Below are 219,233 nucleotides of genomic sequence, written 5' to 3' on the forward strand. Positions count from 1 at the left end.
AGTGGACATGTAGAACAACTAATCACAGTCCTCTTTATAACAGTCCTTAACATATCTGAAGACTGTTCAGCTCATTCAGACACGAAAAGTTATTGGGAAAAAAAAGCCACTCCCCTGTGGACTATGCACGTCACTGCTGTTGAGTCAGAAGCTGGCCATAATGGCACCAGCACACATTTAAAACAACCTGCCAAAACTGTGCACTTTTGAGTGTGCCACAGCCCTAAAACAGATACCCCTAAACTGCCCTTGTTTATGATTTTGAAAATATGGTGAAATGGCACACAAACGTGTTAGGATTTCCGGGTGCTGTATCTTTTGGGGGTGGAGGTAGGGAAGGAAATGACACTACAAGGCTCTGGCTCCCCAGTGCCACGCCCCTTAAAACATACTGCTCAAGCAATGTGGTTACAAGAATAAACATGCATCTTAATGCATAACACTTCCCATCAGGCGACCAGGAAGTCTTGAGTTAAATTGTGTGTATGCTGCTTGCCTTCACACGAAAAGGTGGCTGAGTTACCACTAACTTTAAAAGCAGCCTGGAGAACTGATTGCAGCGAAGACCGTGAGGTGGGACAACTTTGTAGTTAAAATGTAAGTACCAAGTATCTCAGGAACTGGCTTTAGGACGGTTGGTATCCTTTCAAAGGTGACTCATGCTGCCTGTGAATATACAGCTGTCATTTTAGTAAGGTACCTCTTTCTCAGATTGCTCACAAGCAATTTTGTTCTAGCCTAAAAAGCCACACATTGCCAGCTATTTCTGAAATGGTATTTGTACTTTTTATTAATCTTAGGGTAATATTTTTATTAATATTTTAAGCTAAATCATGAGGTCTTTCTCCCAGTTCTCACTAACTCTGGTGAATACTCATTAACATCAGTGGGAGTGTGCGTGAATAAGGACTGGACTGATTGCCTGTGTTTCAAGGAACAAAGGACAACTGTATAAAAATAGGGGCAGAATTTATTTTTAAGGGACAGCAGCATATAATATTCTGCTTGTAGTGCAAAGATCTGAAATACAGAAATTTTACATGTGTAGCAGCAATCTGCTTGGTACTGTACAGACACACAGGATGCCGTACAAACTAAAAATCATCTATTTGTTTATATCCTGCAAAGTATTACTATTATCATTTATTATTTGTGTTACCATGGCCCCTAGGATCCCCTGGTGCTAGCTGCTGTACAATTACAGAAAGAAAAGCTGATCCCTGTCCTAAAGAGCTCACAATCTAATCTTTTTTGGCAACACAGAAGCTTCTATAGTGATATGGGAAATAAGACACTAGGCATCAAATAAGGGGATGTTCCTTTAAGATAGGGAGCAGATGGTTTCATCAGTAAGGAGTACGACTCTGACTCAGCAAAGCATTTAAGCCATGTGCTTAACTTTAAGTACATGCTTAAATCCACCCCCAGGACTAACTAAGGAGTTTGATATTTGCCATATGGGGTCTAATCCATTTTACTGCAGAAGAAAGACATTCATCAAAAGTTGATGATAAGCACTAGGTACAGTTGGGGTTCTCAAACTGGGGGTTGGGACCTCTCAGGAGGGTCACAAGGTTTTTACATGGGGGGGGTCCACAAGCTGTCAGCCTCCACCCCAAACTTTGCTTTGCCTCCAGCATTTATAATGGTGTTAAATATATTTAAAAGTATTTTTAATTTATAAGGGGCGAGGGCCACTCAGAGGCTTGTTATGTGAAACGGGTCTACAGTACAAAAGTTTGAGAGTGACTGGGATACAGCTTGCTGTAAACTGACCTGATATGCAACTCCATTTTAAGCGTGTTCTTCAGTGAAAAAATGCTTCATTGTTGTTGATTGTCTCAAGGTGAAAAGACATACTTGGCTTCTTTATGGGGGGCGGCCTGAAAACCTTGGGCAGTTAAATCCTCCCCACCCCCTTTGTTGTTTTAAATGAGAAATTCAGATATTTTTTAACCCTGTAACTCCGGAAGCGTGGAGGATTATTGAGTTTATAGTCGCTCTTAAATGCAAATGCCCGAGAAACACTTGCTACGTCTTTGTTAATGCTCCAATACTTTTTTTATTGAGGAGGGGAAGAAAAAAAAATCACACTACACATTTGCTCAGTGGTTAATTTGTAATGAAAGAGGTGCTGGGGCTCAAGCTATGAACTACCAAGCCTAGAGGTGAACGGCCAGGCCCAGCGATGCCGGGGCTCAGCCCTGGCACAAATTAAGCTCTGCAGCGGAGCCACCGGCCCCAGCCAGGCGGGAACTCCGCATTCCCCCTACTGCCAAGCGTAGCAGACCGCCCACGGCAGCCCGGGGCAGGGGGTGTGCGGCCAGCTGAACCCCGCGCCTCCTTTCAGGCCGCTCCCACCGCCCCGCCAGTGCTTCACGTGGGCCCGGGGGCTGAGCCCAGTCACGTCTTTCTCTGCCAACCAAGCCCTGCCCCCCTGCAATGGGCTGGGCTTGGGGTCAAAGGCAGGGCCGCTTCCCTTTTATTTATTTATTTATTTTTGGGCCTGCCGAGGCCCGGCTGGCAGAACGCCCCCATTTTGCCTGGCGGCGCCGCCGGCATGAACGTGTGGGGCGGGTGAGGTGCTGAACCCGCTGCTGGGGGGGGGATTTTTAGGCGGCCGAGGGCGCCGTGGCGGCGTCTCCGCCGGGGGCGGTTGGCGGGGGGGGCCGGCTGGAGCGCGCGCGGGCTGCGCCCCCGCCTGGGCCTGCAGCGGGACAGCGCCCCCCTTGCTCGGGCGGGCCGGGCGCGCGGCTTCCGGGCCCCGCGGGCGGCGCTCCCGGGGCGGGGTATCGTTGTCTGGCGGCCTGGCGAGAGGCTCTTCCAGCTCAGCGCGGCCTAGTGCCCGGAGCCCTGTAGCGGGGGGCGCAGGCTGGTGACCCTGGCGCTGCTGCCGGCCTCTGGGGCAAGGCCCCGTGTCGCCCCGTGCCTCAGTGTCCCCCGCTGTACAATGGGGATAATGGATCACCCCCCCCCCCGTGAAGGGCTTTAGAGGCGCCCCAGTGGAAGTGCTGCCTAAGGGCCAGGGCCAGGGCCCAGGGCTCATGCTGTCAGGGGACCGGGTGGGGGGGTGCACCTCTTTCAGATTACACCCAGAGGTGGTGTTTCCTGGCCCTCCCCTGCCTTGTCCCCAAAGGGCTGGGGTCAGCAGTAAGGGAGTGAAATAGTGCGGGCCGCACCCGCTGGCCAACTTTCTAATGGCCAAAACCCAACCCCCTTGCCCCCCTGCCATTCCAACCCCCCCCCCCCCCACACACACCCCTGCTCTTCCCCACCCTCTCGCATTTTCACTCACTGGGGTTGGGGTTGGAGTGCAAGGGGGGGGTGAGGGGCCCCAGAGTGGGGCTGAGGCGTTTGGGGTGCAGGAGGGGCTCAGGGCTGGGGCCCAGCATGCAGGAGGGGGCTCAGGGCTGGGGTTGGGAGTGTAGGGGGGGGGTCAGGATCTGCAAGGGCATTTGGGGGGGGGTCCAACCTGCGGCTGGGGGTTGGGGTGCAGGAGAAGGTTTGGCCTGCATGCTCTGACTGGGTAGCGCTTACCACTGGCAGCTCCCAGTCGGCGGCATAGCTGGGCTAAGGCAGGTTCCCTCTGCCTACCCTGGCTCTGCGCTGCTCCCAGAAGTGGCCAGCATGTCCGGATCCTAGGCGGAGGCATGGACAGGTGGCTCTGCGCAGTGCCCATGCCCGCCGATGCTGTCCCCGCAGTTCCTGGCCAGTGGGAGCTGTGGAGTCAGCACTGGGGGTGGGGGCAGCATGTGGAGCGTCCCTGATCACCCCTGCATCTAGGGGCTGCAGAGACATGCCAGCCGCTTCTGGGAGCTGTGCAGAAGTCAATTGAGATTTATCACTGACTTCAGTGGGTATAGAATGTCAAGCCCTTGAGGGTCCATTTTCTCCAGCAGCCCAAGTATTGGCCATTGCCAGATGCAGGTACTCAACTAAGGTAGATGACCCACTGGTATGCAATCCTAATGCTAGAATGAATAAAGGCATGGCAGATCCAAGGGACAAATTAAAAAAAATATCAATAGGTACAAAGTTTACTATGAGACTGTTTGCAAATTGCTGCCATACCAGATCCATGCAGTTGTTTTCTTCTTCACAGTCTAAACAGAGGCCACTTAGGACCCTTCTTTCCTTTTATCTACGACTGAAATAAACTTTTGTCAGCTGTCTGAAGAAGATGGACTTCCACAAGCTCCTCTACACTATCAGTGAGGCTCTGGCCACAGAAGACCTGGTGGCTCTGAAGTTTCTAAGCCTTGAACACATCCCACTGCGGAAGCAGGAAGGCATCCGTGATCCTGAGGCCTTATTCCTAGCACTCGAGGAAAAGGGCATGATGGAGGAAGACAATCTGTCCTTCTTAAAGGAGCTGCTGTTCAGGATAAACCGCATAGACCTCCTAACTGATAAACTGAGCTCCAGCAGAGAGGAGATGGAGAGGGAGCTTCAAATTCCAGGGAGGGCCAAGGTATCTCAGTTCAGGTGGGTAGCTCTGTATTGTATTGGTGGGGGATCTAATGCCTTATGAAAAATTAAGTATAAATTATGTTAATGATTTGCACGTGATTTGTACCTGTGGTTTGTCTATAAGTGCTCTCTGAGGGCCTCAGCCTCCTCCCAACGAAATCAATGGAAGTTTTGCAATTGATTTTAATGGGAGCCACATTAAGTCTGCAAAACAGTTAAGCAAAGTCCCTTTCCATAATGTGTATAAATAAATTGTACTGTTAACGTACAGTAAATGTATGTGAGTCTGACACTGATGTAACTTAAACAACTTGCAAATAATAAATGAAAGAGTAAATTGCGCATTCCTTTAAATAGTAGATGGGAAACAGTAATTCATCCCAGGGGAGGGGTGAGATTCTCAGACCCATTAAGTCTGCATTTGCATTGTTCTAGCAGGGCAAAGCAGATTTACATGTGGCATAAGTGACCATCTGAGGATTCTCCTAGAATGGGGGGAAATCCCTGGATGAGCTTGACTTGCATGCCCTTGTGTCCAGATGCTAGAATGACTGTTGGTGACAGTCAGAATATAGAGCAGCCTTGAGGCTGCCCTACTTTATATTAGGGGTCAGGCCGTCACAAATTGGCACTAGGACCAAGAGCTGCAAAAGCGGTAAAAATCTTTGCACTATTGCCTTCTCAGCTCTGCCATGTTTTACTCAGGATCTGGCTGCAGCTGTTTATTTAAGTTGGAGGATTACATAGTATTAGTGCTCAGACTAGAGAGCATCCTATTTTCAGAAAACCAAACTCCTGGTCTGGATAAGTGACATTAAACACTTTAGGGCCCAGTTCTGTACAATGTTTCAATTAGAGTTGTGGGTGTGTCCGGCCTGAGCCTGAAAATGAAAACCAGCATCTTTGTTTCCTAATTAAACAAATTCCTCTTCTCATTCTTTAAACTGGAATTTAAGGGGAGTGCACTTGGCTGATATAAATGGCTCTCCTTGATGTGGAGCATGGGGAGTAACTGCTGTAAGGTCGGATTTACAAGGAAACTGAGGCAGGAGGCCTGTATTCATTGTCTGTTTAGTTAGGACAGTTCAGTACACCCCTGATTCAAGAGCCGGTTGGGTTAGATTAGCTGCTTGCTCCTAAGAGAAGGGTATCATGCGCAGAATATACAGCAGCTGTCTGCCTCCCATACTGATATTAGACTGCATTTCAGACTACCTTTTCAGACAGTGAAAAGCACCATTCCTTAAAGGCCCCCACGTGACTTCTGCCCAGCTCTGGTTTTGAGTTTGCCATCCATCCTTATTGCTCATTGACTGAGTGGAGACTGCTGTACAGTAGTCCCTGGGTGCGGTCTGAGATAACCTGCACACAATGCAAATCCATCCTTCCTTCCATTCCCTTCCCTCTCACCAATGTGTGTGCTTCTGTCCTGAGGCTTCAGTAAAGGCGGATGCCCTTCTCTACCAGCATCTGCCTTTAACGTTGCCTGTCAGTAGTTCAGTGGCATCCTGTAAAGCTGTTTAACGATCCCAGATGTTTAGAGATCCATACTTGCTTTTGGTGCATCTGCAAGTTACATTGTCTCTGCAGTGCTGCAGGACAAACTTTGGATTTTGTTCTATGAATTTGATTAAAATACATGCATACACACACCTCACAGCTCAAATGTGAATGGTCCCAGTTTGAGGTTTTTCAGCCCCATTGAGGGTCTTGATGCTGACTGTAAGATAGACCTGGAACAAAGCATCTCTGGGGGCTTTCACCTGCCAGTATAAATATGACTGCAGTGTAAACTGATCCGCTATGTCTCAGTGTATTTATCATAGACTGTAGCAGGTTAGGAACTTGGGGAGTTACTGGTAAGTGATGAAAACTGAGAAAAAGCATTGACTAATAACTGAACTGTAAAAGCCATCAGCCCATATTGGGTTTTAGTTGGGCAGCTCAACTTAGTTTTTAAAAACTAACTCATTTTGGCTGCATAAAAAGAACCATGTTTGAATTCTATGTTGTCCTGGGACCAAGTGAAGTTAAAAAAAATCAATTTCCTTTGTGTTAACATTTGTGTCTGTGGAAAAAATACATTTTGTGTGTGTGTATATCATACAATTTTTGCATTTTGTGCCATGTATGCTTTCTAGTGAGCTCTCAGTAGTTTGCCAGCACAATATTAAATTAAGCTAGGATACCAACTCGTTCATACTGAGCGAAGCAACTCCCTGTTTTCCCACTAGGTACCTGCTCTTCCAGCTCTCAGAAAACATAACAACAGATGAGTTGAAATCTTTGAAGTTTCTTCTGATGAAAGAGCTTCCAAAGTGCAAGCTGGACAATGAGATGGTAAGAATTGTTTCATTGCTTTTAGCGGATCCAGAAGTTGTTTAAGGTGTAGTGGGAGAACAGGACTTCTTTGGGAATGGCCATCCTATGTTTCCACATCTTAACACCACTTCCCTTACCCCCACCTCCAGTAAGAAATATTTCTAGCTAGGGACTAGATAGCTTATTTGCTTCATTATTATTAATCATGTTTATTACTGCAGTGTCCAGACTGCGGCCCTATTGTGCTAGATACTGTATAAACAAAGTAAGTAGTAGACAGTTCTCTGCCCTGAGGAGCTTATAATCTAAATAGATAAGATAGAGATAGTAGAATGCAGAATGTGGAGGGAAAGTAAATTCTGTCTCTAACAGGAAATTGACTTTCTAATTGCCCAGATGCTGATCAGTGTTTTCATTGAGATGGAGAAGAAGGGACTACTGGCAGAAGAAAACCTAGAAACCCTCAAGACTATTTGTGAGAAAATTGACAAAAGCCTTCTGAAGAAAATTGAAGAGTATGAATCAGAGCGAAATGGTAAAAATGGCCTTTTCCACATCAATTACTTTTGAATTGACACATCAGTTTAATGTGCTAAGCATCTATAGCTAAACAATGGATTTCTTTCGTATGCAGTGGAAATGTACATCACAGAAGGACATGGAGGCCAAACAGGAGTCTCTGAAGGTAACTGACACAGATTAGCTTCCAAAGAGATGCCATTTAGAACTTTCTTAATGCATTTTCACCACTTTTTCCCACATCCATCACATTCCTTTTAATCCATCTACTTGTCTTGTCTCACCTTTATATATAGTGAGCTCTATTTACACCTCTACTCCAATATAACATGACCCGATATAACACGAATTCGGATATAACGCGGTAAAGCAGCGCTCGGGGGGGGGGGGGGCGGGGCGGGGCTGCGCGCTCTGGTGGATCAAAGCAATTTCAATATAATGCAGTTTCACCTATAACGCAGTAAGAATTTTTTTGCTCCTGAGGACAGTGTTATATCAGGGTAGAGGTGTATTTGACCATGTCTAACCAAACACACGGTTTTAAAGCCCCTTATTTTTCATAGTTACTCTAGTGAGATTTTTTTTTTTAAAAAAAAAAAGCTCTTTATTGCAATGAATAGGCAAGGAGTATCAGAGATGCCTACTGTCTCTAGCAGGTATTTTATTTTACGTGCAGGCTGTAGTCCTGCCTCAGGCCCAATGAACATAGATCCATGTGCTGTCTCATTGACTTCACTAAGATGCTGCACAGATGCAGGGACTGTATATGATCAGATACTGATGCAGGCTCTGGGCCCCAAGGAGTGCAAGGAAAGAAATGATCTATTTAATACCAGTGTATCTAGTTAAGGACTCTAAGAAGTCTTTACCTCCCCAGCCAACTATGTGGCCTAGTGGATAGAGCACTGTACTGGGACTTGAGTGATCTCTGTTCTAATACCCGCTCTGCCTGTGGCCTGCTGTGTGACCTTGGGCAACTCTGTAAAGTGGGGGATAATGATAATGATCTCCTTTTAAAAAAGTATTTTGTGATCTATAGCTGAAGAACACTAGCTGCCAGGGAGATATTATTTTTCACTCTAGACATTTTTTTGGTGGTGGCACACTGAAACTTCCAAAATCCATTCCTGGAGGCAGGGAGATTTTAATATTTCATACACCAACAAACTTGAGCAAGTGGGCTGATATCATAGAGGTAAACTGGTGTTTGCCAGAAAGGGAGGGAGTACTATGGATACAGTAGTCAGGGTCTGTGCAGAAAGGCCATGTGATTTTAAAGCTACTCACTTACAAGCACTTTAAAAGTGCTTTCACCATTATGCACCAAAATAGGAAAGGACTCGGGAGCCATTCTTGAGGCATGGTGAAAGCACTTACAAGTTTAAAGCCACTCACTGACAAGTTTGTAAGTGCTTTCAGCCATTCTTGAGGCATAGAAAATTCATGCTTTACCTGTACAGTATTTGGCTTTTGTCAGTACAGTAGATAGGGCAGTTGAAATTCCTATTGGATAAATAGCTTTACCAGTTCAGTATTTGGCTTGTCAGCACAGTTGTGAGAGTGGATGAAAAACCAATTAGATAAAAAGCTATTATCCTAGCAGCTTACCTTGATACACAAGAAGCAAAGCGTTAGGGGCCTGCTCCTGCTCCCAGTGAATTCATTGAGCAGTTTTGTATTTTTTTTTCCCCCCAGTTGGCACAGGATCGATTCCTGTGTCATTTTACTCCAGTTCAGCTACTCTGAAACACAACACTTTTTGCAACCCCCACACACCTTACTGAAGCCAGGGGATAGCATTTACTCATTGTACTTGCATTGCTGCTAACAGCCATTACACACGTGTCTCAAGAGCAGACTCGTGGACCTTTTAAAGTAACAATTTCCCAGCTTTCCCAGATGATAAAATATTATGCTTTACCTAGTTCTATGCCTCATTGTCTCTTTCTGGATTATTTTAGTCCAGGACAGCCTTTGGCCATCTCAGACTGCATCGGATTCTCCAGGCATCGATGAAGAAATCCAGCAGGTAAATCAGGATTAAAAGTTACTTTATGGGATCTGGCTGTATGTGGGATATTGTTGTGTTGGGCAGATGGTGGGCAGTGAGAGTATCAAGCAGCAGACAGATCTGTCTGTTTATGAAAACAAAACCCTACAAGCTTGTGGCAACAGAGGGTAGCCTTTCAATGATTGGCATGAGCTGGAAATTTTGATGTGAGTTTTGTTTGGTCTGTGCAGAGAGGCTGTCTATGAGGTGGAAACATGTCACTTATGGGATATTTGTTCTTCTTAAGCCATGTCAGTTGGGGCACAGGCAGAATGTGGCACAGCTATTAAGCTTCAGCAATCTGTTATTAGAAAGTCTTTTGTTTCACGGGGTAGCTAGAAGGGGCCCATTTCTTGAACAGAGGATAGGGCAGAGTGAGTTAACACTGATAAGCAGTGCCAGAGAGCTGAGTGGCTCTGTGCTAGGGTTGGATGGTTGGGTTTTTCTTTTAAACAAAGATGAATATTTTGATCTGCAGCTATCCTGCTAGATGCTAAATATCTCATCCTGACCCCCAGCCCATTTGATGCTTCCAAATATTGCCATTCATTATAAGAACAGAATGCTAGAGTTTTACAGTGATCGCAGCTCTATAAGGCCCTGTTTCTCTACTTCACTATCAGCCTCTCCAGGCACCATACAGGAGCTGCTGTTGCACTGGTCTCTCTCCTCATTTGTTACTCACGGGTGACCTTGCCTGTGGAGGTGGTGCATTGTTGTTGCTGGAGGCTCCAGGACTGGTCTCCGTCCTTCAGCTCAGGGCACCAGTCTCAGGTGGAACATGGTGGTGGATCAGTTTCTCCTGTCAATTTTATTTTATTTAAAAAAATTTGTTTTCATTTTTGTGCAGTTGTGACTTCTAATCTTCCTCCTCCTCTGCCCCTGGATCTAGTGAACGGCAGTGTGGTGGTTTCAGCCACCTTGCCTCCCTCCTGGAGTCCTCTGCCCCTGCTCTGGCAGGGCAAAGCTGTCCTGTAAACACCCAGTTTTAAATCTAAGCAGTGGTCCTCTCTCTGAAAAAGCATTTGCAGGCTCTACAGCGGGGGGGGGTATGCCCTGCCTGGTCCCACCCATCTGACCCTTGCGCTGCTAGGGCCCAGGCCCTACCCTGCCCTCAGGAGGCACAACTCCAATGCAGAAATGTTCGGTGAGGCGCTTCTGAGGGAGAGTATAAGGACAAGGAGGAAGCTATTGGGCCGGTGCCAGGGGTAATCCCTGCAACAGAGCTGGGCTGGAAGGGGAAAAAACCCTGAGAGGATCCAGTCCCTGCCAGGTGTGGGGGCTCCTACACAGCTCCCCTTCCTCTGGCTGTGAATTGGGGGATTCTCAACCTTAATCGTATCATGGGTATTTTTAGTAAAAGTCAGGGACAAGTTGCAGGCAATAAAAAATTCACAGAAGCCCAGGACCTGTCCCTGACGCTTACCAGAAATACCCTGAGGAGGTGGGGAGGCAAAGAGCTTTGCTGGGGCTTGCAATGGGGTGTCCAAAGCTGAAGGGTGGCACCTCAGCCTAGCCCTGGAGCCTCCAGAAATAACACTGAATCACCCCCGAATGCCATAGGGAGGGGCATGAGCTTTGAGTAATGAATGAGGAGAGAAGCTGCTAACAGAGAAAAAAATTCAGGTAATAAAATTTCTCCTTTAGCTGTAAACCCTGCAGTTCCACTTCTGGACAGCAGAGGGCACTAACACTCCCTTCTGCTCTTGGCCCCCTGCTGTGGGTCCCTGGCCGAGGCAGGAAGGTTTAGGAGTACTGGGGGAAAGGGAGAGCATAGGTGTGAGAGTGAAGATCACGAGACACAGCCATGTGAGGGGAGCAGGAAGGGGTTGGGCTGCATGTAGAACAGGCGGTGAACATTGTCAGGAGGTGGCCATGGAAGGTGCTGGAGGCAGAGGGGGATGTAATGCAGTAGAGTGGGGAAGGGCCTGGATGCTGGAGCAGAAGGGAGCTGTGTGATGGGGGAAAGTCAGGGGCATGCAGGATATGATTGAGGAGAAGGAGTATCGGGAGTGGCTCTAATAGGGGAAGATACTAAGGGATGGTGGGGAGAGATCCAAAGGTGAGATCTCACAGGAGGTGGGGAGAGAATCTAGGAGAATGTGGATGGCAGGAGACTGAACTGGACAGAGAGAGTGGGAGCGAGGAGCAGGGTGGGGGAGAGATTTATAGGGTGGAAAAAATTAAATGTAAAGTGGAGAAGAGCAGAGTCAGTGAAAGGCTGAGGGGAAGGAAATGGGCAGGTACAAGCAAAAGCGATCAGACTGAAAAACAAGGGAGACAACGGTCAGGATGAAGAATGGGTGTGAAGTGAGCAGTGAGGGAATGTTTGGAGGAGTAACTGAGGGGGATGGTGAGGCCTGTACATCAGACAGCGGGGAAGGAGCGGTTTGTGTGAGGATAAGGATAGGTGAGATGGAGCAAGAACGTGAGGAGAGAAGGTGGTGGTTGAGGTTGGCGGAAGAGAGACCCCGCAATGCCCCTAAGTTATGACACTTGCAGCCATGGTGACTAAGTAGCTGATGGAGCATCCTGGCCTCAGCACACCCCCTACACCAAGGAGGGAAGCAGGTGGCACAGAGCCTGCAACAAGAGACGTTGGTGTAGGGAGAATCGTTGGCTCCCCATTAGTGCAGCTCTTCAGCTGCTGTGCACTGGAACTGGGCATTAGGCTGAACCCATTGAACGTGCAGCAGGAGTATATGAAATGTGAATGACTGGTCGCTGCAGTGCAGGTTGTGGGTTGTTGTTCATCTGTTTTCCCAAACAGCCTGACATGTACAAAATGAGCAGCCAGCCCCGTGGAATCTGCCTGATCCTGAACAATCATGACTTTACAAAAGCAAGATCAGAGGTGCCTAAACTTCAAAACATAAAAGACCGGAACGGAACAGATGCCGATGCAGGTACAGCAAGGACTAGAAAAATTCAGATACAGTTTGCATATCTATAAACTCCAGGGAAATTGGAGTAATATGAGAGAGGGGAAGAGGTCTGGCCTACTGTATGAAATTTATTTAACTAGTTATCACAGCGTTCACTGTCAAACTGAGATGGGATATATCAGGTGGGGTTCCACAGTGGTCTGTCCTGGATCTAGTACTATTTAATATTTTCATTAACAAGTTGGATGATGGAATAGAGAGTACTATTGTAAAATCTGTGGCTGACACCAAGCTAGGAGGGGTTGCCAGCACTTTGGAGGACAGGATTAGAATTCACAAAGATCTTGATAAAATGTAAAATTGTTTTGGAATCAGTAAGATGAAATTCAATAATGACAAGTGCACTTATGAAGGCAAAATCCAATGCCTAAATACAAAATGGGGAATAATTGGCTAGGCAGCCGTAATATAGAAGGAGATCTGGGGATTATACTGCATCACAAATTTAATGAGTCAACAATGTGATGCTATTGGGGAAAAAAAGCAAATGTCATTCTGGGATGTATTAGCAGGAAGGTTGTAGATAAGACATAGGAGGTGATCTGTTCTGGTAGGGTTTCAGCTGGAGCACTGTGTCCAGTTCTGGGCACCACACTTCAAGAAAGATGTTATTTGCAAATTTTGTAAGTATGCTCTCTCCTGTATCATGCAAGTTGTTAATGAAAATATTGACAATATTAGATCACTGCTGTTCAGGCCCTTAGATCCTTCTTTTCCTCTCTCCTGCTCATTGCTGTGGTAGCTGAGATAAATTCCCAGTCTGAAAACATAAGTAATGGGGGTGGGGAGGTGGAATTAAATGTATAAGAGTGGGGGAAAAAAGCATGAGCCTAATTCTCTTTAGTGACTGATTAATTTATTTAGTAAAAGTTACAAAATGTCCGTCCCCCCCATTGCCCCTTCTGTTTACTTTCCAGCGGCTTTGAAAAAGGTCTTTACCAAACTTCACTTTGAGATAGCAGAGCACAAAGACCTCACTGCACAGGAAATCCGTCACACAGTGCACTTGTACAGGAGCATGGACCACCAGGACCGGGACTGCTTTGTTTGCTGCATCCTCTCCCATGGTGATAAAGGCATCGTATTTGGTACTGATGGGCAGGAAACATCGATCCAGGAACTAACCACTTCTTTTACTGGCATGAACTGCCCCTCACTTGCTGGAAAACCAAAAGTGTTCTTCATTCAGGCCTGCCAAGGGGACACATTCCAGAAAGGGGTACATATAGAAACAGATTCTACAGAGCTGGATTCTTCTGTAGAGGCAGATGCAAGATTTCAGCTGGAGTGCATTCCAGATGAGGCAGACTTCCTGCTTGGAATGGCCACCATGAAGGATTTTGTGTCCTACAGAAGCACAACCCAGGGCACTTGGTATATACAATCACTGTGCGAGCACTTGGAGAAGAGCTGTCCACGGTTAGTACAACTTATTTCAATCTCCTATAGCTACAGCTATCTTATTCATAAAAGCTTTAACACTGATTTGTGTATGTACATACATTTTGTCACCTCTTCATTCTTAGCTTTACACCTTGTCTGTACAAAATTGCACTGTTGAATTTAAGCTGTGATTTAGTTAAATAGGTGCAAATAGCTCTGCAGATACCCTTACCTACATCAGTTTTTAAACTGACAAGTTAAACCAGTGCTAGCTTCATACAAGTGGTGCCATTAGTGGGGTGCTTGGGTGTTCTCTGCACACATCTGCCTTACCTGGAGTGATTGTAGGCAGAGTACCCCACAACCCTCATTGATACAGGTGTTGTGTAAATCTGAGGATGAAGCAGTGACACACATGTAGAATATAAAATCCTATTACAACTGTTCTGTAATTACGGTCTCCTATATAAGGGAGTTGCATCCCATTCAGGTATCTGTGAATATCTGTATGGAGGTGGGGATGGGAGCATGTTCCTACACACCCATGTATTTGTACACACAGAGACAGGTCTCGCTCTGTATAAAATAATAGAGAGAATCTCACGCACACACTGCTCCTACATACATACAAAGAGAAAGACCTGAATAGGGTCCAACTCACTTTTTTAGAAGACAGCAATTACAGATCAGGCACTGTAAGTTGTTCAGTGTAGCATAATAAAGGTAAATCCATTATTTGGTCGCTACACAGAGCGAGCACTGCTGGCTTTGATATGGGATAATGTAGTAGCATCTTTAAGCAATCAAAAGGTGTTAGTGGACAGCAGGTTAGGTGAACCCCTTTGCTGTTGCTAATGCTGAGATTCTCATTTTTTGGCAGAGGAGAGGATATTCTCTCGATCCTGACAGCCGTGAACCGGGAGGTGAGCAGGAAGAATGACAGGCTGAACCAAGGGAAGCAGATGCCACAGCCCAGTTTCACACTCAGGAAAAAACTCATCTTCCCCATCAATTGAACAGGGAACTGTAGTCACCCCAACTTGAAATCTGCTATGGGAAAGTCTGCGTCAATTCTGGGCTTTTGTTTGTTACAAAATTACAGCTTTCAGTATGTGCTCTCAGGGTGGGAACAAACATACCTTTTTTTGAAATGTAGCTTTCCAGAGAGCAGGCTATTTCATTAGAAGTGTTCACTTTTTGTAGTCTGCCAGAATTGTGAGTACAGCCAGGTTGCTGGACAGCTCAATGCTCTCACCAATGCCTGTAGATCAGTGTTTCTCAGTGACCGGTCTGTGGACCAGCACCAGTCCCTGATATCTCCCTGACACAGTTTAGGAAGGGAGGAAGCCAGTCCCTGGTATCAGAAAGGTTGAGAAACACTGCTGTAGATGATAGCAGGTATTAATATAGAGGCACTTTTTCAAATGATGTATTTTTCAGGGAGAACTATCTACCAAATTTGGAAAACAAGATACTGACTAACTTAGAATCAAGTTTAGGGTTGTGCACACATGTAGTTTATGATCAGCTTGTACAAAAGTAAAAAGTAAGTTTCAGAAAATTTTCTCTCCCTGAAAATAATTATACAAATTTTAGTCCAACAGGATAGATTGAAGAAAAAAATCGAAAGTATATGGCAAGGGCTTACACCAGAAGTGCCTTTTCAAAGCACTGATGGTGAGGCAGGTTAATAGTAACTTCTTTTCTTAATAAAGTGTCCATTAGACTTATTCAGCTTCTGTTCTCAATAAATCTAACTCTCCGCTTCCACACACTGCTCTCCAGTAGAGCCAGTCAGACAGTGGCAGCAAGAGCCTCTGTTATCCATCTTTCAGAGCGTCTGCTTTTAGCAGCTTAAGAATTAAGTCAGTTGTGAAGGTGCAACCCTATGGAAGCCTGAAGTGGTTGGGCAGCCAGGGGACAAAAATTTACTTACCTCACTGGTTTTCAAATCCTACTTCTAGTACCAGAGCACAGAAGAATGCCAAATAGACACAGTCACCACACTCACTTCTTGCAACACCTCCCTTGGTAGACGGGACTCCAAGCGCTGCTGGGCTTATGAGCTTTGATGCTATTACAAGGTAAAGACTGGTTGCCAGTGATATAAAATAAAGGTAAGCAACAGCAAAGTTAGCTGTCCATTCCATACAGCCTCAGCCAAGTGTAGGAAGGACTCTGACTAGAAGTCTGACTGCCTGGGAGGAGCAGCATCTCCATTTATAGTAGCATATAACTATTGTAGTAATGATTAGCAAGAGGGATAAAAACATTAGCCTCTGAACACCCATTCATCTACACCACACCAGCCTGTCCTGGTAAGAGCGAGCTTGAGGAGAGATAGGAGTCAGCTGAGCATCATAGTGCAGCACACATACTTGGGGCCAGCATCCATCGCTCTCTCTGGAAACAAAGCAAAATGGAAATGACAGGACAAAAATAGGACACCTTGAATATGACTGATTGATTTGGAAGAGTGAGGGACTGCAGATTTGGCATTGCCTACAGAAATGGAAAATAAACTTGAACATATTGCTACATTTGGATTTACCATCATCAGCAAGTTTCCCTTAGTAACAAGGTCACATTCCCATTAGAGCAATACTGATAACTGACTCTTTCGACGGACTCTTTCATTATATGACTCTTCACTCTTTGTGATCAGTTTGCGTCTGTGGGAATAGGAAGGGGAAGTGTTACAAAAGGGATAGTAGAGTATCTACTCACATCTGCCTCTGTTACGTAGCCTTTTATTTTACTGAAAGTGAATTTTTTAATGTGGTGTTACACCACCATGGGTTCTGCTCTGGTGGCTAGAGCTTCAAGCTTAACAGAGTGAAAATCAGCTCTGCTGCTTGCTTCAGATTTAGAGTCTCTAGGAACACAAAGACCAAGGGTAGTGACCACATAAATTCACAAGTACACAGTCTAGTCTGTGTTACCAGTTTTATTAAAGTTACAGTTAAAGTTATGATTACTCAAGCATATAGAAATTCTGTATAGACATACACAAGTTATAAATATAATTTTACTCACATCCTTAACAATAGTGTTAGGATCGGATTGATCATCAGTAAAGGGATGGTTCCCGCTGGAGTTTCCCATAGCGAGCTCAATTTTCCCACTCTGGGCACCCTCTTTTATAATGTGATTCTGTCTATAACTCATTAGCATTTACGCACATTGTGCACCCTCTAGTTAGGGCATGTGTTAGAAAAATGTAACTACTGACTATCTTGTAAGCAAAAAATTACTCTATTAATTTTTTGCAGTATCATCCATTGGTACATCTTTTCCCATAATCTTATGGCATCAGGTTATTCTTTGGTCACTTATATTAGCATTTCTTAACTCTGTTGCCTAGTATGGCTAAGCTAAAAATTTACAGGCCTCAGCCTGTAGGCCTTGGGTTTCAGCCCTACTTAGATAGCGAATACACGATTATCCTTTCCACATACTGATGAGTCTCATACTTCTATAATCATACATTTTAACTCTGTTTAGCTTACAGTGATTAAATAGGACACACGTTAATCATAACATCAATGAATAAACTAAAGCATTGGCTACAGTTACTACACAGGCTATAGAATTTAAAGCCTGCTAGATAAGCAGGTGCAACTCCATGGACTTCAGCAGACTTATAGTTATGATCAGTTTACTGATAGATCTGGGGACAAACACTCACACAATAGGAAGCATGCTCAGCTCCCACACAGCCTCCACATGTGGTTTTCCTTTCCGAGACACAAGCGGAAGCTCTATTTCCATTGTAACTTAAGTCCTGATCTTTAGCAAACAATACATTAACATGCTTAAATCTTGGCCCAGCGGCACATTCATCTTGGTTATTGTGGAACTTGAGTGCCATGTTCCACAGTAAGTAATGAGAATGATCATTGATGAGTTAAAATGAAGCCACCAAACTGAACAGTGGAAGGCCAGCAATTCACAGCATCCTCTCCCTTTATCAATTCCAGTAAACTGGGACAGTGGTAGCGTCAAGAAGGGAACGGAGATTTAATGACCAAGAATGGGAAACAATTCCTCCCCTCCTTCCAAAAGAGAGACATTTTTTTCCTGTGTTAAAACCATCTTATCTATTAGAACGAGAAAATGTGTTTTAAATGCTCTAACCTTGTCATCTCCATTTGTTTTTTCTTTACACTTCACTCACCTTAGTGAAACCAGACTGGTTAGTTTCACTTCCTGCGCCTCCTATGCTGTAGGTGATCATTATTTTAAAGGACTGGGATACTTCTGATAGGGTTTGCATAATGGTGTCACATGAAAAAAGTGCACTCTTAAAAATGTGGCTGGCATGTGCCAGCCTCTGCCTCACTGATGTGCATATTGCTTGGAGGGGAGGATTTTTCCAGTAACACTGTGTCAGAATGGGTTTATTATGAAACACCGAACAAGTATAATTAACATTCTCTCTGTTGAGAGCTCAGATATGTAGAAACTGTTCTTTTGCTCAAACACATTACCAAGAACAGACTGCCCTGTGGAAACCGAGCACATTCTGCTCCATAATCTTGTGTCTTCAACATTTTGTTGTTATAAACAAACCAAATATTTGATTGATTAAATAAAAACTGGGACATTTTCAGGTGTCCTGAATGAAGTTCCTGTGACAACATTATGTAAAAAAATATTTGAGCTAGTCCTCGTGAAACTGGGACAGTCAGTCACCTCCTTTAGGCTGCTACAAGGCTACAGGGTTGCAGATGTAATGCTGCACAGAGACAGGACAATGTGGACTAAATTGTCACTCACTGTCCTCACAGAATGGGCTGTCTATCCGTATGGCTCAGCTACTGAGCTGGCCTGCCTTGAAGGTCCTAGAGACCCATGAGGGGGAAATAAAGGCAGCCCTACTCACTAAAATGAAGAAGACAGAAGCTGAACTGCATGCAGCTGCACTGATTGCAAAGCCCATGTTCTGGAAGCTGACAGGCTGTCTAAGCTTCTTGTGGGGCTTTTCTAAGGCACCAAAGTTTGAGCAGGGGGAATGCATATACCATCTGGGCAGCGCAGCTCTGTTGAAACTGCTTGGCAGATGGCACTTGCATGAGAATGTTTGGATATAAAATCAGCTGTTACTGCGAATGAAAGAACTGACGAAGCCTCATAGTGTAAGAAAGAATGATTAAAAAGAGTGAACTAGTAAATGCTCACATAGGTGGGTGCTGCTAGTTGAAGCTATCTGGGCTGAAGTACGTAGAATTCGTTCCTACCTCAGAACGGCATTTTCCTCCGTCAAGGAAGTGATATTGAGCTGGTGTTTTAATTCAACTGCCGAGATTTTCTGTTGAATGTTTTTCTCCAGTTCCATCAGGTTGCTTTTCTGGGGGGAAAAGGAGCACCAGATAGTAATTCACTTGCTGTACCCAGGCAGGATCAGTTGTTTTACACAATGGCAGGACACAAGACAGCAGGGATGACTGAGAAACACAGAAATCAGTCTGGACCAGTCTAAGCAGGCAAAGACCTTCCACTCCACGCTTCCTCAAAATCAATTGTTCTGCTATAGGAACAGCCCAAGCTCGATGTTAGAATGGTCAAATGCTCCCAGGTTTGAAGTAGCCCAAGGTCTATCCTGGGTTAGACAGCACAAACAAGTATGAAAGGTGGGCCATGGTGGTGCAGCATCAGAGCGCAATAGAAAGACTCATTACTAACAGGGAGTGGGATCCCAGGTAGCCAGTCATAAAAGGCTGACATGCCAACACGGTATATTCAGTCACACTTGGTTTTAATTTCCCATTTGCTTCTATAGTGAGCACCACAGTAATCTCTCTACAAACAGAATGCCACTGGTTAATGTTCTTGTAGCAGGATGTACCCTACTTATAACTAACCAGAGAGCAATAATCAGAGCATCCCTACAGTTAAAAGTCTGTTAGCATATCCTTGGTACAGCTACTCTGCACTGGTTATACAGAAAATCCATCACAAACACAGAGCGGGGAAGGGAATCCCCTCATCTTTCTCAGACATATAACTGAACGGGTCATGCAGCCAACTGGCATTTGTATTGTAACAAATCCTTGGTCCTCTAGTAATTTCATTGGCAATGTGCTGAATGCTATGGTGTCTAGAAACTTCTTGGCAACTGTGATGGTAGAACTCACCTCCTCTTGCATCAAAAGCATAGGCTCCTACCAGGTGAGCTACAGAAGTAGTCAGCCAGCTATTACTTGTGTGTAGGACCTACAGCATACAGCAGAACAGTTCCCCCAGTAATTTGTTATAATATTATTAGTGCAAATTCTGTTCTGTGCACTGAGAGGACAACCCCCCGCTCCAAAGTCTGAATCCAGCAGCAGATATTAATAATGTCAAAGAAATGCACAGAAACAATCCAGCAGAAAATTGCCTTTAGAAGCCCACCTCTTCCACTTCCACATGGCCACTAATTCTGGATGTCTCGATTTGTGAGGGGTCAAAGTGAGATTCTAGAAGTTGCACCCAACACACACATCCCCCTTCCTCCTCAGCACAGGGGAAAATCTTGCACACTGGGTGACAGGCCTCATTTTGCCGTGGAATTCCCAACCAGTGTCAAAAAGGATTCCTTCAGAACAGAGAAACTCCAGGGCCTGGGGCTCACTGGCCTATACCCTCCTGCCTCTGCACGCAGCCTGCAAATATCCTGATGACACTCATTAACTCCCCAAACAGGTTCCCCTCCCATAACACCTCCTGCTGGATCCCCTATAGCAGGCTCCTAATTCGTGACTCTCCACATGGATCCTACCGAAAGTCTGTCTCAACACCATCCTGTGCCTCACCCAACACCCTCCTTAACTCCTGCCCCCAACCAAGCATCCCCTTGTCCTCCAGACCCCAACACTATTCCCCTTAGCGCTTATTGAGAAAAAAGGAAATTGGCCGACAACAAGGTTTGGATGGTAACAGTTGAAGTATGTAAGTGCTTGTCTAAAAGCTATGGATCAGTACACACTTCAATGACCTCACCCCAATCACTGTAAGGCGTGGATCTTCCCACCAAAGGTTAACTGTACAGTTCTGACCCCAACCTTAACACACCACTCATGAGCACATAGCCATGTGCTGGAATGCTGTTTGTGCAACACCTAAACAACCTGACATTTGCTCCTCCTCCAATAAACCAAAATTCAGAGACAACCTTATCCAGACTCAAGAAACTGCTTCTAGCACAACAAAGTGCAATTCTGCTCTGAAAAGTGAATGGAGATGATAAGCGAGGGAAGCAAGGGCATTGTTACAATAATTCCCAGACCAAAGGTGCTAATTTTAAAAGGTAAAATACAGCACGTATAACAGCGTCAAAAGTAACTAAAAGTGACCCATGAGCCTAAATCCCCTTTTCAAAAGAGATGTAGGCACTTGGGAGCCCAAGTCTCATTGAAACTCAGTGATGTTTAGGCTCCTTAGTACCTAAACTGGTTTGGCAAATGGTACCCATGTTTTAACTGCCAGCCCTGCAAACACCCCCTTGACCAGAGAGACTGCTTTCAAGTCAAATCAGGGCCCCCGTGACACCTAAGCAAAGTGACGGCCATCAGTCTATGCTCTCAGCGACACCTGACTAACCCTATTGCCGTCAAGGGGACTGCACAGCTGCTAATATTTAAAAGGAGTTAAGAAGTCTGAAGGGAACCCAGCTCTCTCCCTCAGAGCCGTGTTGGTTCTACAGTATTAACAGGATGAAAAAGCAGCAACGCTATTACTAAAGTCAGCAGATCTGACTGAGCAGCAGGAAGCAGATCTAGGGAGGAGGAAGGTGTCATTGTTACATGGGTTCTTTTCAAAGCAAAACTGCATTTTAAGGGCTTGATTTAAATGCATACAGTCAAAGGAATTCAGGGTAAGTCTGAAAACCTGTTTCTTCACCCTGCCCTTTGTATGCCAATATTTCAGATGTCTGCAAACCTCAACTGATCTTTAGATATTGTCTGTGCTACAATACACATGAGCCATGTGGTTCTATCTTCACTTGGACTGTCCTGGTACTTAGGTCAGAGCTGTATCAGGATTTCAGTGGGCTAAGTACAGAATCATCCTGTTCTCCCTACAGGGGAGCAAGATGCTCTAGTTACAGAGCCATCCAGCTCAGCACAGAGACAGAAAACCCTGCAGCGAGACTTGCCATAGCATTGCTCACCACAGCATGTGCCCCTCTTACTCCTTAGCCATCTGTTTTTGTCCTCTTTTAATTCTGGAAGCTAACCGTCACCTCCAAGCGTAGATTGACTGTATTCCAAGAACAGACAGCATGCTACAAGCAGAGATCACAGCCAACCCCTCATCCCCACCTATCCGCACCAGTGCAGGCATATTCCCAACCTCACACACACCCCTCTCCGGGTGACCAACTGCCATCAAGACACTAGCTGCTGGCACATGGTCCAGGTCAGGAGCAAATTCCCAGGTCAGGATACTGGCATTGTTCAGTAGATGGAACTGTACAGTGAAGTGTTAGATGCACTGTCAATAATCTCCCTTTCTTAGCAGCCAAAGTACAGCCTGCCTTTGGAGGGACGGGAAGGGAAGAAAAAAGATATTTTATGCTACATGTCAACCGCATTTGGAAGCCGGAGAACAGCCGCAGCACTTGGTATCCAAGGAGCCCCATGTGCCATAAAGAAGGGAATGTAGCTGTTCAAGAGAGCCCACAGGAATGAACAGGAGACCCGTTTTCCGTACTCATAAATAAGGCTACGATTTAGTCACAGAGGTCGCGAAATCCGTAACTTCCAGTGACCTCCATGACTTCAGTCTGCAGTGGTCAGGGGCTGCAGGGTCCCCCGCCTTCAGCAGGGGCAGGCAGCTGCGGGGTACCCTGAGCACCTCTGGCAGCCCTGGAGCTCCCAGCTGCCATGGGCGCCTCTGGCAGCCCCCAAACCCCCGCCGGCAGAGGACCCCTGAGTCTCTGGCCACTGGTGGCAGCGGAGGACTCCCAAGTTCCCGGTGGCATGGAACCCCTGCAGCTCCCAGCCTGCCGCCAACGGGGGTACCCCGCAGCTCCTGGCCAACATGGGAAGCTGGGGTACCCCGCGGCTCCCGGCCTCCATGGGCAGTAGGGGATCCCCAGAGCTGCAGGTGCCAGGGGTACCCTACAGCCCCCAGTTGCTGCAGGCAGCTCCTAGCCCCCACGCAGCTGGTGTGTGGACCTTCAGATCCCCATTTTGTCAGGCATATTTTTAGTAAAAGTCACAGACAGGTCACAGCTTCCGTGAATTTTTCTTTTTTGCCCGCAACCTGTCAGTGACTTTTACTAAAAATATCCATGACAAAATCTTAGCCTTACCCATAATGACCTCACACACGCTCTCCCACCTCTTTCTGAAGCTCCCCGCGAGTGTTCTGCATTGTTGCGGTGAGAGCCTGGAGAATTTGGTCCTTCTCCCTCAGATCGGCTTCCAGAGACTTGATTGGATAAAACACAGACACATTCACTTGGATAAAATGGGCTCCTCTCTCTCTAGCCCAATGTACTCTTCAGCCCCCATCAGCCTTTCCCAGTCATTGCTATCCCTCCCCAATACCTGTGAAACTGTCTGCACCACATGTGGGAGAGGCTTGGCCTGAACAGAAGCACGGATGTGCCATTGCCCTGGTTTTCACGATGCTTTTATAAGCTGGATTTATTCCTATTGGTAGGGGCCAACTAGTTACCTACGCTGTCCTTGTACTTAATTGGGATAGATGAGAGATAAGCATAAACTCTCCACATATGGATTTGGTTTACCTAGAGGCCTCTCAAAATAATCTGCCACCTTAGGCAAAACTTCAGCGTTCCACACCCCTCCTACTCCTGAGAACTTTCTCATGGTTAGGTGGTTATGGGAGAAGGGCAGAGGCCAGCACCAGCTCGCAGTGCCACTCACTCAGGCTTAGCCTAACCACCCCTCCATCATGGGGGGGAGGGGAAAAGGGAGTGCAGCTGGGCCAAATGTGAGTGAGTGGCACTGCAATCAAGCAGCTGGGGTTGTTACACTGCTCAGGTTTGGCCAGGCCACCCCTGTTGCCCTAGGCAGAATCTGCGGGCCTAGGGAGCTGTCCAGTTTGCCCGCAGCTAGAGCAGTCCCTAGATTTACCCCTTCACACACAATGGTGCAAGGGCTACAAGTTATAGAGCAGCCGTGTGTGAAGTGCGAGCCGCTCCTAGAGGAGAGCAGACATAACCACTCCCCCCTTGAGGGGAGGTGTCTACACTTGGAGTGGTGGGTGTGATTCGAGGAGTTATACTCACACGAGATCAATCGGAGCTAGCACACTAAAACATAGTGTAGCTGTGTGGGGATGGGCTAACCACCCTGAGAATGTGCCTAGGATCTTGGATGGATTCATATTCAGGGCAGCTGGCCCCGCCCACTGCCAGAGGCACACTATTTTTGGCATGCTAGCGCAATGAGCGCTAGCCTGGGTAGGTCTCTTCGTGAGCTGGGACTCACCGTCCAGCTCCAAGTGTAGACGTTTCCCTGAGGAAGCCCAGAGCTCTGTTACAGTCAGAGATCGAGAGTGCACAGCCAGCAGAGGCCGCACTAACCCATTACAGCCTTCAGACACCCAGGCCCTGTGGTTCACTGGCCAGCCAGGCCAGTCTGCCCTTATTTGGGAAGTTTTTTATTTCAGGTGTTATAAAAGCACCAGGATTACATCAAGAACCCAGAATCAAGCTTCGTTTTCCAATGGAAATGACAATTAAATTCCCGGAGTGGCTCCTTCTCCTGTTACAGGACAGTGCACAAGAGGGGAGCTGGTCAGTTTGCACTATACCCTCCATAAGTTTCAATACCTCAGCTAAGTCCCATCCAGTTGACGGGGTGAGAGTGAACTGCTCAGAAAGCTAGACCGTTCCAAGTGACAGAGTTGCTCCAGTTACACTGCATTTCTTTTTTTGCCCTACTTGCCTCCTTGATGTTTTGCAACTCTTCTATTTTCTCCACATCTTTCTGGTGCTGTTCAATATGCTCCTGAAAAGGGGACACAGTTTGTGCATAGTTCATGGCACGTCTGGAACATTCCCAGGCTCGTCAGTGAGCAGCTGATTCCAACCCCTCACAATCCAACAGGCAAAACCGAAAGCACGCCCTTCCAGACAATAACTGCTAGGCAGAAATACAAGTGACTGGTGATTTGGAAGGTGTCTGACATGTCCCACGCTACTTAGGATCCCTGGGGTTTAACGGAATTATCCTGTGATTATAGTTCGTATCAAACCTGGCCCCATCTCTCCCTTTACTCAGAGCACTCAGGCCCTTGAGCCTTTGAGCAATAGGAGCCTTATAAATAGACATAAGAACGGCCATACTGGGTCAGACCAAAGATCCACCTAGCCCAGTACCCTGTCTTCCGACAGTGGCCAACCACCAGGTGCCCCAGAGGGAATGAATAGACCAGGTAATCATCAAGTGATCCATCCCGTTGCCCATTCCCAGCTTCTGGCAAACAGAGGCTTAGGGACACCATAGAAGCATGGATTTATAACAAACCTGCTACTATTTTACTGGCAATAAGAGTTCATGGGAACTGCTGCACCTCAACGTATAGCTTTATGCTTCCCCTCAGACTAGCTACCTCTCTTTCCTGCTGGTAGAGTTTATTCATCATGGAGTTCCCACCCTGAGATGATTTCTTTAGCTGCTCTCTCTCCATCTCAAATGTCTTCATCAATTCCTGTTCTGTGGAGAAAAAGACAGAGGTCTGAGGGCTTTTCCTAACCATCCATTTTAATTCTGTGTAAGAGGCACACAAATGTATGTGGCAACATGCATACGAGGTGTTTGACTCATTTCAGCTGCATTCAATATTTCTACCTACCAAGCACTATGGTATCTAAGCTAACAAATGACAGCATTGGGTGTGCCCCGAAGGAGAACGTTCACCTAGTCTCATCCCATTCCCGGGTTCTGAGACCACATACATACACATGCCCACACACTGGATCACTTTTCCAATCATCGTCTTTCTCCCTTCTCCTCCTCTTGCAGACTCTCTTCTTTGTGTGGTAACTTCGTAGCTGTCACTGCTGTGATGTAGCACAATGTACAACCAATGTACAGCCAGAACTATGTCCTTACCCCGGGGCACACTGCCTACAGAATGGGCTAGCAGGGACGAGATAAGTACATTGCTGAAGTGACAATATGGAGGAAGTGGCTCTGCTATTCTAAGCCCTTATTTATAGTCATTTATAAAAGGTTCTTTTGTTGCTGTTTGTTTAAAATCCCAGGAAGAGTTATCCTTGGTCAGAAGTGATTTTTTTGTAACCAGGGGTGGGACCAAAGGCCTCGAACATATAAAATCTTCAGGAACACTCATTGCTATCACAGATAAGCTACAATAACCAGAGCAGAAGGTATTCCTGGGTTCTTCTGCATCCACTGCATAATGGAGAGCAACCACTAACTCTATTGCAGTCAAACCTAGAAGAGTCAATAAAACGGACTGGGATAATCTGGGGAAAGTATTTACATCCTAGCAGTCAAAAAAGCAGATATCAAACAATTAAATGACTCAGAGGCAAATGTTGTACCTAAAACTACTTCCAACTCATTGATTTTAATTCACCACATTCAAAGCTGATGGTGTCCCTCTGAACAGAATGGATTGCCTAAGCTCGGGGGCAGACCCTCAGCTGGCATGAGTGGTCACAGCTCTATTTTGGAGCTATTACCATGTAATCAGCTGCAGCTCTGCCACCATCGATGTAAACCCAAGCGTCCTTTTTTACTCACTTTGCTTTAACAGTGCCTTCTCCCGCTCAGTCCTCTCACTCTTCTTCCATTCAGCCTGCCTTCTCAGCCACTTCTCCTCCATTTCATCAGAAACACTGTCCTACACACACACACAGAGACGGACAAACACGCATTTTCAGAAAATCTTCCAAAAACCCTGACGGCTCCTGAATCTCCCACATTGCCTCCAATTATGCTGTAAAAAGATAGTTAGCAACAATATAGCCATTTCCATCCACAGATCCCAAAGTCCTTTACCAGGGAGCTTTCACCCAGGCTAAAGGAGAAGAAGGAGGGAGATCTGATGAGGTTCAACAAGGACAAATGCAGAGTCCTGCACTTAGGATGGAAGAATCCAATGCACCACTACAGATTAGGGACTGAATGGCTAGGCAGTAGTTCTGTAGAAAAGGACCTAGGGGTTACAGTGGATGAGAAGCTGGATATGAGTTAACAGTGTGCCCTTGTTGCCAAGAAGGCCAATGGTATTTTAGGATGTATAAGTAGGGGCATTGCCAGCAGATCGAGGGACGTGATCGTTCCCCTCTATTCAACATTGGTGAGGCCTCTTCTGGAGTACTGTGTCCAGTTTTGGGCCCCACACTACAAGAAGGATGTGAAAAATTGGAAAGTGTCCAGTGGAGGGCAACAAAAATGATTAGGGGACTGGAACACATGACTTATGAGAAGAGGTTGAGGGAACTGGGATTGTTTAGTCTGCGGAAGAGAAGAATGAGGGGGGATTTGATAGCTGCTTTCAACTACCTGAAAGGGGGTTCCAAAGAGGATGGATCTAGACTGTTCTCAGTGGTAGCAGATGAAAGAACAAGGAGTAATGGTCTCAAGTTGCAGTGTGGGAGGTTTAGGTTGGATATTAGGAAAAACTTTTTCTCTAGGAAGGTGGTGAAACACTGGAATGCGTTACCTAGGGAGGTGGTGGAATCTCCTTCCTTTGAGGTTTTTAAGGTCAGGCTTGACAAAGGCCTGGCTGGGATGATTTAGGTGGGGATTGGTCCTGCTTTGAGCAGGGGGTTGGACTAGATGACCTCCTGAGGTCCCTTCCAACCCTGATATTCTATGATTCTATGATCCTTTGGGGGAACAGCCTCTGTGGCCACTGCACACCACTCTTCCTCCACAGGGGTGAGGGAGACACCTCCAGCTGCATCCAGCTGCTCCTGCTAGCAGTCACTCAAGTTATGCTGTGTGGTGCACAGGGTATGTCCCCCCCGGGTTTCTGATATCCTGCCCTCCTTACCCACAGTGGAACTGCAGTGAATCCAGCACATCAGGGACTCTGGGGGGATGAGGGGTGTGTGTGAATCTGGTGAGTGCACTCACTGCAGTCCCTTCCTATGAAACTAAGGGCTAGTCTACACTACAGCACTACATCGGTGCAGCTGCACCAATGCAACTGTGCCACTGTAGCGTGTCTGGTGAAGACGGGCTATGCCGACAGAAGAGCATCTCCCACCGACGGAGCACTGGTGTGGTCAGCGCTTAGGTCGACGTAACTTACGTTACGTCTGGAGGTGGCTTTTTCAGAGCCATGAGTGACGTCAACTTAAGCAGTAGTGTAGCCAAGACCTTAGCATTAGACTAACAGGACCTGATCCACTTTTGGAGATCACTTTCGTTGCTGAAATCTCACCTGGTACATTCGGAATGCATTCTTCAGATACCTGTATTCCTTCTGCATCACCTCTGAGCAACAAGAGAAGGACAAGATGTGTAGTTAATACAGCAATTTTAACACAATACAAGCCATGGGGAATTGCACTAAAATCCTGAATAGGTAACATGAAAGTGGGCTAGGCATCTCAGTCCAGACCCCACAAGACACATCTATGTCACAGTTTCTACCACATAGTATGGGACTAAGAATTAAGAAATTAATTTTTTTTTTTTTTTTTTTTTAAAGGAGGCTCAGAATTAGAAGGGGATTGAGGCTGTGTTGGGGCAGGTTGCATGGAATATCTGCTGGCCCTGCAGCTGGCCTGAAGACAACTCTGTCAGTGACTTTTCTGAGCACCAAAAGGCACCCAAAATTAAATAAATAAATAGCTGGGCTACACTCATTGATTTGAAAGATTTTTTTCATTTCTGTTTACAAAAAGTACCCAGCAAACCGCGGAACGTCTGGCTGGCCAACCAAGAAGTTTTCTGGGCAGCCTCCCCTGAAATCAATATCTGTTTGGAAACCTGAGCATTATTCAAGGCAATAGAAATCTGATGAGCTCAGGTGATCTCCAATTCCCTCCTGCTATTTTGGACTGAACTCTCTCAAGAACTGCATGAGACTTTGGCATAACAATCTCAACCACAGCTTTGATTCGGCCTCAGAACACAGACTCCAGTCTAAACCTAATCCAGATCCGAACTTGACTGCTGACTACCATTTATAATTCCAGCACAACACTAGCATTTAAAGGAATGGCACACTACCAGCCCCAAGCCAACTTCCTTCACAACTGTTCCTCTTCCCCAATTAGTACTGACAATCATGGCTCAGTACTAAAACATGGAGAGGCAAGGGAAGCTTCCAAAGGGAGTCTGTTGCTGTGAATATGCTAGAGAGGGAAAGAACCCAACAGGAGTTTCCAGCTCAGAGTAACCATGAAAACAACAGGGTTCCGATTTCCCAGAAAGCCTGTCCATACCCATTTTCTCTTGTGCAGAGGCCCTCTCAGTCCGCAGATCTTTCTTGCACTGCACTTGCAAGGCCTGGAGCTCTGCACAGTGAGCTTCTTGGAGTTCTCTGCGTGACCAACACACAAGCACATCAATGCAGATATCCACAGAGCACACTTTCCTTTTGTCCACCCACATGATCGTTTACAGTGATGGAATAATTACAGAAGGTGAATGGCCAGGTGAATGTAACTGTGTACATTATTTTCTTTTCTGTGTACTGCACATTTAAATTTCTAGGAATCTGTAAGAGGCAGCTAACATTTTGTGGTCAGTTCAGATGCAAAGTGCCAGAGGGGAGAGAGGCTGTGCTCACCCTGGAGACTTTACTTTTGTTCTTTCTTGTTTTGTTGTTTTCATGTGTTTTAAAATAAAGGTCAGCCAGGCTGAAAGTATATGGTTGCTCTTTGTGTGTGGAGAAAATATAACTTGGGGTGTAATTTCATAAGTGGAGGGGCCACAGATGTGTCATGCAGATCTTCCTAAACAAGTAGCCATTAGAAGCTTTAATGGCATCTCACACCATCATGTATTTTGTTTGTGCTGGGCATATCCCAGCTAGTCATTTATCTTATTTTATTTGCTCTGGGTCCTAGTTTTCGTCTTTCATTCTGCATTTCTCTCTCTTTAAAGTGCATTAGTTTCTAATGAGGTGATTGATATGAGCAGAATTTAGTGATGTTGTACAAGGGGCATCTAAAGTCAGTTTAGATATTAGTTTCAAATGTATATTTTCTGGTTTGTGAAGTAAGAGTTGACTGCACGTGGGGTTGCTGGAGGAAGTCAGGTGTTGCTAGACTTAGCCCATCACCCCACCTTCTCAATAACCTTTCCCAAGCTGACGAGTTCATTGCGGATCATTGTTACTACAGTAAGGAGGAACCTTATAAAAACGTAGATTGATGGTTTCCCACTCAGACTTCATAGTTGGGTATAGTAGGGAGATAGTACTGGGCCAAAAGGTTCTGTTAGCCATCTGAGAGTCCAGCGGGGGTGGAGGGGGAGCACAAAATTGTGCCACATTGGCTCTATTCTTTCTTCTTCAAGAGCACGCTGATGGGTCCTGGGTGACAGTTAGCCGTAGAGAGCGGCACAGCTCAGATTTGTCACCACTCATTGAACAAGTATGCAAGACCCCTCCAGAAAGGTACATCGTGCTGTGAGCTTGGATGCCAACAATGTGCGGATGGCACCTAGCACCTCATCAGCTGAAGACAGCATGGTGCCCTAAGCTCTGGACAAAGTAGGGACATGAAAGAAATGTTGATGTCCCCAACACAAAGTGAAGTCAAGATTAGGCTGGTCAGCAAAGGAAAACACTGAGACACTGGCAGACACACTGCCATGCCCTCCCATTACTCCAAGAAAGTGCCCAGCTTCAGATCTCACAAGAACAGCTGTTCATGTCACATTTTCGCCTATGGATGATGGAAATAGCATGAGAGAATAAAATCTCACAATATCTTCACCAGCCATGGTACAAAATCTAAGTACTAATGGCCTCATGATACCGTTGCTCCCATGGTATCCAGGATTGGAAAGTGAGTCTAATTCTAGCCTGGACTCAAAGCCACTGGATCTGGATGCCCCAAATCAGACTCCCCAAAATTTAAATGTCAGCATTTTTTCCCATTCCCAATAATAATTATGGTATAGAGATCATAGTGAGTCAATCCCAAACTTGGCTCATTTTGTAGAAGACATACTGCCATGTTGTCTCTTATTCTGAACATCCAAAACCACACAAGATGTAAAATCTTGTAGAGACAACTGTGGTATCCAGCGTTCAGTTCACATATGTGCTTTCTCCTTGCATAGCGCAGCAGTCGTACCTGATCTTATTTTCATGCTCCTGTTGCATTTCATTGCATTTTTCTTCCATATCCTTCTCCAACTTGAAAGGAAAGGAGACAAGTTTTTAATAAGGTGCAAATGTACTTACCCTGCCATTTGTTTGAGGGAAAACATCTGCTAATGACATAACTCCAGTCAGGTTACTACAAATCCTGTCCACAGCAGGCTCAGAACTGTGATAGCTACAATTCCGATCCCAGTACAGAAAAGGTGTTATTTTTGTTCATTTTCCCCTTGACAAACATGCTGTTTAACTGTTTTCCATCCTAGGCTGGTTATGCAGAGATCTCTTCATTACCCAAGCCATGGCTCTTTTTCCAGTCACCAATCGCAATCAGAGCAAATGTTTCTAAATCTCAAACCGCAGGGAAGTCGTTCCAGGTGGGCGTTTCAAAAGCGCTGAACTCACGTGGGAGCATAAGTCTCAGTGACTTTCAAGTGACTTAGGTGGTTTTAAAAATGCTGCCCTCCATGAAGCTACTGTTTGGCTGTAAAGGAATGCACATTTATGGCACATAAATAATTAGCCAAGTGCCCCGCCTGCCCGTTCTCTGCACTAACCGCTAGACAACACTGCCTCCTGCAGGCACGTGGACACCCAGCAATCTGGGTGCACTTTAGCCAGTCAGGTTTCAGAGTAACAGCCGTGTTAGTCTGTATTCGCAAAAAGAAAAGGAGTACTTGTGGCACCTTAGAGACTAACCAATTTATTTGAGCATGAGCTTTCGTGAGCTACAGCTCACTTCATCGGATGCATACCGTGGAAACTGCAGCAGACTTTATATACACACAGAGAATTCTCTGTGTGTATATAAAGTCTGCTGCAGTTTCCACGGTATGCATGCTCAAATAAATTGGTTAGTCTCTAAGGTGCCACAAGTACTCCTTTTCTTTTAGCCAGTCAGTCACTAATAATGGCACTGAAAGGATCCAGGCAATGCTGTGTGGTCTAGTCAGTCCTTTCCCTGTAGCCTCTTTCAGACAGTGTGACTTCATGGAGCACTTTCTGAGAAGAAGGGAGAGATGACAACCGGGTGGACTCACCAGTTTGCGGGAGGCCTGATGATCTCTGCGCAGTTGCTCCATCATGTCTGTCAGCTCAGCAATCTGTTCCTCTAAGTCAGTAATAATATCCTCCCTACAATGATACACCATCTCTCTGTCATGCCCTGGGCCCATTGCTGGGACAATCTTGTTGTTCGAATAGGAGCAGTGGTGGAAATAGAAATAATATCACTACTGGAATTCATCATCTGGGGCCGGTGTCAGCCCCTTCACTGCTTCTCCCACTCGAGCCGGCAGGGCGGCAGAATGGGTGTGTAATCTCCCCGCAGCCTGTTTTACCACTGGGGCTGAGGAAATGTTTATCAGTGGTTTACCCACTCATTAGGGACGCCGCCCCCTTCCCTTTGGGGTCTTTTGGCCCAGCAACCTACTTTCCAGTGCAGCTCCTTTTCCTGCTCCCTTCAGCAGCAACAAGGCCACCAGAGGAAAATAAGGTCACAGAATAAAACAAGCTTTGACATCCTGCCCACATGGAGGCACCTCACCCCATCTGGCACAATGAGAAGGGAGGGAGTCTAGCTGCACAGAGGGAAGGAGGAGGAGAGGGTCAGCGGCTGCAAACAGAGACTGACCATCACTGGTCAGAATGTGGGACATCTTTGTGGAGAGTTGGTGCATTTGGGTCTCTGATTTATTCCAGCGGTGTGTTCTGGCGAATTTTACAATCCCAACTCTGAAAGTGACCACCCCAGACACTGAAAGGTTGGTTAACAGCAATCAAAGCACCCTTTGTATCATTCCCTGTCTCTAAGGTTGCCAATACGGATTGGACATATTCCTGGAGGTTTCATCACATGACAATCTTTCATTAAAGATTCATCTTTAATTCCTGGAGACTTCAGGTCAATCCTGGAGTGATGGCAACCCTACCTGTCTCCTAAGTATTACAGCTCTCATCAGCAGAAAGAAAGGGGATTTCTCAACATGGTAGCATGAGATTTAAAATTGAATGGATGGTATTTCCTCTCCAAAAGGCAGGTCAACCTAATTGCCTTCTATGACAAGATAACTGGCTCTGTGGATGAGGGGAAAGCAGTGGATGTGTTATTCTTTGACTTTAGCAAAGCTTTCGACACTGTCTCCCACAGTATTCTTGCCAGCAAGTTAAAGAAGTATTGGCTGGATGAATGGACTATAAGGTGGATAGAAAACTGGCTAGATCATCAGGCTCAACGGGTAATGATCAATGGCTCTATGTCTAGTTGGCAGCCGGTATCAAGTGAAGTGCCCCAAGGGTCAGTCCTGGGGCCGGTTTTGTTCAATATCTTTATTAATGATCTGGAGGATGGCGTGGATTGCATCCTCAGCAAGTTTGCAGATGGCACTAAACTGGGATGAGTGGTAGATATGCTGGAAGGTAGGGATAGGATACAGAGTGACCTAGACAAATTAGAGGATTGGGCCAAAAGAAATCTGATGTGGTTCAACAAACAGAGTTAGGTCAATGTAAACTGCCTTATGTTGACCCAACTCTGTAATGTAGACCAGGGCTCAGTCAACCTAGCTACATTGCTTGGGGTATGAAAAAATTCACACCTGAAAGACATAGTTAAGTTAACCTGAGCCACAGTATAGACAGCACTAGATCTACGAAAGAACTCTTCCATTATCTTAGCTACTGCCTCTCCAAGACAAGTGCAGAGTCCTGCACTTAGGATGGAAGCATCCCATGCACCGCTACAGACTAGGGACCAAGCAGCTAGGCAGCAGTTCTGCAGAAAAGGACCTAGGGGTTACAGTGGACGAGAAGTTGGATATGAGTCAACAGTGTGCCCTTGTTGCCAAGAAAGATAACGGCATTTTGGGATGTATAAGTAGGAGCATTGCCAGCAGATCGAGGGACATGATCATTCCCCTCTATTCAGCATTGGTGAGGCCTCACCTGGAGCATTGTGTCCAGTTTTGGGCCCCACACTACCAGAAGGATGTGAAAAAATTGGAAAATGTCCAGCAGAGGGCAACAAAAATGATTAGGGGACTGGAACACATGACTTATGAGGAGAAGCTGAGGGAACTGGGATTGTTTAGTCTGCGGAAGAGAAGAATGAGGAAGGAAGAATGATAGCTGCTTTCAGCTACCGGAAAGGGGGTTCCAAGGAGGATGGATCTAGACTGTTCTCAGTGGTACCAGATGACAGAACAAGGAGTAATGGTCTCAAGTTGCAGTGGGGGAAGTTTAGGTTGGATATTAGGAAAAACTTTTTCACGGGGTGGGTGGTGAAACACTGGAATGCATTACCTAGGGAGGTGGTGGAATCTCCTTCCTTAGGAGTTTTTAAGGTCAGGCTTGACAAAGTCCTGGCTGGGATGATTTAGCTGGGGATTGGACCTGCTTTGAGCAAGGGGTTGGACTAGATGACCTCCTGAGGTCCCTTCCAACCCTGATATTCTCTGATTCTTGTAGTGAGAGTCTTTGAATCTTCTTACTGGTGCTCAGGACTTCTAGATAAATTTCACTTTCATTGGGGCAACTTTTTCCATCCACTACTGAAGCTTCCCTGTGACCCTATTTGGTCATCCTCTCTCTTTTACAGCATCCTGAAGGCTTCATGCCTTAACTACCGCCTTTCTGTCCAAAGGGGACCAAGCAGGACTCCCCCTGGAGACCATCAATGCTGCTGCGTAATCAGCTGGAAGGACCATTGTTGAGCAACACGTGATGTGCTCCTCCCAAGGGACTAAACATGCTGCCTCTTAGCCTGTTAGAGCTAAAAGAATGAAAACTGGGTCCCAGACCACAGATGGGCTTTTACTGAACACTTCACTTTGCTTCGCTCTAGTATCTTCCCAATGGCAGCTAGATACCAGATTCAAGGTCACAAGAGCACTCCAAACAGAGAAAGCAAACAGAGGGACGAGCACATTTAAAGAAAAAGATCAAACTTAATGACCAAATTATGTTAAACATTAAAACAGAATAATTTGAAATGTTAATGGGCTGCAACATTTGCACAAGTACTAGCATCTGATAGGCCCAGAACACAACATTCAAATCCAAATCACAAAAAGTTAAGGGGTATTTGGCTCCAGATTTTGGGTATCCCCATCTTCTCATCAGAGTGTATTTCATGTCCCAGTAGTTTCCAAACCGTATTCAGTCACTATAAATGTCTACTGACTGAACAAGATCTGAATATACATACTATTTTCTTACTTTAATATCTGCTTTCCTTACAGGAGATCTACATTTAGACTCAGTTTCCAGCCCTCAACACAAAACAAGCAATGGGACAACAGTGTTCCATCTCCAGGGTGGAAGGAGGTGAAGCAGACACTTTGTATATAACAGCACATCTTGCTGTCACCAGTTAACCAAGAAACAGCATTCAGGGTAATGAATGAAACCAGATTCCTGCGGGTGGTGAGGAGGAGGAGGTTAAAAATGTACAGAAAGTTCAGTTTTTGATTTTGACCCAAAAACCCCACAAAACAAGCCATACTCACGTCTCAAGTTTCACTGGGCTTCTGCAAAGAGAGTGAAAGATTAAATGCACATCAAACTTCTGCAGGTTGAGTTAGAGCAGATGACATGAGTTTGTTGCAAAGCAAAAAACATGACTGCATCTAAGAGGCGGCTCATTATTGAGTGTTCTCTGAAGTTTGTTCCTTAGCAACTCCTCCCATAATGCAGGATACTATACAGCATCCAAAAACCTATAATGGTTTTACATTGACTTTTCAGCCTCAACACCCATACATGGCCCCCTTGGTCGTAGGTGCTAAAAAACAGACAGTGAAGTGGATGGGAGTGCTTGGTGAGAAGGCCAGATACAGGCATTTCAAGGCAAGTCAGAAACAAAGCATTTATTTGTCTTATATTTTGCCTGAAATCAGAAAGCTATGAACACATTCTGTGCAGATGCACCAAAGTTACACTTTCTTCAGCTAGCACTGTGGTATAGAAATTGCCTCTTCTAAAAGTTGAGATCTGATCTCTTACTAGTTCTTCAGTTTGGACCTGAATGATCCTCTCACACCAACCTGGGGCTCTCCCATTTTCTTACTGTTCTGTGTGCCTTAGAAACACTCCATCATTAAAAAAATGTTATTTTTGTTACAGAAATAAAACTCCCCTCATTAAAATAAATGCTATTTTAGTAGCATCCCTCACTTTGGCTCCTTATCCCCCATTTAGGCCTTTGGAAGGCAGAGCACTATGGCTGAGACTGTACAACTGATTCTAAAATTGCAGTAACACTATCAGATTACAGAGCACACCTCTCTCTTCTACCTTTGTGACAACCCTGGGAGTGCCATGTGCAGAACAATGAACAGAACCCAAAACTCTCGCAAACCAGAAACCCAGAGAGAAGCTTGATTCTGCTCTCACATCTATGAAGTCAGTGGAATCGCTCCCAAGTTACTTAAATTAGAGAAGAATCAGACTCTTCATCTCTCTCTTAACGCACACCAGGTGTTTACCTTGGGGCAGATTCTAATCTCACATCAGCTTTACACTCAGTTGGGCTAGACAAATGCCCCTTGTCTATGCAGTATGCGCTCATGAGGGTCATGTCCCCTCTTGCAAGCTCTCACAGGTTCCTCACACACTATTATTTTGGTGGGGGGAACAAGACTATTTTAAGATTCAACCACTTTTCTTCCCATTTAACAGATTTTCTAAGATTACCTGGGAACAAAGGGAGGGGCCGGTTCTTCAGTAGTTCTTTTTCTTTCAAAAAATTCCTCCCCTAGTGTGACGGAGAGATGTTCTTTACTCCGAGTCAAGGTATAACCAGGTGAGATTTCTATGAACTCCCCTGAAGTCTGGGGCCAAAAGAGAAGATATTCAGCTCAGGAAACCCAGTGTCTGGAACCCTAAACCCATTAAAGGGCTCTCTCTCTCTCACTCTGAAACTGTCAGGAGTGTTTTCTACAGTATTCCCCGTATAAGCAGAAAGGAAAAATGGGATTCCCCACCCAAGGACCCTTCCCCAAAATCAATCAGATCTGCGCCATTATAGAATCAGATCTGTGCCATGATATGGCTTTTGTGTTTTATGGTTGGCCCATGGGTAAAGAGCAGCCCATACATTTCTGCAACAGGGCCTCCAGCTGCCTTCATAGCACCAGAGCAAGACAGAATATCACATCCTGGGTCCAGCATTCGCCACGCACAGCATCTCTGCACCCAAGATCCAGGCAGCTACAATTTGCTTAATTTTGTTGCTGACCTGGTGTCCACAGCAGGCTCCCAGAGTTGAGGGCAGGAAGTGAAGAATACCTTATCCAGATTAACTGCAGGGGGAAGTCGAGCAGAATTCTAATGAGCCAAGTTGAAGTATGTTCAGGATTAGAGGGCTTGACACCCCAGCTCTTGCAAATGCCACGGGATCTTTAAGAGCTACAGGCAGTGAAGGTCTGTTTCCCCCTGAACATTGGCAAAGCATGCCCTAACACCATGCATGGTGGGGAAACACCTGCCAGATCACAAACATGAATGCAGGACATTATCCAAGATGAAATTCTTAGCGAAGAGACCAGGGAGACCCTTCATTCTGTCTGCTAAGGCCATGAATAGTTGGGTTAACGAACAAAACCATTCAGTCCTGTTTATGTACAAGGCCAATGCTCTCTAACATCTATGGAGTTCAGATATTGTTTCTCTTTATTAGCATGTGGTTTTGGGTAACACACAGGTAAGTAAATTGAATGGTTATTATGAAAATCAGATACCACTTTAGAAATAAATCTCCGATGAGGGTGCAAGTACCCCTTATCCTTAAGAAAGATTGCATTAGGTGGTTTGGATGTCAGAGCATGCAGTTCAGCCACCCGCTTGACCACAGTGATAGCTACCAGGAAAGCCACCATTAGGAACAGGTGCAGCAAGAAGCATGTTGTTAGAGGCTCAAACAGTGGGTCCATGGATCGATGTTACTAAAGGCTCAAACAGTGGGTCAACAAAACTGGGTTCAAGTCCCTGGGGAGACAGGGTCCCTTATTTGATGGGACAACCTTCACAAACCTGATTCTCATATCATTAGGAAACATAGCACAGTTACCCATATAGGGATGGAAAATGGATCTTGCTGCCAGGTGGACCTTGATACAAGAAATTGCTAACCCCTGATGTTTTAGGTGCAATAGATGGTCCAGGACATGCAGGATAGAGGACTATATTGGCAAGACCCCAGCCTGAAGAGTCCAGACAGAAAAACACCTCAATTTTGACAGGTAAGCAGTTCTGGTAGAGGGCTTTCTATTATTTAACAAGACATGGCACATTTACTTCAAGCAAGACTCTTTTCTAGCATTTAGCCATGAATCCTCGTGGCTGTTAAATGAAGGGCCCACAGGTTTGGGTAGAGCAGCTGTCCATGATCTTGGGAGATCAAGTGTGGGTTCAACAGGAGTGAAACTGGAGCTGCCACTGACAGATCCACTAGAGAGTGGAGAACCAGTGCCATCGAGGCCATGCTGAGGCTATTAATATAGGCTGGGTCTGGTACCACTCGATCTTTAGCATCATTCTGTGTAGGAGTGGGATTGGGGGAAAAACGTAATAGCCTGTTTTTCCAGGGCAGCAGGAAAGCGTCTGTGATGGAAGCAGGACTGCAGCCTTGTCGGGAGCAAAAGCACTTCCTGTTCCAAAAATGTCTATTTGTGGTGACTCTTAAATGATCTGCTTAGGTGGGCCACCAGCTCATTCTGCACCCCTGGAGGGTAAGAGGCTTCGAGTTTGATTGACTTGGCAATGCAAAAGTACCATAGGTGAACTGCTTCCTGACAAAACAGGGAAGAGTGAGCGCCCCGACTGCTAAAGTAAAACATCGCTGCATGTTGTCTGTGAAAACAAAGAGGCTCTTCCCCTTGACATGTGGTAGAGGAAGGCCTGACAGGTGATGTGGACAGTCCTTGGTTCTCTGGCTTTGATATGAAGAGAGATTCCTTGAGGGACACAAACTGAGTTCAGAGGGGGCCCAAATGAGCTGCCCACCCCAGGGCAGACAGGTCTGTCACCAGTCAGTGAAGGCTGAGGGCAGACAAAGGGAACACCGCCAGAAACACTGAGTGGGTCCGTCCACCAATCTAGCAAAGTTAGTACCCAAGAGGGCACAGAGTTCAGATGGTGGCGACTTAGTGAATAAACAGAGGCCAGCCATCTTTGAAGAGACCAAATACGAGCCTCCCCTAAACATTTCAAGAAGCGGCAGTTTGGGTTGCTCCTGGGCATCTGCCTAAGGCAAGAGATGCAGGGCTTAAAGCCCAATGACCAAGGCATCCTTCAGTACCAAGTAACAGGGGAAAAAAACAAAACAACTGGGGCCAAAAATGAAAACTCACACTAAGTACTAACACTAAGTCTAGAAAGCTATCTACAAATAATTTATAATGAACACACCAAGAGCACTTTCAAAGACAAGACAAACAATTCCAACGATCCTCACAGGTGCTAAGAAGGAACTGAGGGAACTCAGGGGTGGCTGGGCCCTTTATATCGGTGCAAGTGGTGCGAGGCAGCAGAGGGTGCTTGAGTTGCCCTGATGGGTAGCGCTGAGGGAAAAATTTCCGATGACTGTGCGAGGGGCCTGGGCACACCAAAAGTGGAAGGCACATGTGCAATCACTCGAAGAAGAAATTCTTGTTAGCATTCTACAGCAAATGATTCCACCTGTTCTACTCACATCAGGTAGTTCTCTGCTTCGCAGTCGATATCCATATTTTCTGTTGGGCAATATCCGTCTGCAAATGAAAAGCACCTCGTCAGAGAGTTTCAGATGAGTAGAGTTGCTTAGTGACTAAATTGCTCCACTTCAAACATCAGAGCCAGGCGCACTCAGTTAAACCCAGTTTTCGTGGGCTGCCAGGGTGGTGAGAACAAAGAAGTGCCCCTTTTTGTAGTGACGTGTGAGTAGAGCAATACTGAGCTTGCCAACCAGTTTCCCTGGGAGCTGCTTGTGATCTCTGTATGTTATTACTTACCTGCGGGACTCAGATTTTGTTGGTCACATACTGTATATGTATGTACAATAACACCAGCCACATTCACTGAGGTACTCTGTACTAGGCAGTTACCACCACTCAGCTCGGGTTGCCACCAGTCCAGTTTTCACCCAGACAGTCTGGTTTTTGGCTTATGTGTCTGGTAGGGTTGCCACCCATCCGGTTTTCACCTGGACAGTCTGGTTTTCAGCTTGTGTGTCCGGGTGCCATTTGACAAACCCTGATGTCAGTTTTTTTTTTCTAAATTGGTGACAACTCTAAGCAGAAGGAAGGAGGCAGTGCAGAAGAGTGGTGTCTGTAACATGCATTTGCTGGTGAGACTCCACACCACTGAGGCTTTAGTGCATCATGTGTAAATTACCATAACATCAATACCATTTAGTGATGTGAAGTCTTGGGACTGCTGCTAATAGGAGTTATCTGTTTTCTTCTGAACAGAGCAGCTCGTAAGGGAGAGTTAGCACCTGTACACACTGGAAAGCCATTTCATGTCACATACCACTCTTGAGCCCCCCACTCTTCTTCACAAAAAAGACAAATACTTACTTGGATGTGCTGGGAGGTTTTATAGCAAACAGGAAACTATTTTGGTTTTTCAAGATCATGCCTAGTGAGGACCACCTGGTTTAAAAATATAAATGGTATTCAGACATATTTATGGAACAGGAACAAACCAGATTTATAGAATCATGGCAATTCAGCCTTCTGAGAGCAGAAAACGATTATACCTCCTGGAAGCAGCAGCCTGTTAGCCAGCTTCTTTCAGATTGGGGACAGACTATATCCTTGCCACACCCCAGCACAAGGACAATGCCTTCACAATAAGATTGAATTGGTGTAATTTTGGGCAGACTTTGGCCCTGAATCTATACTCAGATGTTACAGCAAGTCTCCAGTTATTTGGTTTGGGTTATGGCCTCTTGGAATTCTGCTAAGATAAGCTGTAGTGGATCTAAACAGTAGCCTCTCAGTAATGCCCTCCCCTAGTCCCATCTCTTCCCTCTAGGCTTGAGGGAAGCATGACAGAAATGACATATACACAGCACCTGACACCAGCACTAAACTCATTACAATATAACTTGTGTAATATGCATTTGGAAAGGCATACATAACATAAAAGTGTAATACATTACTTGTATAAAAATCAGCATACACATGAGTTACCTGTAACTTTAAACACATCTCTTTATATGTATATATAACTTACAACACGCCCCGCCACTATTAATAGGGCCCAAATAAAAGATAAATGCAAGAAACTGGTGTTAAGCATTAGAAAAAATGGAATTCCCTCTTCCTCCAATGGCTTCTGCTTACCTGGCTTTCTGATTCGGTACGCCTGGCATGGTCTTAATTAGCCTTTTACCCTGCACGTTCCAAGGGTCCCAACAGGCACAGTACAAAAAGGGGGAATGAGACATGTCTGTATAGCAGGAACCCTGGCTGGGCAAAAGGCTGGAGATGAAACAAAGATATGAGGAGTCAGAAGCGTTTACTAGTCTTGGAATTTTTTTGTAAGTCAGAGAAAATATCACCTTCTTCTTATGGGAGACCAACACAGCCACAGTACACAGAAAGCCAGATTCAGCCCTTGGATGCATACATGGAACTCCCATTGAGTTCTGTAAGTTACACACATGTATCTGAGCACAGAATTCACTCTCACACATTAAGGGTTCCAAGTCTGATCTTTATCTTATACTCATATGCAAGCACAGGTATCTTTCCATTTCATGTACACCAACTATCTAACTCAGACAGTGATCCGCCCCAGACACACTGTGGACAGGGGAGGAATTTTGGAGATTTCACAAACAGCTGGCTACTTTCAAATGGTCATGGAGATTCATACTTTCATTTACAAGTAGGGCTGGGACAAATCCATCCTTTGGGGATCCAAAGAAAGATCAATGCAATTTTGGCCTGCATGGAGAGCTGTAACATCACTGACAAGGCAGGCAATCAACCTGCTGTATATGCCTGTGGTCCGACCACACCAGGATAACTGATCGCTAGTGTAACCATAGGTACCAAGGCTCTGGGTTGTCATGGTACCCAACCTAGTCTGACACAGTTCCTAGTAGCATGCCAGGTGCATCATGAGTAAGGCTCTAAAGACCCTAGCAACTGATGGGTTCCAGTTTGCACTCTCCATTTGCCTTCAACTCTGTGCTCTTCCCAAGCCCTCGGCATCCTGTCCCACTCTTCAAAACTGCCATGAAATTTTCTCTTCCTGGCCACCTACCATGCTCCACAGAACATGGGAAAAAACAGTAACAAATTTACCATAATACCCTCTGCTGACACCATCACTACTCAGCAGTGGAATCATCACACTAGAAAGAATTTAGAGGCACTTTAGAGAAGAACAATAATTAGGGGGGAATACAGGAAAGATTAAAGTAGCCTAGATTGAGCTAGGAGAGGGCTAAGGGGGGTGGATCATGGTAATAGCCTACAAGTATTGGAAGGGTGTAACCAGCAAGGGATTATTGTGTGTGCTAACAAGGGAGGTAGAACTAAGAGTAATGAGATCACATTTAGAAATGGAAAAAATTAAGTCAACTATTCAGGCAAAACTTCCTGTTTCCAAGGTGTATAAAGCTGAGAGATTGTCCCCGTCCCCCACTAATCTGCTGAAAAACCCTTAGAAAACCCAAAGCTGAACAGAGCCCACAACAAAGATAAATAAATTAGATCTCTTGAGTCCACAGTTCCAGGTGAAGTCAAATCAGGCCTGCTCTACTTATATATATAAAAAAAAAAAAAAAGGGTTATTTCTGGCAGGACATAACTTGAAATCTCTTTGGGGCCTCCAGGGAGCCCAGCCCTCAAGAAATTCATCTGAATGATCTATTGGATTTAACAGCTTTTTAAAAACATTTCTGGGTCTTAGCAGCAGTTTCAAGTTCTTTAGTTTCTACAACACAAAACCCGAGAGCAATGGAGTGTGTCCCCTTTGCAGATCTGAATCGCAAACAAAACAAGGGGAAAAAAACTTTACATTTTGTGTTACTCTCATACAGCAGCTGGCTTTATTCTTTGGGTCCAGACGTTTCCAGAGACTGGAACCCGCGGAAGTTTATCAGAAAAAAGCAGCCCTTGTAGGTCCTGTTTCTTATCAGGATCTTTGCTTCTCCCAAGACAAGGGTAGTTTCCCTTGTCACCATGGAAACAGGAGAGTGCCACTTCATTGGCTACTAATATTCTTTCTATCTTAAAGAGAGAGTGCACAAAACCCTTTTGCCCAGGGAGTCCGTCTGAAATGATTTAAGCGTGCACAAGAAACTTGTGTGAGAAAAATAGGTGTACAGAGTGTAAGAAGCCCATTATTCCCAAGGAGGAAATCATGTTTTAAGGAGGAAAAAACTGGAGGAAGAACTGAAAGATGCTGGCTGATTTTCCATAAATATAGGGGAGGTTGTGCCATTCTTTCCCTCTTGGCTTCCTGCTAGAGTCATCCTAATGCTAAGAGTCCTTAATAGCCGTTGTGGGATTAAAGAAAAAGTATGCACAAGAGTTAATTATTGCATGTAATCTGACAAGGAGACATTCACATCTGGATATTCTTTTTTTAAAGGCAGATGTGAAATTCTTCGTTCTCAACAAAAAGGTTTTTCAAACAGCAAAGAAGATATACAATAAACACTTATCTAGATTTAACCATCACTAAATATAGATCTACTGTATTTTAGCAACATTTCATTTTTTTAAAAGCCAAATCTCCTTTTATAAGAGTACCCACCACCACCATACTCATATTTTTATATCTATCTATATCTATATCCACATGCATGGAACAAACCACAGTGCCACAAGTGTCATGTAAAACAGCACGTTTCTACATGTTTATTATCAAATTTACATTCCACTATGAAAAATTAAGTGCAAAAAGCAGATGAACAAAAAAAGTTCCCAGTTTCTCAAAAAATGTGCAACTATCCTATGCAGTGGCTAAATGGGTCTCAAACCCAAACCTTTGCTCCTTCCTATGCTGTTTGCTTTGCTGAAGTAGATTTTCTTCTGCTTAAAAAAACATATTCCATCTCACTGCCCATGTCTGCTTTTAGTGCATTGGTTTTGTATGCGTTTCACATCAAAGAAGTTCAGTTAGTGAAACTATAGTCCTGTGGTTCTAAAGGTAGAAAATTAAATGGGTACTTTGCTTACTTGCCAAAAATATGCTCAAAACATGAATAAGAGAGACACTGAGGTTGGCAGACTGACATCGCAGGAAGCTCTCTCTCTTTCTGGGTCTTTCCTAAAAGGGATGGCTAAATTCCTTTCGGTCTTCTCTGGTGTTTGTTCCATGCTGCAGGTTTGTGGACACAGGACCTGTTTCAACTGCAGTTATTTGTTGCTGTTGCCACTAGCTCCACCCAGCTGACTAAGCCATCTTGAAATATATCAAGAGATCCTTTGTAGAATCTTAGATAGACATTAATGTAAATGCTTCTCTCTACTGTGAGGCAGGAGACGCTAATCAATTCTTCCAACTCCACAGGAACTAAATATGCTACCAACATCATCATAAAGGCCTATTGCAAAATGTTGTCTTCTAGGTTAGGCTACACTGCTAAATCACTGCTACATCCTTCAGATCTAATTTTCCTTGACCCTGGAATTTAGGCACAAGTATACAAAATACACACGGCGTATCCATCGATGTAAATACAAGATAAAAAAATCTTCAGCTTCAACTGAAAGGATAAATATATAGCCACAATAGTGCACAAGTTCTGCTTTTATCACCTTCCTGGTTTGGACAGGTAGTTGATGAGACACTGTTCTATGGAAACTTTATTACACATTAGGCTGGGACAACTTGGTATCATTCAAATCAAAACATGTTTTTAAAAGGCTTCATTCCATATTTACATGCATTTAATTATTGTGCTTTTAAATGAACTTAAACAGCAACCTGGTCTGAAAAAAAGTCTAATAAATCAGTTGTTTTGATTCTTCTGTTAATATATAGCTATAGCAATCATGACAAAGCTAGTTAAAATACACATATATTAATTCTAAATTATTTAATACATATAAAAGTCTAGCTGTAGTTTACAAGTATTTATATAATAAATGTACCTAAATTGGACATCAATTTGACACAAATGCTGTTCTCTGTATACATCAGACTGTCTAATTTTCTATTGCTTTGTCACCTGATATTTCCCTGGGAACTGCAAAATACACATATGATATACCAAATGCTCAGTTCACTGGAGAACAAATACTCACCTTACCAAGCGAGGTAAGACCCTGTGCATGGTTAAGGAAGTACAACCCAAATACTTTAAAATAAAAATTAGGATCATTTTTTGTCATTTAAAACAGAATTAACCCTTATGCATTATTTTAAATTAATAGATTAATCTTTTACAACTATGTGAGCTATCTAAGCGAACTCCCAAAGGCCAACCAATGGAGCTACTGAATGCTTATGTGTACTACTGACAGACAATGGCGGCTGAGAAACCTTGTGAAGCAGTTAGTGCTTGGAGTGGTTACTACATTTCTTTTTTAGAAACAAGCTTTATATCAAAAAGCATCATCAAGACACCAAAGGGAGTGTAATCGTAGGAAACGTCAGGTTATAAAGGACATAACAACCCATTTATAAAGCTATCAGATTTTCTAATCTGTCCCATTTAAAGTTTTTACAGTGCTGGCAACGCTGCAGTGTTTGGAGGGCAGATTAGGATGGTTGTGCCTCTTGACAGCTATAACCAGTCATATGACTGCTTCACTCCATGTCACCTAGAGCCCCAACTACACAGGTCTTACAACCGAGTTTAGACAATCTAGTTAAGCATGGCTGTTAAAACATGGTTGTGGCCAAATCTGACCCTATCATTGTGTGACTGGTCAAAATGAATGGGCCTAAAGAGTATTAAAATCTCTGTAAAAATTGTTCCAGTGCGGGTAAAGACCATCCAGCCGAAACATATATCGCTTTGAACTCTGGTTTGATTTTCCATCATGATTTGATCACTTACATTACTCACGCTAGCCTGGTCCCATTAGGTCTACCACAACTATATTTAACAACTAGGATAAAGTATAATTGTTAATTCACTTGTAAAGAAATGGAGATTTAAAATCATAATAATGAAAGTTCCTTGTAGCTAAAATTAGGTTACAAATAAACTATTCTATTTCACAGAGATTAAGGACTTGTTCACAACAGAATCACTTGCAGAGATCTAGCACTGATCAGTTTGGACAGGTTTTTTTTCCTTGTAGCCCCTTTATAAACCATGATATAGATTATTCAAAGGAACAACTTTTTATGCTTAGTTATAGCTAAAATGCTTCTGAATCCACTGGTGATGGGCTCAAAGCGTCCTGCTATTTAGCACCCAAAGACACCAATAGATTCTTTTCAAGGGACTTGATTTCTGTCCATTCAATTTTCCAATGCACTGAGTTCTGCCTCTTAAGATCTTTATTACTTTCACTCAGAACAGTAAGTCTTTGAACTGCTCTCCATTAACAAAGAAGAAGCAGATTATCTTCTGACAATGACAAAACTCATTTCTATTTGATACAGTGGCCACAAAAACCACTCATCGCTGCCTTATTTGTTGCTTCAGTGCCAGAGTCTGGAACGTTCGGTTATGTACTAACCAAAGTTCCAGAACAACTTTCATGGACTGTTTCCTCAGTGAAATCTGTGTAACAGAATCCTGCCTAGAATCAGAAAGTATCTTAAATATCAAATCCATTAGGTTTATATTCCATTAAAAAGCTCTCTTAAATGTAGGGACTATCTAGTAGCCAAAAGTAGAGTCAGTCACAAAACTTCTAACATTCTGTCATCTTCTGTTAAAAATATGCTCCCCATTTAGATAAATAAAAACAAACCTAGAATCAAGCATTTATGTTTTACTCCCTTTTATAACCTTAAAATGTGCCTGAGATTGTGTGTGTGTGCAAGCAAACCTCCTTTTATTAAAAATATATGCATAGCATGCTTTGGAAACGTTTTGTGGCTCGAAATAAACAATTTTCCCCTAGAATATAAAATCTTCTTCTGCTTAACTCCTACTGATTGCACTTTCCTCAACGTGCTTTCAACAGATTTCAGAGAGTTCAGAGAGGAATGTCATTCTGTTGATATTCCACTAGCACCGCTGCACTCATCCAAAATAAAAATCCTACCCCAACTCTTATTTGTACATGCAATGAGAAGTATAAAACTTAACATACAAAATATTTTTTTAAAAGAAGAGGTTCAGTTTAATTTCTAAATTGGAAATGCAAAAAACAAAGGAATCCGAGTTGTTCCTGTGCTTGTTCTTCACTACAGAGATGGATTTGGACCAATTATTCTGGTGCAGTAAAGAACAGATTCCTTGTTCCTTTTACTAATACCTTCAGTGGTACAATATGACCGCTAACATTTGGCAAAATAATATGATCATGGTGGAGAGGGGGAGACAGAGCATTCTACAAGACATTTACTGCCCCAGACACATACATTTGAAAGCAGAAGATACTAACAAGCATTTATTATTGTCTTTTTATTTAAGCCAGGAAGTCAGATGTGTAAAGGGTCTCAAGATTTAGCTTTGGTTTCTTCTCTCCTTGTGATCTCTTCCCAATTCTTTCTTCTTCCTTCCTCAACTCCATGCAATTTCTCTCTCTCTCTCTCTCTCTCACCCCATCTCCCTTTCTTTTTCCACTTTAACGTGCACATTCCTTCTGCAACTCTCCATTCCACACCAGTATCACATGTTCAGCCTTAACCTATTATTTGTTCTGCTAGAAGTCTGTTACTTAGAAACCACTCAGTCTTCCTTTAAGATACCCATTTTTGATGAGGATGTGCAAAATGGAGCTCCAAGTGCCCCAATCATGACTGGAAGACTCTGGTTTCTTCTCAGTCCACCCATCAGGTTGCTACCTGCACTTAAAAACACAGCCGAGTCTGGTCTCCGCAGCCCAATTTCTGGCCTTTGATTTTTAACATGGTCCCCTGCCTCCGGGGGTTTGATTGCTCTGGCAATACCCAACCTCTTCAGCCTGTCCACCAGGTTCATCTTCAGCTGGTCTAGGTTAGGAGGGTTATGGGATGGTTTCAGGCCACACCGCTCCTGCAAGAATGTTTCAGCTGGTCGTGATGCCAGAAAGTTTTCAGAGAGATGCGCTCGAGTATCAAAAGGCAGAGGGGAAGAACAAGGTGAGTGTGAGGGAGAATTTCGGGGAGTGGAGGGAACGGGAAGGGTTCGTAGGGGCTGTAGAATAGGCAGCTTTCCTGGCATACGGTTATCACAAACTTTGGCAGAGATGCCTTGTTCATGCAAGAGTTTAGCCAGACTGGTGGTGGTGCTCAAGGTGGTGGAAGAGTCTCTTCCGTTGGCGAGGAATTCTCCAAGACTAAGCCTACAGGACATGGCTGGAGAGCTCACCGTTGTATTGCCAGAACTGTTGCCACTACTTCCAAATGACAATGGAGTGTACATGGAGCTGAAAAAAAAACAAACAAAAACACACACACTGGATATTATTATTACTGTACTTTGCTCTCAGTCTGGAAACTTTCATATAACACAGGGCAAGGTAACAACAATCATTTTAAAAATAAGGCTTGTGCTCAAATTAAAAAAAGTAGATTAAAAATTCTGTATCTGCATATAACAAGATTCATTACAACTTTCACAACTTCAGCCTTTATAATATTTAGAAATACAAAACATTGCTTTGCAAATCCCACACTGCAGGACACAAAACATTAGAAAAAAAAAGTTAAGCCGGTGCCATATTGATATATGTTGATGGGAAACGTTTTTATAGAAAACGCAGCAAATTTTACAGGATCCTACACAACCAAATTACAGGAATAATTACAGTCCAGCACTTTTATGTGCATTAGAATAATCATGGAAGAAGAACTACTTTAAAATTTTAAGAGTATATTTAAGTATGGGGTTGATTGCAAAGGTCATGGTATATGTTAAACTCATTTCTTTGTCAAGTCTTAACTTGGAAGAGTTTACCTTTTAAATGCCTTTGGCGCTGAAACTAGAGATTAACACCATAAACTAGAGCTTTCCAAAGCCAATTACTATTTAGGAGTATCTGGATACATTTGATAGAAACGTAATTACAAAAGCATACAAAACATTTGCTCTGCTGCAAAACACACACATTGGTGGAGGGAGGCTAAAGGTCTAAGCATTTGCAAACCTGATTCTCCACAGCTGCAGACTGCAGGATCTTGTAGAGCTCCTGCTTCAACTGACAGGATTCATTTCACAAAGCCGAGGATTAACATGTCCAGTACAAGTTTTTTTCTCTCTCCCACATATTCTCTCCTATTCTCTCCTTATCTTCCTTCCCCAATGCACAAACATTGTCATCATTACCTCTCACCTCTCTCTGCTACTACACTAACTCGGTGCTTCAGGAAGCAGCATCTAGTTTTAATTGGGAAGGTGGATGCTGGTTTCTGATGCACCCGTTTATTGGAAAGAATAGGGAGAAAGCTTCAGACCAGACTTAGAGTGCCTTCCGGGTAAGAGGTCAATGACATTCTAAAATCTCAGAATACTGAGCTCCCGTAGGATTTGACACCAGATCAGACCACTGATCCATCTAAACTCCTACACCCTACCCCTCAGGAGAAAACCACCAACCAACACAAGATCCAACACAAAACCAACTAATAATGCTCCTGGCAAATTATGTAAGGTCATACATGAACCCAGATGGCACAGAGGGTCATCTTACATCATCTATCCTGAAGTATAAAATGTGACCACCTTCACTATATTAGTTTGGATAACTACATAGGTACTATGTAGCTGGATAACTACATGAAATGAGTTAGTTCTTTTTAAAAACCCAGTCACAGAATAGATCTCAAATATGTCCTGCAAGAGAGAATCCCATCAGTAGATTATATGCTGCATAAAGTTATATTTCCATTTACTGGCCTAAAGTTATTTCCACAATAGAAACCAATGTGTGGTGAAATTAAAGGGGTCAGGGATATATGTATGCGAGAGAGAGAGAGAAAGAGAGAGAGAGAAATCGATCCATTCTTGCAATGCCTTTTATAATTAAAATGACTAGTAAGAACATCAATCCTGAATGCTCCTCTCGGGCCAGATACATCTTTCATTCTTTTCTAGACCTGGTCCATACCTCAGGAGCAACTGATTCTGTGCAATAACTCTGAATGTTAACAACCATCTTACCTGGGGGTAACCTGAGTGACATCAGAGGGGTGCAGGATCCTACAGGTAGTGAAGGTGAATGTGGAGTTTGTGGAGGAGAGACACTTTCCTGGGTTTGAGGCTGCAATGCAGACAAAACACAGCCAATGAGGACAGAGAGCGAGAGAAAAGGACTAATTAAGGTAAGTACCATTATTCCAGGATTTTTTTGTGGGGTTTAAATAAAGACTAAAGAAGGGGAATCCCCCAAAGATAAATATGTTCAATTGAAAAAAAGAGAGTTTTATTTTAAGAGACTTTCCATTCCTCACTTTAATTTTTTTCAGTGTAAGATGAAGTGAAATTGAGACTTCTCAGTATTAGAGTTTCTGCTTCTTTAGAGTGTATATCTTGGACATTAGCAAGAGTGTTATATCTAGTGTTTTCAGCGCAGGACTGATCCTGGACTCTAGATTCATTCCACACAATGATGCAGACTCCTCCCATGACACAGCGCACATCAAGTCTCTCTGTGTCTTAGTTTTCTCCTGAGTAAAATAGGGGAGAGAAATACTTCTATACCTCACTGGTGTGGCAAGAACTAGTTGTTGTTTGTCAAGTGCTCTGAAGATGGAGAGCACAAGAAATGATTATCTCCTTTTTACTGAAGTGTGCTTCAGTTAACATTGTGTGACTGCTGTCTTCTGGTACTTGGATGAAAAGACTCCCAACAGGTTACCTCCCCAATTAAGTATAGAATGGAGCTCTGCAAAGAAGTTTGCCTTTAAATTTCCCAGAGACAAATCCAGACTTCTTAATTCAGAAATCTCATATTTCTTAGTCTACCAGCAAGCTATTGTACAGAAATCACTGACCGAGGACACACCTGCTGCAGGCAAATGTATCTCCTCATACCAACATTGAGGGAGAAATCAGAAGTTTTATTCCTTTACCACAACCTTATTTCTCAATGAATCATTATTTTGAAACATAACTAAATTCAGTCTTCAAAAATACAGTACTTTCCTCAACCAAGTTTAGTGAAGTTTAAATTTCTTCCTGTCTGAATTTCTCTTTCACGTCTTCTAGCAGGAAATGGAAGTTGCCATGGAATGTTTTAATTTTTTTATCAGTATTTTTGTTACTTTAAATAAGAAAATGTCAATTGTTTTTGATACAAGAACATAGGAGTTTTCCTTTGACGAACGTACTTGGTTAAGAATTCAGTTTTTGGTCACATCCAAAACCAGCTTTTCCAGCAGCAGTATGCTCCAGAACAGCACGCGCTTAGAGGGAGAATGCCACCTTCTGAATCCTGCAAAACCTTGATGTTCCTGGAGATCCCCCATCCAAGAACTGACCTGACATACCTCTCCTTAGCTTTAAAATCTGACAGGGGTAACGCACAACCTTATACAGCAATGAAAAAAGCAGCATCATAAGGAAACACCAAGAGTGACATATAAACCACACAGTAATAAATATATGAAAAGTGAAACCATAAACGTCCATGATTCTTACCAGCGAGTGGCACTGTTGCTGAAGTAAGAGGTGGCAGGAAGATCCCTGCCTCTGGCTTTGGCACTGCACGTGTCCCTTCCTCCAGAAAGGCTTGTTGCACTTGAAATGTTATACCTCCTTCCCCTTCTTCCTCATCTTCCTCCAAGTCAGAGATGTGGTAGATGGCATCCTCAGGTAATGGGGTAAAGCCTTTTGTGACAACACCTGGCCGTGGATCGAGGATGGTACCTAAGTTGGGTTGAGCAAGCTGCTGCCAGTGGAACAGAGTCTGAGATCCTGATGAGGCAAAAAAAGGTGGAAGGGGATCTTTCTGTTCCATTCTACTGAATCATAAAGAGTGGCCAGAACACAATACCAAAACAACCTGACCACCTGGGACTGTCATCATGGTACATGAGAAGAATTTAGACCAAGAGATTCAGAGAGTTAAACAGGAAAGCCTAGTACTGAAACAAGTTTGCTCCTACATTTGGGTCTCTTACTCTGAAGTACACTGTGTTACCACCAAGCTAGCAGATAATTGGCTTTAAAAAAAAAAAAAAGTCTCTTTCTCCAAGGGCTTCTGATTCTTGAATACCAACCCATTCCCAAGGAAACACTGATTTAATTATCAAATACACTGATTCCATCATAAGCAAAGCATGACATTTCCTTCTGCTAGAGAGAGAAGGCAGATTACTCTCTTACCTTCGAGAGGTTTAACAATTTGTAATTTCTCTGGCAGGAGCAAACGGAGGCAGGGAGAGCCCCCAGAGAAGTCAGTGAATTCTGAGTTTCCACACACGGACAGACAACTCCCTACTGGTGTGCAACAGCCACCAGCCTCTTCTTTCTGGTCAGCCAGCAAATGCATTTTACGCTCCCATTCCTCCTCAAAGAACCGCTTTTCACTCAGGTAGTTTTGCTGACGGAGATGAAGTGTGTGCAGAGCTGTAGCTAAATCATTGTCTCCAGGGGTTCCAGGCTGGCCCAGCTTTTGGTTGTCCCTTGGGGGAACATGAAATCAGAATGGGGAATTAAAACTAAAAGTTTAAAGACTAAACATTACTTTAGTAAACAGGGGCCCAGATTGGATTTAGTTTTGGGATGAGGAAAAAAAGATGAAGTTGTTTTAAAGACTTCTATTTAATTGGTGTAGTCAGTATCACAATATCTGGCAAGGTTTCAGACTAAAAATCTGCAGACAAATTTGTCTGGAGGCAGCATCTCACAGCTTCATTATTTAGGAACAAAGACAACCAGTGTATAAGATATCCTGTTTGCTTGCTTTTTCTCTGCAGTCACTGAATTTACTACATAAGGATGTTTATAATTCTTTGTATTATTTGCTTGCTAACATTCATCCTCTTCTGCCTTATATGCGCCATGTAATCTCTCCCCCTTCAACCTTGATGCACAATGTCACAGACATATATGACTTGTCAGCACAATAGGTGTGGATAGCATGAGCAGGTTTAGTATTAAATCATGTCATCAGTGGGGGAAGCCTGGGTTCACAATATCCCATGGGGTGACATTGGGAAGTTAGAACATTTAGCAGTTAAGAGAATAAGGGAAATAGTCTCAATCACACTGCAAAGGTGAAAAAGCTGAGCCCTAACTTGCCATGGCAGCTGGTGAGAGAGAGCTATCTCCTCGAGTTTTGATGAGAGCAACAAGATTATAGTTCGACACCGAGAATGATAATTCGTATGCATGCATACAGACCACCTACCATTAATACAAGTAACCTAAAACCACACTAATATGCTGAGTCTCCTACTTTGAGATTTCCTTGGAGCTGCTCCTCTGGTTCAGATGTGCCTTGCTCTCCACTTGTTGTAGGCCAGACTGAAAGGGCTTTGCGGTCATGATAACACTTGAACGATTAGATCCAGGGATTAGTAGTTGGGCAGGAAATGAAGAAGAGCGACCACGTGTAACATTAGCAACCTTGACAGTATCAAACACCCGTTTCTGCAGAACCCTGAGAAAGGGAGAGAGAATAAATATACACAATCCCTTTTTCATCCTTATAGCAAGGAACTGACCAATGACCAATGTTCTGAAAGTGTTTTGGGTAGGATACAGAAAAAAAGTTTCAGGCGATCACAAGACTTCTACAATTAATCTGCAACTAGGGTTTTTGATTTCAAAAGGGCTAACTTTCAAAAATCAAGGAAATTAGTTAGGGAAGTGAATTGGACTGAAGAATTTATGGATCTAAAGGCAGAAGAGGCTTGGGATTACTTTAAATCAAAGCTACAGAAGCTATCGGAAGCCTGCATCCCAAGAAAGGGGAAAAAAATTCATAGGCAGGAGTTGTAGACCAAGCTGGATGAGCAAGCATCTCAGAGAGGTGATTAAGAAAAAGCAGAAAGCATACAGGGAGTGGAAGATGGGAGGGATCAGCAAGGAAAGCTACCTTATTGAGGTCAGAACATGTGGGGATAAAGTGGGACAGGCTAAAAGTCAAGTACAGCTGGACCTTGCAAAGGGAATTAAAACCAACAGTAAAAGGTTCTACAGCCATATAAATAAGAAGAAAACAAAGAAAGAAGTTGGACCGCTAAACCCTGAGGATGGAGTGGAGGTCAAGGATAATCTAGGCATGGCCCAATATCTAAACAAATACTTTGCCTCAGTCTTTAATAAGGCTAATGAGGATTTTAGGGATAATTGGTAGCATGACAAATGGGAATAAGGATATGGAGGTAGATATTACCATATCTGAGGTAGAAGCGAAACTCAAACAGATTAATGGGACTAAATCGGGGGGCTCAGATAATCTTCATCCAAGAATATTAAAGGAATTGGCAAATGAAATTGCAAGCCCATTAGCAAGAATTTTTAATGAATCTGTAAACTCAGGGGTTGTTTCGAGAATTGCTAACATAGCTCCTATTTTTAAGAAATGGAAAAAAAAAAAAAGTGATCTGGGTAACTACAGGCCTGTTAGTTTGACATCTGAAGTATGCAAGGTCTTGGAAAAAATTTTGAAGGAGAAAGTAGTTAAGGACATTGAAGTCAATGGTAAATGGGACAAAATACAACATGGTTTTACAAAAGGTAGATCGTGCCAAACCAACCTGATCTCCTTCTTTGAGAAAGTAACAGATTTTTTAGACAAAGGAAACGCAGTGGATCGAATTTACCTTGATTTCAGGAAGGAGTTTGATACCGTGCCACATGAGGAATTATTAGTTAAATTGGAAAAGATGGGGATCAATATGAAAACTGAAAGGTGGATAAGGAAATGGTTAACAGGGAGACTACAGCGGGTCCTATTGAAAGGTGAACTGTCAGGTTGGAGGGAGGTTATCAGTGGAGTTCCTCAGGGATCAGTTTTGGGACCAATCTTATTTAATCTTTTTATTACTGACCTCAGCAAAAAAAGTGGGAGTGTGCTAATAAGGTTTGTAGATGATACAAAGATGGGAGGTATTGCCTATTTAGAGAGAGACTGGGATATCATACAGGAGGATATGGATGACCTTGTAAACTGGAGTAATAGTAATAGGATGAAATTGAATAGTGAGAAGTGTAAGGTTATGCATTTAGGAATTAATAACAAGAATTTTAGTTATAAGCTGGGGATGCATCAATTAGAAGTAACGGAGGAGAAGGACCTTGGAGTATTGGTTGATCATAGGATGACTATGAGCCGCCAATGTGACATGGCCGTGAAAAAAGCTAATGCGGTCTTGGGATGCATCAGGTGAGGTATTTCCAGTAGAGATAAGGAGGTTTTAGTACCGTTATACAAGGCACTGGTGAGACCTCATCTGGAATACTGTGTGCAGTTCTGGTCTCCCATGTTTAAGAAGGATGAATTCAAACTGGAACAGGTACAGAGAAGGGCTACTAGGATGATCCAAGGAATGGAAAACTTGTCTTATGAAAGGAGCTTAGCTTGTTTAGCCTAACTAAAAGACGGCTAAAGGGAGATATGATTGCTCTCTATAAATATATCAGAGGGATAAATACCGGAGAGGGAGAGGAATTATTTAAGCTCAGTACCAACGTGGACACAAGAACAAATGGATATAAACTGGCCATCGGGAAGTTTAGACTTGAAATTAGATGAAGATTTCTAACCATCAGAGGAGGAAGTTTTGGAATAGCCTTCCGAGGGAAGCAGTGTGGGCAAAAGACCTTTCTGGCTTTAAGATTAAACTCGATAAGTTTATGGAGGAGATGGTATGATGGGATAACATGGTTTTGGTAATTAAATATTCATGGTAAATAGGCCCAATGGCCTGTGTTGGGATGTTAGATGGGGTGGGATCTGAGTTACTACAGATAATTCTTTCCTGGGTATCCGGTTGGTGAATCTTGCCCACATGCTCAGGGTTTAGCTGATCGCCATATTTGGGGTCGGGAAGGAATTTTCCTCCAGGGCAGATTGGAAGAGGCCCTGGAGGTTTTTCACCTTCCTCTGTAGCATGGGGCATGGGTCACTTGCTGGAGGATTCTCTGTTCCTTGAAGTCTTTAAACCACGATTTGAGGACTTCAATAGCTCAGATATAGGTGAGAGGTTTTTTGTAGGAGTGGGTGGGTGAGAGAGATTCTGTGGCCTGCATTGTGCAGAAGGTCAGACTAGATGATCATAATGGTCCCTTCTGACCTTAATACCTATGAATCAAACACCCTTTTCTGTTGAACCCTGGGAAAGAGAGAGAATAAATATACACAATCCCTTTTTCACCCTTATAGCAAGGAACTGACCAATGACCAATAACATTCTTGAAAGTATTTTGGGTAGGATACAGAAAAAAAGTTTCAGGCGATCACACGACTTCTACTAGGCTATACAAGTCTAGTAAACAGTAAGGAATCCGAGCCCGGAAAGAATGGAAATTGTCTGAGTGATGAAGTTGCTGAGGGGCATGCTCTCTCCTGCTGGAACAACCACCCTGTATGGGCTTAAAAGAACAAGAGGAGGTGGCATTAATACCACACAGGAACTTTCAAGGTCAATAAAATGTTTTAGGATCAGACCCTGCAGCCCTTACTCCTGAATAAAAGCTCCACGAAAAGGCCTTCAAGATACTGGGAACTGATATAATTTCTCTTCAGTTCTAGTTTCCCTTATAGAAAATTGCCACAGAATTTAATAGGGATGAAACCAATGTAGTAATACAGAAATTAGTTTAAAAACCTACAGAATTCAGGAATAATATCCTTTGAGTAGATTTTTTTTTTAACCATCCCAGAGAACTCAATAGGAGGAGTATACATACTGTACTAAATTCCCTAAGATTATTGACAAACTCAACACTAGAAGGGTGATTTTTTTTATTGAACTACACTGAACCTTTCCATAAGGCACAGAATATCTAGATTCACCCGCTCCCAGCAATTACTCAATCCTCATTGACATTAGTCTTAGCCCTGGCATTGGCACGTCTAGCAAAAGTTAAGAGAGGATGCGTGTGGGAAGGTGAAAGCTGAACTTACTTTTGTTTACCGGGAGCAGCTTCTTCATCCTGAATCAGCTCCATTCGCATTGTCCCCTCAATCTCTGCTGCAAGGGAATTCTGTAGGGAACAAATCAATCAAATAAAATAAAACTGACATTCAAATGCTTTCCTCCGCAAGTTTGGCAATAGACACCCAGTAAAAAACTCATGTTCTGCTCCATTATTATTATTATTTAGTGTCACTACATAGCGACCTAAAGGACACAGATAAAGGTCAGGCGCACACTAGAAAACGTTTGCTGGCATAGCTATACAAGCATACTCTCCTAGGGGATATGTGGTTTATACTAGCATAAAAGTGCTTTTGCACGCATACTTTACATTGGTTCCCCAAGCAAAATAAGCTGTAATGGAAAAAAACAGTTTTACGCAGTATAACTGCATCTATACCAGGGCTTTCGCCAGTATAAAAGTGTCACCAGAGAAATATTAAATCACCTACCTAACTGATATTACTATACTGACACAAGTTTCTAATGCAGACCTGGCCAAAGACACAGGTCCCCAAAAAGATTAATCTAAAAGAAACCAACATTTGCAATCTAAGTTTTCCACTGGTCATTTACAACCATGTCAAGGCAATGCATTTCTATTGGTGTTCAGCACCAGTTTCATTACAAGGAGATTGCAGGGAAGTATATAATGAAGATAAAATCACAGCAACGCAGTGCATTATAAAAGGGTGATTACTTTCAGGAACGGGTTTTTTTTTTTTTTTTTTTTTTAAAAAGAGAAGCTGTCAAGCTACTAAGGCCTTGGGGAAATTTACCAGCTGAACTTATTTCTTGAATTTCCCACACGAAAACTACTGAAATCTGCCATGCTGTTTGTAGCAGAACAGCCATTTAAAAGTTCAATCCATACCACGTTTCTTTGGGACTTCCACTGACAGAACATGCTAGCAGTCTAATCTCTAAACTATTTAGGTGTGGAGAGACTGAGTTCATAAGATACAGGTTGAAAAATTAAAAACCTTGAAAGGCATTTGGATTTTATAGTGATCAGCATGACATAAAACTGGGATCAACTTCTGAGAAGAAAGAAAGAAAGGTGACGTGTTTGTGATAGGTGGTAAGGAAAGGGAAGTGTAGAACAAACATGCAGAGTACATATTAAAAATCTCTTTATAGTGAATAAACGGCCCAAATGTGGAGAGGTTAAAAGATCACTTCTGATCTTAGAAATCAGAAATAGAAAAGATTAGCTCATCTAATCCATCCCTCTGACAGCTCTAGGATTGTTTTCTTTGGCATTCTACTCATAAGAACAAGCAACTCTGGTTTTGCCCTTGTAATTCCATGTTACTAAAGACTGTTGATAGTATTACAGCCCTACAGTGTAACAGTATGGATACACCATGCTAAGATAAAGCTCAAGATTCATTACCAAAGGAAATGCCCCACATGACTGGGGGCGGCAGAGATGTGCAGCAGGGCTGGCTCTGCTGCGCAGCTCCTTCACTTCTTCTTGTAATTCATGCAACAACCCTAGACATTCTGCATTCCGATCCTGTAACTCATGCAGCTGCAATAAAAAACAGTGGTCATTAATGCAGCCAGCAGTCCGCAACAGAAGCAAAGACAGTACTACAATAACCAATGGAATTTACACCAGGATAAATCCATACAGATGAATATTGTTGCAATGCAGTAATTATCTGTACAAAGAACAGAACAAAGAGCATTTCCCTAAAAATTAGCAAGCTGCAACCCAGCCTAGAACTGTGCACATTCACTTGATATAGTCCTCATAACCAGTGATGAGCTGCCAAAAGCTGAAGAACCGGTTCCTTCATTCACTCCGGGTCTTCGGCGGCACTGAAAGACCTGCTGCCGAAGTGCCGCCGAAGACCCGGAGCGCCGCCAGATCAGTAAAAATTGCCTAAAGTTAACCATGTGCTTAAGTGTTTTCTTGTTACAGCATTCAAAAGCTTTCTAGTTGCTTCACAGCACACTATCTGGTTCCTTGTATTCTTTAACAACCGGTTCTAAACTGGATTCAAAATTTAAAAACTGGTTTGCGCGAACCGGCTCCAGCTCACCACTGCTCAGAACTTTCTGGAGCAGTAAGATTTCTCTCCATATATACCTTACTTGCCTTGAGACTCACGTGGATTGTAAACACAGTCAGGATGAATTATTAGAAATACTCTGTTCTTTTCCTTCACCCTCTACCCACCAGGAAGTTAACAAAAAAAAAAAAAAATCCTTGTTCCCCTTTCCCTCCACCTGGCTCCTTTTTTCCTCACCCTATTTCAAATGGATAAATAGAAGCCCACAATACCTCTCCTGTCAGCTGTCTCTGGGCATCTTTGGAAGCTTGTAGGTGAAGTTTCAGCTCCTCTTTTTCAATCACATGCTGTAGGTACAAAAAGCAAAGCAAATAGCGTGTTCAGATTATTTCTTCCTTTTTTACCAAACAGAAAGTTGTTCCTCTCCAGAGCATCCTCTGAACCAACCACACTCTGAAAACAGCAGCCTGTCCCTCAGCCTCCCCTTGCCCTACTGCATGCACATACCTCTTTGAGTTTATGCTGAAGATCAACAATCTGAGACAAGAGGGTTGAGATCTCTTCCTGATAGTGAGTCAGCTCTTCACTCTTTCCTGATAACTCTTCTGTCATTCTGGCAATTTGAGCATGTGTTTCCCCTAAAAACAGAGTAAAATATACATTCAGCACACAGCATTCCCTGACACACCCTTGGCAAAGGTGAACACTGTAGTCGTCAAAGGACAGTGAAATTCCTAAAGAATCCATTCAGGATGTACAACAGTAGGAGCTCTGAATTGTCAATATGGTGAAAAGCACACAAGAGCCCTGAATGTCTTTGGTTAATCTCATGCCATCTCACCCAGTTTACCTTGCAGTAAAACCAAAGTGCCTTGTCTCCATTATATTTTTACAGCGGAACAGCTAACGCATATTAGTTATGCCAAAGGTAAAACACACCTTTTTTATCACTGTAGATAAAGTTCATAAAGATGAAGTTCATAGTTCATAACTTCTACCAACTCCTTCATTAAAGGGCATAGCTCACACCCTTTAAACTCTCAAATGGGTCTTTAAAAAGGTGCAATAACCAGTGAATGAGAAACCCAACCCTGCTCAGCCCATGTGAGCTTGAAATAAAACATGGGGGTGATCTTTAATAACCAGAAACCAGAAAGGGGACAGAGATGCAGTTAGCCTTGTAACAGGGACATGAGGCAAGATACATTTAATTGTATGGTTCCATTCTATGTATCTGATGAAGTGAGCTGTAGCTCACGAAAGCGTATGCTCTAATAAATTTGTTAGTCTCTAAGGTGCCACAAGTACTCCTTTTATCTAATTGTATATAAGGATTTCTACACCTCGGTTACATGATTCATTTTTATGGCAAATTACAACAGATAAGGGGATAACAGTAAATCTATGCTGTTTGGAGATAAGTTTATGTTTAAAATTAGAGGTAAAAATAATATACTAGAAAGAGTTGAAAAGATGCAAAATAGGAAAAACTTTGTAGTGTGTTTCCCCCCCTTTTTTTTCTGTGTGTCATCTACGTAGACTACAAACTCTTTGGGCGCAAGATCCATTTTATAGGTTTCTGAAGTGGCTAACACACCTTTGGATTCTATAAAGTTAAACAAGAGTTACATCCCTCTTACTGGTGGTACAGTGAAGTGGTATGTAAGACAGAATCAACAACCTCCACTGGCTGAGGTTACACAGTTTCTAGGAGGATACAATAAAGCAATTAAGACAATCAGATGGGCATTAATCCAGAACACTTGACTGCTATCCAAAATAAAAGCTGGCAACAAGGCAGAGTTCTTTATAGGGATTATGCAAAATAAGAGTCTCACAAGATAAGCCCATCTTTCTAGTGAATATGGGAAGAAGCATAGATCAAATAAATACAGATAACAGTTTAAACTGCCATATTACCCAATTACCAAAGAAAGTTAATATCACTCCCAACTGCATCAGAGTGTTTATCTGCATTGTACAAGGGTACTTGCATATCTGCAAGTAAGTGCAAAGGAATGCAAGCATTTTTGTAGAGATTTTACTGCAAATGCAGCTGATTTTAGTACTCTATTATGCATTTATATCAGAGGGAGTTCATGTGTGTTCATGGAGCTATGAACATTTAGAATGGGTATATCCAAAAGCCTGTATATTGATCAGTTTAATACTCCCAAGAACAGGTGTCATTTACTATTCAGAATCACAGATGTGTCCTGTACATTGATATCTAGGGAGACTGAAAATCTGTCTGGCAGCTCTCATGAGCACTAAGCTTAGTTTTCTTTTTTAAGAGCTCAAGTCTGCAAGAGGCATTCAATTTTTAGCAAATATCTATTTTTATCTTTTGCACAGCTATACTTTGGTCTCCAAACCAAAGCTCAGTGCCATAGTGAAGCTGAAAGAAATAAGTGCTTGTACACAGAATCATCATTCTGAACTGGTCAAGTAGCTAGACTCGAAAAACTGTTCATGGAGATTTCTGAAACTCATATCTGAACCTGGAGATAGCCAAAATATTCTAAGCACCAGGTAATCAAATACCTTTTCCCTGCTTCTACTATGAGATACAAACTTGATACTCACGGAGCTCTTTGACACAGTCACTGACCAGCTCCTGCTCTTTCACTTCATATGTAATGGTTTCTGTCTTTAGATGACAAGCCTTCAAGAAAATTAGAGACACAACATCAACTTAAAAATTATACTTCCATCAGAAAACATTTTACCCACAGAAATTACAAGTAATTTCTATTTCAGAGAAAGGGAACTGCAGATAAAAGCACTTCCACATAACATAATCACATGAACTATAAATAGATCTTGGCATTTCTCATGAAATCAGGCCAACTAACAAGGAGCTCAATATGCCTGAGGATATTTACAATAGACAAAGGTGAAATTACATAAGAATAAAACTATAGAAAAGCCTCAGTTAAAAGGGCCCAGGCAAAATGGCAGGGCAAAAATTTAACCTCTCTTTTAAGTGCCATATTTTTATTATAGGCTGGGTTCATTGCACCATTTATTACTATAGTTGCCTGACACTTCCCCCATTATAAGAACATTTCCATTTGCTTATAACTTGGCCAAATTTCAACTGTTTGGGCTGAAAATTTCAGTGCCAGGTGTCTGCCTCAAGCTGTTTATTTATTTAATAGAAAAATTTAGCAAAAATAGTCCAGCCATTTCCGAGAAGGAGGTTAGGGAAAATACATTGTTTTGTTCCAGTTAAAAATAATTTTCGGGATCTTTTCTTTGAGAAGCTTTAGTGCCCTCATGCTTAGGACTAGGGGCTTGAAATGTAGCAGTGGGTGGTGGTGGCCTTTTGCCATCCCTGTGAAAGTCAGATCATATTTGACCAAGATACAAACCTTTGAAAAAAATCACAGTTCACACACTCTTAGCTGTGACTTGCTAGAGCAGCGGTGGCCAACCTGTGGATCCAGAGCTGCACGCGGCTCTTCAGAAGTTAATGTGCGGCTCCTCGTATAGACACCAACTCCGGGGCTGGAGCTACAGGCTCCAACTTTCCAACTTGCCGGGGGTGGGGGGGTGCTCATTGCTCAACTCCTAACTCTATCACAGGCCCTGCCCCTACTACTACCCCTTCCCGCAAGACCCCCCGCTCCTTCCTGCACCCTTCCCTGAGCCTGCCATGCCCTGGCTCCTTCCCCTCCCCCAAGAGACATGGGGAAAGAGGGGGAGGTGCTGATCAGCAGGGCTGCTGGCAGGTGCAGGGGAGCTGCTGGCGTATTACTGTGGCTCTTGGCAATGTACATTGGTAAATTCTGGCTCCTTCTCAGGTGCAGGTTAACCACCCCTGTGCTAGAGCATCGCAGCTAGGGTTACCACATTTCAAGTTGCCAAACAGAGGACACTGTCAGGGATGGGGGTGGGGGAACTGGAGGGGGAGGCATGTACTGAGAGGGAGTATTTGGGGGGTGCTGGAAGGGTGTGTGTACCGGGATGGGGTATTTGGGGGGGGTGTTGGAAGGAGTACCTGTGGCCTCGCACTCGAGGTCATGGGCAATGTTGCACTACCTGTCATGGTGGCAGGTGCAGGCCAGGGATGCAGTGTCAGCCAGCGCCTCCCTGAAGGCCTCTTCCCCTCCCCAGGGCAGGGAGCCAGGGTCTGGCCTTGTCACCCCTCCCAGCAGGGCTCTGAGACCTCATGGAGGGGCAGGCAGAGAGGCACTTAGTGGCTCTACTTACCTGGTGGGCCGGGCTGGGCGGGATCCAGCAGCTGTGGATGCAGGGCGCAGAGACTGTTTTCCCAGACATTTCCTCTGATTTGAAAAATCTGCCCAGACAGAGGGCTTGTCTATACTTCAGTGGTAAGTCGACCTAAGTTACGCTACTCCAGTTACGTGAATAACGTAACTGGAGTTGACGTAGCTTAGGTCGACTTGCCATGGTGTCTACACCACGCTGCATCGATGGGAGATGCTCTGCCGTCAACCTCCCTTACTCTTCTTGGAGCAGTGGATTACCAGAGTTGACTGGAGAGTGCTTTAAAATTGATTTAGCGGGTCGACACCCCCTGCATTGATTACAGCTGCACCGATCTACTGTTAAGTGCAGACCGGGTCGGAGGATAAAAAAAGAGGTCATGTCCAGGAAAACCTGGAGGTATTGTAACCCTAATCATAGCTAAAATCCCAGATGTTTCTGTCTTCACTAGGCATGCTTCCACATAGACAAGAGCAGGACTTTTACTTGCAACTGCAGCTTCCCCCAGCCTAGGGCTGTGACTCTCTCATCAATCTACCCATGTCTGCTAGAATGGAACAGGGCTTGGGAATGTACCAAAACCCTACTCTTAAAAAAAGAGAAATGTGGCAGATTCCAACACACAGTTGGCTCACAGCTCTGGCACACCCAGCAGGCCTGAGGGGCAGGGTGAGAGGAGAGGACAGCATGACCAACAAGTCTGCAAACTGAATACGGCTTCCAGAGGACGACACCTGGAAGGCCAAACCTGCTGACCCATGAGAAGAAAGCTCCCCACAAGTCAAGCTGGAAAACCCTATGCCCTCGGATTTTTACTGGTGATGTGGGCACCACTGTCTGGGCTGCTGCAACACACTGAGGTGCACACCTTGGAAATGGCAAGCTACCCATAACACTTATACTGCAGGGAGCAGAGCGACAATCAGAAAGAGAATGCCCTAGCAGTGCGGGTGGAATACAAATCGCTCTCTCACAAACAACAAAGGGCTCTTCTTCTGTTTCCTCCAATTGTTAGTCAAGCAAAGTAGTCTGGGAAAAGGAGGTAGCAAGAGGCAGGGGACAAGGTGGCTAGAGGAAAGAAGACTTTTCTCCCCTCTTTCCTCCATCATGGTGCTTACAGCACAGGACCAAGATTTCAGTTCCAAAATACATGCAACTTCAGCCCCGTACTGACACAGGACTTCTTAAAAGGATTTAATATTTTAAATGGAGGGGTTGGGTCAACTTGGAATTTTAAAAATCATGTTATGTACTGCCAAAGATATAATGTTGGTTTAAATCCTGTAAATGTTCTTTGACTCCCTAAGCTATTCAAAGAATCACAGGGACTCCATCTGCCAAAGTCCAGTAGTTTGACAGGGACTTTTAAAATTTGAGACATTCCACAGGAAGGGAATCCCAGACAGCAGAAGAGACTGCTTTAAAGGAGGTGGGATTGAGTTAATTTTGGTTTCATGATTCAGCATTTCTAATGCGACTAATTTACGGGAGAGCAATAGGTTTCTATGGCACAGAGCTAATTTTAAATCTGAAATTAATGACAACTTTCATAATGAGTTGAGAGGTTTGTAGATAATATTGGTGATTGTCAAGGGCTTAAGTACATGAAGGGGAAGTCATATAAAGGAGAAAAATAAGGCCTGCAAGAAGACCCAGTTCCCACATGCCCCAGGCCTTAAATTCTGTGACCTGACTAGGTTTTCGGGTGCAAAAGCCCAAGCCTGTTGGGAACTACAGCCCTAGGGGTAAAACAAGATCCTTTGCTCACACCAGTGATAATGGAGCACACCAAAACAAAAGTATATAACCCTTAACTGAGCATCACAAACCTAAGCAATTCCATGATCCTATTCCTGAACGCCCATCCTCTAGTTCTACTAACCCCAAGTTCATTATATTTTTTCTTAAAAATTGGGCTTTGATCCTGCAAAAATTGTATACATGTGCAAAAAATTAAGGATAAGAGTATTCCCATTTAAGTGAATGGGATCACTCATGTGCATAAAGTGAAACACATGCACAAATCTGTGCATTACTGGGGCTTCAAACTGTAATTTCCTGATCTAGAATACAGACTGACAAACAGTAACTACATAGTCAGATGTCAGCTCAATGGTATTACCAGAAGAACAAACCATCACACAATATTGGATCATACAAATCAGCAAGTCCTGCAGGCCAATGTCATTTGGGTGGGTAGTTAAAGGTGAACCTGTATTATATCACATACCACAGGGAATTTGGGAACAGTTGGATGTAGCAACCTTGCACACTGGCAGAGATGACCTGTGCCTGCCAATAGTGGGGGGAGGGCGGGAAGAAGAGTGAGGGCATCTGGCTTCTGCCGTGTTACTGAGCATTGTCTCTGCACACTGTATATTACAGAACTTTAAAGACAACTAAGAGTAAAGTGCCAAGTGTGAAGAATGCAGACCTGGGGTGGGATGGTGTATTTACAGTCCTCAGGTACAGAAATCACTCCAGTGAGCATGGAAGCTGGATTTTTATAACACTGTCCTGCAATTTTACATGGCACATACTAAAAATGAAGTGTACCTTTGATCGGAGAGCCAGGTTTTCCTCCTCCAGTTCCCTGAGTTTGTCCTGCAAGACATCCAGCTGCAAAAGACCATGTGACAGGTTGAAGGAGTCATTGAACCGAAGTGGTGTAGAGCAGCTGGAGTCTGTCTCACTTTCCTCAGAAGCAACTGAAACAATACGAAGCAACTCATCTTTCTTCGACAGTTCATGCTGCAGCTGGTTAACCTATGTTTAAAAAGATAATTTGTTTACAAAAAATATACCTAATTTTGTAAAGTATTTTATATTATGTAGCTTCTGAATTCTTGGTACAAAACTTGGTCCAGTTTAAACTGAGGTAAAAAACAACCCCAAATATTATGACAAGATTTTTATTTATTTTTATGCTCGAAATTCAGGTTTTGTCTAGCTTTGAAGACTATGCTGCTATAGAGATAGTGAAATTATGATGTCATAAGAGACTGGAACTAAGAATTTATGTACGAAAAGCCAGGGGAACATAACTATAATGAACTCCAATATGATGAAAGCCAGAAGCTGGAGCCTTGCTGGGGAGCCCGAGATGGGTTCCAGCTTCTGGCCTGGCCTGTGGGGCCTCAGGGTGAAGAGGAGAGATAGGAGACCAGGCCCGTCCACTTTCAAAAAAAGTGGGAGGGCCATGGCCCTTTGGCCCCCCGGCCTCCCCTGTTCCACCGCCCCTCGGTCATATCTTTGAAGTTAGGTGTGTGCAACCTCGCACTTCCAAGTTTGGGTACAAATACCTGATGTGAATACACAAACTAAGTCTTTGAACATACATATGGTCAGTTGTGAGCACATATTTGGTATCTGTATGCTGATCTGTGCTTGCAGTTGTGCCCATTTCACTGAAAAATCTGGCCCTGGGATGCACTGGTCACATCAACAAGGGGAAAATGTTTTTGATACAGTTTATAATCCTTTGCATGACCCAACAACCTCTTAGTGCCAACTATCAGTGGACACAGGGGGTGCACAGGATTTTACAGAGATCCCATGGGTGAGGTATATGCATAATAGCTCATCAAAAGATGGCAAGTGAGATCTCTACGGAGACCCAGTAGTCCATCGGTCATCATAATCATTAAAATACATATATGAATAGATAATATTTAAGGAGTTATGTATCTATACTGAAAATTATGTTCTTAAGGTTTCAGAGTTAAGGCAGGTTACCAGGAGGTGACACAGTTTGGACATGTTCCTTTCAGGTTGGAGCTTACAGACACTTATCTACCTGTCTGGTCACATATGCCTCACAATGCAGGTCTATTTTTATACTGAGCCACAGGCAGGAGAAAAGATTGCAAAATCTTTGAGAGGAAATTCACAGGAGAAAACAAAACAGCAAGGGGTGTCCTGTTTATGACTAAAGACAGGAAATTGTTAGGGTTGAATCTGCGGGTATGAAGAAACACACAGAATCCATCACCAAGGATGCAAGCTAACAGCGTCTTTGTCTTATGAAAGGATGGTCACAGTCAGCCTGTCTATAAATGCTGCAAGGATTCTGGGTGAGCAATATTCCACAAGATATGGGAGTATCTTGTTAATTAAGTCGAGGCTCTAGAATGTGAGTAACTATTTTGTTTTATAAGTGGGCTTGGCGGGATCAATTTTTATTTGTAACTTAAGCGTTGACTGATGATTTCAGCGCACCCAGATGAACCAAGAAAAATATTTCCCATTGATGATGATCAAAAGGTACAGACAGGCAAAGAAAGAAAATGCTGCTTCAGAACTTATTAGGGTTTGATTTAAGGCTATTTGCCTTGTATATTTTGACATATACTATCGAACGATGAACTGTAGAGCAGCACGGGGGCCTGCCAGGCCTAGATGCAAGTGCCGGTGCTGCCGATGGCCAGTGGAGTTGGGGAGCTGGCCGCAGGGAGGCACAAACAAGGCCTCTTCACACTAAGGGCTGGTGGCAGCAAGGTGCCTCACAGCCCTGGGTATCCCTGGTAAGTGTCATACTTTGGTAACAATTTCATCCTTCATTAGTTCCTCTGTTGAGATGGCAGCAAGTGAGACGGATTTGAGCAACAGTGGAAAAAAAAGGTAACATGAGACTGAATAAACAAGGAAAGAAAGATGTGCTTGTGTTTAAAGCATAAGATGGAGGCAGAATCTGGAAGAGATTCCAGGTCTCATGCTACAGACTTCTTCTGCGATCCTGAGCAAGTCACTTCATCTCTTTGACTGTTTCGTCATCTGTAAAATGGGAATAATACCTCCTACTTCACAAGGGTGTAGGAAACTGAACTCATTGTTTATAAACATACACTGAGTTTCTTCGATTCAGAAATAATAAGGTCAGAGGGGACCATTATGATCAGCTCAACTTCCTTGAAAACTATTCTAAGTGTGATGTATTATATTTACAAAACCAACATATCACATTCCCCTTAATGACCACTGTACTGAATTTTCATAGTTGGATATTGGAATGATGCACTTGACTGGAATACTTCAGTTTAGGTAAATACGTTTTTTGTTTGTTTTTTTAAGGATCCCCCTATGGCTGTAGAGTAAATGCAAATACCTGCCTCTACACAGTAAAAAAACAAAAACAAAGACAAAAACCCTTTACCCTACATATCCCTCATCTCTCTGTTTTAAAAATCACTCACTTGGTCAAAGGCTTGTCCTAGTTGTTCTTCTAGCACTTCATTTTGTTCTGTCAGGGCATGGTTCCGCTTCAGAAGGGCTTGTCCAATCCGAGCTGCTAGCTCCAGGTCCCGATCCCGCTGCTCACAAATACCAGGAAAAAAATCTTTATTTTTGATCAGGCTATATTTAAATTCAACCTAAATTTAAATTCAGCCTAATTAATTTAATATGCTTCTGCCTCATTCACAAAGGCCAAATAATATAGGGTGTGCCCCCAACTCTTTTCAAACTGCACTGACAGTGAACTACTGCAGCAATACATGCCAGTACAGTGTTTCTCAAACTTTAACCATTTGGGATCTAGAATACACTCTGGTTTCTTGACATGACTCATCTATTCCCACAATCCTTTGCAACATCAGAGAACTGGGGCACAGTAAAAAAAAAAATTAATTTTGGGTGCTGGAATTTTTTATTGTGGTCCTGGGTAGTTTGATGTGGGGACTTTACAGTCAGTCACTATTGAGGCATCATTTTAAAGAGCTGTAAGCACCAGCTCCACAGTCTTTGAAGCACAGCTTCCCTTAGAGTAGAGCATACTTCTGGGAATGGGAGAGGTATGAAGGGGACAGAGTAGAGGTAGCAGAAAGAAGAGAAGGGAAGGAGCAAGTTGCTACCTTCCTCCTCCTCATCGGCTCCCACTAGATTTGCACGATTTTGCTAAGTTATTTTGTTTCTCAGCTGGTGCAGTTCACTGGGCGCTCTCATGCCCCATGCCCCGCTGTTTGACGTGTCCTGTGCTATTGTGTCTAACAGCTGAAAGGCAAGAGGCATTTCCTTTTCTCCCTCTAAGTGACAACGGATGCTCATTGGAGAAACAATGCAGACAGGTGGGTGAAGGAAAGCTTGTATCCAAATGTACGGTTAGTTCACTACAAATTAATACAACAGTAAGTGGAGATAACTGTACCTCAGCTAACAGATGTGTGACCATGTCAATGTCATTGTAGGTTTTCGTCATCTGCTCCACTCTGTCTGTGCCGAGAACTGAAAACCAAACCCAGAAACATTCACTGCAGTAGTTTATATACAAGAAGAATACAAGTGGGGGTAGATCTAAAACTTGCATAGATTACCTAACCAGTATGTAACACAGGGATCTTTGAGAGGATTAACAAGCAGGCTAAGAATATTTAGCTTAGGAAGCACTGGAAAGTTTGAGGAAACCCATTTGAGGCAACACATATGAAGCTTGATCCAGGGAGGTGCAATTCCCAGTTAAGTCAGCTGGAGTTGAGGGAGTTCTGCCAGAACCTCTCAGAATTTGGTCCTTACTGAGGTAAGTGGGGGAAAGTCAATTTTCTGGATGAAACCAAATTATTGAATTATCTGGTTTGTACTGCAGTTGATTGTGGGAGGGGGCAGTCTTGCACACCCCATATGGCTGAGAATGTCTGTGGGCTTTACCCTTGAAACACAAAGAAATCAAGGTGACTGTGTGGTAGTTACAAGCAGGAAGACAGACAAGCCTTAGGGCACGAAGATTGCTGGGACTAATTCATGCAAGTCCCATAATGCATGTGTTTACAGGATCAAGCCCTAAGGTTACATGGGATAAGAGGAAAACACGCATCATTTGCACCTCCAGATTGTCTACTAGTGCAAACTCATTGGAACGGTAACCATTTCTTCTTTGGAAAGCTAATGTCTTAATGAGCTTTTAGATGTTGTTGAAAACTATTACAAATAATAAGTATTACTGAGAAGTGAAACTGCACTTTCAAAATACTTTAAGCACAGGGTTGAGTCAGGAAGAACTTCTAAAGACTAAGGAGGAATCAATGATAACGAGGATCAAAACAGAACATCAAAAACATGAAGTACCAGCATCTGCTCTCTCCTGTCCTTACAAGAAAAATATGAAAATGGAAAAGAAACCTGAATTACCTTGTGCAAATTTCTGAGATCCAGCCAAAGAGGAGGGGGGAAGTTCACCAAGAGCTAGGATAGCAGAAAATGAAAGACAGAAAAAAGGGCAAGAGAGAGGAAGAGAGCAAAAGAATTAGAATTTAAGAAAACAAATGAGTGTGAATTTGTTTTTCAGTTACTATTGTTAATGCATGCATTTTATATATAAAATCATAACTTCACACTTCTAAAAACCTTCCAAAGGATCCTACAATTCTTTACAAACAGTAATGAATTATGTTTTTAAAGTATCAGCTTATGTGATACAACCACCAACAGGGGAACTATGCCCTGCACTTGGAGGGGTTGGGTATAGGTGGTGGCTTCAACTCACCAGAGCTTTTCCATTTATAGCTTTCATGATCCGAAGTCATGAAGTCACAAAACAATTAAAGTAGCAATAAAAGTTTAATAGAGCCATGAAACTTTTCCATCAGACATATGTTTCTGTGAACCTGTGCTGAAACTACTCCTTGCAAATGGTATTTTTTTTTTCTATTAGCAGTCATATCCCCTTTCCTCAAGGAAGTTGGCCATTGCTTGATTTGATTATGTAAGGGGCTTTAAACTAATATTTTTTTAATAAATCAAAATATACACATATAGAATATAGACTATGTCCATTCTGGGCCTCATACTTAATTGTGACACAGGGTTGGAGTAAAGCAGATCTGGTATTCAGTCTGGATGGAGTAATTATGCAGTGAGTTGCAAAAGAGAGGAGAAAAGGAAAGAATAGCAAAGAGAAGAACAAAGTTGCACTGAATTGTTTTCTAAAACGCTTTCCTAAAAAGTGAAACAAACCAACCCCGTAAATCAAACATTTTTCACCCAAGTAGCTCAGCAGGCATTTACCCCCGGCCCCTACTGCTCTTTCAGTTTCTATTACATGTATATGCTTGTGTGTGTGTGTTCATTCTAGTCTTAGTTCTCTCAATACTGGATATATAGCGTATGTATCTTCCTGTGATCTTATTATGTGCTTTATTCCTCCTTGCTTGTCTCCTTATACCTCCACGACTTCTAGTTCAAATATAACTAGGCTTCCACAAGCATGTCAGCTAGCATGAGTTATGTTTTCGAAGTTATACATTTCTTTATTTATGTACAGAGTTATTTACATACTGTGACAGGGTTGGGCCAGATGGCTACAGGAGAGTAATAGAAGGCAGATATATTAGCCCCAGGTGAAGTAGGTCCCTTTTCCCTGGGTCAGATAACAGGGAAGGTTCCAGAACAATCAGGAACCTTCTGGAAACAATTAAGACAGGTTGATTAGAACACCTGCAGCCAATCAAGAAGCTGCTAGAATCAATTAAGGCAGGCTAATCAGGGCACCTGGGTTAAAAAGGAGCTCACTTCAGTTTTTGGTGCGCGTGTGAGGAGTTGGGAGCAAGAGGCACTAGGAGCTGAGAGTGAGAATGCGGACTGTTGGAGGACTGAGGTGTACAAGCATTATCAGACACCAGGAGGAAGCTCCTATGGTGAGGATAAAGAAGGTGTTGGGAGGAGGCCATGGGGAAGCAGCCCAGGGAGTTGTAGCTGTCGCATAGCTGTTCCAGGAGGCACTCTAAACAGCAGCATTCCACAGGGCCCTGGGCTGGAACCCTGAGTAGAGGGCGGTCCCGGGTTCCTCCCAAATCCTCCCAACTCCTAGTCAGACACAGGAGGAGTCAACCAGGACTGTGTCTTCAGAAAAACGGCCAAGCTAAGGGCTGCCGTGAAGCTCCAAGGCGAGCAAGTCCGCCAGTAAGTGCAAGACCCACCAAGGTAGAGCAGGAACTTTGTCACAATACATACTTATGGATTGAACAATGCATATATCATTGTTTCCAATGATCCTATGATCATATGAAATACACAAGTGCTCCTATGCCTCCGATGTATGTACACACACAAAAAAAACATCTAGTCTGCAACCCACCATGTACATTACACACGACAAATCACTAGGAATCATTAAGATACAATAATGTCTGTAGCACATCCCTGTACAAGGGACCCCCCACAAAAAACAACCCCCAACAGGAAAACAGGGAAAAGACAATTTGCAGCCCAAAGACATTTTTCTTTTCCCTGACACACTATACCTGCTTAGGACACATCATACCAGGCATATTTTCAAAGGCAAGTTCAGAGAAAAGCAGAGCTCTCATTTAACCTCTCTTGTTTAAAAGCCTTTAAAGTACCTTTGACAAAAATATTAGCTAATTATTCACTTCCTGACAGAAATTATTAATAATTTGCTGCAGTCAGTACTTTTATTCTGTTTTGTATTGGTTTTTTGGGAACTCTGAACTTATTGCTATGTAAATTACAAATTGTGTTTCTGAGCAAGACAGAATCAGAAAAGCTTCCTTATCAAATGACAAATATTCACCATCTTCTCAGCAAGATATGCATTCAAACAGGTGGGATTTGCTCTACCACTTTAACAAGAGTTGCTCGTATTTACCGAAAGGAGAAGAGACTCCAAAGCAGGGGTAACTAAATAGGCAGACTGCGGGCCAAATCCAGACCGCCAGATGCTTTTGAACGGACCACAAAAATCTTTTTATTTACTTATTATTATTATTTTCTCTGGAGTCTGGACCTTGACTATATCTTGACCAAGAAATTTGGACCTTGCCAAAAAATAACTGACGACCCCTGCTCCAAAGCCTCATTTTGCTCACTAGTCTCGATGATTCATGTGCCCACCCACACACAAGCTTCAGCCATTGCAGGTGAAAGAGCATAAGCAGCTCTGTTTTGGTAGATGTTCCTACTATACTTAATTTTAATCAGATCTGGTCAGTGTCCTAATCAGTACTCACCCTTCTTAGTGAAGGTTTACATTCAGTACATGGTTGCTATATCCAGGCCATTTTGGGATTTTCATCCTGCCCACAAATATAGATTACCCTGGTAACTGATAATTTATGGAGAGAGAATGGCTTTGGTGCTTTGCTCCACATTCTCAATATTTCCAGACAGTTTAGGACCATGATCACATACTTTCCACTCTCTCTCACACACTCACCTTGCATAGCGAATGCTGTAAGCAACTCTTCATTTTGATTAGTGTCCTTGTAATCGAGTGCCATATTGCTGTCTCCATTCACATATACAAAGTAGATGTGAAAAAAGATGCTTTGTAGCAGAGGATTACTAAACTGGCATCTCCTGTTGCAGCACAGAGTCCTCTTGCAGCTCACTGAAAAGCACTCCTCAGTATGTACTCAGTGGTTTATTAGAGAAACATGCTTTCAGGCAGCAGGGGCCATAAAAAGGAGGAGCTTAACAGCAATAATCTAGGGTTTTCCCTAGATTAAGGTGTAACTCTATACAGACATTGGGAATTGGCCTGCATTATGTGCTTCAGAAGCTTTATCAATCACATTTTCTTTCCTACAAGCACAAGACAAAAGCTTTAACCGCAAACTTATCAGAAATGAGCTGGTATAGAATTATGGAAATCAAACATAGCAAATGCTTAGCTATTATGTAGCAGGGCGCTCTACAACTAGATTACACTTCAAAGATGTACTCATACTTTGCTTTCATAATATACATGCAACAAAACACCCCTCAAGGATAGGATGATTGTAATCTCTCTCTCGTCCTCAGTCTGCTCTAACATACAGAAGAGACAAGGTGGGTGAGGTAATATCTTTTATTGGACCAACATACAGAAAGCAATATATGTTTGCATTTCAGTGTGCTTGATTCTTTCCCACTGATATGTGATTAGACAAGGTATAGTTGGCTTCTACTAGGAATCACTTTGCACTGGATGAGTTGATTAAACTAGATGGAATAATCCAAAGGGATATGTTCAATGTAAAGACCATCATTCCTCCTTTAATCTCCTCCTTCAGACTCATCTCTTCTGATTTATGTCCAGACACAGATATTTATGTCCTGATGGTAATCAGTCTGAGCTCCAGTATTCCCCGATGCATTAAGTTTTAGAATTCTGCCCAGTATACAATACCTTGTCTCAGACTTATCTGTGATGTTCACAGTGGACAAGGTATTACATTTACATATGGCTTGTCTGCACTGTAATGAGTTCTACAAGGGTATGATTTCTAATGCACAATAACGTGTTGTGATTCAGGGAGGAGTTCCTCGGCCGGGGAAGAAGGCGATTTAGTAGGATCTGGGCAAGGATCTTCCCAGTGATGGAGAGGAGGGCAATACCTCTGTAGTTCCTGCACAAAGATTTGTACCCTTTCTTGAATATTGAAACAATGTTGGCGTTCTTAAAGTCAGGTGGAATTTCTTCACAGGTCCAGATTTTGTCAAGGAGTTGGCAAAGTTTATGCTGGAGCCTTGTTCCACCAACTTTAAAAACCTCAGCTGGGATGCCATCTGGGCCTGGTGCCTTGTGATTTTTTTGTCTGGGTGATGGCATGCTGACTTCCTCAGAAGATGGGGGATCAGCAAGGTGTTCCATTGTCGAGTGTTGTGGAATAGACTCTATGGTGTCTTCAGAGATCGTGGATTCGCTGTTTAGTAGGCTCTCAAAGCATTGTTTAATGGCCGCATTATCCTTGAGAAGGATGGAGCCGTTCTGGGAACGTAAAGGGGTTGAGTGTTTGGCCCATATACAGCTTCTCATGTCATCCTAGTCTACGAAACCCTGAATCTCAGCGGCCTTCTTTTGCCACCACTCAGTTTGGATGTCACTTAGCCTCCTTTGACTTTGAGCAGGTTAGAGGAATCATTGGTTAGAGGAATCATTTTGCCAGTCACAGAATGCAGTTCTTTTCTATTGAATTAATGCTAGGATTTCCTTGTTGTTTTCGCCAAACCAGTCTTGGTGCAAATGGGTGGAATATCTTATAGTTTCAGCACATGCACTGTGAATGGTGTTTTTAAGTTGATCCCAGTGCTTTTGAACGTCAGTGACATCATCAGGCAAGTTAGAGAGTTTCTCAGACAGGTGTTGCTGGAACATTTCGCAGCTGGCTTGGTCCTGAAGTGCTTTCACATTGTACTGCTTTCACTTAGTTTGTGGTGTGGTGGAGCGAGCTGCAGGTACATGACTAACCTTACTAATCGATGGTTTGTTCAACAGTGATCTGTACCTCTCGTGGCTCGTGTTATATAGACATCAGCGTAATCTTGAGCTCTGACTATAACCTAGTCAAGGAGATGCCAGTGTTTGGACCAAGGATATTTCCAGGTGGTCTTAAATTTGTTACTCTGCCTAAAGATGGTATTTGTGATGAACAGATCATGCTCCACAGATTTGGTGAGGAAGAGAATACCATTGGGGTTTACATTTCCTACTCCTTTGCGTATTGTGCTGCTCCAGAGTTGGGAGTCCTGTCCAACTCTGGCATTGAAATCTCCCATGAGGATGAGTTTGTCTGCCTTACATGTGGCTGTGAGGACCATATCAAGAGTGCTATAAACCTGCTCCTTGTCGTCTTCCTCATCAAATGTTGGGGTGTATGCACTGATGATCGTGGCATATTGGTTATTGCTGAGCTTGAGCCAAAGAGTCATGAGATGCTCGTTGATCCCCATGGGAATCTCCAAAAGCTGAATGGCAATCTCATTTTTGATGGCAAAGCCAATCCTGTGAATGCATCTCTCTTCAGGTGGCTTTCCTTTCCAAAAGAACGTGTAGCCACCTCCATTCTCTTTTAGTTGGCCCTCAGGCATTGTCTCACTAAGAGCTGCAATGTCAATGTTGAGTCTTGCCAATTCTGTGGCAAATATGGCAGTTCTTCTTTCTGGGCATTCAATGTGCTGAGAGTCCATAAGGGTGCAGACATTCTAGGTGGCTAAATTCATTGTCTTATATCTTTTGTTTTGGCTACGGAGTTGAGTGATCCCACTGGATGCGACCATCCAGTTGGAAGAGTGTTAGCCTATGTTTGGGGTACCTTTTCTATCCCCCTTCCCATTTGGGGTGAGCAGAAGGGATCTTAAAAAAGGTCCGCTCATTCATAGCTACTGCTACCGAAAGGCACTTGTGTCTCATCCAAGCACAAGATGACCGTCACACGGCTGCCGCCTGCGTACAGATTTGTGATTAAAGACTCCCAGAGATCACTGCTCCTGTTGTCAGGGCTTTGTGTGGGTGAGAGGCCTTTGGCAGAGGCCTGCACATGAAATCTTTTAACCGGGAAACCGGTGCACAGACGGTGTGTGACCACACGAGACTTGGCAGGAGGAAAATCCTGGCCCAGTGGCAAGGAGATCCAAGACAACCAGGGGCCTCCCTCCTGCTGCAGCCCTCATCTGCCTTTTAGCTGCAGAGTATTAAAAGGTCTTCTATATGTGCCTGATCCACCGTTGGGGGTCTTGTGAAGTTTGGACGATTAGCCAGGAGCCTGGCCTGAGACCTTCCTGCCAAGGGGGATCCCACTAGGAGTACGAAAGCTCCGGACTATGCTGCTCTGAGTGTCTTAAGCCAGTGTGGCTTCAGGCCATCCTGATGCACAACTGATATGATCTTCGTGGGCACAACAGATTCAGGAGAAGTACAGGGAGCAACACCAGGAACTGTTCATGGCATTCATCAAGCTAACCAAGGCCTCTGACTCTATCAATAGTGATGCCCTATGAAAGGTGTTGTGTATGTTTGCCTGCACACAGAAATACATTTCCATCATCAGACTACTCAATGATGAGTTGACTGCCATTATTCTGTGCAACGGCTCAGAGACCGAACCATTCATCATTCGCACTGGTGTCAAGCAGGGCTGTCATTGCTCCAACACTCTGTTAGGGGGCTTATTCCTTCACCCACTTACTTCCCTGGTCCTTCTTGCATGAGCAGAAAGCAACAATACTCGAAGTCCAAAGGTGCAAACAATTCGATGTTTATTGGGGTGAACTTCCAGCAAGCATGATTCCAGTTTCCTTCCTTAGTGTCCCCCTTCCCAGCTCTGACACCACAGAGGCTTACCTGTGTCCCTGTTCCCATTTCCCCACCCCCATTCCCTGTTCCCATTTCCCCACCCTCACCCCCATTCCCTGTTCCCATTTCCCCCACACCTCCACCCACTTCCTGATTGACTGCAGACTATATAGTAAAACTTGAGTTCTGCTTAGCTATATCTTAACCAATCATTTTCCTGAAATTTAACTAACCAATCCTAACATATTGTAACATGATTATGTAACCAATTATATCCCACCACCTTAATTAGTTTACACCCAGCAAAATTAATTATACAGCAGACCGAAACAATCACAGAACCAGACAGAGATTATACAGACAAACAATAGCAAAGTGGGAACTATAATGACAAAACAATACAGAAGTGAGGATTTCACATCCCAGCTATTGATAAGTGAGTTCTTGCCAGACAAGATGCTATCAAACTAAGCTTCCTTTTACATTTTCTAGGCACTTCCCTTTCTCTGGAGGCGACAGGCACTATCAGGACAGGATTGTATTCCTAACAGCCCAATAGCACCTTATTTCAATGTGACTAGTTTGGAATGTGAGGAGGTGACCGGTCGCTTCCCAGCTTATGGCTGCCTCTGTTGCTTAGCTAAAGATCTTAGCCTAAGCACAGGGCCTCAGACCGTCACAGTAAGAGAAGGACCTTACGCTGGCAGACAGTGATTTTGATTCTTTCTTTTATACCTCTAACTAGCCAAGTGATAAGAATATACCTAAATTCTTAGAGTGTAGGCTTTTACAGACAGGCCTGAATATCTATATCCTAACACACTCTTCTCCATTTACCTTGCTGTGATCCCGATTCTCACCCATGAGTGCCTTTCTGATGGAATTGGGATTGAGCATCATATAGACCGTCAACTCCTCAATCTCCGACATTTCCAAACAAAAATCTAAGATCATGAGAATTGGAATCACTGACCTTCAGTATGCAGATGACTGCGTCATTCTCTCTGTCACACACACACACACACACACACACACACACACACACACACAGGGTGACCTAAATCTTTTTGCAGATGCCTATCGCAGCCTGGGTCTCTCTCTCAACATCGGAAAACCAAGGTACTCTACCAGCCTTCACCTGCACAAACTACTCTTTGTACTCCACTAATTACCATCAGCAGGACCATTTTCCATACCTTGGCAGCCACTTCTCCCAAACAGCCAGCATTGACACAGAAATTGAATACAGGATCCACTGCGCCAGCACATCCTTTGGAAGACTACTTAGCTGAGTCTTCAACAACAGAGATCTGCAAACAGGCACGAAGATCCTGGCTTACAAGGCAGTGGTTATCCTCACCCTTCTCTATGGGTGAGAGACCTGGGTAACCTACAGATGACATCTCAAGTAGCTGGAGTGGTTCCAGCAGCGCTGCCTCAGGAGGATTCTCAGGATCAGCAGGGAAGACCGACGCACTAACATCAGCGTTCTCTCTGCAGCCAACATGAGCAGTATAGAGGCACAGGTCATGAAACACCAACTCTGCTGGACTGGCCACTATGTACAGTGGTGCCACACCATACACCAAGCCACAGCTCACTTTGAAGAGAACAGATGTACTCATGGGACAGAGAAGCTACAAAGGAGCTGTCCCACCTGTCACTTCTGTGGGAAAATCTGCAGGGCATATATTGGGCTCCTCAGCCACTTAAAAACCTGCCAATGAACCTCCATGGCAGACATCATCCTTGCATCGAGGGATAGCTGAAGAAGAACGTGTTGCACATTAATTTGTCCTGTAGACCCAGCTGGTGCACACAAAAGATTCCTTAGTGTGCTCTAAGATAGTTTATAGCATTAACATGTAGTTAGTATGCATCAGCTGTGTCTACACAGACTAATTCAAGTGCAACACATTAGTGTGCTTTAGACAACACATCCTTGTGAAACTCATTACCCCAATATGTAGACATGCCCATAGCGTTAAATGTCCAGTGTTTAAATCGGTATTTATACAATGATACTAGGCTCTAAACTACTGTTAGTGTTTAGGGCCCAATATACTTTAGAACTGTTATTTTTACAGGAACAAAAGTAATACTGACTTGAAGATGGTCTCAGAAGAACCATCTCAGCTAGCATACAGAAGCTCTTTTGAGGAGGTCTAGAAAAAGCTGAAAGCATATTGCAAAGATTGGCTTGTACTTTTTACTACACTGAGTAGGTCAGATTCTGCTCCCCGTACACTGATATAAATCTGGAATAATTTCATTAAGGTCAATTCAGTTACTCAGGATTTACACAAGTATAACAGATTACAATATAAGAAAAGGAGTACTTGTGGCACCTTAGAGACTAACCAATTTATCTGAGCATAAGCTTTCGTGAGCTACAGCTCACTTCATCGGATGCATACTGTGGAAAGTACAGAAGATCTTTTTATACACACAAACCATGAAAAAATGGGTGTTTACCACTACAAAAGGTTTTCTCTCCCCCCACCCCACTCTCCTGCTGGTAATAGCTTATCTAAAGTGATCACTCTCCTTACAATGTGTATGATAACCAAGGTGGGCCATTTCCAGCACAAATCCCGGGTTTAACAAGAACATCCGGGGTGTGTGTGTGGGGGGGGGGGATAGGAAAAAACAAGGGGAAATAGCTTACCTTGCATAATGACTTAGGCTTGACTAGAGACTGTGAGTGGCTAAGTTAATTGTATCCAATTTGCAAATGAATTCCAATTCAACAGTCTCTCGCTGGAGTCTGGATTTGAAGTTTTTCTGTTGTAATATCGCAACTTTCATGTCTGTAATCGCGTGACCAGAGAGATTGAAGGGTTCTCCGACTGGTTTATGAATGTTATAATTCTTGACATCTGATTTGTGTCCATTTATTCTTTTACGTAGAGACTGTCCAGTTTGACCAATGTACATGGCGGAGGGGCATTGCTGGCACATGATGCCATATATCACATTGGTGGATGTGCAGGTGAACGAGCCTCTGATAGTGTGGCTGATGTTATTAGGCCCTGTGATGGTGTCCCCTGAATAGATATTTAGGCACAGTTGGCAACGGGCTTTGTTGCAAGGATAAGTTCCTGGGTTAGTGGTTCTGTTGTGTGGTATGTGGTTGCTGGTGAGTATTTGCTTCAGGTTGGGGGGCTGTCTGTAGGCAAGGACTGACTGTCTCCCAAGATTTGTGAAAGTGTTGGGTCATCCTTCAGGATAGGTTGTAGATCCTTAATAATGCGTTGGAGGGGTTTTAGTAGGGGGCTGAAGGTGACGGCTAGTGGCGTTCTGTTATTTTCTTTGTTAGGCCTGTCCTGTAGTAGGTGACTTCTGGGTACTCTTCTGGCTCTATTAATCTGTTTCTTCAGTTCCGCAGGTGGGTACTGTAGTTGTAAGAATGTTTGATAGAGATCTTGTAGGTGTTTGTCTCTGTCTGAGGGGTTGGAGCAAATGCAGTTGTATTGCAGAGCTTCGCAGTAGACAATGGATCGTGTGGTGTGGTCAGGGTGAAAGCTGGAGGCATGTAGGTAGGAATAGTGGTCAGTAGGTTTCCAGTATAGGGTGGCAAAGACACACCCCTGGAACCTCGACCTGGGATATTCTATCTACTACCCAAGATCCATAAACCTGGAAATTCTGGGCGCCCCATCATCTCAGGCATTGGCACCCTGATAGCAGGATTGTCTGGCTATGTAGACTGCCTCCTCAGGCCCTACGCTACCAGCACTCCCAGCTACCTTCGAGACACCACTGACTTCCTGAGGAAACTACAGTCCATCAGTGATCTTCCTGATAACACCATCCTGGCCACTATGGATGTGGAAGCCCTCTACACCAACATTCCACACCAAGATGGACCACTATCCCCGATAATGTCATGGCTAACCTGGTGGCTGAACTTTGTGACTTTGTCCTTACCCATAACTACTTTACATTTGGGGACAATGTATACCTTCAAATCAGCAGCACTGCTATGGGTACCCGCATGGCCGCACAGTATGCCAACATTTTTATGGCTGACTTAGAACAACGCTTCCTCAGCTCTCGTCCCCTAATGCCCCTACTCTACTTGCGCTATATTCATGACATCTTCATCATCTGGACCCATGGAAAAGAAGCCCTTGAGGAACTCCACCATGATTTCAACAATTTCCATCCCACCATCAACCTCAGCCTGGTCCAGTCCACACAAGAGATCCACTTCCTGGACACTACGGTGCTAATAAACGATGGTCACATAAACACCACCCTATACCAGAAACCTACTGACCGCTATTCCTACCTACATGCCTCCAGCTTTCACCCTGACCACACCACACGATCCATTGTCTACAGCCAAGCTCTGCAATACAACCGCATTTGCTCCAACCCCTCAGACAGAGACAAACACCTACAAGATCTCTATCAAACATTCTTACAACTACAGTACCCACCTGCCTGTTACTCTGAGCCAGTCTCTGCATCAAGAAAATGATAAAGTAAATAAATACAATTTGCAACTCTCCTTGAAAGTGTCCAGAGTTCAACAGGTGTGCCAGTCATTAATGACAGGATTACTTATTGTGTGTAATGGTTTTCTTTTTAATTCCTGTAGGGTGCCTAGTGACCACTGTAGGGACAAATCCTAACAATAAAAATATACAAAAACATCCAGACTACATGGAACTCTAAATCCTAAAATGGAGTAGCTCTTCTTAATAACAATAATTCATCTTCCTTGGATGGAGTTTCACTGTATTTATTAAGGAATGCATTATTTTGAAAACTACAAGAGTATTTCTACAGTAACTCCAAAAATCTCTCTCCTGATCAGATTACATTTTTCCTTCTAGAAGGGATATTTTTCTTTGAATTTCCTTTTTTTAAGATTTCAGTAAAAATAGTACCCACTCTATTGCCTCGATTACAATCAGTTAATAGAACTATTAACTTTCTGAGGGGTTTTTGTTTTGTTTTAAAAGCCTTGCATCTTACTCTGAAGGCTACGAATTCAGTCTCTGATGGACTGCTCAAAGGGCCTCGTGTGTGAGAACACTTTGATACTGAAAAACTGCACTTTCAGACACTGAAAACAAAAGTACCTCAGTAAAGATTGTAAAGTTGTTTTCAAATCTAAGTGAACTGTGTGGCCTCAATTTTTTCTGGGCTCAGAGGCAAGAACACACCCTATTGATATACAGCAGTGTGCTTTAAGGTGATAGTAAAGCTTTCACTTTACTTGTTTTTTAAATTTGCTTATCCGAAAACTAGGGCAATAAAACCGTCTAGTCAATATTTAAACATCTGACACATTTAGACAGAATTCTGAACTGAACCGTTGAGTCAGAGAACAAAATTCTGTTTAGATTGTGGGACATCATCTCAAGCCAAATTCAGATAATTCCCTTTTATTACTGTACTCCCTAGGAGGAAACCCACAGACTAATGACAAAATCTTCTTAGTGCAGGCATGTACAAGGAAAATTTGTTTCACAGTGAATATTATATTATGTCCAAACACAATATTAACCCCTACTAAAAGCTACTTTCTTCCAGTTGCTGTATGAGAAGTCATTTGATTTCCCTATTTTCCTGGGGAAAATATGTACCTTGTGCCCCTACCAATTCATCAAAATACTCAAAAGATTCTCCCACCCCCACATTCAATCCTTTTGGCAGCCTACTATGCCATTTCATTTTAAAAAATTCAAATTCAAACTCTTCAAGAATGCTCTATGACTGGGCCATTTTCTCCCTGAAAAATTGCCAGCTTTACTATCAGGATTGATGGGAACTAGGGCTGTCGATTAATTGCACTTAACTCATGTGATTAGCGCAAAAAGTTAATCACGATAAAAATATTAATCGCACTGTTAAACAATAGAATACCAATTGAAATTTATTAAATATTTTTGGATGTTTTTCTACATTTTCAAATATATTGATTTCTATTACAACACAGAATACAAAGTGTACAGTGCTCACTTTATATTATTTTTTATTACAAATATTTGCACTGTAAAATAAAATACTATTTTTCAATTCACCTCATGCAAGTACTGTAGCACAATCTCTTTATTGTGAAAGTGTAACTTACAAATGTAGATTTTTTTTTTATTTACATAACTGCACTCAAAAACAAAACAATGCAAAACTTTGGAGCCAACAAGTCCACTCAGTCCTAATTCTTGTTCAGCCAATCACTAAGACAAACAAGTTTGCTTACATTTATGGAAGATAATGCTGCCTGCTTCTTATTTATAATGTCACCTAAAAGCGAGAACAGACATTCGCCTTTTATAGCAGGCATTGCAAAGTATTTACTTGCCACATATGCTAAATGTTCATGTGTCCCTTCATGCTTCAGCCACCATTCCAGAGGATGCGCTTCCATGCTGATGATGCTCATTTTAAAAAAAAAGAAAAAGCATTCATTAAATTTGTGACTGAACTCCTTGGGGGGAACTTGTATGTCTCCTGCTCTGTTTTACCTGCATTCTGCCATATATTTCATTTTATAGCATTCTTGGATGATGACCCAGCGGATGTTCGTTTTAAGAACACTTTCACAGCAGATTTGACAAAACGCAAAGAAGGCACCAATGTGAGATTTCTAAAAATAGCTACAGCACTTGACTCAAGGTTTAAGAATCTACAGTGTTGCCCAAAATCTGAGAGGGACGAGGTGTGGAGCATGCTTTCAGAAATCTTAAAAGAGCAACACTCCAATGCGGGAACTACAGTACCTGAACCAACAAAAAAGAAAATCAACCTTCTGCTGGTGGCATCTGACTCAGATGATGAAAATGAATATGCGTCAGTCCACTCAGCTTTGGATTGTTATCGAGAACCCGTCATCAGCACAGGTGCATGTCCTCTGGAATGGTGGTTGAAGCTTGAAGGGACATATGAATCTTTAGCACATCTGGCATGTAAATATCTTGCGACGCCAGCTACAACACTGCCATGCGAATGTCTTTTTTCACTTTCAGGTGACATGGTAAACAAGAAGAGGGCAGCATTATCTCCTGCACATTGTAACCAAACTTGTCTGAATGATTGGCTGAAGTAGGACTGAGTGGCTGTGAAGGCTCTAAAGCAGGGGTGGGCAAACTTTTTGGCCCGAGGGCCACATCTGGGTCTGGAAATTGTATGGCGGGCCATGAATGCTCACAAAATCGGGGTTAGGGTGCAGGTGGGGGTGAGGGCTCTGGCTGGGGATGAGAGGTTTGGGTTGTAAGAGGGTGCTCCAGACTGGGACCGAGGGGTTCGGAGTGTGGGAGGGGGCTGGGGAAGGAGATCGGGGCACGGGAGGAGCTCAGGGGTGCAGGCTCCAGGCGGCACTTAACTCAAGCAGCTCCCAGAAGCAGACACTTGTCTCCCCTCCGGCTTCTAGGTGGAGCCGCAGCCAGGCAGCTCTGCACGTGGACCCGTCCGCAGGTGCCGCCCATGCAGCTCCCATTGGCTGCAGTTCCTGGCCAATGGGAGCTGCAGGGGCGACACTTGGGGCGGGGGCAGCGTGCAGAACCCCCTGGCTGCTCCTATGGGTAGGAGCAGTAGGGGGATGTGACGCTGCTTCCGGGAGGTGTGCGGAGCTGCGGCATGTGCGCATGGAGCAGCTCCTGACCCCACTCCCTGGCTGGAGCACGGGAGCAGGGCAAGCCCCAGACCCCACTCCCCAGAGGGAGCTCGAGGTCAGATTAAATCGGCTGGTGGACCGGATGTGGCCCGCGGGCCATAGTTTGCCCACCCTTGCTCTAATGTTTTAGATTGTTTTGTTTTTGAATGCAGTTATTTTTTGTACATAATTCTACATTTGTAAGTTCAACTTTCATGATAAAGAGATTGCACTACAGTACTTGTATTAGGTGAATTGAAAAATACTATTTCTTTTGTTTTTTACAGTAAAAATATTTGTAATCAAAATAAATATAAATTGAGCACTGTACACTTTGTATTCTGTGTTGTAATTGAAATCAATGTATTTGAAAATGTAGAAAATATCCAAAATATTTAATAAATGGTATTCTATTATTGTTTACTCGTGCGATTAATCACGATTAATTTTACAGCCTTAATGAGAACATAACCAATTGATAGTCACTGAATTTGTCTGCCTTTCCAGCATGTGAAATGATCAATGCTGATCGGATTCTTACTGCAGTTAAAAAATATTTGCCATTTGCAGGGAATCTTTTACAACAAAGAATCCCAAAGCACTTCACATGTGAGTCCAGTCCTGCAAGATACTAAGCACCCTTATTTCTGAACAACAAATAGGAAAAGAGGTTGTTCAGTATCTCATATCATCAGGCCCTACACAAACAAAGCAGCAGTGAAATGCAGCCACCTCTGAGGTGGAGGGTGGCAATGAACTGGCATTCAATAAACTACTACACAGCATGCTAAGAATGGACATTTTTGCAGAAGGCATTGGGGCACACCCTTACTCTTACAAAAATGGCCACAGGATCATTAAGGTTCACATAGAGTAGATAGCAACTTTGTTTTCATTTGAAAGACTTTAACCCCTGGAACTCCCTGGTAGCCAGTTTTTCTATTTCAGAGGTGTAAAGCTCCAGGACAACGCTGTGATTTACACCTGTGGGTCTAGGGAGTCTATGCCTACCTACACTGCTTAGACACTGTTACCCTGCAGAAGAAATATCAGTTTTTTCAATTCTAGCTGAGGTGGAGGGGAAATGATACACAGCAGTATAACTTTACCCAAAGCATGAACTATCATTCTCATGGCTTCAGCATTTTGGAATCTCATTAAGAATATTTCAGGTTAATACCTTCATGAACTGACTGCTGAGGATTTGTGACTTGAAAGATTCAATAAAACCTCAGTTTCTCTCTCTATAATAACCTCGAGTTATGGGGTAGCAGCCACGATCAACAGTGAATTTAATTTTTATGTTCCAACTACTTTGCTGCTTACTTGAAAGCCTATCAAGTCTAAATGTATAAAGTGCTTCCATTTCAGTTCATCTAGTAATTTATTTGTAAAAGATGGTATTATGATATCAAACCTTGACTTTTAAATGTTCTCAATTAAGGTTATATTGTTAAAGCTAAGAATGCACTCAACCGAAGTTAGTTTTCAGGTGCAAGCCTCTAGGTAGATTAGAGACAATTTAACTTAGTAGAGGACACTTTGAATGATAGAACCAAACTTTATTTAAGGGAAAAATGATTAATTAAGCAAAACAGGCATACAATTAACCATTTACACTGATGCAACAATTATACTCACATTCAAAGATGGAATGGTACATCATTGGGTGATCAGACCATTGACAACAGAATGAAGTATAGCCTTATAATCCTGTAACCTAATGGTACCTTTTGGTGTTAATTTGCACTCTCCACAATTTAGCAAGGCTACTCCCGTTATATTCCATTTTAATACTAATTAACACTAAACCTAACTATTATAATACCTATATTTAGTGCACTACCAAATTCACAGTCCATTTTGGTCAATTTCACAGTCTGAGGATTTTTAAAATAATAAATTTCATGATTTCAGCTATTAAAATCTGAAATTTTATGGTGTTGTAATTGTAAGGGTCTTGACCCACAAAGGATTTGTGTGGGTGGTGAGGTGTTGCCAGGTTATTGTAGGGGGGTTGTGGTACTGCTACCTTTACTTCTGTGCTGCTGCTGGCGGCAGCACTGCCCTCAGTGCTGGGTGCCCAAACAACAGCCGCCACTCTCAGGCCTCCCAACTCTGAAGGCAGTGCAGAAGTAAGGGTAGCAATATCGTGACACCCCCCTAAAATAACCTTGTGACCCCCCCCCCTGCAACTCCCTTTTGGGTCGGGACCCCCGTTTGAGATACGCTGGTCTTCCCCCGTGAAATCTGTATAGTATAGGGTAAAAGCACATAAAAGACCAGATTTCATGGGGGGAGACCAGATTTCATGGTCCTTGATGTGTTTTTCATGGTCGTGAATTTGGGAAGGCCCTAACAATATTCTAATTTCCACCACCTTTTCATTGGCTCTTTACATTACACATAATTTAAATTAACATCTGCACCAATATCCTTCCATGCTATCAGTACAGATAGCATTTTAATAAAATATTCAAAATTCTCTAAACGCTCATTAAAAACTCTGCTAGAACCAGTTATAATCAGAAACACAGCCACAACGTAAGCCTGGGTCGTTTCCTTGCTAAATTAAATTTTCCTATCTTACTGTCTCCAACTTATCGCTAACTTTTACTTAAACTAACAAACTCAGTTTCCCATACTCCTCTATATAGTACATAGCCTAACTTAACCAATGCCATGTTCTACTTATTTCTCAACCTAACACATCCTATAGGATACAAATGTTTTATGTAATAAAAGTTCTCTAAAAACGTTTTTCCTGACAGTGAACATGACAATATATTTATACGGTGAACATTAAAGTATACATTAATTTAAAAAGGACACCACACCAAGATGATTTAGGCTAAAAATTAGCTTTGGTAAAAACAAGGTTTTACCAGACTAAAGCAGAAATATTATAACTATACTTTTGTTTCAAATTTCAATGGAAACAGTGATGTGGATTTAAATGTCGCCTTATAGTGATTGCAATCCAAAATATCTCAGGTCAGAGCTATTACACAAGAATCAAAGTCAAACTGCCTACATACAAAAGTAAAACTGACTAATCTGTTTTCATTAGCCAATCTGACAGAAATGCTCAGAGCAATACCAAGCATTAGTGTTTTTGGGCTTTTTAATAAAATTAGGTTTCCCTAATCTTAAAATGTTAATGATCACAGGTAAAGATTTTTTTTAAATATGAGTTTTAATTTGACAGCATCTCTTTAGTTATATTGGCTGATCCAATTGCTTTATAACAATAACAGTTCACTTTTTTTTAAAAAAAGTAAAACTTCTTTATTAAGAAAAGGTGGGTTTTAGGTTGTTCTTATCTCGTCTCTTCACATTTGTGTTTACATAGTGTGACAGGTCGGGCCAGATGGCTATAGGAGAGTAATAGAAGGCAGATATATTAGCCCCAGGTTAAGTAGGTCCCTTTTCCCTGGGTAAGGTAACAGGGAAGGTTCCAGAACAATCAGGAACCTTCTGGAAACAATTAAGACAGACAGGTTGATTAGAACACCTGCAGCCAATCAAGCTGCTGCTAGAATCAATTAAGGCAGGCTAATCAGGGCACCTGGGTTTAAAAAGGAGCTCTCTTCAGTTTTTGGTGCGCGTGTGAGGAGCTGGGAGCAAGAGGCACTAGGAGCTGAGAGTGAGAACATGTACTGTTGGAGGACTGAGGATGACAAGCATTATCAGACACCAGGAGGACGGTCCTATGGTGAGGATAAAGAAGGTGTTGGGAGGAGGCCATGGGGAAGCAGCCAGGGAGTTGTAGCTGTCGCATTCCAGGAGGCACTCTAGACAGCTGCATTCCACAGGGCCCAGGGCTGGGACCCGGAGTAGAGGGCGGGCCTGGGTTCCCCCCAAACCTCCCAACTCCTGGTCCGACACAGGAGGAGTTGACCTGGACTGTGGGTTCATGAAAATGGCCAAACTGAGGGCTGCCGTGAATCTCCGAGATGAGCAAGTCCACCAATAAGCGCAAGACCCACCAAGGTAGAGGAGGAACTTTGTCACAATAGCCATATATTTTAAAACAAAAATGATTAGAAAACAAGTTATAACTGGGACAAATTATGCATGACACTGAGCAATATCTGGTATATTCCAGGTTTCCAATCATCATACGTAGGGAACCACATGCACTAACACTGTTTCTGCTCCCAATTTCTCCATGAAGCCCAAAGGACTTCAACTGCAATAAAACAGGACTATACCTATGACCCACAGAGCATTACAGCAAGACCCTTTACTGCTTGCGCACAGACTCTAGCTGCTTGGAACAGTAAATTAGAAACATTTCCCGGTGAACAGAGCTTTTTGCTTTGCCTGTGTTCACAATGCTTTGAATCTTTCAGTAATAGAGTACTTTTTAGTCACTTTAATGACTTCATTTCACATGATGCAAAGATCTCCATGATGACCAGAAATACTCACTCATATAACGGAAGGTCTCCTCAGCAAGGACAGGAGAGATGGTTTGGGGGACATGGCTATAGCAGGATGGGGCCTGGAGCCCGTCTTGGTTGTCATATGGATACAGAGTGTCCACTCGTAGCTTATACTGTGGTAGCTGTTCTTCCAACATGTTCACCAATTCTACTTCAGGAAAGTCCTCACTGGAGCAGCCATCTGAAGATGAACATGTGCCATGAAACCAAAGCACGCACATTACTATTAAATCTGCTATTTTAAAAACCCACGGGTTTGAAAAGAATTGTTCTACATAGGAGGGATTACACAAGGATATTTCACTTTGACCAGCAAATGAATTTGCACTAGTAGTGTGATTTTTTTAATATTAGTATTTGCAAAATCCTTATTCTCCTTAATTGATCCCTTTACTTCTAGTGACTCTAGCAGACTCTCTCATTCTCATAGGCTTCCTGGCTCTGACACACTGAAGTGTTATTTGTTTTTAAGTCTCGCTACTAGCTCTCAAAGGCCATCACAGCTCTCCTAACTTCCAGGTTACATATTACTTGCTTTAGGCTGTACTACCTTCTGTAGGCTTTACTCTGCTTGCATTTCACGTTTCTGAAGGAAATCGGTTTGTCTTGAATATCCTCTTGCGCCTTTCAATTCAACCACACTTTTTTCTTGCCTTTTGGTTTCTCTCTCAGTTTAGTGACGCACATCCCTTCTGTGACACCCTAATGGTAGAATACATTTCATCTATTTAAAAAAAAAAAAAAGGCTAAGTTTTTGAACCATGAAAAATGTTATGGATTGGAGTGAACACGTGGAGTGACTCCTCCTCACCCCCCAAAATGGAGGGCAGTTTCTAATTCTACCGTTGTATTCTACCAATAGCAAAATGAAAGGAAAACACCTAGTAGTATATTACATTTAGATACGATCATTTAAAGCACTAGTACACCTAGTTCAGAGTGCCAGATGTATTTCAGCCTGAGTGCCAAATGTATTTCAAAAGGGACACAATCAACACATAGGGACAGATTGTCTGGTCCCTTTGCACTGTTCAAGAGAGGGGAAATGCCAGAAGCCTGCTGAGGATTCTCCCTGCCCAGGAGAGCAGGTGTCAGCTTAATTGGGTCTGACCTCTGGGCAGGGAGAATCCTCAGCAGACTTTTAGCATTTCCCCTCTCTGTCTATCTCTAACTGGTGTAAGGTCCTTTGGGGACCATACCCAGCTAATGCAGAGAATCAAGGAGCTGTAACTGGTTGCTGTTTTTTAGTTTTTCTTTTTCAACTCTCCCGGGTTGTCCTGTGTGGGGGAGGACAGCCATCTTTTGCCAGGCACTAGCTTGAACTGAGGCACAGCCAATCAAGTTCCTGTCCTGCTCCTCCTAGGGTTCTCACAGCCCAGCAGGGAAGCAGGCAATGGAGCAGCTTTTGCTACACTCTCCTCCCATCCCTCCAAGCAGCAGGTGGCCAGCAGCAGCAGGCAAGAGACAACAGCAGCACAGAGTACTCCCAGGTCTTAACAGGACTTCTCCTGGAGTTACAGTGGAGGCACTGGGAGGCAGTGCCCCTGAACTCCCTCCTCCATGGTGGCAGGCCTGATTCAAACGTGTCAGTTTATAAGTCACAGGGCATACATAACTGAGGGTACACATTTTCAATTCATAATCAAATACAAGTTTTCTTCTCAGGGACAGTCTGCCTTAAGGGCCACATATTGGACACCCCTCCACAGGCTGTCCACTGAAGGGCTGTATTTATACCCCACCGTGCATTTTTTATAAACCTCAAAGTTATATCCGTGAACTCTGGCATTTCTGAGGCACAAGCTCCTTTGGGTTACACATATGAAAAAAAGGCACAGAATTCGGGGGAGTCTGAATAAGTTACAGCAAAGAGATCCAAGAGGAAGGAAGGAACTTGGCTTCAATTCTCCACTCACCATGAATGGGAAGGGAGAGGCAGCAGTGGCCTGGATTATGGTCAGGCTTTTTACCTGAAAATATAAAGTATTTTTACAGCTTCAACTATCACATTTGAAGCCACATCTTTCTTTTTCTGTCAATTCCCATCAGTCCTTTAAAAATCACTTGGGGTCTCCAACACTCATTCATTCCATCCCTGATAAGAACAAACATTTATCTACTGGAGAAAAGTTTTATGTGGTGAGAAAAATATAATAATGGATGGTTTGGAGGGGTGGGGAATGAATTAATTTAGTTTATGAAGGATCTACTATTCTTGTTCATGTGCACCACTGGATAAGCGCTGCACACAATTTGAAGCTGAGATCAGGGTCTTCAGGCTAGCTGCACTGAAAATACTCCATGAATTTGTGGTTCAGACTCGAGCTGCCCTTCCAACTTACCAGTGATGCTCTCCGGATCGCTGTGGTCGATATTCATGAGGGTTTCTTCACTCTTCAGTTATTTAGGAATGGCATTCTGTGTTCAGGTTGTGCATGGTCCCTTTCTTGCTTTGGTTGAAGGATGACTTTGGTTTGAAGTGAGAGCCATCAAGCTACCTGGGCATTAATTACTCTGATTTTCTTAACTCACTTCTACAGGCTGGGTTATATTCTTGGTCTCCTATTGCCTCGTCTGACACTTGATATTTCATCTGAGGTACAGATCACTAAAATTTTTATATGATATACTGTGCAAGCTTCATGTGATGGTTTCTCTTAGATCAGCCATCATCTAGAAATCAAAGACATGGAATATGTTGGATTGTAATTTATATATTACATGCAAAGAGCAGCATGAAATGAAACAAAACCAAACCAAAATTCTCTACAAAAATAGTAAATCTCAGTTTTAGTAACTCACAATTCTCATCTATTGCTGTCTACTCATTCCCCTTCCACCAATACAATATTTAATGCATGACAGGGTTGTTCACTGCTGTAGGACAGTCTCCTTTGCCCTAAACCATGGCTGCTTCAGCTAAGTAGATTTCCTGCAGCCTCATAGACAAAGGGGTTTAAATTATTTTTCAAGTACAGTAATGGTTTCTAACGGGCAGGACTTAGTCATCTCGTTAGAGAAATCAAAACAACACTAACAAACACAAAGCTGTATGACTCTGCTCTCTAGTAAAATTATTTTAAAGGGAAAAAAATCAAGTGTGTGCCTAACAGGAAAATCACATAATGGTTTACCATAAAAATCTCACACAACTGGTTGTGCCTGCTCAGCAGCCCAGGACTAAAATAGAAGTGATGTTAGTTTAAGATTGAAGTGAAATGCTAGAACAGTTTAAGGAAGCCAAGCTTTTGCTGTCCTCTAGCCAGGACTGCTAATTTAACATGCAAAATTACAAAAATAGTGATAGATGATAGAGTCTAACTCAAAAAGCGGGGGATAAAAAGGTCTCTGCATCTAAGATCTTTTGCTAACTTCAGCAACCTGAAATTTTATTGAAGTTGTAGATAAGTTTCAAGAATGAGGAAATCTAAAAAGCAAAAAGAAAAGGAGTACTTGTGGCACCTTATAACAAATAAATAAATTTGTTAGTCTCTAAGGTGCCACAAGTACTCCTTTTCTTTCTGCAAATACAGACTAACACAGCTGCTACTCTGAAACCTAAAAAGCAAAGTCTCCCATTTTCTACCACAGATTTGACTTGTTCTCACAGTATCATCTCCTTTGGCAGGATCAGAACAGACAATGCAGAAACTTCCTAAAGGGAGTATGCCATTTCCTCCATCTGTAGAATTTGGCTGCGGACCAAGAAAGGACCTTCATCCATTGAGGTTGATTCAGACTTGTCAGCTTATGCTCTAATAAATGTGTTAGTCTCTAAGATGCCACAAGTACTCCTGTTTTTTTGCTGATACATGCCTTGTGATCTCTCCTGTTTTTAGGAAAAGAGACACAGGTATTAGCTGCTTTAAAATATAATAATAATAATAATAATATAATCTCAGTTATTATCTATTACTGCAGATATTTACTTAATAAAATCATCATCAGTTAATTTTCTAGGTAGATTTCAGAAGTGCCTATCACTTTTCAGTATTTCCATAGCTGGGATTAGTGCTGGTGTCTTATTTCATGGAGGCTGTCATTTAAATAGGTTGCAGAAGGAAGCCTAGTATCATATATAAAATACGATTTATAGAACATTCTGCAATACCAGGAGATGGACTAGACCAGTGGTTCTCAAACTGTGGGTCCGGACCCCAAAGTGGGTTGTGACCCCATTTTAATGGGTCTCCAGGGCTGACTTAGACTTGCTGGGGCCCAGGGCCAAAGCCTGAGCTCCACTACCCAAGGCCAAAGCCCAAGCCCAAGAGCTTCTACCCTAGGTGGTGGGGCTTGAGTTACAGGCCCCCTGCCTGGGGCTGAAGTCCTTGGGCTTAGTCTTTGGCCCCCCATCCAGGCCACTGGAGCTCAGGCTTTGGCTTTGACCCCCGCCCACACCTGGGGCGGCAGAGCTTAGGGTGGACTCAGGCTTCAGTCCCCCCTCCTGGGGTCATGTCATAATTTTTGTTGTCAGAAGGGGGTCGCAGTGCAATTAAGTTTGAGAACCCCTGGACTAGACGATATCCATAATAGGTCTTTTGCAGCACTGATTTGATTGCTTAGCGAGCTGACTGCATTAAGGGTGCGAGACTTTAAAATGTTTTGAAAAGGTATATTTTTAAAAACATGGCTGTTACATTAACTCAACAGAAATGCCACTTAAAAACCACTGAAAGTCTCAGATTTCCTGTGTACTCAACTCATGAGGCAATTCCTTCATTTATTTCACATTAGACCATCAAGATGGCCATTTCTGAAGGACGACCCACCACTCTCACAAATCTTGGGAGACAGGCCAGTCCTTGCCTACAGACAGCCCCCCAACCTGAAGCAAATACTCACCAGCAACCACATACCACACAACAGAACCACTAACCCAGGAACCTATCCTTGCAACAAAGCCTGTTGCCAACTGTGCCCACATATCTATTCAGGGGACATCATCATAGGGCCTAATAACATCAGCCACACTATCAGAGGCTCGTTCACCTGCACATCTACCAATGTGATATATGCCATCATGTGCCAGCAATGCCCCTCTGCCATGTACATTGGTCAAACTGGACAGTCTCTACATAAAAGAATAAATGGACACAAATCAGATGTCAAGAATTATAACATTCATAAACCAGTCGGAGAACACTTCAATCTCTCTGGTCACTCGATTTCAGACCTAAAGGTCGCAATATGACAACAAAAAACTTAAAAAACAGACTCCAACGAGAGACTGCTGAATTGGAATTAATTTGCAAACTGGATACAATTAACTTAGGCTTGAATAGAGACTGGGAGTGGATGTGTCATTACACAAAGTAAAACTATTTCCCCATGTTTATCCCCACCCCCACTGCTCCTCGGAAGTTCCTATTAACTGCTGGAAATGGCCCACCTTGATTATCACTACAAAAGGTTTTCTCCCCCCGCTCTCCTGCTGGTAATAGCTCATCTTAAGTGATCACTCTCCTTACAGTGTGTATGATAACACCCATTTTTTCATGTTCTGTGTGTATATAAATCTCCTCACTGTATTTTCCATTGAATGCATCCGATGAAGTGAGCTGTAGCTCACGAAAGCTTATGCTCAAATAAATTGGTTAGTCTCTAAGGTGCCACTAGTACTCCTTTTCTTTTTGCGAATACAGACTAACACGGCTGCTACTCTGAAACATTTCTTGCCTGATTGCTAATTTTTTAAATTACATTTGAGACTAAACTTTTGACCTATTTGCATTATAAATAGATGTATTTTATATTACAATCAGTTTTGCTTGAGGCATCTTTTTGCTCTACTGTATAATAGCAATTGATAGCTGTTATGGTCTCTAGAGTACAGCTTTTTTAAGAGACCTCGACTCTTAGCTCATTTGCAAAGTGATATCCCAAGGCTTGCTCGATTCCTGCAGTTTGATCCTCCTTACTTTACTTGTTTCCATAAATCATCATCATGAATTCTGTTGGCCCGTCCCATCTCAAAAAAGGTATATTGGAACTGGAAAAGGTTCAAAAAGGGGAAAAAAAATGATTCAGGGTATGGAACAGCTTCTGTATGAGGAGAGATTAATAAGATTGGAACTTTTCAGTTTGGTAAAGAGATGACTAAGCGGGGGGGAAGAACATGATTGAGGTCTATAAAATCATGACTGGTGTGGAGAAAGGAAATAAGGAAGTGTGTTTTACTTCTCATAACACAAAAATTAGGAGTCACCAAATGAAATTTTCGACAGCAGGTTTAACACAAATAAAAGGAAGTACTTCTTCACACAACCCACAGTCAACCTGTGGAACTCTTTTCCAGAGGATGTTGTGAACTGAGAATAGGCTCAACACTGCTAGAAGTGTCACCTGCATGTTCAGTACCACAAAAAGCCAAGCTGAACTCCTACAATATGTATAACCTACTTGAAGAGACTAAGATAAAATGTTTTTTTCACTAACTGAGCAACATTATTCATCAAATGCTTCAAAACGGTCCACTACATTTTCTCTGCTGCATGAAGTTTGGCCTTTTTGATTTAAAACAAACACACCAACTTCAAACTCGCCATGGATCCTAACTCAGCTATTAGCCTGAAATACCCAAATATACAGATTTTGCAGCAAGTAGTTTACCTGCCCCTAAAAAATTCCCCAAACTTTGACCAGATCTTGTAACATTCACTTATGAGTAGTCTCATTCAACTCATTGGCACTACTCACATCACCAAGGTCTGCAAGACTGGGCCTTATGTGTAGTTGTCAGCAGAGTGATCCTGCTCTAAGAGAAACTGCCAACACATCTCCCTTTGGCCCCAACTATCAACTCCCAAGCAGTGCTCATAGGTTCAAGATAATTAATAGAGACCTAAACACTGTTAGAGTTAATTTGTTCTTGCCATGAATTACTTTGTGTCCAATTAAAAGTCTGTATTTTGACTTTGAAACAAAATTATAGTAGGCTGAACACATATTGGTTACTACAACAATTTGTGACACTTTTCAAAAAGCACTGATTTTTAGCAGAAAATTATTGATAGCTCTTTCAAAACTGCTGCCACGGTTAAAGCAGTGACTTCAGCTTTGGATAACAAAGCATTAACTACCTTGGCTTGTCACATGCAAGTTTATTGGAACATTAGGGGCCTGCTTTGCTCCTATTGGGTAGAGGTGCCTGGGGTGAAACAGGGAGCAAACTTATTTATTTAAGCTTGCACCTGATGCTAATCAGAACTGCTTTAACGAGAAGAGGGAGTTGCTGGAGAGAACTGTCCAAGTTGTTATGAGTGTGGCTTCTGCTCTCCAGCTTCTTGGAATGTACTTGTATGTTTAATAAAAAAATAAAGCATTTGTTGAAGGTAAATTGCAAAGAAAGGGAAGGGAGAAGGGATTTGTGCCCATTTATGGCTTCTTTATTATTTAAGCCAGCCTGAAAGATTTTCCCCTCACAAGATTTTCCATTTTAGGACTATCAAGTCGTCTTCCCTGTGTAGGAGTTCTTTTGAATGACTCAGATGTGTAGTATCAAATCTTAAATAAAAGGGTGTTTTGAATCCTTAAAGATTCCCCTCCCTCCCCTCATCAAATAGATAAATAGGTGTTAAGAAAAGAAACAATGAATATAACAATCAAAATATAAAGCCATTTCAGTTTTCAATTAATCAAATCTCACATGCTTGGTATCAGTAATACTAATTTTTATTCCCCCATCAGGCTACACAAGATCTAATTGTTCCAACTTAAAAAATAATAAAAAGGAGAAAACCTTTCAAGCCTTCTTTATATAAACCAAATGTAGAAATAGTAATGAGGACATAAATCTGTTTTCCCCATTTACAAGTCACTTACAGAAAATCCACAGGGTTTGAATTAGTTTTAGTCTCAGTACACTGTGACAATTTGTATTTAAATCTAAATACTTGATTTCTCCATTTTTTTGCCACCACTTTTTAGTGTTTGTTTTCCCCAATCCTACATAGCCACCATCTGCCACTACCTCCTGTAAAACAATTCCACCCTACGGCCTTTCTAGTTATGGAGAATACAGACACATCAAGAAATATAGGCAGCAAGAGCACCCAGGCCGCACTTACGCTTTCACAATGCGTACATATCCCTTTCATATACACTACTCTGCCCTCCTCCAGGGTAATATAGATCACTACAGTACAGACCCGTTTACGCGTGAATCCGCTTAACGCACGGTAGCGCCATGCCCCCCAGTGCTACCTATTTAACATGCGAGACTTGTTAACACGCGGTACAGGAACTTGCTACGTAGTGCTACAGATTTGCTCAATAACTCACTGACGTAGAAATTGACAGGAAGTATGGAGCAGAAATGTGTTGTATGTCTTTACCGATATTGGTAAAGACGTATCGTGCACGCTTAGTCATTGTCACGCTAGAGAGATATATAATACAGTATATAGTAGTTATATAGTAATATATATACACTACATTAGAAAATTTTAACCGTAGGCCTAATATAATATATACGCTAACAGCAAAAATGCTTGGATGACGAGACACATTTTCGACGACTAGTTCCATAACAGCTGTGTTCCAGCTGTTCGTAAGCGTCTGCGGTCGAAGAAACTCGAAGCAAAAGCACTTTTGCTACTTGACAATTGTCCAGCCCATCCTCCAGCCGAACAACTGGTATCGAGCAATGGAAAAATTCAAGTGCTATACCTACCATTCAACACCACATCAAAAATTCAATCTTTAGACCAGGGCATTATTCAGAATTTTAAAAACAATTATTGACTGGAGCGGATTTCGGTGATTGTGTCATGCACGTCTTCAGGCATTTCCAAATTCCTGAAACAGTTAAACATGAAGGAAATTATTTATTTAGTTAAAAAAGCTTGGGACAGAGTAAAACAAAAGTCCATTGAAAACTGCTGGATGAAGGCTCTCAGTGATGCCTTTTCTGCCAAAGACGGCTCAGACTCGGAAAACTCCAGCAGTGGCACTGATTCAGAGCCAGACTTTGAAGGATTTTTGGAAGACGACGTCCTACAAACACGCACACAGACAAAAGAGGATAAGGGTAAACTTCTCTTTCAAATGATAAAAGATTTTAGTTTGGATACGTCACCAGAAATCATTACCTAGCAGCTAGAGATGGATGAAGATTGCCCGACTTCAGAATTTCTGTCCGAGGAAGAAATATTAATGGGCTATGAGGCTACGTCGGACCACAAAAGTGATGGCGATGATGTCGTTGAAAAGGTCAAAATTTCGCCCACAGAAGCCCTTCGTGCTGTAGAAACTGTTATAAGATTTATGGAGGAGAAAAATGCGGAAAATATCGAAATCATTCATCTGCGGTGAATGACAGACTTCATAAAGAAAAAGGGGTGAGAGCCAGAAAAAGCAGAAAATAATGGTGTTTTTTTCTAAGTGAATCGTAGACATTTTTTCAGCATGGTCCTCTTAACCCGTGGTCTGTTAACACGAGGTTGTGATGGTTTGATTCCCAACATCCGCATGTAAACAGGTCTGTACTGCACAAGCACCGTCTAGCCAGCTGGGCTGAACGCAGCTTCTTTACTGCCATATTATGTGTAAATATACATCTAAATGCTTTGAAATCTCTAAGCAGAGTTTCCTTCCACCAAAGAGTTAGTAAAAGAGGGAAGACTTCAAACTGCAGAAACTTTTAAAAGCCAAGCAAACAACACCGCTTTCATTGGCTGTCAGAGTTCTGACCCATGACCCCTTCCCAGTCATGCCCCAATCGCTTCAGAAATGCTGCTAAAGGAACAAATTTAGTCTTATACCAGCCATGGTTAGTTCTAAGAACAGACCAATACAACTGCTAGTTCTGAATTCTGATAAACCCTGAAGCTAGTAACAAATCCATTTAGAATTACAAGCTCATTCATAAAGTATAGAATCATAGAATCATAGAATATCAGGGTTGGAAGGGACCCCAGAAGGTCATCTAGTCCAACCCCCTGCTCGAAGCAGGACCAATTCCCAGTTAAATCATCCCAGCCAGGGCTTTGTCAAGCCTGACCTTAAAAACCTCTAAGGAAGGAGATTATTCCACCTCCCTAGGTAACGCATTCCAGTGTTTCACCACCCTCCTACTGAAAAAGTTTTTCCTAATATCCAATCTAAACCTCCCCCACTGCAACTTGAGACCATTACTCCTCATTCTGTAATCTGCTACCATTGAGAACAGTCTAGAGCCATCCTCTTTGGAACCCCCTTTCAGGTAGTTGAAAGCAGCTATCAAATCCCCCCTCATTCTTCTCTTCTGCAGGCTAAACAATCCCAGCTCCCTCAGCCTCTCCTCATAAGTCATGTGTTCTAGACCCCTAATCATTTTTATTGCCCTTCGCTGGACTCTCTCCAATTTATCCACATCCTTCTTGAAGTGTGGGGCCCAAAACTGGACACAGTACTCCAGATGAGGCCTCACCAATGTCGAATAGAGGGGAACGATCACGTCCCTCGATCTGCTCGCTATGCCCCTACTTATACATCCCAAAATGCCATTGGCCTTCTTGGCAACAAGGGCACACTGCTGACTCATATCCAGCTTCTCGTCCACTGTCACCCCTAGGTCCTTTTCCGCAGAACTGCTGCCTAGCCATTCGGTCCCTAGTCTGTAGCTGTGCATTGGGTTCTTTCGTCCTAAGTGCAGGACCCTACACTTATCCTTATTGAACCTCATCAGATTTCTTTTGGCCCAATCCTCCAATTTGTCTAGGTCCTTCTGTATCCTATCCCTCCCCTCCAGCGTATCCACCACTCCTCCCAGTTTAGTATCATCCGCAAATTTGCTGAGAGTGCAATCCACACCATCCTCCATATCATTTATGAAGATATTGAACAAAACCGGCCCCAGGACCGACCCCTGGGGCACTCCACTTGACACCGGCTGCCAACTAGACATGGAGCCATTGATCACTACCCGTTGAGCCCGACAATCTAGCCAGCTTTCTACCCACCTTATAGTGCAGTAACCCTGACATGTGACTGCATAAACCAAAGTCTGTACTCCTAGCGCCTCTCCACAGTAATCCTGCATACTGTATGCTGTCTATAACACTGCAATAATGCGACAAGTTAATACGAGCATAAACAAGTGACTGTCAGATTGTTCCCCACAAAGTATCCCCCAGGAAGGAAAAAGCACAGAAAACTGATTTGTATATGGAAGCAAATGAGCCACTGTTTTTAATACTCATTTTTGTGAGAACAGCTTATAAAAAAAAGATTGTTATGCTTTTGTTTTTAGTCTTGATTACATATGCAGCTGTCATTTAGAGCTAGCATTAGGTAAATGTATGTGACAGTGCCATCTAGAGGTCGTCACTGTGTCTCATTTTTCCTAAATGAATGAGCTCCAACCTTTGGAAACAGTCTTTGAAACCAAGCATTTATGATGTCCCTTTATGAATATCTACAATATGTGAGCTTTTTAAGGACCTTCATATTGTTTGTGAGAATCTATTTCTTACAAAAGTCGCACTGAGTACAAAATAGGCTCTGAAAAGTATTATGGAGAGATGCTAGTTATAACATTTGAAACAAACTTCAATAATTGTTTCCACATTCCCACATGTCCTCAAGAAAATCTTGTTCATAGATCAAATTCCACATGTGAACTGTGGTGTGAGGAGATTTTTTTGGTCAAAATTTGAGGGGAATCTGGGAAGTTGTTTCAGCTATGGACTTTAAAAAAAAAGAAAAGAAAAAGAAACAATTCACTTTTTGAAAAAAGTTTACTTGGAAATTACAACATATTTCAAAAGCATTTTAACCTAGAAAGGTACAGAATGTTGCATTGAAGAGCCCTTGATCAGTTTAATACTGATATCTGTCAAAATTATAAAAAAAAAAATTGCAGTCACTTTTTACTGCTGAAATCATAGAATCACAGGGTTGGAAGGGACCTCAGGAGGTCATCTAGTCCAACCCCCTGCTCAAAGCAGGACCGATCCCCGACTAAATCATCCCAGCCAGGGCTTTGTCAAGCCTGACCTTAAAAATATCTAAGGAAGGAGATTCTACCACCTCCCTAGGTAACGCATTCCAGTGTTTCACCACCCCCATCATGAAAAAGCTTTTCCTAATATTCAACCTAAATCTCCCCCACTGCAACTTGAGACCATTACTCCTTGTTCTGTCATCTGCTACCACTGAGAACAGTCTAGAGCCATCCTCTTTGGAACCCCCTTTCAGGTAGTTGAAAGCAGCTATCAAATCCCCCCTCATTCTTCTCTTCAGAAGACTAAACATCCCCAGTTCCCTCAGCCTCTCCTCATAAGTCATGTGTTCTAGTCCCCTAATCATTTTTGTTGTCCTCCGCTGGACTCTTTCCAATTTTTCCACATCCTTCTTGTAGCGTAGGGCCCAAAACTGGACACAGTACTCCAGATGAGGCCTCACCAATGTTGAATAGAGGGGAACGATCACGTCCCTCGATCTGCTGGCAATGCCCCTACTTATACATCCCAAAATGCCATTGGTCTTCTTGGCAACAAGGACACACTATTGACTCATATCCAACTTCTCGTCCACTGTAACCCCTAGGTCCTTTTCTGCAGAACTGCTGCCGAGCCATTCGGTCCCTACTCTGTAGCGGTGCATTGGATTCTTCCGTCCTAATTGCAGGACTCTGCACTTGTCCTTGTTGAACCTCATCAGATTTCTTTTGGCCCAATCCTCCAATTTGTCTAGGTCCCTCTGTATCCTATCCCTACCTGCCACCGTATCTACCACTCCTCCCAGTTTAGTGTCATCTGCAAACTTGCTGAGGGTGCAATCCACACCATCCTCCAGATCATTTATGAAGATATTGAACAAAACCAGCCCCAGAACCGACCCCTGGGGCACTCCACTTGATACCGGCTGCCAACTAGACATGGAGCTATTGATCACTACCCGTTGAGCCCGACAATCTAGCCAGCTTTCTATCCACCTTATAGTCCATTCATCCAGCTCATACTTCTTTAACTTGCTGGCAAGAATACTGTGGGAGACCGTGTCAAAAGCTTTGCTAAAGTCAAGGAACAACACGTCCATCACTTTCTCCTTCATCCACAGAACCAGTTATCTCGTCATAGAAGGCAATTAGATTAGTCAGGCATGACTTGCCCTTGGTGAATCCATGCTGACTGTTCCTGATCACTTTCCTCTCCTCTAAGTGCTTCAGAATTGATTCCTTGAGGACCTGCTCCATGATTTTTCCAGGGACTGAGGTGAGGCTGACTGGCCTGTAGTTCCCAGGATCCTCCTCCTTCCCTTTTTTAAAAATGGGCACTACATTAGTCTTTTTCCACTCATCTGGGATCTCCCCTGATCGCCATGAGTTTTCAAAGATAATGGCCAATGGCTCTGCAATCACATCTGACAACTCCTTTAGCACACTCGGATGCAATGCATCCGGCCCCATGGACTTGTACTCGTCCAGCTTTTCTAAATAGTCCCGAATCACTTCTTTCTCCACAGAGGGCTGGTCACCTTCTCCCCATGCTGTGCTGCCCAGTGCAGTAGTCTGGGAGCTGACCTTGTTCGTGAAGATAGAGGCAAAAAAAGCATGGAGTACATTAGCTTTTTCCACATCCTCTGTCACTAGGTTGCCTCCCTCATTCAGTAAGGGGCCCACACTTTCCTTGACTTTCTTCTTGTTGCTAACATACCTGAAGAAACCCTTCTTGTTACTCTTAATATCTCTTGCTAGCTGCAACTCCGGGTGTGATTTGGCCTTCCTGATTTCACTCCTGCAAGCCTGAGCAATATTTTTATACTCATCCCTGGTCATTTGTCCAATCTTCCACTTCTTGTAAGCTTCTTTTTTGTATTTAAGAGCAGCAAGGATTTCACTGTTAAGCCAAGCTGGTCGCCTGCCATATTTACTATTCTTTCTACACATCGAGATGGTTTGTCCCTCTAACCTCAATAAGGATTCTTTAAAATACAGCCAGCTCTCCTGGACTCCCTTCCCCCTCATGTTATTCTCCCAGGGGATCTTGCCCATCAGTTCCCTGAGGGAGTCAAAGTCTGCTTTTCTGAAGTCCAGGTCTGTATTCTGCTGCTCTCCTTTCTTCCTTGTGTTAGGATCCTGAACTCGACCATTTCATGGTCACTGCCTCCCAGGTTCCCATCCACTTTTGCTTCCCCTACTAATTCTTCCCGGTTTGTGAGCAGCAGGTCAAGAAGAGCTCTGCCCCTACTTGGTTCCTCCAGCACTTGCACCAGGAAATTGTCCCCTACATTTTCCAAAAACTTCCTGGATTGCCTGTGCACCGCTGTATTGCTCTCCCAGCAGATATCAGGGTGATTGAAGTCTCCCATGAGAACCAGGGCCTGCGATCTAGTAACTTCTGCGAGTTGCCGGAAGAAAGCCTCATCCACCTCATCCCCTTGGTCTGGTGGTCTACAGTAGACTCCCACCACGACATCACCCTGGTTGCTCACACTTCTAAACTTAATCCAGAGACTCTCAGGTTTTTCTGCAGTTTCATACTTGAGCTCTGAGCAGTCATACTGCTCTCTTACATACAGTGCAACTCCCCCACCTTTTCTGCCCTGCCTGTCCTTCCTGAACAGCTTATATCCATCCATGACAGTACTCCAGTCATGTGAGTTAACCCACCAAGTCTCTGTTATTCCAATCACATCATAATTCCTTGACTGTGCCAGGACTTCCAGTTCTCCCTGCTTGTTTCCCAGGCTTCGTGCATTTGCATATAGGCACTTGAGGTAACCTGCTGATTGCCCCTCTTTCTCTGTATGAGGCAGGAGCCCTCCCCTCTCATGCACTCCTGCTCGTGACTCCTCCCGGGATCCCACTTCCCCACTTACCTCAGGGCTTTGGTCTCCTTCCCCCGGTGAACCTAGTTTAAAGCCCTCCTCACTAGGTTAGCCAGCCTGCTTGCGAAGATGCTCTTCCCTCTGTTCGTTTCCAGTCTAGAAATACGTCACTAGTAAACACTGTTTAAAATAAGCATGTCATTTAACTGAGGTCGCACGATTTTACACCCCCCCACACTCTCACTTGTTTTTATAGTATTTCTTCCACTATCTGTTAAAAATCCATCCTGTACTCTCCTGCTCACCGGCTAAAACCGGGTCATGACTTGCATCTACCATTGTAACTTTCTTCTCCAGCCTTATTATTATTATTGTTAGTAGTATTAGGGTAACACCTATGAGAACTAGTCATGGACCAGGACCCCACTTTCTGAGGTGCTTTCCTACAGCTTGCCCCTACTTCCTCCAGCTTATAAACACTGCTGCTAAATTAATCACCATTCACTGCTCTAGCCATATCATCCCTCCAATTTTTCAAGTCCCTTCACTAGCTTCCTCTTTTTCTGAATCAAAGTTCTAACTCTTGTCCTCACCTTCAAACCTCCACACAGCTCTGCCCCACCCTACATTTCTACTTTCACTTCCTTTTAATACTGGCCTCACTCCTCTAACTATTACCTTTTGAGTTTGTGTTGTGGTTTGTTCCTGCTTCCCCGCCAACCTCTCCTTACAATGTGACAATTAATTGTCCTCTCAAATCCATTTCTTCTGTGAAGTCTATGAGGGAGAATCTTTTTACTGACTAGGTCTTCTTGACTCTGGTGTAACCAATATCTAAGGTGAAGATTTAGTCATGGGTATTTTTAGTAAAAGTTATGGACAGGTCACGGGCAATAAACAAAAATTCACAGCCTGTGACTTGTACATGACTTGTACTATAAATACCCGTGACTAAATCTTAGCTACTCTGGGAGGGGGTGGTGGTGCCAGGGCACAGCTGCTGCTCTGGGGGGTGGGACCACAAGGTGCCGCTGGGGGGGGGGTGTGTGTGTGTGTGGCCTCCACTGCTCCGGGAGAGGGCAGCCCGGGACTCCACTGCTGCTCCAGGGCTGCACCTGGAACCACTGCTGCACTGGCGGCCCCTGGGGCTAGCTGCCCAGGGCTTCCTGAGCAGCAGCTGGTGTGGCTGGCCCTGGGCTCAGGCAGCCCTGGGGTCAGCCTCACCTGCTGCTGCAGAAGTCATAGAGATCCCAGAAAAGTCATAGAATCTGTGACAGACTCGCAGCCTTACCAATATCCTAGGCATCTTATTTTTCTGAGTTAGATTGAGATCCTTGGGTAAGCATCCTGTCCATTGTAAAGCACTGTGTGTACTCAGTGTGTTATACTTCAGTGGAATACATACATTTGAGACACAAATGTGAAACTTTATTAAAATAAACTATTCCCAGAGGGAAAAAAAGCTGCAGTTATCATTTGTAGCACCTAAGCAATGTTATGACTTAAGTGGTAGGCTGAAATTACAACTGAAAAGCCTAATAAGGTCTTCAGGAAAGGACTTACGAGAGTCTCTGGAGGAGGATAAATAGGGAAAAGAACAGTAGCAGTCTTATAATGTGGGGAGGGAGGGTCTATTATAGACGACCAAATCAGGAAAAGGAAGTGGATAAGTCATTCTACAAGTAAGTAACAAGATTAGCTAACACACGAGCTAGTAATAATGGAGGATATTAACTTCTTTGTTATTTGTTGGAAGACTATCGCAGAAAAACATAGTATGTCCTGCAAATTCTCAGCATGTGTAGGGGACAGCTTTCTGATTCAGAAAGTTGAGAAAACAACTAGAGGGTCATCCCATTTTGGATCTTGTTTTGACCAACAGGGATGAATTAGTTGTGAACATGAAGGTGGCTGGGAACATGTGAAGAAGTAATCATGATCTTACAAAATTCAAGATCCTACAGAAAGGAGGACATGAGAACAGTAAAACAAGAACACTGGACTTAAGAAACGTGGATTTCAACCGACTCAGAGAAATAGTAGGCAAGGTCCCATGGAAACACCCCTTAGAAGGAAAAGGGGTCAAAAGAGGCTGTTTTTTCCTAAAAGATGTAACACTAGAGACTCAAGCTATTCCAAAGCAGAGAAAAGATAAGAACAGCCAAAGGAGACCACTGTGGCTGCACAAGGAGCTTTTTAGCTATCTAAAAACCAAAAGGGATACATACAGGAAATGGAAGGAGGGCATGTCACCAAGGAAGTATACATGGTGTGACAAGGCACCTCCTTCGTCTTACCAGACTTAGCACTCCCCGCTGGCGGTGATGGGCCTAGGGTAAATCAGCCCCACTCTGGGCAGTATTAGCCTTCCCCCTTCTGTGTTCCTTTGGCCATATTTTCAGGGTAGGGCTTGGGGTTGGCCTAAGGGTTGATCCTCCAAACAAAAAGGAAACAGTCTCACAAACTCAAAACCAAAGGGGTATAACTTTCCCTGCCTCCTCGCTGGGCTAGGGTATTGTCCTGTTTGCCCTATGGTGTCAGTCCTTCCTCTAGCAGACACTCAGGTTTGGTTGTTTCCCCTATGGGAAGGAGCACAGCCTCTCATCCTGGAGAAGTTTATTTCCCCGCTGCCACTAGTCTGACAGCAGTTTCTCTCTAACCCCAGAGGATAGGGTTTTAAAGGTCTCAGGCAGCCCTTAACTATATTCAGGTGTCCCTAACTGACCTGAGGTAACCCCTTCTCAGCTTGTAGGAAAAAGGGCCTTTAACATTTTAGGACTAAAATATTGGCCTTCCAGGACCCTTTTTGGCTCGGTCTTCACAAACAAGGTCAGCTTCCAGACTACTGCACTGGGCAGCACAGTATAGGGAGGAGCGGAGCAGCCCTCAATGGTGAAAAAACTGGTTAAGGACTATTTAGAAAAGCAGTACATGCACAAGTCCATAGGGCTGGATGCAATGCATCCGAGGGTCCTGAGGGCGTTGGCTGATATGATTGCAGAGCCATTAGCCATTATCTTTGAAAACTTGTAGTGATCGGGGGGAGGTCCCGTACGATTGGAAAAAGGCAAATATAGTGCTCATTTTTAAAAAAAGGGAAGAAGGAGAATCCAGGGAACTACAGAGTGGTCAGCCTCACCTCAGTCCCTGCAAAATCATGGAGCAGGTCCTCAAGAAATCCATTTTGAAGCAGTTAGAAGAGAGGAAGGTGATCAGGAACAGTCAACACGGATTCACCAAGAGCAAGTCATGCCTGACCAACCTGATTGCCTTCTACGATGAGATAACTGGCTCTGTGGATATGGGGAAAGCGATGGACATAATATACTTTGACTTTAGCAAAGCTTTGGATATGGTCTCCCACAGTATTCTTGACAGCAAGTTAAGAAAAGTATGGATTCGATGAATGGAGTATTAGGTGGATAGAAAGCTGGCTAAATTGTCGGGTTCAACAGGTACTGATCAATGGCTCGATGTCTAGTTGGCAGCCGGTATCAAGTGAAGTGCCCCTGGGGATGGTCCTGGGGCCGGTTTTGTTCAACATCTTCATTAATGATCTGGATGATGGGATGGATTGCACCCTCAGCAAGTTTGTGGACAACACTAAGCTGGAGGGAGAGGTAGATACACTATAAGGTAGGGATAGGGTCCAGAGTGACCTAGACAAATTGGAGGATTAGGCCAAAAGAAACCTGATGAGGTTCAGCAAGCACAAGTGAAGAGTCCCGCACTAAGGTTAGAAGAATCCCATGCACTGCTACATGTTGGGGACTGACTGGCTAAGCGGCAGTTCTGCAGAAACAGACCTGAGTATTACAGTGGAAGAGAAATTGGATATGAGTCAGCAGTATGCTCCTGTTGCCAAGGATGCTATCGGCATATTGGGCTGCATTAGTAGAATCATTGCCAGCAGATCGAGGGAAGTGATTTTTCCCCTCTGTTCAGCACTGGTGAGGCCAAATCTGGAGCACTGCATCCAGTTTTGGGCCTCCCACTACAGAAAAGACGTGGACAAATTGGAGAGAGACCAGCAGAGGGCAACGAAAATGATTAGGGCCTGGGGCACATGACTTATGAGGAAAGGCTGAAGGAACTGGGTTTATTTAGTCTGCAGAAGAGAGGAGTGAGGGGGGATTTGATAGCAATCTTCAACTACCTGAAGGGGTCCCAGAGAGGATAGAGTGAGGCTGTTCTCAGTGGTGGCAGATGACAGAAGAAGGAGCAATGGTCTCAAGTTGCAGTGGGGGAGGTCTAGGTTGGATATTATGAAAAACTATTTCACTACGAGGGTGGTGAAGCACTGGAATGGGTTACCTAGGGAGGTGATGGAATCTCCTTTCTTATAGGTTTTTAAGGCCCAGCTTTACAAAGCCCTGGCTGGGATGATTTAGTTGGGGTTGGTCCTGCTTTGAGCAGGGGGTTGGACTAGATGACCTCGAGGTCCCTTCCAACCCTGATATTCTATGATTCTATCCTCTTGTAGCATCCAGCCTGACTTTGCCACAATGGGAATAATGCGAGCGTGTAGGGACATGGGGCTGAAGGTGACGGCTAGTGGCGTTCTGTTATTTTCTTTGTTAGAAGAGTTCCCAGAAGTCTCCTACTACAGGACAGGCCTAACAAAGAAAATAACAGAACGCCACTAGCCGTCACCTTCAGCCCCCAACTAAACCCCTCCAACGCATTATTAAGGATCTACAACCTATCCTGAAGGATGACCCAACACTCTCACAAATCTTGGGAGACAGGCTAGTCCTTGCCTACAGACAGCCCCCCAACCTGAAGCAAATACTCACCAGCAACCACATACCACACAACACAACCACTAACCCAGGAACCTATCCTTGCAACAAAGCCCGTTGCCAACTGTGCCCACATATCTATTCAGGGGACACCATCACAGGGCCTAATAACATCAGCCACACTATCAGAGGCTCGTTCACCTGCACATCCACCAATGTGATATATGCCATCATGTGCCAGCAATGCCCCTCTGCCATGTACATTGGTCAAACTGGACAGTCTCTACGTAAAAGAATAAATGGACACAAATCAGATGTCAAGAATTATAACATTCATAAACCAGTCGGAGAACCCTTCAATCTCTCTGGTCACGCGATTACAGACATGAAAGTTGCGATATTACAACAAAAAAAACTTCAAATCCAGACTCCAGCGAGAAACTGTTGAATTGGAATTCATTTGCAAATTTGATACAATTAACTTAGGCTTGAATAGAGACTGGGAGTGGCTAAGTCATTATGCAAGGTAACCTATTTCCCCTTGTTTTTTCCTATCCCCCCCCAGACGTTCTTGTTAAACACTGGATTTGTGCTGGAAATGGCCCACCTTGATTATCATACACATTGTAAGGAGAGTGGTCACTTTACATAAGCTATTACCAGCAGGAGAGTGGGGTGGGAGGAGGTATTTTTTCATGCTTTGTGTGTATATAAAAAGATCTTCTACACTTTCCACAGTATGCATCCGAAGAAGTGAGCTGTAGCTCACGAAAGCTCATGCTCAAATAAATTGGTTAGTCTCTAAGGTGCCACAAGTACTCCTTTTCTTTTTGCGAATACAGACTAACACGGCTGTTGACTCTAAAACCCAGGTTTCAGAGTCAACTGTAAAACCCACACTATTTTTCTTTATACATAAGAAACAAAATCTTCAGTCTCTCTGCTGCTAATGAAACAACATATGTGCTGAAGGAGAGATAAGCTATTAAAATGTGAGGTGTCTATGTTCTTCCTTGTTTTTTTGATGTATACAGGTGGTCTTAAGGGCTTTTCTCCTTATTGCTGATTTTTTCACTGTAGAAAAATCAAATGTCAAATCCAGTTTCAATGGAAGATTCTGATGTCTCAGATATGGATTGTAAGCTCTTGCTCGCTTGCTCTCTCTGTGCTTAAAAGGGTACCATCAGTTTAACAAGTCCACGCACAACCAAAATTGTTGGAAAATTTTTTAACTACTATTGTTACCACATAAAGTGACCATAACTAAAAGATATTGAAGAAAAAGTTTCTATATGTCCAATTTATTTTGTCCATTTAACATAACTTTGTGTCTAGTCAGTTGCATTGTTTCCCCTTTATAGCCATTTTCTCTCATTTATGTAGGTCTTTCACATAAATAGGTTTGTTTTTGATTTATTAATAACATTTCTTTCTGGGAATATATGAGAAGACCTTAGATGAAGTATTTCCTAATATTTGAGTTTGGGGTTTTGAAGTTTCATGTCTCAGAGGAGTAGAAGGAACGGAAGGCACAATTAGGCAGCAGTAACCTTAAATCCTTCTTAAAAGTTTTTAGTAAGAAAATGTTTTAAAAAGTAAAATGTGATTATAAAACAATCAAAATTAGCAGGGGGTGTCTGGAGAAGGTTTTGTGTGTGAAACTATTTTTGACTTGTTTTTGTTTTTTAATATTGACATATGCCTGTAATTGAAGGACTAGAGATTCTGACTCTATAAACAAAGATATTTTCTCAAGTGTTATCACCTATTCAACCACAAAAATTAAAAAGAAAGAATTTTAGGGGACAATCCTGTGAACACTCACATACATGTAAAACTTTACTCATATGAGTATTTCAAATGAAGTCCCAGAGACTATGAGATCAATGGGACTATACAAGTACATGAAGTTAAGCAGGCAAGTAAATATCTGGAGGATCAGGGCCTTAAACAGTATGATGGCCAAGGGTTGTTTCTTATAATACAATAAATAATGCTGATACAATCAAAGTACACAATGATCAGATGGAGGAGAAATGGGTAGAGAGAAGAAAGTACCACTGGATTCCTTCAAACACCCCTAAGAGAAATGCAACAAGTCACTAGTTACAAATAGTTAAATTCTATAATGTAATACTACAGATAAAGCAGAAGGAAATGATAAACCAAAATAGTCCAATAATTGTCTGGAATTATCAGTAAGTGATTTATCCAAATGAAAATATATGAAATCAGTACGTTACAATAATCACATGTTCTGACTCATGAAAGGAAATACAGACAGTGACAAACAACTCAGGCTGTTCACTTGTCCCAGCTGAATAACTCTGCAAGACTACACCTAATTGCAGAACATTTCAAAGACTTAAAACCATTAGACATGATTAGGGGCTTGGCTACACAGGAAAGCTGACCAGAATAGCTATTTCAGACTAAACTATTCCACAACAGTTGCCTGTGTGAATACTTTATTCTGGAATAAAAGTGATTTTATTCCAAAATAGCAGGTTTCAGAATAGCACCGTGTTAGTCTGTATTCTCAAAAAGAAAAGGAGTACTTGTGGCACCTTAGAGACTAACCAATTTATCTGAGCATAAGCTTTCGTGAGCTGTAGCTCACAAAAACTTATGCTCAAATAAATTGGTTAGTCTCTAAGGTGCCACAAGTACTCCTTTTCTTATTCCAAAATAATTCCTCTACCTCAGATGAACCCACAATAAAAGTCACATTTATTCCAAAATATTGGTCTTATAAGAATGTATTAAGAAAATATGTAAGTTATGCTTTACACCTTTGAAAATGTTTGCTCTAAACTTGTGAACTCAGGCACGGGACTCATTCCCACTGCCCATCCAGAAGGACTATCAAAATTAAATGGGCCACAAAGGACCCTTGCAATACAAAGGATTGATTGATGGCTCTATGACACCCATGGAGGAGTATGTGCAGAAGGATGTGAAAATTTTCCATCTTTTTGGCCGTTTGAACTCTGAAGGGCCAGAGATTCTAAATTGGAGCCAGAGATCCCTACAGATTGAGCCAGCAGCCAGAGCATGAGCCAGCAGCATCCCTACAGATTGCCTCCTGAGTTTGCCCTGAAACACACTTTGAATTGACAGATCACTACAACTCTCAGGTTTCAGAGTAACAGCCGTGTTAGTCTGTATTCGCAAAAAGAAAAGGAGTACTTGTGGCACCTTAGAGACTAACCAATTTATTTGAGCATGAGCTTTCATGAGTGAGCTGTAGCTCACGAAAGCTCATGCTCAAATAAATTGGTTAGTCTCTAAGGTGCCACAAGTACTCCTTCTCACTACAACTCTATCACTCTTAGGATTTAGATGGCAACAATTTGTGTGTAGATGTTTGCTTGCTTTAACCTGTAAATAACTCATTCCTTTTTCCTAGTTAATAAACCTTTAGATGGTTTGTTACAGGATTAGCTGCAGGTGTGGACTTTGGTGTAAAATCTAGGGCATCAGTTGATCTGGGGTAAGTGACTGGTGTCTTGAGATTAGAAGCAACCTGAATGTGGGGTGATTTTTGGTTTATGTGAGCATTTCTCATGAAGTCCAATTTGTCTGGGTGGCAAGATAGGCTGGAGAGTCTAAGGGAACTCTCTGGACCTCCATGTTAAGACTGTTATAGTGATCTAGGAGTTCTCATTTGTTACTGACTTGGTGAAAACTAATTATAGAACAGATCACTGATTTGGGGTGTCTACCCTGTTTTTGACAGTCTGCCCTCAGGTAGGCTCTCACAGTCGTGAGCCACTCCAGACAGCATGACACCCATGACAGCTTGAAAGTTTTGTAATGAAAACAGATTTAGTAAATTAAATTTGTAGGTTCTAGAAAATTAATTTAGCTAACTTTTATCTAAGAATTTTTACTTAAAGCAAAGACATTTCAGATATTAAAATCAAATAATTTGACTCTCTTCACACTCTACAATGACAATACAGCAAAAATAGAGGGCAAACACACTGAAAAAAGCAACGTGCTCAGGTAACTGAACAACAGTATTTAAAACAGGAGAAAGCAGAGTTTCTGCACAAAACCAGAGCAAAACAAACAGTTCTTATTTTAAGCCAATCTACAACAATTTCTGCAAAGTAACCATGTCATGATTATTAGTTCCCAAATATTTTCTGCACATACACAACATTAATAACAGATATAGCACCATTCTGGCAGTGTGGGTTTTCTTTTCCTTCTTCTTTCACCAAAAGCATCCAGTGAGGTCTGGACCTTTATTTCAGAGTACAAGAAAATTTCATGAAACCAAGACTTTGGTTAGGGAACGTAGCAGGGAAAGACTGCAATGAAATTCTGATGTCTCAGTTCTAAATTCCTGACTCTTTGGGAGACTAAAAGTCCTTAGGTATATGTCTGAGTTAGGACTGGGTGGCTCCAGGGAAAGTCAGCAAATGGTGTCTTGATGTCCCTTTGCTACAAACAGGGTATGTCATTTCTTAGAAATGGACTGAGTACTCTGAGTGAATTTGTGGCAGAAAATGAATATTTTAGTAATGACTAGTGGGGAATCATGGAATAATATAAGCAGCTGTTTCGTTTTATTCTTGGAAGACACAAGCAAGAGATTGTTTTTCCCAAAATGGTAACCTAAATGCTGTGTATTATTATCAACAGTTTTCATCAATATGTTATATCACTGTCTTTACATAAAGATCTTTAGGATAAAATATTCTTACAATATTAAGAGTCTTACTGTATAAGTTTGATTCACTGTGCAACATTTAAAATGAGCATGTTGTATTCAGTTTTGTTGAGCATTTAGGATCACTGACACATGGCTAGTAAAACAGACAATCTGGAAATACTTATCAGTCAAGAGATTGGTTTCTTAATATACCTGAAACAGTGCACTACATCAAGATTGTAAACAAAGCAAGTAACATTTCTTTCTTCAAATCAGAAGCAGTAGCTAAGTTATTTTCATCTGATGCCATTATTGTTTTATATATTTGTTTAATACATCTCTATATACATTGCTATGTTTGTAGAGGTCTTCAGAAATTCCACAATGTGATACCTTTTAAATTGTTTGAGAATTTTAGTTCAACACTCAAAAATAAACAAATTCTGCACTATTTTAAAACAAATTTTGCACTATTAAAATGCTCCAATAAATATTAACTTTGCTCTTGGTCTATTATTGAGTCACCAGCCCCAAAATGAGCATAGCCACCATTTTAAGTTATAGAAAGGTTTTCTGTCAGTTCTGTAAAGGTTTTGCTGTCAGTTCCGTAATCATCTCTGTGGAAATGCGGTTTTGTAATTTCTTAGAACAATACCTGTCAGTGAATCACATATCCCTATGCTTCCTACAGAGACAGGACACAGCAGAAAGGCTATTCCTCCCCCAAAGATCCTCTCTTATGGAAGCAAATCACTGTCACAAAAAGCTGTGCTGCATAAGAACTTTAGTCATATAAAGCCAAGGCCTTAGAAATACCTAATAGAGATTAGATAAACTAGGCTACACAGATATAAAAATATTATGACAGCATCACCACATGCAGTGGAATCAATATGTCAAGCAATGGGAACTAGATTAATAATAAATTGAAGTAAATATGAAATATATTTATATGAACAGGCATCTATTCAATGCTCTAGCATCCCTGCCATAAATTACAAGAACAAATTACATCGATCTGTGACCAATATAAGTGAACTACTCACATGTCACTATATCTCTATTCAAGGAACAAAGAAATCCAAGAGACAAGACAGTGTTGAAGTGTGTATAAAAAGAATGGGGGAAGAGGGGAAGGAGACGAGCTAATTATAAATTATGTTTAATGATGTGTTTCAGAAAAAACAGTAACACGACCAGTCACTAGCTTTACTGCTTACTCCCCACAACTCCCCTAAAACAGAGTATATTTTCCAACAAACAAGTTTCTGTTTGTTTTGTAATGTTATTCAGAGGCCTGAATAGTATTAACAATATTTCATTTGTAACTGAGTGACGTCAGCTACTGGTAGCAACGGGACTGTAGGAAAAGAAAAAAAATCAAGTAGTCTTGAATTGTATTATCTGGTTCATTCTGTGTAGAGTCAGTGGTAATGATCCTTAATAAAGAGCTACTGACACTTGAATGGTTCAATTTAACCCAAAGTACAGAAAGTTGAAGGCTTTATGTAGAAACAAAAGTTTAAGAATTTTGTTTCTAGAACAGGATCTGTAGATGTGAATCCATAAATAAAATGCAAATTGTTCTTTATATAGCACCTTTCATCTGAGGATTTCAAAATGGGTTATGAACATTGACCAATATTCACAACATGCCTATGAGATGGGTATATTTAAAATACCGCTTTATAGAATATTGCAACGAGAGAAGCTACTTCAAATAAACATTTTTTTTAGAATCAACTTTAAAAAAAATAATGCCCATATAAAAACACCATGACAATAATTAGATATACAACACTAAACATACAAGTAAGTTAACTCTGCCAGCCTTCAGCCTTAGATAAAGAAAGATCAATAACAATCTACTGGCTGAGATAAATTATTATTTGTATTACTGGGATGCCTAGGATAAAAGTGGAAATAAATAAATAAACAAACAAACATTCACCCCTAATTTACAGCCAGTAACATACCCTTAACTTTACCCCACAAATGGTTTTGCAGCATTTCTGAAGGTAATCAAATTCAGGGTATTTTCAAAGAGTGTTTTTTTTCATCCAAAGTACCACAAGTTATTCAGTAACACTCAGGTTTTCTATGAAAAATCCTCTCGTCAGAATTGGTCAAAATTACTTCTGAAACCAAGACAAAGAATAATGTGTACTTGACTCCATATAATTGAGAAAAGATTAAAAGTTGCATTCAAAGTGTAATTTTAACAAAGTATAATTTGAAACAGACCAGGTAATTCATGAAAATCAGGGTTTCTAATAGAAATTCTTACAGTATCACTGTTAATGCCGTAATACAACTTTGCAGTGAACAAGACTTGCAAAACTTAATGATGTCCGAATCTCTTTTGCACCAGACCTGCACACGAGCAGAGCCACAACAGAAAATAAAGCTGTTTTAAATTCTAACAGTAAATATGTAACATCTCATCATAATATGATTAAAAGGCACTCTGAATGCATGAATGAACTCATTGATTAGGAGCTTAAAGTCATGCCATCTGTCATGTCTGCAGCTACCACTAAAATTTACAATGAAGTATAACATTTGACTGAAACTATTACAGTAATTTGAGCATTCTTAATATACATATTATATATGATGACAGAGAATACTTCCATAGGTTTTTATATAATTTTCTTTTATTAAAACAAAACCCACACTTCAGAGGCTCAAATGCTTGTAACAACTAATAGCTAAATGTTCAAGCTGCTGCACCGGTGCAATTTGTAAAGCTGTGTGTAAAAAAGCCAAAAATGGCTCTGAGAACTTAAAAAATTGATGGTGGTAGACCACAAAACCCAGAGATGATTCAACCTGGTGATATTCTGAATAAAAACTGGATAATTATCCCAGTGATAACTGAACCTGGTGATAATCTAAACAAAAGGAGCTCTCAACCACACTCGAAGCTGTTTTCATGGCTTCCCACTGACCTAACAGAATTTAAAGCCTTGACCCACATTACACTTTTCTAAGGAATCTCCTGAGAAGTGGTAGCAACAGTGGGAGCCCTAGTGTAGATAAGACACTTGCATTTTTACACTGCATCATCTAGTACTATCCTGAGCAGGATTATATTATATGGCGATAAAAATGTAGGTACCTTGCCTACCTACAAAACACACCATTGTAATTACACCAATGGTAGTGGAAAATTTCCCCCCACAAAAGGATGGTAATAGAGTAGACACTGCATCAGAGGGTAAGCAATAATTTTCCCCAAATCATGTAGCAAGTCAACAGCAGAAGGAGAATCAAAATGCAGACCTTCTGATTAAGTCTCACTAGGCTACTCAGTTGTATTCCCTCTGAAACAAGTGTAAAATAAAGTAAACCTCCCCTGATTAACTTTTTTCAGCAAGTACCAAGAATAAAACATTCTATTGAGAAAAATCTACCAAGGATCTGTAAACAGAATCGGCTTTGACAGTATAGCTACAGTAAGAGGCCACACTGCTGCATTAGTTAAAGTTTCTAAATAATAACTAATTTCCATTAGTTAGATTTTCTAAATAATTAATGCACCTTAGCCATACTTATCCATTAATATGTTAGCAATCTGCATTTTGAACCATCAACAGAGGAAAGGAAAGGGTGTTAAAAACCCAAAGAGTAACTACTTCTTCCCACACATACACCTCTTGGAAGCCCTACTTGAGACCATTATAAAAGAACAGGTTTACGAAATGCTCCTTCCAATTTAGTATAACTCTCCTGCCCCCCTCCACAAATAGGAAGGAAGTGCTATTGCTCCCTGTTCTATGTCTGTCCCAGCAATCTTTGCTCCCATAGCATGGCTGGAGAAAACTCATCCTTGAGCCTGCAGTGATTTTCCCAGTCACACAACTGGGGATTCCATGGGTGTCACTCAGAAAGGAAACAGGCCCATTGTTTCAAGTTAACAAGGACCTGGTGGTGAATAAAGGGGAACCAGGAGGATGAAAGTGTCTGAGTGGGAGGTGGGGATGGAGATGACTAGGGTTTGGGGTGAAAGGGTGGTGGGGCTGAAAGACCAGGGAGAGGGAGGTGACTGGGTGCGGGGGGGGGAGGGATAAAGGACCAGCAGGATGGAAGTGACTGAGGGTGGGGTGGAGGAAAGGGCAGGATGAGGGTGGAGCTGACGGGGCAGGAGAAGGGCTGAAGAACCAGGGCAATGGAGCTGACTATTGGTGGGATGAAGGATGCTGAGGGTGGAGGTGACTGGACTAGGGTTTCGGGTGGCTCAGGAGAGGGGCTGAAATACCCAGGGGATGGAGGTCACCGGAGGCGGGGTGGAGCTGACTGGGGGCAGGGGCAGTAGGAGGCTTGAGAGGACCGGCGGGGTGGAGGGCGCGGAGGACTGAAGGACGAGGGGGCGAGGGGGAGAAGACGGGGGGAACTGAAGGACTGGGGGGAGGCGGAAGGGGATTGACGGACCAAAGGGCTGAAGGAGGAGGGCAGGAGTGAGGAAGGGGCGGAAAGACCGGGAGGATGAAGGGGTGGGGGTCAGGAGACCGTTGGTTGGAGGACGGGCGGCGGAGATGGAGGGGACCGAGGACGGGGGTCAGGAAGGGGCTTGGGAGGACTGGGGGGGTGGCGTGGGCGGGGATCGCGGTGAACGGGGGAACCATGGGGAGCGCTGACCATCCCGGGCCCCTCTTACCCGCTCCGAGGCGGGGTTCCCTCCTTGCCGGCGCTTCCGGCCGCCTCCGCGAGCTAAACAAACGCTTCGGCAGCTCCCCGCGCCCCGGGCGCGGGAATCGCGACTCGCGGGCAAGCGGAGAGAAGGGAGAAGGTGGTGACCGCTGCTCTGCGTCATAACATAGCGACCGACCGCACCCCGACGGCAACCCTGGGCCTACAGATCCCGGCACGCAACGGGCGAGGCTCGCGAGGGAGACTACGACTCCCCGCGCGCACTTGAGGCCGCCTGGAAGCCTGGGGCTCGTAGTCTCGCCCGGCAGCCCCCTCGGTGCCGGACGAGGCTGGGGCGGGGGGCGGAGCTCAAAGTCTGAGGCTGTCGCCGAGCGGAGGGGCTGTGGCCGCGGGTGGGCCGGAGTCCGGACGCTGTTACACTGGCAGCGGGGGAGGGGTTGGTGGGCCGCAAGCTGGTTTTCGCTCCCCGATCCTCGCCAGGGGCTGAGCGCAGCCCCGCCTGGGCCCGGCCGCGCTGAGGTGAGAGGAGAAGGAGGGAGTTATGGGGACGCGGTGAGAGGGGGCAGGAGGGAGCTGTATGCCGGGCGGGGGCTGCCTGTGCGGTCCTGAGGCTAGTGCCGAGTAGGCTATGGCGGGCGGTGCCGGGCCCGCCGGGTGGCGGGGGGAGTAGCGGGACGGGTGGTGCCGGGCCCGCCGGGTGGCGGGGGCAGCAGCGGGACGGCTGGTGCCGGGCCCGCCGGGTGGCGGGGGCAGTAGCGGGACGGGTGGTGCCGGGCCCGCCGGGTGGCGGGGGCAGTAGCGGGACGGGTGGTGCCGGGCCCGCCGGGTGGCGGGGGCAGCAGCGGGACGGGTGGTGCCGGGCCCGCCGGGTGGCGGGGGCAGCAGCGGGACGGGTGGTGCCGGGCCCGCCGGGTGGCGGGGGCAGTAGCGGGACGGGTGGTGCCGGGCCCGCCGGGTGGCGGGGGCAGTAGCGGGACGGGTGGTGCCGGGCCCGCCGGGTGGCGGGGGCAGTAGCGGGACGGGTGGTGCCGGGCCCGCCGGGTGGCGGGGGCAGTAGCGGGACGGGTGGTGCCGGGCCCGCCGGGTGGCGGGGGCAGTAGCGGGATGGGGTGGGGTTGTGCCAGGGCCATTGGTGGGGGTTGGTTAGCGGGGGGGTACCGGGTCGCCAGGGCTCGGTCTCCCGCGTTTGCCTCCCCGCATCCTCTACCCAGACGTCCCCTCCTCGAAGTCTTAGGGAGACTGAGACCTCGTCGCTAGGGGTGGCTGGTCGTTGGTGGACGGGATTAAACCTGGGCCCTTCCGGGCTAAATGCATGAGCCTCTACTGCGAGAGCCAAAAGCCATATGACTCTTACCTAAGACTCACGCGGCTCTCGGAAGAAGGATAAAGGAGTTGAGGTGCAAGTTGTGTTCTCGTCCATCCTCCCTGTTGAAGGAAAAGGCCCTGGTAGGGACCATCGAACTGTGGAGGTAAATGTGTGGTTATGCAGGCTTTGGATTCTTCGACAATAGGCTGTCCTTCCAGGAAGAAGGATTGCTAGGAAAAGATGAAATCCACCTAATAAAGAGAGAGAAGAGCATCTTCACAGACAGGCTTGCTAATCTAGTGAGGAGGATTTTAAACTAGGTTCACCAGGTGATGGTGACTTAAGCCCAGAGGTAAGTGGGGAAGTGGGATACCGGAAAGAAACACAAGGAGGAGGATGCAACAGGGGAGGCCTCCTGATTCATACTGGGAAAGTAGGGCAATCGGCTAGTTATCTTAGGTGCCTGAATACGAACGCAAGAAGCCTGGGAAACAAGCAGGAAGAATTGGAAGTCCTGGCACAGTCAAGGAACTATGATATGCTTGGAATAACAGAGACTTCGTGGGGTAACTCACATGACTGCAGCACTGTCATGGATGGGTATAAACGGTTCAGGAAGGACGGGCGGGGGAGAAAAGGTGGAGGAGTTGCACTGTATGTAAGGGAGCAGTATAACTGCTCAGAATTCCAGTATGAAACTGGAGAAAAGCCTGTTGAGAGTCTTTAGGTTAAGTTTAGAGGTGAGAGCAACAAGGGTGATGTCATGCTGGGCATCTGCTATAGACCACCAGACCAGGAGGATGAGGTAGACGAGGCTTCCTTTGGACAACTAACAGAAGTTTCCAGGTCACAGGCCCTGATTCTCATGGGGGACTTCACTCACCCTGACATCTGGTGGGAGAACCATACAGCAGTGCACAGCGATTCCTGGAAGTTTTTGGAGAGTGTTGGGGACAACTTCCTGGTGCAAGTGCTGGAGGAACCAACTAGGTGCCGTTCTCCTCTTGACCTGCTGCTCACAAACAGGGAAGAATTGGTAGGGGAAGTAGAAGTGGGTGGCAACCTGGGCAGCAGTGACCATGAGATGGTCAACATCAGGATCCTGACAAAAGGAAGAAAGGAGAGCAGCAGAATACGGACCCTGGACTTCAGAAAAGCAGACTTTGACTCCATTAGGGAATTGATGGACAGGATCCCCTGGGAGGCTAATATGAGGGGGAAAGGAGTCCCGGAGAGCTGGCTGTATTTTAAAGAAACCTTATTGAGGGCGCAGGAATAAACCATCCCAATGTGGAGAAAAAATAACAAATATGGCAGGCAACCAGCTTGGCTTAACAGAGAAATCTTCAGTGAGCTTAAACAAAAAGGAAGCTTACAAGAAGTGTAAACTTGGACAGATGACTAGGGAGGAGTATAAAAATATTGCTCGCGCATGCAGGGGTGTAATAAGGAACGCCAAAGTACAATTGGAGTTGCAGCTAGCAAGGGATGTGAAGGGTCACAAGAAGGATTTCTACAGGTACGTTAGCAACAAGAAGGTCAGGGAAAGTGTGGGATCCTTACTGAATGTGGGAGGCAACCTAGTTAAGACGATGTAGACAAAGCTGAAGTACTCAATGCTTTTTTTTGCCTTGGTCTTTACAGACATGGTCAGCTCCCAGACTGCTGCACTGGGCAGCACAGTATGGGGAGGAGGTGAGCAGCCCTCAGTGGTGAACAGGTTAAGGACTATTTAGAAAAGAAGGACATGCACAAGTCCATCGGTCTGGATCTAATGCATCCGAGGATCCTGAGGTGGTTGGCTGATGTGATTGCAGAGCCATTGGCCATTATCTTTGAAAACTCGTAGCTATCGGGAGAGGTCCCGTACGACTGGAAAAAGGCAAATATAGTGCTCATTTTTAAAAAAAGGGAAAAAGGAGAATCCGGGGAACTACAGAGTGGTCAGCCTCACCTCAGTCCCTGCAAAATCATGGAGCAGGTTCTCAAGGAATCCATTTTGAAGCAGTTAGAGGAGAGGAAGGTGATCAGGAACAGTCAACACGGATTCACCAAGAGCAAGTCATGCCTGACCAACCTGATTGCCTTCTATGATGAGATAACTGGCTTTGTGGATATGGGGAAAGCAGTGGACGTGATATATCTTGACTTTAGCAAAGCTTTTGATATGATCTCCCACAGTATTCTTGACAGCAAGTTAAAAAGGGTATGAATTAGATGAATGGACTATCAGGTGGACAGAATGCTGTCTAGATTGTTTGGCTCAACAGGTACTGATCAATGGCTCGATGTCTAGTTGGCAGCCGGTATCAAGCGGAGTGCCCCAAGGGTCTGTCCTGGGGCCAGCTTTGTTCAACATCTTCATTAATGATCTGGATGATCGGATGGATTGCACCCTCAGCAAGTTTGTGGACAACACTAAGCTGGGAGGAGAGGTAGATATGCTGTAGGCTAGGGATAGGGTCCAGAGTGACCTAGACAAATTGGAGGATTGAGCCAAAAGAAATCTGATGAGATTCAGCAAGGACAAGTGCAGAGTCCTGTACTTAGGACGGAAGAATCCCATGCACTGCTACAGGCTGGGGACCAACTCGCTAAGCGGCAGTTCTGCAGAAATGGACTTGGGGATTACAGTGGACAAGAAGCTGGATATGAATCAGAAGTGTGCCCTTGTTGCTAAGAAGGCTAATGGCATATTGGGCTGCATTAGTAGGAGCATTGCCAGCAGATTGAGGGAAATGATTATTCCCCTTTATTTGCCACTGGTGAGGCCACATCTGGAGTACTGTGTCCAGTTTTGGGCCCCCACTACAGAAAGGAGGTGGACAAATTGGAGAGAGTCCAGCGAAGGACAACAAAAATGATTAGGGGACTGGGGCACATGACTTATGAGGAAACGCTGAGGGAACTGGGCTTATTTAGTTTGCAGAAGAGAGGAGTGAGGGGGGATTTGATAGCAATCTTCAACTACCGGGGGCGGGGGGGGGAGTCCCAGAGAGGATGGAGTGAGGCTGTTCTCAGTGGTGGCAGATCACAGAAGAAGGAGCAATGGTCTCAAGTTGCAGTGGGGGAGGTCTAGGTTGGATATTAGGAAAAACTATTTCACTAGGAGGGTGGTGAAGCACTGGAATGGGTTACCTAGGGAGGTGGTGGAATTTCCATCCTTATAGGTTTTTAAGGCCCGGCTTGACAAAGCCCTGGCTGGGATGATTTAGCTGGGGTTAGTCCTACTTTGAGAAGGTTGGACTAGATGACCTCCTGAGGTCTCTTCCAACCCTAATCTTCTATGATTAATCTCTCTCTAAGTGGTCTCGGTGCCACTAGATGGGACAGAGCACCACACCCAGAAGGTGTGTGGGTTACACAAGTGCTGCCACCTCTCCTAGCGTATAGTCAGAGAGATTAGGGGCCTACTTTTCAGAGGTGCCAAGCACCCACAATGTTAGCTGAAGTTGCAGAAGTTGTGGGTGGTAGGTCAGCATCTTTGAGAATTAGGCTGCAAGTGACTTGCCTAACATCCCAAAGGAAATCTGTGATAGAACGAACACTAAAACCCAGATTTGCCATGCAGGGTTTTATGGGTAAGGCAGTCTTTCTTCCAGACTTCAGATACATCATTCACAGTTTGATTAGCTGAGTTCAAGAGAAAATGAGAGTATCATATATGCTTATAAAAAACTTCCTGCTTATTGGGTTTGAAGGGGTTTCTGTAAGCATGTTGGCAGTGCTTGCTGTCTTTCACAAATTGTCCCACCATTTGGCCAGGCTAAATTTAATAAAGTCTCGAAGTAAATAATTCATGGAATTCTAAATGTATGTTTATTTGTTTGTTGTTCACATCTGGAGTCCCTAAACAGTGCTGAGTTAAATCCTATGTCTTTTTTATTATACTTAACTATGCATTGCAGGCACTTGTGTACACTCAATCTGTACATGGTAACTTCAGGAGTTTGCCTGGAGGAAAGCCTGAAGTTTGTGACATAAACAGAAAGATCGATGCTTTCCTTTCTAGCAGCAGACAAACATTCCCAGGTGGAAGGGTGGGGGTAGACAGCAAAAAAATTTTACATTTCCCATAAATCATCTTATGTCAAAATATCTTGCCCAGTGAATTTAAATAGACAAAGATAACAGAAACAAAGCAGCAATCAGTTTGAAATCCCCTGGCTTGCTTGGCCAAAGGAAAGTTTTGGGTTTTCCCCCTCACTGTTGCCTAGAAAATCATCCTATGGCTCAGTATCACTGCTGTTTTAAAGTTTGGAATTAAGATGCAGTAGCAAAAATAAAAGTGGCTTGTCTTTTAAAATTTGGGAGTATGCTATAATCTCTAATTATATCCTCCCACTGAATTTCAGTTTAGGTTGCCCTGCAAGAAAGTGCATCTCTAACTCAGTAGGGGTGTAATTTTATTCAAGTCAATGGAGTTTCATTGGGTATAAACTTGGCCCAGTGTACTTTGAAAAGAAATATTAATGCGAATCACAAGGATGACTAAGTACAGTCCTCTGTCAATGGTACTGTTGCTAAGGAAACTGATAAATGGGGTTTAACAATGGCAACTGGAAGATGATCCTCCTTTAAGATGCTTCATGGGAGCAGACCTCTTACATGTGCTCTGTTACTTCACATTACAGGTTTGGTTCTTATTTAAAAAACAAAACAAAACCCCTCAAAATAATATAACCGAGGACTGTTGATATCATCCTAAATGTCAAAATAATCAATGAGCTATAGCCCACGGTTGGTGGTAATAATTGTTTACAATAGGCTGTGCACATTCAGAGCATTTACAGGTATTGGGTTTCCCAAAGGCATCCTCTTAGATGGAGATGTCACTTTCCTATCACTTCATCACTCCCATCCTGCGTGTGAAACCTGGGAGAAGTGTGTTAATCCATTTGCTTACCACTCCTGTACAATCCACAGGTTTAGAGGAAGCTTAGAACAACAAAGGCTAGATAGCAAACAAAAATAAAACAAGAGATTTGGAAACAGGGGGCTGGAATGGGGGGAGCCAGGGCCCCATCGCTTTTAAAAGTGGGAGGGCTATGCTCTCCCACTTTTTACCAGCTGTAAGGGCGAGCAAGGGAGGGGAAGGGGGCAGAGAAGACCGGGCAGTGTGAGAGCGGAGAGAAGGGGTTGGGCATATGGCCACGGTTTGGGTGCCACTGCGCCCCCCCCACACTTTTAGGAAGCTTCTGCCACTCCTATTTGGAAATATAGACTATAGTGAAATGATCCACAAAGTATTCCTAAACAGAGGAAAATGTTGAGAATTATAAAAGTGCAAAAAGAATTAATAGGAAGATATTCCTTACATAGCTTTACCTGCTTGGCAAACTTGGATTATAGGCAGACATATTAACTTTGTACCTTTATTGTACCTCTGCCATAAACTTACTTTAACAATTAAATCCTAATGACTGTATTCCACAAATTCATTCTCCTTTTGTGGTTTCTTGTTGCAAACCACAGAGTTTATTTCTGATAGAATAGAATAGCATATATTTTTCCCAACAAGGAGAGGAAGGATGGTCCAGTGCTTAGTATGCTGGTCTGGTACTTGGGAGATGTGGATTCAACTTCCTGCTCTGCCACAAATTTATTGTGTGACCTTGGGTAAGTCACTTAGTCTCTCTCTATCTCCATTCCTCATTTATAAAATGGGATAATAGCACTTAGCTACATCCACAAGGATGTTGAGGATGAAGATATTAAAGATAGTGAGGTGCTCAGATATTATGGTAATGGGGTCATATAAGTACTTTAAAAACAAAGAGCGTGGTAAACTGAGTAGTTAGCTGATAATACATTGTGTTCCTCCAAAACTTTTACTAATGGTGGGTTGCTTTGCTAAGGGTTATTCCTGTATATGATTAAAACAATCATGTTGGTAATATAATTTTATTTCAAGCCTGACAACCAAGGAGAACAAAAACTGTGAAGAGTTAAAGGGATCTCACAAAACTGGATGAGTAGGCAACAAAATGGCAGAAGAAATTCAGTGTTGATAAGTGCAAAGTAATGCATATTGGAAAACATAATCTCAACTAGACACACAAATGATGGGGTCTAAACTAGCTGTGATGTGCTCCATCATGCATGATTCCAAATGTTCTTTATTAGATCAATTTCAACTTGGCCAGGAGGGATTTGTAGAAATAATTAGCATGTAGATAATAAAATAGTGGCATCTCACTGTAAGTGTTTCTGGAAAAATTAGAGGGTTTACCAAAAGATCCTCATCCATTTCAAGGATACTCTTGATTATTTTTTTGGTGCCTTTTTGAAAATCTCTCCTTGAATTATTATCATTAGATCAGATCCAAGAGCCAAAGTTTGGTGGTTAGTGATAATTTTGGGGGAAAAATGAGCTGGTAACTAGAAATTAGATGATGATCTTTCAAACAATCTCCACCTGATTTTTTTTTAAAATATTTGTTTAGAACATTTTAACAGGTTTACAAATTCTTGCCAAGTATGTATCAGGGACAACACAATAATGATAACCGTGAGCTTTTGTTTAGAGGAACATAGTGTACTAGATAATCAACAGCTCTCGCTACTTAATGGGGTGCTAACGCACTACAGAATGAGCATCTTTACACTACCCATGACATGCTGTTTCTCTCCACCCAATTATTACACATCAAAATGGAACTACATATTCTAGTAGGCCAATGGTCAGCAACTTGGCTAAGAATAACAGAAGGGTAGAAAAATAACATTTGCTAAAGTGATTCTAGTACTCCCACTGTGCAAATTCATCAACTTGAACAGGTTTCAGCTGGAGATGGTATAATTGTATTTCTGTGTTTTCATGTTTTCAGATTTTTCAAAGAACTCCAATAGCCTAATTTTTTTTCTGGGCATGAGAGTGGGTGGTGAATGCCGAATTTCCTTTTAAATTATGATGTCTTTTAGACTCAAATAGAGGGGGTACAGTGAAGTGATTGTATACCTGCCTGGGACCCCCTTTTTTCTAACTAGGTCTAACAACAGTTTTATCCTCTCCGTTAACTTCAGAAATGCAATATGAAATTGCTTTTGGCTTGCTTTTCTTGAGTGCAAGCTCCGCTGTCTGTAGCTGGAACTTGATTAGCACAGCTGTGCTCCTTTCTATTGGAATAACAATGTGGTTTTCTTCCCTACACACTGTCAATGATCAATGAATCTAGTCCTTCTATTTCAGTGCCTCTGTTCTTGTAGATTATTTGTAGGTAACCAATCTACCTGTTCAAAGAGTGACTCCAAGTACATGAGTTAGAAGGGGGGAACTGCTTATAGGATGAGGTTGCCTATATGATACAAATGAGTATGTCTGACCAGTGCCACTATAAACTGTTTAAAACTAGTGTCCAGAAACTTCGATGAGAGTAGGAAAGTCCCTCGCAGCCATACTATAAGCTTTTACCATTATGTACTTACTGACAGAATTAGTAGCAGAGGAGCATGCTTGGATAACACTTCTTATGTAAAATGTTGGACTTCCCATAGTTTATGACTAAGAGGAGAGACTGACATTTAGATTTGGATTTTGTTGCAATATTGGGTCATGGGTTGACATAAGAACGGCTACACTAGGTCAGACCAATGGTCCATCTAGCCCAGTATCCTGTCTTCTGATCATGCCCAATGCCAGGTGCTTCAGAGGGAATAAATAGAACAGGTAATCCTCAAGTGTTCCATTCCCTGTTGCCCATTCCCAGCATCTGGCAAAATGAGGACGGGAACACTTCTAATAGCCATTGATGGACCTATCCTCCATTAACTTATCTAGTTCTTTTTTGAACCCTGTTATAGTCTTGGCCTTCATAACATCCTCTGGCAAAGAGTTCCACAAGTTGACTGTATGTTGTGTGAAGAAATACTTCCTTTGTGCATTGATATTACTGTAATATTTTATTTTTAGGATAAATGGGTGTGCATGACCTTTCCCTGAACTAAAGCAGTTCCATGTCTTGTTTGGTAAGTCTGCATTTAATATGGCTTATTTTATGCCATAGTTTTTGACAGTTGCACCTTGCAGTTCAATCATGTATCATGAAATAAAACTTCTGGTGAAATTTCTGAGGGGAAACTCCATTCAAGGGATTTGAGCAGTAAACAATAACAAACTCCTAATGTAGATGCTAGCAAAGGGTTCACGAGAGTGAGAGTTTCTCTTCTAGAATAGTTCCACAGAATAGTTCAGAGAGCTGATTAGCCTGTTGGTGTTCACTCTTATTAGAGTGGGGCTCATTAATGTTAAAATTAAAATAAAAAAAACCTTAAACAGCTTTGGAATTTTCTACAGTGTATTCCTCCACTATGAAAGGTAGGTCCTAGTAGAAGAGAAAAATGGGATGGATGAGGGCAATTGCACTGGGCCCTTAAGTGCTACTGTTCTCAGGGGGACTCTTCCACCCTCTCTGTTCCTGGTTTACTTATATCAATAGACTATCTGACACAGTGGTCCCAAACTGTGGGGTATGGAGGAACGTTGGTGGGTTGTGGTGGGGCCCAGGCCAGCCCTCCTGGGGAGTGGGGAGGGAGTGCCACCCAGCCTCGTTCTGTCCCCAGCTCCGCTCCTGGCCCCGACGGCAGCCCCAGCTGCAGCTCTGGCTCCAAGTGGGGCCCTACTCCAGCTCTCCATGGTGGCTCTGGCCCCTCTCCCAGCCGCAGCTCCTGGGGTGGGTGGGGGGGAGAAGGAGGAAGGGGGAACTAGGTAAGAGGGGGAGCATAAGCAAAAAAGTTTGGGGAGCACTGCACTAAAATGATGTGCACAGAGATTCTTTTTGATGACATCCTGGATAACTGGAACATGGCTTTGGGTAATGTGTCCCCCTCATAATACTCTATTGATTATAGTACGTCCATTGCAGTTCACTTACTGATACAGTACTATGTATTTCAAGGATTGTTCCTGTATTCTGCGGACAACAGTTGAATCAATCAGACAAGAAAAGCAATCAGAAAATAGCATCCATCAATACTTGGTAAGAAGGAATCCAAATTGATTTAAGAGTTAACCTGCAAAATTAAATGGAAAAATGTAAGGTTGAGAAATATCAAGCACTGTACGTCAGGAATTTCCAAAGATTAAGCGTACTATTGCAATGTTAACTTGGCAAGGTTGTGGGTAGAATTTTATAGTATATATAGTATTTTCTATTCCAATTTTTCTTACATTTAAACCCTAATGCATTACTCTTCAATCTGTACTAGAAAAATTCTGAATGGACAGTGTTGCCAAGTCTCATACTGTGGTAGAGAGAAACGGTTACTCACCTTCTCGTAACTGTTGTTCTTCGAGATGTGTTGTTCATGTCCATTCCAATCCCGTGTGTATGTGCACGGTAGCCAGAAGATTTTCCCATAGCAGCATCTGTTGGGCTGGTCTGGGCACCACCTGGAGTAGCGCCTTTATGGCACTCAATATAGAGCTCTGCCGACCCGCCACCCCCCTCAGTTCCTGCTTGCCAGCTACTCCAACAGAGGGTAGGAGCGTGGGTATTGGAATGGACATGAACAACACATCTTAAAGAACAACAGTTACAAGAAGGTGAGTAACCGTTTTTTCTTCTTAGAGTGCTTGTTCATGTCTGTTCCAATCAGGTGATTCACAAGCCCAAGTTCAGGAGGTGGGGTCGGAGTCATTCACTGATTGGAGAACCACTCTTCCAAATGCCACATCATCTATGGCCAGCTGGGTGATCGAATAGTGCGTGATGAAAGTGTGTATGGAGGACCGCGTTGCTGCTCTGCAGATTTTCTGGGTGGGATCCTGTGCCAAGAACACCACTGAAGAGGCCTGAGCCCTGGTAGTGTGTGCAGTGATCAAAGGAGCAGGCATCCTTGCCAGGTTGTAGCACATCTGGATGCCGAATGTGATCCACGATGAAATCCGTTGAGAAGAGACAGGAATACCCTTCATTCTGTTCACGACTGCCACGAATAACTGCACTGAGTTTTGGAATGGTTTCATTGTCTCGATGTAGAAGGCTAGCGCTCTGTGGACATCCAATGAGTGAAGTCTTTGCTCCCTGCTGCTCAAGTGCAGCTTAGGATAGAACATCAGGAGGAAGATGTCCTGGTTGATGTGAAACTGGGAGACAACCTTTGGGAGGAAAGTCGGGTGAGGTCTGAGCTGGACCTTGTCCTTATGGAACACAGGGTAAGGGGGCTCTGAAGTCAGGGCCTTGAGCTCAGACAGCCTCTTGGCTGAGGTTATCGTGACCAGAAACACTATCTTGTATGAGAGATGGAGCAGGGACCATGTCGTCAAAGGTTCACAGGGTGGTCCCATGAGTCTGAAAAGGACCAGATTGAGGTCCCAAGCTGGGACAGGCTACCAGACATGCAGGTATACCGCCTGTCGAGCCCTTTAAGGAAACTGCTGACCATAGGTTTGGCAAAGACCAAGTGGCCCTCTGCACCTGGATGAAAGGCAGAGATGGCGGCCAAGTGAACCCTTATTGACAACACAGACAGTCCCTGCTGCTTGAGATGGAGGAGATAGTCTAATATAAGTGTCACAGAGGCAAGTGACGGAGATGAATGATGCTGCACTGACCAGATTGAAAATCTCTTCCACTTTGCAAGGTAGGTAGCCCTGGTGGAGGGCTTTCTACTGCCCAGGAGGACTTGCCTAACCGAGTCTGAGCAGGAGAGCTCCATTGGGTTCAGCCATGGAGCTTCCATGCCATGAGGTGCAGCAACTCCAGGTTCAGATGTTGGAGACGGCCATGATCCTGAGTTAGTAAGTCTGGGAAGAGCAACAAGGTGACTGGAGCTTCCATGGACATTTCCAGGAGTGATGTGTACCGGTGTTGCGGGGCCAGGCTGGAGCTATCAGAATCACCGAAACTTCTTCCCTTTGTATCTTGAGGAGCACCTTATGAATGAGAGGGATGGGTGGGAACGCATACAGGAAACTGCTTCCCCATGGGAGGAGGAACGCATCCATGATGGAGCTCGGGCTGCCGTTCAGGAAGGACCAAAACGGCTGACACTTCCTGTTGTGTCACATGGCGAACAGATCTATCTGGGGAAAACCCCACTGATGAAAGAATGAGTTAACAATGTCCGGGCCGTGGAACAACCTGCTGTGATGGTCCGCCAACTTGTTCTGTATTCCAGGGAGGTATGATGCTTGCAGGTGTATTGAGTGTTCTATACAAAAGTCCCACAGCATGATGGCTTCCTGGTACAGGGGAGAGGAGAGTGCACCTGTTTGTTAATATAAAACATTGCTGTGGTGTTGTCTGTCATCACTGATACACATCTCCCTGCTAGGTGTGGTTGGAAAGTCTGACATGGCAGGCTTACCACTCTCAGCTCTCTGACATACATATGGAAAGTGAGATTAGTCTGAAACCAGAAGCCTTGTGTTCTGAGGTCTCTCAAATGTGCACCCCAGCCCAAGTCTGACATGGCAGTTACTAGCGAGAGGGATGGCTGAGGGCCGGTGAAAGGGACCCCGTACATACTACCTGCGGGTTGGGCCACCACAGGAGGGAGCTGAGTACCAGGCGAGGCAGGGTTACAATCCTGTCCAAACTGTCCTGGGGTGGCCGATACATTGATGCCAGCCATGACTGAAGAGGTTGAAGTCTGAGTCTGCACGTTATACTACATAGACACAGACTGCCATGTGTCCTAGAAGTTTCAGGCAGTACCGTGCTGTGGTGGTGAGGAACTGTCTGAGACCTCGAATCATGTCGCCCATGGTTCGAAATCTCACTTCTAGAAGGAATGCCCTGGTGTAAGTCGAGTCCAGTACCACCCCTACAAATTCTATCCTTTAAACCGGGGACAGCATTGATTTACCCTCGTTCAGTAGCAGACTCAGTTCATCTAAAGAAGCTCTTATGAAGGCGACCTGCATCTCTACTTGAGTTCTGGATCGACCCTTGATCAGCCAGTCGTCGAGGTATGGGAACACCTGTACCTGTCGCCTGTGCAGGAACGCAGCCACGACTGCCATGCACTTGGTGAATACTTGAGGTGCTGTTGACAGGCCGAGTGGGAGGACTGTGAACTGGTAGCAGGTGTTGTTCACCATAAACCTGAGGTATTTTCTGTGGGACTGAATTATTGTTATGTGAAAGTACACCTCCTTCAAGTCGAGGGCAGCATACCAGTCTGCTGGATCCGGTGAAGAGATGATGGAGGCCAAAGAGACCATGTGGAACTTGAGCTTCTTCATGAACGTGTTGAGTTCTCGCAGGTCTAGCATAGGCCTGAGCCTGCCTTTGGCTTTTGGTACTAGGAAATACCGAGAATAGAAATCATTGCCCTTCTGCTCTTGAGGGACCTCTTCCACTGCCCCTAGTGGAAGGAGAGAGTGCACCTCCTGTATAAGGAGTTGCTTGTGAGAGGGGTCCCTGAAGGGGGATGGGGAAGGAGGGTGGAAGAGCAGGAGGGCTCAGAATTGGATGGAGTATCCCCTCGCTAGTGTGTGGAGCACCCAGCAGTCTGAAGTGATACGGGATGAAGCACAGTAGAAAGGGGATAGTCGTAATGAAAAGGTAAGGCGGGGTAAATCCAGTTTTTGTTTTGGTGTGCCGTCCTCGACTGCACCTTCAAAAGGCCTGTTTCGGGCTGGAAGATGGCTTGGAATGGCTAGAGTTCTGGCCTGATGACGGGTGTGACCTTTTCCTCCCACTCCTGTTCCTCCTCCGGGAATTGTCCTGACGGTTCTGCTGGTAGAAGCATGGCGGAGGTTGCTGTCTAAAATGCTTCCGCTGCATAGCTGAAGTATGGAGGCCTAATGATTTGAGAGTGACTCTCGAGTCCTTTAGGCCAGTGGTTCTCAAAGCAGGTCCACTGCTTGTTCAGGGAAAGCCCCTGGCAGGCCGGGCCGGTTTGTTTTCCTGCCGTGTCTGCAGGTTCAGCCAATCGCGGCTCCAGGCCAATCGGGGCTGCGGGAAGGGGAGCCGCTTTCCCTGAACAAGCAGCGGACTGGCTTTGAGAACCACTGCTTTAGGCTATGCAGCCTTTTGTCTGTTTTCTCGGAAAAGAGAGCCGAACCCTCAAATGGGAAGTCCTAAATAGTCTGTTAGACCTCATACGGCAGGCCCAAGACCTGGAACCAAGAGCCCCTTCTCAGCGCTATGCCCGTAGCCATCACGCAGGTAGCTACAATCTGCCCGTGGAATAGACCTTTCTCCCATAAAGGTTGAGTCCTTTTTGCCTCCCGATTCTTTGGGGAGGGTCCCTGGAAGCCCTAGCGTTCACATTGGTTGACAGCATCAACAATGAGAGAATCGGTGGGGGATGGGTATACAAATGCGGCACAAAGTAGCGTCTTTTGTTGCACTTAGCCGTGGGAGACGATGAGGCTGGGGTCTGCCACAAACTTTTTGTGGTGTCAGAGATGGTTTTTGTAAGAGGCAGGACAATATGTGCAGGTGCGAAGGGGGCAAGGATGTCTACCATTGGATCTGCGACCTCCACTATCTCCTCCACCTGAATGCCCAGGCCCTGAGCAACCCATCACACCAATTGCTGTAGAATCCTACTGTTTTCCAGGGCTGGGGCTGTACTGTGCCCACCAGTGTCTCGTCCGGTGAGGACAAGGAAGAGACCCCCGTAAGGGATGGCTGCTCCCCTCCTTCCACACCCAAGGGGTCCTGGGGCACCTGGATTTCTTGGGCCGTTGCTGACCTGGATGGTATTGTGCCCCTGGGTGTCGGGACTGTCTATGCTGATGCCAATGCTGAAAGTGTCAGTGGTGCCAAGGCTATCATTGACACCGGAATCGCAGTCAGTGCCGGGGCTATCGTCAGTGTTGGAGACTTCAGAGCCGAAACAAATGGGTCCAGTGCAGGCCACGCCGGAGGTGTTGGGATATTGGTGCTGGGTAGCAACGGGGCTACCCCTGATCCTGCTGATGCCGATGGTGCTGGAGGGGGTACAAACGTGGCCAAGGCCACCTGCGTCGCCCTGGAATTTGACCCTTGGCTCCGACTTTGGCTTTGATGAAAAGCCCAGGAGTCCAAAAAGGGCCATTGCGCCAGGGGGTTGCCATTGTGCGGGCCACAGTGCCGGGTAAGGGTGCAGGTCCCATGTTGACGTGGACCGTCTGCTCCTACTCCTACGGAACCGATAGGAGTCAGACTCCGAGGTGTCCGAAAAACAGGACCACAAAGGAGTGTTATTTCTAGGTGCCGACGGCTCAGGGACCAGCACAGCTGCTGGGTCTGTTCCGATGCCGGGGAGTGGCGCACCAGGGTTGGAGATCAGCAGGGCATCATGACGGGCTTTCCCCTCGAAGGCTTCTACACCTTTGTACTTCCCAGGCATATTAGATCCATTGTCATAGGCTTGACCAATGCAGACTTGAAAAGCTAACTTAAAACCTTCTAGAATTGCTAGTACTTGAGCAGCAATTTCTTTTCCAGTTTTTCCCACGAAATTTTCAAACAAAATAAACCTTTCTTCAATTGAAAATTTTGAGCTGTCTACAATCTTAACATATCAAATAACCATAATAGTCTGTTCCATGTGAGAACAATCTGGAGTGGCATCAACAATGATTGAAAAATACTTAGCATTTCGAATCTCATCAAGAATTATTTGTACGAATAACCCACGTAGCTCAATAAACTTGTTTTGTATGCGTGTGGAGAGATAATGGACTTGCATGCGCTTTTGACTCTCTTGAGAGTCTCGAACATGTTTAACATGCTCTGATAAAAGTGGGTCATATTTGCTGAGGAGCTCAGCTATGCCTAGAAAGTTTCCATTTGCATGATCACCAATACGTTGACTGGAACAAAAGAAAGCCAATCCTGCTCAGAAAGAAAAAGGATGACATTCAGGATGTACTCAAGAAGTTTTTTCCAGTTATTAGTTTCTGTAGAGAGTTCAGTCAAGAGTAAATTCTCAACTGAACTTTCAGCTGATGCTCCCCTACTGGCTGATTTCCATGCAACATAGTTTTCTTGGTGTGACGTTGAACTCATGTGATGGTATTCGGTCTTTCAACTTCCTCCAACCTCTGTTGATGCTCCATCCTGATTGATCAGAGAGAACTAATACATTTGCAGAACTTTTGTTCAAAATGAAGCAGGGTGCACAGTACAGAGATAGTTTTTCCATACTCCAGCATAATCAGTCTCTTGTGCAGGTCTCGCCATTTGGAAGAGTTTTTGTCAGCAGATGAGTAGGGAAAGCATGATTATCAGCATCTCGTGGAAGGTTACTTAGAATTTCAAAACAACTAATTTGAAGAAAAGATTGCATTTGGGCAGCATTGCTCTTGTCACTAATTCCAGTGTCAGTTACCGTCAAACCTGTAGTACTCATGAATTGCTCTTATTGTGTAAGATCTACATCTTCCTGTTGCTGTTCAGTTTCTTGATCGTACACAGGATCTTCTGCTGCATCTGTTACTGTTGGCATATCTCCTTCTTGACTACTGTCCTCATGTTCAGGTATTGGCATTGAAATACCACCTGTTGCAGTTGCAGAATTTTCATTATCTATGGCATTGTTCATTGGGTAAGGTGCGTTTTCCAGTGGTTGGAGAAATGAAGTTATTGGCTTTGAGCTCTTAGCTGCGGATTCACTCAGTTGTTTTCGCCTCTCTTGCTTGCACCACTTTCAAATCTCCTCTTCATAGTGATCTGATCTATTCATACCTGAAATGTTCTAAAGTAAATATGTAGCCTATCCACACTTGAAATATTCTGCTGTAAATCAGTAGCTTATTTACACTTGAAATCTTCTACTGTAAACATGTATGCAAATGCTGAATGGTATGCAAATGCTGAAAAGACTTAAAACGAAGGAATACTAATTAAGAACACAAAATGAAATAGTCAGGTTATTATCCTTATCACTGAATCAAAACTCAAGCACGCAAGGTATAATATAATAGGCTGAGCTGAAGACAAAGGGATGACATATATATATATATATATATATATATAGTAAACACAGACACGGATACAGACAGAGGGATAATGTCCAAAAATTTCAAATGTGTGTACTCATGAAATTCACTGTATAAGATTGTCCTCAGAAATTTTCACCTTGAATCTGGGCCTATAGACTGCGAAAGCCTATGATGATGGCCAAGCTACCAAGCTGGGGCTCAACCAAACAGTCACCTCTTTTAGCTACTATATGAAGATAATAATGAGGAATTCTCACACACAAATAATTCCTTAGTCAACTAAACGTAAAACTATAAAGACACTAAAATGTTACAATTCTCTACCTTTCAACACGAACTTGATCCAGCACCAGCCACTAGTAGTCGTTTGTTTATATAATCAGCAGATCTGAGTGGACACGTTCATCACAGTCTAATCTTGTGCCATCAGAACAGATATTTTTATTAATATTTATGAACATTTTAAACTCTTTAATATGAAAAAAATAAGTTAACAAAAAAAAATCTTTTACCAAATCACATCTTTATTAGCTTAAATTTGCAGCTCTAAGATGCATCCGATGAAGTGAGCTGTAGCTCATGAAAGCTCATGCTCAAATAAATTGGTTAGTCTCTAAGGTGCCACAAGTACTCCTTTTCTTTAAGCTGAGTGTGTGTGTCACATTTTGGTCTGATAGGGATGAGCATAAAAACAAGCTGCGAAACTTATCAAATGCCAAAAAATTAACAAGTGTCTACATTTGAGGCCCCCTTTGAGCTTGAGGCCCAGGCCAAATAGCCCTCCTGGCCCTCCCATGATTGGCCCTAAGTGCAGCCCCCATTAACAGGACCTTCAGGCACTGATCTGTGCCCTTTAATGTCCTAGGATGAAAGGTCTTGCAGATGGCACAATGATCCTTCTGATGGCTCTCTCCTAAACACTTCAAACACAAGTGAGGATCACTTCTGGGCATACACTTGCCGCAGGCTTCAAAGCCTAGAGATCCCGGCATGGAGAGAGCGTAGGAGGGGAAACCCCCGCCCCAAAGGAAACTTAATCTAACACTGAGGGCTATTAACTATTTAATTTACACTACAGAGCTAATGAAAACTATGTAAATAGACTGCTAAATGCGCTTGCCAAGACAAGAGCACAGGGAAGTTCCAGCTAACCGTCACTGGAGGTAATAAGTAACTGAGGAGGTGGCGGGTCAGCAGGGTTCTATATTGAGCACCATAAAGGCACAACTCCAGGGGGTGCCCAGACTGACTCGACGGATGCTGCTGTGGGAAAATTTTGCAGCTACCGTGCTTGCACACCCCTGATTGGAATGGACATGAACAAGCACTTAAAGAACCACCTTAATTTCTTGAATCTCAAGAATTGAGTGCTTGATTTTTTCCCCTTCCCCCACATTTGCATGAGTGTGTATTTATTTATTTTTACATATACTCACACACACATACACAAATGTGTGTACCAATGTTAAAAACTAATCCTTTCACTACTAGGCAGATGAACCTGAGTTCTCCTGGATTCATCCATATGGAAGAAATGAGAAGGCACGTTGTTCTTCTGACGTCTCCCATTATGAACTCCAGGTGGAAATAGGTAATCTAGTTCTATGCTGAAATGTGCTTAGTCTATCCAAGATTTTTCCTGCAAATGGCCATTCTTTATATATATTTTAAAAAAAAAATCCCATGAGGGGAAAAACTAGAAGCTGTGGAAACATGTGTTCTCCTTGTTATAGAGCCACCCAGAACTATTTTAAGATCTCTCTAAATGTTTACACACTTCTTGACCTCTGATCTTAGCTGATTATTTTTCTAGTGTTGTGAATTTCACTTAATGTTTAAAAACATACAATAGAAATTCATAAAGATACACAAAAACCTGTCTGAATTTGATATCTCTATTCCAATTTGGAGAAGAGATTTTCCGCTCATCTTGCTATTTTTTTTTTTAATAAGTGACCACTCTAAATCTGTTACATTGGTTGTAAATATAGTAGAGAGCAAATCAGCACTGTGGTTCTGGTGGCTGTGGCACTTGACAATTTCCGATCAGTCAGCAGGCGTGGCAAGATGGTCCTAAAGATGGCTGTACTGCATCACTATGTATAGAGTGAGTGCTGGTGGTGGTAGTTCTTTAAGTTGGACATCAGCAAAGAAGTCAGCATTTGTAAGACACTTCATTGGTCCTGAGAAGTAAGACTTGTTTAAACAATTTTTATTAGACTAAACAAAAGCAACAAACATGGCTTGACTAGTTTTCTGGCTGATGTTACATGCAAGCATGCACTGTTAACTGCACCCTTAAAGCCATAGATTCACTGCAGTCAGCAGCAGTGTGTTAGAATTCTAGGACTGTTTGACTACTAAGTGATGAAGCAATTTGTGGGGTTTTTTTAAAACTACCTTTTATAATGTTAACAGAAGGCAGTTGGTTTGCTTCTGCTTACAGGAAGAGGATTCAACAATTTAACTTCGATCTACCTTGCCCGGCATACACCTACAGGAACGCTTGTGGCTGTAAGGATCACAGACTTAGAAAGCTGCTCTGAAGAACATTTGAAAGCTTTACAGGTAAAACAGTAGGACTTGTATAGATGTCTGACACAGGAACTATAATGTATGTGGGTATATGCAGTTAATCAGTACCAGAGTTAGCCTTGTTATATGAACTGGTGCGCACTAAATTAAGTGGCTCCTTGATAAGGCACTAGAGAATAAACTGAAGTCTTCTGCAATACAACAATTTCTCTAGTCATGCACGTACCCCAGTTTGACACACAAACTCTATACTCTTCACTAGAATAAGGGACTCAGAATTAACAATAAAACAGCAGTTCAGTTAGATATCGAAAGCTTCAACAATTTGTTTGAATTTCTATTGCAGGGTGTACAAAGCATCTGAAACCTACATAGTGGGACTCCAAACTTGTTAGCTAGTAGAACTGCATTTACGAAATTGACTTTCTTAAAGTTACTGAGGACCTGTGTAGTTAAGGTTTTTGTCAAGATAATTATCTTCCAAATAACTTACTCACTTTTGTTTAATTCTTTAGAGTGAGGTGGTGCTATCCCACTTTTTCCAGCACCCCAACATAATGACACTTTGGACAGTATTTACTACTGGCAGCTGGCTTTGGGTCATCTCTCCGTTCATGGCCTATAGTAAGAATTGTAACTACAATTTGGGAAAAAAGCTTACTGAATTACTGGATTAGATAGCTCAGTCTCTAACACCAGGCTTGTGGCTATGGAAGAGCATGAGATATTCTATATTCCTTTCAGCATCTCTTCTCTTGTAGACCTTGGATGTATCCTAGTTCCACTGTGCCAGACTTATGAATTTTGCTTCTCCTAGAAGGCAGCGTGGATTGGCTATAGGGGTGAAACAGCCGGTTTCCAGGTCATGGAAACATGACTTAGGATGTGGTAGGCTTCATTGTGATCTTTTACTACTGGAAGAATCACTTTCTTTCAGTAATATACTCTGAGGTGACTTACACAGGGAGGCAACTGCTGAGGAAGAAAGTCATTGTAAAGAGGGAACAATGCTTCTTCTGGGGCAGAGGTGGGCAAACTACAGCCCGTGGGCCACATCCGGCCCACGGGACCCTCCTGCCCGGCCTCTGAGCCCCCAACCCCTCCCCCCTAGCCTCAGCTTACTGCACTACCAGCGCAATGTTCTGGGCGGCGGGGAGGCGAGCTCTTGCCGGGCAGCGCAGCTGGAGAGCTGCGGCCTGACCCGGTGCTTTGTGCTGCACGGTGGTGTGGCTGGCTCCAGCCGGGCAGCGTGGCTGCCTGTCCTGGTGCTCTGGGCGGCGTGGCTGTAGCACCACCAGCCACCAGTGCTCCAGTCAGCGTGGTAAGGGGGCAGGGAGCAGGGGAGCTTGGATAGAGGGCAGGGGATTGCGGGATGGTGGTCAGGGGGCGGGGGTGTGGATACGGGTCGGGGCAGTCAGAAGGTGGGGAACAGGGGGGTTGAATGGGGGCAGGGGTTCCAGGGGGACAGTTAGGAAGGAGGGAGGGGTTGGATGGGGCAGCAGGGAGTAGTCAGGGGTGGATGGGGCAGGAGTCCTGGGAGAGGGGTCAGGGGGTGAGAAGCAGCGGGGGTGGGATATGGAGCAGGGACCGGGCCATGCCTGACTGTTTTGGGAGGCACAGAGCCTCCCCTAACTGGCACTCCATACAATTTCGGAAACCCGATGTGGCCCTCAGGCCAAAAAGTTTACCCTCCCCTATTCTAGGGGGTACATGCACAGTGGAGAGAATGCTTTCTTATAGTAGGAATAAAGATTTGTCACTAACAAGACCCGAATGCTTAGCGTGATTTTTTTTCTTTTCTTTTCAGATTCAGCTAGTCACCTACTGAGGACCTACTTCCCTGAAGGAATGAGTGAAGCTTTGATAGGAAACATTCTGTTTGGTGCAGTTAGAGGGTTAAATTACATGCACCAAAATGGCTACATTCACAGGTATGAGACAATTAATACCATAGGTAAGAAGTTATAGCAACACACAAGCTTCCAAACTGAAGCTACTCATTAGTCTATTTAGGTTACCAGAAGCCTATGCCTGATGGCTTTAGAGGAAGGGGAGCTCCCTTTCAACACCCATTCTCTTGTTACTCACAGATTGTTGAGTGCTGTGGAGTAGACACAGGCCCTTCTCTGATCATTTTCTTGGATTGATACCCTCCAGGCTCTCTGGCATAGCTAGTTTAACTGAAGATACTACTTTTGTTCCTATAAAATGTCTAATCACTTTTGAGCCTTCTTGCTACAATGACTTTCTGCAGCAGTACATTGCAGAGGAACTATAATGCTTTGTAAATAACTTCCCTTTATCCATTCTAAATGTGTTGTTATTCAATTTAATTGTTCTTTTACGGGGGCTGGATGAATGGGAGCACTTGCTTGATCATCTTTTACTGTTTATACAGTGCTTTGGAGATGTAAAGCACTCCAAGTTTTCAGTAGCGTTATGGAGTGTGTTGATAAATTCTATAGTCAGTTGCTTGACCACACTTTTGGTTGTTATGAAATATAATCAAGAGACCAAATAACGAGTCAGGTTTATTAATATGGTACAGGAAAATATGTTCTATACAATGCCAGTCTCCAAAGGACAGTCCTGTGCAGCAATATTACATTCACCTTACACAGAAGGTGTGCTCCCCAAAGTTACATCCCTGCAGTCATCTTTTTATAACTTACTTGCTTACCAGAAAAAGGAACTGTATACATCACCTGCAACTGGATTGAATTAATCAGCTTTTTATCTTGTTTGTTTCTGGTATCATGGTGTACCCCATTATCTCTTGTTCTGAACCCATGCATTCCAGGTACTAAAGAGTGTAAAGACACCTCCTAGCTTGTACCAGGATAAATAGGTTTGTGAGGGTAACTCCCTTTCTGTTGCTATGACAAAACAATTAAATGTCCTGATACTGACAGTTTTTCTAGCTTCGTAAGCCAAAGTTTACTTTGGCTAATGCAAGCTATTATGGAATACTTAGCATAAGTGAACAGATTTATAATAAAAGTGCAGGCCAGTTTGGGCTATATAACTGCTATATTAATGCTTAATATTATGTGTACTGAAATGCTTGGAACATATATTATGGGTAGTATTATCAACATAATATATATGTATGCTAGCCAGTGTATATTAGTCAACAAGTTGCAGCATTGACTTCCTAGTTATGGTTATAAATTTTTGTTTTAAGATTAGAAAGCTGACACTTGAAACTTCACTCCACTTTCCTAAAAAGCTTCACTTGTTAAAATTTTTTATATAGCTTCTAATGAGAGGAGGATTCATGGTGAAAGCATTTTTGAGCTATCGAACTCCAAAAAGATTAAGTTTTCCCAAAGACTTCTAAAAAGCCTGAACTTCTCTTAATGTCTTATTTTTAAAAATAAGAACTTTGTCCAGAAGCTCCACATTTGTCTTATACTAGTTCTGACTATTTAATGTCAGACGTCATGGTTTTTAGTGGAAGTCAAGTTTCCTACACAAATTCTTACCTCCAAGAACAGTCTGGTCTTAAGCAAACTTCTTGTTGGTTCTTTAACTTTAATTTACCGGAAATCTGAAGTGGCACAATGATGCTGCTTCAAAACTGGAAATATGTTTACCATAAACTAAAATGAGGGCCTTGTTAGGAAGTTACAGATTTTAAAATAAGGCAAGTCTTGAAATGCATAGGAATAATTTGAAAACAAACCTTAATTTGGACTTCATCTCCTTGTTCACCTCAGCATGTAGACCAGAAACTTTATATTTCTACCCACCCTCTACATATCCAACATCCATTCTTCTGTATCTATTCTCTCATACAGTGTTCACTGTATCTGACATGCAAATCACCGAACACTAGCTAAAGACCCAACCTTGCTCTAGAGATAACAGCATCTTGTATCTTAACTCCAGAATAGAGTTCAGAGACTGTCTCCTTTCCCATACCCCCAAATGCATTATAAACCAATTATTCCACATTGATCTCCTCTCTATGCAGATGCCCCAATATATGTACTTAATTTTTCTTTGTATAGCTCTGTGAATGCACCTTTACCCCCATTCACTGTACTTGTTGACTGCAGGTGCCAGAGTACCATGTTCACTGACACAGAGAGAGGACCTATATATACTTTACATACATGCTGGCTTGACTATCTCCTCCATTAGGGAGTATCTGACTACAAATAAAACTGACTGTTGGGGAGAGTTTAATTTATTGTATTATAATACCTGTAAGCCAGTGTATGTGAATGCTAATGGAGACATAGTTATGGTGGCATGCAGAACCTTAGCTTTGATATCTACCTTTTCAAATAGTGTTTCAAAACTCTTTCAGTGAGGCACCGTGGGTGTGTGTATGTACCCCAAAAAGTGTTTGTTTGGGGGGGATTTTATATAAGGTAAAACTCCACTTTTTAGAATGAACACCATATAAAGGCTTCAGATTGCAAAGTCAGTGTTTTGTAAACATGCATTCTGGATAAGGGATTCAGTGTTTATACAGTTTCTCTTCACCCGTCTTTAACATGCCTTTCAGTCTGACCACGTGATCATGCTATAGCTGACTATCTCAGAATATTTTATGACTATATGGCAGACTTTCTACTGTAGTAATAAGTAACATGCGAGTGTTTGGGTTTTTTTTTATAACCACATTTTATCACTTTGTTTTAGGAATATGAAAGCTAGCCACATTCTGATTTCAGGGGATGGTCTGGTTTCTCTGTCTGGCTTAAAACATCTCTACAGTTTAGTTAACAATGGACAGAAGTCAAAGGTTGTGTATGATTTTCCCCATTTTAGTACTTCAGTACTTCCTTGGCTGAGTCCTGAGCTACTCAGACAGGTCAGTATAAACCAGTTCATTTTGCCTTGAGTCTCTGGATATGACTGCTTCCTTTTTTTAAAGTTTGTACTTAATAGGCTTGTGAAAGAGCCATAAAGGCTATTCATTCGCAACTTCAAAACTAGATTGTGTACAACTTGTTTAGGAACCTTAAAATGAATTGTGGCTTTATGGTGCACCTACCCAGCTTAATGTCTTTACCTTTTGCCTGTTTGTTACAACGGTTCTAAAGGACATGATCCTAATGGACACTTCTTTCCCCTCATGGAAACCTGAAAATAATTGCATTGACTTAACACTCTTCTGTACAAATATCAACTGTGAAATCTATTAACAAAAGCTGTGTGCATTAAATCATTCTTACAGTCACAGGGCCCAATCTTATATAACCAGCTCACCCACAGCTTGTTGGCTATAGGATATCAGGATTGGGTCCTGAACCTGTATTATATCTACAGTATATCTGCACATACATATGTTTGCAGTACATATTCAGTAGTTCCCAGTGAGTTGATATGCTTTTTGTCTCCCACAGGATTTGTATGGGTATAATGTGAAGTCTGACATTTACAGTGTGGGGATAACAGCATGTGAATTAGCCAATGGATATGTACCATTTCAGGATATGCCTTGTGCAAAGGTAAAACATTAAATACTCTTAAATCCTTCTCAAAACCTCATTCACAGGACTTTTTCTCTTACAGATACTGTCTAATAATAAAGTTACTACTAAATATATTAAAGGGTGGCTTTTTTTTTTTTAAATTTCAAACATACATGCTGCTTCCTAGGTCAGAGGAGCTTCCCACTCCTTGTTTTTCTGAGAGGTCCTGTGACAAAAGTTCTGTCCCTGGAGCCTGACCAGGGTGCAGTCACTACCACAATTTTACGGGCCCTAGGCCAGCATTTCTCAAATGCAGCCACCGTGGCTGCATGCGGACACCAGGAGCTTTTCTTGTGGCTACAGCCTCCTGGGCTGTTATGGGGGGGGGAGGGGGCAAAGTCGTGAGTGGCCCCTCCCTGTTGCTCCTGGATGCACTGTCTTGGTGTTGATTGCTGGGGTGCCAGCAGGGGTTGGGCCCTGTTCCCCCTTTGGAGACACCTGGGGCACAGTTCTGGAGAACCAGCCAGCTGGTGAGTTCCCCACCTTCCCGGGGCAGTGGGGCTCAGCCTTCGGGCTTCAGTCCTGAAGTGGCGGGGCAGTGGGGTAGCAGGCTCTGGCCACAGGGCTTTGGGCTCCAGCCCCCACACTGGTTCCCACCCCCTGCTGCCTTCCCCGATCCCCCACCCATCCAGGGCTTAATTTGTCCCAAGGCTTGACAGGGCTGAGTAAATCTGTTGTGAAAAGCAATACTTGTATGTTTGTTAATATCGCTTTTAACAAGACTTACTAGCTAGCAAAAAAAATTACAATGATTTGGACATATATATGTGCATATTTATTTGTTTTTCCTAAAGCTAATTAAGTATTTTAGGAAAAAGGGTGAGAGCGGCCACCAGCAAGAGTTGGTGGCCGCACTCTAAGGCCACCAAAAAAATTTGTCCTAAGAACTGCTGCCTTAGACACACACCTGTGTGACACACTTTTGAAAGAAGGAACCATCTTGTCCAACTGCCTAGCCCCTCTGAGCACAATGACGACTCTTTGGACTCCCCATACTTACACACCCTCTTCCAGAAGCAGTTCACACACACTCATACGTTTGGTCTTTTTCAATACAAAACCATAGAAAGCCAAGAAGAGTAGATCATACAAAATATCTTAACCACAATACCACTTTCTAGCTCACCCTTCCCCTGGGAGTCCTTAGGGACCATTGGTATCCAGAAAGGCACAGAAAGGTGCAGGTTGAACCTCTCTAGTTTGGCACCCTGAAGACCTGACCAGTGCCAAACCAGAGAATTTGCTGAACGATGGGAGGTCAATATTGTAGCAAGCGGGTCTCTTTATTTTTATCTCGCCGAGGAGAATGGAACCATGTTTGCAACACTGCCTAGCCAAGGCTTACCGGCTCTCTTCATAACAAAGTGTTAGTGTTATACAATTTTACTGTATTGACACAAGGAAAAACATAGATAAAGCATAAAAAACAAAATAATATAAAAAAGAAATACAGGTAAATCTATAATTTACTCACCTAAAATGATGCCTGAATTGCACTTCCAAAGTGATATGACAAGAACTGCTAACTCAAATTACATTTGAGTTACATCTGGGGTCTCTGCTATAGGTATATCCGGGGTAGATGAAGTGGAGGTAACAGGATTTTCGACTGTAGAGTGCTGCTCACCGCCGCTCTTCGCTACCTTTAACCAATCTTCCAGCTTGGCTTGTCCCATGTATTTTGGTTTTTCTTTAATGAGTTTTTCTCATGTCAGGTCGAGAGAGACGATCTCTTGCTCAGAAATGAAATGTGTTTGCTCCAGTCCTTCTGTTAAATTTGCTGCCAACTGAATCCATTTATCTATAGAAATTTTTTCTGCAACATCTTCATCACCATCACTGACTTCTTCATTATCTTTGTTTTTCCCTTGCTGTACCATTTGCACAATTTCTTCGTCCGTCATTTGACTAGCAATTGGTGCATCTTTGTCGATTTCCATCCAGTCTAGTAAATCTTCCTCTCCCAAATCCTTGGCCAGCTCAAGCACTACTGGGTGGGATGTACCACTGGCATACTCCATTAACTCACTAACTATTTTTTTTGGTTTTCAGACACTTGAAATCCAGTGAACTTGGACACGTCATTGATGTCAGGACTGTCCTCAAACATTAGGGCTGGCCACAATTTGTGCCATCCATTCTTCAGAGTAGATGGAGTTAGTCTTTCCCAGGCTCTAGCTAGTGTTCAAATCATATCCTTGAGGTTAAACTCTTTCCTAAATGTTGTCAATCTCTTCCCATCATTAAGCAATACTAGTAATTGGTGCAGAAACTCAGACCTGTACATACACTTCAGGGATCGTAAGATACCCTGATCACAAGGCTGAATCAGTGAGGAACAGTTTGAGGGTAAATACAAGCCCACCACATTATCTTTGACAAGCAGCTCTGTGTTAGGGTGGGCAGAGCGACTGTCGAGAATCAGCACAATTTGGCACTTTGGATCCAGACCTACCGAGGTGCAATGGGCTCTTACCTCCAGTACAAAATATTTCTCAAACCACTCGAGACATAGATTAGTCATTATCCATCCCTTTTTATTGCCATGATATATCACTGGAAATATTTTCACCCCTTTGAATGCTCTTGGGTTCACACTTTTCCCAATAACCATGAGCTTCCATTTGTGTATACCTGCTGCATTGCTACAATCAAGGAAAGTTACCCTGTCCTTTCACTCCTTCATACCAGATGGTGGCTCCTCTGCATCAGTAGCCAAAGGTTTTTTTGGGCATACAATGCCAATAGAGAGCAGTTTCATCAGCATTGTATACCTTCCCCAGCAGATAACTTCTCATTTGTGCAAATTTGTCAACGTACTTAGCGGTAGCTTCCATATCTGCACTTCTTTTTTCACCACACACATGACATAGACTAATACCATGCCAGTTTTTAAATTTCTGAAGCCACCCTTGTGAATAGTCACACTCATGTGGCAGGTTAAGTTTTTTTGTGGAATATTTTTCCTTGTGCCATCATCATCTTGCCTGAAATGCTAACACCTTTGTTCCTACGAATCTTGAACCAATGTATAAGTGCACTATCTAAATTGCTGCATTCCCCCTCCTTCAATGTCTTATGAACACTTTTTTTTTTTTTTTTTTTGGTTAAAACACTGTCACTTTTGGCAAAAAACTTAAGGATTTTATTCTTTTGTTTCTTCAAATCATACACTGTAGATGACCCTACATTGTAAAACTCACACAAGGTACGTACCACTGTGCCCTTTTACAATTTCTGCAGAAATTCCACCTTTTGCTGTATTGATATTGATACATGCTTATGCTTAGCAGCATTACCAACACTTCCACTGCTTGCTGGTCTCTTAGAAGACTTATTTATGGGTAAATTAGAGCTAAATAACAGCACAGAACACTGAGAACCATGATTGGGGAGACTTTGCTGGACCGCAGGAAACTTGGCCACACCCACAATAAGCGGACATCTGGTTAACTAAAATCATGCCAGACCCCGGATGTTCCCAGACCAGAGAGTGCCAGACTAGAGAGGTTCAACCTGTATTCCTTGCCTCGTGCAGGGGGTTATAGGGTGGTTATATGATCTCTCCTTCAGCTTCTGTGACCTTGCTCTCTCCTGTCCAAGGCTTCGTTTTCCTGTCTGGTTTGGTTTTAAACACCACGCCCTGGCCCTGGCTTCCTTGATTCTGTCTTTTGGGTAAGTTTCCACTAGTCCTATCTACCCCCTCTCTTCAGGGAGTTAGGCTCAAACTGGTTTTCTTAAAGATGCTTCAGGGAGTTAGGCTCAAACTGGTTTTCTTAAAGATGCAGCTGCTTTGCATTATAATCTTTGTTGGGTTTAAGCACTGTGGTTAACCTCAGGTATTTCCCACTGTCCTGTTTGCTGTGAAGTTGCTATAGAACCTGTCAGAAGTGGTAGATCCACATAGAGGAACTCTGTTTTTCATAATATCAACTGGATTTCATAAGTTGTACAAACATACTGCCAATTCATCACAGCCTCTAGAGGCTAATATAGCCACTGAACTCTTATACTGTCTTTCCCTTCTACTAGATGCTGCTGCATAAGCTGAAAGGTCCCACTTATTGTCTCTGGGATATAAATACCTTCCCATGCGTGGAATCCAGAATGAAGAATTCCCAATCAGGTGTGGATTCGGGAATTGGTGAAAGCATGACACACACAATGACTAGCGAGAGACTGCAAACTCCGTCCTCAAAAACATTTTCCCCTGCTTTTCACAACTTGATAGAACTCTGTTTGCAACAGGACCCCGAGAAAAGGTAACTTACCTGTGAACCCTAACATTCACTGTCACTTCAACATAAGATATAGCATAACCTAAGGTGAACTTGGAATCTACTAAGTCATATACAACTGATGATAAATTCCGTGTTAAGATGAAATGCATCTGGGTTTCTTTTCACAATGCTAAATTGTCAAAGTGCCAGGCCAACACTGACTTGGTCTGAAGAATGATCTTCAACATGCTTTTAAAATCTTATTTCATCACTGATTCTGAAGCTTTCTTGGATAATGGATTGCTTGTTTCTCAAAACAAGTTTGAAAAACCACAGTTTGGCAAGGAGACTCAGGAAGGGCTAGTTCCAGAAACTAGTTTAAACTGTTAAATTCTGCAAGATTTCTACAGGATGATATATCTCTCGAACACTTTATGGCTTCTGTGGAGGCTGAGAATTGAATGTACTGGATCAATGAACTCACTGCCTCTAGTAATGCCCTCACAGTAAAGTTGAGGCACAGAACGAAGGAACCTTGTGCTGCCTCTCTTCAGGCTGCACTTGTTCAGTGGATAAATAACCCTAGGGCCTAGAGTGCATGGTCAATCTGGCATCTTCCACAAACACCAACACTTACTTTCAAAGCATAATCTTGTGTTTTCCATTTTATGATCCAGGCCATCAGCAAGCAGTTTGCTGTCACACACTTTCTTCAAACAGGTGAGTGTACTAACTGTTGAGATGAGCTAACTGCAGCCTAAGTAAATAGCAAAATATTAAAAAGTTGGGTAAAGTAAAATCACCCTCTAACAGCCAGGATGCTGCAGACAGTTCTTTTACAAAATGTCATATCATCTAGAATCTTGTGCAATGCATAACACAGCAATCATGTCCTGTGTTAAATGGAATTTGAAAGCTTGTTTAAAGGATGAAAATTTATTGAAGTAAGCTTAACCATTGAGATATTTTGGTTGAAAAAAAACATTTTAAGTCAAGCTAATCATTTAACTTGATTACAAATTTACTAACATTCATGGTCAATTTACTCTGGAGTGACGAAGCTAGTCTCAAACTCTGGTTTCTCCAGCATCATAGCACACAAGGCTGCTGCTATACCCCTTCATGCACTTTTAGTAAAGATGTACACAAAGTTTCAGTGGACTTGTATGTACAGCACTATTTTATCCTGTTCATTTTTTTCCTCAGGTAAAAGAACAAACAAGGAGTTCCTTACTTTCACTGTTGCCACCTCCTGCCCAACACAATGGACCACAATTCTTGCCACTGCCCTCAACAGCAGTCAGGCCTGAACTTGGGTGTTTTTGCCCAAATGAAAGAGACAGAGAGTGGGACTTTTAAAACAATGACAAACCATCATACCTCCCCCATGTTTCAAAGAAGGAAAATGTGATTTCTACTTGCTGCTTTTCTCTGTATTGGTTTAAATACAAATATAAGAGCTATACTTGAACATCTGTGGTGTGTACATGATTTAAAGCGGGCACTGTAAAAATGCAGTAGGCCTCACTTTCCTAACCCCGGGGAAAATTTCATCTTAAGAATATTGATGCTTTTTATCCTTCTCTTCTCCCCACCCCTTTGGACTGACATCCTTTGGCAGAAGGCTCCTTCTATAGCCTTATCTGGTATTGTACTTATTCATACAACTTCTATTTGAAGAATACTGCAATCAAATGCCATCCTGAATTTCCAAGTACCGCATCACTATGTTCAGGTTCATATCAAGCCTCTCTGTGGCCTTCAACTGGATTGTTAACCCCAGTATCGTGGTACCAGCTCTTTTACTGCATTGCCCTCGAAGGATCTCAGCATTTTTGGCCTTCGATAAATGACTTTATTAAATCTTTTTCTATATGTGCAAATGCCAGAGCTCATGCCTCTCCTCACCTGAACTGCTTTTGTGCACTGTTCGGCTGACACACAATGGATATCTTACATTTTAAGACTCTATCCTCGAGGTTTTATGTAACCAGCCAGAGTCATTTGGGCAGCTTAATACTGTTGTCTAGAGAAGTCTATACATTTTGCAACTAACAGTCACTCTTCCAGAGTAGCCATAGTTGTATCTGCCTTAATACCGAATTGTGCTTTGGATACCTCACTCTACTTTATCGCATCACACTTCCAATTACCAAAAGAGTTATCATAATGCAGGGTAAAACTCAAAGAACTGCTAACTCAACTTGGTTGGTGCTTCTGAAATGTCCCTTTAGTGTATGTTAATAACTAAAGACTATATAACTAGGGAAAAGTAAGTTACTTATAATACAGAAGTACTAAGGGCTTATAAATCCTTTCACCCAAACTATGCAAATTTTCTTTAAACAACTTGCTATTCTACCACATTGCAGGAACACAAGGTCATGCGTGCCAGGGGCCAGTGTTGTGTACCACTATTATTGCTGGCTATGGCCTACTAACCCTGAGCCTCTTTCAAAGTTGGGTCTTCCAGTTTAACACACAGGTCAGATTCAGTCCTGGCAGAAGAGAAGATGCAACATCCATTTGTCAGAGTCTGAAGAAGACCTCAGCATTTTGAATTATTTTAAGACCTGGTAGGGTGGGGGAGATAATTTTTAAAGTGTACATCACCCATTAATATGAACATTCAAAATAGACCACTGTATGCAGAACAGAAATCATAGAGTTGAAGGAAGGAGGAGACAATGAATAAGCAAGACCATTTTAAAAAAACCCACAAAACTACCTTTAAGTCATGGTTTAGCCAAGTTTTTAATCCCAAAAATACAAGACTATTAAACCTGCTTCCTGACTAAAATAAAAAAAGTATACAATTTTAACTTATGATCTTAGCCATCAAGTGAACATGTAGAAGTGTAATAAGAGAATGGGCTTACCCTGCTATTAGTCAAAAATCTCTCTCTTCTCTGGTTTTGAGGGCTATATTTTTAATTGTGGTATATAATTTACACAGATCGTTTGTAAATACTAGTACTTGTAAAATATAGGTCAAACCTAACTAAATTGTAACATTTCAAAATAAGTGCACAAGTTTATGTATTAAAAACATCTGTACTTCTATTACATACCTCTTAATGAAGTAACTGATTGATAGTGTTCTTTTAGAAAACAAGGAACAACTGAAATTACTGCAGCTATTTAAATATTTGACAAACTATACTATGCTAATCTGTGTAAGTCTTCCATACATCATTAATTGGATGTATAAAAATAACTGGAATCAAATACTGTCCATAATTATAAGCCTAAACTGAGTTATGCATCCCAATTGCTACAGAGGTGTTACTTGCTATTTCAGTTTCTGTATGTGGAAAATGAGTAATTAAAATACCTAGGAAAGTTACTGAATAAAATAACTTCTATAACCTTTAAAATGAAAAATCTTTATTCAAAAAATGTTAAAATTGAGTACCAATAACTAACTTGCTTTGTATTTCTAAAACCAAAGCAATGAAAAAACATGAGTCTGTCCCCCTAATTATTCTTATAAAGTATGAGAAGGACTATTTCATCACAACACCCTGACCTGGGGGGGAGGCAGAACTAAACGCATTTTGGTTATCTCAATTTTGGTATCTAAAGGATAATGTTAAGTGGGAAATATCACTTAAATACATTGACAGACTATTTTGGTAAAGTACTATAATAGCAAAAGTGTATAATCATATCAGCTTCCATGTTCCAGCTACCAGACTTTGGCAACAGAGATCAAGGAAGTAAGACTTTGGTACATTCTGGCAGCCTGAGGCCACTCCTGTTGTTCTATTGAACAAGCCTTCCTATACAACTGGTGTTTAAAGCAATCCTAGATACATCTTGACTATATATTTGAAATTACTGGCTGCTGAATTGTATACTTTCCCTATTCCAAACTGTCATGAATGCTTAAAAGCAGAATAAAGCCCACTCAATACTTGCCCGCAGACCATTTGTTTGTTTAGTTTGCCTACATCAATCATTTAGGCAGTAAATGAAAGGGCTAGAGGCAATCAAGTGAAAGTTCCAGACATTTGATGAGTTCTTTTAATTCCACACTTTTGGGCCTAAATTTCAAGGTTGAATAGTGATTTTGAGTGTCCAACTGGAGACACCACACAAGGACCTTTTGGGGCAGATAAAAGTTCTGTATGCTCACAAAGTCCTTACAAGTGTTTGTAATATTGGACACAAGGGCTTTCTGGATAAATACATTAACTAGATTAAGGTGATTTGGTACTGTTCCACTCTGCAGGAAGAAACAGTTTGTACTCCCACTTAATTTACACAGAGGAACAAGGCAAAGCTGCTATTGCGATCCCTTTTTGTACTAGCAATCAACACTCAAACAGAAAACATCAGGAACTAAAATATCAAGGTATCAAGGTATCACAGTAGGAACCGTCTCAGACAAATATACTATAGAAAAACGAGGTTTTTATGCATAAAGGTGTTAAACAATTACTACAGAGGACAGATCACAGGAATGAGTAACAATTTACAACAAAAAATAATTTGGAGTATTAGAGTTCATCTGAGGTAACAAGTACTATTTATTAGGTTGTAGCCAAGTAAATTAAGGATACTGCCATTGATAAGCACTTCCAACCAGAAGGAAGTCTACTTCTAATGAGTAATTAAATAAAAACAACACAATGTTCTTGATGGTGGGGAGAAAGCATTCAGAAGCCTTTGAATGGCTTCTGCCACTGTTCTTGGGTATTATCACTCTCCACTCCAAAATACACAGCTATACAAACTATAAAGATTGTTAGTATAACAACACCCCTAAAAGATGGCATACTCTTCCGTTTGATGCGGAGAGGGGTGGAAACAAACAAACAAAATCTATATAGTAAGGCTGCTCTTCCTCTTCCAAAAGCTGCTTTTGAGCTATCAAGTGGCCTTTTTGAAGATCTCAACTAAGGTGACTCCATATTTCTCTGGAATATCAAAAATCCTTGAACAAATCACAAATCCAACAGTAAAAGAAATCAAATAAGGTTTACACCTCCTCATACACAGTTTGTGAACTACTACTAAACAGCACTACTACAATATAATACATTAGATTGGCTTACTAACCTTCAAAAAAACAGCTGAAGTCTAGCTCTATAAACAGTCTGGTTGACAGATGCCCAACTACTTCTCCTGGTCCTTTGTGAATAAGAATGAGAACAAATGCAAATTCAAACAAAACACACACACTATACATATCCACAGTGAGACTGATCTCAGATGGACACAGAATAACAGCTGTATTGTGAAACTAAGTTATCTGAAGTGACAAATTTCAGCATGGGATTTAGAAAAGGATGGATAAATGTATAAATATTGTTGACACACAGAGCATCCTGTTTCTATAACCACCACTCACATATTTAATTCCGCTGACACCATAATTCAATCTATTCAGAATATTAGGGTGAGAGAGGAAAGGGTGCTCATCAGTAGCTTTACAGGGAAACTCCCACCTCCATTCCCAAATTACAAAAAATTGATCCTACTACACATATTGCCTGCCACAAAATAAAAATGTGATTCCTATGTGATGTCACATAACCTTGAAAACCAAAATGTTTTCAAGTGAGTTGCTCAAGTATTTAAGTCTTTGGGGTAGGGTTCTACATGGTTTTCATGCGTGTCGAATAATTTTCCAAGTTTTGATCCAGTTTACTAATAAACCATCTGAATTAATGATGGCTTGACCACATTCAAGAGCTAAATGCTCAGCAAGCTAATGTAGTTACATGAACAGGTATTCAACAACATAATTCCGCTGTGCAACCTGTTCTTTTTAACGATTTGAAAGGCACAAATTTGGGTACCAAAATCATTACCTGTGTTTGTTTGTTCGTTCATTCATTCATAGTTCTGATGTTAAAACATAAATTACCTATCCACATTTCACTGAATTGTTCCTGAATAAATGCCATATTGGTACATCCAAATTTTAGTTGCATTTTATTTGTAATGCGATGCTGGAGATGACTAGTACAACTCAAGCATCTGGGTAAAATCCTGGCCACACTGACTTCAATAGAGCCAGGATTTCATACCCAAAGTTTTAGGTGGTTGGTCAAAAGCAGACTTGCTAATAACAAACAAATAGGTGAAGGCAAAATAACTGAGGCAGGAAGAAAAGGTGGTCAAAGACCAAAGTGCAGCAAATCTCTAGGAAATAACTTTGACAAAGCTGTGAAAAATACTCCCTGCCTCCACTCCCCTCTTGGTTATCGCCACACTAAAACATTCATTTGAAAATACAGACACAAAATCTTTAAAATTAAAAGATATCAAGGTTTTTCTTTTCTCTATGTACATATTTCTGAAATGTAATATAGACACTTGGTATTCTATACACCTGACTGATAGTAGGAAGCAGTTTCCAACAAGACAATCTTTTCTTGTAATAATCTTTGTTATTAAATATTCAGTACTCAGTGGCATGCCCTTCTAACTAGTCTACTAACTTACCATGTCAATTTGATGGTGGCTTTTATGATGTAGACACTGGATTGCAAACACCAGCTCATTACACAAAGGCCACTGAAGAGATAAGCACTGATTTTTGATTACCACTGACTGGGACCAGAATGAAACAGGAAAGAAAGGCTACATAACCCATTATCAAATCCATAAGTCTCTCATTAAACACCACTGCAAAGTGTTATGTGAAGGGGGTAATAACACTAGAACCAGGGATTACCCAATGAAATTAATAGGCAGCAGGTTTAAAACGAACAAAAGGAAGTACTTCACACAATGCACAGTCAACCTCATTGCAGGGGATTTTGTGAAAGCCAAAAGCATAACTAGGTTCAAAAAATAATTAGATATGTTCGTGGAGGATAGATTCGTCAATGGCTATTAGCCAAGATGGTCAGGGACACAATGGTATTCTCTTGGTGTCCCTGAGCCTCTGACTGCCAGATGTTGGGATTAGACGACAGATGGATCACTCAATAATTGTTCTGTTCTGTTCACTCATTCTGAAGCATCTGGCATTAGCCATGGTCAGAAAACTGGATACTGTTCTATATGTCTATATGGACTGTTGATCTTACCAGTATGGCCCTTCTTATGTTCTTATAATAAAAAAAGGAGAGGTTACTTACCTGTACAGTAACTTGAGTTCTTCAACATGTTTTGTCCCTATGGCTGCTCCACTGTAGGATGTGCGCGCGCCTGTGCATGCTGGACTGGAGACAATAAAGCAGTGACTGTGGGTCCGCACCTGTGCAGAGCAGCTCCTTGTGCTCCCATATGAAGGCATATAGAGAAGCGTGAACCCATCACCACTCAGTTCCTTCTCCACCGTGAAACCAGAAACTCTTCAGCAGAGGGGAACAGTGGAGCACCCATAGGGACAAAACATCTCAAAGAACTCAAGTTACTGTACAGGTAAGTAACCTCTCCTCCTTTTATGAGTATATGTCCCTCTGGGTGCTCCACTGTAGGAGACTATCGAGCAATAACTCAAATGGAGGTGGGTGTTGAGGAGGCAAATCCAAGACAGATTGGAGGGCTGTGTCACCAAATGCATCAGCTCTGGAAGCAGGTACAATAGAGTACTGCATGTCAAATGTATGGATAGAGGACCAAGTTGTAGTACTGCAGATTTCTGCTATGGAACATCTTTCAGAAGGTCTAGAGATGTTGACCAAGCCCTTGTGGACTGTACTCTCGCTCTGTGAAGAGGCTATATTCTTACAGGCTCATACCATATTAAGATGTAACCTAAGACCCACTTCGATAGTCTTTGCATGGAAATGAGCTGCCCTTTTATCCTTTCATCAAAGAATAGAAAGAATATGGGAGAGGTCATAAAGGCCTTGGTTCTAAGTAGAAGTTGAGACCCTTTCTGACCTGAGGCTTTGGATAGAACACTGGTAGATGGATTTCCTGATTAATATGGTATTAAGAAGAAACCTTGAGGAGAAAACAAGGATAGGGACATAACGTGAACTTGTCTCTGTAGAATGTAGTGAATGGTGGGTCTGTCATGAGCACACTGAGTTCTCTCACCCATCTAGTGAAGTGACAGTTATAAGGAATGAGGTGTTGAGAGAAAGGTGGCAGAGAGAACAGGTAGCCAATGGTTCAAAGAGAGGTTTCATTAAGGAACTGAGAATTAAATTAAGATCCCACGGGGAACAAGGAATCTGGTAGTGGTAGGATGGGCTAAAACTCAGAAGTTCTCAATAGGTGAGAGGAAGGCTTTAACAGCTTCTAAGTGTACTCTGCTGAGCTCATTGGCAAACACTGTGTCTTTAAGTCCAACAGGAAATCAAGGATCTTGGACATCAGAACTTCTGAGTCTGGAAAAGAGTGGCAAGAACATCAGGAATGACAGTGTTTCCTCTTCTACAAGTAAGTTTTAAAAGTAGTAGGTTTCCTGATAGATAAGAGGACTGACTGGACATCATTCTGTAATGCTACAGCCCATATTCTTCAGAGAAATATTGTTATGATATAAATATGGCATAACTAAGATTTGTTTTATGCAAGATGTGTCATGTAAGATACAATTGGAAAGGTTATGTTTTACTGAATATCATTATCCTATTTGTATACATGTATCACTTCTGTATCTGAAGTTAGGAATATTGACCATGTTACAATTACAACGGTGGTTACACCTGGGAAACGCCCACCAGAGAGTATGCAATCAGCCTGGATGAGCCATTAGGAAAGATAATAGAATGGGTCTTTGAAGATGCTGATTCCTGGAGTTCCTTCCTGTGGACGTTACAAGTAAACCCTGTCTCATGGTTGCCTTAACACTGCAAGGTTATGTGATAATGTCACCTGGTACGGAGTACCACCTTGGATACTGCTGGTATTTTTCCACTGGAAACAAAGGATTCCTGCCTTATGTAAATCCTATTTAAGGCGGGGAAGTGAGTCAATCAAGGCTCTTCTCCATTGCCTCCCCACCCAAGAAGGAAGACTGCTGAAAAAACCTGAAGAAACAAAGGAACTAAGCTGGGGAAAGGCAAGGGCTGAGTCCAGGCTGAGACAGGGGTCTAGCCTGTGAAGAGAAATAACGAACTCTGAGCTGCAGAAACTCTGCAACTTGCCAGAACAACATTTAGGGTGAGAAATTACTATTTGTAACCTGTTTCTTTAGTGTATTGGGCTTAGTTTGCATGTTTTTGTTTTATTTGCTCAGTAATCTGCTTTGTTCTGTTTGCTATTCTTTATAATCACTTAAATTTTACCTTTTGTAGTTAATAAACTTTTTTGTTTATTCCAAACCCCAGTTTGTGTAATTCATAACTGGGAGGGAGGGAGGAGAGCTGTGCATATCTCCCTCCACATAGAGGGAGGGGGCGATTTTTTGAGCATATGCTATGTAGATCTCTATATAGCGCAAGACAATATAATTTGGGGTTTACACTCCAGAGGGTGTATGCACAGGAGAGCTGGGCATTCCCCTAGCTGAGCCCTCCCACAGAGAGATAAACTGCAGACTCTGTGTGATTCTACAGCTGGGTGTGTCCCTGCCTGTGTGTGTGCTGACAAACAGGTCAACTCTATACCCAAGAACCATCTAGGAACCACACCTTCAGACTCAAAAATAAAGGGCTGAGATGGTTCAGGGTGCCTGAGTTCTCTTACAGGAGATCCTCCTTGAAGGGAAGGCAGAAAGGCATTGCCACTGAAAGGTGAAAGAGGTTCACGAGCCACACCTAGCTCAGCCATGATGGTGCTCTGAGAATAAGCCTCACTCCTTCCTGTCTCAGTTTGATCAACATCTTGACAATCAGAGGTAGAGAGGAGTAAGCATGGGACATGCAGCCATGGTATTATCAGGGCATCTTCCAAAGAATTGCAACTGCAATCACCTCCCTTAGAGCAGAAAAGACGACCTATCATATTGGTTGCGGTAGCAAAGAGATCTGTTCCTGGGAAACCCCATGATTGGCAGATGCTGCAGAAGACAAAATTGCAGAGCTCCAATTCTTGGTCCTGATCGACATTCCTGTTCAGGGAGTCTGTAGTTGTATTTTGGAGGCCTGGTACATAAACCACCAAGATTTCTATCTGATGGTAAATACACCATTTCCACATGTTTAGTTATTCTATGCATAAGGTCTGGGATCTTCCTTCGCTTTGTCAGTTTCATTGCTACCTGTTGTCCAGCATTACCGTGACAGTATGGCCCTGTATATCATGAAGGAAGTGTTGAAAAGCATAATGGATTGCTCTCAGCTCTAAGACGTTGTGCAGCATAATCTCTTGTGAGGACCGCTTGCCCCTCACCCCAACCCAAAAGAGAGGCATCCGTTATGAGGATTTTTGAGGGCAGAGGATGTCAGAATAGAGTTCCCTTGCAGAATTTCAGTGGGTCTCTCCACCCCTTAGAGAGTCCAGAACTTTCAGAGGTGCTATTATGTGTTTAGAGAGACGGTCTCTGTTTGGGGTATACACAGCCCATAGTCATATCTGAAGGCATCTGAGGTGTGGTCTTGTTTGAGGTGTCACAAACATGGACATCAACATGGAGCACAGGAGTTGTAGGCAGGTCCTCGCAGTTGTTTGCAGGCTGTGCTGTAGTGTAGAGATTAGACTGACATAGTGGAGATTCTCTTCTCGGGCTGGTCATTAGGAAGGCTAGAGTGACTCCAATCAAGTCTGTCCTCTTGAGTGGAGTCAGTGTAGGCTTCTTCAGACTGATACAAAGACCCAGGGACTGAAATATGGCTAATGCCTTGGAGGTTGCTGACTGGAACCCCAGAACTGATCGAACCTTGAGGAGCCAGTTGGAAAAGAACCCCTTTCTAACAAACTCAGTGGGAACCAGCTTGATCACCTCCAAGAGCAGGAGAGATTGCACCTCCTGTTTTAAGAGCTCATTGTGAGAGGGGTTCCCGCAGAGGAACAGGAAGGGAGGGATAGAATCTAAGTGGATGGAATAGCACATGTTGACCACTTCTAGCATCCACTTGTCTGAGATGATGTGCTTCCAGGCAGGCAGGAAGTGGGATAGACCATCTCAAAAAGCGGGGTGGATAGTAGAACTGTACAGCTGATGATCCTGGGGAAAAGGTTGCTCAATGCCCTTGACCAAGCTGTCAAAACTCTTACAAGAAGGTGCATAATTAGTCATTGTAAATAGGACAGGGTTCAGAGTGGTAGCCGTGTTAGTCTGTATCAGCAAAAATAATGAGGAGTCCTTGTGGCACCTTAGAGACTAACACATTTATTTGGGCATAAGCTTTTGTGGGCGAGAACCCACTTCATCAGATGGGACAGTTCAAAACAGACTCTGGAAAGTGAAAGTGAAAGTAGTCTAGGATAGTCTATGGTCATAGCCTGAGGCTGTGCCAGAACCAGGAATGTGGATTGGTGCCAAAGAGTTGACATGTGTAGTACCTGAGAGGCCAGGGGGCAGCTCTCTGACCTTGGAGCTGTAGGAAGGTGACTGTATCAGACTGTGGAGAGAAGCTGAATGTCATATGTGCTGAGAGATGTCATATGGTACTGAGGTAGGAGCCACCTTGTGAGTGGAAAACTTCTCTGCACACAACTTATGTGGTACAGTACTGGTGCCTGGGTACCAATTTCAGTCAGACCCTCTACGGTACCCCATAAGGGCTCCAGGTCTACCAGCAGTGAGATTTATGGGGTGACCTACCCCTCTTTGTTTCCCTGGTAGCGGAGAGAAGTTTCTTTTTCTTAGAAGTGTTAGCCCCTAGAGCTGCAGCCAGGGCTCCAGCTGTCACTGGGGCAGCTTGAAACATTGAGGTCAATGTATGGGGGAGAGGAAAGAGACCCTGCTAGATCTAGGGAGCTTTCCATTATGAGGAACTCCAACTTGTCTTTTCTAGAGCTGCCTTTAAACCCTGAGCAGACCTTGTCTTCTAGACACCAGAGACCGTTAGAATGCCTATCACTACAGGGAGAAGACCTTTGGCAGATCTGGCAGGGTTTAAACCCCAGCGTCTTCAGTATAATCCAGTGTGCGAAGTATTAAACAAAAAGTCCTGAAGGGGGATCCCCTTTGAAAGCACAACTATGCTCATATTAAATATAAATAAATAAATAATATGGGAAAGAAAAATTCATAGCAAGTGAGAAAAGGCAGGAAGCTGTAGAACAGCAGACACCAAGTGCTCCATATCAAACCACAGGCAGTTGAGAAGGAACTGAGTGGTGGCAGGCCCATGCCACCCTATATGCTCTAGTATGCTTAGGTGCAGGTCTGTGGACACTACTTTACAGTCTTCAGTCAAGAGTGCACAGGCACATGCACATCTCATGGTGAAGCATGCATGGGGACAGATATTTGAAGAAGCAGCATCTTTAATACTGGTTAATAACAGAATATACACAAGCAAATAATAAGCAGCCAGAACATTTATTTAGTATTTATCATTACAATGGGAAAAAAGTTAGAAGATGATGAAACATCACCTGCCCCACGACACTTGTCTTAGCCATATCAATTGTTTGCGGTTGAGTTCATTAGCCATCCTTTTGGGGACTCAAATTCTGATGTAATATTCTTTGGATAATCTTACAAACAACTGCCCACTTTTCAGCAGTCATTTCTACCTGCTGCTCTTGACTGTCTAGAATATCAAATTTTGAACTGGTAGCATTTCCTGGATCATCATCAACAGAAGGATCAAGTAAAGTTGTGTAAGAACTTCCAGGCTGTACTCTGCAGGTCTCTTTAGTTTGACTACAAATACTTGGAGCAGTGTGTGGTCTTGCAGAATGCAGTGGCTGATACATGCTGACTTCTGGAACCTCTCCTAAATCATACAGAGCCCTTTCTACTGCTTTTTCAAGATGCCTAAACATTTCCATATCTAATTCCTTTTTATCTGCATAATTCTGAATATTAAGATAAAAACAGATGTCATTAACAAATTGATTCCAGCCTTTAAAACTTAAATAGTATAGACATCAGCCAACATTAAAGGGATTTAACTTAATAAAAATTATTTCATATTGCCAATAAAAAATAAGGGTGTTTATACACAAATAAAAGCATTCTGAACCATCAACATAGTAACCTGATCATCACTTATCCATAACCAAGTCCCTCTGTGTCTGTCCCCTTTCTGGAGTATTTTATGTCCTCAAAGCTCATCCAATTATTATTATTCTTCGTAATAATCATTTGTATTGCAGTAGTGCCTCAATCAGGATTTGGGTTACAATGCGCATTTTATGAGTTTCCTGTGAAGAACTTAGAATAATGATGGCTACTGTGTGTGTATATTTATATATGGACGGGGCGGTGGAGGGTAGAGCGAGTGCACTTTTTTATTCATGGATCTCAAACTGCTGTGCCAATTACCTCAGTAATCCCTTCACCCACCACCTCAGTGTAACCACCTCCGGAGTGAAAAAGAAAAATAGTTTAAAAGAGCTCAGCAACACTTACACAGTAGTTTAAAACAGGATGTGTATCATAATCCATTAAAACTACAGGGAAATCTAGGAGTGTGGGATGCAGTTATACAAACTAGAATTTGGCCAGAACAATATGAGTGACACTCCATCTCTCACAAAAAAGTAACACTGGATCTTTATAATGATGAGAAATAAAAGTGAACCACACTAGAAATGTAAAATTATTTTTCTGAGCAACACTGCAAAACACCCTGATAAACAGATAAATAAGCTCAGCTTCAAAATCCAAACTGAGATAAAACCAACACAAAAGGTGTAAATCAAGCTCTCAAAATGTAACTGATATGAAATGGCCCCAAAATCCACAGCATGCTTCTTCTTCGAGTAGTGTCACTATGGGTGCTCCACTGTAGGTGCGTCTGGCTCCCCGCCCCCAAAAAAGGAGAAAAAGAAAAGAATTTTGTTCTTTCATCAACCCCCCTGGACAGGTATCCCCAGCTCCCTGGACTTCAAGAAGTGCCTCAGTTGCAAGGAATCTATCCCAGTGACGGATGGACACTCTCAGTGCTTTCGCTACCTGGGAGAGAAATGCATCCCACAGAAAAAATGGTTACTCACCTTCTTGTAACTGTTGTTCAACATGTTTTGTTCATGTCCATTCCAATCAGATGTGCGCGCGCATGCATGGCAGCTGGAAACTTTTTCCCCTAGCAGCATCTGTCGGGTTGGCCTGGGTGCACCCTAGAGTCATGCCTTCATGGCGCTCAATATAGAGCCCTGCCAACCTGCCACCCCCTTAGTTTCTTCTTGCCGGCTACTGCAACAGGGGGTAGGAGGGTAGGTATTGGAATGGACATGAACACATCTTGAAGAACAACAGTTACGAGACGGTGAGTAACCATTTTTTCTTCTTCAAGTGCTTGTTCATGTCTATTCTAATCAGGTGACACACAAGCCCAAGTTCAGGAGGTGGGGTCGGAATAGTTCACTGATTGGAGCACCGCTCTTCCAAAGGCCGCATCATCTATGGCCTGCTGGGTGATCCCGTAGTCCGCAGTGAAAGTGTGTATGGAGGACCACGTCGCTGCTCTGCAGATTTCCTGGGTGGGAACCTGTGCCAGGAACACTGTTGAAGAGGCCTGAGCCCTGGTGAAGTGCACAGTGATCAGGGAAGCAGGCACACCTGCCAGGTTGTATCACTCACAGATGCACAATGTGATCCATGATGAGATACATTGAAAGGCAATAGGAAGACCTTTCATTCTGTCCGCCACTGCCACGAATAACTGGACGGACTTTCGGAACAGCTTTGTTCTCTCTATGTCGAAGGCCAGGGCCGGCCTTTAGGGAAAACGGCACCCTCGGCGAACTAGTATTTTGGCGCCCTCACATCACTCCTGGCCCCCACAGGCTTCCTGGGCTTCCCCCACCCCATCACCTCTGGGCCCCACTGAAAGGGATGCCAGAGCTCATCCGTGGCTCAAATGAAGCACTGGCAGGATGGCCTGATACTGGCGGGTGCTGGCTGGGAATGCAGCTCTAAAGGCAATACCACTGCCAGCAGCAGCACAGAAGTAAGGCATGTGGTGTATTGCCACCTTTCTGCGCTACTGCTGTGGCTTGTGATGCCTGATGCTCGGCATGTGGCTCAAGGCAGGCTTTGCACTGTCACACATGGGCTGCATCTTGCCAGAGCCCATGGCCCTCCTGGCTCACCCGGGGCACCATTTCAGACCGGGGGCGGGGGGAGGAAACTTTAACCATGATTTCAGGGACTACTTAAGCACCTCAAAACTCTAGCGATTTTGCAGATAACTTAGGAATTAGCTGACAGGAGAACTGTATCTAATTGTTATATAAAGAAAGAAAAAATATACATAAACGCCAATTAAAGCCACGTTTAAAGTAAATTTAGTACATTCAGGAGATAATACAGCAAGACATTCCCAATCCCAAGCCTTGAGGTATCAGTTCTGGAGCTTTAACGCAGATATCAGAAACACACGTTTGATACTTTGTACACTATCTTTAGTAGAGATAAATAAAATCTGCTTACTTTCTCTAACAGACACTCTGTGTTACTGCCATTATCGCCTCTATTTTAGTCAATTGTTTTTCACTTAAAATATAATTTTAACATATATGATTAAGGTTTTTTTTCTCTTTTATTAAGAAAGGGAATTAATTTTTCTAAGTATTTTGGCATTTATGTTTAACGATCACAATCATGTATGTGACTCACTAACATTTGACTCCATCATTGCTATTTGTATCATAGCTGGAACTGCATTTATTTTCATGCAAATGTTAAGTTATTTTACAGATATAACTAAAAATACAATCTGAAAATAAGCAACCTTCATCTGCACAGTGTCTATAGTCAAGGAATTATGATGTGATTGGAATAACAGAGACTTGGTGGGATAACTCACATGACTGGAGTACTGTCATGGATGGATATAAGCTGTTCAGGAAGGACAGGCAGGGCAGAAAAGGTGGGGGAGTTGCACTGTATGTAAGAGAGCAGTATGACTGCTCAGAGCTCAAGTATGAAACTGCAGAAAAACCTAAGAGTCTCTGGATTAAGTTTAGAAGTGTGAGCAACAAGGGTGATGTCGTGGTGGGAGTCTACTGTAGACCACCAGACCAAGGGGATGAGGTGGATGAGGCTTTCTTCCGGCAACCCGCAGAAGTTACTAGATCGCAGGCCCTGGTTCTCATGGGAGACTTCAATCACCCTGATATCAGCTGGGAGAGCAATACAGCAGTGCACAGGCAATCCAGGAAGTTTTTGGAAAATGTAGGGGACAATTTCCTGGTGCAAGTGTTGGAGGAACCAACTAGGGGCAGAGCTCTTCTTGACCTGCTGCTCACAAACCGGGAAGAATTAGTAGGGGAAGCAAAAGTGGATGGGAACCTGGGAGGCAGTGACCATGAAATGGTCGAGTTCAGGATCCTAACACAAGGAAGAAAGGAGAGCAGCAGAATACAGACCTGGACTTCAGAAAAGCAGACTTGGACTCCCTCAGGGAACTGATGGGCAAGATCCCCTGGGAGAATAACATGAGGGGGAAGAGAGTCCAGGAGAGCTGGCTGTATTTTAAAGAATCCTGATTGAGGTTAGAGGGACAAACCATCTCGATGTGTAGAAAGAATAGTAAATATGGCAGGCGACCAGCTTGGCTTAACAGTGAAATCCTTGCTGCTCTTAAATACAAAAAAGAAGCTTACAAGAAGTGGAAGATTGGACAAATGACCAGGGATGAGTATAAAAATATTGCTCGGGCTTGCAGGAGTGAAATCATGAAGGCCAAATCCCACCTGGAGTTGCAGCTAGCAAGAGATGTTAAGAGTAACAAGAAGGGTTTCTTCAGGTATGTTAGCAACAAGAAGAAAGTCAAGGAAAGTGTGGGCCCCCTACTGAATGAGGGAGGCAACCTAGTGACAGAGGATGTGGAAAAAGCTTATGTACTCAATGCTTTTTTTGCCTCTGTCTTCACGAACAAGGTCAGCTCCCAGACTACTGCACTGGGCAGTACAGCATGGGGAGAAGGTGACCAGCCCTCTGTGGAGAAAGAAGTGATTCGGGACTATTTAGAAAAGCTGGACGAGCACAAGTCCATGGGGCCGGACGCGTTGCATCCGAGAGTGCTAAAGGAGTTGGCGGATGTGATTGCAGAGCCATTGGCCATTATCTTTGAAAACTCATGGCGATTGGGGGAGGTCCCAGATGACTGGAAAAAGGCTAATGTAGTGCCCATCTTTAAAAAAGGGAAGAAGGAGGATCTACAGGCGAGTCAGCCTCACCTCAGTCCCTGGAAAAATCATGGAGCAGGTCCTCAAGGAATCAATTCTGAAGCATTTAGAGGAGAGGATGGTGTGGATTGCACCCTCAGCAAGTTTGCAGATGACACTAAACTGGGAGGAGTGGTAGATACGGTGGCAGGTAGGGATAGGATACAGAGGGACCTAGACAAATTGGAGGATTGGGCCAAAAGAAATCTGATGAGGTTCAACAAGGACAAGTGCAGAGTCCTGCAATTAGGACGGAAGAATCCAAAGCACCGCTACAGAGTAGGGACCGAATGGCTCGGCAGCAGTTCTGCAGAAAAGGACCTAGGGGTTACAGTGGACGAGAAGTTGGACATGAGTGAACAGTGTGCCCTTGTTGCCAAGAAGGCCAATGGCATTTTGGGATGTATAAGTAGGGGCATTGCCAGCAGATCGAGGGACGTGATCGTTCCCCTCTACTCGACATTGGTGAGGCCTCATCTGGAGTACTGTGTCCAGTTTTGGGCCCCACACTACAAGAAGGATGTGGAAAAATTGGAAAGAGTCCAGTGGAGGGCAACAAAAATGATTAGGGGACTGGAACACATGACTTATGAGGAGAGGCTGAGGGAACTGGGGATGTTTAGTCTTCTGAAGAGAAGAATGAGGGGGGAATTTGATAGCTGCTTTCAACTACCTGAAAGGGGGTTCCAAAGAGGATGGCTCTAGACTGTTCTCAGTGGTAGCAGATGACAGAACAAGGAGTAACGGTCTCAAGTTGCAGTGGGGGAGATTTAGGTTGGATATTAGGAAAAACTTTTTCACGATGAGGGTGGTAAAACACTGAAATGCGTTACCTAGGGAGGTGGTGGAATCTCCTTCCCTAGAAGTTTTTAAGGTCAGGGCTGACCAAGCCCTGGCTGGGATGATTTAGTCGGGGATCGGTCCTGCTTTGAGCAGGAGGTTGGACTAGATGACCTCCTGAGGTTTCTTTGAACCCTGATATTCTATGATTCTATGATTGCTTTTAATAATGAATGTTACAAACAGATGGAAAAAAAATCCATCAAAAAAACTAAGTCCAAACAAAAAAGGGCACACTGATATAACTCAAGGACTGAGTTAAAATCATGCTTGATAAAAAACAGAAAATGTGGAACCAAAAATTAATGAACCAAAATTCGTGTGTCAAATATTAGGCCTAATTGTTGAACATAATAAGAAAAGGATCGGCTATTCCACACATCATTCCCTTTTTGGGGCCTTAAAGAAAGGCTTTTGGAGGGAAAGAGAGAAAACCAGACAGAGCCTAGTGAAATGAGTTTCACCATCAGGGCTTCCCTGCCACCACCTCCTGGGACCCCAGGCCTTCATCATCCTAATCCTGAGAGATGTCCTGATCAGATAAGGCCAGAGAGAAGGACCCAGGAAACATCCATCCCTACTAGCTCCCGGTAAATCCCAAACACCACCTGGAATAAAATGGGATCGGACTTTAACAACAGCAGTTCTAGCCCATCTTAACTAACTTCTTTTACCCAAAAGAAGAGTTATTCCATCCTTAATACAATCTAAAAAACTGTCAAACAAAGGAGGAGGGAGGGTATTTCTACAACACTCTCCAGCTAAAAGGAAAGGGAACAAGAAATGTTAAAATAAAAGTCTTAACTCTTTAAATTTCAAATGCTTTACCTGTTTTTCCCTCTTTTCTGTATCTTTAATAAGGATTTTTAATGGTTTGTTTGCTATGGTGCCAAGCAGCTAAGGTGTCTGCATACCAAAACCTGAACCTTGTTTAATATTGGACAGTGATTAGGTTTTGGTAGCACATAGCTCATATATTCCATCTAACTTAATACAACAGGACCCAATCCTTCATATCTTACTCACCTGGGCAGTTCCACTAAAGTCAATCCCAGCAAACAAATCAAAGAGACTGTTCCTCCTTTTACGAGGAGACAGCTCCCTTTCAGCCTGGAGGTCTGACTCAGGCCTTGGCACTGAAGGAGGCTTACCAGCCACACTACACATGCTTGAGAGACCTTTTTAGGAAAAAGGTTTCAGAGTAACAGCCGTGTTAGTCTGTATTCGCAAAAAGAAAAGGGGTACTTGTGGCACCTTAGAGACTAACCAATTTATTTGAGCATAAGCTTTCGTGAGCTACAGCTCACTTCATGCTTATGCTCAAATAAATTGGTTAGTCTCTAAGGTGCCACAAGTACTCCTTTTCTTTTAGGAAAAAGTCATCCATACTCTCATCTGCAAAGCCTCTGCAGGTAGAGATTCTGAATTAGAGTGTCCTTTGGTGCTTCTGGGCTTTATCTGAGAAGGACTTGTGGGTATTACAGTCCTTGGTCATGTACCCTTCAATGGGGCATAATCCTTTATCATGTCCTTTGGAAGCAGGGAACATGGGGGTGAGGGGTAAAAGGAACATCTCAAATTCCAAATTCTTAGATGTCTTTAAGTGTCTGAGGCAACCCAAAAACTATAAAAAAACTGCCAATTCCCGCTTTGCAAATGTAGACAAGAGGCTACATTTACTCTCTAGTAAACTTACTACATTATTTACAGTTATTCACTATTATTTCACTAACATGCCAGAGAAATTGAAATGATGGTTTTCTTTGAATTCCCTGGCAGGGAGAAGGTGAGGAATGGCTAGAAGAGTGAGGTATTTAGTTTTGATTTTTCTTCTCTATTTGGGTGACATTACAAACACATTTTGGGGTGGGGTGGGGGGCTAGGACTGAGGGGTAACAAGGATTCAGTGTTGGGCCCGCTTACTTGGAAGCTATCAGTTTATGAAGAGGCACTGTACTAATAATTCTGCCTCCAGATATTTAGAAAGTCATGTATTTAGTTTTCTATTTCAGACATTCATGAGGTGGAAAATTGAGAGAAAATTATTATTCTTACAGGTCTATTTTCTTCTGCACACCAATCAAATGGAAACTACTCACGTATGATTTTTCTTGCAATGCTTTTGCCAAGTGCTGCAGCTGTGGTTCAGACACTGTGGCTGTTGGTATCTTAATAGACTTGCTAAGTGATTTCTTTGATCTCCCATCATTCTCTCTTTCTTGCTCAGCTTTCTGCTTCAGGCTTTCCTTTTTCAAAATGTTTGAGACTGTAAAGTTTTTTGAATCCTTCTTGGCTTCTGAAACACATGATCTTGGACGTGGTGGTTCAGAATGTTTTCTATGTTTTTCCTTTAAGATCTTACAGTTATTCAAACCAGTTTGTTTTTCCTTTTTAAACTGTGTGCACATTAATACTTGTCCCTGGGGTGGGCAGCGTGATGCAACATGCTTCTTAGAATGCTTAGCATGTTTTTTTTTGACTTTTGACTTCTCATGAGACTTGTCTGGTGACTTAGTTTCTTCCTCAGACCCTGAATGTACAAAGATAAATGTCTGAGGGTTTACGGGAAAGGAAAGTGTTGGTTTGCAGAGATATTCCTTAAGTTCTGTTTGGATAGCAATATCATGGGCACGTAAGGAAGGTGAGTCTATTGTTTCATGTGTTCCCCTCAAAGTCTCATTCGGGGGCTTTGGTTTTAATGATTTGTCAAAATCTGTGTTTGAATGTACTAGTTCTGCTTTACCAAAACAACGTTTTGGGTCTTGACTCTCTTTTTCTAAAGTATTTTTTTGAGGAAGGTGTATTACACTATTGGTTTTGGTTTCATTGATTAGATTTTTCATCACACATGTTACTTGTCCTGGAACATTCTCTACAGGAAGTTTGAACTTCTCTTTTCTTAAAATAGGCTTTTCATTTATTATTCTGAATTTATCAAGACCCTGCTTAGAATGATACTGCCCTCTCTCAAGTATATCTGTATCAGTAACTATCAGTGCATTCTGGCATACTCCCTCTAATTCAATCTCATTGATTAACCCAGTTTCTGAAGCACTTTCTATAGGAAGGTTTTGCAAGTTGTTGCTTAAAACAGATTTTAGACTTTTTATTTCTGTTTCAGAAAGTTTGTCTCTATGACCTTCCTTCAATATTTTGCTTAAAAGAGACTTTAGATATACTAGTTTTGTTTCTGAAAGTCCATCTTTAAGGTTTTTGGTTAAAAGAGATTTTAGACTTAGATTTTGCTCTTCCCCAGGTAAATCTGATTCCACATCCCATGACAGTCTTTCGTTAGCTCTCAGCACAAACAAATTGTGGTGTATCTTTCTTAACTCCTCCTCTGTGATCAACCCTATTTCAGAGAGTCGTTCTACAATATGGTCTTGGATCTTTTTGCTTAAAAATGACTTTAGATTCATTATTTCTGTTTCTGAGAGTACCTCAAGAAGGAGGTCCTGTATATGTCCACTTAAAACAGGTTCTCCTTTTATTATATGTGGTTTAGCAAGACTCTCACCGGAATGAACTTGGCTTATATTGTGTAATTCTGTCTCCAATGCCACTGGAACATTGGAACATTCCAGAATGTTCAGCAAGGAATTGTTCTGAAGTACTGTCTCCAATTCCTCTTTTGTGATTAATCCTGTTTCTGAAAGTTTCTCTGGGAGATGATCTTGGAGACATTTGTTTAAAAAATCCTTTAGACTCATTATTTCTGTTGCCAAAAGTCTTTCTATGAGAGAATCTTGGAGAGTTTTGTCTGAAGCAGATTTTAGATTTATTTGTTGTTCTGAAAACCTCTGCTTGTGATAATCTTGTCCTATCTTAGGTGAATTTGTCTCCATAACCATTGGCAATTTGACTTTGATTATCTTCAATGAGTGGTTTGGGTGCTCCTTTCCTAACTCCATCTCTGTGTTTATCCCTGTTTGTGAATGTCTCTCTATGGCACAGTTTTGTAGGTTTTGACTTAGATATTTTGTTATTATTTCAGGTTCTGAACATTCTTCCCTGGATTGACCATTGCTTTTCTTTGATAAATCTGCCACAGGCTTCAGCTGTCTCTCATCAATCCTTGACAAAGAAAAGTTTGTGTCTTCCTTCCCTAACTTCACCTCTTCAATTAGCCTTCTTTCTAAAAGCCTCTCTATGGGAAGATATTGTAGATTTTGGTTTACAACAGATTTAAGACTTATTTCCATTTCGAAAGATTTCTCCTCACAACTATCACGGATTTTCTCAGCTAAATCTGTCTCCAAAACCACTGGTGATCTATCTGTAATTCCCTGCAATGATAGGTTCTGGTGCTGCTTTCCTAACTCCAAATCTGTGATTATCCCTGTTTCAGAAAATCTCTCTATGAGACGATCTTGCAGGTTTTTACTCAAAACAGATTTTAAATTTATTATTTCTGCTTCTGAAAACCTTTCCCTGGAAATATCTTTTCCTTTTTCAAGTAACTCTCTCTCTAAAACAACTGGTGATCCATCAATAATACTCTGCATGTTCTGGTATTCTTCTCCTAATTCTATCTTTGTGACTATCCCCATTTCTGAAAGTTTCTCTGAGATAAACCCTTCAAGATTTTTGCTTAAAACAGATTTTAGCATTATTATTTTTATAAGTCTATCTATAAGAAAGTCTTCAAGAGTTTTACTTAAAAAAGAGTTTAGACATACTATTTCTGTTTCTGAAAGTCTCTCCTCTTGCCATTTCTCTGGCAAATCTGTTCTTATAGCCACTGTTGGGGACTCTTCTTTAAAGCTAATCCCATCCTCCTCTAATTTCATCTTTGATTCTATAAGTTTTAATATGGACAGGTGCTGACTGTTCTTGCTTAAATTAATATCTGAACTTCTTGCTGCAAATGTTGTAGATGCCTTGACAGGTGGATCTTGGTCTTCTTTAATGTCTGCACGTGAAAGTTTGTTTTTCAGAAGAGTGAAAATAGGCACGTCTTGATCTTCTCTCTTTTCATTCTGTGCACTTGATTGTGTTCTACCTACATGTCCCAAAAAAGGTTCAAACTTGTCTCCACTAAGAATAGGTTGCTGGTACTGTAACATAAACACAAATCAATTAAGAAAATATTTTTAGGGGGGATTAATTAACAATTTCTTATATTACAACAGTGCACCAGTTATTTAATTTTCTCAGAACAGTTATTCAAGACTGATTAAATCAAAACATATGCAAGAAAAAATGTTCCATGAGAAATTTCAGTATGAAATAATATTCAAAATGTGTACAAACATTAAATTAATCCAAATAAAATGTCTGTGAAATTGTAAAATGGAAATAAATGCCCAAAAGTGAAACAAACACAGATTAAGGCTAACATTTTCAAACTTTAGTGCCTAAAGCTGAGCACCTAAATCCTTATTTATTCACCAAAAAAGAGGCTTTGCTGAGCATCTGCAGCTAGTATTGCTTCCCATGGAAGATGTGGGTCCTAAACCCCTCTGACCAATCAAAGCACTTTTATTTTTTAAAGTGGTCTACATAGATATTTAGCAGCCTGACTTTGGGCACCAAAGCTTGAATATTTTGGCCTAAATGATTTACCCAAAGCCATGCAGGGAGTCAGTGACAGAGCTAAGATTAAAATTCTGGATTGCCTGGCTCCCTTTCCTGTGCTTTTAGCACTAGACTTGACCATGCTGCCTGCCTAGTGCTACTTTTTTGGGAAAATGTATTGGACAACCAAAAATGATAGTTCTTCAACCCTATAAATCATGAAATCTTCAAAATTCTGTGTTAAAATAACGTTAAGGTTCTAACATAGACTAACAAAGATAAAATTAAGATGTTACTGCATCTCACCTAAAACGCTTTGTTAAGTAAAAGACACTGATTATTATATTTTACAAGTAGCTACCTCAAATTTTCCATGCACAAAACTGCATGCAGACAAGTTTCTGACATACAGATCTGTTATTTGGAAGACTAACTTGTATTTTACACATGCTAATGCCTGTTTATTTGCACAGATGTAGTAACAGTGCACACACTACTATTATTACTATAACTAAAAGAGTAGGTGAAAATTTGGGTCAGAATAGCTACATCAGTTCCCCTTCAGAAAAAGCAAGCATGCCTCTCCGCTGTACCTAGTTATTAAATGGGGAACTTAGAACTTGTTTCAATGGAAAGTTTTACCAGTTATACTGATATAGTGATACAGGTATAACTTCCTGTTCAGACACACTTATTCTGGTAGAAAAGTAGATTTTTTCGATTTAGCTTAAATCATTTCCCAAGCGACATAAGCTAACCTGAAAAAAGGCACACGTACTGGAGTGTCTACATGGGTGTGTGTGTTATACTGATATAAATATATTGGTTTAAATTCACACCTGGGATCATACAGATAAGACCATGCTTTAGACCCAAATTTACTTCCAACCCCCGCAGAGAATTACTTGTATCTAGGGCCTACCAAATTCACAGCCGTGAAAAACACATCATGGACTGTGAAATCTATTCTCCCCTCATGAAATCTGGTCTTTTGTGTGTCCTATACTATACAGATTTCACAGGGGAGACCAGCATTGCTCAAATTGAGGGTCCTGACCCAAAAGGGAGTTTCAAGGGGGTCACAAGATTATTTTATGGGGTCGCAGTATCGCCACTCTTACTTCTGCGCTGCTGCCTTTGGAGCTGGGCAGCTGGAGAGTGGTGGCTGCTGATTGAGGACTCAGCTCTGCAGGCAGCAGCTCTGCCTTCAGAGCTGGAGTCCCAACCAGCAACCATCACTCTCCAACTGCCCAGCTCTGAAGGCAGCGCTGTCGCCAGCAGCAGCACAGAAGTAAGGGTAGCAGTACCGCAACTCCCCTTACAATAACCTTGCGATCCCTCACCCCTGCAACTCTTTTTTGGGTCAGGATCCCTACAATTATAACATGATGAAATTTCAGATTTAAAGAGCTGAAATAATGAAATTTATTATTTTTAAAATCCCATGACCATGAAATCGACCAAAGTGAATCGTGAATTTGATAGAGCCCTACTTATATCAAATAGGTATTCTCTAAAGTTATGTGAAACTCAGCATTCTTGGATTCATGCTACTGAGCAAAACCAAGGAGGGAATTCTCAAAGCATGAAGCCACTGACTCCAGGAGCATAAATCCAGTGTCCGCCCCTAAAATGAAACTTAGGTGTCCCCTTATATATAGCCTTAGCCTTGAGTGGCAATTTCTTTTCAAAGAGAGATAGAAACTACTTAAGTAAAAAGTGATTAAAAAAATTAAATATGACAAAAAAGTTAGAGACTCCTCAACACTGTGGAGAGGAGAGTGGATGAGTCATCATCAAGCATCACAATGTATATCTCAGAGAACAGCCATCACAGAAAATTCACTTAAATTTTAAAAAGAATAGTCACTTTGAGAGATATAGTTAGATCTATGTTTGGAGCACTTTAAATAAACTCACTATTGATGCTGATGTACTGAAACAGTCTGTATATTGCAAGTAGATACCTGTATTTGTATTACTGGATAATTTTCTGAACCTGACAGGTCAGGCCTCTTTGAAGATATGCCTGCTGGTTCCAGATCTTCTATTTCTTCTTTGCCATGATTATTTCTCAGTTTTGTTTCCCTCTCTAGAGGTATAGCAATACTACTTTCCGAGTCCACAATTTTGCCTTGATCTTCTGAAGATTTCCTAGTCAGATTTTCAGATACTTTCTTAGTTGGCAGTTTTTGAGAAACAGTAGATGCAGATATTCCAGTCTCTCTGGGAACAGAAAGATGATTTTCTTCAGATTCTGAATGTTCCTGGGCATCACTTAAATCTGTTTCCACACTTCTCAATATGGTCTCTGCAATTCTCAAGGGCAGGTCAAAATCCTTGCTGGGTTCAGTCTGTAAATAAAGAAAAAACAATTTTTTTCTCTAATAATTACTGATATCGTTTAAAGGTCAAAGTCCAAAACGCAGCCTAGAATGAGTAGAGGCAACTCTCATGGAAGTCTTTGTGTCAATTTCAGCAATGATCTAAATGGTGGTATATAGTTAACCATCAGATTTAAATTGGTACAGTGTAAATGGGAAAGTAGTTAAATTGCACTGATTTGGCATTCAGCAGTTTGCAAAACAAATCACACTTTACACATTATTTTTTATGAATTTACAACAGTGTAGCAGAACAAAACTTGGCCCACTGGGTGGGGAAACTAACAAAAAGGTGCAAGGTAAAGTAAATTCCCCTACTTTAACTTAAGCCCATGCTGTTCCCAACACCACAGGCTTAAATTCACCCCTTGCGAAAGCAGGTGCACAATTCACACTGATTTCAAAAGGAGCTGCACCCACTCAGACCAGGACTGAACTACTACCCCAAGAATACTACACTGTTATAAATTACACTCATTTTTCAGACTCATTAAGTGCCAAATCTGTGCAGGACTTTACCATTCCCATCTGTTTTACAATCAACTTTTACCACCATTTATGTAACTGGTAAATTTGGGCCAGAGTCTGGATTTTTTGCTTAATAACATTGGGGTTTTTTATTATAAACATTTGAAAGTAAAGATCAAAAATCCCCCTTTAACAATAACTCATGTAAATAGCTTTTAAATATCCAACATTATGCCAATCAATAAAACAGAAGTTACAGAAAACAGGATAAAAGTAAATGAAATGAGAAAATGTTACATTAAAATAAAATGTATCAGCATTACAGTACTTCTATTTAGGGCCCCAGCCAACTCCCACCAAAGTTAATGACCAAATTCTCATTGACTCCTGTGGGGAGCTAGATCAGGCCCCTAGGAAAGGTAAACAACATGATCAAAGTTAGCATTCTTTTGATTTTTTTTTTTTAAATTCCTATGTATTACATGCATCGCTGGCTGATAGGTTCCCAGATAAGGGCTTTTCCTACAGAATCTGTCATAATGAGTGCTACTGTCTCTGAGTGTACATTGTCTTGATGACCTGACCTGAATAGATTAAATGTTTTTTCTCTTGCTTGAAGCGCTTCCTAGTCACTCCTGTCAGTCTGCTCTCACAGATGCACAGCATTTCAAGTCCATAGTTGTCCACCTCCCATACAATTGGTGAGATCTTTGATATTTGAAAGATTGTTCTCATGTTCCAGTAACTGACAGGAACACGAGAAGTGTTTTCTTGCTGCCAGATTCAAATTTTGGAGGGTTCTGCTTTCACCAGGAGACTTAATGAAACATTAAGCAATCATTTTAATAATTTTTATCTTTTCTATAACCAATGAGGTGTGTGGTTTGTTTGTTTGTTTTAAATAAGCTAGGTGGTTAGCCTTGCTCTCAATTTTATCTTGGCTTGGAACCAGCAGCATCCACATCAAAGTGCAGAAGGTGGGGTATCAAAAGATATCCACAGTATTCACTAAACTCAACAATGTATAGAGATACAAAATATACAGTACCAAAACAAAACAGTTTTCAACTCAAATGTCATCTCAATGCTAGTGTATAGCTGTCAGAGCTGGAGAGCTATTAAAAATGTTAGATAGGAAACTAATGTCTTCCAAAATAAATGCCTATGAAAGATTCTGGGCATCGGCTGGAGAGACTTTATCACCAACGAGCAGCTCATCTCCACTAGAATGAAGTGTTGGATATATTTGGGTCAGGTACTCTGCATGCTAACATACAGACTCCCACATGAAGCTGTCAAGTGGAAACCAAGTGGTGTGAAGACATGAGGACACTCAAGAGAAACCTTAAGAATCCTTAGCAGGGAGGGTAGACCAGTCTATCTCAACACCATAGAACGGATGGAAGCAGCTGCAAATGACAGAGAGGGATGGAAGAGACTAGTTTCTGCCCTGTGCACCAACACTGCTGCGAGAAGGATGTAATAATAATAATTGTTGGCCACACATTTCCATTTCTAGAAATCGGATTATTTTCTTGTTTGTCTGGAGAAACAAAAATCTAAATCTCTGAAAATTCTTCACATCATATGTGACTCACAGAAAAGAAAACTATTTAAAACTATGCTTGGTACTTGGAGTGTCTTTGTGCTTTCTGTTTATGAGATAACAAGGATATCTTGGGCTGCATAACCTACAAGGTTTATAGGAAATGTATTTTCAGGCCAAAGAGGTTACTGATCCAGTATAATATGGCTTTTAGTGAGTTTAGAGAAAACGTCCTCAGGTTATGAATTATTAAAGATCTTAAAAAGAAAAGGAGTACTTGTGGCACCTTAGAGACTAACCAATTTATTTGAGCATAAGCTTTCATGAGCTACAGCTCACTTCATTGGATGCATACTGTGGAAAGTGTAGATGATCTTTTTATACACACAAAGCATGAAAAAATGGGTGTTTACCACTACAAAAGGTTTTCTCTCCCCCCACCCCACTCTCCTGCTGGTAATAGCTTATCTAAAGTGATCACTCTCCTTACAATGTGTATGATAATCAAGTTGGTTGAAAAAAGATTTTAAAACTCTCTGGGTCCTTCCACCCTATCTTCTCTCCCTCCTTTACTCTTTAACAAAGTTCTTCTCATGAGAATTACTGCAATATATCTCTACTTGCATTGTTCTCAAACTAGTGATCTGTAAGTGTGGAGTTTCTCCCAGTGAAAGCTACTTTCCCCTTCTCTCTCTCTCTATCTTTTTTTTTTTTTTTTTTTGCTTCAAAGGAGGGTCAAATAAAACTACAGAATCTGATTTTTCTAACTGAACAGGCACCAACTAATCCAATTCAAAACCTAAACACATACAGTTAATAAAAATTAGAAATCAGAATTCCTAGTCATGACCTTTGCAGCTAGATATATTTGTTACTGATCTGCTTACACACTTAGCAACCAGGTTTCCATTTCTTGCCAGGCTTCTAAGTTGAGCTAGTTAAGCATTCTGGCTATTAGGTGTATGGTAAGCTCTTCAAGCCCTATTTATGAAGCATTTATGCATGGGGGAGAAAGTGTGTGAGAGAATGCATATGTGCAGATATATGGGTGTGGGTGGGAGAGAGAGAATAATTAAAGTCACAAAAGAGAAGTCTGGGTTGTGAAAGATTTTGGGGAGACATGAGAAAGACAAATATAGCAGAGAAGTTAGAGCATACAATATAGGAAATTGAAAGGGATATAAGGAGGTGGAAGGAAAGAAAAAAAAATAAAACAGACATTGGAAACAACGTACACAAAGATGACCACAATCTAGCATGAAAAAACGACAGAGTGAATGAAAGCAACCAACAGATCATAGACACTCAAGCTACATTTTAAAAACTGTATTAGCAATATGTTACAACAAACAGTGTGCAACTGTCTAATTCATTGCAGCTGCAGGGTTGGAGGAGAGTGTGTGCTTCTAGTAGTGGTGCAATGGCAAAGGTTTTTTCCATCATAACTAGTAGGTGTCAGGTAAGTGTTCCAAGCCTTGTCCATGATATATAACACAAGTGAATTCCAGCTACCCTTGCACTGAAGGGTGACAGTCAAAATTAGGGTGACCAGATGTCCCAATTTTATAGGGACAGTCCTGATTTTGGGGGCTTTTTCTTATATAGGCACCTATTACCCCCCACCTTCTGTCCTGATTTTTTACATTTACTGTCTGGTCACCCTAGTAAAAATATAAATCAGACTGGGTAGGAAAATTTTTAGCCAACAATATGAGGGAAAATCTCTACTCAGCCAAAATGTGCTATGGGATCTTTAATGTCTACTCAGGACAGATAGGTCCTCCATTTATATCATATCTTCCAAATGACCACCACCAGATCATCACTTGAAGATAAAGTGAAACCTGGTAGCCAATAGGAGTTTTGCCATGGACTTTAATGGAGCCAGCATTTCACCCAATGAGCACATGAGCACAGAGAGTTAATCCACCTACCTCAGAAATGCAAAGAGCTGAGATGACCCCTGCTGAGATTCAAACTAATGGTTTCAGGGCGTTATGGTATTTCAAACCCTAAGTACAAACATCAACATTTCATTCTATGAAAATGCAATTAATTTTTAAGGAATAAACACCTTTACCTCAAATCCAAATAGCTGCTCCTCCTGTAATTGTGAATCATCTTCAACTGAGAAAAGAATAATTAGGAACTATATACATTCTTCATCTTACTAACAAGGTATGAAGCACATCACAAGCAGAAAAAATGTTTAAATTCCAATTTATTCTTCATTAGTTTAAGGGACACTGCCAAGTTACACAAAGCAGGTAAAAAACTGATTTACTTCGTAAATTTCATCTCCTGAACTAGCTAGATCACCAGGCTGACTAGATAATAAATTTCAACAGATTACTTTATGCAATTTCACCTATAACTCCTGAGATACCTACTAACAATATACCGTTTAAATATTTCCTTTCTAGATTTTAAACATTCCATTCTAAAGTCTTTATTATGTTATAGTAATAACTGACAAAACATCAGTCTTTTTCACAAAAGGCTGACATATTCCAATCACTTGATTTACTTCTTTATGCTGAACATACTGGATATTTGCCAACATGAGAAGTACAGTCCCCTGTCTCTGTATGTAATTTTACTGTGTACTACTTTATAATAACTGAAAACACAGACCATGGTAGATTTTTGCTTTCGTCAAATCTTACATGTAATAACATGTCCAATACAGTTCATTAAACTGAATGTAACAGCTCACAATAGGTCATCTGCAACACCTGCTTACTGATAACTCATATGCATAACCTCCCAATATTCACACTAAATCTAGCAAGTCATCCATTGGCTAATCATTACCATAACAAATAGCCTGTCACAAACCTTAAAATTCACCTCACAGGTTTGTATGGCAGTATCTCTAAACCAAAATTTGGAGCACATATTTTGACTCTGATTAGGACTATTTCCCTTCTCTAATATAGCTTCTTTAATTATTTTATTCATAATCATTTATATATACACCGATGATACTTAAAATTCTGAGCAAAGAGTTAATATTTTGCATCGGTAAGAGGCTCAAAATTGTATTGTTGGCACTGTCCTTGCCACTTGCTCTTTTTTAAAATATGAAATACTAATGTTCTCCAAACCTGATGTGTCAGAACAGCTTCTGATTCCTTCCCCAGTAGCATGTTGTATCTTTCCAACCATTTCCCTGAAGCGAGAAGCCTAAAACCCAAAAAAGGTGAAAAGTGAAAGGTTATTTGTCAGTACTGTATCTGAATTTCTCCTCCTGAATTATCATCATTACAGAGTCACACTTTTTGATGTGCAAATTCTCAGTGTCACTTTGTGAACTTTAGTAGAGACATTTTAAATCTGTCAAGTAAGCTTATACTGTAGCTCTATATATATTGTTAATAAACCCTAGAAAGAGACTATTTGTTACAACTTTTCTTTTCATCAGCTCATTCTGTCAAACATAAGCCAAACACAAAAAAGGAAGTCTCTCTTCTTGCTAGGTGAAGTTCAAGAGGGGGAAGCAAACTACTGAGATTAGTGCAGATGACCGTTACTTTTATTTTGTAATCACAGTTAATTTAATAATTATAATAATAATGTAATTCCCTGCCAAAAGTTAATTTAGAATAGTGTTAAGGCTGAGGGTACATTTCAACAATCTAGAATAAATACATTATATCTATTATTACAAACTGGCCCAGTATTACTCTGTATGGTCACTAGTCAGTTGTAAGTGGACCCAAGTGCAGGGTAACTATCACTTGCTTCTAAGTCACCTGGGTCTGGGCACATTCACTGTTTCTAGCTCTGGGGCCTTAGAACACATCTATAGGCTCAAACCACTTGGCTGATGCTCATCCATGGAAAGTGGGGCACCACCACCCAGCCACTCTCAACCTCCAAACCAGAGTCTCCCAGAAACCGAAGATCTCCTGGGAACTCCCAGTCCCTTATACATGTTCGCTCAGAGTTCCACGAAGGCTGTGGGCACCCTGGTCTTCTAGTTTATCCCATCTGGGACAACATGGCAGGAAAGCATGAAACACAGGTTTCGCAAAAGAATTTGTTAACCAACAAGATTTTATGGTTAAAATACTTGAGATACAGATCTCTGAAAACCATAGAAGTTCTGAAATTCATTCTCCCCATACTCATCTCCAAAGTTTGTCAGTGTTTCTAGCTAGGCATCCTGCACGTCCTTCTTAGATATCAGTGGTCCCCAAACCGTGGGGCATGCTCCCCTAGGGGCCACAGAGGAACGTTTAGGAGGCAGGAAGGGAGCACCACCAAGCCCTGCTCCAGCCCCAGCTCTGCTATGGCACTGGCTCCCAGCTGCGGCTCCACTCCTGAGCCCAGCCTCAGCCCTGCCCCCAGCTGTGGCCACAGGCTCGATCTCCTTACCCCTGTCCAGTGCCCCCTGTCCCACCCCCAAGCCATGGCCCTACTCCCAGCGGGAGGGAGGAGGCCCTGACAGGGTAAGTGGGAGGTGCGACCGTGAAAAGCTTGGGGACCACTGGTAGATATGGTGATAATAGGCCTTCATGCACAGAGCACAACTCTGCACTTAAGTACGGTCTCTCTCATTACAGTGTGTATGGTAACACCCATTGTTTCATGTTCTCTGTGTATATAAAATCTCCCCACTGTATTTTCCACTGCATGCATCCAATGAAGTGAGCTGTAGCTCACGAAAGCTTATGCTCAAATAAATTTGTTAGTCTCGAAGGTGCCACAAGAACTCCTTTTCTTATTTACTGGTAATGTTTCACCAACAAGAAGAGCAACAATAATAAAGTGTATACAGAATGCTTTCTACATGCTCTTTAGTTACCGTAGTCCCCTCTGTTGTCATTTTAGGTCCCCTTTTCATGATGAGTTGGTCTAAATACTCAGCCTTTTCGGGCCATGTTTTCAGACCCCGATATTCCTTTTTCATTTTTTCCAACCTAAAGTGAAGAGTCAGTAAAGACATTTATAATATCTAAACTTGCAAGGTTGTTCATCAGTGACTACAGCATGTAACTAAGGAAAAGGTCAAAGGGCTTACTGCATGAACTTCCATTTTTTGGCATTTACAACTGCTGTACAGCTAAAAAACATAAGAAATCTAGATTCAGTACACATATATCACTACAAAAGACATTTTCCTCACCAACTCACTTTGTTTTAATGACAGTCCCACCAGTGCTATTTGAAGGGTATTCTTCCACTATGCTGTCAGACAGACAGGTGACAGCAATTACAACTAAGATGCTCATCGAAGAGGTCCTCCTCTTTTCATTCCTATTTGCTCCTCTTCTTTGAGTACTTCCATAAATGAATGTAGCACATTAGCTTTACTCTGGTTCTACCTTTATTTATAAGACCAACTCTCTGTCTATTTCCTAATAAAATCCTTTCTGGGTGAATGTCTGCACTGGTATAACCAAGTCACAGACAGTAAAATTAGCAGATAAAGAGAAAAATTGCAAGTGACTGTGCTGCCATCAGTGCAGATTGTGAAGGATGATTCTGCACAGCATGAAGGCTGAAACAGTAAGTACCAAAATGAACCACGACCTACTCATGCCCCCATATCAAAACTATTACTACTACTTTTTTAAAGAACAACGAGGCTAAGTGCACAAATTAAATAAGAAGGAATCCATTTTGTGTCCTCTGCACATTTCTTGCCTGTTTCGAGGAGACATTCTATTCAGAACACTCTGAAGCATTTCTAAACCATCAGAAGGCACACCAGATGTTGTAGGAATATCCTTCTCATGAGTCTCTTCTCTCACATTCAGATCTGGGGATAAGAATGCTGGGTATCCCAAGTGTTGTGCTGTGGTAATATTACTAAATAAAACAAACCATTATAAGATCAGTAGTAAAAGAAAATTGTGTAAGGATAATGCACAAATCATCTTTACAAAAACAATGAATAACCTCTATGCTACTTCAGTGTCACTGTAATGTCACAGATAATACATTTGATGTTTTTTCCCCCACAGGACCTTAGATGTTAAGATTTTATTTTGGAAGGGGAAGAGAAGTCCCTCATCTCATAATGATGACAGATCACTCCAAAGTGATTATTCTTGAATTTAAAAAAACTATGCTATAGCTATGGTTGAGAGCATGCTGTATAAGTAGTTGTTTTCACACACTTTCTGAAAAAAATGTCCTTTAGTATGAAATTTCACATGCTCTCTCTCAGCCAAGAGAAAAATCATTTTATAACTGTTTACAAAATTCTATTTGGTAAAGTTCCATTATCAGACTAATAAAAACAGTATTTTTCATGCTTCATGATTTTTGTACTCAGAACATACCCTCACAGCAATGATTTCCATTGCCTAGTGTGTCATTGGGAACACCAAACAATTTTGATGGTTGTACATTAATTTATTTTTAAATTATGAAATGTTTGCCATTTGGCTTTGCATTTTGGAGCCATCCCATCAGCCTGCATGGCCATGGTGACAGTATTATGTCACAAGCAGATAGACATGTTGAAATGATTGACAAGTTTCTGGACTAAATGGATGGTTCTGACCATTTTCAACATGTATTATCATGATACCATGTCTGTGACTCAGTCATGAACCTCTGTTCTCCTGCAGATAGCGTAGGAGGAGGGAAGAGAAGAGCCGTAATTCCTCCGTAGGAATGGAAGAAGGTTGTCAGGCCAATTCCAGGGTTAGGGCTCAGAAAGCACACGTACAACAGTTGGGAGCCTTGACTGGTAGCTTTTATACCCAGACACTAAGTCTGCAAGGAAGAAGTCACTGTTCTGTTCACTCTGCCTGTAAATGAAGTGCCAATCACTAAGGATCAGATTCTGCAACAGAATCCATGTGAGCAGAACCTGTGCTTGCATGGAGCCCAACTGACTTCAATGGGGGTATAGGGGTACACTCCTGCAGATCCTGTTGCAGGATCTGGCCCTTAGCAAGTACTCCATACACAGTCAGGGAGCTCCACTGGCCGTTACTGAAGTGTTACAGTTGCAGAGATCAGGGAAAGGAGAAAGTCCTGGAAAACTCTCCTTTCCTTTCCTCCTCGCCTTTGTGCAGAATAGATGAGAGGAAGACAAAGAAGTATAATCCTAATTCCTCCAATTTAGGTTGACTATTAGAAAATTTATTTCCCCAGTGATGCAGGAAGTATGATTGTATGAATAGTACTGTACTTACTTGCAACAGTTACATTTGTGAAATGTCATATAAACAACACGTGGACAGATACATAGATGTCCATGGTATTTTTAACTATCACTAACAAAAATTATTCTTAAGAACCTTTGAGGATCTGTTCTGTCTTCAGGTGGTGGAATCCGAATAAACATGGAATGTTTAATGGTCTTCTGAAGATCTGCCTCAGAATGTTTCAGCTACAAAAGGAAAACACTGATATTAAAGTGAATAATTAGCACTGGCATTGTAGACAGTACCACCCAATTATTTGATGGACTCAGGAAATATATGAATCCTTCAGTAAAACCAGAGAGACTTAAAAATTTGGGAGGACACAAGAAAAAGCTGTACAGTGAGCAAGTGAGGATAAGGTACTGTTTTGCTAATAATTTATCAAAGCCAATTACTGAAACCAATTTGTGGGTTGCACCGTACTATAACTGAAATATTTTGTTAAACTCACTCACATGGTTCCTATTATAGAAGGATGCTAGTTCCTCCATAATTAAGGCTAAAGTTAGTTTCTCATTAGAAGACTCATTTTCAAAACCAAACCTTATCTCACTAAAAACAAACCAACCTATCTGAAATTTCTTATGCCACATCCCATTCCAGGATAGAAATTTTTGAGAAAGTTTGGGACAAACAACGTAAGGAATATTACAGACATGGGGGTATAAAAACGTCCAGGCCATTCAAATTTCAGATTTTCCTAATGTCTTTTTGGCTTATCTTGGCCTTTCATACTGCTGAAAAAGATTCACTTAAAAAAAAAAATCAAGCTTCACTTCAAGAGTTCCTGAATAGAAGTGTTTTTTCCATAAGTTTTATGGGGATGTGTGACATGGTATACCAGACCTTCATGGCTCCCTGCTGGAGGCCATGTGGTCCTACTACACACCTACCCCAGGAAAGGAGCTGGGAAGGTGGCTCCTCCTGGTCTGCCTAGAGAGGCTGCATGGAAGCAGCCAATCTTAGGCCAGCAGGCTCAGATAAAAGGAGATGCAGGGCCTTAGCAGGTCAGTTCCTAGCTGGGATTACAGAAGCAAGGAAGGATGTGCCTCTCTGGCAAAAGAAGCTTGAGAGACAATCAGAGTTTGGTTCTGGCTGCATTTTGCTTAAGCTTGGAGAGAGAACCTGAGAACTTTTAACTCTAATGAAAGGAGTAAAGATAAAGGTGCCAGGTGGGAAGAGGTCCAGGGAACAAGCAGCAATTAACTGAAGTGAGTGGTACGTAGCTGCTGTTTATAGGGTCCTTGTTCTGAAAGTCGGAGTAGTGGGTGGGCCATTGTTTCCCCAGCTGGCCACCAGCGAAGTAGTCTAAACCCTGAGAAAGGCACAAGGCTCCTTTGGAAGCCTAAGTGAAGGGATGAATTTAAAGGGCCCAGACAGAGGGCTGAAGACACTAGTGAGGGCAGATACACAGTTTTGTTGGACTCTCTGCAACCCCAGAAGGGGTTTATTTTGACTCTGTGACCTGGCTGGAGGGCCGAGCCACTGAAGACCTGCCATGCAAGGCTGACAACCAACAAAGAGGTGCCAGGAGAGGGAAAAAGCTTGCAATACCACAAGCAGCAGCAGGCACTTACGAGGGGAGTACTCCCCATTATAGGATATATGTAGAAAGGGGAGAAATAATTGCAATTATTGTGGGCTGGTGCGCTGATCTGGGACAGCATTGCACAAAGTCTGCTTGGTTCAGCAGGATGGTCACTCAGCCCTTCTTGCCTGAGTCTTGATGGCAATCCCGTTCTGTGAAGGGTGTTAGTTTCAGCCCCTCTGGGGTGTATGGGTTTCCCCTTATGCTTGGTGGGGGCTAGCTGGTTCTGGTTCTCCATGGGCCTGAAAACCCTTTTTGGTTCTTAAGCCTCTGTTGAGGGAACAGTAGGGGAGCCCAGGGCCATCCATTTCTCTGGGTTCCAGTCCAGGACCCTTAAACCAGGCAGGCAGAATCAATCCTCAACAATTCCTCCTGCCATAGCGTGAGCTCTTTCCTACTTCTTCAGCCTGCGATTCTAATCATACCTTCTTTAAGGAGTTGTCTCTGGGTGGCTTTTCACCCATTTGCTGGCAGGACTTTCCTTCTCTAGTCTGTTTGCTCCTCTGACTTGCTGCCCTACCCCACTGCTTCTTCTATTTTCCCAGCTGGCTGGCAGTTGCTGCATTATCTTCTTGGTGGCTAGGCCAGGATGGAGGTTTATTCACCCCACAACAGAGCTCCCTCCTTTGGGCTGAAGAGTTCTCTGCGGAAGAAGTGCTCCCCACTTCTTGTGAGAAGAAATCCTCATTCTCGTTTTGACGGCCAGGGCGATGCTCAACTGAGGAGGAGGAGGATTGTGGGCCAAGGTAACACTTCATTACTCTTGTTTATTTCTTTCATGTAGTTCAACCATTTTAGTGGGGTGTGGTCAGTCACCAGCTTAAAGTGGTTGCCTTGCAGACGGTATCTTAGTGTCTCAATAGCCCACTTCACTGCAAGGCACTCCTTTTCAATTATTGTGTATGTTTTTCGACAGGAGAGTAACTTACAGAAACTTGGTAGAATGAGGATAATCAATGAGACACAGTAATACCACAGTACAAAATATATCAGAAGGACAGAACAGGTCATGCTGGTGGGGGAGTGGCACTATATGTGAAAGAAAGGGTAGAGTCAAATGAAGTAAAAATATTAAATGAACCAAACTGTACCACAGAATCTCTATGGACAGTAATTCCATGCTTGAATAATAAGAACATAGCAGTAGAGATATACTACCAACCAACCAACAAGGATGGTGATAATAACAGTGAAATGCTCAGGGAGATTAGAGGCTATAAAAATAAAAAACTCAATAATAATGGGGGATTTCAACTATCTCCATATTGACTGGATACAGGTCACCTCAGGATGGGATGCAGAGACAAAGTTTCTTGATACCTTAAATTACTGCTTCTTGGAGCAGCTAGTCCTTGAACCCACAAGGGGAGAGGCAATTCTTGATTTAGGGCTTGGCTACACTTGCGAGTTACAGCGCATTAAAGCAGCCCTGGGCGCTCTAGCTCACTACCGTCCACACTGGCAAGGCACGTAGAGCGCTCTGACTCCATGTCTAGAGCGCTCCTGGTACTCCACCTCGGCGAGAAGATTAATGCTTGTTGCGCCTTGGCTGAAACGCCTGGGCGTCAGTGTGAACGAGACATTGCATTACTGCGCTCTGATCAGGCTCCGGAAATGTCCCATAATCCCCTTAAGTCAAGTGGCCACTCTTCTCATTGTTTTGAACTTGCTGTAGGAATGCGGATATGCCCTTTGAAAGCTCCGTTTCTGACAGCCAGCTGCTTATCTGCTCTGAGACAAAGCAACCATTACTGTGGAATGCTGTGTGTGAGACAGAGAGGCGGGGTCTGCTGCTGTCTGAACTTACAAGACAGCATGCTGACATGGTCTCAGCCCCCCCCAAAACCCACTCTCTCTCCCCCCACATACACACTCCCTGTCACACTCCACTCCCCACCCCCCCATTTGAAAAGCACGTTGCAGCCACTTGCATGCTGGGATAGCTACCACAATGCACTGCTCTCTGTGGCCGTTGCAAGAGCTGCTAATGTGGCCACGACAGTGCGCTTGTAGCTGTCAGTGTGGACAGATTGCAGCACTTTCCCTACTGCGCTCTACGAAGGCTGGTTTAACTCAAAGCACTCTACATCTGCAAGTGTAGCCATTCCCTTAGTCCTAAATAGAGCACAGGATCTGGTCCAAGAGGTGAATATAGCTGAACCGCTTGGTAATAGTGACCATAATATAATTAAATTATATATGTGGCGAGGAAAACACCACAGCAGCCCAACATGGTAGCTTTTAATTTCAGAAAGGGGAACTACACAAAAATGAGGAAGTTAGTTAAACAGAAATTAAAAAGGTACAGGGCCAAAAGTTAAATCCCTGCAAGCTGCATGGAAATTTTTTAAAGACACCATAATAGAGGCTCAACTTAAATGTATACCCCATATTAAAAAACATAGTAGGAGAACCAAAAAAGTGCCACCATGGCTAAACAACAAAGTAAGAGAAGCAGTGAAAGGCAAAAAGGCATCCTTTTAAAAATGGAAGTTAAATCCTAGTAAGGAATATAGAAAGGAGCATAAAATCTGGCAAATTAAGTGTAAAAATATAATTAGGAAGGCTAAAAGAACAGCTAGCCTAAGACTCAAAAAGTAACAGCAAACTTTATTTTAAGTACATCAGAGGCAGGAAGCCTGCTAAACAACCAGTGGGGCCACTGGACGATCAAGATGCACTCAAGGATGATAAGGATATTGCAGAGAAACTAAATTAATTCTTTGCATCGGTCTTCATGGCTGAGGATGTGAGGGAGATTCCCAAACCTGAGCCATTCTTTTTAGGTAACAAATCTGAGGAACTGTCCCAGACTGAGGTGTCATTAGAGGAGGTTTTGGAACAAGCTGATAAACAGTAATAAGTCACCAGGACCAGATGGTATTCACCCAAGAATTCTGAAGGAACTCAAATGTGAAATTGCGGAATTACTAACTGTGGTAGGAAACATATCATTTAAATCAGCTTCTGTACCAGATGACTGGAGGATAGCTAATGTGACACCAATTTTTTAAAAAGGCTCCAGAGGTGATCCCAGCAATCTCAGGTGCCAGCTTCCAACTTTCCCCAGAGATGCTCAACCCCTGCTCAGCCCTAGGTCCTAACCCCACTTCACTCACGCTCCCACTCCTGCCCTGCCTCCGCCCACCCCCACCTCTTGCTGCCCAGTTCCGCCCCTTCCCCCAAGTGTGCCCTGGTGCACTCACGGAGTCAGCACCTATGCTGCCAATTACAGGCCAGTAAGCCTAACTTCAGTACCAGGCAAACTGGTTGAAACTATAGTAAAGAACAGAATTATCAGACATAGATGAACACGATTTGTTGGGGAAGAGTCAACATGGTTTTTGTAAAGGTTAATCATGCCTCACCAATCTACTAGAATTCTTTGAGGGGGTCAACAAGCCTGTGGACAAAGGTGATCCTGTGGATATAGTGTACTTAGATTTTCAGAAAGCCTTTGACAAGGTCGGTCACCAAAAGCTCTTAAGCAAAGTAAGCTGTCATGGGTTAAAAGGGAAAGCTCTCTCATGGATCAGTAACTGATTAAAAGATAGGAAACAAAGGGTATGAATAAATGGTCAGTTTTCAGAATGGAGAGAGGTAAATCGTGTCCTTCAGGGGTCTTTACTGGGACCAATAATATTCAAAATATTAAAAAATGATCTGGAAAAAGGGGTAAACAGTGAGGTGGCAAAATCTGCAGATGATACAAAACTACTTAAGATAGTTAAGTCCAAAGCAGACTGCAAAGAGTTACAAAAGGATCTCACAAATCTGAGTGAGTGGGCAACAAAATAGCAGATGAAATTCAATGTTGATAAATGCAAAGTAATGCACATTGGAAAATATAATCCCAACTATACATATAAAATGATGGAGTCTAAATTAGCTGTCACCACTCAAGAAAGAGATCTTGGAGTCATTGTGGATAGTTCTCTGAAAACATCCATTCAATGTGCAGCAGCAGTCAAAAAAGCTAACAGAATGTTGAGAATCATTAAGAAAAGGATAGGTAATAGAACAGAGAATATCATATTGCTTCTATAAAAATCCATGGTACACGCACATCCTGAATGCTGCCTGCAGATGTGGTCACCCCATCTCAAAAAAGATATACTGGAACTGGAAAAGGTTCAGAAAAGGGCAACAAAAATTATTAGGGGCATGGAACAGCTTCCATATGAGGAGAGATTAATAAAACTGGGACTTTTCAGCTCGGAAAAGAGATGACTGAGGGGGGATAAGATAGATGTCTCTTAAATCATGACTGGTGTGGATAACGAAAATAAGGAAGAGTTATTTACTCCTTTTCATAACACAAGAACTAGGGGTCACCAAATGTAATTAACAGGCAACAGGTTTAAAACAAACAAAAGGAAGTATTTCTTCACACAACACACAGTCAACCTGTGGAATTCTTTGCCAGAGGATGTTGTGAAGGCCAAGACTATAACAGGTTAAAAAACAAAAAAACAAAACAAAAAAAAATAGATAAATTCATGGAGGATAGGTCCATCAGTGGCTATAAGACAGGATAGGCAGGGATGGTGTCCGTAGCTTCTGTTTGCCAGAAGCTAGGAATGGACGACAGGGGATGGATCACTTGATGATTACCTGTTCTGTTCATTCCCTCTGAAACACTTGGCATTGGTCACTGTCGGAAGACAGGATACTGAGTTAGACAGACCTTTGGTCTGACCCAGTATGGCCGTTCTTATGTACTCTCACAACTATTTTTAACAGCTCTGTTGCTATTACCAGGGCTGTAGTGATTTGTAGAGGAACTGGTTCTGGGTAACAGGTGACATAGTCAATGCCAGCCAGTATGTATTAATAACTGGCAGTACTCTTCTCTACAGGTGATGATGACGTACTTCTATCCACTTGAATGGGACCTCCACCAATAGAAGGGGAACCAATGAGGCCATTCACACTTGTTTGGGGGCTTCCGGTTGGCGATCAGGACAGGAAGCCCAATAATCTCTTATCTTCAAATGGATTCTGAGCCAAAAGAAACAGGGTAATAGACAGCCAAGAGTTGTTTCCTGGCCCAGGTGGCTCACCATTGGTACCTGATGGGCCAGCTTGAGTATTTCCTGCCTGAATATATGGAGTAGAGAGAGTTTGATGTACTGTTCACCGTCCAGCGTACCCTGTGCTAGGCGACAAAGTAAGTCTCCCCATAACTCGAAACAAGGCAAGTGACTGGCTAATTCAGCTGTCACCTCTTCCCCATCTATAAGAGCTATGCCTTCTTCATAGGCTCTCTAGAAGGAATCTTCCCTCTGCTGTTCGACTTGCAGGTCAGATGATACCTACAGCTTCCCCACATCCACTAGGTCTTGTTCCAGGTTCGGAACTCTAGGAACATCCATTCCAGTGGGAGTTGTCTTACTCGCCCAGACAACAACACTGGTCTCTTTTTTGTAGGTCACATTCCTCACATCTGGCAGCACATTTCTCATTCCTGGTCCACCAGGCCTTCTTTGGGGTAGGAAAAAGTCCTTGTCCTTGAAGGGAAAGAGGTTGCCCAGACTCCGTTCTATTTCACCAGCCACATCCATTCAGCCTCTCAAGAGCATCTGTAACAGTGTTTGAAAGTGAAGACAATACCATCTCAACAGGATTGGGTAATACATGCTAAGCCTACCATGAGGTGGCCAGTCTGTCCACCTGCTGTTAGATAGACTTTAGTACAGGAGGAGTCCCTCATATACTCAGGGCAACGCATTAGGGACACTGTGCCTTCTGAGAGGACCTCAGCTTTCCTCAGCAGATCTTCTCTCCCTAGGGTTTGTTTACAATATGAGTCCATTGGGGCTAACTCAAGCTAGTCAACATGCATTATGGTTGTCAATTTTAAACTGCCTAGCATTTGGGTGAGGCTGGGTAAAGAGAAGCCTGCCTCATAATTAGACTCTATGGTTGGGCAATCTTTCTTGATATGCCTGTGTTCGCACTGGAAACAAATCATCCTCCCTAGTGAATCCTGTAATGCTGGGTGTGACATTCCCCTCTGGTGTTATCTGGACTGGTAATCTGATAGGTCACTCCAATCCTTGACTCTGGGAGCCAGTCCTACCCTGCTCTGCTGTGAGAACCCCCACTCCTGGGCTGTTCACGTACAGCCTCTGACATGTAAGTGCTGCTTGGATTGTGCAACCAAATGACACTAGCCAAAATCTCCGGTCCCAAACACAACCCTAGGAACCTCCGTCTTGCAGTGTCCAGTTATGCCTGCAATGTTATATGAGTTCGTCAATTTAACAAAGAAATTAATATGTACCAGGCTTGTTATCCCAAGGGGAATCTCTGATACGCTTCAAACCAAACACACTGCTTCAAGTAGAATAAACAAACAGATTTATTAACTATAAAGATAAATTTTAAGTGATTATATGTCAAAACATAAGTCAGATTTGGTCAAATGAAATAAAAGCAAAACACATTTTAAGCTGATCTTAACACTTTCAATGCCCTTACAAACTTAGACGCTTCTCACCACAGGCTGGCTGGCTGCTCTCCAGCCAGGCTCTCCCCTTCGAACACTGCTTCAGTTGCTTGGTGTGGTGTCTGCAGGTGTAGGTGGAAGAGAGAGGAAGAGCATGGCAAACGTCTCTGCCTTTTAACATATCCTTTCTTCCCTCTTGGCTTCACCCCTCCCTTCAGAGTCAGGGGAGCATTACCTCATCGCAGTCCCAAACTGACCAAAGGAAGGGGGGTGACTCACTCGAAAGTCCAACAGATTCTTTTGTTGCTGCCTAGGCCAGCATCCTTTGTTCCAGTGAGGCTGGGCTGGGTTTGTCCCATACATGCCCTGATGAGGTGTGAACTGCCGCTCCGCTCTTGAAGAGTTTTTGCCTGGGCTTGCTTTAAGCCATGAGGATACATTTTCAGCCTCATAATTATTGTGACAAAGTTCCTCCTCTAACTTGGTGGGTCTTGCACTTATTGGCAGATCTGCTCACCTTGGAGCTTCATGGCAACCCTTAGTTTGGCCGTTTTCGTGAACCCACAGTCCAGATCAACTCCTCCTGGGTCTGACCAGGAGTTGGGAGGTTTGCGGGGGAACCCGGGCCTGCCATCTACTCTGGGTTCCAGCCCAGGGCCCTGTGGAATGCAGCTGTCTAGAGTGCCTCCTGAAACAGCTACAACTCCCTGGGCTACTTCCTCATGGCCTCCTCCCAACACCTTCTTTATCCTCACCATAGGAGCTTCCTCCTGGTGTCCGATAATGCTTGTACTCCTCAGTCCTCCAACAGTATAAGTTCTCACTCTCAGCTCCAAGCGCCTCTTCCTCCCAGCTCCTTACATGCTCACCACAAACTAAAGTGAGCTCCTTTTTAAACCCAGGTGCCCTGATTAGCCTGCCTTAATTGATTCTAGCAGCTTCTTGATTGGCTGCAGGTGTTCTAATCAGCCTGTCTTAATTGTCTCCAGAAGGTTCCTGATTGTTCTGGAACCTTCCCTGTTACCTTACCCAGTGAAAAGGGACCTACTTAGCCTGGGGCTAATATATCTGCCTTCTATTACTCTCCTATAGCCATCTGGCCCGACTGTCTGTTTGCTCATTCTAGCCTCTAGTACTTCCAGACAACACCTCTGAATTTCTTTGCCAGTGCCTGGGGCTGCATGAATATGCTAAATCTCTGCTCTCTGAAATAGCAGCATGTCTCTTCATTTAGTGCAGCCAGTCAAATGGTTGCCTTTACCATTGGATAGTCAAGGGTGGATTGCTGGTTGAGGGCCTGTGGTTCCCTCGTCAGAACAGGAGCTAGGTGGATTACCCATGTCTCAGGGTCCCAGTGGGTGCAGGTGGCGAGGTGTTTGAAGATCTCCTAAAAGGCCTCCAGGTCTTCCTCAGGTCCCATCTTGGATAGCACAGGACTGCTGGACCAACTCACCAACTATGTCGTAGATCCAGCCAGTGGGGGTGGTGTTATCCTAAGTGTTGCCCCCATACATTTACCCAGCTGCTGTTGCTGGGTGGCTACATATCCAACTTTTGTTGGCTTTGCTGTTGAGCCGTGGCCTGGGTGGCGGGCCTCCTGCTGTTGTCAATGAGAGACTGCTTGCAGGTCATTTTGCCGCTGCTGGACCTGTAACAAGTCAAGGTCTGCATCTGTTGTTGCTCCTGTGCCATTGCTTGCTGATCCAAGGCAGCAGCCCACTGCTGGGCTAGCAATCTGAGTGCTGCCTCCATCTTAGGACTTTTTGGGGGCTCAGAAACAGTGAAACCCCACTTTTGGTGCCACGTATGGGCTGGTGTGCTAATGTATCAGCACCCCCTTTGGGCAGACGGAGCATTGGACAGAGTTTGTTCGGTTCAGCAGGGGGGAGGGATAGCTCAGTGGTTTGAGCATTGGCCTGCTAAACCCACGGTTGTGAGTTCAATCCCTGAGGGGGCCATTTAGGGATCTGGGGCAAAAAACAATTGGGAATTGTGCCTGCTTTGAGCAGGGGGTTGGACTAGATGATCTCCTGAGGTCCCTTCCAACTCTGATAATCTATGATTCTATGACCATGAGTCAGCTCTTCTTGCCTGAGTCCCTATGGCAGTCCTATTCTGGACTATGAAGGGTGTTAATTTCAGTCCTTCTGTGGTGTACACGTTTCCCCTTATACTTGGCAGGGGCTCGCTAGTCCTGGTCCTCAGGGGGCCTGCAAACCCCTTTTGGTTCTTAAGTCTCTGTTGAGGGATTAGCAGTGGAACCCAGTCAGGGCCCTTAAACCAGACAGACAGAATCAGTCCTTAACAATTCCTCTCCTGTACCCTAAGCTCCTTCCTACCTCTTTTGCTTCTGCAGGAGACTTCAGCCTGTGGTTCCAGTCATTCCTTCTCTACAGAGTTGTCCCTGGGTGGCTTCTCACCAGTTTGCTGGCAGGACTTTCCTTCTCTAGTCTGCTTGCTCCTCTGGCAGCCACTCTGTCCCTCTGCTTCTCAGCTCTTTTATTCTCCCAGTTGCTGTGAGGATGTGCCAGTCAGCACCGGCTGGTAGTTGCTGCATTAACCCCTAGACCTCATGCCAGCATGGGGTCTATACACCCAGTGAAAGTTATCAAGAGTATAAAAACTCAAGTGTACTGTTGTAATTTATTTACTAGCTAGATGAACTATATATATATATATATATATATATATATATATTATAGTTTTAAGCATACAACTTTTTCTCCATGTCACTTAAATACCATATCAATGAATTTTGTTCAATCCTTACAAAAGGATTCCACATAAGGCTTAATCCAAATTGAAAAATATCATCCCCAAATACAAATTTTTATGGAAGTTATAAATGTCTGAGCTTTGGAATGGAATAGCTCTAGTCCAAAATCATAACGGATCCAAAAAAAAAAAAAAAAGATAGTGGGCCTAACCTGGTGCGAGTAGCCATATCCAAAACATCCATAACAGAACATAAACTCCACTTCCACTGTGCAGAAAACCTGAAAGTGTAACAACGTTTTTCTCTTTTAAACATAAAAAATAATTAACTCTTATAGCAAATACATTTACAAGCAAGTTCCACAGTAAACAAGTACTAGTATGGTAAGCAAAGGGAAAAATACATGACACACCCTTTTTATTAACATGTTACTTATTTAATAGGCAATTCCTATTAGGGATAAATAAAATCTCCACAGTTACTTTCCTATACAGTAACTGTTGTTTCTCAAGATGTGTTGCATGTGTACATTCCACTGTAGGTGTACATGCACCCAATTTACTCGAGTCAGAGACTTTTACTCCTCATATCATTGGGTAGTACGTGCACCCCTGCTATCCTTGTGTAACAAGCTGAGGGCATAAAGAGGCATGGTCACCATCTCCCTCTCTGTTCCTTCGCGCAGCTGGTAAACTAAACCCAAAGCTGCAGGGAAGGTGGGAGGGTCATGGAATGTACAAATGCACAATATGTTTCAAAGAACAAATAGTGCACAGGTAGGTAATTTTTTTTCTCCTTTGAGTGATAGTGCACATATATATTTCACTGTAGGTGACTCACCAACAGTTTCTTTACAAGTGGTAGGACTTCTGACTACTTGAAGAGAGACTGCAATACTGACTTGCCAAAGTTGGCATCCTATCAGGAAGCTTGAGTAACAGCGTAGTACCTGGAGAAGGTATGTATAAGTGACCACATTGCTGCTTTACAAATGTCTACTATAGCAAAGGTGCTCAAGAAGGCTGATGAAGTGGAATGAGCCCTAGTGGAGTAAGCTGTTATCCTTGGTGGCAGAGAGACCTTTGCCAGATCATAGCAACATTTAATACAATCTGACATCCAATGTGAAATACACAGAGCTAAAAAAGGTGGTGCTTTAATGCTCTCAACATAGGCTACAAACATCCTGGGAGAGGATCTGAAAGATTTTGTGCAGTCCACATAAAATGCCAGAGCACTCCGAACATCCCAGGTATGAAGCTTCTCTTCAGCCTTGGAAGAATGAGACTTTGGAAAGAACACTGGAAGATGTTAGTCTGGTTGAGGTGCAATGGCAATATCACTTTGGGCATAAACTTAAGGATATGGATAACATTAGGATACCAAGTGATGCAAAAAAAATGGAAAATCCATCCACTACTGCTGGGTGTACTGCATACACGACCGTTAAATGGACTCTCACTGAACTGATAGACCAGAGGATTCCAATGCAATAAGTAGTCTCATCTCTGTGTTATCAGCAGATAGCTGATGACATTCTTCCCAGATTTAAAACCTTTTCCATTTTGCTGCACATGTGGTTTTGGTGGAATCCTTTCTGCTGTTCACTAGAATGGCTTGGACATCACAGGAGCAGATTTTCCTCACTGCTCAAATAAGATCTTACATGCCTTTAGGTGAAGAAACTGTAAGTTGATGTGTCTTGGTTTTGAGACAAGAGGTCCTCGACCAGAGGTAGAGATACAGGTGGACAAATGGGGAGCTGATATAGATCCGTATACCAGCACTATCTTGGCCAGATGAGACAGGCAGGTGCTATAAGAATTAAGGTTGCCTTGGCTCTTTTTAATTTCCTGATCACCCTCAGAATCAGAGGGACTAGAGGGAATGCATACAGTAGATTGTTCGACCAGGGAAAAAGAAAGGCATCCATCACGGAACCTGCGCTGTGACCTCCCCTGGAGCAGAACCTCCTGCAGTTGCTGTTCAGGTTGGTTCCAAAGAAGTCTATTACTGCACAGCCCCTCTAACAGAAGATTTGCTGGAGAATATCCCTCTCTATTGACTGCTCATGATGGTCTATGAAGTTTCTGCTGAGAGAATCTGCAATAATGTTCCTCACCCTGGAAGGTGAAAAACCTTTAGCAAGCTATTGTTCTTTATACAGAAGTTTCACAAGTGGATTGCTTCTTGGCACAGCTGAGACAACCTTGCACTTCCCTGCTTGTTCAGATAAAACATCGCAGTAGTGTTGCTGCTGAGAACTTGAACAACCTGCTCCCTGATGGTCGTAATGATCATCTCACAGGCCCAACAAATAGCTCAAAGTTCCAGCACATTAACATTGAACAAAAGTTCCTGAGGCATCCAAAGTACTGAAGCCTGAAAGCTGACCCAGGTGCCCCTCCCCCCCAACCCCAGTGGATGCATCTCTTACCAACATCACAGTTGGTTCTGGTGGTAGGAAAGGAAGCCCCTGCATACATTCTAAGGGTCTAACGACCAATTCAGGGACTGATCCACTCATGCAGGTACACAAATCAGTGTGTCCAGTGAATGTCTGCTTGGATGATATACTGAGTGAAGCCAGGCCTGCAGACATCTCAGGTGCAGTCTGACATGCTAAGTCATGTATGTGCACAAATCCATGTGTCCCAACAGTTGTAGACACAAGAGCACTGTTGTCCTTGGGTTTGAGATTCTCACACAGAAAGACTATGGACTGGAACCAGTTCATCATTGGGAGGTAAGCCATGGCAATTGTGGCATCAAGATCTGCCCCTATGAAACCTATTCACTGTGTTGGCTGTAATGTTGATTTCTCTACATTCAGGTTTCTGCTGGTAGTAAGATCTGTACCGCATTTGGGGCTTAAACAGCTTCCTCTTTGTTACTGGGATACAGAAACCCAGCAAATGAAGGATCACACGAGACTCTTTCAACATGCACATGGTGTCACTGGTCTTCTCAGAAGACAGTTTAGCACCTTCAAACAGCAGATCTTCTACTGTATTTTGTAGGTCTTTTGGGATGCTGGAGGCCTGCAACCAAGAGCATCTCATTGAGCTGGCTGAAGCCACTGAACATGACACGGTATCTGACATGTCGATAATCGCCTGGAGAGACATCTGTTCTCTGAGATGACCCTCAAAGACTAAAGTTGAAAGGTGATCCCTCTATTCTTCAAGCAGTTTGTTCACAAATTTTAAAATTGCTGACTAGTTAATAAAGGTGCATTTGGACAATAATGCCAGCTCATTTGACATCCTCATTTGAAGGCTTGCAGTGGCATAAACCTTTCTACTGTACAGGTTCAGTCTCTATACTCCATATCCTTCAGGGTAGCCAGAGGGTAAGACCGCCTTGAATGCTTGTTTACCACTGTGACCACTAGAGTCCTAAAGAGACAAGGTGGGTAAAAAAATACTCAAATTCTTGCCTGGGAACCTGGTACAATCTGTCCACTCAGTTGGCAGTGGGTTGGATAGAGAACCAGTGTCTCCCAAAGGGTCTTTGTGGAATCCAGCAAGACTTCATTAATGGGAAGGGCAATCGTTCCAGAGTGGAAATTCGTAAGATATCCAATAGTTTGTATGGATTGTCTTGCACAAGATCCACCTGTATTCCCAGATATGTATTTCTCCTAATGAGATCTTGAAAAATTTTACAGTCTTCAAGAGGAGGCAATGTTGACTCTGGGGTGATGGCCTCATCTGTGGAAGAGAAAGAAATATGGAGGGGGATTATCCAGGGGTTTATCTCTAGCATTCGTTTTCTCTGTGGGCTCCAAAAAAGAGAAGGCTTCAGGTTAGGAGGAGGATCTTCTCTTGTCGCTATAAGTGCTTGAGCAGGCGACTTTCTCCTGCACTGTGTGGCCAACAGAGATCTAGATGCTCTTGGAGCAGTCTAAGACAGTGGTTCTCAACCAAGGATACGTGTACCCCTGGGGGGGTAAGCAGAGGTCTTCCAGGGGGTATATCAACTCATCTAGATATTTGCCTACTTTTACAACAGACAACATAAAAAGCACTAGCAAAGTCACTACAAACTAAAATTTCATACAGACAATAACTTGTTTGTACTGCTCTATATACTATTCACTGAAAATACAATACTTATATTCCAATTGATTTATAATTTATGGTAAATATGAGAAAGTAAGCAATTTTTCAGTAATACTGTGCTGGGACACTTTTATATTTTTATGTCTGATTTTGTAAGCAAGTAGTTTTTAAGTGAGGTGAAACTTGGGGGTATGCAAGACAAATCAGACTCCTGAAAGGGGCATAGTAGACTGGAAAGGTTGAGAGCCACTGGTCTAAGAGCCCAGTCTTTGTACAGCCATTATGGTGGGCATCATAATACTGTTGTAATAGGGTTCATGTATCCCTAGAGCATGATCTGTATGGTGACTTGAACGACCTTGACAGATACATGGGACTATCATGGTTAGTGTCTGAAGATGAGGCAATATTACTCCCCTCAATGAATGGCAGAGCAATCCCAGTAGGTGTTGGAGGTCTCTGCATGGGTGACACACAATGCTGTCCCAAAAGTACCAACATTGATGATGTATCTGTCGGTGTTGGTGGAAGCAAACGGGGAGGACATAATGCAGACAGTTGAGTTACTGATGATGGTGCCAATGAAGAGGAAGCAGGCTGCATCTATGAAGAAGATAGAACTGCTGGTGCTGTGGTGATTATTAAGGCTATGATTTAATCATGGGTATTCTTTTAGTAAAAGTCGTGGACAAGTCACGGGCAAGGAACATAAAATCACGGCCCATAACCTGTCCATGACTTATACCATAAATATCCCTGACTGAATCTTAGGGGGTGGGAGTCCTCATCACCAGCGACCAGGGGGAGAGTCCTGGGGGGCCCCGCTGCCACTCCGGTTGCCACCAGTGGGTGGGGGGAGAAAGCCCTGGGGGGCCAGCAGCTGCTCTAGTTGTTGCTGGGGGATGGGGGGCCAGTCACTGCTCCAACTGCCCCCTGCACTGCTGTTTAGTCAGTCCTCAAGGCCAACCGCACCAACTGCTGCTTGGGCGGTCTCCGGGGTCAGCTGCCCAGGGCCACCAGAGCAGCAGCCGGTGCAGGGCCGCTCCAGCAGTGGCAGGTGCAGCTGGCTGCAGGGCCGCCTGAGGTCAGCCACTGCAGAAATCACGGAGGTCGCAGGAAGTCTTGGAATCTGTGACCTCTGTGACAAACACGGAGCCCTAGTGATTAGTAATGCTGGTAGTGCTGATGTAGTGGAGGCCACTGAGATCAGGACCAGACAACGCAACAAGAGCCTGGAAGAGAGGGAGACAAAACATCTTTTGCGACGAAAAAGCTCGTGGCATCAATGTCACTGATTGCAGAGGTAAGTGCTTAGCTACTGACACCAAAGGTGCTGGACCCAATAGTGCCAGGGTCAAATCTCTCTCTAGTAGAAGTGCAGGCACTGGTTTTCACAGACCCGCTGAATCTGGAGTTGACAGTGCCACCTTGGATGTTGCTGGAGCTTGCGACTAGACCTCAACTCAGCACCAAAGGACTTTTTCAGAGCCTTTTTGATAGTCCAAGAAAGAGGCATCGAAGGTATATCAGTCTGTGATGACAAAGATAGTTTTGAGTGCTTCAAGGAGGCTGTAGAAGAGGAAAACGAGCAACATCTCTCACCAGATTTCAGTTTAGTGGCTGAGGCAGTGGGAGGGGCATTCTTCAGGAAAAACGTTCTGACCTCTTCTGGTCAGGGTCAGTCTCTGTGGAAAGACGCATTGCCTTCATGAGAAAATGCACTTTAAGGCAGAAATCCCTTTGTTTCTTTATTCTTGTCAGGACAGAAGAACTAATAGGACATTTGTTCTTCACAGGTCCCTTGTCTAAGCAGATTAGGCAACTAACAGGGATCATAGCCTTGTATGTGGCATACTGTTTAAAACCTAGGGATTTCTGCATACTAACTCCCGGTTAAACTAATTTACTAACTACACTAAACTAAACTACAGCTATATAAAAACTATTTATTATTTTCAAAGGCTGACTATCTGAAGCTCAAGGGTGATGGGGAGATCCAAATCTCACCACAGGTAGTAAGAAGGAACTGAGAGGGAGCTGCCAGCCATGCCCCTTTAGAGGCTCGGCACATGAGGAAAATGAGGGCCCATGCACCGCCTGCAGGTATGGCCAGTAAAACTCTGACTTGAGTGCACTGGGCACACATACACTTCCAGTGGAATGTATGTGGGTACAGTCACTCAAAGGAGAACTTTTCCTTGTCTACTTTCATGCATCTATTGCTCCTGATAATACACACATTCATCTGAGCACTGAATTCAGAAGACCCATGTTCATTTATGAGCTTTGCCTAGAAAAGCATAATGTACCAAAAAATCATAGTGTTTAATCTGTGTAATGCATTTTCAAACTTCTCATAAAACACTGTATACGTTTAAGAGCACATAAAGTAGCATAAACTGTACTTTGTTTCATACTGCTATGCTATGGATCATACATAATGACAATATCAGTCTTACCAACCTGTATTCTCTATATTGCATAGATACAATGGGCTAGATTCACCTACCCAGCACAGAGGGGAAATTCATCATGGGGAAAGAGCAGACATGGTTTCTCCTGCCAACTTCCCTCAAGGGTTATGACATGGGAAGGTAAGTTTAGTTTCTGCCAAGGTTTACAGAGGAGCTTCCCCATTGGAGTCTACAAGGAGATGCACTGAATTGGTGCATTTTCTGATCATCCAGGCTATGCCCTCTTTCCACCCAGCACTGTCCAATGTTGTGGATACAATGGGCACCTGTGAGTTCCTCTGCAGAGAAGTTTTTGTTGCCCTCAAGGGTTATGCCACGGTAAGGCCCTACAGTGCCACAATCTCAATCCTGGCTTGACTTGCATTGCTAAAACCTACAAACCAATGTGTGTCAGAAACTAGAGATGGCTCAATATGTTATGAAAATTCACATGGCCTCAAAATTTGGTTAGCATACAGTAGGTTAGTACGCAGTTTTACACAGACTGATTTTTCTGTATTACTTCTCCCTAATAATTTTAAAAATCTGATATTTTCTTATTATGCAGATGCTATCTAAATTCTGTTGTCAGTAGTATCAGTGCAACTCCTCTGAAGTCAATGATGCTGTGCTGGCATCATTGTGTAGACTATGGCCCATGCACTGTATGTGAACCTTATGATCTTATTGGTGTTATGCTGATTTACTCCAGCTAAGGATTAGGGTCTACTTGCCATTCTTCTCTTTCACTATCCTTTCTCTCTGTTTTTAGTCACTTTACCATTCCAGTGACCCTGGAAGGCTATAATGCAGTGTTCAATGTATATGCATGTTACTGTATGCAATTAAAATTATTTTGCAATGATATGAAGTCATCTGTATATATTGTTTTTGTAATTTCACCAAAGAAATCCTACCATGTTTCCAATCCTCAGGGCACATGCTTCACTGAAGTGGCCTTTCTGGGTGGGTGAGGAAAGAAAGAAAAGGAATACTTAGATTCACAAATCTCCAAAACTAGTGTTTTACTGCAGTATATTACCAAGCATGTAAGAGGAATACGCAACATTTGTAACTACCATAGATGAAGATGCCACATCCTTTTATTTGATTTTTAAACTATAACAGAGTGTGGAAAAAGTAAGTACACATGGAAAGGCAGTTAGGCAGTCTACTGTCTGACCTTGAGACTGTGAGAAAGCAATTCCTGAGTTCAAATCCTAGTTCTGCCACTCATTTTTTCATCTTTCCAAAAGTTATTTAGAACCAGATTTTCAATGAAAATTAAGTGTCAAACACATTTGATCCTGCAAACACATGCAAGTAACATTAAGCATGCAAGCAGTCCCATAGATTTTAATGCTACTACTCACATAAGTAAAGTTATGCACATGTCAGTTGTTGCAGGATTAGGACCCAATTCTATATTTAGGTGCCTAAATACTTGTTTTGGGAAATAACTTTTGACACCCACGTTTGAAAAACTGGCCTTAAGCCCTCAGTATCCCAGGGATATTGAAATGTATTGCAAGTCTTACGAGGATTACATTTTTGTAAGCACTACAAAGATAGAAAGAACAATATAAGTACCAACTATTATTATTATAGTACATTATCACCCAGTCAGCTAACAACTGGACACTTACATAAGGAAATATTGCTCTCTTATATTAACTACTCTATTGTTTCAGTTCAAATCAACATACAAATATTATGGATTAATTTGTATCCTGATGGTGTAAGTATGGTTTATCTAGCGTACTACTTGCCAAAACATGTGTGGAACAAACTACTTAGAACTCATCCTAGATAATCTTTTCTTTTGTCAGACCCACCTCAATGACTTCATAAAGGTGTACAGTTGCACTACCCAGCAACCTTGGAAAGTCTTTTGGACCTTGAAATCCTACCAATTCTAGAATAATCCTATTCCGCTCATCCTGTTGCCGCCTTGGAACCTGAAAGTTAAAACACAACAACATCTACATGCTATCCACATGGAGCAACAAGAGCAACTGAGGAAAGGGTTAAATCTGGGGCAAACTGACCTATTTGCTACAGCACTCACTACACAGTTCTGAGGGGAACAAGTGAAGGCTGGGCACTCACAGATCTCTTTGAAACTGATGGCATGCTAGCGGGCACCTTCCATTTAGGCTAGATGGGAGAACAATTAAATGTCCCTCTGTTTAGTACCGCAATAGTTGAAATAATGGAAACTTCTATTGAAGGAGTAGACTTCACACAAGGTCTGGGCAGCAGCAGGGCCATCTGGTCCAGTAGGATGCCCTGAGGGATGATAAATGCAGGGACTGGCAACTAATTGAACTGCAGTTGCATGTCAGAGGCAGGCAGAAAGCCAGGAGACAGTAAGAGAATAATTGGTACCATGGGCATAACAGAAAGCTAAGAAAAAGGGTTTGGGGGCAGAATGCTGGTTGGAAATGCAGGCTTGGAATTATGAGCAAGGAAACTACCTCCTGCTAGTTGACCTTACTGCTTTCAGAGAAACAGGGCTTTGTGTACCTTCTTTGTAAGTAAACAGGACTGCATCAAAGAAACATCTGATTATCATCAATTTCTCCTAAAGGAAACAACCCAAAACACCTTAAATTTTGGCCTACCGCTTGGGTCAAAAAGGGTAATAGTAAGTTTCAGTTGCCCCAAATAATAGGAATTTATGCTCCACAACGAAGGCTAAATGGAGAACCCCATCACACCCACTAGCAAAGGCATTTTGACTTCCCCCATATCACCCAGTCATGCTTCACATCAATCCCACCACCTTCCACCCTCCCAGTAGGCACAGCCCAGATTAAGTGTGCTTAGTTTGACAAAGATGGTATGGTGTAGTGGAATTGGCTAGAGTAGAGCTAAGCTTTTCTTAAAAATGAGCCCCAAATAATTCCACATCAAAACAAGTTAAGCAGGACATAAGGTTGTAAATATGTATCAATAACTTCAGAGGGAAAATATCTTAAAACATTGCAATTAAAAAAAATACAAATATCTGAAAGCCCGGAAATTCAAAGTTAAGATTACACTTAAATCAAACATTGGAAAGCATGGAAATGCAGAGTTTTACTACCCAAAACAGTCTTAAATCAGCCCTTTTATTCCCTCCAATCTAAACCATGGAACAACTGTATGCCTGTTCACAATTTAGCTTGAACAATGACAGAATGCGCCACATATCCCCAGTACACTGTACCATACTTGACAAATGAATATAAAATCACTAAGCAAACACTATGGGCCTGACTCACCAATACATTATACCAGTTTTACAACAATGTAACTCCAATTATTTCTACGTTACACCAAATCAAGTCCCACCGTATGTGCACCCTACTCAACCAGAGAATAATCTCCAGTTCATCCTCCCTTGACCAGATAGCAATAACAATCTCTAAACTCTGGGCAGAGAAAAACAGTCTTGTGGTTAAGGGACTGGAGCAGAGCCTGCAGACTTAATTGCAGTTTTACTTTATGAACCTAGATGAGATGTATATTGATTAAAAAAAAGAGAATACTCACAAAGTACCACAGTACATGAGATTCCCTCCTCCTTGCCCCTGAAAATACAGCTCTAGATATTTAGTGCTATCATGTTATTAAACCAATAATGAGAATTACATTATAAAAGAGCAGAGGCTGTAATAATACCTGTACAGAAAAATATTTCACATCTTCAAAATGAATCACCATGTCCTTTCTGCTCTTCTTTAACTGTGATTTGAAACTCTGTGGATTTGTGCATTTCATGACTTCATTAACACTAATGCGAAGCAGCAAGTTTGTATTCTGCTGTACATTGACTGAAAGACATTCATTTAGGAAACAGAGAGATCTTTTTAGTGAGCCAGCAACAGTAAAGTGGGTTTATTACATGGTAGTGACTACCATGAAAATAATGAGCAGTAGTCAGTAACATCTAATTCTCCTCACTGCATGTGTGCGAAACCAATTAATAAACCTGGGTATTCTTTTAAGATTAAAATTTCTTTTTTTCTGTCCACACTGGCACTTAACCAGGATCATACTGCTATTTCTTCTTTCAGAAATAAGCAGATATTTGACCACGGGCAGTGGTCAAAATATGAATTCACATTTGTCTCCTCACTATTACACTATTGTCAATTTTACTGTTTCCCTTTTTTGGGTAATTCAGTTGCACCTGTATATTGTTAAAACAGCATTTTTTTTTTTAAGATCAGACTGTAAATTCACAAAAATTGGCAAAAGGCATTGTAGCAAAGCGACGACTCACCGGTGCGGCGCCTCCTGCTGGTCATCCTGGGAATTAGCTCTCCAGCTCTGGAGCTCCCACTGCTGCCCAATGTCCCGCTTGCCTCAGCCCCCATGTCCCTCCCAGACCCCGGTGCCCCTTACCTCGGGGTTCTGTCCTCTGCTGTTCCCCCGCAGCCTCTGGGTCTCCCCTCCACAGGGAACCCCCAACCGTCTATCTGCACCTTGTCTCAGCAGCTACTGCCAGTCACCATCTAGCCACCGCTCACTGGGGCAGACTGCAGTCTGTAATCCACTCATCACTGGCAAAAGGGGTTGAGACCTGCTGCCTTTGCCTAACCCTGGGCTGCACTTCTGCAACCCCAGTACCCTTCCCAGCCTTTAGCAAGGCCTGCAGCCTGGGGGGTTCTCCAGGATGGAGCTCCCCAGCTCCTCTAGCCTTTCCCCAGCCCTGCTCTACTCAGGTACCCTGCTCAGCTCCCAGGCAGCCAGGTCCTTCTTTCTCTACAGCTGGAGAGAGACTGACCCAGCTCCTCCCTGGGCCCTTATAACAGGGCCAGATGTGGCCTGATTGGGGCGTGGCCCAGCTGTGGCTGCTTCCCCCTATCAGCCTAGCCTTTTTTCTAGGAGCCAGGTAACTGCCCTGCTACAGGGACTTAATGGCAAGTTACTTCGATGTTGCCACATTGAAGAATGCGGTGCACTGAACTGTGAGACCTGTGATTAAAACATTCAGAACTAAAACACACCCACAGACTGCCTGTGATTAACTGTAATGTTAGGAAGCTGATATACTATTCACAGTGAGGGAAAAAACACCTGAAAAGAGAAATAATAAAACTCTTGAAGTTTTATTATTAGGGCCCTACCAAATTCACAGTCCATTTTGGTCAATTACACAGTCATAGGATTTTAAAAAATCATAAATTTCATGAAAAGAAAAGGAGTACTTGTGGCACCTTAGAGACTAACCAATTTATTTGAGCATAAGCTTTCGTGAGCTACAGCTCACTTCATCGGATGCATACTGTGGAAAGTGTAGAAGATCTTTTTATACACACAAACCATGAAAAAATACCTCCCCCTACCCCACTCTCTGCTGGTAATAGCTTATCTAAAGTGATAACTCTCCTTACCATGTGTATGATAATCAAGGTGGGCCATTTCCAGCACAAATCCAGGGTTTAACAAGAACGTCTGGGGGGTAGGAAAAAACAAGGGGAAATAGGTTACCTTGCATAATGACTTAGCCACTCCCAGTCTCTATTCAAGCCTAAGTTAATTGTATCCAATTTGCAAATGAATTCCAATTCAACAGTCTCTTGCTGGAGTCTGGATTTGAAGTTTTTTTGTTGTAATATCGCAATTTTCATGTCTGTAATCGCGTGACCAGAGAGATTGAAGGGTTCTCCGACTGGTTTATGAATGTTATAATTCTTGACATCTGATTTGTGTCCATTTATTCTTTTACGTAGAGACTGTCCAGTTTGACCAATGTACATGGCAGAGGGGCATTGCTGGCACATGATGGCATATATCACATTGGTGGATGAGCAGGTAAACGAGCCTCTGATAGTGTGGCTGATGTTATTAGGCCCTGTGATGGTGTCCCCTGAATAGATATGTGGGCACAGTTGGCAACGGGCTTTGTTGCAAGGATAGGTTCCTGGGTTAGTGGTTCTGTTGTGTGGTACGTGGTTGCTGGTGAGTATTTGCTTCAGGTTGGGGGGCTGTCTGTAGGCAAGGACTGGCCTGTCTCCCAAGATTTGTGAGAGTGTTGGGTCATCCTTCAGGATAGGTTGTAGATCCTTAATAATGCGTTGGAGGGGTTTTAGTTGGGGGCTGAAGGTGACGGCTAGTGGCATTCTGTTATTTTCTTTGTTAGGCCTGTCCTGCAGTAGGTGACTTCTGGGAACTCTTCTGGCTCTGTCAATCTGTTTCTTCACTTCAGCAGGTGGGTATTGTAGGTGTCAGAATGATTGATAGAGATCTTGTAGGTGTTTATCTCTGTCTGAGGGGTTGGAGCAAATGCGGTTGTATCGCAGAGCTTGGCTGTAGGCAATGGATCGTGTGGTGTGGTCTGGGTGAAAGCTGGAGGCATGTAGGTAGGAATAGCGGTCAGTAGGTTTCCGGTATAGGGTGGTGTTTATGTGACCATCGTTTATTAGCACTGTAGTGTCCAGGAACTGGATCTCTTGTGTGGACTGGACCAGGCTGAGGTTGATGGTGGGATGGAAATTCATGGTGGAATTCCTCAAGGGCTTCTTTTCCATGGGTCCAGATGATGAAGATGTCATCAATATAGCACAAGTAGAGTAGGGGCGTTAGGGGACGAGAGCTGAGAAAGCGTTGTTCTAAGTCAGCCATAAAAATGTTGGCATACTGTGGGGCCATGCGGGTACCCATAGCTATTACCAACAGGAGAGGGGGGGGGAGGTGGGAGAAAACCTGGATTTGTGCTGGAAATGGCCCAACTTGATCATCATACACATTGTAAGGAGAGTGATCACTTTAGATAAGCTATTACCAGCAGGAGAATGGGGTGCGGGGAGGTATTTTTTCATGGTTTGTGTGTATAAAAACATCTTCTACACTTTCCACAGTATGCATCCGATGAAGTGAGCTGTAGCTCACGAAAGCTCATGCTCAAATAAATTGGTTAGTCTCTAAGGTGCCACAAGTACTCCTTTTCTTTCTGCGAATACAGACTAACACGGCTGTTACTCTGAAACCTGTCATAAATTTCATGATTTCAGCTATTTACATCCGAAATTTCACAGTGTTGTAATTGTAGGGGTCCTGATCCAAAAGGGAGTTGCGGAGGTGGTTGGAAGGTTATTGTAGGTGGGGTTGTGGTATCGCTACCCTTACTTCTGCACTGCTGCTGACAGTGGCACTACCTTCAGAGCTGGGCAGCTGGAGAACTGTGGCTGTTCTGAAGGCAGAGCTGCCGCCAGCGGCAGCACAGAAGTAAGGACAGCAAGGCATAGTATTGCCACCCTTACTTCTGCGCTGCTGCCTGTAGAACTAGGCCCTCAATCAACAGCCACCACTCTCCAGCTGCCCAGCTCTGAAGACAGCAGCGCAGAAGTAAGAGCAGCATGGTATGATATTGCCAGCCGTACTTCTGCCCTGCTCCTGGTGGGGCGCTGCCTTCAGTGCTGGGCGCCTGGCCAACAGCTGCTGCTCTCCAGCCACCCAGCGCTGAAGGCAGCACAGAAGTAACGTTGACAATACCACTACCCCCCCAAAATAACCTTGCTACCCCTCTGCAGCTCCCTTTTGGGTCAGGACCCCAGGTTTAAGAAACGCTAGTCTCCCCCCGTGAAATCTGTATAGTACAAGGTAAAAGCACACAAAAGGCCAGATTTCACGGGGGGAGACGAGATTTCACAGTCCGTGACGCGTTTTTCATGGCTGTGAATTTGGTAGGGCCCTATTTATTATATATTGTTTTCATTTATTTTATGATAAAAAATAAGATAACTTAAAACGTGAGCAACATACTATTTAGTCAAACATGAAGTTTTGTGCAGACTGCCTGAAATACTGTACTTAAGATTTCCCAAGTGTCTTCTGATCACTAACCGTAACAATGTAAATGGTTTAAAATAATTTGTCACCCTTTCATGAGTCAAAAATTCAGTCTAGATAGAGTACTGATTGCTATATAATAATCCTAATAATTAAATATCTTTGCTTTTTAAAATTACAATTGTTCTCTCAATGTAAATGTGTCTTTTGTTCCTACAGTACATAAACAACGAAGTCTACTCAGTGAGTCTCCTTAGGCTTCTATTACTGGACCCTGGCTCAGTGCTAAATTCCAAATAAGGTCACACACTATATGAATGTCAAACTCAATAGCTAGAGAAAGAAAGCATTATCTCTTAAATGAACTGCAAGAACCTACAGAGTAAGAGGCTCTATACTTTCCTGACAGAGTACTCTAAAGGTGTTATCAGTGCAAAGATAGAGGAAAATATGCTTAGCAGAGGGTAGGGAAATAGAAAAAGGATACATTTTGATGTAAAATCTTTGCACATCTTCACATGAACAGCCAGGCAACCGACCTAATGAAACCCGAAAGAGGACAAGTGATAAATTAATCCCACAAAAATCTTGAAATTTGCTTTAGGTCCTGATACAGAAATTTTTTATAGGCACTTAACACCAGAAGTCATTTGTCATTACTTAATACAAGCAAATGCATTTGTTGCTTTGTAGCAAAACAATGTAGTAACTTAGTCTTTATAAAATGGTGAGAAGAAATACAGGGTTTCAGAAAAAATTACACACTTCCAGCAAACCCACAAAAGGTGGAAACCTTTTCCCTCTAACCATGAGGCCAAATCCTGGATTCTTTATTCAATTTTGCCTTGGGAAATATTTCAGGATTTAGTCTATGTAGAATTCCATTACTCTTTTTTAAAATATACCGCTCAGAGATATAGAAGTTTCAGAACTAGACAGGGAGAAAAATTAAGCAATTACAGCAATTTTAAAAAGCAATAAGGCATTACAATGTATACAGGGATGGTGAATAAATGACACTTTTGGAGACCATACAGGAAAAAACCCAAACATGCCTATACTTTAGGCAAGGTATTATTGCTTCTTTAACAATGTTTTAAATAAACATTAAATAATTTGTTTTTGAGTGATACAATATTTATTTACATTTTTTATAGACCAAATCCATGGATCTGGTATTAGATCTCCATTTGATATAGGCAAAGATTGTAGTTGCTTTGTAAAAGACAGTGAACTCATGGCGACAGGGGCTATGTCTCCCTTTTAGTTGTACAATGCCTGATCCACAGAACAAAAAAAAAATTTTATCAGTAAACTGAACAATGAGTCTCTTGGCTTCAGCTGTGAACACAGAAGCTTATTAGTGAAATGAAAATAAATAAACGTTCTGCAATATAGAACAATTTCAAGGACATCCCTGAACGAGTATGTTCAAGAGAATCAGGTGATTAAATTTTACCAAGAGTTGCATAGTAATTTTTAAATCTCTGTAAGCACATAGAAAAAGAGTACTTGTGGCACCTTAGAGACTAACAAATTTATTTGAGCATAAGCTTTCGTGATGCATCTGATGAAGTGAGCTGTAGCTCACAAAAGCTTATGCTCAAATAAAATTGTTAGTCTCTAAGGTGCCACAAGTACTCCTTTTCTTTTTGCGGATACAGACTAACACAGCTGCTACTCTGAAACCTGTAAGAATATAAGAATTTGATGAAGGGGTTCCCATACTTCTTCATTTTGTAGAAAGAAAAGGAGCACTTGTGGCACCTTAGAGACTAACCAATTTATTTGAGCATAAGCTTTCGTGAGCTACAGCTCACTTCATCGGATGCATTCAGTGGAAAATACAGTGGGGAGATTTATATACATAGAGAACATGAAACAATGGATGTTACCATACACACTGTAACAAGAGTGATCAGGTAAGGTGAGCTATTACCAGCAGGAGAGCGGGGGAGGGGGGACGTGACACCTTTTGTAGTGATAATCAAGGTGGGCCATTTCCAGCAATTGACAAGGATGGTCAAAGTCTGAGGAACGGGGGCGGGGGGAATAAAGTCTCTAAGGTGCCACAAGTACTCCTTTTCTTTTTGCGAATACAGACTAACACGGCTGTTCCTCTGAAACATGGGGAAATAGTTTTACTTTGTGTAATGACACATTCCAATTCAGCTGTCTCCGTTGGAGTCTGTTTTTGAAGTTTTTTTGTTGAAAAATTGCAACTTTTATGTCTGTAATCTAGTGACCAAAGAGATTGACGTGTTCTCCGACTGGTTTTTGAATGTTATAATTCTTGACATTTGATTTGTGTCCATTTATTCTTTTATGTAGAGACTGTCCAGTTTGGCCAATGTACATGGCAGAGGGGCATTGCTGGCACATATCACACTAGTAGATGTGCAGGTGAACGAACCTCTGATACTGTGGTTGATGTGATTAGGCCGTATGATGGTGTCCCCTGAATAGATATGTGGAAACAGTTAGTTTCATGTTCTCTGTGTATATAAATCTCCCCGCTGTATTTTCCACTGCATGCATCTGATGAAGTGAGCTGTAGCTCACGAAAGCTTATGCTCAAATAAATTTGTTACACTAAACCTTCATTTTGTAGGTATCTTAATAAAGAGATTCTCATAGATAATGAGAGGAGACATGATCTATCATATGAGCAACCACCCTCTAGTTTATGACTGCATTAATATACAAGTGACAACTAGAACAAGAACTTAACTAAAAATACATAAAACACTGACTTAATATTAATTTTACATGTTTTTAAACGTAATTTGGTAACTGAAAACACGAAGAAAGAGGTAGCACTATGTGACCAGCCAACTCTTCATTGATTGCCCCCTATTCCTCCAAGTACCACAGACCACTGTTAGAGAAACAATGGTCTGTAGTGTACATACCACATCTCCACAGGGGACTAAACTGTGGACATCAGTAGGTTGTTCAGTTCCTTTATCAGATGGCTTCAGGATTTTCTGCAACAACTACCAGAAGTAAGAAAAAAAGATTTTGCAATGGCCTTTTCAAACAGAAAATACAGTACACTATTTCCTAATTAATTTGGAGGTTAAAACACTAACAAACAAGTATATTTTGCAGCTTCCAACATAAGAGAACACTCCTATGACTCCACCAGTGAATAAAAACCAACAAAATCTAAAACCCTATAAAAATATGAGTTTCTCTTCCATAGGAAAGCATACGAATACTGGTGTTTGGACTGTAAACATGATTCCTGTGTATATTAATGGGCATACCTCTGCATTTCATGGCCATTCACAAATGCTCTGTTCAATCTTAGAGTAAAAGAACTTTGAAACTGAGAAAGCATGTTTTCCCACAATAGGGATGCACAAGGCAACACTCAAAAAGTGTAGTCACATAGGTTATCGTCAACCACCATATTCAAAAAGAGATTTTGGATGAAGCCTAATTCAAAAAATTTTAAATATGTTTGAAACTGAATTCTATTTTTTCCATCTTCTGAGCACAAGGCATTTTTGACAAAACAGAAACAAAAACTTAGCCTCAGTCTTGTACAGTGGATGGACTCTCAACATACAAATAGAATGATGAAACACTAGCCAAAAAGAATGACAAGCTAGTGGCAAAATGTTTTAGGGCCCCCATGAACTGTTGATGATAAACTACTGTATGAAATATTCTTACAGTAAATGAGAGTTTCTCATTGCTACAAAATAAGGAGTCGCTGCTCCAAATTACCACTATGTACCAGCAGCCTCTAGTGCTGAAAACAAAAGGAGTTTCTGGACGCTTTTCTTATGAATATTCACAATTTCAACTTTCTGGATCAGTAGATGAATGAAAATAAAATGTGTTAGTGATTCACACCATTATAAGCACCTCCATCGTACTGGGTGGATGTCCACAGAGAATACTAAAGTGACGTGGTCTTTATGTGAAAGCCCAAACTGATCAAAGAACACTTAAGCAGCAAATACTGGCTTTTGCTGAGAAGTGAAACTTCTCTTCAAGGCCATTTCTGAGAGCATATGAAACTTACAGCTTGCATGCGCGTGTGAATGCGTACAAGCACGTGCATGCACAGCTGGTGTGAGATGGGGAGATACCCAAAAGCAATTTCAGCACCCCAGTCTACCAATACCCACTCATACCCCTGCACCCCACCCTCCAACACCCCACACCTCATCAACCCTCCACACCCCAGCACCCTGCCCTCCAATACTCCCACCCCACCCTCACCAGCCTCCATCCCCCTGCACCTCCACACACACCCTGCCCTCACCCCCTCGACCCCCCCACCCTCCAACACCCCCACACCTCATCAACCCTCCACACCCCAGCACCCTGCCCTCCAATACTCCCACCCCACCCTCACCAGCCTCCATCCCCCTGCACCTCCACACACACCCCGCCCTCACCGCCGACCCCCCACCCCTCCACCCCACCCTCCAACATCCCCACACCCAGCACCCTGCCCTCCAATACTCCCACCCCACCCTCACCAGCCTCCATCCCCCTGCACCTCCACACACACCCCGCCCTCACCCCCTCGACCCCCCCACCCCTCCCTCCAACACCCCCACACCCAGCACCCTGCCCTCCAATACTCCCACCCCACCCTCACCAGCCTCCATCCCCCTGCACCTCCACACACACCCCGCCCTCACCGCCGACCCCCCCACCCCTCCACCCCACCCTCCAACATCCCCACACCCAGCACCCTGCCCTCCAATACTCCCACCCCACCCTCACCAGCCTCCATCCCCCTGCACCTCCACACACACCCCGCCCTCACCCCCTCGACCCCCCCACCCCTCCCTCCAACACCCCCACACCCAGCACCCTGCCCTCCAATACTCCCACCCCACCCTCACCAGCCTCCATCCCCCTGCACCTCCACACACACCCCGCCCTCACCCCCTTGACCCCCCCACCCTCCAACACCCCCACACCTCATCAACCCTCCACACCCCAGCACCCTGCCCTCCAATACTCCCACCCCACCCTCACCAGCCTCCATCCCCCTGCACCTCCACACACACCCCGCCCTCACCCCCTCGACCCCCCCACCCTCCAACACCCCCACACCTCATCAACCCTCCACACCCCAGCACCCTGCCCTCCAATACTCCCACCCCACCCTCACCAGCCTCCATCCCCCTGCACCTCCACACACACCCCGCCCTCACCGCCGACCCCCCACCCCTCCACCCCACCCTCCAACATCCCCACACCCAGCACCCTGCCCTCCAATACTCCCACCCCACCCTCACCAGCCTCCATCCCCCTGCACCTCCACACACACCCCGCCCTCACCCCCTCGACCCCCCCACCCTCCAACACCCCCACACCTCATCAACCCTCCACACCCCAGCACCCTGCCCTCCAATACTCCCACCCCACCCTCACCAGCCTCCATCCCCCTGCACCTCCACACACACCCCGCCCTCACCCCCTCGACCCCCCCACCCTCCAACACCCCCACACCTCATCAACCCTCCACACCCCAGCACCCTGCCCTCCAATACTCCCACCCCACCCTCACCAGCCTCCATCCCCCTGCACCTCCACACACACCCCGCCCTCACCCCCTCGACCCCCCCCATCCTCCCACCCCTCTACCCCGCCCTCACCTTCAGCACGGAACGCGCCTTGCCGAACTTGGCCGCCCCGCCGCTGGAGTTCCTCTGCACCGCATCCATCGCGTCGCGCTGGCCGGAGCGGGGACAGGGAGGCCGAGAACACGCAGCCCCTCGCCCCGACGTCGCGGCGCCCCCGGCCTCCACGACCGGGGCAACGGCCGCTTGCCCCAGCGCGCGGCCCGCGCCCTCTGGCGGCGGGAGGAGGAACGGCCCCGAGCGCCCCGGCGCGTGGGAGAGACGGTTGTAAGTGGAGAAACGCGCTGCGAGGGGAGAACAAATCCTGACGCAGGGCTGCCGTGGCACCCGGGCCCCTTTTCCTTGCAGAATAAATACACGTCAGCCCGTGGGACAGACGGGGTGAGCCGCCGCTGTCACCCGAGACAGAGGGGGTGTTAGTTTAAAACGAGACTGAACCGTCCCTCTCTAACACGGCACAGTAAACTTTCCCCGCGCCGACCCCTTCCACCAGGGAACGCCACCGTGGGGACAGACAGGCCCCACACTCGCCCTCCCCTGAGCTCACCCTGGGGGTTTGAACCCACAACAAACATACAGGGCTGATTTTCAGAAGCGCTGAGCACTCAGCCGCTAAGTGAGCTCCAGGCCAGCGCCATTGCCATGTACATTGGTCAAACTGGACAGGCTCTGCGTAAAACAATAAATGGACACAAATCAGACGTCAAGAATTATAACATTCAAAAACCAGCCGGCGAACACTTCAGTCTCTTGGGTCACTCGATTTCAGACCTAAAAGTTGCAACATTACAACAAAAAACTCCAAAAACAGACTCCAGTGAGAGACTGCTGAATTGGAATTAATTTGCAAACTGGACACCATTAACTTAGGCTTGAATAAAGACCAGGAGTGGATGTGTCATTACACAAAGTAAAACTATTTCCCCATGTTTATTTTCCTCCCTACTATTTCCTCACATGTTCTTGTCAACTGCTGAAAATGGCCCATCTTGATTATCACTACAAAAGGTTATTTTTTCTCCCAGCCCCCCCCCCCCCCTCCTGCTGGTAATAGCTCACCTTAAGTGATCACTCTCGTTACAGTGTATATGGTAACACCCATTGTTTCATGTTCTCTGTGTATATAAAATCTTCCTACTGTATTTTCCACTGCATGCATCTAATGAAGTGGGTTTTAGTCCATGAAAGTTTATGCTCAAATAAATGTGTTCGTCTCTAAAGTGCCACAAGTACTCCTTTTCTTTTTACGAATACAGACTAACAGGGCTGCTACTCTGAAACCTGAACCATAACAATGTCAACAAATAACAATGAACTAACCCAAACCGATAACGTGCCCATTACAGCACTGAAGAATTTAGGACTATAGTTGCCATAATTAAAAGGAAATAAAATTAAGTAACTATTTTATGAAGATATAGAAGATAATTCCTTCTGGATGTTCTTCCCAATCTTGTCATTTTTTAGTGTATAATATTCACTCATATACTTGCAAAAGAATGAGTAAAATCTGACCATAATCCCAAATATCTGTAGTTGGGGGAGAAAGCATAAATTAAGCAGTACTGTACAAGATGCAGATTTTTAAAGACTTGTTTTAAATTAATGTGAGTTGGCTTCAAACAACAGGGACTACATTTTTGAGGTGTAAAACAACACTGAAGGGACAGCATCAACTAATAAATGAGTTAAAAGTAGTTTCAGGTCCTACAATTCCTGAGTGTCCCTGACAGTTTTTGGGGTTTTACAATCACATTTTCTAAGACTTTCTTTCTCTTGTTGCTCTGGGAAAGACCAACACAACAAGGAGGAAATTGACTGATGGGGAAACAGGCAAACTGATATACAAATGTCAAAATGAACAAAGTACAATAATCTGAAAAATAGAGGAAAATAGTTTTCTCTAATGTTCCAGTCATAGCTTATAGTTATTTGTAACAGTAATGGGGAAAACCAACAAATTGGCACTAATATTTCCATAATCCTTTAATGAACACAAAAATATTGCATTAAAAACCACTGATACCAGTGAAGTGGAAACACCCACAAAAGTATCTCAGAAAAGGCTGTTACAAATTTATTTAAATTTGTTAAATTTGTTACATTTTTATTAATTAAATGTATTTATTTCTCAAACTTATTTTTTGACTTGTTCTAAACTTTATGAGGAGCTAAAACAAAACAAACAAAGGTTTCAGAGTAACAGCCGTGTTAGTCTGTCTTTGCAAAAAGAAAAGGAGTACTTGTGGCACCTTAGAGACTAACCAATTTATTTGAGCATGAGCGATGAAGTGAGCTGTAGCTCACGAAAGCTCATGCTCAAATAAATTGGTTAAAACAAACAAAAGCTCTCACTTAGATCCAAATTCAATTGTGAGGCTTAATAAACTGAAAATTATTTTGTAAAAGAAAACAAAGCATGCATCAGCCAATGTGTCACTTTCTCAGATGCAATTTTAAATGGCTGGAATATTAAAAGCCTGGCTAGGCTCTGTGTAATTTAAGCATATACATACACATTCCCACAGAAACATATGAACATACAAAAAATGTATACTGGAATTTTTAGACAGACTGCAGGCAAACTTGGCTTTGAAACATTTAATTACCTTAAATTTAATCACTGGCTGTTTGTTTAAACATGGGAGCATTAGCCAGCACATTCAGCCAAACTATTATAACTGCAGCCTCCCATGCAGGAACAATGGTGAAGAGGGGATCCCTGCACCATCTCCACTCTCCTTTACCCATGCAAGGCCAACCATAATTTAGTCCTATGGATTTAATTTACAGAGATGCACACATAACATCCATAAAAATAAATACTGGAATTATTAACATGTTTAAGTAGCAGAATAGACTCTCTAGAAAGTTGCCTACAGAAATGGAGCACCTATTTTTAATTCTGATGGAATTATTTTAGTTGTTGCCAATATCCTTATGAAAGGTTATACAAAGCACTTTAGAAAAAGTCACATGCACTGAATGTTAGTGTTCCTGGAAGGTACTAGACTGACATCATTGGAAACTCAAGTCCCCCACAGGGCATGTTCAATGCCAATGCTCCATTATTGTTTTACTTTTGTTCTAAAAGTCTGTAGGTGAAAGAGTAGCACCTTCATAGTGACTGACTCCTTGGTCGCTAAGCCTGCCAAGTGGCTTTAATTGTAACTGTATTTTTATGCTGAGGAACTGTCTACTAGGATTTGCATAATTTGTTATTAAATAAAGATAATGCAAAACCAGTGTATACAATCATGTACGCAAATAATATTTGTGCTTTATTTCCTTATACTTTCCTGAGAAATGGGTTCTTCTTCCCAATTTTAACAGTATTTGTTGATAAGTAGTTATAAATGCTTGTTTTCCTCCGATCAAAAATCAGTTTTTTCATATTTGTTATGTTTGTCCATATAATAAAGTTGGTTGATTGTGTGTGTACACACACACACACACACTTTCTATTACTAACTCTAGGAAAGTTTCCTGCTTGGTTCCTACACATGCTAAGTGTAACATGAAACAATGTAATATTGCTATGGGAGAAAGAATTCTCCAGCAGAAATATATGTTACAGAAACCTTAGTAATGGCTGAAATCCATATTTCTTACTTTAAACAGTTATGAACAATACTATAACAATTACAGTGGCCAGGTCTGAAGTAAGGAGAAATCAAACTACTACACCCATGATTGGCTTTTTAATACTTATATACCCTAACCGTAGAGACATTTTTGGGAGTCTTAATTTTGAAAGTATCAAAGAATAATCCCATTTGGCAAAAAGACATTGTATTTATTCATGTATTACATCTCACAGATGGCTGCCCAATTACCTTCTTATTGTAAGATTTCTCGTTTTATATATTTACTCCATCTTGACATCGGCATATTACATAAGGACTTCTGTCAGAAAACTAACTGAAAAAAATTATTCACATCTCTAAAGTGTATCAAACACCCCCTTTTCAAACAATGCTCAGGCCTTGTCTACACTACATAGTTCTGTCGACAAAAGTCAGCTTTCGTTGACAAACGGTGGAGGTGTACAAACTGCAATGCTCTCCCACCAATTTAACTCTCCTGCTACACCAACAAAATAAAACTACCTGAATGAGAGGCATAGAGTTTTCTGAGGCAAAATTAGATCAACACAGTGTCAGTGTCATGGGTGACAGGTACAATAGGCAAGGGGAGGCATTGCCTCTCCTAGCACAGCCGTCCCTGCCACCCAACACCTTGGCTGTGGTGCCCCCAAACCCCCGCCTCCCTGCTCTGACCCTTCCCCGAGGCTCCCACGGCTTGCTGCTGCTGCCTGGGGTGAATCTTCCTCCTCTCCTCCACCCCATCCCCTTCCCCACTCGGAGGTCCCTGCAGCTGCTGGAGCCCTGAGTAACTTTACACAGTGAAAAAGCCTTCCAGAGACCGAGTAGCAGAGATCACTGCAACTGTTAAAGAGCCAGTAAAGTGGTCATGAAGCCATTTAAACAGGCATTTGCCAATGCCCAGGAAGCCTTTGGCCACATTCAGCTGACATTTATATTGTAGGAAAATATTTTCCTACAATATAACCCCTTGTGTTATTGGGGTCAAAAACAGTTTCCAAATGATGACCCTTCAGTTATTCTCTGTACCCAGAAGTAGTAACTGTTAACTTAGCTCAAGGAGGACCTGAAATAGCCAGTGAGTTTACTTCTCGATAAAGTCATTTTATTCAAACCCAGTTTAAGTAAATGAGTCTGGCACGGAATTCTGTGTAAGGAAGGTGATTAAACTACTGCCTTAATGCAGGCTGTCAATGACAAACACTTTTTCAAAAGGGGAGATTAGGCTTCAGGCTGGTGTGGGTAGCCTGGCTTTTGGTCTCTCTCTATACCAGGGATCGGCAACATCTCAGAAGTGGTGTGCCGGAGTCTTCATTTATTCACTCTAATTTAAGGTTTTGCATGCCAGTAATACATTTTAATGTTTTTAGAAGGTATCTTTCTATAAGTCTATAATATATAACTATTGTTGTATGTAAAGTAAATAAGGTTTTTAAAATGTTTAAGAAGCGTCATTTAAAATTAAATTAAAATACCAATCTTATCAGTTCAGTGTGATTCTTGCCTTTGCTTTTCCTTAATGAGTTTTCCAGTGTCTGGCATGTATTTGGATACTTTAAGCTGCACACAGGCTTCTGAGTGATCAGCTGTTAACCGGCTCTGAGAGGGAGAGAGGACAGATTTCATGTGTGAAAATACCTGTTGAGACAGGTATGTGGATCCAAATGCTGAAAGCATTGCAAACACAATTTTCTTCAAACAGTTAAATTTCACTGGCAGGGATGTCCAGCAGGTCAGAATAGAGGCCCCATGATCTCTCTCGGTAGCTTCAAGTGCACTCCGCAGATCTCCAAACTTTGATGCCCACAGTTCTTAGCTTTTTAACTGAATGATCTGCATTTCGAAATCTTCAACACCCATCCACTGAAATACAGACAAATCCAAGCTGCTTTCACTGAACTTTTCAGGTTTAATTAGAAAAGAGAGCATTGGGCCAAATCGCTGGAAATCTTGTAATCTGTCAGAAAATTCTGATTCCAGTTTTTGCATGTACATTCTAATCTCAACATCAAATGAAGTGCGCTGTTCCACCTGGCATGACAGTGATGTAAGCAGCAAATCCGGACTTTAAAATATCCCAGCACAGTGGCGCTGGAACAATTTTTAAGGTGGGGGTGCTGAGCTGTGACCCCTCTTGCCCCTGTCTGCACCCCTCATTGCCCCAGACTGGGGCCAGTGGGCCACAGCTGGGAGTGTCTGCAGAGCCCCGGGC

The 219,233-nt window shown here is 43.0% G+C and overlaps 4 protein-coding genes across 16 annotated transcripts; 2 read left to right on the plus strand and 2 right to left on the minus strand.

Annotated features, from left to right (window-relative positions):
- The first annotated feature begins 403 nt into the window (after nt 1-403).
- On the plus strand, nt 404-15,419 carry LOC140895806 (caspase-8-like). Of its 2 annotated transcripts, none has more exons than XM_073306419.1 (9): nt 404-597; nt 4,103-4,485; nt 6,705-6,810; nt 7,189-7,327; nt 7,427-7,477; nt 9,273-9,340; nt 12,132-12,267; nt 13,224-13,725; nt 14,570-15,419. In XM_073306419.1, the coding sequence occupies exons 2-9, from the start codon at nt 4,181-4,183 to the stop codon at nt 14,703-14,705; spliced, it is 1,443 nt and encodes a 480-aa protein (XP_073162520.1). In that variant the 5' UTR covers nt 404-597; nt 4,103-4,180; the 3' UTR covers nt 14,706-15,419. The 2 variants fall into 2 exon arrangements, with proteins under 2 accessions (XP_073162520.1, XP_073162519.1); XM_073306418.1 differs by lacking the exon at nt 404-597 and adding an exon at nt 2,470-2,577.
- FLACC1 (flagellum associated containing coiled-coil domains 1) lies at nt 12,898-44,017 on the minus strand. Of its 2 annotated transcripts, XM_073306417.1 has the most exons (16): nt 42,985-44,017; nt 41,298-41,435; nt 40,527-40,601; nt 39,662-39,719; nt 36,664-36,800; nt 35,478-35,498; nt 32,013-32,106; nt 30,947-31,008; nt 29,084-29,181; nt 28,075-28,127; nt 26,424-26,523; nt 25,264-25,367; nt 24,597-24,659; nt 23,020-23,109; nt 18,930-19,039; nt 12,898-16,361 (listed from the first exon to the last, which is right to left on the minus strand). In XM_073306417.1, the coding sequence occupies exons 2-16, from the start codon at nt 41,399-41,401 to the stop codon at nt 16,283-16,285; spliced, it is 1,248 nt and encodes a 415-aa protein (XP_073162518.1). In that variant the 5' UTR covers nt 41,402-41,435; nt 42,985-44,017; the 3' UTR covers nt 12,898-16,282. The 2 variants fall into 2 exon arrangements, with proteins under 2 accessions (XP_073162518.1, XP_073162517.1); XM_073306416.1 differs by having other exon boundaries at nt 41,298-44,017.
- A 3,593-nt stretch (nt 44,018-47,610) lies between these two features.
- TRAK2 (trafficking kinesin protein 2) lies at nt 47,611-118,417 on the minus strand. 7 transcript variants are annotated; one of them, XM_073306402.1, is made up of 18 exons: nt 118,247-118,336; nt 91,773-92,103; nt 89,981-90,154; nt 89,417-89,611; nt 70,491-70,544; nt 69,514-69,590; nt 68,564-68,680; nt 65,928-66,137; nt 61,725-61,803; nt 59,646-59,776; nt 59,411-59,485; nt 58,514-58,651; nt 57,105-57,184; nt 53,427-53,630; nt 52,352-52,650; nt 51,665-51,940; nt 50,186-50,285; nt 47,611-48,452 (listed from the first exon to the last, which is right to left on the minus strand). In XM_073306402.1, exons 4-18 carry the CDS (start codon nt 89,565-89,567, stop codon nt 47,774-47,776), a joined length of 2,670 nt encoding a protein of 889 aa, XP_073162503.1. In that variant the 5' UTR covers nt 89,568-89,611; nt 89,981-90,154; nt 91,773-92,103; nt 118,247-118,336; the 3' UTR covers nt 47,611-47,773. The 7 variants fall into 7 exon arrangements, with proteins under 7 accessions (XP_073162503.1, XP_073162500.1, XP_073162501.1 ...); XM_073306399.1 differs by lacking the exon at nt 89,981-90,154; XM_073306400.1 differs by lacking the exons at nt 70,491-70,544; nt 89,981-90,154 and adding an exon at nt 91,347-91,400.
- A 38-nt stretch (nt 118,418-118,455) lies between these two features.
- Nucleotides 118,456-151,372, plus strand: STRADB (STE20 related adaptor beta). 5 transcript variants are annotated; one of them, XM_073306421.1, is made up of 13 exons: nt 118,464-118,758; nt 121,190-121,980; nt 127,458-127,513; nt 128,443-128,523; nt 136,923-137,022; nt 137,857-137,999; nt 138,482-138,590; nt 139,774-139,897; nt 142,620-142,791; nt 143,327-143,431; nt 147,488-147,717; nt 148,353-148,395; nt 148,882-151,372. In XM_073306421.1, the coding sequence occupies exons 3-13, from the start codon at nt 127,502-127,504 to the stop codon at nt 149,032-149,034; spliced, it is 1,272 nt and encodes a 423-aa protein (XP_073162522.1). In that variant the 5' UTR covers nt 118,464-118,758; nt 121,190-121,980; nt 127,458-127,501; the 3' UTR covers nt 149,035-151,372. The 5 variants fall into 5 exon arrangements, with proteins under 5 accessions (XP_073162526.1, XP_073162522.1, XP_073162521.1 ...); XM_073306420.1 differs by lacking the exon at nt 121,190-121,980 and having other exon boundaries at nt 118,465-118,758; XM_073306424.1 differs by lacking the exon at nt 121,190-121,980 and having other exon boundaries at nt 118,469-118,758; nt 137,878-137,999.
- Nucleotides 151,373-219,233: the final 67,861 nt, after the last annotated feature.

Source organism: Lepidochelys kempii, chromosome 11 (assembly GCF_965140265.1).
Source record: "Lepidochelys kempii isolate rLepKem1 chromosome 11, rLepKem1.hap2, whole genome shotgun sequence".
NCBI classification, from domain to species: domain Eukaryota; kingdom Metazoa; phylum Chordata; order Testudines; family Cheloniidae; genus Lepidochelys; species Lepidochelys kempii.

Coding starts and splice junctions, on each gene's coding strand:
- FLACC1 (XM_073306416.1), bottom strand. CDS start 41,650: ATGTGTGAGAGTGAATTCTGTGCTCAGATACATGTGTGTAACTTACAG. Junction 32,107..35,477: donor AGCCCAGTGAAACTTGAGAC/GTGAGTATGGCT, acceptor GTATCATTGTAG/GGAGGATATTATTACTGACT. Junction 19,040..23,019: donor GCGGGGAGCTTCAGAAAGAG/GTGGGAGAGCGT, acceptor TTTTCCCCCCAG/AAAAGCAACCTGATGGAACT.
- STRADB (XM_073306421.1), top strand. Junction 138,000..138,481: donor AACATTTGAAAGCTTTACAG/GTAAAACAGTAG, acceptor TTAATTCTTTAG/AGTGAGGTGGTGCTATCCCA. Junction 142,792..143,326: donor GTCCTGAGCTACTCAGACAG/GTCAGTATAAAC, acceptor TGTCTCCCACAG/GATTTGTATGGGTATAATGT.
- LOC140895806 (XM_073306419.1), top strand. CDS start 4,181: ATGGACTTCCACAAGCTCCTCTACACTATCAGTGAGGCTCTGGCCACA. Junction 6,811..7,188: donor GCAAGCTGGACAATGAGATG/GTAAGAATTGTT, acceptor CTAATTGCCCAG/ATGCTGATCAGTGTTTTCAT. Junction 12,268..13,223: donor CGGAACAGATGCCGATGCAG/GTACAGCAAGGA, acceptor TTTACTTTCCAG/CGGCTTTGAAAAAGGTCTTT.
- TRAK2 (XM_073306399.1), bottom strand. CDS start 91,809: ATGAATATCGACCACAGCGATCCGGAGAGCATCACTG. Junction 52,651..53,426: donor AGCTCCAAGGAAATCTCAAA/GTAGGAGACTCA, acceptor TGTTCCCCCAAG/GGACAACCAAAAGCTGGGCC. Junction 51,941..52,351: donor AATTGTTAAACCTCTCGAAG/GTAAGAGAGTAA, acceptor TTGCCTCATCAG/GATCTCAGACTCTGTTCCAC.